Below are 273,435 nucleotides of genomic sequence, written 5' to 3'. Positions count from 1 at the left end.
GGCAGCTGCTCCAGCTGGTGGGATGGTGAGTTGTCCTCAGCTCGAAGGAGGACGAGGGTCTTCTCCTCCTGTCCGACGCGGTTTGGGCGTTGCTAAGCAGAGCCATGAAGGGCACCCTGGAAGAGCAATGAGGGGTAATGGCACAAGGGCTGGCCGAGCCTTGGCAGCCTCTCCGCAGCATCGCGGAGAGCCCAGCGGGCAGCAAACCTCCTGCGAGAGCAAGTTCAAGTTTTGTGGCTTTGCTGCATTTTGCATTTTAAGATCCCCAGAGAACAAGCCCGTGCCAGAAGAGGCGACTCCAAAACATCTTAAAATACCAGTTTGTTTCTCATCAACTCCCACGGTAAGAGAACTCCAGATGGGCTTAGAAAAGAGCTGAAGTCCAACTGAGCTCCTTGGTGGGCCCAAAACAGGTGTGGGGTGATGAGCAGAGTGGGACCAGCTCCAGCCACTTTGTCCAGTCCCACATTCAGCGGCACTAGGTGGCATCAGCACCGCACGCTTTCTGTTCAACCAGCACCACCAGCTCCCTCCCAGCCCATCCCAGCCCTGGGCTGGGGAAAGTTGACTGGGAATTGTCAGGGACAGGGGCGAGGAGCGCAGTGAGAATTTGCCTCAACCCCTCCGAAAAAGAAGGACTTTTGACAAAAAAGAAAATCACGCTACTCACTTTTATAACAATTCGTTGCAGAAGCATCAAATATTCTCCCAGGGTCCCGCCGTGGGGCAGGTTGCAGAGAGCAGAGCTCCGTGTGGGATCCGAGCAGCCCCAGACCACACGTTCAGGATGGGCAGGGAACGACCATCGCCGGGGCAGAGGTGTGAAGATCCAGGGCTGGGCACAGGCTGCCAGCTGGGGAGCTGGGCAAGTGCTGCTGCAGCTGGACAGAGCCACGGGGAAGGAAATATTAAGCCAAAACTATTAATTCCACCAGCTGCACCAGCTCACCTGGCCATCAGCTCCTGCAGACGCGGGCGGTGGCAATGCCAAGGCTCCGAGGAACAGCGCCACGCGGGACCGTTTGGCTGCATGGAAGCAAAGGGGGATGGACACCTTCCCTGAGCGGCTGAGTACAGCCAGAAGAAAAATAGCAACAGTAGGTCCCCCAGCTCGTCAGCACGGCTCATCAGGAAGGAAAACTCACCTCTGGTGAAACAAAACACTTAAGTTAGAAAGATTTCGTGTTTCCAGAGCGGCCCGGCGCAGAACGGAAGGCGAGACTGTTCCTGGTGCAAATCTGGATCGAGCTGCTCAGCCGCAGGACAGGGATGAAGCAGATCCTCAGACTTTTGATTTATTATTTTTTTTTTTTTAATTGCCTACAGGGAGGGACGTCTGAGCCCACAGGTGGAAATAACAGATGATGTTACAGAGAAGCGGCTCTCGCTGTCTCGGGCAGAAGGAATCCCTTTACCTACGTTCCACCGATGGCATCAGGCTGCTGAGAACCCCGCGGTGAGGACGGAGCCCAGCCCGCACCGGCAGGCAGAGGAGTTAAAAACTGCTTCCAGACCACAAGCCTATAATTGGCAGATTTTTTTTTTTCCTCCCTTAACACCATTCATTTCGCAACTGAAAATATTGCTTATTCCAAGATACAAATTTAGTGCTTTCTCTGTGGTAAAGCAGCCCTCGGTGCTGCGCAGACAGCAGACACAAAATGAACAGAGTTATTCTTGGATAATTTATTCAGAATTTCAATATAAACAGTTAATTGTTCAATATTCTGACACACAGCAAGATTTTTTTTTTTCCTTACTATTCAAAGATATTTTCTGTACATGTCACTGCTTGGCTCATATACGAAAACATTGAAAAAATAAATCAAGGGGGAAGGCTTTGCTTTTTTTTTTTTTCTTCTTCCTTTTAAAAACAGATTAATCATGGCACATTTGATCCTTTATTTCAAACAAGAGGTATCTGCAATACTATTTGTATTCTGGAACCTTAGATATGCAGAGAGAAAGGTGGGAGCAGCAAGATTAAACAGAAAAAAAAAGACAAAAAAAAAAAAAGACTTCACAGAACATCACTTGACACGTAACTGAAACTGTCTGTAGTTTATTTAAGTGCAAGCAGGAAGCATTTGCTTTTGGCTGTGTTTGATAAAGCCCAAGTCCAGTGCCACACCCCCCCCCCCGCCCCAGGTCCTCAAACACAAACTGGTTTTGATACTCCAAGCAAAAAAAAAAAAAAAAAAATCATTCCCCAAACTGAAGCAAAAGGAAATGCTTTTCCTTTTTAAATAACCTTCTCTCTTTTCAGATTCAGAAGTGGCCTTTCTAAAATTCTCCATTGGCCACTTTTCATGGGACTCAGTTGAGGGAGAAATATTCGGAAACGGAGCTGGTGGAAGCGTTGCCGGATGCTGCTGGGAGAATCTGGATGAACAGAAGAGTTTTGTTTATCAAGCCCAGCTCAGGTCTCAGGTAATTAGTCCTGAGCTCAACCTTAACTGGCGATTCTGGGACTTAACAGGGGCTAAAATGAGCACATCTGTGCCCACATTGAAACTCTGCTGATGGTTCCTCTTTAGCTGCCAAAACTATCCCAGTTCCTCCCAGCTGGCTGGACCCTGCTCCCACAGGGATTTTCTGGTCAAGAGAAAAAAAATCCCAGACTATTTGGTACCATCAGCTGGAACACTCGACTCAGAACAAAACGAATACCAGAAATGATTTCTTACTGATTGCAAACTTGTTGGTAAAATAAAATAACAACGCCGTAAGAGTTAATACTACCTTTATTATACAATATTCAAAAAGTCATTTCTCTACCTGTCCCCTTATAGCTTGCATTGTGCTGCAGTTAATTTGCTGAAACTGCACGAATAAGTGCTTACTTTCGAGAAGGACAAGCAATTTCATTTTAAAAAGAAATACACATTTAATGACAGCAGATTTCCTAAAAACGGTAGCTTTAGAATTGCTTTTGAACAGTCAGGTTCCTCCAAAAGTCAACTGTACGACCGGCTTTGCTCTCGCGACGCTCGTGCCAAGGCAAGCCAGAGGGAACACGGCGAGCACGTCAATGCTCTTGCACCAACATCCACGTACAGAATCCCAGCAGAGGTAACACAGAGCCAAGCAGAAGGCAATAAAAAGGCCAAATTCAATTAAATTCATACAAATACCAAACTAATCTCATTTTCAATTTCATGTATTTCTCAAGTAACTTATTTCTTGATTCCAAACCATTCAGCAGCTCCTTTCCCTGGACCACGCGCACAGGAAACTACGAGGGGCATCGGGTGTTTTTGGGAAGGGACCGGGTTCCTGCCGTGGCCGTGCCTGCGAGTCTCCCCGCGGCAGCGGGCAGCTTCGAGGGCGGCTGGGACGCAGCGAGAGGATCAGAAGGTTCATCTGCAGTTTCTTGCTCACTCCAGGCTCTGAACCGATCTCACACGGATCACGGGAGCACCTAGCACAGCCTTGAGAGTAAGGTTTTTATGGCACAAAGACATTTGACTTTCTGACTTGTAAACCAAGGTTCCAGTCCTGGTATCAGGAATCACTGCTCGCAGCGAAGGGCCCGGAGCACCTCAGGGTCCGTCTTCGTAATCACAGTGACGTTAAGAGGGAACTCCATTGCCTCTCTCCTTCCCCTAAAACGGAGGCTCAGGAATAACCGACACAGCACCCTTCTTGCTCCTGTCTCCTCCTATTTGCCTTCATCATAGTGAGGTCAATAACACAATAAGCAACTTTCAGAATTTTTTTCCAAAGAGATACCAACAGTATACACAACATACTAAAACGAAGCAAAGCGTCCCATCGCTGTAATAAAAATTTAGGAGGAAAGAGATACACTCCCCATAAATTAAAGAGTACCCTTTAGCAACCTAAAAGCAGCCTCTTCCAACACAGCTGCTTTATGATCAACACAAAATATCCTCGTTGCAGCATGGTCTAGTTCCCATCGCCTTTCCCAACCCAGTGCTGGCACAGAGTTTACGTTATTAACTCTTCTATTTTACAACACAACAGAGTATTTACAAGCAGCCAAGACAGACACGTTTCTAACCTAGCAGCCAAGCTCCGCAGCGCTGCGCTGCTCTGCAAGAGAAGTACCAGATTTGCAAGAGGCGCTCAGGAAGTGGCAACTGAACGTGCAAAGGTTTCTGAGAAACCTCTCCAGCCTCGTGCTTCGCACACCTGCTCAGCGAAAACACAGCATGTACCTCCTGCTTCACCAGCTTCAGAGAGAGTCAAGTTGTGGCTACTTGATGGCACCTTCATCCCTGGACACGGCGCAAGAGGCTACAGCTGCTCCGGAACGGGCTGAAGAGCCTGCCCTGCTGCCTGTGCTGCGAGAGGGACGCTCTCTGCCCGCGAAGGGCAGGATCCGACCCTCCAACAAATGCTACATCAAGAAAAGAACGAGCTGCTGCTCACGGCTGCCCTCCTCCAGCCTCCTACCTGATTTCCTGCGCTATCGCTTGGCTCCTCCGTAGCAGCAGCAGCAGCGCTCGTGCTTCCGCTGCGGCGTTCTCGCCCCGATAGGGATCTCGCCGGAGCAAACAGCAGCAGCTCCCGGATGAAGGCACAGCACCTGCGTGCACAGCGCGGGCAGGAGTCCTTCGCAACGCCCCGCGTAGAGATTTCGTCCAGCACGTGCGATCTCAACTCGTACAAAACCCCCGTGTTTCCAAACAGGCTTCGGCGAGATCCACGGGAAGGGTTTTGGCATCCCAGGGCGAGGATCTTCCAACAAGAGACCAAAGTGTCAGCTGCTGGCCAAGAGCAAAGGGTTTTCCGGAAGCGAGAGCTGGGCTTTACAGGTGATGTTCATTTATTCTCCTAATTCTGTAGTCATGTGAGTGTCATCTTTTAACAGCCATGACTGGCAACCACTAGTGTTATTTTGTTTTTGTTTTTCAAAAGGGGGAAAACGATCTCCTCGCCACTAGTACCGTACGCCTTTCCTCACCCTTGGCACAATGGAGAAAGGATGACTGGAATAATCTTTACACACAGTTTTGGGTATAAACAACTGCTCCGTTTGGTGCAGAGTGAAGATGACGGCATGAGCCATGTGCGTGGACTGGCTGTCCACGAAGCGAAACACGTATTCCCTTGTTCAGTGATCCGAGGGCCGCAAATCACGTGCGCTCGGAGGGCCAACCAATATCAACTAAAAGCCAGACCCAATACAAGGTTCCAAGGTTTTTCTTTATACGAAAAGATCTTCTATTCCCAGAGTTATGATCACTGCAATTTAAAATGTTACCAAAACAAGGACACGCTGGGAAAGGTTTCTTTCAGGAGGTCGCATCCTACTGGCAGGACTCCGGATTACCCGTGCCCAGCGAGAAGGGCAGTGACCAGATACCCCAAATCCAACTCCAGCAACAAGGGCTGGTCACAGTCCCTGCTCCACGCTGGCAAAGACAGCTCCAGAAGGAAGCAGCCTAACTCCTTTTAGGTCATTATTTCACTAAAGTCCAAACACTTAAACGGCTCTTTTCTTTTTTTAAATCCCAACAGAACTAAGAGGATGATCTCAGAATATCAGATCCGAATTTGTAAATGTTCCTTTGGTCACTACTGCTCAGACTAGCGATAAACAGTGACGAGCCGTTCTCCTACCCGTTCCCTTCGGTGAATGGTCCCTAGTATTGGAATCAGCTGATATTGATTTTCCCTGATTCACAATAGGTCCAGACCAGAATATTTAAACAGGTTTAGAGGTGCGTAGTATTAAAAATATCCTTAAGAAACACTGAGGTAGACTGCACCAGAACAGGACAAAAATAATCCCACCACATCCACTTGCCAAGATTTTACGGATACAAATTTACACGTTCTGTGTGTTTAAGAAAACAAATTGTTTCTCTCTTTTTTTTTTTTTTTTTACAGTGTTTTATGTATTAAAATAAATAAAAAAATTCTAATAAGAAAAACTTCTCTTCCTTAGAAAAGTGTGAGAATATGTCTTCTTTCCTGCAGCGTAGTACAGAGCGGCTGAACAGTTACTACTTTGTGAAGCAGAAGAAATGTAAACGAGGCCTTTTGAAATCCAAGGTCTTACCCAGGTCTGGACTGTCCATTTTCCATCTGACTTTGTGACCAACCTGCACCCTCCCCCTGCGTCCGAACCGACTGGGTTCGACCGGCGCAACGGGCCGACGACTGGTGGCGGCGCACGCCGTCCATCGTCCTCCTCCGCCGTTGCGCCCACTGGGTTTAGCTCCGGCGCGGCTCGAGCGGAGCGGGCTCGGAGAGGTGCTCCCCTATGGACTCCAGCCCCGTTCAGCGGTTACTGGGAGAAATCGGCAGCAGCGCTCGGGCTGGAATAAAAAGCTCAGCGTCCCCACTCTCACTGCATCAGGAGAACCTTGTTTTCTCCCGGCAGAGAGCGCAAACCAGCTCTTGGACTTCTCCAGAAGGAGAAGTGGATGACTGAGCATCTCTCTCCCCTTTTAAAACCACCTCCTGTGTGCCAAGGGCCTGCGACATCGATAACCTTCATTTCTTGCTTTAGCACTTCTCCCTGCCAGCGCGCTCCCTCAGCGCTACGACACACGCTTAGTTTCACGATTCTTTTCTAACATCTCACCCCAACCAGCTCTGTCTTTTAGGCAAACAGCAGCAAAACGAAGCACAGTCCAGAAGACGAAAGTTGACATCCCGAAGAGCTGAAAGCAGCGGCTAACGCACGCGTCCTGGGCAGCGTGGGTATCTCAGGAGAACATCGATGACCCGTGGGCAGCACGAGGCCAGGCGCCCGAGCAGCAGCAGGCAGCAGGTAGCGAACCAGAGTCACGTTCAGTTTCTGCTCCACGTGCAGAGCCCAGCCCCTCCTGCTCTCCCTCCTTCAGATGGGCTTTAGTGTCTCTTTTTGCAATTAGAGTTCTTGCTCGTCCTCTCCTGCCAGCTGCTTCTGTGGCACAGCGCGGGCAAGAGGCAAAGCGAGGGACGTGGGACCGGGACGTTCCGGTGTCCTTCAGCCCCCAACGACCAAGTGAAGTCCCAACTATTTATCCCGGGGCTTCGACTGGAGCCAGCTGACTGCATTGTATAAATCACGAAACTGTATTATAAAGCCTCGTCAAGTATAAACGTAACACGTTGCTTCATAGCTCCTAAAAGGGTAATCAGCGAAAATTAGTTGATTCTGAAATCTTTGGACCACTTTAAGACCAAACAAGCCCCCAAATTCTCCCCTCCCCGAAAGGATCATAAACAGTCAATAATTTATATGAAGTTAAAATTTAAACTAAAGACATTTTTTAAATATGTTACAACAAACAATATATATACTCAATGCTGTAAGGACAGAAAACTCCATATCTCAGGTCAGGGGACTCCGACTTCGTTTGGTCTTGAAAGTACCCACAAATCTCAGATTTCTGCTCCTTTGGCTCCCAGCACGTTTTCCTCATTTGTTAATGAGAGAAAACCTACTCCCAAGAGTCCTTAGTATAAAAATAATCTGTTTAGGATTCAGTCACTCCAGGGAAACGGGGGGAAAAAAGATAAGTACACACTTCCGAGAAGAGGAAAGCTTCTGTAAGAACATACAAAACTTATGTACAAAAAAAAGCCGTGTATAGTTTGCTATATGTATACACCCCACATATATATACTGCACACACACACGCACACGCACGCACCCCTGGGATTTAACCCATTTAAAAAGTACGAAAGCAGCAGCTATTGGTCAATCTGAGGATCTGGCGCGTCCGACTGATGTGTTGAATCCTTCAGCTGTAGTGAAGAGTTATGCCTGAAAGCCTGGAATTCTACTGGAAATGCTTTTGTCCTGCAGAAGTTTTGTTCCGCACCGTTATGCTGTAGCTCAGATACCAGCAAATTTCACGTCTTTTGTTGCTCCTCCTTCAGTTGAACTCACACGGTCGCTTCCTGTTTTGAAACCATGGTTACAGAAGGGACAGCAGCCATGGAAACCTCTTCCATTTATGTTCACAGATAAGTCCACTGACAACCAGTCAACTTGGCAAAAAAAAAAAAAAAAAGTATTAATCGTAAGATGATTAAAAATCCGCAGAGTTTGTAGATGTGTGTCATACACTGTGGCAGCAATAACAAGAGTCCTGAGATTTTTGGAGGGGGGGAAAAAAAAAAAGCAGACACAACCCTTGGGTCAAACAGGAAGCGTTAGGAAGGACTCGACCTGGGCATGGAGAGAATCCGCCCGTTTTTCTTGCCACCGTTCATGTGAGTGTAAGGTATGTGCTCTTCATAGTTCCCCTTGAGGGCCATGGAGGGTCCGTTGTCCCGCCCCAGGACTTTGTCCCTCTGCGAGTACGAGGAGGGATCGAGGGGAATGCTCTCCATGTTCTCAAAGTCCATCTCGTACTCCTCTGTCTCCAGAGGTTTGTTCTCCTCGCTGTAGAAGAACGAGACCTCGTGGAAGCTGGGGTGCAAGTCCTCCTTCAGCATCTCGATGATCTCGATGAAGGTGGGGCGCATTTTAGGGTTGTACTGCCAACACATCTGCATCAGGCTGTGCCTGCATCGGGACAAACAAGAGTCAGGGGTAGGAAGAAACAGTTTCACGTAGGCAGGGCTGGCGCAGACCAAGACCGTATCCGTGTCAGACCACCCACCACCCACTCGACTCCTCTGACACTCCAAGTTGTTTGTTCTCTTTCCAGTCTCCACATTTGCCCGTAGATCCTGACACTCTTTTTTCTCTCTTTCTGTCTAGATCAAAAATTCCTTCCCAATTCCTTCAATTGTTCTGAACTTGGCTTCCGAAGGAAACAGGGCTGCAGTTCACACACTGCGTGGATGCGCCAATGCACTTATAGCCAGGTCACAATTTTTTAATTCATTCCATTTTAATCTTAACTCAGCCTGAAAGATAACAAAGCTCCTAAACCTCCAAGGAAAACAGGGGGCTGTGCAGAGGACAGAGGTCCTGTAAACATCCCAAAGAAAGGCTGTGGCAAGAGGTCATGTGTTATCAGACACCATGGAGAAAAGAACTTACATGTACAAATAAAGTTTCAAAGTGGAGTTTGCAACTGGCCATGAGACACCACTGTCCAGGTCAGCAGGCTTTTTTCGTAAGGATACTCCCAAAACATGATTATTTTTGACTCTGGAAGCGCTGTTCTGGCCCGCAGCGGGCTGGGGTAAGAGGTTACCAGGCTGCCCCTCACCACCATACGCTGCTTCAGCGGTGACTCCTCACACCCTTCTGTCAAAACGCTCTAGCTCGGGTTAAACACTTCGTAACGGGATTTTTTTTTTTAATTGCTCTGGGAGAAGCAGCTTAAGGAGCATCTGGATGTGCAGCCGTGCGGGCAGACCTGGGGACGCAGTAACCTCCAGACAGCAAACGTCCAGAGCAGCTGTGGAGCACAACCCCTAACCCTGGCGCAGGAGGACGTCTGGCTTCACTTTGTGATCTCGGCGGGGTGTTTTCCACGGCCTTCACACGCTGCCCTCTTTGCCCCTAACCTCACGGGCAGCCTACCCTTGAACTTTAAGCGGGGCAATCAGTCTGCAACAGAAATGAAAAGGCCTCGGACATGACAAACAGCTCCTGGCTCAGCACGGCGTTTCTCCTGCCTCTCTCTCCTCATTAGCCATAAATTGGATTTCTGAAAACCAGCGGCAAAAAGTTGCTGTAATTCTCAAGGCTATTTACATCGTATAGAGAAATGAATTACAGAAAACCTCAGCAGACCTCGGATTAACAAGCTGCTCTCCAGCCTCTGCGCCCACGTGGATGCAGAGCGTGGCCAGGCTTTGCCACGTGACATAAGCCAATTGCCACCCACTAGTCTGGAGTGGAGGAAAAACAGTTTATTTGGGCAATTGATACAGCACTTCTTTGTATTTTAAGCTTTTCCTGAGCTTTGTAATTCCTGCTGTTGAACCTGTACTCACGATGTACGGTCCAGGCTGGTTTAATTTCCCTTCCAGTGAAAAAGGCTGGCTCGGGACTTAATTCCTGGATCACTAAGGATGCAGTGGTGGAATTTCTGTGAGAGGTGACTCACTGAAGCTTTTTTTGCTCCTCCCCAACAGAGAAGGGGTTAAGAAGTGCCACATATGGGGCCACCTTTGCTGGCCACACTTCAGCTAAAGAGCACAGCTTGGTTGATTGTCCTCTGCTTTACTACTTACAGCCTCTCCGGGCAGTTGTCCGGCTGATCCAGGTATCCTCCATCCATTACAAACTTTAGCACCTGTTCGTTGGAGAGTCCCTGGTACGGCTGCTCTGCTAAACTGCTGATTTCCCAGAGGACAACACCAAATGACCTAAGAAAGAGAGAAGAGTCCTGGTGAGAATAAAACATCCTGGAGCTCTACAAGGGATAGTCTTATTTTGAAGAATACATACTTTAAAAGAACACGACCATAATTTTAAGAAGAGGGTTTCAAAACAATGTTTTTGTTTTGTCTGTGCTCTGAAAAAGTCAGCAACTCACAATTCAAACCACGTGTGATAAAATAGTGAGCTCTTGAGCTCGAACCCGCTGGGACTGCAGAGTACAACTCACCACACATCGGAATACGCCGTGAAAACGCCATCCTTCAGCGATTCGGGTGCCATCCACCGCACAGGCAGAAGTCCTTTGCCTCCTTTACGGTAATAATCCGTCTCGTAGATATCTCTGGTCATGCCAAAGTCTGAGAAAAGCAATTGGGATGTGTCAAATGTTGCACACAAAAGTAGCAGGGATGGAGAAACATCTCCAGCTGAACGTTTCCTCCCTGTGATGCCGGGCTATTTCGCACACCCAGAAAGGCTCCTATGGCCCAACCTGCACTCATTTGCCACCTTGGGATTAACATTCAAAACGTTTTCCTTTTCCCTGCATTTTTCCTACAGAGCCGTGACAGGGACTCCAGAGTTAAAATTTTTACTGACAGCTTCTGTTCTAAACATTATTTTTATTCATCCTCTCTTTGCCCTGAAATCCCCCTGCCTTGGCTTTAAATCCAAAGAAGTCTGAAAAACCACCACGCCGTGGGGTTTTGGGTTATTTTTAAATGTTGTACTTACTTATTTCTAAAAGGGGTTGGGTTAAAAACTGGTTCTTGTGAAAGATAAAATGACTTTCAGAAGGCACCTGACCTAATGATCGGATTATCACCACTTGGTTTGTTGTACCCAACACCTTCTTTGCCATCATTCTCATGAAAGCAAAGGACAGTGAGACAACCCTAGGCAGCTCAGCCTGGAAAGGCAATAAACTTTTTGGATTGAGGTTTGAAAATAGAGAAGGTGCGAAAAAGCTGCTCTGGCTCTAAGGGAGATTATTTCCTTACTAAATTCTTTCACAGGGAAGAAGAAGAGGAAAGTGTGCTGCATTCCCAAAGGGAGCCAGTGAAAACCACCTGTGTTTGCCACATTGGTCTTGGGCTTCACGTGTTTGCCTTTACAACAAATACGACCCACAGAATTATCTTCTGATCACACACTACATACCTCCAATTTTTACGGTGAAGTCTTCTGCGACCATGCAGTTACGAGCCGCAAGATCTCTGTGAACGAATTTCTTGGCATTCAGGTAGGCCATGCCATCAGCGATCTCCGCAGCCATCTGGATCATTTCTCTCAGCGTTGGTGGCGGACGACCACGGTTATTCTACAATAAAGAAACAAGTATTGAAAAACCAAATCAAGTCACTCCGTTGCACAACAGCCTCCCTCTCTTCTGTCTTTACCTCAGCATCAGGTCTCAAAGAGCGAAGGTAACTTTTCAGATCTCCATGTGCCATCAACTCCATGACCACCAGAGTCGGTTGCCCTTTTGAGACCACCCCAAGGAGGCGAACCTGGAAAGTAAGTGAGAGATTCCCTCAAGGTTGTGTCCAAGTGCACTGGGCAGAGCCCAGCTATGAAAAGAGGGGGGATACAGCAAAGCCAACACCCTCCGAAGAAGAGCTCAGAACAGCACCACAAAGCTCTGACATGCCAAGAAGTTTGGAAAGGTGCATTTTATAAAACGTGACATGGAAAGATCCCAGCTCTTTTTGATCAACAGCCTCTGCAGGAGGGCTGGTCTTGCAAGCTGAACGTCGAGCTTGGAGAGCACTGAAGAACCATAGTTACGTGATGGGACTCGCTGACCATCCCAGGCACCCAGTGACGCTCACCACATGATGGCAGCTGAACCCTTTCATCACAGAAGCTTCATTTAAGAACTCGATGCGCTCGCGGAGGCTGGCGGATTCGTTCACGGTTTTCACAGCTACGCGAGTCTCCGGCTCTCCCTTCACTATGTCCTTGGCGATTCCCTCGTACACCATGCCGAAGGAGCCCTGTCCCAGCTCTCGGAGCAGAGTAATCTTGTCTCGTGGAACCTCCCATTCATCGGGGACATAGACTGTTGAGCAGAGGGAAACGTTTCTGAATTGCGCAAGCATCTTTTGAAAGACATTTCAAAAGCCTGCTGCAGCACTGTCACACGATACTATGGGCATAAATTAGAAGAAAAACTCAGAAAGACAATGCCAATCCCCTACTGCTGCATGGCCATGCAAGAAATAAGGCTCTGAAGAAAGCCCTCATTGCTCTCACCATCACTGGCACTGAGATATTCAGGGTTGGAGGACGCGTAGAGTGGTCCAGTTGGTCCTTCGGTTTGTCTGGAAGAGACACACAAATTTTTCAGCACATGTGCAGCCTCTGACACGTTGGAACTGAGAGCAGTTTGATCAATTCCCAAAGCACGCGGCAAATACAAACTGTCGCAATTTCCAAAGGCACAAAGTATTTCCTAAACTAAATTAATGTTGCAATCATTATATAAATTAGAAACTTAGCACAGAATTACTTCCAACGGATAAATAAAATCTTGGGCTATAAGTTTTGCTTGTTCTGGTGAAAACAACAAAGAATGGCACTCACCTCTTTTTCACAAGCACGTAAGCAGCTCCAATAATCCCAGCAATTATTATGGCAAAAATAATCGGAACAATTATAACAGCAATATTAGGCTGAGCATTCACTACGAGAGAAAGAGAGAGTTGAAGGTATTACACAGGTCCAAAATCCAAGTCTCTTCCCCAGTAAAATCCTCTCTTTGAATGAACTGGAACAAATGTGAAACCAGAGGCTACTTCAGATACAGAACACGGGGCTGGTCAGAACGAGAACTCATGAAGAAAAGTCACACGTTTCTAAGTAATTTCAATTTCTTGAAAGTAGATGTATCAGTAAATCTTTTATGACCCCCTATGGTTCTCAGTGCACTGCTTGCTAAACCCCTGTCTTTCAAAACCAACCTGGGCTTCTATCAGGAATTAAATGTTGAAAATAAAACCAACTCACAATAATCAGCCACGTAAAAATAGGTCGGTTCTGTCCACGAGCCATTTCCAGCCAGCGACGTAGCTCGTATACGGACACTGTAGTTTCCAGGCTGCAGTCCACGGAGCTTGCAGCCCTGCTCGCTGGCAAAATGCTTACGGGACACGCAGTAGTGTGCTTCCTGCGGGAGGAGGGAAGAGGAGGGAAGAGGAAGGCTGCATTAGGCCACCTCTGCACCAACTCAGAGCTCCTAACTGCACCCCAGGACTTCTACCTCGCCTCCTCGTCTGGCAAACGTACACAAATAGCGCTTTCACATGCTCAGGTCTTTTCCAAGGTAGTGGTTTGTCCTGGATTTGCATTTTACAGTTTCGTAGTTCGGGTTACAGAGAGCACATGTCATCTGCTGCACCAAACCTCAGCCCTGAAACCTGACCTGGGCTGGCAAAGCCCTCCTGCCCCCGCGGCACTGGTGTTCTGCACGGGCAGCAGTGCTGCCCGCAAGCTCTCTGGCTGCTCAACGCTTTCTGAATTTCTCTAAGCAACTTAAACTTAGATTTAAATGTTTTCTGACCTTCTTGAAATAAAATTCCTAAAAAACTCCATGCAGAAAGTCGGCAAATTAGGTAATGCTTATTTGGCGAAGAGGCACCACGGAGGCAGATTTTTATTTCTCAGTGTGGCCACAGACTGAGGATACGAATCCACCAGTGAAGTTTTCTGTCCCATTGGGTCACACACAAGGAAACCCGACAGGACAGAACACCAAATGCACGAGGACTATTAAAAACTTAACTGTCCTGGACCCCTGGGTGGAGCTCCTTCTCCAAACGTGCTGTGTTAAGGGACAAGCAGAAATTCTCACCTCTGTCTCCCCGAGCCGTCCATAATTCACTTCATAGAGCACAATAAGACCATTTGGCTCCTTTGGTTCTTGCCACTTCAAATGCACGGTATTTTTTTCAACCAGTTCATGGGTAACTGGACCGACGATGTCATCAGCCTTAGCTAGAACCAAGTTCATGATTAATAACAATTTTATTTCACGTCTTTGGCAAAAATTCCAACCTGCCAATACTTCATCCATCATCCTTTCCTATCAGGACATAAAGATAGCACCAATCCCACACGATCTTTCCGTATCGCTCCTGGCTCCCACAGGAAAAGCAGCATTTGGAAAACAGTCATCCACCCCAAGCAAAGCTCGGGCAGACCGTTACCTTCTGGCATGGTCCTGGCGCTGACGTAGGCTGCAACGCTGCACCGGGATTCCTGAGCATCGTGGTTACAGGCGTGGAGCTCGATGCGATAGCCGGTGAAATGCCGCAGGCCTGAGATCACCAAAGACTCCTTAGACTTCACTTTCTCAAAAGGTTTCTGCTCCTCTGCGTTCTCAGCTGCTGCTGCAGAATTGTTCGCAGAGGACGCGACGGTGGGTATCACCACGGTGGCGTTTGCCACAGCGCCGAGGTCCCTCCGTCTTCTGGATGGCCTGTTAGACAACACAGGATACAGCGTAATTTGTCACGGTCGACGGAAACGCGCCCGTCTGGAAAGGAAGAGTTGGAATGGGAGAGCTCAGAGGGCCACTGAAAACTCAAATTCAAGCTTCGTATTTGCAATGCAACAAAGAAATTCAGGACTTTACTTTTTTTTTTTCAGGCAGGGAATCTGTCCCCCCCCCGTAATGCACACAGCTTTTTAAAATCGTGTATCCCTGAGACTCCCTCCCTGCACGACTGCATACAGGAGAAAAAAAAAAAAAAATAAAGGCAAGTCTAAAATATTTGCTTGAGAATTCAAGTTCTTCTGGATCCGCGCTCAGCTGGACACAACTTCCCTGGGCTGCCTCACGGATGCCCTGTACAGTGTTGCAATGCTTTGGAGTTCATCTCCTACACATTCCAGCGAATGAGGTCACATCACAGCCCCCAGCTGATGACTCCACATGTTCCACATACTCCAAGTGTCAAAAACTTGCATTCATAAAGCATAAGACCAGTTTCACAGCTCACTGGAATAATCTGCCACGCTGAACCCTAAGGCTGAATCTAAATAGATAATTTTAACCTTTTTCTGAGAGAACAATCTACTAAATTATTTCAACAGACACATTTAAAACTCGCGGATTCAGATTACATACTACTTGAGCAGTTTTGTTAACCAAAAATTGCCTCTCCAATTATCACACTTCAGTCTGAAAATCAGTTTTTTGCAGTTGTAAAAACAGAACCAGCAGCACGATCCTGTCAACATCCCTGTTTGCAAGTGAGTGCTACTCACCAGCTATAATGTCAGATTCTGCCAGGAAATAACCAGAATTAATTGAATAGAATTAAGAAATATTCACAAATTTAATTTTCTTGGGGAGGAAAAAAAAAAAAAGGTAGGACAACCAAAACAAAACTCCTTTTTCTAACACTTTTACATTCTTCCACTCGTTTGCCACGAGGAATTCCAGGTTGGGAACTAACCAACGTGGTGAATCAGTAATAGTATTTAGTTACACAAAAGCAATTCATGCCATTTGCAAACCGGACCGTGTATTCTAAGGGGATGATGATCTTTTTTTGTGCGTGCGTGTGTGTGCAGCTATTAAAGGGTACAAAGAGTGACCTGAACTGAACTCACACTCCAGGCATCTCCAGCCTCTAAAATTGTAACAAGCTGTTGAAGCAAATCTTTGCTGCTGGACTGAACTTTCCACTGCCACCCTCTGACTACCAGGCAAACGACCGGCCACCTACAGCAGGGTATGGGACCCATCAGGTCTTGGTCTGCAACGCCCAGCTCTGTTCCCCGGTGTTATTTCTCCTCCAACAGCAAATCCAACCAGCTGGGAAGCAGATTTTAAGATTTCCTCAAACTAACCATCGGGCTGCACACAACAACGTAAGCACGTTCGTCCACCTGACGAAAAAAAAGGGCTGTCAAGCAGCAGGTTCAGCAGAGCACATTCCAGTTTTTAGTTTTTCTCTTTCTCAAATTACTAATTAACTCATTTTGGAGCTGCTGTTATCTCAGCTCGTGCATTGTTCTGAACAGTGTCCCCCAACAATGGGGCAGAGTTCAGAGACACAGGTCTGGGTCATGCCACCTCCCTCCTTTGGAAGGAATGTCGATGGTCAACCAGAACCTTGTTTGGACTTAAAAGCAAAGCTCCACGCCGCTGTTTACACAGTGTGGATTCAGCAGTTTCTCATGTTTAAGAGAATTTTGTTTTTCACAAGTAAAACAGTAATGTGACCACTGGTGCAACACAGAGTAAAACGCAAGAACAACTTCTCCCTTCTCCAGTAACAGAAAGCAAGAAAAACTTTTGAAGCTGTAAACCCCGATCTTCCCATATTTATTATTCTGGATTTGCAGCAATTTTCTTGCCAAATTCTCTGTATTTTCTAACACCTGATGCCTTCCCACAGTTGTTCCAGTGTAACTTTCGTTACTTTCATGGCCATTTCAGCAGCTCCAATGACCTTCCCTGCGAAACACTCAGGTTCAGGTTCCTTCTCCTCCCACCGTCAGACCATCAGCGTGTGTGGGGTTCACAGAAGGACGGACAACTCATCACACGCAGCGCAGACTGTGCTGGGGGATTTTAAAAACGCCTTAGCTGGCTTAAGCTGAGTTCTCCCACACACCTGAAGCCAGCAGAGGAACAGCTGGCTGGTCTTCCTCCTTGTGCTGGGAAAAGCATTTCTGTATTTTTCTGTAAAATTAATTGGCTTAAACTGGGAAACCCAGAAAAAAAAAAAGTTACTTTTAATGTGAGCCATTTCCCAGATCTTGTTCACTCTTTAATCCATGAATATTTTTAATGGCACAAGTGTGACAGAGAGAGGACAGAGACAGAGAGAAGAGTGAGACTGCTTTTCTGCAGGAGTGATGGTGGAAAGCATACATGAAGTTACACCCTGAAGAGCAGCCGTTTAGTTCCCCTCTGCCTCTCAGGACTTTTATTACTTTTGAAATCTTTCCATGCTTTCCACAGAATCACGGAGTGGCTGAGGTTGGAAGGCACCTCTGGAGATTGCCTAATCAGACCCCCCTGCCCAAAGCAGGGGCAGCTCGAGCAGGTTGCTCAGGACCATGTCTGGTGAAGTTCTGACTATCTCCAAGGATGAAGACTCCACAACCTCCCTGGTTCCAGCGTGCCATCACCCATCTGCTCCAATCTGTGCAAAACTCCTTCCAATGGAAGGTCAAATAACACAGGAAAGAAGAAACAAAGCATCAGCTTCCGATGGCCACTTTGTTCAGCTCCAAAGGGAAGGTACAAAGCACATGGTGTAAAGATACTCACTAGCTCTGACTGGGATGGTGGGTTTGGCAAGAAGCATTTAGAAGCTTCTAGTTTGCCTTGCCAGTGTCAGAGCAAATTGACCACAAACCCTGGGAGATACTGTCACAGGTCATCTAATCAACTGGGCACACTGGGCAGGAACAACTTCTGTGATTTCCAGAGGGGTTCTCAGCGAGTCAGGGGAGATCAGACCTGGACTGAGGCAGAGCACAGCGGAGCCTCGTACGGACTGGACACTGCACAGGGATCAGAGAGCTGGAACAGGACAGGAGGAGAGAAATGGTACATGGAAAAGGAGGAGACAAGACGCAGGGGGAGGAACTTCTCAGCTTCTCCTGCACTGCTGCCATCTCGTATTCCCTGCCGGCCTCCTCGGTGAGATTCCTCCCCGTGCCTGGCAGGAGGTTTCTGATCTCAAGGGGGGTTCACACAGCACCTCGAGAGAGGTCAAAAAACTATCAGGAGCCACACAAAAAGCACCTGAAGTAAAGCACACTTGAGGTGCAGTTGCCAGGCTCTAGCCAGGCTGCCCTACGAGCAGGCAACGGGCACAGTGCTCTCAGGAAAATTAATTCTAATTTACGTTGCCACAGCCTGGGGTCTGTCAGAAAAGACCAGCAGGATGCACGCCAGCAGGAAGGCATCTTTACTGCTGACTTTGTAAAAAAGGGCTTGTATTAAAAGGATTAGGTAGCCTAGGGGGAGCGGAGATTTCGTCCTTAGCAGGCTGACAAGGTGGCACATCCTGGTGATTAGTTTCTTCCTAAAATACATACCCCAGAAACTGGCCTGAGAAGCATCCTGGGCTGGCTGCACAATGAAATTGGAAAAAAGAAAAAAAAAAAAAAAAAAAGAAATCAGATTGTCAGAATTGTCTGCCTACATCAAGAGAAGTTTGGCTTTCGTACAGGGGCTTGCTTCTCTCTGCTTTCGAGCACGTTGTGTCCGGGCATCATTTTGCACCCTGAGACTTGTCCTTCTGACCAGCACTAACGGCGAGGGAAGAGCAGGAGCAACTGCACAAGCTTCCAGGTGACCACTGCAGCCTGGCTGAGAGGGGGCACTGCCTGAAACCGCACTCGGCGATAAAAAACGTTCCGTGCAATGACGTCGCTTTTGTGAAGCAGCTGCAAAGAAACGTTTCTCAGCTGAGGGCAGCAAGCAGGGAATAAATTCAGAGCACAAAACGCACGAGAGCGAAGAGGGTAAATCATCACAGACTAACTCGATTCCCAGGGCCTCCTGTGTCGGTCGTACGAAGCGCGAAGACGTTCAACACCACTTGACGCCACACTGCGTGTGCCACTCGAAACAGGACAGTCGCCACCCGCAGCAGGCACATTCCTCGTGGTGTTGGAGGTATTTCCCAGACTAAGGGCAAGGAAGACCGCAAACATCGCGCTCAAGGACAAGGCTGTGGCATGGTAAACTTCCCTTTTTTTTTTTTTTCTTCTCCTTTCTTTTCAACTGGGTGAAAAGCCAGGCCACAAAATTTGAGGAGAGAAAAAAATTGCTATTTTTGGCATCGTACAAGTTTAAATGAGCAGCAGGCATTTAACTATTTGTTAAGGATTCTTGGTTCTGTCTCAAGCTGAGGAGAATTCAGAGGCAGGAAATAAGAGCAAGACCCTCCCAATCTGTAGTAACACCAGTTGCAGGAGCTCAGCTCTCAGCAGTCCCCAACACCTGCTCAGATGCACGAGACACTCACGGCCGATTTGTACGGCCACATCCAGCCCACGACTTTTGTTTAGTTCTCAAGTACATTTCATAGAATCATAGAATCACAGAAGGGTTTGGGTTGGAAGGGACCTCAAAGATCATCTAGTTCCAACCCCCCTGCCATGGGCAGGGACACCCTCCACTATACCAGGTTGCTCAAAGCCTCATCCAACCTGGCCTTGAACACCTCCAGGGATGGGGCATCTACAGCTTCTCTGGGCAACCTGTTCCAGTACCTCACCACCCTCAATGTAAAGAATTTCTTTCTTATATCTAACCTAAATCTCCCCTCTTTCAGTTTAAATCCATTGCCCCTTGTCCTATCGCTACAGGCCCTTGTCCAAAGCCCCTCTCCAGCTTTCCTGTAGGCCCCCTTTAGGTACTGGAAAGCTGCAATAAGATCATCCTGGAGCCTTCTCAAGGCTGAACAGCCCCAACTCTCCCAGCCTGTCTCCAGAGCAGAGGTGCTCCAGCCCTCGGATCATCTTCGTGGCCTCCTCTGGACTCGTTCCAGTAGCTCCGTGTCCTTCTTGTGTTGGGGACTCCAACACAAGAAGGACATGGATTTCCCTACCCCAGACCACCCGGGCAGTAACGTTTGGCATTTGTACCTGGGGACGAAAACCTCATTGTGGAGATAGTTCTCAAACGTCTTGCGGAACGCAGACTCCTCCAGCTCCTTCTGTATTTGAGAGTCTGTTTTAGGACAGGAACAGCATTCGCCACTGACATCCTCGTTCTCACTTTGATTGTACTTCTGAGGGTCTTCGGATTCAAAAGGAGGAGACCACGTCCTTGAGGGCAGTTTTAACCCTGTGGACAAAACGATTTTAGTATCGCTCATGCTCGACATGGCAGAAGCAGATGTTTGATCCTACAAAGATCTGAAATCAGTGTACACAAGATTCATAGCACATCTGGGCATCCTGAGCTCAGCATATCCAGGGCTGAGCACTTTTCCCCTCTTTCACGACAGGCCTTTGGTTCAAAACTGCTATTTTTGAAACGGAGCTCAGATGCTGCTGTAGTCAAACAGAATCCTACCCCAGTTCATCTCGATTTTGGAAGTCTTTAGCAAAACTCGTGTTCTGAAAGAATTCCAAAACAGGTACAGATGCCTTCAAAAATTAACTTGGCCACTGATCTCCAGAAGCATGGATATTTTCCCTTACTACCTCCACAGCTGTTATTAAACTTACTACTCAGTTTAAAGGGAACCAGTGCAGGAGGGAGAGCCTCAAAGGAAAAAATATCCCATTACTTTGTAAAACAAAAATGTTTTTGGAGAGTTTTTGCACATAACTTGGCCATAGCACCTAACGTATGATGTGTCCAAACAGTGGGAGAACACAGCTGCATCTCAGCCTGTTTCTTGAACAACAGTCGTGAAAACAGCAAAATCGTGTGTCCAGAGCACCTCCAAGTGTGTGAAAAACCTCCAGACGATCCCGGGAAAGCTTGAAAGAGGCACAGAGAGAAACACACACTCACCTTTTAAGCAGTAATCAAGTTCATAAAGCTCACTGTCCTCTGCCTGCTGCTGCCAGAACACCAGGTAGTGCGTGATGTTTCCGTTGGGCTCTGAGGGTGGCTTCCACTTCAGAATGATTTGGGATGAAGAGTTGGAAACGGATATCGGATCTAACGGGACTGATGGAACTGCGTGGATGGGAAAAGAGACCGAGATCACTTCCAGTGCTCTGGGAACAAGGGACAAACACAGGCAAGTTTCCATTTCCACTGGCACGAACAGTGCTCTCCGTCAGAGGTCCACTGACCCCACCGATCCTGCAGCAGGATCCTGCCGCAGGATCCACCAGCGTGCACACGAGCTCTTACACGTTGCCGCACGAGCCCGATGGAAGAAGTGCCCATTGGCACCGTTTCCCCAAGCAGGGAAGCAAAAGTTCTTCTATTTGTTTGGGAATACCTTCCTACCAAAGCAGGGCAGCAATGGCAGTGGAAAGCTTCATGGATACGGGACTATCACGACCACCAAAAGACTATTTAGGTCTATTTTGTTTTCACTTGCAAGGCAACATTAATTTAATGACACTGACCAGTAGCGTTGGTCTGGACGTAGATGATCTCGCTCTTTGCGCCGTACGTTCTTCGTTCGTCTGAGAAGGTGACCAGAGTTTTCACAAACACGGCGTACTGTGTCCATGGCTTCAAGCCCCTCAGAAGCCAACCTGGCTGGGCCTGGGCTTTGGGCTCGTTTGACCGTGGTGGTGGGTCAACATCCACAACAGTCCAGCTATTGGACCCACAAGCATCTTGGCCATCAAACTCCGTCACATTTTGGTATGGACTTCAGGGAAAAAAAAACAGCAAATAAACAAAAACCAGGAAAGATTTAAATTAACAGAATCCTAATTCAAGCTTTTATGAGCAACATTTCTACAGACATCACTGCAAGTTATAATCTTTTACTCTTTAAAGAAAGTGTAATTATCTCATTGTAGGTATTCTGAAAACGAAGCACAAGGAGCTTCGCACCCCAGTTTCCTAACAGCATCACAGATCTGGTACTGTTCCACAGATGATCCCAACAACTAAACTATTTTCAGCTTTCTAAAAAAATCAGCTTGACTCTAAAAGCACCTTTCCCACCTCAAAGGGAATAAAAACCTCAACATCCCATGAAGATAGTGGGGAGATGATAAACTCCACGGTCAGAGTATGTATGCCTAGAGTAGTTGGAAGAACTAATGTTTGAATTGCTCTTAAATGAGGAATTTTGACTGTACACAACTCAGGGAAGTCAGAGATCTTACTGAACACTGTTATATAAGGGAAACATCGGAAACTTAAATGCCTGCAGCAGGTTTAGTATCTACTCTTCAATGCCAAACGCCGTTTGTGAAAGCCCAGCATGGCTATTATTTTGTAACCTAACAGCGGATCAACTTACGCCTCTTTGTAAAAAAGCATAAATCCCAGGAGATCACGGAAATCAGGAGGCCAGTACGGCTCCCACTTCAGCAGGATCTTGTCATGAGATGTTCTAATGGAAGAAAATTTCAGCAATTCATTTTCACCTGCAACAAAAGAGAAGCAACAATTTTGCTGATGCTAAAAAATTAAGGTTTCTATTTTTAATTATCTTAGATGTTTATTTTCTTCACAGATAAATGTGAGAACGTTGGCATTGAGAAATGCTGCTCATTAAAACCTTATCCTACTGCGATGCTACTCCTGCCTTAAGCCAGGGGTTGGAATGGATGACCTCTTAAAGTTCCTGCCAGCTTAAATTTTGCTATGATTTTATGAAAATGACCCTGTAGAAAAGCTGAACTAAACTCTATTAAGTGGGAAATCTAAAGGCGATGTATTTTAAAATTCATGATGATCTATGTGGCTGAACCCAAGAACGTGGTTTGCTTTTGTAGCCTCTGCCTTCAAAGCGCGTGAATTCCCAGATTCCCAGCCTTGCCCGGGAGTAGCACGCTCCCTTTGCACACAGGAGGGAAGGACCACAAACAGTTGCAGGAGGGTGGAGTTTTGAGGCTCGAGGGACCCATTACGATACGCTATGTCCAAGCAGCCCAAGAAGGACAAACTGTGTAGTTGTGATGGGATTTGCCATTCCTGCAGTAGCTGCACAAGGGAGGAAGAACATTCATTTCACCAGCACCACATCCAGAACAAACACGGGCTTTTTCTTCTTTTTTTTTTTTTTTTTCCCAGTAAACAGGATGCTGCCAATGTGAAAACTAGATGTGAACTGTAAAAAACAAACAAAAAGCCAAACACAATGGCAACCTGTGGTTTGAGGTGGAAGGGGTGGCACAGAGAGCAGCTCAGCAGCGTGGAGCTACAGCTGGCAAAGAGAAACGAAACGTCTCCAACCAGCCAGCCCAGGGGCTGCACACAACTGACAGAGCTGGGTCTGAACCCCAAATCCAGTCTCATCCCCAAACGTGGGAAGAGCTTGTTAGTGTCCCATGGGAAGAGATGACCTTTACAGGCAGCTAATTCCTTGTACCTCCATCCCTCTGCCCAGGTGAGAGCTGCCGTATCGCTGCGGGTGCAGCTCTATGCGGGTGTTTTCACTGGCATTGCCCGTTTTCAGGCAGGCAGTCACTATGTGCCCCTCTCCCCTCTGTGCTGGCACGGCTGCACGTGTCGATATGTGGCAAACCAGAGCAGGAAACTGATTCAGCTGAAAGTTCTTTACTTTTTAAGTCTGTTCACAAATAGCTACAGCAGTACGACGAGGGCAGAACCAGGGAAGGGGCTGTTTAAGCAGTGCTGTCACCCAACGCGGAGAAACGGGGCAGCCACGGGATGGTCTAAGCTGCACCGCAAGCCGTGAGAAGAACAAGGAACTGAAACGCAAGGAACTGAAGTCAGAGTTTAATTAACGCTGGGCTTTTTGGTGGCAACAGCTGCATCTGTGGCATCTGTGTATTTGGTGGCATCTCATGCATCAACCTGTGCGTGCTCCTGTTCCTGAGTGCAGGGAAAGCTTTGTGGGGGTAGGCAGTAAATCAGAGCAGAGAGCGACACAAGCTAGGAAAAACAAAGCTTGTTATTATCTACCCCAGATTACTTCTACAATCTGGTTCACCATGCAGCCCTGTAAGAGTTTTACTGGCACAAAGAGGGAAAGGGGATTGTGTGTGGCACAGAATGGGAACAAACAGCAGGGTTGGGGGTGCAGAAGGGATGTGCTTACGGCAGTACTGCTGCCACAACAAGCATCTGCAAAACTACATCTTCAGTAGCACGACTGTAGTTAGAGCATAAAGCAACACTGTGTGTTTGCTTCTTAGTCATGCTGACACAGGCATTGTCTTATCATTGTTCTTGAAGAAAGCTGTCAGCTTAAAAACCTCTGAGAAGCGTTATAAAAACTTGCAAAAATTTCTCTGACCATCAGCATAGCAACTCCCTCACATGGCTCCAAAAAAGGGTGGAAATCCTGTTTCTTTACTGTGTTTATTCTGTGTGCATACTGTCGCCTCATGACATGGGAAAAGAAGATTACGACTACTAATCAGGTACTCAGCAGTAACACAAACTCCCAGTCTGGACTGAGGTTTTGTGCTAAACTCTTCAAAAAGACACAACAATACATTGAAGCCTGAAAAACTCGCAGCTGAGCACACAAAGAACAAACTTCTGAAGACCGAAGTTGGCAAGGTGGGCTCCTGGTCAGACATAGAACCCATCAGTACTGTTACTCACGGCATATTGACAGTGCTGCTGCAGTGCACGAGCAGGCAGCAGGTCATATGTCTGGTGTTTTACCAGAACGACAGGGACAATCCCTGGAAAAGCATCATAGGCTGAGAGAAACACGAGCATGAGGTTAGCAAGGCAGAGGGAAAGGAAAACCACGCGGATCCTGCTGCGTGACTTTCTTACATGAGGCTTGATCGCCGTTTGTCTTCAGGGCGATGTCGTTCCTTTCCTGACGGCCCTTAGTCCCAGAGATCTCCTCCATCTTGTGGATTTCCGACAAACACAGTTTGGGATTATAATGGAAGAAGAGTTTGCCTCGTGCAATAGTGAGGTTGTGTTTACTCCAGTCCCAGAGTTGGCGAAGATTCTGGTTGTCCAAAGCATAAAATGAGTAGTTCCTGAAAGCAGAGAATGCAAATGTGAATTGGGAGGGGATCCGTGGAAAACTCTCTTCCTCATGCACCAATGCAGACACCACAGAAAAATGAATGCAAACTATCTTCCCTGGTACGCCACAAGCCACTGGCAGAGGAAAGTTTAAAAATAACTTCGGAATTGTTTACCAACACAAATCACCCTGATAGCACTGGCACTCCTTACACTTCAAAGCATTAAAATATAGAATCTTGTGAAAGAACTCACCCAGCTTCTAGTGTTTCTCCTCTAATCAGATGCAGTTTACGAAAGAAAGAAAGAGAAACCAAGGCATAAGACCGGCGAATTTTTAGGTAACCTGAGATTTCTTCTATCAAGCCAAGATTCGCTTCTAGCTCAGCTGCTATGTTATCTACGGAGAGGAAAACATTGGGTTTAGTTTTCGGGTATCACAGAGAAAAACACTGACAGCAGAGCCCAAACACATTAAATAGAAGTGTTCTACATTAATTCCTAAGACTTTACAAAAATCATTTAGGAAAAAAACCCAAACGAACGTCACAGGAGCCTTCGCTTCGCAGTTGTTTTTCGGAATCACTGAGATTCAGAGTGGTCAAAGCACAAGAGAAACGCCCCAGCTCATGGATGGTGCCATGGTCACTGATCTGACAGCCAGCGCTCCCTCTCCCTACCCCCTTACTCAGGCAGAACTTACTTCCTCCACGGATATTTATAACTAAGCTTCCATTGACAACCGTGCAGCCGCGGAGCTCTTGAGCCGACGTCACCGAATCGATTGTCTTCTCCTTCCCGTAGTCGCAAACCTTCGGACAGGGCCCCGCGCAGGGCGTGCAGTGCAAGCTGCAAAACAAGAGTCAGGAGTGGAGACGTGGTGCTTGTGCAGGATGGCACCCGGGGCGTCCCCAGCCATTCCCAAAAGCGGAGTAATCAATCCAAAGCGACAGCGTCCCGACAACGTGCCATGGGATTCACTCGCAGCGAGCGGCACGTGGCTCTCAGGAACTCCAAATAAGTGCTGATAATTATTTAAATTGTCATTTCCACATTTTGAATGCTAATTGCTCTGTCCTTCCTCCGTAACAGAAACCAGAATGAGGTGAGTCTGACCATTGTGAGCAGCCCACCCACCACAGCGCTGCTCGGTGCTATATACACCACTGGTTTCAAGATTAAGAAACCCAGACCCAGTCTCCATCCCAAGATCGTTAACCAAACACGTAAGAGATGAGCAGAGAGCCATTCATCTGGGAATCCTCCAATTAAGGACTGCACAAAAGTTGTTTTAAAAAAAAAAAAGGCAGCGAGCACGTGCTTTGTGCTCTGGGGAAATACTCCTGAAACGGCAGCGAGACGATCGCTTGCCCTGGTCGTAACACCACGAGAACGTGTTCCCTGTTCCCAACTGGTTCAGAGAAATAAACATTCTAGCAAAAGCACAGAGTAGTGTTGTGAGGTCCTACTCCCAGCAGCTTGGAACAGCGTATCTACTTTGTGCGCTGCTTGTTTCATTCTTTTAAAAAGCAAACCAGGAAACGGAACAAAAAGCCCTGTTAGAGTGAATTCCCTGAAATTATTACGGCAGGAGCAAATACAGGCGAGCACAAAGCTACCAATATTCATAGGAAATCTGACTCATCACAACATATCATGTTATTGTGGGACAAACAACAAAGTTTTCAGTGATAAACAGCTCAGCAGCATAAATTATTTAATTCCTTTGTCAAAAAACCCTGGGAATAGGCAGAATGGCTGTTCCCTGCTTTGACTCATGCTGCAGTTGTTTGTTACGTTGTCCGTTTACGTCTGGCACAGCTTGAACCTGCTCAATGAAAGTAATTACAGAGATGAGGGACAGATATTCCGAGAAGGATCCACTCAAAACATGCTCTGCTCTTCCCATTAGACTCGACTTTTCCCTGTTCTGCTGAACAGTGAGGCTGTCTAGTCTGCGGGCTGCTTTGGAGGGGGAGAGATGCAGGGCTACCAAGCCACTGCCCACCTCCCTTGGCCCACTTGGTTACACAAATACACTTCCAACTGCAGGACACTTCTCTTCCTTGTCCTCTCTCTCCATCTCCCTTTCCCACTTTTTCCAAACTTGAGATTAAATGAGGGAAGCAGAGGAAGAATAAACTACCGGCACGTGGTAGGTAGACTCGTCTGCTTTTAATGGCTTGAATTAGCAAGGTATTAGTTTGCAAATCATATTAAAGCCAACGAGGTAGTTGTCACAGACACTCCCAACGCCGCAAACTTTTCTTGGTCTTGACACAGAGCACAAACCCTCTGTCCCAAGCGAGAGAAAAGCACAGTACAGAAACAGTGCGGTCTCTTTACCTGCAGACACTTGTACTCACTTGCTGGAATTCATGATGTACCCTGATGGGCACTCGTGAACACATTCGTTGTTGTGGATGACGTGGCACCCGGACTCCCTGGCATTCTTGCATTTGTTGTGCAGCTCCTGGCAGAAGCTGAAGGTCACACAACGCCAACCCTCGAAGCGGTAGTAGCCGGGCGGGCAGGTGTCCACACATTTGCCTTCAAGGTAGAAGTTGCGGCAAGCCACGCACTTTTCGGGGTCGCTGGGCTCCGTGCAGTCCCCGAGACACTCGCTGTGACAGCACTGACCATCAGAGGTGCAGCCCTGGGACTTGCAGGCAGGGGGACAAACTGTGAAGAGAAAAGATAAAAGGCAACTGAGCATCGCAGGACAACCCGATGATGTAGGGCTGTGAAAGGCTTATGAGCGACCACACTTCATCCTGCTTGGCTTGGCAACTTGCTTTTCAGAGAGGCATCCACAAAGGGCAGACGTCTGCCTCATCTCCACTATTCAGTGGAAATTCCAGATTTTAATGACATTTTTGAAGAGCCTTATCATTCACCCTCACAGTTCATTAGTGCTCATCTTCAAAAAGAGAAAATCGAGTTTTCCTTTTATCTCAGTCCAGTACTACGAGGCTCCCAGGAGCACTTTGGTGACTCCAGCATCATTTCTAAAACCCAGAAGAAGCGATGAGACTCATACAATGAGAGCTCTCCAGTCTGGGATAGCCAGTTTCAGCCACAAGACTCTATAGCTTCTTGGTTTAAAGAAACCAAGTTTCCCACAGCAATGCTGCGAGTAACGCGTGTCCAACAATCCCTTTACATAACCCTCCTGCTTTATCAGGATTTGCTTCCTATCTGTCCATCAACCCGTCCCTGGTTTCCCTGGAGGAAGCCTCCTTCCCTGGCACCCAACACAAGCTCTTTGGTGACTCTCCCAGCAAGTCCGAGAAGAAGAGCACCCATGAGCTTTATTGCTTGAGGTTTTTATGGTTTACTTTTTAATTACCCATTACTTATGGCCTCACAACACTTTTAATGAGTGGTTTGGGCTTTGAAACAGGAACCAAGCAGCAGCGTAGCTCAGAGCAAACACCATGACTAACGCTGAGTGAGGAGCTGGAGGGGAGGCTGAGCGAACCCGGAGAAGTTCCACAGGGAAGGACCCATCCTGCCCCTCTGCCGCTCAGCACCTTCACTCTCAGTCTTAATGATTCAAATGAGGCTGAACCAATTAAATCCAACTACTTAATCCAAAACATGGAACTTCAAGGCGCATCTAAAGGGCTTCTGACGGTGAAGGAAGACACAGGTAAGTCCTCCTGGGATCCGCGCTGGTCACACCAAGTAACTTCCTGCTGAATTAACACTCTCTGCCTCAAAACATCCCACACTTTCCGGCTAACGCTCAGCGTCGAAGCAGGAGGGGGTTTATTTGGGGAGATCCCAGACACACCAGTGCTCAGGGGCTAAAGCGTTATTTTTAATTTCTGGCTAACGTGCGTGAGCAGGCTGATGGTGGAACACGGTCTGGTTTTACTCAGCTGAATGAGCAGCGTGTGGGACCCCTACTCCAGCCACCCGTGTTTGGATGATCAAATCCATCCCCAGCTGTGCTTAGGGAGAAAATCCCCCTCCGCTGCGCTCCGCCCCACGCTAAAGGATCGCAGAATTAAGCGTGTTAAAGCTGTTAACGCCATTCTTGGAACAAGCAGCAGTAGCTGGATCAGGGAAGATGAGCAACCTTCTGGTTTGTTCCAGCCTCATAAATCCTTTGAAGAAATATGAAATGGATAAAGTTGAAATTCTATCACAAGGTCAATTGAATCTCAAGTATCCGAGTGCTTCCGTGCCAGTGATTCACCGCAGGTATTTTCCCTGTGCACCCCCCAAGACACATGTGTTCACAAGAAACACTGGAGCGTGTTTCAAATCCATTTTCTTTCACGCCGACCAACCTTTTGCCCTTTTCTAGCAACAACCTTATTTTGTGAACCTGTCACAAACAGTAATGGATTGAAATGCAACGGCCAAGCAGAAGCCACTTGCAGATGATACCTTCATTAGGCTGAATATAAAATGAGAAGCTTGTTGGCAAAGCACGGTTCTACGTTCTTTACCAGGCCACAGATGGAGCACAGTCTTGCAACAGATGTCATGGCTGCAGTTTATCAGAAATATTGGCAACAGAAAAACACAAGGCAGAAAATTCCAGACTTTAGTCCAAAATACTATCAAACTTACTAATTCCAGTCTGAAATATCAAGGTTTATGGGGGGAGAAAAAAAGTCTGGGCTATTTCTCACACACCTCCCCGTGTTCCTAAGCGGGCACTGACGCACCGATGCCTTGCGAGGACGTCCGTGCCTGCTCGTACCAGCGCTCGCTGCGGCACACGCCTCCCTGAAGCGGGGTCAGCATCCAGCTGGGAAGCGAACTGCTACGGCGAACGCATGCAGGACCGACCTGTGCAAGCGGGAGGACAAGTGCTGGCAGTGCAAGTCACAGCGTCCATCGTGATGGGTGGTGAGAAGCTCACCATGAGCTGGCAACATGCGCTGGCAGCCCAGAAAGCCAGCCGTGTCCTGGGCTGCATCCAGAGCAGCGTGGGCAGCAGGGCGAGGGAGGGGATTCTGTCCCTCTGCTCTGCTCTCCTGAGACCCCCCTGCAGTGCTGCCTTCAGCTCTGGGGTCCCCAACATCAGAAGGACATGGAGCTGCTGGAGCGGGTCCAGAGGAGGCCACGAAGATGATCCGAGGGCTGGAGCACCTCTGCTCTGGAGACAGGCTGAGAGAGTTGGGGCTGTTCAGCCTGGAGAAGGCTCCGGGGAGACCTTCCAGCACCTTCCAGTGCCTAAAGGGGCTACAAGAAAGCTGGAGAGGGGCTTTGGACAACGGTGTGGAGTGACAGGACAAGGGGCAATGGCTTTAAACTGAAAGAGGGGAGATTTCAATGGGATCTAAGGAAGAAATTCTTGACTCTGAGGGTGCTGAGGCACTGGACCAGGTTGCCCAGAGAAGCTGTAGATGCCCCATCCCTGGCAGTGTTCAAGGCCCGGTTGGATGAGGCTTTGGGCAACCTGGTGTAGTGGAGGGTGTCCCTGCCCATGGCAGGAGGGTTGGAACTGGATGATCTTTGAGGTCCCTTCCAACTCAAATCATTCCATGATCATCAGTGCTTCCTTCAAAAGGGTATTTTCCCGGATCTGTTTCATGCTTAAGAACTACAAAGTTTAAAATATTCAAAAGACAGAATTTGTTTCTCACGGAGTCAGAGGAGCAGACAGGTAACTTGGAAAAGCTGGCCCTCATGCAAAACACCCAGTGACACATGGCACCTGTTTAACGTTATGCCACACAGTCATTTTTTTTTTTTCTGATTTGTTATGGAAACTAACCTTCAAAGCCCTATGCTTATTTACCCATTTTGAACTCAGCTGCAAATATTCACAGGGCAGAAACTGTTTAAATTCTCAACTCTAAAGGTTTTTAGAAGATACAATTAAACTATTTTTAAACTGTTTTTAACGTTTCTTTTTGCTGTTCTACGAGCTTTTGATGTCTAAAAGACAGCTTGAAGAAAGCGAAGCAGCCAAGGCAACATCTTTTTTTCCATTAAGCACTCAAGACCAGAAATTGTTGATGGCTGTTTTGTGCAAATGCTCGTTACACAAGATCTTGAATAGATGTTGCCTTGATGTTATCAAGCTATACATGCTTGAAAGCACCTGAAAGTCACGTAGAAACCTCTCCAGTGTATCTTCACTACCACTTCTTATAGCTGCTACTACAGCACCCATGTTATACGACTGCGGATGGGTCAGACGGGTTTTTTTCTTTGGGATTTTTTTCTTGCCGTCACGTTACGCCTTCACTGCAGGACAACATTGAATAGGTTTGTGCTGAGCAAGCACACCTCGTTCCTCCTTTGTCACCGAGGTTTGCAGACTCCAACAATAGTCACTGGCCCACGTAGAGTCACCTCTTTGCAATGAGATGGCGCTTTTGGGAGCTGCGGTATGGTCCGGCATGAAACGAGGTGGCACAGGGTACGCTGAGACACACCAACAACACAGCCCTGGCCTCTGGGTAATGCCAGGGGGCTTTTGGAGACTATGGTGCCTCCCTTTTGGCATAGGGAAAAAAGTGCCAAAGAGAAGAGTCAAAGGGAACTTCATAAATCCTAGCTAGACACAAGGGAACAGCTATTTTCGGGTCGGGGAGAAGCCACCACGCCGACCCATAAAAGCTGCTGCAGGAAAAGGTGCTTCAGCACCGGCACCAGAGCAAAGCTGTTCATCTCAGCCCGACACCGCTTCGTCAGATCGTTAACAACGGGACCTGTGAAGTCCCTGTCCCAAAGATGACAAACAGCTCCGTGCTGAACTAATCCGCCCAGGCCAGGGGGAGAAACGGAGCAGACAGAGGTTCAAACCTGTTGTCCCAGGGGCAAATAAATATTTAACCAGCCAGCTAGAGTGGCTCCAAAGCCTTAGGAAACAATGCATTTTACAAACCTTTCTGATTAGAGATTCAAACTGACATTTCTTCATGCTGCTGAGGCCCAGCTGGGGGTGGGGGGGCAAAAGGCAGCAGAGTCAGCGCAAAGGAATTTCCACCTCTGCGGATCGCTCCCGTCGTTTCACCACTTCCCAGTGCTTCAGGTGGAAAGAAAACACACTGATACCGTAAACATATTTCCGAGCCAACACAGGTAACCAGGAGATCCGTCTTTAACAGGGAAGTCAATTAAGCATTAAGCTGTTCAGCTAATAAACAGTTTGCCTGAATATCAAAGCATGATTAAAAACATTGGTGTTGTGCTAACAAGACAATAGCAGTGAATTATCAGAAAAAGAAAAAAAAAAAAAAAGATAAAAATCACTCAGGGTAAGTTTTGCTGTTCCTTTGGGATCCTCAGCCACTGGATGGGTTCAAATAGCAACGTCCTGGGTGAGCGGCGTCGGGAATTCAAATGGATGGTGGTTTGGGTATGGTAAAACTTAGAGTTCATTAAGAGGAAATTCTAAATTACACATATGATTGTCACGATGCTGCATCACGTACTGTGCAGGCACTGGTGTGTTCACACACAGTTTTGGGACCCATTTGTCACGAATTGACACGATCTCTCTACTGTGCAATAACAAGCCCCACGCGTGCGAGTGTGGGTCAGCAGAGACAGCCCGGGCTACCGCGGGTCCTCTCCGTCAGCCAGGGCATCCTCTTGGCCACCGGCTGAGCCACCAGCAAGAAGCAAACTCACCCTGCACCGTCACGTTCCATTTTCCCAAACTACACAAGCTGTATCTTGATTCCAGACGAGGCAATTAGGAGACTCCAGATCCAACGAAGTCCAGGACAGAAAACAACTGCGGCAGGAGAACCACCCTCAACTCCAGCCAAGGCATTGGCTGTTGGCGCTGGAGGCATCCAACCGCTCCGCTATCGGCACACGGCAAACAGCCTTAACCCCTTGCCAGCCACCCAAAACTGGGGCTTCCCAAATGAGCCCCCGCTTGCCCGGGAGCCCCCGCCGCTCCCTCCGCCCTGACACCACAAAACTCATTAGGGTAACGCAATTAAACCGGCTGCCGCAGGGCTCTCCTGCGCGTAACCTGCAAGGCGTATTTACAAGCAGGAGAGAAACGCCGGAGGAAGCCAGCCCGACGCCGGCACTGAGACAGCTGAAAACGGCTCGTTTTGGCCGCGATACGCCCCGCTCGGTGCCAGAGCTGGGGCTGGTGTAATGTTATATGACGTGCACACGCGTGTAATCCAAAGCCAGCGTCCCGCAGAAACACTATCGGAGAGCTCTGCCTCTCCCCATCGTTTTTTTTTTTCCCTCTTACTGTAAATGGCTGCACTCTCTGCCATATAAATTTATCCAGGAGCAGTCTCCCGCACACATATATAACCATACTTGAGTTATGGCTGCAGTAGGAACTGTAATTTAATTTCCTAACTGTACGCTCGCGATAACGACCTCCGTAGAAATGGGTTCTTGCGGTCCTAAACAAAAACCAAACCAACAAGGGGAAGAAAAAAAAAAAAAAAAAGGAAACCCAAGGACTAACCGCCCACGGCAGTAACTCCTCCGAGCGTGTGTTGCAAGCATGTGATCTTAATTTAGCACTACAGAGTTTGTGCTTGTTTCCTGAATTTCTGCAAGTGCTGAGCGGCATCGCTTCCATTAAATCCATAGGAACCTCACCTGCTTATACAATGATGTATTAACTCATGTTATACGTACATAGCATTTTGCACTTGATCACTTTTCCTCCAGATTAACTCATTCTCCTCCTGCAAAGGACACTGCAAATTCAGTAAGTCATTAAGCAGTGTTTGTTGCAGAGTTCTGTTGCATAATTTTTAACTGTAAAACAATTTTTTATTTTTTTTTAATTGTGATCATCTATTTTTTTGTTTTAAAAGCATTTATTTGGTCTGAACACATCAAGGCAACACCTAATCTGAGTGCATTAATGTATCATAAGGCTGCAAAGAGCTATTAAAAATTAAATAAAACTGTGCCCAGTGGAGGCCAGGTATAACCTAAAACTCCTTAGCAGAGGGGGTTGATAGAGAGCTGAAGCAAGAAAAACAGCGTCCCACCAACCCCTCTGCTCTGTGGCTTATGTCCTTCAATTATTTCTTCATGCCACTGAGACCAGAGAGGCAGAAACCTAAACCCTAAACCCACCAGCAGCATCTTGGGGTGTTACGATGGCAGTAGCGCGCGTGGGAAGGACGTGGTTATGGAGCTCCATCGCACTGTCAAGAGCACGAGGACTTTTGATTGCTTTAGTGACTAACAGCAGCACCTTGCCCAGAGCCCCCTGAATCTACAAAATAAGTGTAGAAACTTGATCAGAAGAGAAAATAAGAAAATAATTTTTTGCTTCTACAAAAAGACTGCCAGCGACGTCGGATGGTGGCTGTAGTTACCAAGTGAAATTCAGGAAATATCACAACACTTCCCAGCAAAACTTCATGTCACTTATTTATGGTGCTCAACTGCTCTAACAACATTTATTCCTCTCTTTTCTCCAACTCCAGACATCCAAGGAACAACCCTCCCAAACCAGACCGACTCCAACGCTGTGATCCACACGCCGGATTTCAGTTCTCAGCACCAACTCGGGAAGGAGCAAGTGCCAAATAAATTCAAGGTTTTACAATCAGCACTAAAATTAAAGTGTTATTTTTAAAATAAGATATTAGAGTACATAATGCCACGACCCCACTGAAATGCGAGTTGGGAACGTTAGGAGGTCTGTATTTACACAGGAACAGATAAAATTAACTGCAGGTGCCTCCCTTCCCATAGACAGTGACTTCCAAAAACAACATGCTCTCAATAAAACGCAAAGGAAACTTCCCATTGACGTTTCTCAGGACAACATTACAACTCTTATCTCATCTATCAGTAAGGAGAAGAAAAAACTTGTTTCGTCTCCCAACCCTTTCACAAGTTACGTGCTCATTTGGAGCTATGGGGAATGTCTCAAATATTCCGAAACGGGACCGGTGCCATTTGCAAACGCCGTGTATTCGGCTGCTTCCCACAAGGCATCCTCCCAGCCCAGGACCGCCACCACAGCTAAAGCCAACGGAGATGCTGGCACCGTTGCATGGACCTCTTAGGATCAGCAAACGTGAGCTTAGAAAAGATAAAAGGGTTTGGAGTTGGGTGCCACCTTGTCCAGCTGTGATAGCAGAGGATATGGAGGTCTGTGAAAAAAGTTGTTGACTGGAGATAGGGGGAAAGGTTGAGTTGTGTTGTTGTTAGAGGAAAAGAGCAGATAAAAGGAGATCTCTCCAGAAACACAGTCTCTTCCATGCCAACCTCCTGCTGTTTAAACTGTGGAGTAATCTATTACCTTCCGTGCTACAACTACCAGTGGAGTTCTCTGGAAATAGAGAAATTTACTCGTACGTGAATTGTGCCAAGGAATACAGAAAACTTGTTAAGAGGAACTCACACATATGCACACATACATATACACACACACACTTTTTTTATATATATATAGCATATTAAAAAAAAAAGTCATCTTAGTATGATGAAGCCTGGAGGAAGTCACCAACCGCAACAGATCCACAACGCCTTTGGTCACTCGTTCTTTATCTTAAGAAGTGATAACCTTTGCAAAAGAGCTTCTCCAGCTACCACGCCAAGGACACAACGCCGTACCCATGCCCAGGCGTACCAAGCCCTGTGTAACCTCAGATTCAACGGCTCAGCTCTGTGGCTGGAGACAGCAGACAGTCCAATTATCATCTCTTATTTTCAGGGATAGGATCTTCTTGGGCTACAAACCTCAGCTATGAAAGTCCCTCACTTCTTCCCAATAAATCTTCAGGACAGGCTCTCTGTTCACAGATCTTCTAGACCTTTCTGTTTCTCTCCCTTGAAGGTCTTCACTCCTGCTCTCATTTGTCACCCCAACTATTTACATGGCGAAGTGGATGCCTCCCACTCGGGTACGCCTAGTACTGCCCACATAGAATAAAGATCAAAAAAATATTTTCCTTTTGTGCATTTTAAGCAGCATACGTGGTGTTTACACCGTGGCAAACCGAAGTTACAGAGCAAAGCATCCCTTGCTGATGAGAGCTAGGGGACAAAGCTGAAAAAATAAATAATAAAAAAATTCAAACTCAAGACTAGGTCTGTTTTCATTCTCCTAGCACCTTTCGGTCAAGCTGATTTCCCAAGCTGGTAAAAACAACTCGCAGAAATCTGGCTAAACCGTTGGCAATCAAGCTCAAGATATCAAAACACGGAGTTTGATTTGAAAACACAGCAGCACTGTTGAAAGGCGGAACGAGTGTCACAAAGTGCACGCAAGGATAGCGACGAGAAGTTGTAAATGCTTTGCCTAGTGTCTACAACACCGCCGCTGTGCCGTTCTCTGGCAAGCAGACCAAGCCTGCTCCTTGTACTTTGTCTTCAAAGTTACACGGGCGCTCAGCGCGGCGTAAGGGATGAGAAATAACCACCCACCCGCTCGCTTCCTTGTTTTCCTTTGCTGGGCAAGCCCCAAAAATGACACTCCATCTTCAGGCAAAGCCTGGAGTCCCCAGTCAGTTATCACCAAATATAATGCCCCCGTGCAAATCCATACTAACTCCAGGCTCTGCCACTGTCAGTCCCTTTGATGGCTTAATAATTGAAGATGATTAAGAAGCCACCACGCCCACTCCTATCCCTCCAGTACCTGAGGACTGGGAGGGCAGAAGTTTCTGAACTTCAGTCGTTCTGATAGTAATTTGCTAAAGAGCTTCTAAGTGAAATCTGTGTCTCTATAAGCAGAGGCAGAACCGTCCATTGTACTTAATCCCCGGCGAACACAGGAGATTTGTAAGAAGTATCATAGAATGGTTAGGGCTGGAAGGGACCTTCAAGGGTCATCTAGTCCAACCCCCCTGCAACGAACAGGGATATCTCCAACTAGATCAGGTTGCTCAGGGCCTCATCCAACCTGGCCTTGAACGTCTCCACGGATGGAGCATCCACCACCTCTCTGGGGATGTTCAAGTAGGTAATTTTGAAGTAGTTTGGACATCAGCCACCTCGTATTGTACTTGATTCTGTACATCAGAACAGAGCATTTGTAATTTAGACCACGACCAGAATCTTTAAAGTTAATTCGGGGAATTATTCTGTAAAACTTTGCTCATTGTTTTACTCTCAGCTATGAAGGTGCTTTTTTGTTGTTATGGTTTGTTAAATTTCAATCCTTATTGCAACCCAAGGATTGGGTTTTACCATTTGATGGTTGATACGCCACCTGGGAGCCTCACAAAGGCTCCACGTTAATATTTAACTATGTATTACTCTTCCCCACGTACAGCATCTTGCAAACATCCCTCTTCACTTTAACCTACTCCTGTCAAACCTGCTCACTCACATCGCCATCCCAGAAGACCCCAAGAGAATCAGCGGGAAGTGGCCCAGGCAGCCACGGATGTCCTAAAAATAAAGTGTAATTGCGTGTAAAGCCTCTATCCATACCATATTTTGAACACAGATCTCCACTCTTTGCACCAACAGGATGTGAACCATCTCGTTCCAAGGGCAGGTGACCGTCTTGGCACAGTGCTGGGGACAAGCTTCTCCTCAGGCCAATTTACTTCTCACTGATCAGCAGCATGGACCGAGCAGAAGAGGCAGCAGATGCTTAGTGCTGAACGCGACAGCGTGCTGCTTCAGGAGGAGCCATAAAAGAGAAGTATGGAAGTTTGGACCTGCCCTACTGAAGAACACACGGAGATACGCAGAAGTGCTTCAACGTGACGGTCCAAGAACAAGGTCCCACGGAATTTTTCCATACGTCGGTCTAACACAAGCTATTCCTTTTACCTACAAACCCCGTCCTGGAAACGGAGGAGCGATACGATCAAAGCACGAGGCGAAATGTACAACCTTTGCTTTCTGCGGAGATAAGCGAGGGGTAAGATTGCTTTTCTCAAGGCCACGGAGGAGGATGTTGTAGTAAACAAGGCATGGAAGAACGAAAGCCAAGTTGACACATTCAACGACGTGGGGATGAGGAAGGCTGCGTTTGAGGTACGTTATGTGAAAAACGTCTAAAATGTAACTGGGAGACACAAAATAAAAGTGAATTTACACGGAGAAGGACGTTCAGTTTACAGTGATGCAGGAAAGCGGAGCTGTCCATAGCCGAGAAAGGTAATGAAATGGGTGGAAGTATAAGATTAACCACAAGGAGATGAAGCTGATAACTAATGATCTACACTGAAATGTCAGGCAGAGGTTAAGATTTTAATCTGGACAGATTCCACAGCATAGTCATGAATTGTAAACACAGACTCTGAAGTTGAATTTGTGTTTGTGGATGAACATACTGAAAAGAAGCCAGAGAGAAAGACGGAACATAACTTATTCCAGAATCCCCCTTCCCACCTCACCTCCCAGAGAGGATGAGGAGAGAGAAAGGAAAAGAACCACCTGAAGCCCAGCTGTGCAAGACATATTTAGAGGAAGAATTTTCCTGTGAAGCAAAGCTAACCAGCTCTATCAGCCAGTTGTTTTCTTTTTTCCCTTAAGTCACCAGGAAGAAGTGCTACTGGTCAGCTGCCAGCTGCCCACCATGACCCAGGCTGGCAGCCGACAACCTGGCAGGAATCAAACCAGAGCAGCTGTACCCCACACGAGCAGCCAACGCACGGAAGGATTCACCAAAGGGCTAACGCGTGCACCCTTCGGGTACCAGATTTGTTTTCCACATAGATACATCCAAAATTACATATTGCAAAGCACGTCTTCCAGTGATTTAATAGGTGTCATGATTTTCCCTGGACCTACAATATTTTTTTTCAATGTCATATTTGAACTGTGGAAAGGAGAAATGCATACAGTATCTCGTTTCTAGGCATACTAATATCAAATGCATAGATTATATGCAATCATATAATAATTCTCTCAACTACTCCAGTCATTTTGGCCTCATCAGCTCATGTCCACTAATTTATACACCCTTCTCTCTTTGCCCTAAAGCAGTATGTATGGTCTCCACAGTTTATTTCTAGGTAGAAGAATTTACTTGGCAGTACTGAAATAGATACTGTTTGCTTGCAGTCCCAGAGCCAAGCAGTTGAGACCTCTCTATGGAATGTATTTTTATTTACTACATGCCCTTGTCATCTCCGGCATACCAGCAATGTCCATTTTCAAGTAATTCAATGTATAATAATATGTGGCCCTGCACAAACTATCCAAGTCAACTCTTCCCAGATACGTATCTGCTTAACAGCTTCTCATCACAAACATACTGATCCCTACAGTTTTTGATCTACAGGATGAGTGCCGTGCCACATCACTCTGCTTCCCTCAAAGTGCCAAACAAGAAATGATAGAAATGACCAAAAGCCACGCAAATACAACCCTAAGAAAAAACAAATGGCTATAGATTTGTACAAAAACCATTAACTCCATTGCACAAGCCACCCTTGGCAGCTATTAATCTATTTCTCCTTGTAAAATTATGCAAGAGAAAGTTGTAATCTGAAGGAATTTAATCCCAAACTAGTTGTGCCATCCCAACAAGGAGAAGCCAACAACGAGGAAACTGAATCTTCTGAAGTTAAATTGAACTCAGGGGAGATGTTGGATTCTCAATCTTTCTTCCACAACAGTTAACGGCTCCAACTGCCGATTGTCAGAATTGTGAAAATTCTGTTTTATTTTATGCCTCTTAAAATAAAACTGTCACTGAAGTCACTTTGTTCAGTAACAAGGAAGTACAGTAGCAGCAAAAGTCTCATTATCTGCCCGTTAAAGTACGCTCGGCCATCGAGAAAAACAGGATCTGCTTACACAACACGAAGCGTGCGGCGTGTGCCACGACGGCCACAAATCTTCAGCTTCATGGATGCTTATCAGCACGGAGCTGAGATACAGCCTCATCACCAGTCACCATCAGCATCGTCCCTTTCAGAGCAATTAAGACTATTCAGAGCTGGTCTCATTGACACCTGCCAATCCCTAAACGAGGTCATTACTGCAGGGGGGGAAAAGTTTATGGAAATAATCTTGCAATGGATAGAGTCCTCTGAAATAGAATTACACAAACTAGTACTATCTAGCAAAAAAAAAAAAAAAAAGAAGAGAAGGGACTCTCTTCTACAAGAAACCTGAAGCCATATCAGTTTCTCCAGAGACAAAGAGTCTTTTTCATAAGCAAACTGTGGAGGTTTCGAATCTCAGCACAGAGCTGCCATTACTGAAAGCCATCTTCAACTGGAAGGGAGCCGAAGAAGTTTTCCAGATGCCGCCCACTCCATCCACCTGTCCAAGGCCAGATCAAACACTTCACCTAAGACATTTCTGACTGTTGTTCGTCTAAACCCATCTTAAAGTTCAATTCTGCCTTGAGGCACTTCCTGCATTTGATGTCTGAAGTTAATTGAAGCCCAGTTCGTCAGTAGGTTGCTCTGATCTGCTCCACGTTCCAGACAGCCACCGAGGCACAGAGAGGGGCACAGAACTACCCGAGAGGCGAACGGCAGCGCTGGGAAGAGACCAGTGGTGTCCAAGTCCACATCCAGCACACGATCCTCTGCAAAATACTTTGTACGAAGCAAAACACTCAATGGTTTATTGCCCAGCCCTGCTCAGCCTCCTTCTGTATCAAAGCAAGGTTCATCTTCAAATCTGTGCCACTTCCAGCCAGGCTGTGGATGGATGGATGGATGGATGGATGGATGGATGGATGGATGGATGACCGCAGCGGACAGTTACTGGCAGATCTGAGCACTGAGAGACCTAAAGCGTGTTTGAAAAACACAATCTGGAGTTCTTTTTGTTATCACAGATCAGAGCATGTGGAAAAACACCACGTTCTTCGATGGTGCTGATCAACAAGAATGGTCACGCAGCAGCCAACAGAGCCATGCAAAACACGAGGACATTCTTATCACACCCACCAAATTCACGCTCTGTACAGGCTCGAAGGAGAACATTTTATATTTCCCTGAGCAAAACACTGATACTTGATGCAGATACCTGGTTCTAATAGACTTGTAGACTAGTTGGTACCGAGCCGCAGAAACTCAGTATCTAAGCACTGCAAGAGCAGCTGTACATGACACAAATTATTTAAGCAGCCCTGGAGATAAAGTTATTGGAGTGTGGAAGAGAAGCCTAAGGAAATGGTAATCTACACGTGACATTTCTTTTGCTGATTTAACAATTGTAGAAACCTGATGGTGAGGTAAGAAGTTGTTTCGGATAAAGCACCCGTTTCTACACAAACGCTTTTTCCATGAAGTCTCCAGGTAAGACAGCACCTCCCGCTCACCCTTCTGCCAGAAACGCGGAGCATGCAGACTCCCCAGGCCCAAAGTCCACAGAACTGGATGAACAGAGAAACACTTTAATGAGTTTTAAAGGCTTCGTTTCGAACGTGGTTTTAAACAAAAGCCTTATTCCTTTCAGTCGAGTTAAGGCTCCGCTGGGTGAGACTGTCAGACATCGCACCGAGGGGCTGCATTTCCTCTCTGGCTTTTGGGAGCTTTTGAGGGGCACTTAGGAGGGAACTCTTGGACTCATTCATCCCGAATCGAAGCTGTGTAAACACATCCAGTGTGATCAGCCTTACTTCAGAAAAGACCGAAGACCAGAAAAAACAAGTCCTATTTGTTCTATTAGGTCATTGCTGTTGCGTTTTCACTACCCTTAGAACATAATCGGTTCGTCTGTGTAGAAAAGACAAGAAAAACATTTGTCTGATATTCCAATGGTAATGAATATTGCTCACGGACATTCAAATCCTTGCAGTGTCGTAACGCAACATGGATGTTTAATGAAGTTTAAAAAGGTAACGGAAAAATGCTGAGTTATCCCGTGATGTCTGCTGACTTGCACGTGCCTTATTCCCAGGAAACCCAATACACTGGTAGAGCTTCCTTGCATCACTCCTAAGATTTTCTAATTGTGTCTTTAACACTGCAGCAGGGCTCAAACCCACCTTCGAGCACAAGCATTCTTCACATACCTTCTCAATCCTAAAACGTTGCCCAAGCTCTCCCCTCTGCATGCACGGCCCCTGGAAGCCTCACCTTGCAATAACGCCGCGTGCTCTTCATGGAATTAAACCCTCACAGCTACCAAACCAGAGAAAATACCAAAAATTGAGTTGGAAATCATGGCTACGCAACTCCAGACCTGTTCCTTTGCCCTACAAACCTGCCCTTGTTACAATCCTACAGCCCAGCAGGCTTTATTTTGATATACAAATTGAGACCAACCTCCTCCTTCCCTGTCCCAGAAAATTCTCCTTTTTAAATAACATTAAATGAGGACTCGTGCTTGGGGGTCGGGCTAAAGGGAACCAAGAGGAGCACGAAGAACCGGACAGGCAGCAACCACAGCCCTTACTGCTGCTCAGGCTGCAGATATTTTCTCTGATCTCTGACAAACTTGCTACCTAAGTTGCCTTAACTCTGTGCATCAACTTAAAAACCATCAATCTTTCCCTGTAACTTGAGCTCAGGCTCAGCTCATCGTATCAGGGCCCTGGAATTCCAGCGTGGCCACACAGCAGGAGTCCCAAGCGACCCACAGTAAGACGTGTACAGCTCCAGAAGCCTTCAAATTGCACAGAAAACTAAAGATTGGAGCAGTTGTACGAACACATTAATGAAATTCCCCTTCTCCAACTAAAAAGACCTTGCAAATTTTACAATATTCATCAGACCAGTCTTGCTGAATACCTGTCGCCCTCCTTACGCTTGCAGGTGAACGAGGGTCATAATACTTAATGGCTCAACTGTCCGGCACCTGCCAGGGCTTCAGCGACTGCTGGGTGGGAGCTGATGGCTGCAAAGCTGAAACTGCCTGATTTACAATTACAATAGAGCAGTAATTTCTTGCTATCCTTGGAAAAGGGCACCTCTAACCCAATACACAAGATTAAATTCACATTTATCTTTCTGGAGTCCACCGAAGTGATGCCAGCGAAACCACACGCACTCCAAGTTCTTGAAAAACATGTAGAAGGAAATTAATTGCAGCGTTCTGCATCCTAACCAGACATTCCTTCCAACTCTTTTGTGGGATTTCCTTCAAAACATCTTCCTCAGAGCCTCCAACCTCTCACGGTGCCCAGGAGGCAGCCCCTGCTCAGGTAAATAAAAAAGAGCATCCTCAAATCGAGGAATTCACACTGAGGATCCCAAGCTAGAAGCAACTTATTAGTACAGAGCATCCTCTTGCCCCGTCTGCATCCTTCTCCTCGATAGTAATTCTAACCCTGTTTTGAAGAGGGGAGACGGAAATTCCACGTTAAAACACTTTTTGGACATGAACATTGTGCTGAGTGTCCTGCCCTGTTTTTTCAGCTTATTTAAATACAGATTCACAAGGAAGCCAGACTCAGACGAAACCGTTATAACCACCCAGCCAACATTTAAGCACCACACAGAGCCAAAGTTAATTCTCTGTTTGTTTTGAACGTCACAAGCAACACCGACGACTCTCAAACAACGCCCCCCCCAGTACCCCCATCTAAAAAATCCAGATAAAGACGATGAACACACACACCCTGTTGTAATCTACAGCATTTGAGCGACTGAGCCACCGCTACCTGCTACCCAACAGTATTTTGTATTTTTTTTTTCAGCTAACCAACAGCCCTAATTAAGAAGCATAAACATCCCAGCAAGTTCATTCACATCCCTCCAATAGGAACTTGCAGACAATCATAGGATATAATTGGGAAGCATGACCATTGAGCTCTCAACCAGCTATTGTTCCAAACGGAGAGCAGGGTTAGTGCTGCTTCCTCCAGGACACAGCCGGTTACTCACCAGCTCTGTAATTAATCAAAAGGTCCTGAAACCCTCAACCTTTCGGTCAGAAACCATTTTTGCACTGGTCACACCTGGTTGGGGTTTATTTTGACCTTTTTTGTGTTTTGTTTTGTGGTGTTTATTTATTCACAGAGGCAACCCCTGCCAAATCCAACTCCCGATAAAGATGTTTCAGAGAGCTTTGCCAAGTGACATGTTTCAGTTGGTCTTCTCACGCACGCTGAGTACATTTCTTTGTATGGGCTGAGCAGTTCACAATCCCTTCAAAGCCTTCTACAACACAGATTTCCAGTTCCTTCATCATAAACCAAAAGAATGCTACACCATCATACACAGCTCACGTTTGTTTTGCTCTGTTTGCCTAAATCCGCGAAGAGGCATCAGAACTGCATTTGATTTAGAATACTTTTACAATCAATCAAAATTTTTAAGATTTTAAACACAGAATCATTGTTCTGCCTTCATTAAGGAGGGGTGGAGGGAGGAAAACATACAGGATATACAAGCTGGCCAGTTCCTTATCTTCGCTTACGGCATCAAACCACCGCCAACATTCAGCAGGATTTGCTCTGAATGAAACGAGTCTCCTCCTCCCCAAGCAAACACACCACACCAGGTGAACCATCTGCAGCACTCCCATTCATGCATTACTAACACAGGTTAACCCTTTTGCTCAGTATGACTATTTTTATTTTTTTTTTTTTTTTTTTTACATTCTGTGACCACAGGATTTTCCAACAAACGCGTCTGCCAAGTGTAGTCAGTCTTCTCTATTTTGTTTAACGAGGGGTAGAGCAGGTTCCCTTGTTTAAGCAAACAAGGTAACCTGAAACTGTTCTTGAAGTGGGAAAAATGAATATTCTACCTGAAGCACCCTTGGCACGGCACCCTTGGCAATCACAAGCAGTCCACGTCATCACTGAAGATGGAACAGAGATCCTAAAACACCCTCCAGTAATGTTTGTGCTGAACCACTGCAAGGGAAGTGTTAAACTCCTCTCAGCCTCCCCAACGGCCCAGACACTGACCTAAACAACAAGTGTTTTGGGGAAGGGGCTAAGGATGAAAGAATTAAAATGTTAACTCAGACCAAACAAGATGAAAACCTGCCACTTTTCACTGTATCAGCAAAATACCTCATTCTCCTTTTTAACTCAAACACGTTTGCCTTGACAAGACCTCTGTACAGAAATTGTATCTTAACTTTGGAGAGAATTCTCTGTTCACTGCTTATTAACTGTTAGATGAGCCAGGAATTAGTTCTTGTCCAAATGCTCACGATAGAACGGACCAGACAGTGGCTTCTGTCTCAAGCCTTGGTCGGGGATGGGCTTTTCAGTAGAGGTTCAGCAGTGAAGAAGCCCAAGAAACGTCAACGTGGGGAGATCGTGGGAGCTGCACACACAGGGATTTCTCAGCAAGCTGAAAGAGCAGAATCGAAATCCTAGTCCTGTGTCATCCCAGGTAGACCGAGTGCTAAAGAGAAAAGCTGAACTAAAAGCTTCTTCACAGCCCCAAGTTTTGTTTGTTGTTTTTAAAGCAAGTAGCATACTCTTAAATAGCCGTTCCACCCCTTTTCCCCCAATTCTGAGCTGTATCACACCACCAAGCACCATAAATCTCTTAACGACTCTTAATAAGCTAAAGTGAATTAGTTTAGGATGTCTGGCCCTTTGCAAGCACCACAATAGCCCCAACCACAAGCCCTACATGCACTCAATAAAGCTGTCGCTTGGCAAGGTTCAGAGCAGACGCCCCAGTGAGATTATCGGGTGTCAACTTCCATCTGGCACTTGTCAGAGCTGGGGAAATAAAAAAATCAAGGCAGTTCTTATCAGATCTCCAAATAAAAGGAGCACTTCCACTTCCATGTGGTAGCAACTGGAAAAATTTCTTTTGTGTTTGAAGCTTTAAAAATATCTTGCCCTTGAGGCTGGCGAAGTCCGTTCAGTGCTTCGAGACCCCTTTCCCATACAAAGGTAATAAAACTAAGCTTATGGTTACAGAAATTCCCAGCACATAAAAATTACAGGAAGCTGTTGCTAAGTAATAATTCTACCTAAGTAAACATCACAAAACATTTCCCACACACACCTCTCAACTTTGTTTTTCAAACCTGCCTTGAAGATGTTCATAGTTGCAGAATGTCTTCTGGCACCGGTCTCTTTAAAAGCTCTCGGTGTTATTTCACAGCAGTTGAAAAACATTTCAGGCTGAGCAGTGTTTTTCTGAGTGCTTTGTTGTGTTCCTTGCACTAGGAAACAAGCTACTAAAACTATTCCCCAATTCCTTACCTGTTCCCTGGACAAGTCACGAGAAAATTAAAGAGAGATCCTGTTGTATCTCCAGTCTCCAGACCTGTGTCCCCAAAATCACAACGATATCTGGACAAACAGCATTATTTTCATACGGTACCTTTCTTTAGCAGCTCCTTTGCGTGGCAGCCGTTTCATACACCTTCCACTTTCTTTTCAAGAAGTCAGTATTTTACAACAAATTCTACACTGCACTAATGGAGAGACACAACTTTTGCTTTTATGGCATGAAGGAAGGTAACGGTTTGAAGGAAGAGTCTATCTACATACCTGAAACAGCCCTGAAACACGCTTAGTAACTCAAATTCCCCGGCAGCGTGAAGTCCCAAGATAAGAAGATAACAGACTCCTACAAAGGTTTCATTCAGGATGAACAGGAGAACTTGAATTTCATCATATCCTCTAAGGAACAAAGCCCATATTTCAGATATCCATCCTTATATTCCAGGAACGTGGCCCTCCAGTATTCACCAAGGGACTGTCAGATATTGCAGCTCATTGTCCTGTTTGGTTTTATTTGGCCATTCCACTTTTCCTTTGCATTACCTTACTCCACCTCCGAACGACCCAACATGCAAGGAAAAGGCTGAACCCGCCTTTATAATTAGTCTGTCGAAAACATCAGGCTGCTTCAAATTATGCACGGACAGAGAAGACTCACTGCAAAGAGAATTGGCAGGAAATCCTATTTCAGAGGGAATTGTTCCTTCCCCAAGTGGAGTGACAGACATATAGCATTTTTATTACTTACAAAAAAAAAAAAAAAAGAAACGCGGAAAAAAATGTAAAATATGAAAATCATGTTTGGCAGATCTAGACTGAGGTCTAGGACGTGGCATTTGCAGCATTTTTGTTGTCTGCATTCTTCAGCAGAGACACTCTCTGCATGAACGTGCTGAACCGAACCAAGAACTACGTTTTTACAGCAATAAAAATATGTATGTTAAAAAAAAAACAACTTATAAAAACGTGGGCAGAAAAGGTACAAAACCTCCAGAACAGGAACAGCGCTTGGCTGCCATAAACAGCCTAAGGCTAGACCCAAATTCCAAAGAGACTACATATTTCCCTCCCATCCCACCCGAAATATAACATGAGTTGGCCTTAATTGAACCGATTCGCTTTTCACACCAACACAAGTAATTTAGAAAAAAAAGAAAACTTTCAGGAAACACATCCCGACCACTCTCAATCTATGGTACATCCACCTACACATCTTTGCGCTCAGGCACAGATCTCTCAACACTGCAACTGTTTTTTCCAAGCGTGCAGCTGCCCACAAACCATCTTGGTTCCTCCCATCCAGTTTCACGAGCAACTTCTGTTCAGAAGATCCTTCACTTTGTTGTCTCGAACGCGTTATCACCAACTGAAAAAAAATTCCTGGGCTGAAGTTCGAGCTGCGAGGATGATTCAGAGACTTGGATGGGTGCCCTGGAGGTGATGATATGCTCTCACTGAAGGTTAGTTTTGGAGTTAAGTGGGACATCTGTGCTGACTGAAATACAGAAACACCAAAGAGGCGCGATCGATACGCGATGCGGCGGGATAATGCCAAGGGAGCGACCGCAGAGAGCTGCCAGGGGAAGGTCAGGGACTGGTGTGGAAGAGCTGGGGGACGCCCAGGGACCCCACTCCAGCCCTGGTCGTTGCCATCTCCCTCCCCAGCCACACCAGACCTTTCTGCGACATCTCTCAGCCTTCCCACATGTGCTCTCCTCAAACTTCTTGCCCATCTAATTTTCTCCAGCAAGACTCAAAGCTTAGCAGGCTGGAAAAGCTTGCCAGCTCGGGACTTGTCTCTGTCAACTGACACACACTCTGTAACATCAAAAAAAAATAAAATATCAAGATTTACATACTTTTTAAAGATTTTTTTTTTTTTCCAGTAGACAAAACAGCAAACAAAATATCCGGACCCACAGTCCCTGGGCAGCAGTGCTGTCAGTTCAGACAGCAACAACTTCCCATCCAGAGCTGCAAAACAAAAACCAGCAAACAGGAGGTCCCACACCAAGTTTTATAAAACAAACTAGGGATACAAATAACCTGCGTTAAAACAAACACCACACAAAACCCAACTTCCCCCAAGAAAGTCATACTGATACTGCCACATTTCACTCCAGCATTGGTTGAAAGACCAAGAGCAAAAATAAAAGAGGGGAAAACTCTTAAAACCAGAGAGACAGGAGACTTCAGCACAGCATTAGCTGCTGAAGACTCCCAGATAAGCTGCAAAAATGCAGAGGGAAAGATTTCATAACATTAATACCCTCAGCACCGGGAGCTGCTATGAGGCTCTTCAGGCTAAAAAAAGCCAAAGTACAACTCACACGAGCTCTTAATAATCTTGACAAAACAATTACACACGCTAAGGATACGTTACGTTGGCAAGAGAACAGAGAACACGGCGATTCCACCACCAGGTTCACTAAATAAATGTCACTTGATCTCTACCATAGCTACGACTGTGCGTGTGTCTCGAAGTCTAAAGGCTACTCAAAAGAGTCTAAAAAGTCTAAAAGACTATTTGAGCTGATAAAATGCCTTTAGAAGCCTCCAGGCAGGTGTCACAAGGCACAACGTCGTACAGACACCAGCTTGTTGAGAACACCAGCTACCAACAAATAAAAGCATGAATCTTTGCATTCAAAACAAAGATAAACGTGGCTTGATAAGTGGTTTTGAAAATGCACACCAGGTACAGCCAAAATATGTAGGAGCGCTGCTTCTCCAAACCTTCTGCAAGGAACACAGAAACCCAGCGGGGAGCATCTGCATATAATTATGATTGAAATCATTTTTAAATTCAAATTTCAGCTTCAAATTCAAGTCAAATGGACTTGACCAGCTTGGCTTCCTCAGGTACCCGAGCAAGGACAGCGCGTGATACTCTATGGGTATCCTCTAATAAATGTAGCTGAATTTGTATGAGAGGCTCAGGAGTGGAGATTTCTGCCTCAATGGTAAAACATTGCATTCCTACAGGTTTCATATAAAGGAGAAAAACCATACATTCCAGTCTGCTGTGGCACAGCCCCAGAAAACTCACAGGAATGAGGGACATTATGAACGGTCTGGCCGCAGAAAAAGTTTCAGTTAGACCTTTAACCTTATGAAACAGCAGAAAACATAGAACTTGCATAAGAAACTAGGTTTCAGGGCAGATAATAACCGTATACCGAAAGAGTTTATAAACTAAAATGCTCTATAAGCCCAGTTTTCATTTTAAAAAAGGAACACACATACACGCTTGCATCTTCTCGCTCATACCCTGTTATTCTGGTGGGAAAAAATAACCACTTTCTTTAAAAGGAAGCTAGACGGTTTGGGGGTGAGGAGTAGCAGAGGGGAAACCACATTAATTTCATTAGTTTATGCACACTGGTAGGAATTCCTTCTCGAATTTGGCACTTGGCACTCAGAGTTGCCCTTTAAAGCTCGGCAAGAAGTTCTCTCCAGCCCACAAGTTTCCTAATTTCGTCTTGGGACACACTGCTCCATTGGGATGCGTTACCTCCAGAAAGACAGACACCTCTAAATGCCTCCGTTTTACCTCCATTCACTTTGCTCCCTGTCAAGCCAGATTTAACAGAAATCACAGTCAATATATAATTAAAACTAAACTTAAGGTCAGTTCCAAGTTTGGAAAAAACAAATCTGTACGGAATGAAAAGCAAGCCTGACACAGTTTAAGAACCGGAGTTCAGAGGTTACAACAGCAGTCAGTTTTCTGAACATACCTTCTCCCCTGAACCAAAATCCCAGATATTTCACCCTCCCCAGGACACCTGCTACAGGCAACCCCCATCCAGCTCCTCTCTCCTCCTTCTTTCCCCTAAGGTCTGACTTGGCTTCCAGCTCCTTACTCTCTGCAAACGTTGCTCACTCATCCATGTACCTTACACCTTGTTACAGCAGGAAGGTTTCAGTAAAAACGTAATTGCACCTTTCTAGAGTTGGGTTTACTCCATAAAGACTTTTCCCCGCTGCCTGCTGGTCAATCTGGATTTTTAACCCCCTACCCGAGCCCCAGAGAAACTCATACCACTTCAAACATGGTACAAGATAGCAGTTACACTCAGTCTGTTAAACTCATGAGCTCTGGACAGTCCCCAACTTCCCAGAGAAAACAAACACAACGTTTTTGGATAACATTCTTCCCACAGGTGAAAGAACTGCTAAAACAGCTCCACCTGTCTAACGCTGACTTTGAGCCTTGCTTTTAGGAACCTGTGCCTAAATGCAGGGATCGACAGGTACCCATTAGCCCTCCCACAGACCCGGGAGGTTAAAAATCGACAGCAGAATCACCGTTGACACACATCACTCTGCACTCACCTCTCTGGCAGCGATCGTGGGTCCAGCAGCGTTCAATGAAAATGCCGTTTATGACGGTAGGTGGACAGTTGCTCTTCCCTTTCACGGTTCCTGGACACACATCTCCACACTCTTCTTTGTCATCCTTGTTGGCCACGATGTAATTATCTTCTACAGAATCCAAAATCCTCGACCAGTCGATGGTGGACAAGTAACACAACTCATTGTTCTTCTCAATCCGCACAGCGCCTCGAGTGATGTTCATCAGGTTGTAGAGGCCGATCTCCTTCAGGTGAACCATCTCGAAAATGACCAGCGCGTAGTTAAAAAACAGATGGGTTCCTCGAATCACCGTGAGGTTAGGGAAGAGTCCCTTCAAACTCTCCAGGCCGTACACGCGAAAAAGCAGCAAGTAGTCTGTGATCATGGTCAGTTTGGGAAAGCTGAGCTCACGGAAATCTTCAGGCTTGGTTTTAAACATCAGCAATATTTGCAAGTGGCCCTCGATCACAGTGCAGTTCTCCAGCATGTTCAGCCGGGTCAGGTTGTTGCGAATGTCCATGCTTCTGCAAACTGGAAGGCAAAGAACAACGCTTTTTATTTACTTAAGAAAAGGTAATTGTTTTCATTTTCCAAATACACGGTTTTGCCCAACCTCACCATAACACAGAGCTACGCTCAGAGCACACAGCTGGGTCGTTTGCACTAAAGCACGTTCCAAGCGTTAATTAATACACCGTGGGGTGTTAAAAAAAGACTGAACGAAGATTTCATATTTTTTTCTGCCATCTTGAGCTTCTGGATATCACCTCTACCACGACTGCAGTTGTAACACCAGTCCTTAGACGTCATTTGGTGTTGACAAAAGTAAGAGAGGTCTCTGCAACAGAGACTGTTTTCTTTAGGTCGCTGCCAGCGACACACCTACCTCGTCTCAGATTGTGCAATTAATGCCGGTGGATTAGAGGGAGTAATTTAGAATGGTTGAAGGGAGGGGAGGATAGGGAAAGAGTAATGGCCAGGAAATGGTAGCACTTCAGAAGAGAGCAGAAAATCCTGGAAATACGCACACGCAAGAGCACAGCCTACACTCTTGCCCAGACTTTGCTGACAGGAGTAATTTACTACACTAGCAATTTTTGCCCTAAGCATTCTTTTCAGATGAGGTGTTTGGGCTTTTTTTGTTATTATTTTCTAAAGGTTGCAAATCTCTCTGCCTTGACTATCTGGACAGTTTATTTAGTAGAACCAGTAAGCCAAAGAACCAGCAAAGTGAACAATTAAGTGAAGCATCAATTAGAAGGTAACCAGAATAATATCAATCCAGGCGCCAGCAAAAGGACAAGACAGAAAGCAAAAAGTTCATAGAGGGAATTATTTTCTCTAACTCTAAGCCCAGGTAAGAAATCAAGAAGGAAATTTGGAGCACCACGTGTGCATAGGACAACAAAAGTCCCGGTGATAACCCTTTTAAAACCAAACTTCACAGGTATACATGGCCAGACCTCAACGTTCAAGGGAGCAGCCTGGGGAAGGACAAGCCTGCCTGGCAGCAGGAGGGTGCAAAATAACCATTTCCCTGCTCTGCCCAGGTGGATTCTTTTTTATTTTTTTTAAGATTTCATCCACTTTAGTGATCCTCTTTGTCTATGGCTGAGACAGCCCGTGCCCTCCCCCTTAGGAGTCAAAAGCACAGGACCTTCACTCTTTTTGTTGCTCTATGCAAAGCTCATCGACTACAAAATTCCCACATCACAGCTTCAAGAAATCACCCAGGAATAACGAGGCCTTACAAAACCCATGCAGAGACAGATGTTTAATAGTTACGATTGTCTGACCCCTCAGGGTTTTACACAGACCACTGCTGTGCGGGTTAAAAATAAATTCTATGCAAACATCTTAATGATTATTCAAAAATTTGCTCCACTGCAATTAAAAAAAAAAAAATTAAAAAAATCTGGCAACACAAATATAGGATTTGAAGCAATGTTATTGCCCAATGGGATTTTTTGGCACTATATCCAAGTTGTTTCCTAAATTGCTTTCTGGAAGAAAAAGCTAATGCACACAGTGCCTCAAAGATCGAGGATGCACTTTTTAAAAAGTGGCAAAGGAAACGTGATGACCAACTAGCAGCCCCCTCTCTGCCCCACGAAAACCTGCAGCCAAACTGGAAGCGAGCCGGGAAGCTGCCACGCTGCGCATCCCAACCGTGGGCTGAAAGAACCAGGAGAGCAACAGATTCCGTTTAAGTACTCTAAATATTTATTTTAAACAATTAAGATGGGTATTTCCAAGGAAGCAAGTGTGTGACAGGGCCAGTGGTTTCTTCACGAAAGGAGAAACCACAGAAGTACAAATAAAACTCACACTGAAATTCAACATACAAGTCACCAGTGCAGCTAAAACTACCTGATAAATTCAAAATCCAACATCTTGGTTGATTATTTATTGCTTGCTGAGCACACAGGCAGAATACAGCAGGCTGAGGTGGGACCCACCACCAGCTGCTGTATCTCAGTATAAAGTGCTACCTAGAGTAACCTGAACATATACAGCTGACCTTAAGGAAAAGGCAAGGTCAAAAAGCCCAGCTCAACTCTACAGACCAAGAATTACTTTCAAGAGCAAAAGCTCTTGGCTTTTATTGTGGCTCGAGGCCACAAAATGCATCTGTACACTAACGACCTCAGTCTTTCATCATTTCGACTCGAATTAGGTAAGTCACTAGAAACTGGCCACGAGTCGGTCCCTAGACACCCCCCGAGCCCACCCAGCTGTCCCTGCTCAGCTCCACGGAAAGAGAAGACGGCAAAATCTGGAGCATGGGTGGAAAGAACCGCAGTTGGGCACAGTCAGGATGAACACACTCAACAGAAGTCACCTTACAGTGCTCGGGAGTCTGACCCGTATCACTACAGGCTTCTGGAGATCACCGCTAACACCAGCAGTGCTGCTCCTGCTCCAAACGGCCAGAAAGGTGCTCAAAGATCTTCCCATCTCCTCAGAAAAAACCAACAATGCAACGACCTAAACACGGGCACAGGGTGTAAACCTCTCTCGCCTTCAGCTCTCCCCATCCCAAAATATATTCCCCACTGGAGATGGCAGAGAAGGTGACCAGAGGCTAAGACAGCTGAATATTTTCACCAGGTGTGTTAAAGAAGTCAGGTTAGCCGGAGCTGAGCCTCAAAAAAGACAGGTGAAGCTTGGGAGCACGCAGCAAAGCGTTCCGAAGAGTTTAAGTACTCTTTATTAAGTTTAAGTACTCATTATTAAGTTCAATAATCATAAATATCTACCAGAGCCAGAAGTACACATCCACGATCCACCAGCTGTTTGCATTTTAGAACTATTTTTTGTATTTTTCACCAAAATACTCTGATACAGAAGGCTTTCTTTGTAACCAGTGCTGCCAGCACAGACCAGACAGGAGATTCCACACATCCTGGCAAAGCAGGACGTGACCCGAGTCATTCCAACTCTGCTGCTTTCCAAGTGGAGCAACAGCCACGAAATGATCCGGCACGGTGTCCGCCGTGCTTCGGGGGCTCCGGTACCGGGGGCTTCTGCACGGCAGGCAGTGGCAAACACCGACCTCAGCCTGGCACAGCAACTCAGGAGGGATTCAAAACAAATTAGAGGTTTGTTTCTGAAATAAACCACTGAATAAAAGCTAATGTAGTTGTCAATCTACACAGATTAAAAGGGTTTATACAGATTTTTTCCATATTTAGAGAAAATCACACTTAAGAACTATTTTTCATTTCCTACATCAGCTTAGTTTTTAAGTGATAAACACCACCATGGTATCTGAGCTTCTTTTTTTAACCATCTCAAGAATCGAGGAGAATAATGAGTTAAGAATATGTGAAACAAGATATGCTTTCTTGTTGGAGGGATTTTGATCTTTCCATGCTTTTGAATTCTGTTCAGCAGTTTGTATCTTCTGTTCATGCAGTAGCTGCGTAAGTCACCGCATAAATTTATTGTTGCCAAGACAACAAGAAGCAGTTTTAAGAAAAGTAATAAGTGTTTTTCCACAGCTTCTCTTGATAGTATTTCTTCTGCAGAGACAGAGGAATTAATCAACAATTCAGCATGAAGGGTAGGCAGGTTTGATCCCAGAAGAAGGAGAGCAAAGTTGAGCAGTCAATTATAAGACAGACAACCTGGTTTCAAAAAAACACATAAATCAGCTTTCAGGAAAACAAAAATCTCAAATCGATTCTCCAGTAGTTGGGCCAAAGCTATTCCTGTTCAAACTACTGGCAAAGTAACTCTACTAAAGATAAATTCCCAAATTTCAGCAGAAGAGGCTCCATGTCCAGCAGCACAGCGTTACACCGCCAGGGAGGGAACACTCCTCCATCCCTCGCTACCAGGCTATTCGCACGAACTTACAAAAACCAACATCATCATGGACAGGTTTCATCAGACCCAAGAAGAAAGTCGCAAGGCATGCTTTTTAAAAACAAACAAACAAATCCCAAGATGCCAAAGCCTCTTGAACAAACTAGTTTGGTAACAACCTTCAAGTACTGAACTAAGAAACTAGATGTGATGTCAGAGGTTGGTTTTCAAGACAGAGTCTAACCAGGGGAACAGCTGGAGCTTAAGCCTTGTTTATAGTAAACCACGAGGACCAAACCTTAATGATTCACTGCTTCACGGCTCTGGCCCTTTAACAATCAAGACCAGAACAAGGTAGCGTTGCAGAGGAAGATCATCAACCCTTCAAGATAACTAATAGTTAATTCTGCGTTTTTATAGTGCTCATTGCCTTGCTTGAACGAAGAAATTATTTAAGAAAAATTACACTCACTTTGGTCAAGTCAAAAGCTTTGCAATTCTATGTAAGGGTGACTTTTAGAAGTGGTGTTAGGAAACTGGAAAAAGGACTTTTGGGTGTTTCTTGGGGTAACTGCTGAGACAGGAAAACAGCCTGTTAAGTGACAGGTTAACTGAAGGGACTGTAAGACAGCTTCTAGCCTACCACAGCAATAGTTTAATACACATAAAAATATCTAATTGTGAAATACTGATTGTTAAACTTTTTCCACCTCAGCCATTTAGATCCAAGCAACAAAGCCAACTGAGACACGGACTCCAAAGTGAGCCTGTCTATAAACCTCCCAGCCCCCTCGGATAACATCTCAGACACCTTTTACCTTTCACTGCTCCAGACAGCGCTGCTGAACCGAGGGCAAACCTCCCACAGAGGCTGCTTGCTTTGCTGCCAAAAGCACGTACAGCCTCACAGTCCGGCCTGCGAAGCCTCGTTTGCTCCATCGTTCCGCTCTTCTTCGATTCAAAACATCAACAGAAAACACGACTGGTTCTGCTGTGCTTCCCATGCAAAGATAAGAGGCAGTGATGCTCCAGCATCCCCGGGCCACGGGAGCTCACGCCGGGTAGTCAACGGGCAGAAGTCAACACTAACAGACCTTGAGATCCTCATTACTTCAAAGGGAGCAGGAACGCATTTTAACACGGTGCCGATACCAACACAATTTATATTCCTCAAGACAGTCACCCCAAAGTTGACCTCCAGAAAGTTTATGGGTTTGACAGCCTATTCGGAGAGCCCCTAGTGCACTGCCTCTCTTTAAAACAGCAGGAGGGCACATGGGCAGACGCAGTTGTTGCGTTGATAGACCCCTGCCCTGCTGCACTCACTCGTTGTACTCCTGGGAGCAAAATTTCATTCCAGACCAAGTCTCTCGACATCAAAAATTAACATAGGGCTGAGGTGGAATAAGGGACCAGTTTCTTAATGAGTTTACGAGCACGAAAAAAATCTTTATGAGCCAGAAATAACAATAATGAAGCAGATTATTACTACAGAAATACAAAGCAAAATTTGTCCCACCTGATGACTTGAGCAGTGAGATCTCAGCCAGATTTCTGACTCCGCATCAGCAGCAGGCAACGGACTACACGTGCAGCGCCCAAATTTAGGTGAAGAATTCAGAAGGGGAGGAAGCGTACTCTGAACTCTAGTGACTGTATTCATTAGTTTTCTACTAATCACAACAGGAGTCCAAAGTAAGTTGCTCTGTTGGTAGATGCCTAAAACTAGGTGAGGTAAATCCCACCCTAAATACCACAGCTAATGAACTGACGTGCATGAGTCATGTGTGAGATTTATTTCAAGAAGTTGCATTATGTTTACACAGCGATAAAAAAAACACAGCAACCTGTTTCTCTTCACAAAACAAGATATACATATCGTCATTTTATGCTCAGGTCAGGTCTCCTTTCCTTAACCCTTGCTTTTACTCCTCTCAGTAACTTCTGAGCTCACCAACTAACTTCAGTCACGCGTAAAAGAGGAAGAGGGTTCTCACGCATCATGTTCCTAAAAGACCTGGGAAAACTGGGGATGGGTTGAGGAGGAGAAACTCAGCGTCTCCATCCAAAGGATGCTTTGGAAAGAACTCAAACCATCCACCCAGTTTGCCTACTGAGCCACCTACACACACACTACGTGCTGCTCAGCCTCTCACCAGATATTGTCTAAAAGAAGCGAAGGGAAGAGAAAGATACGGGGCAGGAGAAAAACAGCGTTCGGCTGAGAGATGGGGGGAATATTGTCCCTGGAGAGCAGCACTATCATGGGACATGTTTGTCGAGAACGCAGGACATAAATCTCCAAGAAAGCAGACTTCATTAGCTCCGTTGCTCAGGGAACAACTTGTTTGCTTACGCAACTGTCGTACGTGCGTTTGCCCTCCGAGCCACGCTGCTGCGGGCCTTCGCCTCCGCGGGTGTTTTCCGTCCGCACCGCAGTGCCGTGCGATCTCATCGTTCCCAGAAAATGGGAGTCGGGCATCAAAGCAGCTGAAAACCTTTCGAATGAGGGACCTTAGCGTCCAAATTGTCCGTGAAATACTCTGAAAGGAATTTGCGCTGCGTGGAAGATACAGAAACGCTCCGCCCCAGGCTTCGCTTTGGCATCGTACGCATCGCTCCTGCCTCTCCATCCACGGATTGGGGAGCGCGTTTTCCTACCACACAGTATAGCACAGCAAAGATCACAGAGTTAAGATCACTCGCAACACGCTTGCAACCCAAAAAAGCAGAATGTGATTTTAAAAAAAAAAAAAATAAATAGCAAGCTTCAACGTAGTAATAACGTTTTCAAATTAGGAACTGCTGGACTAAAGTCTCGGATGTACTTATTGTTAGTGCTGTTGTGTCAACTACCTTTTCCGTGTCTCTATCGGTAACGGGCAGGTTTGGACACGCTTGCCAGCTGGAACTTACCCTCCCGAGTTAAAAGCGTACCACTGGTCTCTTTTATGGCTTCTAGTGTAAAAAGATGTATGAGGAAGAAACTGGGGTATTTTTAAAACAGACAACTTGTCGGATTGCTGGAAAAAAGAGGCTGTCTTAAGCGTACATCCTGCTTTGTTCCCTGAATATCATGCACATCTCAGAAATACCCATCACTGCGCTGTCTGCGCTTGAACCAGTTATCTCACTACTGCCTTTTCCGATGGGAAAGCCAGCAGGTAAACTACAGACAATTTACGTATCCAGTTAGCTCTCTCCAAGTAAATACTCTCCTTTTATTTAAAAACATCCATAAACATAATCCAAAAGTAAAACCTCTAACTAGAAGAATTTCCTAAGCGAGTTTATTTAACTCAACCCATCAAAACAGCTCGTAACGCTTAAACTCGCGTCAGCTGTGGATTTAACAAGTTTGTGACCTCCAGTCCAACACCTTTATATCCCTGTGCTGGATTTTACAAGACCCTGTTTACACACCGATCCCCACCTCGGCGCTTCAGCTCCCTTTAATACCTGCGGATTTGAAAAACGACCTAAACAGTGTTTATTCCTGCGGCTGAAGGCAAAACCTCCCGACTCCGCACCTCAGCCCTTCTCAAACCGCACCGAAACCCGCGGAAAGGGCCGCTGCCGACCCCGGCCGGGCAGCGCAGCGCTCCGGGCGCTCAGCTCGGCCCCGGACCCCGACCCACGCCGCGCCCCGGGGGAGCGGCCCCTCCGCGGCGGACAGCCCGGTCACAGCCCGGCCGGCCGGGCGGGAGAGCCGCAGGGGCCAACCGGGGCGAACTACGGCCCTTCCCGCTGCCGCCGCGGCTCCCCCGCGGCCCGCTCTGCCCCACCGAGCCCGGGGATGAAGGTGACCCGAGCCGCTCCCCGCAGGCCCCGGCCGAGCCGCTGCAGCCGCCGGCCGCCCCCCCCCCCGCGCCCCGAGCAGGTACAAAGGGTGAGCGCGGCCCCGCCGGGCCGCCCCCTCCCGCCGCGGGGCCGCCGCCCGCCCCCCCCCCGCGCCTCCGGCCGCTACTCACTCTCCCCGCGGCTGCGGCCGCACCAGGCCGCCAGCACCACGGCCACGGCCAGCGCCGCCGCCGCCGCCGCTCTCGGTCCCATCCCGCGTCGCTGCAGCCGCGGCTCAGGCTCGGCGCGTCCCGTCCCGGCGGGGGCGAATCAGAGGCCGCGGGGCGGGCGCGGGGGCCGGGCTCGGCTGCGCATCGTCGGCGGAGAGCCCCGCGGAGGCGCCGCGGCCGCGTTTATAGCCGCCGGCGCAGGAAGCGGCGCGCCCCGGCCCGTCCCTGCCCCGCGCTGCCGGCCGCGGCCCCGGCGGCCCCTTCCAGCGCAGGCCGGGCTGGCGGCCGCCTCCCCGGCCGGTAAACAAGGGGCTGCCCCCGTCAGCTGGGAGCGGGGCGGCGGCAAGAGGCGGCGCGGAGCGCGGACGGGACGGGGGCGGAGGAGGAGGAGGAGGAGGAGGAGGAGGAGGCGGCATCCACCTGCCGGGGCCGCCCCCGCCGAGGCGGCTCGGGGAGGAGGGGGTCGGGGCGGTCCCCGCCCCGCTGCGAAAGCCGCCGGGGCAGGGGGAGCTGCCCGCGGGAGGGTGTTTTGGCCCCGGTGGGAAGCGGAGCGCTCGTGTAACGGCCGCTCCGGGAGGCGGCGATGGCGCAGCCCCCTCTCCCCGCCGGGCTCAAGAGCCGGGCTCGGTCCCAGCCTCTCCCCGTCCCACTCCTCCTCCTCCTCCTCCTCCCGGGAAAGCATCTGGAGAGGATGAATCGCCGCCAGAGCCTGGGGAGAGGCGACCACCTGCCGAACGGTGCCTTTTCAGTAGCAAAGAGCCAAATAGCCGTTTCGAATTTCCGGCCTTTTCCAGTGAGATTCACCCTTTGGTGCCTTTTGCTCCGGTTTTAATCATCGCTGGGCTGTAGTCATGCTAAGCCGTGACAGTAGGTTTCCTGGCAACTTCCAGTAATTTTATCTGGCGTTTGCTTTCACCCATTTCTGCAAGATATTGAGTTATATAAAGGGCTGGAAAACAGCTTTTTTAATTCAAAAATACTTGGTAAATAGATGTTTTTCTTTCAAATCTTCCCCCACCCCCATCAGCTTACAACAGATCTCACTTTTGTGTTACATTTCTTGCTCAATGGGTCACTACGCAGGCCAGTGGCTCCCAGCAGGTCACTTGGCTCCTCTTTCTGGACACTGGATTGCACTGAGAGAGTTTGCACTATTTTAAATACTGCGTGTTACTTTTCCATTTAAAGAATGGCTGCAGTTGTTCACAAGGGTGTTACAGAGTTGTGAACGGGAGCAGGACCCGTCTATGAAATCACATCTCTTTTGGAATGGTTCACTCTGACGTTCCTTGAGGTTTCCCAGTTGGAGTACGGTGATCCCACTAAATCACCTGAGCATCAGCAGTATTAGCTGTGTTTGTACCTGTGTAACACCAACTACATCTTAGCATTTGCAGACTATTTAAACGTTGAGATGAAAGGCCCTGCTTACGCAGGGGTGCTTCCTCTGGGATTATTAAGATTATTAAGAGAAGACGTGTGTCTGCAGCACGTCAGCTGTTGATTCAGCCCGTTGCTGCGTCAGAACTGCCATCCTGCGAACAAATTTTCCCCCACGTTTCTGCTCTTGGTGCCATTTTCTGACACGTACGCTACTACTGACAACCCACCAGTGCAGAAGACACTCAGAACCCAACTCCTTTCTCCTCAGAACACTTCAGGAAGTAAGGACAGTTAAGGAATGGAAGTAAACAACAAAACTATGTGTTCTCTGCTTGCAAATGAACCTGCTTTATGACTAGAGACTTTGCATAAAGCAGATAGAGCCAAACATCATCTAGACAGCTTGGGCTAGGTGGAATTTGTAATGTGACTGTAACAGCAACCTCCTTTTGCTTACTCACTTACCTTCTTATTGCCTTTCATGTAATAATGATATCAGCTTACGGATTGGCACAGGAGGATTAAAGGCTACAGATTTATTATCTTTCCCTAAAATACTATTTTTAGTGTCTAATTACTGATTAAGAACATCAGGGTGCAATCTTTCCAGCATCTTTCCCATACACTCACTGCTGCATATTCATCACGCTACAGTACGCTAGGTTTGCCATCAGATAAACCAACAGTAGCAATGTGGGCGCTCAGAAACTCAGCCAGCACCTGCTTAGTCATTTTTTTTTTTTCCAATAGCTGCACTGCAGGCTTTTCTCTAATTTCTAATTCTACAAACTCTGCTGGAATCTTCGATATATTAAATATGACTCCTTTCTTCGACAGCATTCACATTTCTTTCACCCCTCCACAGATGTTTCATGGTTTAAAGTAACTTCCAACTAAGCAGTGATAGATGTCTGCTCTGAACTGTGATGCTTACAGACTTTTGGGGTTCGTTTCTGAATCCTCCTAAGAAAATAGATAGACTCCTGAAATAGAGGGTATCCACCTACTGAACCCCACCACAAACACTTTTTTTTTTTTTTTTCTGGTTTGGTCCATTCCTTAAATAAATCTCTTAAGTAAGGCAAGGAAAATGGGTATAGAGCTTTGAAACAATATTCTCTTTTCTGATCTTCAACATTCTTTTTCTCTTTGACGCAGAAAATTATCAATTATTACATGCCTGAACGGTGTACGCTTGTAGCAGGTAAAGGATATTCTTGTATAAGACAAAATTTATAAAAATGTACACAAAGTATCAGCCAGGTTACTGTTTGTGTCTCTAGAATCCTCAGAGCATCCTCAGAGCATTTAGAAGGCAGAGATCTTTCGCTTTTTAAACTACTTAGAAAATTAGTGTGACAAAATTTTTATTGTACTTTCAGAGCTGGAACCCAAATGGTGGTCCCCCACTGTGGTGTTTTCATGAAAACACACTTCAGTTTTTGTCATCTTTGGCATTTCAGCTCAGGTAACACACAGCAAAGTGCTATAAACTCTAAAATATTAAAGCAGCACATCACAAGATACTGCAGTAAGTTTACAGACCCCATCAAAAGCCTTGTTCTTGTTGAAATCCCCAAAAAGAGCTGTCCCACGGATTCATCTTTGCTCTACCAGTCACTTCACAGCTGCCAAGAACCACAGGACAGACTAAAAAGGGTACAAAAAGCCAGAGAAATAGCAATTTAAAGCTGTATGTCTGGTGCCTCCCTATAAAGGTGCACAATGTCTGCAGGGTCGGTGCCTTCCAAACAGCCTTCACTGGTTGAAAATAAATGCAGGCCCTTATCCTTCACTCGTTAATGCAAATCTACAGAAACATAAAGGTTAAAATATTCTCGGGCTATGGGCATGTTGCTATAATGCCCAAAGCTGTCTCAAATCATGTTCTTTTAACATGGCATATCTGGCATGGCTTCAAGTCCTATTGACATATATTGTCATTAAAAAATAAACAAAATTTGGGGCCCAAACCCTGCACTAGTTTTTTGCATTCTGCATGCACTGGTCTATTGTACCCCACAAGGGCTGAAAAATCTTTCTGGAGCTGTGTCCCAAGCTTCCTTTTCTGAGAGGAAACTTTTTCTCCATGGAAACATGGAGTTCTACCGCTCTGCCCTACAAACGCCTCCCAAAGAACCCAACCTGAGTGTACTGAGTTCTCCTAATGGGATCCCAGCTCCTCCAGCCCAATGCTGCTAGGAATAGAAGTCCTTAGGAGCCCATCCCTGACAGCAACATCCCGAGGGCAGGAACCCCCTTTGCACAAGCGAGTACAGAAGCTGACTTTGTCAATCCCATCCCTGGCAGTGTTCAAGGCCAGGTTGGATGAGGCTTTGGGCAACCTGGTGTAGTGGAAGGTGTCCCTGCCCATGGCAGGGGGGTTGGAACTGGATGATCTTTGAGGTCCCTTCCAACCCAAAGTGTTCCGTGGCTCTATGATTCTAATCAGCCCGAGGTTACTGTGAAGGGGCTGAACCCACCAGCTTCTCCGCCGTTTCAGTTAGCTTTGCCCTGCTCCAGTTAACAACGCTGAGACAGACCGAGCTGTTGAGGCACCAGTAACACAGTTCTTCAAAGTCTTCTCTGCAGGGCCTGCTGCCTGCTGCGGAGCGGGAACACTGAGCTCACCAGCGTTGGTGTGAACACAACTGTGTGTGGAGAGAGAACACACCTTGGCTTCCCATCACCGAGCTGCTGCTCTGCCCGAAAGCCTCATGTCTCGAAATATATCTAGTAGACACTGGGACCACACACGTGTGCAGAGCTCTGTGTTCGGGTGGGTTTCGGGTTGTTTATTTTTAGCCACACAACAGAAGTTCCGTGCTAATTAATCGGTCCAGGAATATTCAAGGAACACAAAGCTTCACACCCAAAAGGAGCTTTAGAGCAGTTGACCCACCAAGAAGGTACATGGGTGGTAATTCTCTTTTAAGAAGAAACCAGCTGAAAACCAGTTCAGTGAGCCAGAGCCACAGAACAAGACAGAAAGTCGAGCCGAGAGTTGGAATTCTCCATTTCTGCTTCCTCCGCTGCTTGGTGTGGCCTTTTCTCAACAACAGGTCGCAACCGCTGGGGTGAACAGTCACCCCATTGCTCAGGTTGCTCTATTTTTGTGGATTTGTCCAATGCACTTTCCTGCTCTCGAGCTTCTCCCCACGCAGTACGCACGTTCTCCAGCCTCCTGTCCTTTGAAGCCGCAGCTGAGGCCGACAATAGCGCAGTCTCTGCATCACTGGCAGGATGTTGCTGTAAAGGTGACAGAACTGACTTCTCCATGACTAAACCTAAAGCTGAGAGCACAGGAGAGCCGACCTTGGAAAATTTATCTCATCCTGTTTGGAGTCACACAGAACCTTTTGCCAAATCTCTTAATATAAAATATTTCACGTCACGGATTGACAAAGTTCCTTTCTTACCCTTCCTTCCGTCCACACCAAATCCGATAAGTGACTGCTCTCCTCTCGATGGGAGAGAGCTCAGAGGATGAAGATCCGGTCACTTTATGTGCTAAGGACAGAAGTCCCAGGTTTTTACTGTTGAAACAGGAAGCAGTGTCAGATCCTCCTGGAGAATTCTATTGTTACATTAGCACATACGACCTTTGCCCAGGGTGAAAATGGCAGAGGGCATCTCTGCCCCACGCAGTTCAAAGAAACTGGAGATGAACGATGCAAAGGAAATTGCAGCTTTCCACAGCCTATGGCAGCACTGCCTCGTTTTCTTTTTTTGTCCAGTTTCTGGGTTTGTTCAGTTTGATTTTTGGATGTCAGAGGCAGATGCAATATCAGACTTACTTTACATTCCGTGTCGGAATTTTATTCTAATTCAGCATCAAACTTTTCAACTCAAAGGCACCTAGATTCTTCTCCATTGCTACCAGAACCACAGGGCAGCCAGCGTTCCCACTCTGTCTCACACACAGGGCCCAGGTGCACAACAGCCAGCCAGATCTGTATCGGCCTTCAGTCTCCTCCAGCCTCCTCATCCTCTGTTCTTTCCTACAGCTTCTCGCCGCACACCTCAGCCAGCCCCACGCCAAGTTTGCCCAGCCTGCTCCCCTGCTGCCAGACGTGCTGGGCTCCATCAGCAGCCACGGGCACGTGAGCGGCTGCTGCGGCGTCACTAACGCGTCGTACGGGCACGCCGCGCTCCGGGCAACCGACTGGCTGCACCGGTTCTGATCTGCAGCTCACCACCCCCAGCACCCCCCCCCTCTTCTTTGTCTCTTTTTTTATTTCTTTGTGCCAATGCACGTTTTTGCTGATGTCCCTCAAATGTGGAGGGACAGCCCTCTGGGCAGCACAGTTCAGCAAAATGTATGTTCCACGCTGCTTTATCTCCCATTTTGGATTTTGGGAGACACAACTTGTAGCTCCCGTTTTGATAAGCAGTTTGTTCCATAGCTGAGACACGCCCTTTCTGTGCAAATGATGCAAATCAGGCGTATCTGATCCATTATCCACCAACTGCTGCTGCTTCCCACTTCCATCTCCTCGTAGGAGGTGGCGCTCGTGCCGGCAACGTCGCGGCGGTGTGATGTGACGGGTGTTGATTTAGCTCCGTCGGGTTTTAACGTCACTGTTGGTCAGTGGCAACACACGGTGAGCACCCACCAAACCTCAGCAACGTGGCACATTAGGGCGAGAGCTACCAGCCAGCCCTGCGCAGGGCTGGAAGGCTCTGGAATGGCATCTGCACGCTGCTGCAGAGCAAGAACTCGATTATTATTTTCTGCTCCTATCTGCTCTATTATCACAGTCATTTTTTTTTTTCCTCGCTTGTAACTATTAATCATAAGACTTTACTTCTCAGGCTTCATTCCAGGTTTACAGCCATCAGTGAGAACGGAGGTGGCTTGCCCAGAATCACAAGGTGAACGGTCAGGAGCAGAACCCTGGTCTGTTCACTCTGTTTCCCCTCTTTGAAGACAGCCCTTTTCTGCCAGTTTTGGAACGCTGCTCACAGCCTATGAAGTCTGATACACTTTGTAACGCAAAGCCTGGGGAACATACACCCAAACCAAGCTGGTGTTACCCAGCCACAGGAGCCACTGTGTAGTGCTCTGCTCCTGCCATTCACGCACCCTTACTGGCAGCCTGTCCACTGGAAAAAATCCTTTCAAGACATCGAATCTAGCCCTGATTGAGGACGCAGCTTAAACAGTAAGTATATTGTAATACAAGGCACCTCTGTCACTACAGATGTTTGCCAGAAAAGCTTAGACTGACCCATAGTTCCTGTTGCTGCCAGGCTCAGAAATGGTGCACTCACCAGCCTGACATGACCCAAGTCTCCAAAAGGTTTTTTTACATATTTATTTTTTTACTTGCTGTCTGAAAGGAGGTAGTCTGCCAAGAAGCCAACCAAGGCCCAGCCCTATGCCTGATAAACATCTCTCCATCTAGATTTCTCAAGCTTTTGGAAAAGTTAAGCAATTCTCACATCACAGTGTTTGCAGCTCTCACAGAAAACCGCTTCTGTATGTAACGTTAGTCTGTAGGGAGAAGCACGAGAAACGGAGCTGAGGGCTAAAGCAGATCACACAACCACCATCCCCCAAACATCAGTCAGAAATAAAACCTGTCTCTCCATCTATGCAGCGTCACAAAGCCGTAAGTGATCGTTTATGCTAAATACTACGGGCGGAGTGTTTTTGAATGACTGTAATTACTAAAGGAACTCAAGAGAAGCAAAGACTGCAACTGCCAGCTGCCAAACCAGCCGTTGTGTGCAGGGAGATTGCTGGCCACTGAGGCAATTCATCCCTTCGGCTCGCCAGGGCAGAAGGTAACATTCCTCCGCCGGGTCAGAGGTAAGCAGAAGCTCGGCGCAGTGCTGGAGGCACCGTGCCCAACGGTCAGGTGAGATATCCCAAAAGGTGTTAGGAGTTACAGGATGCAATCTCAGTTCTGGCAGTTCATCCTCCGAAATAACAAACACCCATGGAATGTCCACAGTCAAAAGTTAAATACCATGTTTCTGAACTGATTTCCCAGCAGGATTCTTTGTAAAAGAATTTGTGTTGACTTGAGGTGGGTATTTTCTTGGGGGCAAGCTGTCACTAATAGTTCCCTTTCAGGTATTTCCAATTGAACTTCTACTTTCTAAGTGCCAAATAGAGCCAACACATGGCTGATGGCAAAATTCAGCTTTCAACTTGTCTGCAGTGATGCACCAAGTCTTTTGTAAACTGGGAAAAAAGATTTATTTCAAGTAATAAAGGATAAAATGTTACAGACTATGAAACATTAATGTTGTATCCTTCTAACATCTCACATGCACAGAACATTCCAGCACTACCTTTGAACTCTGCTCTAAAAAGAAGAGCTCAGTACCGAAATGTCTGCAGGGAAAGCAGTAAACAAGTAGAATCAAAAAATAATTTGGTGACACAGCATTCCCTAATGAAGCACAGTGAAATGCCAAACATCACAGTTGAAGAAAACCTTCTGGGAAAAGCAGAAGCGTCCATAAATGGATTGCTCCAACTATAAATTTCTATAAAGCTCAAGGTAAGTAACAAGTTTGCTCAAAGCTGTACTTCATAGCATAATCACTCGTGATAATCCACAAGCGAATGACCTATGGAATTGCAAACATCCTGTTAAATGAACAAAAATGCTCTATGCACAAAATGTTAGCTGTCTTCATGAGCACAGCTGGTTTTGTACGGAACAAAGAGCAACTCTGAAACAGAGCCTGCTACTCTGGGATGCCTGCAAAGAAGCAGCTGGGTTTTCAGAACTCAATTGTTGTGACAAATTGTTCTTCCACTCCTCCTTCCTCTCACCCAGGGCTGCTGTGGGCACGGACAGACAGACAGACCGGCCGACAGCACCCATCTAGTGGTTCAAAACAGCAACAGAAATGGCAAAAGAACGTGGGGAGTACCGGCTGCTCCTCACTTCCGCGGGAAACTACACACCTGAACACCAGTGCTCTCCAGGGTGAGACTCCACAAGACAGCACAGATGACAAATAGTTTGCTTTTAGCTTATCACCAGCACCTCAAAATGGTTCCTACACTGTTACAACAAACCTTGACTTTACTGCAGGCTCCGAATTTTCCTAGCAGTAGCAGGGTTTTAAGAATATTCATTCTAGTTTATTTTATCTGCTTTATTGTAGTGATCTCTTAAGAATAGAAATTTGACACGGACACTCTTGACTGGAATAACTTGTTTCAAAAGATGAAGGCTGTTTTTTTTTTTTTATTATGTCTGTCTTGAAGACATCAGCTTCCTTTTCCCTCACCTAACAATGAAAAAATGTTTGTACAGGTGAGGTCTATCCCATACGGAGAGGACTGTGTGCACACTTCCATGTCGCCAGGGCCACAGTGTTTTCTTGATGCAACAGCATCAACATAACAGACGAGTGAGTGAGAACATTTGCACACACAAAAAAGGAAGCAAACTTTGCAACAGCAAGCAACTTCAGCTCTTCTATACAAGAGTCCAAAGTCCCAAATACTCATCTGGGAAAAAAGTGAGCCTGAGAATAGTTTTACCTGTTGATACTCTCTGAATCTGAGCCAGGCAAGCGACTCCATGGCAGCGTTCTCTTCCTACACCCTACAGCTCTGCATGTATGTAACTTTGCAATTAAACATCCTGTTGGCAGCAAGGTCCTACTTCAGCATGGCAAAGCTGTAAGCACAGGATGAAACCCTTCCCTGAATCCAGTGATTGCGCAAGAAACAGACGCAAGGGTAGGGCTTGGACAGCCTCCTTAAGGACATGATAGGTGGCAAAGATACTGATTGCTGACAGTTATCATAGCAGCTGAGCTTTCCAACTGCACTCTGGCAGTTTAAAAAAAAAAATCATTTTAGTTTGGGGAAAATCCTGATAAAGAGAATCATGCTGATGAATATAAAACAAACCACAATTAACATTATCCATAACAGCCAGTTGACTGATTTCTTCGCGTGCTGTTCGAGGCGGTCAGATTCATCCTTGAGCTTCTCAAAGTTCTGGTCTGCCATCCTGAGAGAATGCGATAGTGTCTGGGGAGCAAAGAGAACGGTGGGTATCAAACGCACATTTGAAACTTCTGACCACTATTTCTTCCAAGAGAGGAAAGGTTTGATTGTACTACAGAAGCAGACAGCTATTGCCTCCAAGTCTCCCCATTCTAATCTCCCCTGGAGTCAAGTTATAGTATTTAACATATCAGCACTTTAACCTTCTGGGTTGCAAAATGGAGAGGTTAACACTTTTAACATGCGCTACCTGGTTATCTTGTTTTATCACATTCTGTGCAGCCAGAGTGTTGTTTTTGAGACTGCGAGCCAAACTTAGCATTTCTTCAGCTAACTTCTCCTGCATATCCTGATGGTGCTGTAACACAGCGTCCAGCTCGACTGCTGACTGCTTCTCATCAGATGCAAGGCCTCTGCAAGAGCATAAGGGAAAAAAATTGGGATTTGTATTGCCTTGTGGGTCCATCTCCCAAGGTATCCCCAGACTCTGCAACTCTGACAAGACAAGAGGAACAGTTAGATCAGCTGAAGTTGCTATACTTTGGTTTCTACCAGCAGGCACTTCACTCAAATGGAAATACATCTGTGACTTGAAGGTCATAGGGAAAGCAGCTCCCAAAACACAAAGCATCAGAATGAGAAATTTTGACTTACTTCCGCTTTCTTATGTTTAACTCCTCAGAATCTGGAAAAAAGACATAAAGTTGTGTTTTAGCAGGTTATATACTCCCATGCAATTTCAGGCTGAAGAAGCAAGTTTTCTGGAAGGCATTTTCAGATGTCCAAATCCTACTTGGCCCTCTACCCCAGGGAATATGGATTTGAAATGCCTACCCGTTTTCCACAGGGAAAAGACAACACATAACATCAAAGGCATGGTGGAGAGAAAAAACAGATGAATCATATCCCTGAGGGCTTGGTTTAAGCCTATGTGTCTTGGTGTTCTCTTTCAGGACACGTTAGATTGGCCTAGCTCCAGCCACTGTAACAGTAGCTATGGAAACCACAAATTAATTCCTACCAGTTCCCTGCATGAATAACATGGCTGTATATTTAAGAGGAATTGAACAACGCCTTTAAGCGTCTAAAATCACATTATTTGCTCGGAGCAGAAGAGAACAGGAACAACAATAAAAGTAAATTGTCCTTGCTAGTTCTATAATTAGAATGCCTGTTTCTGTACAAATTCTAGAAAAATAGGTTCCTACGAGTCCCTGCTACCATACTGATAATAACACTTAGGCTTCCATCTGTTAGGGTTTTTGGTTTTGTTTGTTTTTGAAGTCTGCTATCTTGAAAAGAAGTGAGCTACAAAATTAAAAGTACACTTTGGCCAGTCTCTAATACTCGACCTTCCTCCTTCTCTCCCTGTAAGACTCAGGTTAACTAAAGTTAGAGAAAACAACAGATTAAACTTACCATCGATAGCCAAGGGGTCCTGGCAGGCAAAAAGAGAAACGAAACAGAAGATTACAAAGGGCCAGTGACAAAAGACAGTCCTCCAGGCCTAGCCTAGTACCTGTGCTCAGTATTTAGACCACCCAAACCAGAAAATTGTGACTTCCCACCCAGCCTGGGACACATCTGAGGCACAGCCACCAAAGGCAGCTGAATGCAACAAGAAACAATCTACAGAACAGCAGTAAAAGCAGCAGCAGCACCAAAACGTACTGTACTAAGCAGCTCACTCCTCATCTTGCCTGTGCAACGAGCCTTTGTCTGCAGATGAACTGTTTTAGTAGCTGGAGTTCTCTCTTTGGTTGTTGTAGGGGTACGTCCAGGAGCCAAAAACTGATTTGCCAGAGCCTTTTCAGTTGATGAAGACTGTGAGCAGGAAGAAACAATGAAAAGTCACGAATATCACATTCTGCAGTGAGGCCACCTGACTGTGTGACCAACAAGGATGCCGGGAGCACTTCCACAGCTGCTTCCCACAACACAGCAAAGTCAGTCTGAAAAACAGCACTGACTGTATCCACACTAACTGCGGTTGAAGCTTATTGGCATTTCATAGCTCTCCAGACGCACATGGTACTGTCCAAAAGAGGTGTTTGGCCTAAAGCACAGTACCTGCCCCCTATCTCACAAAGAAGTGAGAAGGATGTAGGCGAGATGTACTTTGCTCTGGGAAAGGAGGAAAGAAGCTTCAGATTTGATACAATACCCCCTTTTAAAAAGACACAAAAATCCAATGTATTTATTCACTTTTTTACAAGGACTGCCTGATGAGACTTTGACAAGTGTTATTTTGAGACATAAGATAGAGGCGAGCATAGAAACCAGGCAATAAGGTGAATATAAGCAGAGAATACTTAAGTCTTTTCAAGCTGAATTAGATCTTACCAATTTTTCAGCTTCTAAAAGTCCCTTTAGGAAGTCCACTTTGCGAGAGTACTCATTCAGCAGCTCTGGGGCAGGCTTGCTAAGGGAATTGAAAAACAGTACCACGAAAACCAGAAGTTACCAGTATTTCCTATTGTTCTGGTGACTTTCCCAATAAAATAAAACCAAACCCAGACTAGGAACACACTTCCAACCCCCTGCGAACCACCTTTCCGAGGCACGGCGGACCCTGACTGCCCAGAGGGGGACGTGACATGGCGGGGATGTGCCTGAGAACATGGCAGAGCCCCACAGGGCTGTGCCCCAGCTGCTCCGCGGGCAGTTTCTCCCTCCCCGAGAGCATTCCCACAGGGAATTGTACGCACTATGCGGCGCACACCTGACGGGGACCAGGCCGAGGGCCCCACAGCGGACACCCGCCTCACCTGGCCTGCTGCTTCAGCGCTCGCAGCATGTCTTCAAGGGCGGCCACGTACTGAGGAGAAAAAAGCTTTTAAGCGACAGCGTTATGTAAAAACATCCTGCCTGGCTGCGGCTCGGCTCCTGCACGGAGCTTCAAAAAAAAAAAAAAAATCCAAAAAACTGGAGTTCTAACGCTCCGCAGCGCTCGGTCTGTCCCGAGGGGCCGAGCGGCGCCGCTGTGAGGAGAGGGGCGGGAGGCTCCCGCGCTCGCCCCGCGGAGCGCCGTCCCCACACGGCCCGGCGGCGCCTCACCTTCTCCAGCCGCCACTCCTCGGCGTCCCGCCGCTCCGCCGCCAGCGCCTCGCATCGGCTCAGGAGCCGCATCAGGTTCAGCTCCAGGCGCGTCGCGGCCATGGCGGACGATGGCGACCGGAAGGCGCCGCACGGCCACTTCCGAGGGGCGGGGCGGCGGGCGGGGGCAGCTCCCGCGCTCCGCGCCGTTCGTTCCTCCCCTGTGGAGAGGGCTATTCCCAACGCTTTCGGAAGGATGGGAACGATTCCCAGTCCCATCCAAAGGCTTCCTTCCGAATAAACTGCTCGCTAGACAAGGCAGGCGTTGATACACACACGCACAGACGTATTTTTAAAAAGTGCAATGTATTAATAAACGTTTTTATGTATTTTGGTCTCAGTTAAGGCTATTACAACACGAACAGTTCTGTAAACCACACAAAGTTGTCATAAAAACATACAAAAATTAAGGCAACACACATTGACCCAAACTCCCTGTTGGTCCCACGAGAGTCCATTGTACGGCGAAAGGAAAAAGGCACGGCAGCAGAATCCGGGGACTACTTTTTTCCTGTACACTCAATCCATGTGTTTTACTCAACATTAAGTTTTACGTTCTACTTTCTTCGCAGGTTTTAATTTAAGGTGAAGAACATTTGTTTTAAACAACCTCGCTTAACCCTTGCAGTACGGTACGTTTCCAGGCTGCCTTCCCGGCGGCCACTCCACGTTCACAGCCTTCCAAGGGTTCAAGTCAAAGCTGCAGTCAACTTCAAAAACAAGTCCAGATAACTTAAGGATTTCAGTTCTCCATAGAGGGAATGTGAGAGTAAGGGTCCGAAAACCTCCGTTTTACTTTTGCTGTTGGTTCGTATTCATCCAAGAGTTCCTGAGCGTGGGCCATGGCAGACCCTTGTGCAATGTAGACAGAGTGGACTTTATCAGTTCGCCTTGCTGGCTGCTCCTTCCGTCTCACCGTTACGTGAGACTCTTTGTCAGCCGAAATCCTGCCCTGGGATTCCGTACATTTGAAAATCCCAGGAGGAAGTTTTATGTTTGCTGTTGGCATCACTGGAGTTCGTCGGGGCACTTTAGTCTTCGGCAGGGTTAGAGATGATCTGTGTCTTGAAGCCAAGGATGCAGAGGAAGAATTTAAAGAAGTTTGCAAAAGAGAAGGCACTTTGCAAATGTCTTTGGCAGGCGTACTGGAGCTCTGAGCACAGCGGTGTAATCCAGTAATTGCTTTAAAGAAACAAGATACTTAGATACTGAAAGCACGCATAAAAATGTAACTTGATACAAGCAGCTGTGACCAGGTAATACCCAGTCACCCAGCTGTATGCAACGAAAGATGTAGAATAAAAAAAACACACACTACCTTAATACTGACCTTCGGTATCCATCCGTCCAGTTCTATCTTCAAGCAGGCTCTCTGTGCTTGCTGAGGTCTCAGAGTCTACATTTTCCTCATCAGAGCCTCGCTGATCAAGCTCGGGTAACCGGTAAGTTATATCTTCCCTACATCAAAACAGAGATCACAGCACTCTAGAAAGACAACGTCTCTGATACGAGCAGCTTCGTGCAGCTCATTCAGAGGCAAACCTTCCTGCATGCAGTCATTAAATATTAATTCTCATGGTATTTTCTCTCAGCTAGTCCTTTGCATTTTCCTTTTCACCTTCATGAAGGCCTACAGAACATAATTAACTAGATCATTTTGGATAAAAAGTGTAGTTTTACTATCTGTATTATCTCCAGCTGCAAAGGGCATGACTCACAGAGATAAAGGGTGACTTACTTTTCTTCTTTTATCGACTGTATGCGATCAATGAGAATCTCTTTTTCCCGGTTATCAGCTTCAGAAACTTCCTCTTCTTCATGCAGTGAGTCTAGTTCTGAGTTGCCACTGTCATTTCCTTTGACCTGTGAGCTTTTAGTCTGCAAGACAAATTTACGTGTAACTCTTCTCAGTTGTAAGCAGCTACATAATCTTGACTGTTTACTAGCTGCAAGGTGGAAGACAAACGAGTAGGCCAAATGAAGGGCTGATGGAATTGATGAAGAGCTGTTAGTTATCCATCTGAATGTTTCAAAAGGTAATAGAAATTTTTCCATTCACCCGATTTCTGGGGTTTTGTTACCTTTTTTGAAGCATAGTGATTTGATTTGCCAGTCTCAGCTTAGTTTTAGTCGTCACTTGTAAGTAATATTATTATGTCCAATACAAGTTACATTCAGAACGTCTATAAAATACCAGGGTGATGACAGAGCAGGTCAGCAGCACTGCATGCAATCTGGGGTGAATGTTGCACCATTACATGCAGTCTTGATTGTTCAGAAGAGTATTTAAAACTAAGTTACCATATACGTAGTAAGTATTTTAGTCATGCAATAGTACCGTAAGAAAAAACCCATGCATTCTAACACAGGCAGTGTACATACCAGCATCCCCTCGTAAGGGGAAGAAAACCCAAGTTTTACAGGCCAGAGCTAGAGAGAGATGAAGACCAAATTCACTATATGCAGCTTCTGATCAGACAGTTTGGTTTGTTTTAATCAGTACAACAAAACCAAAAGTGTATTTGCCCTAGTAGAACGCAGTATGTTTTTGTCCACCATCCATCGCTGGAGTGAAGGAACAAGGAACTCCTTTGCTGGGCATGAGACCCAGCAATCTTAGTTCTAGTGATTGAATTATATGGGAACAGATTTTGAGCACTACAAGAGCAGATCCTCACCCTTGTGCCCTTCATTTAGCAAACAGACTGCAGTGCAGCCATGTATTTAGCTCCTACCTACAGCTTTGGGCAGGTCCAAATCCCTTTTCTTCTTGTCTGGCAATTGATCTTTGACTTACTGAATAGGATGGACAGGATAAATAAGTAGCACATCCCTTCCCAAGAAATTGGTGGGATGCTTTCTGCTGGATGGTGCAGTTCTGTGCTTTACGTCAACACTTACCGTATTCTGCCGAAGCAATGAGAGTCGTCGAAAAGCAATACTCTCAGCTGCTTCCAGCTGTTTTATTTCATCCATTTTTATCTTGTACTTCCTTATCTGTTCCTTTATAAGCATCTCTACACACCTGTACAAAAGGGCAAGAGTTTATTGATCAGCCTCATACTATAAAAGCTCTAGGGACAACCATGGTGGGATGAGATGCCTCTCCTGGCTTGGGGATGTTTGACACACACACACAGATGGCATGCAAAGTCTCCCAACGCCTTACAAGGGGTAGCACCACATGGTAATGGGGTGAAGAGTCCAACATGGCAAGCAGAACAGGACAGACTGTTACAGGTAGTGGCACATGTTCTTCCTGGGGTAACCGGAGCCTCTCCCACTAACTGTACACAACAATGGTAAGCAAACAGACACTACCACGGTGCTAACTGCTCCTTCTACCTGTCTTCTCTGTGCTGGCACAGACTGGTAGATACAGAATGAGCCTGCAACCGCCCTTTTCCACCTCTATGGCCCCATGGGTCAGTAAGAAGTTACAAAAAGCTGCCATTTTTCAAACTCTCTTTTCATCGGAGGCAGAAGCAAGGCCAGCCATGCAGTGAGGATGGCGAGGGGCATTCAGAGAGCTGCTGGAGGGTGAGGAGAACAAAGAGGGTCAAGGGTAGAACCTTCTTCGATTCAAGGAACAATGCAGAAGAAATTATCAGAGGTTTCCAAGTACGCAGGAGACAGTTTAATTCCATATCCTACTGTTTATTATGGCTCATATTGCAGCAAAATACACGATTAGTGTACAATCCCCTAAAAGATCACCTTGATCTAAAATACAAACATGATGTTTAAGGTTTTTAAGTCATCCTACTTTGTTTTGTAAACTTGAGACAGGTGGAAGGAGTCAGAGAAAGGCATATAAATGGGCAGCATTAGCAGAGCCAGAATTTAGCAACTCTTAACCCTTTATTTCTCAGCTTGATACGAGTAAGGTTGTAACAAACGGAGGTAGTGGTACTGGCCTTCCATCACATTTCAAAGAACTACTTTGCAGCAGACTGCCAAAACTTACATGGTTGTTTTTGAAACGTCCTTCATGCTGGTTAAAGGGTCAGAGGTATCAGGACAACGCAAGAGGCAAGGAGCAAAAACAATGGCCAAGGCATTGGGTGACATACGGTTGACATCTTCGATCAAAGCCACTCTGAAATTCAATGTTCAGAACAAAAACAGATTTTTTAAGCGAACCTTGATAGAATACAAGCAATCTGATCAAACTATGCCAGAGTTCTCAAACAACATGTAAGGAGGCCTTTAGGGTACTAAGTACGTACAGCAGTTCAAAGAAGTGTTTTAAAATGATGTCTACTACGTAGACAAAGTTTCATGCATCAGAAAGAGAAACAGGAAGCCACCCAGGTTATCCTAGTTTGGTAGTCTCTCCAAGTCTCTCCAAACTGTCTGATGATTCAGTGCATTCTCTTTAGAACTCCTTTTCTCTGTGTTCAAAGGGCCACTCGGAAAATTCTCAAGTTCCTTGGCTAAGAGCAGCCCCTTTAGCAGTACCATTTATCCCTGCTCCCAAGACTAGCAACGTGCAAGCATTTATAACCCTTATGCAGTCCCCACCAAGTACGCGGACATCCTCGGTTCCCTATGTACCCATCCACGTAAATCCTGGTGTTCAGACGACTCACCAAGCCTTTCAGACCCACTTTGTCTCCAAAGCTGTTTTTACCCGGTTTGATACTTCTACCATCTGGTATATTTGTAAGCATGCATGTTTTTAAGCACAAGTATCAACTCCAATTCTTTCATTTCTAAACTAGCTGCACAATCCCTACACTGACACTCAAGGGATCCCTTGTGAGTTTTTAGAAAGCTTCCAAGAGGGACTCCAAAAAAGTCACACGGACATTCTCTCTAATGGAGGTAATTAAACTCATTACTTGACCAGATGGAAGATGAGTCGCTCCAAGGTATTATGATTTGCTTGTGGAAGCTGTTCAAGGACACTGTAAATGGCACAGAGCTGCTCCTGTTTTTCTGGTAGTTCTGCACAAGGGGAGAAAGCACAAGATCATAATTGCTGTGCAACGCTAGCGGAAAGTCACCAAGCACTTTCTGACGTTGTCTGAAACAGAAATTAAATTCTTAGAAGCCACACTGTCATTTCATTTACCAATTGTGATAACTGGATGTTAAAGTACCCCTCATGGCACTGCAATTTTCCTGCTTTTTCAGATGCTGCTGTTGTTAGCAACCATCAAGTGACACATCAAGATGTCTAACAATATTTAGGGCACCTTACTCTCACTGAACTTAAATGAACCTAAACGTTTGGGATATCTGGCTAGCTAGATCTAGTCCAGAACATCAAAGAGAAGAAGAAAATGAAAACAAACCAACACACTGTATGAAGGGAAATCTATTCACATGCTCATTGTTTTTAGAACAGGCAGTTGTGTAGTGATATTATGCTACAAAAAAAGAAATCCTAAAGGAAGGTCAAGTAAGCTAGATGAGAAATTCCCTGAAGAGTGTTTTATGTAAAACATCTAAAATCATTGCTGTAAGCATACTGGAAGGAAGCTGCTCAGCCAACATAAGCATCTTAGAGGTTCTTTTCCCAAGGACATAGCAAGTTAAAGAAAAAACTTTGCTTTAAACATTTCTAAAACCTACCTACAGCTCGGAGAAAATCATTGTACTGTGCAGATGTCATTAGTGGATCTGGTAATTCCCGTAGCCACTGCTTAAGGATCCCCGTAATAGTGTGAATAGGGTAATTCTCCAGTTTCACCGAGTTTGGATCTGAAAAGAAATATTTTCTTTAAAGCAGTTCATTCCTTTGATGTACACAATGAGACCCCAGAAACACTCAAATCTCCCGCTCACAGAATCCAAGTGGCAATTCAGAAGAAAGAAAGAAAAAGTCTGCTGATAATCACTTTTATGTATTAAGCAACTTCTTCCAGTCAACAAAAATAATACAGCCTGCACAGCCACCAAAAAGCTGTTTTTAATACTAAAAAGTGGCAGATACTTTCAGACAGAACAGAGTTGCAGGGAAAACTGGTATCATGCGAGGAAGTCAAAGGGGTGGACAACATTGCCTGACCTGCTTGCAGCAACTGTTTCAGCTCCTTCATCCGGTTTGCTGATCCCGATTTCCTGTAAATGCCTTCTGTGTAGAGGCCGTGCATCTCCACATACTCTAGCAACTTCTCCATGACAATGGGGACCGAATTGCTCTCGCTGGTCAGGGAACTCACACACACTCCAAAATGCCGTGGCTCTGCATCCTGTTCATTCTGGAATTGATACAGGTCAAGCAGTGTGAATACCTGTTCCCCAGCTAGAAAATCCCATTGTTTCACACCACAATTAGCTTATGCTTCCAGAAACAAAAGCCGAGTGTTTTATTCTAGCTTGCTACAAGTCTTTGATCACAAGGCAGATTTCCTGAGCTGCAGCATAAAGAAACTTTGATATACATTGAAGGATTTCTCAACACAGCACACATACTGTTAAGGAGGAGTTCCCAAATTAGCTCAAGTATCACCTGTTAGAAGAACATCCTGTTTCTGCACTTGCAGGGCCTGGCTCTGACTATATGCAGGCAGAGAAGGGAACTTCTATGTTTAAGTAGTTTTTATTCAGTCCACTGTTCATTTGCTAAGAAAAAAAGGCAGAATTTTGCATGCATGACTCACAGTATGCCAGTACCACATCCCACATCTTACCTTTTTTCCACAGGATGTACAGCTGCTCTGTATTTTGGACATGCATTTCTTGTGACAAGTCAGCTTGCAAACTAGAGAGAGGAGCAATTGTTACAAACATTCCAAATCACATGAAAACACCAAGCACCTTGTCTTACTCGTTTATACGATCTGCATGTGCTCTTTACTAAGCCCCTCCTGTAGCAGCCAAAGTCACCAGCCACCTGCCCAATTTAGAAGCCAAGTGGCCAGAACGAGGTGTCCTCACTCACCGCTGCAGAGACAGGCCTTTTCCATGGGCCAGATGTAGGAGCAGCAGTGTTCACACGACTGCCGTATGCTCACTTGGTAGTTTGTGAACACGTGGCCGTTGTGTTCTTCGATCTGGTGGGAGACAGGAAGAACCTAATGGGCTTTTTTGCCTATTGTTATTATTATTAATAAAGCTATATACCCTATCTTAGATATTTCACATTTACTTTAGAATTACAGCTGATGGCTTTGTCCTTGAAACCAAATTTCACCCTATCTTAAGGCAGTTGGGTTTGCTGGGTCACTTCATAATTGACTCCCCACCTTGGTTCAAGTTCACTGCAATACATTAGCTACAGTTTGCTACCAATATTTAGTAGTTTTCCTTTCAACAGTCCCGTTATTGAGAAAGCCATTAGGTTCTAAAAGATGCTATGGACGATAAGAAAATGCTAGAGTACCACCTATCCCTGCATATGCAAGATCTTTGATTTATAGAAAATAGTTTTATATTGTGTCACATCTTCATAAAACAGGTAAGTGATTTACATGCAAAATAAAATGGAAATTCATTCCAAAATCAAGCTCTTTCAGGAGTGTTTTTCTCTTTGTTCTGTGAGTGAAACTGAAGACTCATCATTGCAAAACAAAAAGTACTTACTGCACGATCTTGTTTTTGTTTCTTCTTCTGGGCTTTGGTTTGCTGCAGTGGATTACAGAACTGGCATTAGTATTTGAAATTCAGACATTCCATTCCCTTTTTTTTTTTTCCTGTTCAGTTTCCCAGACTCTACTTCATCTCCAGACATTTGAGACACTATACTGCAGCTTCAGCTTGGTACAAGCGTTGTCTGAGCTCACATCATCAACTTCTTAAAAATCAGTTGAGCTCACTGCCTGATGACAAAGCAATTCCATCTCTAAAACCTTCACAGAACTCTTAAGTTTTCAAAGAAAACGCACAAACACTTTAAGATTCTGAAAACATTACAAGTAAGTCAAATAATGAACAGTTCCAAAAGGGTATATCAGCGTTCCGAATTTATTATACACATGCTTCATGGATGGAAAGTATTTCCCAAATAATGAAAAAAGCTATGCAAAAGCTTTCTGAGGTTACACAAGTTCCTTATCCTAGGACAGTAACCTTGTTCAATCGTCCCATAAACCAATAACAGAGTATGTTTTATACCTTGGGCTGCTCAGATTCCTCTTTTTTTGTGTATCCTCTGATGAATTCATCCAGAAGGGATTGGAAGAGATTCAAAACTAGCTTGACTTCTTTCTCTTCCCTTTTTTTGGCCAGATTTGTAACTAGAAGCTGGTAATTTTCCACCAGATCTTTGTAGCCAACATGGATTTGCCCATTCTAGAGAAAGAAAAAATAAATCAGAAGATAGTCTTTTGGATACAGCTGATAGTTTCCTATTTTTATGTGTTTAATTTCAGAGGTGAGAAAGCACACTCATGATTAAAGCAAAAAATAACAGCCCATGAGAGAAACAAGTTAGCACACTTCCCTACTACACTGTAGAAGGGCGCTTGGCTGAGACAAAGCAGTGTCAGAAGAATATTGGAAAAGCTGTTGGCACCTCTCTTTGGTGTTTAAACACAGCAACATGAAGAGGCTGAAGACAGCAAAATCCATCCATTTCTAAAAATAAGTTACAGTTGAGTGAATGAGAAAAGGGAAACAAAACATTCTGCTGAAGATTACACCAAAACTGTAAAAAGTTTTTTTTCAAGTCTAACATTCAGCTTTGAATTCTACGCTAAGAATTGCTTTGTTAAAGAGCTGTAGCACTTAAACTGCACACGATTCATTGATCACCTACCAACTTCTCAGTTTATTGAGACTTACTACTTACAGGAGCAGAGTACATGGTCTTGATGTTTCCTCTAAACTTCTCTGTGGCTTCAAAAAACAAACATTCGACACCAGACTTCTGGGAACGTAAGTCATTGATCTAGAAAGCAAATACATCTGCATCAAATTTCATTAAAACAAAAACATCCAACCGTTGTTACGTTGTGGTCGCTGGGCTTAGTTGATCATTCCAATTATTTAAAAAAACATTTCTTACTGCACTGTGATGATACAAAAATAGGAGTCAGGTAGTTACACTCTAGAGAACGAACTCTATTTCCTTATAACTCTTTTTTTTAAATAAAACTTTCACTGCCCACTTGTTTGTAAACAAATGAAGAACTACCACCTAGGAAAGTAGTCTTTAAAATCCACACAAATAGTGAACATTTATCTGAATTTTACCATAGCTGAGTGCCTTCTACCTTGTTTAGGAGGAACTCATCAAGGTGTTTCAGTTCATTGGCATTTGCAATCTCGCGGACCATGGAAGCTCGCCAGTTCTGAGACACACTTGAGATCTTGCTGATCTTTATGGTACGGTTCTTCTTGGTTTTACTGCTCTCTTTCACATGGCGCTCCCCTGACTGGAGGCGACTTGGCTGTCCAGAAGCAGCTAGGAAAGAAATTAATTCATATATTAAAGCAGGATGACTCAATTCTGCAGTATTTGTTTCCATGCAAAACGTTACAGAAAAGATGGATAATAGTAAACTGGGGATTAAGTCTCAGAGACTCACCTTCTGAAACTTTCTGGGTTCCTCCTGTATCTGGGAAGGGGACAAAAGATACAAGGGACAGGCTATCTCCTTCCTCAATCACATCAGGACTCTCCTTTGGAATTTTCTTGTCTGGCTTTTTCCCCAAAAGTCTACGCAAAGGACTTTTAAAAGCAGACCTGAACATAAAAGCAGACACAAGTTTGTCCCATTAGTAATGGAAGCTGGCTCTACTACAAGAACAGGTTTTGTTTAACAGTACAGCTAACACCCACAAGAGGATTAACCTCTATTCTGCATGTTTCCTCTAAGGTCCAACCTGCGGAAAAACTCAGGAGCAGAAAAAAAGAAAAGAAGGAAAGACAGTCTGAAAGCCCATCTGGACATTCTGGTATTTCCTAGATTTGAGCACTGCCTTCAACACACACAGAGACAACACATCACATATCCAAGACATCATTTCTTGCTCATGAAGTCCTTGAGTTGCAGAATGCCAGAAGCTGGAGGAGCAGGTCAGGGAAACAGCGTTACATGCTTGCTGGGTTCTTAAGCTTTTCTCTGGTGTCTTATTTCTCAGTCTGGACGACAGTACACTCCATGGACCTTTGATCTGTGCTCGTACGGTGGTTCTTAAGTTAAAAAGAACCAGTTCAAAGACAAGCATTATGTAAGAAGCAGAGAATGTGTTCCTCAACAGGGTCAGATATCATGCTTACATCAACACAAAGATCAAGTCAACCAGCAACACAACCACTCATGGAGCTGATGCCAACATGTCTCTCCACAAGCACAGTCTCAAGATGCCCAATTCAAGCACCAGTGGAAAATCTCCTTTTAAGTTCTCTTAAAGGTAGGCCAGTCACACAGAAAATACATACTTGGCATCTATTTGCTGACTTGATGACTGCATGGAAACGCCTGCATCCGAGGTAGGTAAGAGGCCACTGGGCTTTTTTTGCACAGGATATTTCTTGTTGCCTTTTTCTTCTTCTATCGTATCTGGTGATTGCTACAGTAGAGAGGAGTCAAAAAAACTACATATTGAGTGAAATAGGTTCTTTAATTGGTTTTAGAAACCAGAATGGTGAAAAAAGTTTGCTTCATCAAGATGAAACCCTTTACCCAATAGATATTAGCTTACTAATATAAGATCCAAGTATATTTAGTGTTTTGATCCAGGGTCCATTTATTAAAAAATAAGTTTTAAAACTGTTGTGTAATATTTACTAATGAAATTTTTTTACACAGCTATCAAGGCAAAAAATCAACCTGAAAGGCACACAGACATACGGAACACACTATAGCCAATTACTCACAAATCTTTAACGTTTCTAAACAAGGATAACAATAACATCAGTACCTGATTCATGGCAACAGACTGGGCAAGCGTTGAGAGATCATTTAGTGAAGATGAATTCCCCTTCCTCCTGCAATGTTACAAGATTAGTTTCAGATTATGTATATTATAGAACACTGTAGCCTCTTAATATTTACCATCTTTTAAAGAACCCACATATCAACATTAGAGCTGAGAGAGAATCCTAATCAACTCTTGCAACTCCCTTTTAAATGCAAAATGTACTGGAGAAGTAAAAAAATGAGTATGTCAGATTTCTGTCATATCAGTGGGGTGATGCTTGCAAACTGCAGGTCACTAAAACCTTATTTTCAACAGACAAAAGACACATGAAAATAAACTCCAGACGCTGCTTTAACTGATGCCCTGACTCTCCATTTTAATTCAGCAAGGCAGGCTTTGTATTTTTTTTTAGCTTCTGAAAACATTCTACCCATACAGATTCAACTGCAGGACTGGGAGCCACGAAAAAGCAGTAGTTGTTCATGGCTCTATTTTCTCCCATAACATGTCCAGATGTACAGGCTATCAGGACTTCTCCATCTATTTTTAAATAGTACAAATACACATATACCTGTTTTCTGAAAAAATCAAAATAATTAGGAAGCTGTCCTTACTCTAGCTGATCCTGAGGGGACTTATCCGCACGTGTTCTTTCATCCAAAGACTGACTCAGCATATCATTCTGACTGGCATCAGACTGTCTCTTTCCTTTCCACTTCTCTCTCTTGTACTTTAGTTTCCCTGGGTCATCCACATATCTCTGGATTTGGGAAGAAGTGGGACTATCCAGATCTTTGGTTGCCTTCTGAATGACACGTTTGTTTTTATCTTCCCGGCATTCAACTGGAGTTTGAAAGCTCCCAGTAGCAGATAGCGTATTATGAAGATTCAGTGCAAGATCTGTCGGCCTTTCAGGGCAGTTAAAGCTTTGGCTGCCTTTTATCTGATTATTTTGACTCCCTTGTGTTTTCATTCTATCAGCTGCCTTATCATCTACTTCTGATCCAGGTGGTTGCTCAGGAACAGAACTATTTTCTTTTATCTCGCTTGACGGTGGTGTGCCTGAAACAGCTTTCTCTTCACTTGGACTTTTCTCTCCCTCATTGCTTCCTTGAAGGACAACATCTTGTGCTGTGGATTTCTCTGGCGCTGGAACAGTTTCCAGGGCCTCTTCAGAAGAGGCTTGTTCCTCGTGGCACAGTGAAGACCACCCCTCGAAGGAAAACTGGACGTGCTTATTCTGTAACTCGTTATGTTCCAGCCCCCTCTGCCGGCGAGATTCACGTTTCTCTCGGCTGTTGGTCACCTTCTCCGCGCTCTCTGCCACGTTCTTCTGGGGTAATGTGGCTTTTTCAGAAGAGCTCAGGTTTTCAGCTGGCTCATTTAGAGCTTGATCTCTGTCCCCAACAACTTGATCCAGCTCTGACTCGTGTTTCACAGGCAACTCATCTGTTGCTGGTTCACTGAGCTCTTCCTTGCTCTTATCGTTCTCTCCGACTTGATTTTCCTGCATTTCTCTCTGCTTTTCTTCAGCTTTCTGCTTTTCTATAGCCATGATCCGAAATCTGTTCAGAATTTGTAAGAAAAAACCCACAAATATTTAATACACAGCTGTCAAGAAAAGTACTCAACTGTGTAAATGCAGTCTAAATAGCAATAGAGACACAAAGCACAAATACATGTACAGTCCCAGTATGACTGACTGGAGGTCTGTTTCAAAGCACTGCCATGCACCAGTGCAGCTCAGCTGAATAACGCTCAAGTACCAAACACTTGACCAGTTTCCACACACCACTGGTTACTGACTGCAGTATCACATGGTAGTAACTAGCTTTGAATTGTTTATGAAGTCAACATATCACAGAGAAACTGAGCTTAGCAGGTGAAGCCAAGTAGCTAAATGGTCAAAATGGTTGTTTTCATATCACATTGCTCCTCTGCCTTTACCTCTTACGTTGCAGATGCCCTCTGACCACAGCTTGCACGAGACAAATCCTCCTCTTCTGCAGAAGGTAGCACTTCTGCTGCCTGTATCTTCGCCATGCTGACTGAATAAAAATGGCAGCGTTATTCCTCTGCAGCGCCATCCTAACACAACGGGAACGCCAGCAAGCCTGAGAAGGGAGATTTCTGAAGTAAGGGAGGGATACTTGAAGGTAGGGAGTGTTATTTGAGGGGGCTTGTTTGTTTGTTAGGAAAAGAAGATTGGCAATTCTCAAAGATACCTGTAAAACAATAGCTGCCTGCCTTGTCCTGAGAAAGCGTCTCCTTTCCAAAACCATCCTGAGCCAGCTCTGAAGGAGAATGATTTTCCTGATCACTTCTTTGTGTAGTGTATCCTGTAGTACCTGCCGTTCAGCCTCTTTCATAAAAACCTGCTTGGTTAAAGAAAAGTTCATCAATAAACAGTTGATAGGAACCTTTCAGCCTCCACTGGAGGTATCTTCACAAAGCTAAAAAAATGAGAATGCTAATAGTTATTACCGAACCAAACATTACCAGCTGACAGCAATTAGCATGCCCAAAAAGTAAAAGTCCCTTTTGTTTTGCCAAAACTCAATGTTTGGATTCTGAAACATACAATTGTACTTACAGCCTTCAAATCATAGAACCCTTCTAAAATGAAAATACTGACCTGTTTAACAAATGCCCATACCAACAGTTTCCCAAAAGTAATATCCATACAATACAGAATTGTACTGTATTGCAAGAAGACAGGTTGGTGTCAAAAACAATGAAGCAACTAGTGACATCTGTGTCAACAAGAGTTAGAAGAGCTAATTTAAACACAAAATGCAGAAAAGAGTAACACCTGTAAATGAACTGCACTAAATTTTGCGGCGTACATCAGTATTTCTTATTGGTTTACGGAAAGTTTCACAGACCTTGGTCATCCCTATTTGATAGTAGTTTTCATCCAGTTTTAGTTTATTCAGATAAACACCAATGTCTTCCTTAGAGGCTTTGGCATTTTTGGGCAGTAACACCTGAAACTGGTCGATGAATTCCTGTGAAAAGCAGAGAGAGCAAGAGATCAAAGTTAGAAGGCAATTCGCAAGTTTAGAGTTTTAATTAGATTTCTAAAATTAAGTTAAATCTGAACTGTAGGGGTTTGAAAGTACTTATTTCTCACTCTAAATTGAGCTATTTTTTCCTACTCTGTATAACACAGGCTTCATTCAACCTTCAATTAACAGTAAAGATCACTTATAGGTGATCTATAAAGCTACACATGCAAAGCATTTTATAGAAAATTAACTTACATAGGTAGACAGTAATGTGCAGTACTGATTGCTTATACTTGCAACACAACAGTCAGAATGCTTTTCCTTCACGCAACACGTAGAACAACTTACTGGTAGATGACTCACATGGTAGTTTAGACCACAACTTGTTACCATGCAGGCTCTGTCAAAACTACAATGAATTTCTACAGTTCAGCTCAATTTGTCATGAGCTTCACATGAAGAGAGACAAAAAACTGAGGCAATGTGTGTTTTTCCAAGTAGAACAGATATTTCTGAAAGCATAATTCACTTCCACATACCTGGAATGTATATTTGGCACTGTAGCCAGATCTTCTGATTCGCACAGTTTCTAGCATGCCAGTGTATCTTAACTGTTGAAGCACCAAGTTTTCATCAAAAAGCATCTCTTTCTGAAAAAGATCAGCAGTCAACAGCTAGTAAGTGCCTGAAGAGTCCCATTTCTGCCCAGTAGAGAACGCACATCCTGTTTTCACACCCTAGTTACCTTCCACCTTCATCAGAATGACAGCAAACAAGTCAAAAGAGAAATATTGCAAGGCTAGAAGACTTAGACCCTCAGCAGTCAGCTCAGCTCAGCTCTTAAGACAGTCTTACCTTCTCAGCGTTGGAGCGGATGCAACGGATGAAGAATGGCTCAGCTTTACCCAGTGTCTCCAGTAACTTATTAAGCGAAGTCTGAAATGAAAGATTCAGAAACATTTTCTTCTTCAGATATCAGCATTTTGAGTTGCATTTGACAGCAGTACTCAGAAATAAAGTTTCTTTCAGGTCTGTGCTGCACAGCACATCCCTGTATTTGTTTTTATCTTTTCTCAAGATAACGAAAAGCGGGGTTTGCACGTGCTGTTACAGCAGCACTCGATTTACGTACAAGAATGCGGCTGACTGTACAGAGAACTAACACATTTCATAGCCTAACAGTGTCTAAATGTAGTCTAATTTTAATCATGTAGTAAACCCTGCTTCAAACAAATGCCAAGAATAAAAACCTTTTCGTTTTTTCAAGCAAAATCAGCCTAGATCAGACCAGGAAGGTCTGCTCCCATGAGGTCAGGGTGCACCCAGAGGTGTGTACCACCACACCAGTCACCTACCTGGAACTGTGCACTTATGCTAGGGGGTTTCTTCTTTTTGTGCAAGTGCAAGAGGGATTTTGTAGTTCGATCATGCAGAGTCATGCTTACTATGAGCTTCAGAGATTTGGAATCCAGCAAGTTCTAGAAGAAAGTTTTCATAATCAACAAAGTGCAAGTCTCTTAACTGAAGGGGAAATATTTGCATCCACATCAAAATGAGCAAGAATGAAACCAACTACCTAGCTCCACATTCAGTGACACGTTGCGCTTCGTGACTATTTCTATTTTGGACCAAAGCATCTTCTTAAGGAGTGAAACTTTTCCATTGCCCCATCCCGAGAGTGTAACATGAACAAGGTGAACTACATAATCACTGTGTTTGCCTTCCATGACTTGGTTAGAAATGGCTTTATGCATTTATGGCATCTTTAGTCTAATTCAACAGATGCCAAGTCACATTTTTTTCCCTCCTCCCCTGTTCAGCTCTTCCTATGAAGGTAAACATTTTCCTATCCTTTAGATTGTCAAAAAGGAAGTTTTAGAAAATAACTGATACAGCTTCCCTACGCTATGAAACAGTATTTTCTGAAGTGGCTTCTGTCAATCAAAATGATTGTTCACAGTGCAAAACCACCACCTCCCCCTCCCCCCAAAAATACAAAAATCTAAATTTACTGAATAACTTTACCTTGGGAATGATCTGCTTTTGTTTCACACCTCTGCTTTTCCTGTTAAAATATTAAAGATCATTTAAGAAAAAAAGAGACGTGATTTTTGGTTATTTCAGCAAGCCATAAATTGGTGCAACTTATGAGGCAAGATGAAGGACAGAAGAAAATTAGCACAACAGCCTCAGGGTGTTTTCATGCATGTCTCTTACAAGTGATCAATGCAAAAAATGCAAACTGCTTCGCAACAAGAATTTTTTGGTTTTGTTTTTAAACAAACTCTGTAGGTATTGGAAGCTTTCAAAAGTGAAACATTTTCTCTAAAGATAAAGCTATTAAAACCTGCACTGTTGCATTGACTATTTTTGTGCAAGTTATTCCATTAGGGTAACTGCACAGCCGTCGAACTCTCGCCGTGCTGCTAAGGCACTATCAAATCAAGATACTCGATTCAGAAGCGCTTGCTACTTGCACCAGAAACTCTTAACTGCTGACAGAAGGACAACACATGTCCCAGCATTCAGCTTAGGAATTCTGGAACGTCTGAGACCACCCCCAGAATGTCCTGAGGCACTACCAAACCTCAGCACAGCTCTCATCCACGCAGACAGTGTACTAGAAGCAGAAGCTGAGAGAAACAAGACTGCAGTTCACACCCTCCCAGCTCTAAGCACGTTAATCTGTGATGTAAGGCATGTTCCAGCTCCATGCCACCCAGTTTACACTGATTTATTATATAACGGACCAGACTGATTTTCTTATGCATGCATAGGTGTGCACATTTAAAGAGTCTTAACCCAGGAATATACATAGCAATGGCATCCTGAATTTCAGGAAACCATTAGTTGTAACTTGTGAGAGATCTCATTGGAAGATGTTTGACAACAACAAGCTTGTACTACGTACTTGAGTTTTAAAGCAAGTTTTTGTGAAAAGTAGGTTTAGCTTTCAGCTAGTGCAATGAAGCAACAAAGCATTCTCTAGAGCCTTTATATTTTTTAGAAGGAATTACTTTGGTTTTAATTGTTTAGTTTTTTTGCCAAAGACCAACTTGGGACAAGTATATTCTCTCTGGACTAGACTAACTGTTGGTTATTGTTGCACTTTCAAAGCAATACCTAGAGCACCAGAACTCACATGGAGTGGGAGCGGTGTTGAAGTCGATTGAGTGACCGAAGCAGCTTACAGGGATCATCACCCTGCCATGGGAGTCCTTTTATACTTGCGATGATTTGTTCATGCATGTCTCTAAAATGATTCACAGCAAAACAAAGATGGCAAACAAAGATACACAGCCAGGAGAGAGTGGGTAAAAGGAGGAGTTGAAAACCCGAGAGATCCCATCACCAAGTGTGCTCCAAACAGTAGCAGGTCAATCCCAGACTACTTTTTCCTGGGCATGAATGATTCTGATGTCAAATCAGCACTTTCCTCTCTTCTAGTGCCCTAAACTTTAGTTACCAGGGTCTTAACTTACTCTCTAATTTTACCTTTTCATGTAAATTCTTGAGCCATCATTTCAGAAAACAAGAGAAATTTAACGAAACGTACTTATTCTGCAAAGAACCTTTTTGTTAAGCTAAGTAGCCTTTTCAGACAGATACAAGCTTCTTTATAATCGAGTAGCAGATATTTTTATATATAGATTTCACTACTAAAATGAGGCTGCTTAAACAGACTTAAATCAGAAAAGTTAATAACTAGCTATTATAGGAACACTTGATGAAATTTTCTTTTTCATTTCCATCTCAAACTTATTCACATGTTTAGCTTTTTAAGGAAAGTAAGCCTGGGATGGTCCCTAATTCGTGGCAGATTCTGTTATTTTAAGCATGCACCGTGCTTGTGAAGTGTTGCGTCTTGGCACAGAACTTACCTTCTTTACTCTCCAGAGAGGCACAAACCGAAAATAATAGAAGCTTAAGAATCACTTCTGACTGTTAGATGCTATCACCATTCTGAGCTGCTCACTGAGGCAGCAACATTATTACAGACAGTTGCTCGCTTCCCTTGGTAACTTGAACACTTTTGAATATCAAGATTTTGTTTTAAGAACTTACAAGGAAACAGATACGTTATGTTGTGACCAATCCTTCCATCCAAATTGACCCTGTAGTTCATAGCTGCCACAAGTGACAGATGAAGTAATTATGAAGCAGCACGGAGTCACTACTTCATGTGTACTTCATTTTTACACAGAGCATGCTCAGAAGGTCAGCCTGTCCAGGAATGTGCCTCCCTGGCCTTTAGGTGCAGATCTATTTCTACTTACTTCTTGTTTTCATAAAAAGAAATGATGTCTTCAAAAGCATTTATATCGAAATCCTCAGAACAATCAAATGAGAAATCAAGCATTGAGCAGCTGCAAAAGGAACACGTATAAAACCTAAATACTCCATAGAGAGGCAAACACGCCTATACAGAGCAGCGTGTGGAGGCAGTTCTGTAGGACTCGCCCTGCCTCCTAATCATGTCATAAGGCTGCAAAAACCATGAGTGCTTCTATGAATCCTTCAGTGGCACAGACTGGCTGCAGAGGAACACACAATGCCAAAAGCAACGTGTACAAAATACAGCTAGAGACCTCAAAAACTCAGTGGTAAATGGAACTGAGGCTATGTCACTAACAGTTGGTAGTACTGGGTCTTACATAAATCAAGCTAGAGTATTGTTTTGATAGTACTAAAAAGGCTAAAAAACCAAGAGAGAAGAAATAAAACTTGCTATTCTTGTGGAAAGATCTAGTTGACATTTGATACACGAAAACGCAACTCAGCAATTCAGGTCTTTTCCCTGATATGGGTTAAGTATGTGTTTCTCACCGATAAACTTTTTCTACTGGTGTATTTGATCTCTGGAGTTCTCCAAGGGGAACTCTGGGTCCTTGACGTACCACTCCTGTTACGAAATAATCAACAGTTGAATTTTGACAAAGATATGAGCATAACAGGCAAGAAAACCCCACCAACCCACCCATAACAAGCAAAATATCTACCCAAGGGCCTGTAGGTTTTGTTTAGTACTTTAGCTATGAAGCTAGGCCGCTTTCTTTCTTGCACTCCTTACCACTAGGAAGTGAATTGCTGTTGCTCAGAAAAGCTTACCAAAATCAGTATCTAATTCTGAATACTCATTTGAAAGTTCGAGGAGGTCCAAGATGATCAAAACCAGCGATACGGCGAGCGTGCACACTAGAACTAGTAATATCTTCCCCAGCTTTTACAAATAGGGCTTCAAATTTGGCACAGCCTGCTGGAAGCAGTGCCCTTATTGGAGGAGGAAGTCTGAATGATCTCAGATCAAACAGTGACAATCTCTTTGGTGTGTGAATGTTAAGCTATTTTCACAAGTCGGTTTTGTCCTTAGTACCAAAGATCGCATCTGGACGCTGAAGTTTTACGGTCGACCGGTCCATAAACCAGCACTAACCAGTCATTTGAAAGCATTTCCAGAGTGTTTTTTCATACCATACCTGCAGTCTTCTGAGCTCGCTGGCGCCCAGCTTCTGCAAAGACAGCCATTGCTCGAATGGCTGCCCTCAGAACTGCCCAGCGGAACACGGCCACGGGGTCCATTCCGATCAGCTCCCGAACGTAAGCACTGTCACTGCTCCGTAGCAAAGCAACAATGTCTGGTCTCATGTAATCCATATTCTTCTCTCTGAAATCCTGCAAGACAGGAACATTGAACCACAGGCTCCCAAGAGAGCTTTGTTTTGACACGAGATATTAATCACTATTCGAAATAATTCACTATTCTTAATAATTCTCACTGTAGCGAGCATTCTGCTCAAGTCTAGACCACCACCAAAAAAAAGAAAAAAATCTAAAGTACATCTGAGAACACATCTGATCCAGCCCATTCCCAGCAAATTTTGTACATCCTGACAAAAACTATCAGAAAGGTAAGGAATATTTTTTCGTGGCCATCAGATCTATCACCTACTTTTATCTGGTATTTAACTTTCCCAGCAAAGTGTCGGATAATAAAAGCAGGCTCCATCACTGGGGTTCCAACAAAAAACTTGTTCTCCTCATGCTGTTGTTTGAATTTTGCAAGTAGAGTTTGGTTGGTGGCATGTGGAAAACTAGGAATACAAAACAAGAAGTCAGCTCTTTTTCAAATATAGGTACATTTATTGAGGTGCAAAGTGACAGACTGAAGGACACCTATGGATCCTTGTGGAAGTATTTTATCGTTCAAGACTTCTACACTTTGAGACTTACACATCCGCTTCGAATCTTACAGGTGGGCTTAATTTCTGGACCAAAACCAAACAGCTCCACACATTGCAGAATATTCCGAGGTTTCAAGTGTACATCAATGTTTCCTCCCCACTTCACCAGTCAGTCAGCACCACATTAACTTTTTACCACATTTGCTACTTAATGTTCTAAAGACATACATATGTGCATTTTACTTTAATTACAATTCCATAGTAAAACACAAAAGTGAAAGTTTCTAAGTCTGCTCAGGCTTAAGTTTCATTTTAGCATTAATTTATATCACCACCATACTGGGAGTCATTAGAAGCAAACTAGAGTGCAGACCGTAGTCATACGATGACCCCCTGCTTCCCACAACATTCCTGTCCTTTTCAAAGTGCTGTATCTCTGTTCCCTTCCACAGCCCTTCCCTCCTCCCTGCCACACATTATTTTCCCAGAAGACGTTTGTTGCTTACTTGCTTTCTTCATCCAGAAGATAGAAGAGGCCAGTGGGCTTCTTGCTGATTAAGTGAATGCAGGCCACGTTATCAGTGTAGTCAATATTGTGCCAAGTGATCCCTTCACTCTTATATTCCTCCTGTGTAGCTCAAGAAAATTCCCTCATCAGTACAGTTATGACAAGTTGAGTTTGTTAGTTCAGGCAGCAGAAACACAAATAAAGAAAATTTATAAGTAAGAACAGAACAGCAAGCAAATTGGGTCAGATCAAAGGTCCACCTAGGCAAGTCGCTCAACAGCGGATGCTGGGGGTAAAAATATTTAAAAACCAAACCAGTGGAAAGAACATTCAGCTGTGCCTTCCCAGCAATCAGCAGTCTATAAGCTTAGAGTTAGACGTTACATTTACGTCATTATATTAAAACCATAGGAATTTAAGTCTGTTTTTCTCTTCCACAGTTCTTGTACTATGACAAATGACAAATATTTAATATCAAGTCCCAGGATTTCCAAATTGTGCTATCAGATGACACAAAAGAGGTTTCAAAACAGGTAGTTAAGCCCTACACAGCATCAACACCAGAACTTCCCCAAGGAAGCAACATATATTGCTTAGGTTCACAAAATTTGAAGCTCTCTGACAAGAGAATACAAAGCTCTTCTGCTGAAATGACAATACATCAAATACTTGACAGGATAAGCTTCCCATTAAGATACGGAACCAAAATACCAGTTTTTCTTCATGCTGTAAATGTCCATAGAAAAAAAAGTAATGTTAAGGTACTAATGTGAAAAAAGACATCTCAGAAAATTAACTAAATAAGTTTTTTGGTGAACAAAAGACAAAGAGCACCTCTCACTGTTCTACACGATGACGATAAGAAATGGATTATTTTTAAGTAGGTAGAATTGAGTCCGGGTAATGACAGACTGCTCAGTGTGCACACCACATTACAGAACTGACATGCCATTTTCCACAGACAAAAAGCCTTTCTTTAAAAAGATATAGAGATCCCCCCTGAGGGCCCTCCTCCTGCAAGAGATACAGGAAATGGGTCATGCAAGGATTAAGCTTATTTGGAGAAATGGCATTAGAAAAAAACCAAAACAATGTAACTATTTACTCTAGTTAGCCTGAAGAGCCACTTCATCATCAGTTACAGAACTGGGATCTCAATATTATGTTTACATTTGAAGTTTGTATGCTTGGTAATTTTCTTCTCTTTAAAAAATGCTTCTTTAAAGTTATCTACGAATTGTTGACAAAATACCACATGCTACAGAACGACTTCTTTCTCTCAGCAGAGTGACCCCAGAAAAACGCTTTAGCACAAACCAGAAAAAAAATCCAAGTCTAGAGCAAAAAAAACCCCAAACCTCAGTCTAGAAACAGGATCTGTTAGCTCCTGCAGCACTCAAAATGGCCTGTAAGATGATACAATCTGCAAACAAGTAAATCAACATATGCCAGTAATGCCAGGATTTCAGAACTACTGCCAATATCAACATTCGGTTGTATCCCCTAAAAGCAGTCAGGTGGAAGAAGCAACAAAGACTGGTTATTAAATATTTACAAACTGAAAAAAGCAGGAGAAACTGTTTCCCAACCATTAAAAACAAAAAAAAACCTGAAACAAATGCCTCACCTACCATTAAAGAAAAAAACAACATACAACCACTAACAACCGAAAAAAAACCCTGAAACAAACACCTCACCTACAGACTTTCCATCTCAAAGTTTACAGTTTCATCTGACTTCTGTCTGGGGTTGGCTGAATGTCTTTTTAGTTTCTTGCAGTCACGCAGAAACTCAACACTAGCCCTCTAAAGAAAGACCCCACTGTTGTTAGTGTATGTAGAGCACTAAACCCAGCAAAGCTGCAACCTGCAAACAATACCATAACAAGCAATAATAAAATAAGAAATTAAAAAAATTAGACTTTCGGAATTATATTCAAGCAATTACAAAAATTATGCCATGGAGTTTTGCAGAAACGTGGCTATGTTTGCGTAATACACGAGCACTTGGTAGAAAAAAGCTTTTGTTTCAGCAACTCTAATTTCTTACCTGTTCCAGTTTGAAAATATGCTGATTGAAGTAATACTGAAGCTGCTCATTTGCATAATTTATACAGAACTGTTCAAAACTGTTGGTTTCAAAGTCTTCAAACCCAAAAATATCGAGTACACCAATGGACAAGCACTAAAAGAAGACGTGGAGATCGAGTTAAGCTACACGTCACACAGTGACTGACCCCACAACAGCTAACCATACAATCAGTGCTGTGGAGCATGCCAGTATATTTTGAATATTTAACAGTTTTGTCTAGTGTGAAAACAGAGATGATGAAATATTACCAAGAAATTCACCACGGACTTCAGAAGAACTAAAATTTATCCCAGCTATCTGAGCATGTCATCTACAGAATTGCCTGTTAGCTCTAAATACACAACTGTCTACAAAGACTTGATTTTTTGAGACACTTACTGTAACAGATTCCTCCATGTCCTTCTTATTAAGCAGCGCGTGATTAATTCGCAGAACAATCCAATCAAACAGAGCACTGTACAAGGACTTGGCCATTGAATCACGAGCTGTGATTGCCTGCAGATGAAACAGCGTTCAGAACTTGGTTTAAAAAAAGCATTTCTATTTCAGACCAGTGTCACTCAAAGGCTACAATCCTAGCAGAGACAAATAAACCCCGAATTGTCATTTAGTGCTAACTTTCTACTGTTCCAGACAGCCCTCACTAAATACAGTGAAAAAGTGCACTGTATTAGCTCTTTTGGAGCCAGAAAATCAAGTTTAATTATTTAAAATTATACTACTAGCGTTCTTTTACTCACCTCATTGAGACTATATGGCAAAATAAGCTTATCGTTAGCAGTCACAGTTTTTCTTTTTGTTAGCACTTCTACTAGAATTTCTCGTTTAACCTTCAAAACAAGCAAGAACAAGAGTTACTGTCACCCTCAGGCTCCCCAGTGAGCAATCTGATGGCAACAGTGGACATTACAATTTCCACAGAGAAGCCCAAGCTCTTTGACAACAGATACATTTATCATTCATCATCAGCTTTACAAGTTCAACTTCTTGAAATTATTCTCAGCTTAGATTCATTCAGATGTTTCCTTATGGTGGCAAAGAACACACCTCCACTAAATTTATTCCTGCTTAGCTCTGTGATTAGTGAGTAAACAAATTCTGCTTCCATGCAATGGGCTATATTCTATACCTAACCTCAATAATTCCACCAATTTTACCCATTTCCCCCTCCTATAAGATAAATGTTGTGGAACTATTGTAAACCAGATATAAATACAGAAAACTGGGCAACAAGATATTCCAGTAAAATGCTGAGGTAGAACATGACAAAAAGATCTATCAAACATTAGAGCTAAAGAGAAATACTCTACTTTCAAAAGCTGGGAAAGAATGTCCAACACTTCAGGAGGTCCTACTTCCAACCCTTCATCACGACCTGTAGCTTTCTTCTTGTACGTAACGTTGCCCAAATAAAGAATAGCTGAAAGTATTGAAAAAATCCTAAGGAAGAAAAATTGAATTTTATAAGAATTTTTCTCACGAGTTCATTATGACAGGTTAGTAGACTTGATTCTACTTTAAGAATTTGTCTGTAAGCCCTCAAATGCTCAGCTCTCCTTGCTTCCTACTGGACTAAATGCAATCCCAACACATACACAGTTCAGTGCACTTCATGCACATTAACTATCAATAACAAACACTTAAAGGATTCTACTTACTGTTTTTTTGTTGCTGAAAGGAAGCCAACCATCTCCATGGCTTGTTTTAATCTTTCAAAGTCATGCCGGAGATCTTCCCCATCTTCAATTTTCAAGTTATGCTGCGAAGAGAGATTCGTAATTAAAGGCAAAGAACGAAGCCCAAACATCACAAGAAAATGAGTATAATCTGCTCTGCTTCCTTTCATCTTGAAGGCAACAGACAGACAACACTTCCCAACGCGTCTGTAAATCCCTGTCACAGATTACCTGATTGAGGTAGAAGTAATCTTCAGGTTGCTTGAGGTGAAATTCTTTACGCTCTTCCTCATTGACTCCAAGTAGCAAATAGTAAAAGACATGGTAGTTCCTGCAAAGTCAATACATTTCTCTTTCATGAAAATATCATGGTTTTTCTTTTATTCGATAGACTTTAGATGCTCTTAAACTCTTGCATTGATCATAATTGTTTTAGTAAACTGTATCAATCTCTTACCTTTCATCTTTTTCTTGAGAAACCAGACGAGATTTTTCAAGCAGGTATTTTTCAACAACAGCCCTAAAGAGACGTGAAAAATGAAAAAAGCATGAGGGCAAAAGACAAGATCTCACAAAACACGAGACGGCAACCGCCAAGAAAGTTCAAATAATGAAATCTGCACTAAAATACACAAGAGAATAGCTTAGTCACTACCTTAAATCTACACCAAAAATTTCAGTATGCACTATATTGTAATGGGAACAAAGAGAAATAGCCAAGAAACACCTATCACGAACGCTTGGTTTTAGCAGGCATAACTGGAAAAAGGCAGACGAAGCTGCGAAAGTGCTGATGAAAAATTGTAAGCAGAAGCAAGGTATGCAGAGTGCTAACAATCTGTTATCTACTCTGAGATTAACAGTAATCTGACAAGGATAATGCCAAGGCTGCAAGACCCCCAAAATATACAGGATAACTGATTCTCAATCTAACAAATTTGCCAGGTTTCTATGACAGTATACAGATCAGCCTAAAATGAGAGTAGACAGAAAACCCCTTACAGTTTGACAAAGCAATCTCCTAAATAATAATCTAAACTCCTTGACAGGGTATACAATGATTGAGGCCAAAGTTTGAGCAGCTTTTCCTCACGCTGAAGACAAAACAAACATATTCAACTTGTACCAATCTCCTGAGCCAGGGCGACTTCATCTGAAAAGACGCCAATTTTGTTCAGAAGGACACTCAAAGCAAAGGTGGGACAGAGTTCCCAGTTGTTCATGTTACTGCCGTTTTGTAAACTGCAAACATGAACACAACCCCAAGGAAAGACACTGGAGCACAAAAGTCAGGGGTAGTTAGTGACACTCCATGGTGCAGCACGCTTCAGGCTGAAGTTTACACCAATATGATGCGTTATGGCACGGCACCTAAACTAGGCACAGGTACATCTTGACATACTGCTGCGAATTTTGCAGATACAAGCATGAAAAATTTCAGATGCGTTTTGCAAAGCAAGATCTGAAAGAAATTATTTTATGGCACGATGTTAGACAAGTAACTACACAAGTACTTGCACACAAATTACTAACATCACAGAAAATCTTCGGACAAAATTCTTCACTGGAAGTGAAAGTGCCCACTACTAAAGACCAGTGAAGCATAATCTTTGATTAATAATATTGAGGGACTACAGTAATATGACATCATAGCATCTACCACAGAGTGAAAAATAAAAATAGCATTTTAGGACTCAGCTGTGACTATCATAGGTTAAAAAAGTAAATGTAGGTATAGAATATTCCATGTTTGTCCTTCAGATAGAAGCACACAACTTCAAATAAGTAAAATAATAATTTCGTAATTTTCTTTATAACTGGTGTTATTTTTTTTTCTTTAAAATGGCTTCCTCAAATCTATTTCACTTCTCTTCAACTCCTCTCCAAAATTCAGATCTTCTGTTTTCAATTGCAAAATGAAGAGGACAACCAGTGTTACGAAAAAAGCTTTCATTTAGCACGCAGGTAAAGATTGAGCAGTAGTCAAATTCTTACGGTTGTAGAGCAAGGTAAGAATATTATGCATCATCTGATTATGCCACGAAGCTCAGTTAGAGTGTCTTGAAAACTCCATAGCAGAAAGCTCTTCTCACATGAGAAGAGGCTTAACAAGGCAGCATTTTACACACAACAGAGTCTTCACCAGCTCCTACGAGCACAGGGACCAACCCGAGAACCGCCTCATACTACACTTACCCTCGGACAATACCATTCTCTAAATAGTTGACTTGAATAAACTTTCCAAAACGACTGGAGTTATTGTTATGTGCTGTTTTTGCATTTCCAAATGCCTGTAACAGAGCAGAACGAGTTAATTTTCAATGAAATGAAACATGCCAACACACAGCTTTTCAAGCTCTTCTGTTGGTTGTTCAGCCTCCTGCCAGCTTGCAGTATAAACTCCAAATACTACGGAAACAGCAGCATACACACACCAAAAAGGCACCTTAGGTCCTCACAGATCTATACACATTTATTACTTGCTCCATGCAATAATATTCAAGGGACTGTTGGAGGGGAATAATGCATTCAAATATTTCTAAGAGTACAGGAAAGGTGATCACTAGAGTGCTGTCTCAGTCACTGACCATTATGACCTTAGAGAGGACACCCAGCAGGAAGAAGACAGCACAATCACCACAAAAACTGCATCTCCCATAGAGAAACCACAAACTACGTCTTATTCCCCAACATATGGCTCCCACTCAAAAATTTCACAATAAACACAATTTTGCTTAGAGTGAGAACAGAACATTAAGATGGCATTTATAAAGTCAGCCTAAGAATTTTTGGAGTTGTGTATTCAAAAAACAGGAAAAAGACAAACAGAAAAAAACTTTAGTTTACAGAACCACGTCATACTCACTGGCCAGCTGACTCCACTCCGCAACACTGAAAAACGTAGATTCGTTAGAAGGTGTTAGGAAAGGGGAAAAATAGGGATGGCACAAATTCTAATTGTGCATCTTTAATATAAATCTTTAATACTTTTGCCTGTGTCATGAGCCCTCTAACAGTCACTAGTACACACAGAACAAAAAGTCTTCTGCATGAGCTACACGTAAGAACTATAAAGATAACTTATTATAACTAATTCTGCTGGACTTTCAGATATTACTAACTAATATTAGTTATTAGGACGCAATGTCCTTAACCTTATCATCTCTCAACTATGCATTCTTAGCTTAAGAGAAACTTGTCATCCTTCTAAGATGCAGGAAGCAATCCAGCGTATGGAGAAGAAACTCCGTGTAAAATGCAATTGTTTGGAAAAATACACTGCTTGATGTAGACTATCACCAGTAATTCCTGCCACAGATATTTCCTCTTAAAGCTCCACATAATTAAGGCCTCCATTAGGAAATCCGCCTCTCCTAATATAGAACGTTCATGGAATGATTTCACAAAAATGTCACCCTCTTCCTCCACACACACACACATCCGGAGAGTTATGGACATGTGGATACTGTAAATAACTTAGAACCAACCCGTTTGCACATCAGGCTGCCCAATCCCGGTGTATATCCTAGGCACTACTGTTTTCATGACAGTCCTATTGTTTGTATGTTGAAACTTGTTTTTTTGTTTTGTTTTTTTTTTCCAACTACCTTTTACAGGGTTGCAGCTGCACTGGATCACTATTTCCAAAATAGGTTCTCAAAGCTCTTCTACAAGCAGATTTCTGCTGCCAGCTGCCGAGTGTTCAGAGTCCGAGAAACTCCTTATACACTGGGAGGACAGTCATAATTCTTCAGACAACTGCTATTTCTGACCCAAAGGAATAAGCTAAAGAAGCTCTTCCTGCGCAGGGTGAAAACCCACATGGTGATTCTGCTGTAACTTGAGGAAGGTCAATGGATTCCAGAGAGGACTTGTGTCCAGCAGCGCTTATAGACGACTGAGGCCGACTTCCACCTCCAAATTTCTAGAGACCATGCTACATGTGCTATCATGCAAACAGCATCCCCACTGGGATTTTTCAAAGCAAGCATTACCAGAGTCAGCAGTATCATTTTGTAGCTACTATCCAACAAGTTCTCATAGATTGGGTTTTTTTTTATTTATTTTTTTACAGCCCCTTTTGCATACACAGCATAGTAATACATACAAAATCCTGGTAGACTCCTTACAGTTACCAATTAACACCAGTCCAAAAGTCCAGCAACATCAGCACAGCAAACTGTCTGCTTGGTAGATCAGACCCCTATCCCGCTCGCACCGCCAGCAGCTCAGCCGTGGCTCTGGAGAACAGCATCCAGCTTTGCATTCGTGTTTTAGGAAATCTCTTATTGTGAACATCGCTGAGCTGCAAAATAATGGACCTGCGAATCGATTCCGCAAGAACTTCTTTTGGAAAGTTTTCTAACTTAAGCCACCAGTTAACTACCAGTTTACTAGTTATATTAAAGAATTCAAAAATACAGTATATGCCACATTATTTTTTAATAATAAATATTTTGGCATTATAGAGTTAAGAGATCCCGTAACCCGCACTTCCTGAAAAACTTTTCTTAGTGATTACTCATGTAAGCAATGAATATAGCTTAAAACTAAAGGCTCTTATGATCTCATGTGTCTGGTATTTAGTCAAAGCATACAGCAGATTCTTAAAAGCTGATCTAATATTATCAGTTTTTAGGAAAGTTTTCATGGACTGAATGGTTTTCTCATAAGAGCCTTTAACATCTACAACTTTTCAAAGAACATTCCAAGCCGCTTAACATTTTGAGTGGGGATTTTTTTTTTTTTTGTAACATTTAACTTCAAACTCTCATCACTGCTGCCATATTCTTCAATACACTTTGACGAGTTAACTATATAAGAAGTGATATTGCTGCCTAAAATCAGAAAAATGCAAAAATTTGAAACGTTAAATCTTTTGCTATTAGCAGATCTCTTAAACGTACTGTAGCTTTATCCTACAGAAAAAGGATTACAGATAAGAATTAAACTCCCCTATTATATAGACATTGCTCTCCATGAAAAGCATCTTTCATGGATAATCCCATCCAGGTACTTATACATAGTTCAAATTCAACTGAAATATCTCCCTGGTTTGCCTTTGCAGAGAGCCACCTACTCCTTTACAAAATAAATTGAGAAGATGCAAGAGGACAAGAGACAATTTCAGCTAAAGAGAGATACTAATTTATATAATGAAATCCATTTACTTTTTTTTTCCCTTGTGAATCCAGGAGGAGACAGCTAAAATCAAAAGCCTAAAACTAAACCTCTCCAATGCAGAACAGTAGCTATATAAAAAGAGGGTGAGTCAAAAATAGCAGACCAAGGCCAGCAGGAATCAGAGCTGGGATAGCCTATTCTGGGAGTCAGGAAGTCATCCAACCCATCCTCTTACCTTGGAATGCAAGGGGCATAAACCAGAGCCTGCCACTCAAAACTCCTATAACAGTGACAGCTTTCAAAGTATTCAGAAAAAAGCCAAATTCTCCTTTTATTTGCTGTAAAAAGAAAACCCCAAACCGCACATGTGCTCCTATCATCTACCTTCAGGAACATAACTAAAAATCTCCCTTAATTCTTTCGTAAGAACTGCCAAAATCTCAAAAAGCTATCGGAGTTTGTGTGCAAACCGCTCTAATCCATGGCAGAACCACCCGTGCGCAGACCAAACTTTGAACGCGTCAAACGACACTGAAGACACGTTGCACACCCTGGAAGAGGACATCCTCGGAGAAGCCTTCACAAACGCGCTGCAAAACATCCACTCACCAAGGCAGAAGTCGCAGTGCTCAGGGTAATTCCACAACTCTGTGTGCTGTATGATGTCCCAGGGAAATCTCATGTGGATTGCTTAAAGACAAGGTGATTTTTCCCCAAGAGATGTGTGCATCAGGGAAAAGTATGCAACGACACATTCCTACCAAAAAAACCCTAGTAACATCCAACCAAATGGAAAAAGGAAGTTCCATTCCTCTTCTGGTTATGATTCTTCAAACACACACATGCAGATAATTCCCTCGGAACAACTACTTTCCCTTAAATAGAACCGACTACACCCACTAAATACGCATGCAGACTTTTATGGCAAATGCAAACCAGAGTTGAAGCACCACTCAGCTGAAGTCCATCTCGCACCAAAACCACAAGCACAATGGGACTGTAATAAGAAAAACAGAGCTGACAGCAAATTGCTTTCCTCTGTTTTCCATAGAATGGCAAAGTGTAAAAGTTTACTTTCTACAATGACATTTAACAAGCTTTTTAATAAGCTGAGTTCTAGAACATCTTCTCTTCCCACCCACCTGATTGTGCTGTCAGAATTAATTCATATTTACAACAGCCGCCTTTAGAAGATCACTAAATGAATGCTTCCTGTTGGGTTTTCCATTTTATTTGGGCCTAAATTCTTCTCAAAGAATGGTCCAGTGCCATTAAGAAATCTTCAAGAACAAATCCAAACGGAAATAAGTGAGGCCTTTCAAAATAATACATGAAAAAGTTCTAACAACTCCAGTATTTCCATCTGGCTCACCTCTTCTCAGCTTCCATTTCAGAGGGAAATGACCTTTCAGCACACTAAGAAAATAACTTCTGTAAAAAGCCCAAGATACTAAGGGTAAAAATTCAACAACAGACAGAAAGCCAACAGGAGCTTTGCTGCCAGAAGAGGAAGCTCCAATTCCCTCTTACTACATCTCTCGCCACATGCTCCCATCCCCTTGCTCAATTTTCTGCCATTTTACTAAATTAACTGGCTTGAAGAATACAATAAGTTAACTTTGGGACCCCAAAATAAGTTCAGAGTCTTGGATTGCACACTGTGCATTTTATATCTGAATCATGTGTTTTAAGACATTTTTCCCCTGATGAAAGGAAAATACAAATTTCTTGGAAACTTCTTAAGTGTGCATGGAAAGGCTTAATTATCTTGTTGGAGACTATAAAGTAAACAAAGATTTGATTCACTATTCCCAATTTAACCAAAGTAATAGTTCCCAAATGTAAATTCCTTCTTAGGACTTCAACAATAAGTAAACTGAACTTAACAGTCAACACTAGAACGTAAACCTCCAAGTCAGGGAACTATACTTTATTCACTAAATTTAGAAGAGGATGAGAAAGCCAGGAGTATCTTAAAACAGAGTCTATCTTTATCTTCCTACTAGTTTTAAAGAAATTGCTTTTCACTGGAGATGATCTACGTTAGCCTGAAGAAACAATTAATGGTATGCTGGTACCATATTTAATTTCTACCTACGCTGTCTCAGCATTGTGTGTTTCTCTTCCCAGATGTTTGAGAAGGTAACATCAGGCAACGTTTAAGGTCGAATCTCCTTTCATGGCACAGCTATAACTCCACTCTTCAAAGCCTAGAAATTGTGAATGAGGAGCTAAAATAGTTAAAACAGTTTATCTTCAAATTACTTCCAGATTTGGACAAGACATTAGTTAGCCAACACAGAAACAGGATTCGGTATGAAACGTGTTTCCAAGTTCACTGAGTACGTGATGATAAAATTATAAATCCACCTCCATAACACACTAATAATGCTCACCTCTCTGTGCTAGAAATGTTTGCTTTAACTCCTTGAACTTTTACAGAAGGTCAGCCTATAAACAGACACTTTGTACTTAGGTGTCAGGAAAATAAGAGGTCACTATAAAGGGGAAGTTCTGAGCCAAAACGCAACTTCTACATCATGAAAGTCAGGGAAATAGACTTCAGTCAAGAGCACATTTTTGTCTTTCATGAGGACTCAAAATAAAACTTCAAAATTAAACATAACGTTCTCAACTAGTTTAGGTACACTACAAAACCGTTCATGCAAAAAAATCCCCTGAAATATCCATTTAAGAAAAATTCCCTTGTACCACTTTAGTTCCTTTAAGTAAAAACCCAAATGACTCACCGCAGTTGGATTTAGAAGTGACCAACTCACAGCAGAGCTTCTCGGCTCTAACTTCCACAAAGCAAAGTAAGCTTTCTGTGCATTCCTCCCCGAGACCAAGATTTGACTTGATTTTTTTTTTTTAAGTTACACTTAGTGACTGGAATTGCACAAGAGCATCCGTATTGGGAAACACAGAAGCCTCACTGTCCACTGAATCCACTCCACAGTATCCAAGTAGGATAATTTGATTTTCCTGCTCTGTTCCAAACCCACCATAGGGTCACTTTTTAATGCGCACTGAAGTTATGTAAACAGAGAAGTAGATTTCCACGACCTTAAAGACAGTTGTGCCAAAATCAGGTACGCCAGGGATTTATTTCATCCTGGACAAATCTTAGCCTCTGCAAGTTTCAAAAAAGTTTCTCCACAATTTCAAGTCAATGAATAATACTTTTAATACAAAAACGTATGTTCAACTCTGAAAGTCATTTTAGGATTCAGATGTTCCTACATTTTTTGTATTTAGCTGTCATAAACTCTTTTATCTTTTGCAATATCTGGGAGGACAAGTTTACACTGAATCAATTTGCAACTGACAAAACATCCTCAAAAAGTAGAGTGAGAAGTTTCTCTGAGAATTCCAGAAAAGAGCCTCACATTTTAGACAATATGTGAACTTTTGGCAAGTTCACAAGCCATGCTTTCAATCGGTCATCCTATCTCTAGCTAGCAAGACTGCTTTCCCATGAAATGCATCCCTGAAAGCTCAGTGGAAGTCTGAAGTTGCACTACTTATGACAACCAATCCTACTGCATAAAATCACAAACGTCTCTTCATGAACATTCCCAGATACACACGACATCCACCTGTGCCTCCAGCAAAGTCAGTAATTTTAATTTTGAATCTAGGGATACGTGCAGTTCTCACTCAATGCACAAACCGCAACAGAAGATTTTACATCTCTACCTGGTTTGACACAGCTGTATCATGTCTGGTAGACCAGGATCCGAAACAGTTAATTTTATCAAAGGCAGAAAGATCAGCTGATCAAACAGTGCTTTCCACAGTGACCCCTTCCTGTTTTCTGTTTAGAACTGCAAGCTTGAACTCCAGCAACCAACAAACCTCAGACAATTTTACTTCTTCTTTCAAGCAGCAGAAAGCAAGGCAAGAAAGAACTTGCACGTATTCCTTGTTCTTTACAGAAAAGCTTTCAAATCACATTTATAAATGTAACACATTTGAAAGTTCAACTTCATTGCTTTTTCACACGCTTAAAAGAAACTTATACTTTTTTTATGAAAGCATTGTTACATTTGAGAATATTTAAACAAAAAAATTACAACGGCCGCGTTCAAGCTCCTTGTTGAAGATTTTTTTATGGGTGACCATTATATCCACCCAAGCTTTCAGTTTTATTTTCAGATGGCAGAGTAAAAGGCAGAGGCCGAAGTTTAAAAGACCAGTTTAAGTTTGTCCTGACATTACCTACTGCAAGGGGAGCTGCAGCCCTGCTCACATGTTTAGTTTTGCTTTCTGTTAGAAATGTTGTAGCAATTAAAAGCCGAAACCAGCTCACCCTTGCTCCCCAACTAACAATGTTGCTCTCTTTAAAACAAACAATTGTAGAAAGGAAATAACTCGCTCAAAAAGTGAGTTCATAAAAACACTGCAGGACATGCTTACACACAAAGGCACGATTACACTCAGCAGTTAATGTTTCAGTGGAACAATCTTTTTATCAAAACATTTACTTACGATTCGATTCAAATGCCATCAAGACTTTAAGATGGAAAACACAGGTAACCTCTGTCCCAGAATATTAGTGTTTCGTGGCAGAAAGTTCAGCCAGATATAAATTAAAAGGAACAGGAAGTCAACTGAATGGAAGGATGAATTAAGGAAAATCAATTAGAAGCAGTGCAGCAATGCCACCAAACATCAATGCAGTCCAGTGGTATTTAAAGCCTAAACCAAGCAGGTGACTCAAAAGTGGCATTCGACAGCAGTTATTCGAAGTTCTCAAGAAACAATTTCCACAGAAGGCAATTTTAGCATAAACTTACCTCCAGGACTGGTCCAGCTCCTAGAATAGTTCTCTCCACACCACTTGCGTACCCTTTCTGGCTCAGTGCCGTGAGGCAGTGAATTAAGAAGTTTGTGCTTTGAGTTTTCCCAGACCCACTTTCACCTGATATAACTATGCACTGATTAACATGCTTCTTAAGCATCGTGTGATAAGCCACATCGGCAATGGCAAAAATATGAGGCTCCAGCTTCCCAAGCTGATGATTCTCATACATCTTGACATATTTCGGATTATAAATGGGCAGGAACTTGAAGGGGTTAATTGCAATCAGAATACTTCCTGCGTAAGTATAAATTTTGTGCTTTAGAAAGCGGTGTTTGAGATTCTCTAGGAGCGTTGTCTCTGTTAAGTTGGGGAGATTGCACAAGTCGTCGAAGTCCTCCTGATGCCACGGAAGAAAACCCCTCTCAACCAACCGCCGAGCATCTGTCTCCTTGGAAAGCAATTGCATCTGGACATATTTGATGGTCCCATCAGTGTTCCTTTCTTGTAAAAGGAAGTAGTACCCGTCCTTCTGCGGATGCTCATCCTGAGCACGACGAGGCCAAAGCAAAACCCTGTGGACAGGAGAATCATTTATATCAAGTACCCATTCTTCACCACCTGATTCTTTCACCTCCACAAGCACATAATGTTTCGAGACATCCAAGTTTAAGATACTAATCACGTCCTTGATGACATCTGAAGATGTGCTGTCCTTGGTTGCTGTCACTTTACAGCAGGGAGCACTTTCTGTTGAGAGTTGGGGGTAAATATGAAGATTATAGGCTGCCTTTGTCTGGCAAACTGCACTGTCAGCATCTTTTAAACTCATTCTGCCCCCAAATGGGCTTCAGTCTTCCGCCTCTGCTTAATACGCAGTGCCCATCGTCTGAAAAAAAAGAAAAAGAAAAAAAATCAAGTGTTAAAAAAGTGTGTGCAGAAGGTGTTAGGGTAAGGTGTTCTTTTCTGAAGGATGAGAATACAGTTAATAAACAGTCAAATTATTAAAGAACAAATGCACTATTTATGCACACCAGCAATATTATTTCAAACAGTCTGTTTAGCCTATCCCATCGAGTGGATAGCTGTCACAATATCCATCCTCTTTTCACTTTTCCTTTTATTCCTGTGCCATCCCCTCCTCCCTGTTACGGAAGCACAAGCATTCACACAGCCATAAAGCAAACCAAACTGGGATAAACATCCAAACTAAAACTTCCTTGCTTCCCCAGGTTAGTTTTAACCCAGAAAGTTTCCCTGACCCGGTTCACTGTATGGCTACACAAACATCTATTCATCCTCCCACATAACCCTCCCGGAAAGCTGCACCAACAGCTCCAGGTAGAAGCAGGGTTTGATCCCTTACACCTGCAGTGGGTTTGGAGCAGCCATGAAACCGCAGAAGGAGCAGTGCATAGCTGCAAGGAGGAAGACAGCTCTGACATCAAGATCCACACCTTTTTTTTTTTTCATTTCCCCCCAGCAGACCTCTTTTCACGACAGGCACAATACTTACCCTCACTCAGCTTTAAGGAAACAGTGCCTGTAGCTGATGAGTGCAAATACTGCTGTCAACTCCTTGTAACCCTGCACGCCGTAGTGAGTTCTTGAACATGCATAGTTTACCCAGACAAGAGATTGCTAATTTCACTTGAGCGAACCACATCCTTGCTACAGGAAGGTTTGACGTGCTTCTTCCGTTTTAGGCAACAAAGTAAAATTAGCCTTATTGCACCTTTCAGTTTGGCTAACGAGATCCCAAATAACCCACTTCATTCATGAGCCCTTATACCTATCCCATCAACTCCTTCCTCACTTGGTTTCAGGAAACTCATGCTTGAGTCTCTAAAAATCATTCTGGTTGCTTTTTCCTCCTTTCATCCTTGATGCAGGCCAGCAATCCAACTTCAACCTAACAGCAACCTCACAGAAGTTAATCTCCTCCTCACTGCCAAGTTAAAAGCTCTGGACTTAGTAACACTGTGTGCCTTTGCTGGTGATTTTTTCTCAGCTGCAAATCGGTACACCCAGATCACCAGGACTAAGTTCACTTACATTGCTCTAGTTCAACAGTTTATCAACGGGGAGTAAAAGGATAACAAAGCATCCCCTTTATTTTAACAGTCTGTAAAACTCCATACCCAGAATATTAGTTCAATTTTTGTTTCAAGAACAAAGTGTTCTAACGACACACTTACATGCTGAATACAATTTTTAAAAAAGAGGCAGAGAAATGCCAATGAAGTTGCTTTTTGCCACTAAACAACTGCACAGGAACTTGCATCAGGCCACAGAGAGCAATCATTTCAAATTAAAATCAGTGGAGTTGGAAGCGTTTAGCTGCCACTTCCACTGCAAGTAATGAATCACTTCACAGAAACATATGACATAGTTCTGCCTCATGAACGGCCTCAGAGTAGAGAAGGGAACTCTGAAAAGTAAGCTTACAGAAGACGTTATGCAAGCTGGATGATTTTTAGTGGCTACTCATCAAAAGGAAGGCTGAGCAAGCAACAGACAGCAAGACAAACCACAGCACATCTCTGGTCAAGCTGTATGATGCCTCCAAGAACATTTTTTTGCCTTGTTAAATTTCATTCTTCGTTCATTAAGGAGAGCTTATTGCAAGAACTTGGTCATACAGAAGGATGGACCAGTGAGCTCAAAGTCCCCTCCTGATTTCCTGTAATTATCACTGACCAGTGGCTAATAAATCTGAAGCACCTTTGAAGTAATTATGCAAGTGTAAAGCAGTCTTAACCCGTAGAAGCTCAAACACCTTAACATACAGCAGAATCTACAGCAGACTACTGCTCACGGGGAAGATGAATCTGGAGCACAGACAGAAAAAAACAGTGACCATTTTCCTCCCAAGTTAGCTAGCCAGCTCAAGTGAGACAGTCTGATGCAGACTTCCTTTTTTCTTCCCAGCCCTAGTTTCAGACACACAGCCTGGTATGACAGAGGAAGTCCCCTCAGCAAGAATTTTCGCCAAAAGAACACCCTAAGAAACGTGGCACCAACTTTTTGGCCACACAGAAGAGCTGAGCCTAGCTGCTGACCTCTGACTTTGCTCATATACATTTCCTAACCTCATCTCATGTCAGCTACCAAGATCTATCTGGCACATTGCTCAAGACTCCCATATCTCACTTTCCAAAGAGGACACTGGAACCCAGATGGCCTCTGTGCTACCAGTGAAAACACCGGGCCAATTACAGTAAGCAGCAATGTGATGGCTGGTAGTGTCTGCTCAGGTGTGTATGACTGAAAAACTAGAAAGACAAAGACCTCTCATCCTGAAGACAACACATTTCTGACAAAGCAACATGCAGACCTCAACCTTGATGTGTTCTGCTACATACAGATTTCTAAACTATCCAGTCATCATAAAACTTGATGGAAGTTCAAGTAGTCATCTATCACTTTATAGGAATAATTTGAAAAACAATCTACAGTAGAAAGAACTTGCTGAAACGTGATTTCAATATACAGTCACATCAGCAGGAAACAGAAAGACAGTCAGCATGATGCTGCCCCATTTTAGCCAGATATGAAATCCAAACACTACCTGCTTGCTTTCAACAGAATTGAGCTTTAAGACTGCTCCTTTGCTCAACAACTTAAAACAGATGTTATTTTGAATCATTTAATACTGATTATGAGGCTTTAAGAAGAAAAAAAAAATTAAATTCTAAAAGTCACTTAAGGAAGAGTAACACCAATTACTGTTAATTCCTTTTAACCAATTCTGCTTTTGTTAGCTACCATTGATTTACCTGAAAACACACTACATCAGTCTCAGAAGAAATAACATGATGCTTAAATTCTTCTATCCAAGAATCAGAATGAGACTATGCAGCCTTTACAAACTGAGGTTTGAGAAAAACCTGCTGGTCTCCAACTACTCGTGATTTTCTTAGAAAGGATATCAAATTTATTTTATGATAATACAGCTCTAAAAGAGACAGGCCTCTGACTTCACACTAAACAATATTTCAAGCCACAGATGAGAACATAAAAGCAGAAGTGTGTACACTGATTATAAGCTGGTTACCTAATGAATTCCAGTATTCAACTAAGGACAAGCAACTGGAGGATTAGATTTGAGCGAAGTTGGACTCCTGGCATCAAAGTAAACATTTTCGTGACTGCTCTAAAAGAAAGAAGAGAATTCTTGATAAAGAATGTATCATAGAGGGATTGCAAAGGCAGCAAGTAATCAAAAAACTAGATCAATGATACAGTTCAGTAGTACAGCAGCAAGAAAACAAATGCTGAACGAGTTTATAGATATATAACTTCAAAGTGGTGTGTGGTGCCGTCGACACGCTGGAAGGGAGGGATGCCATCCAGAGGGACCTTGACAGGCTGGAGAGGTGGGCCCGTACCAACCTCATGAAGTTTAACCAGGCCAAATGCAAGGTCCTACATCTGGGTCGTGGCAATCCCAGGCATAAATACAGACTGGGTGGTGATTGGATCGAGAGCAGCCCTGAGGAGAAGGACTTGGGAGTACTGGTGGACGAGAAGCTCAATATGAGCCGGCAATGTGCTCTTGCGGCCCAGAAGGCCAACCGCGTCCTGGGCTGCATCAAGAGGAGTGTGGCCAGCAGGTCGAGGGAGGTGATTCTCCCCCTCTACTCTGCCCTTGTGAGACCTCACTTGGAGTACTGCATCCAGTTCTGGAGCCCCCAACATAAGAAGGACATGGACCAGTTGGAGAGGGTCCAGAGGAGGGCCACGAAGATGATAAGAGGGCTGGAGCACCTTTCCTATGAGGACAGGCTGAAAGAGTTGGGGCTGTTCAGCCTGGAGAAGAGGAGGCTCCGGGGTGACCTTATAGCGGTCTTCCAGTACCTCAAGGGGGCCTACAGGAAAGATGGGGAGAGGCTGTTCAGGAGGGCCAGTTATGATAGGACAAGGGGTAATGGTTTTAAAATAGAGGGAGGTAGGTTCAGGTTGGATATTAGGAAAAAATTTTTTACTATGAGAGTGGTAGAACACTGGAACAGGTTGCCCAGAGAGGTGGTGGATGCTCCATCCCTGGAGACGTTCAAGGCCAGGTTGGACAAGGCCCTGAGCAACCTGATCTAGTAGGAGATATCCCTGTTCCTTGCAGGGGGGTTGGACTAGATGACCTTTGAAGGTCCCTTCCAGCCCTAACCATTCTATGATTCTATGAAAGTTACACAAGAAACAATCCATACCAGAGGGATGGAACAGGAGCTATCCTGAAACAGGCTAGAAATCCATAGCAACTAATCAATTAAAGATGGTATTCTAACAGAACATCACACACACGACACAAGGTAATTGCCAGATAAACATTAAATGAGTATTTAGTTATGCAGCCATATTACCCTTGTACTCAGAAGGTATGTGACCAATCCTGCATCTGGAATATATCTGAAATTCAGTTCAGAAGTCGAGATAAGAACAGCAACAACAAATCTGTTAGAAAACGCCCCCTTACAGCAAAATACTCTAGAAGCTTTGTCTATGAGCAACACACGGAGCAGACTGATAGCAGTTTAAGTCCTTGCATGGGGAACTAGAGTTTGGTAACAATCACCAGTCTGGAGGACGAAGCTGTAACACAAGGCAGCGGCTGAAATTCAAAGCCAGACAAACTCAGGCGAACATAAGGCACAAACGTCACCATGTCGGCTCCCCTACACTGCAAAAACTTAACTAATGAGGCCTGATTGCTAAAGTTCTTTCCAGAAAATCAGCCAGTCCCCAGTTACAGATGTACTTCTTAATCAGAAAAGTTAATTAGGTACCACCCTCTCATTTATGTCAAGAGCGGTCTGAAAATATGATTACAATGATTCTTTCCAATTTTATGATCTCTAATTATATAGAAAATTGAAGCAACTGAAATCAACATAATTTGGCTCATCAAGGAAGCACAAGCCTGAATTCAGGTGCAGAGAGTACTGGAAGAAAAAGGAGAAATACCAGAGTAGAAGGTAATAACGAAACCATACTGGTCAGCATGCAAACCAGCAAACTCAGGAAAACAGCAGTTTTCAACTAACAGTGGTTAAAAGTTGAGTTCTTTCTGTAGAGAGAAATTCTGCTAAGGTACCTCCATTTCTTTCCATACCCTTCCTTATAAGAAGCTCTTTTCCAATGCATGGGAAAAAGCTGTGTGTTAAAGAATTTAGTAAGTGGGAGGCAGAAGCTGGCACTAGGTGCACATCAACTAATTTTAGACTTCGCATTCAGACTCCTTCCTGTTTTCCTTAAAACATTTTACTTCTCACAAGCCTTTTGGAGCACAAGTATACATCTTGGCAGCACTTAAAATTTACCAAGTACAGTCATTAGCATCTACAAAACACAGAAAAGCATCATTGTTCCTCTTACTCCTGTTTTACAGATGCAAACAGAGTAGGCAAGACAAAAAAGTTTGACAAGCTAAGCTTCTGATTCTAACTTTTTATTCGAAACATGACACTGTATTAGTTCTGTGGGCATAAGTGGGGTAACAGCTGCAGGGATTAGTGCGTTAAAGGACACAGTGGTCCATGATTTGCACCCCGGTGAGGTTTTGTGCCAATAAAACATACATCATTTAATGGTACTTACTTCAAGTGAGATTGAAGAGAAGTAAACCTGGAATAGTGCTGGACAAATTTAAGTGTGAGGTACCAGTTACAGGCCACCTTCACCCAACTATCGCAGAAGGATAATTCCAACAGGTCTAGAGAAACGGAAGCAAGTCTAATCAACCTAAAATATCCTTTCAGGATTTTGTTACTTTCCCCTACTCCATCCTTTGCAAGTTCTGCAAACAGTGCACTTGTTAACAGCACTAACACAACAACCATATAATACAACAGTCTAATGCCATATTTATTTTGATATTACCTATCAATTAGTACTTTCATTTGCTTATAAAAAAACCAAAACCCACTGGTTTTACCAAACAATGATCCAAGTGAACACGGGGCTGTACTACTTAGTCCATCAGTGAAGGATGGCTTATACTTGCCACGTAAATCACTGAGCAGGGCAACATTTCAGGCAACTGCTTCAATACTTTGCAGAACAAATGCAGTAGGCTACATAATTTATCAATCTGTGATTTTATTTTTCGCTCAGATAATGTTAATAGAAATAGAAACCCAAAAATTCCGATTCTATATGATAATTTTGATGGTATTTTCTAAGTGTTTTCAAGTGTCCATTAAGCTAATTAATTTTTAATAGGTATAAAAGCCAACATTGTCCACTTAATAATGCAGTAAAATTCTAGAACTTCACCCCAAACAGCGCAGGGTATCTGTTTAGTTTAAATAAGGCCATAATTTGAAGCCACATTTTTAGTCAATGAATCACAGTGAAGCTAAAAAGGGAAAGCTACTATTACAGCAAAATTGTTGAGGATGAACTTTATAATATTGCAGTTCTTCACGTTTTCATGTACGTTTCCAGTGCTGCATTCCTCAAACTGAAAAATTCAAGCTTCTCCCATTGTTCGGCAAGTAATTTTCAACACAAAAGTAGAAACATGTCACAAGTACTTGACTTGTAATATTCTTGAATACCAGAATCGTCAACGGCCATCCCCAAAAGAGATCCCTCTGTCTGATCAAACTGAAAACATTCAGGAATTTCAAAAACATTCAGCTATTACTTATCCTTGGTTTCCAAAGCAAGGAGTTTCCAGTAAGATAGGCTCAGAGACACCTTAAAGTTTCCACAATTAGCTGTGCAATACAGGCAAGGCAAAGGCCTCAGCCCTTGTCTTACCTCCAGGTAAGGTTAGTCGAGCATAATTAATTTTAATTTTTTTTCCAGTATTCCAGACAACTGTAGATCACCTGCAAATTGCTTAGCATTCTAGTAACGCTCCAGTACTTGTCTTGGTCATAAAAAATTCTGCTGGACTAAACAACTTTAGACTCCTGGGGTTTTTTTAACTAAAAGCTCTTGGCTTTTTCTGCTCCAAAAGGAGCAGCTCTGAACGAAGCACGCACATTTACAACATATTTGTTACTCCTCTTTGTAATCAGCTCTGCCAGAGAAGTTACTGCCACAGACTGCCTAACAAAGGAGAAGCTGGACTGCAACGCCAGTCACGCAGCGTAATACAGGAAAAAGTCAGAGAAATTACCTTTATTACAGACACTTCCTTCCCAGTTACCTTCTCTCTACTCCCTGAGACCCTGATCCCAATCTACGCCCTCAAACCACCTCAGATGCAGACCTCTACTTCCTCTGGGTGACTCAGATGCACAATTTAACCTCCAGACAAGGATCCCTTATCAGGCTCACAGTGACGTTAAAGGTCTACAACATGTTATTACCTTACAAAAAGTGTGACATCAGAGTTACAGATGTACGCCTGAGTATGATTCGAAGGCAATGAAAACGTGGCCCTGTTGAAAAAACAAGGAATGAAGGCCGAAAAACTGAGCGGTCGTGGCACAGAGCATAAGCCAAGAGAATCTGGGAGACTATTCTACCACCTTTTGTAGTTTTTTTAATTTGATCCTTATTAGCATTCCAGCTGTCAACAGTGGAAGTAAAAATCTCACTGGTCTAATGCTGCGTTTACACTGATAAGAAGTTTTCTTAAGAAACTTTAGGCTGAACTTTGTGTGAATTAGAAGAAAAACAGCAAGGGGGCTCATCAACAGAACATACATATGTCAAAAATACCTTGAAAAATAATTTTTATGTTAAACATTGCCTTTAAAGGAAGAGCAAATTTTTCTAGGATCTGCATTGAGTTTCATTTGGTAATCAGATACAAACAACACAATAGAGCCTAGATAAAAACAGCTCTACAAACCACACTTAAGTCACTTGATACATCAAGAAAACATGATCTACCAGGGGCAAATCCCCTGCGTTCTCATTTTCTGAAATAAAGACACTCGTAGCTCTTTCAGAAAGCAGATAATCTATTAAAATAGTCATCTATTGAGAAAATAAATCCTTATCGCATCTCAGGCTTTACTTCTCCTTGATATTAAAATAAGTAGGTCTTGTTTCTTAGAAAGGAGATTAATAAACACCTTCAGCCTTCAAACTCACAAAAAAAGTACTGAACCACAAACTTTTTGTGGAATCATACTTTTTCACTCTTTTCCTTGACTCTTGCGACAGCTAACATGGTTGCATCTTTTCGGAATTTTTCCTCCTCAAATGTCTAAGATACACGAATCACAGCATTTGACCACCTAGCTAAGGAAAGGCCATATTTAGCCTAAGCAGTACCAAACGACGTGCGTGTGAGTCAAACAGTTATTCATACACAGGATTATTCAAGAGGTCTAACGTTTGAATCATTGTTTGTCAGAAAACTGTCTGCACAAAGCATTGCTTTCTAGGTGAACCTCATTCCAATTTTTCATCAGCTGCATTTATTCTTGCTAAATTATTCAGTTCTATAAGCATATCAGGTTTCACAGAAAAACACAAACCTAAGAGTCTTCCCACTCTGATTAGACTATCCATTTGCACAGACAGCTGCCCCATCACTGCAGAAACTACAACATTCAACTACTGAAAAAGCTTTTTGTTGAGACAAACGTTCAAGCCTGGTGACAAAAAAAAAAAACAAAAACCAAAGAAATCCCAAACAACCCAAATTGTACAGCTCTACAAAAGCAGTTCCATCGCATTACTGCAGTAGCTCCTGAGTTTTATGCTAATAAGTAAACACTAATGATTAAGAAAATGGCCTTGGATGCATCACCCTGAAAAGGAGAGATGATGTTACCAGACTTCAAATGCAGAGCAGGTAAAGAATCTCATTGTTAGTTCAAAGACAAAAAAAATCCCAAGATTAACTCTTTTCTAAAAAGAGCCCCAAGGAGCCTTGAAGCTAATATGAACACACATAAGCACTGGAAGTTCCCCATACTGCTTCCCCTAATTAAACGAGTTTCTTCCTGCCAAGATTCCCAGTTAAAGACACCAAAGGCTTCCTAAAACTTGCAGGGTGCGACACCAACACACTAAACCGGAATGCAGGGTTACCTCACACTGTTACTTTAGGGCAAGGACTTCAGTCATGTATTCCAGCTAAGAGACCTGAAATCAGAGGGCTTCTAATTACCCATGACCAACTCTTATTTGCAAACAGCTCGGTGGACAAACCGATACCAACCCACCTCTAGAAGTAACGCGGGAGGATGCTGACGACATCTCTGAAAGGCAAATCGCATTTGCCAGAAGCGTGAGATCATCTCCAGCCCTTTGCTACGCTGCCACCCGTTTTCAGAAGAAGAAATCAAACACTGAGCTCGTTTGCATCCGAAGTACTTCTCGCTTTGCACAAACAGGACTCGCGAACAAAGCTGGTTAAGAATTTTGCCAAAATACGTACAGAGTAATAGAAAATAAGGCTAAATGTTACCTTACATTTGGATCACAGACACCTACTGTGTGTTACGTGTATGGTCACGATAGTCATGAATCCGGATAGCACTCTGCTACTTTTTTACGTTAGAAAAAGTTGTCCCAAGCTTGCCGAAGTTTTACTTTCCTGATCTTCAAACTTACCAAAGAGACACAGCGCTACCAAAATACAAACAGCTAGAGGCACATACAAATTCAGCAACGATGGGCATCGTGATAAGGCACGACCTCGGCACAGAAGCAGCACTGATATTGCCAAGAGTCGCCCAAAAATGAGATAAACAGAGCCTTAACGAACTATTCGAAAGATGCTGAGATGTTCGTGTGAAAGTTTACCGGCCGTTCGTGCCAGGAATCAGAGCCATCATGCGAAAGAGCAGAAAGCTGCGTGGCTGCAAGCGCGGGGAGCGGGAGATGGAATTTCACGTCGTGCCCCGACCTTCCCCCGCGCACCGCCCGAGAGCCGGGAGGCGCGTCCCTCCCCTCAGGGCACGTCCAGCTCTCCGGGCACATCTGCAGAACGAACCGGCAGCAGCACACCCGCCACCCGGCCCGTTAGGAGCCCGAGCAGCCGCCCGGCGCCCCGCAGCCTCCTCCCGGCCCCGACGAGCGCACCGCCCCGAGGGGCGATCCCGGGGAACGGCTCCCGGCCGCCAGGATGCTGCGGGAAGCGGCGCGGCCCCACTGCTCCCACCCGCCAGCCTCCCCCCGCCTCCGCTCACAGAGAGAACGCCCCGCTCCGCCGCGCCCCGCCACACCGGCCCCGCGGCTCGGTGGGCAGCGCCGTCCAGGCTCGGGGGGAGACCCGGTCCCTCCGAGGCGCCGCCACCACAGAGCTCAGCCGCCCGGAGAGAAGGAAAGGGAGAAAGAACAGAGAGCGGGCACCCCTCGGGAGCGCGGGACCGCGCTCCGCCGCCGCTTACCTCAGCCGGTGGGTGAAGCGCTGGCGACCAGCACCGCCGCCCGCCACAGGCCCCGCTCGCCACTTCCGGGTAGGGGGAGGGCAGGGCGACGCCCATTAGCGCGGCGCGCGCACTGCGCATGCGCCCCGCGGGGCGGGGCGGGAGGCGCGAAGCGGCGCCGGGGGTCGGTTCGGCGCCTGACGCAGCTCGGGAACGGGCGCAGGGCCCCGGGGCGGGAAGCGGGAGCGAGCGCGTTCCTGTCAAAGCCGAAGAACGCCAGTGCTGTGAGAGAACCTCCCGGCGCTGCGAGGGCTCCTGCTGCCGGGGCGGCGCTGGTGCTCCCCGCCTTCCCCCGGCGGTCTGTCAGAGCCCCGGGGCAGCGCAGCACAGCCTGAGCACGGCGCTGGCGAGGGCCGCCACCTGAAGCCGCAGAGAGCGGCCACCTCCCACCGAAAGCCCGGAGAATGAGCAGCGTTCGGGGTCAGTCATGCTGCAGGCGCTGTCAGCCCCTCGTTTCTCGCGTTCACCAGGTGCTGAGGGAAGGGCAGCAGCCGGCTGCAGGCGCGGCCTGGCCGGGAGGCACCTCCCGGGCCGTGCCCCGCGGTGAACGTCCGCTCGGACCGGCGGCGACTCCTCGTTTCGGCCCTCCGCGCCGCTGGGGGGCGCGCTGGAGCCGCCTCCCCGGCGCGCGGGGCGGGGCTGCGCCTGCGCGGCGGTTCGAACGGGATGGCGGCTGAGGCGGCGGGCGGGTAAGGCGGGCAGGGCGTGTTGCCGGCCGCCTGCTCGCTCCGCGTCTGCTGCCGGCGTCATGCCCCGCTCTGTCTTTGCAGGATGTCCGCGCTGGCGAGCGACTCCAGCGGCACGGCGGCGCCCGGAGAAGCGCCGAAGAATAGGCGGAAAGGTGGCCGCGGGGAGAAGGGCCGCCCGCCCGGCTGGGGCGCGGCGGGTCGCTGGGGCGGGAGGTGGCGGCGGGCCCGGCTGAGCTCTCTTCTCTCCTTCAGGAGGAAGAATCGTGCCGTCTCGCTACCTGCAGTACAGTCAGAAAGGCGCGAAGAAGGTACGTGGGCGCCTTGCTGCTGGGCTCGGGGGCCGCTCAGCAAAGGAGAGAAATCACAGAGTCACGGAACGGTTTGGGTTGGAAGGGACCTCAAAGATCATCCAGTTTCCACCCCCCTGCTATGGGCAGGGAAACCCTCAAGTACACCAGGTTGCCCAAAACTTCATCCAACCTGGCCTTGAACACTGCCAGGGATGGGGCAGCCACAACTTCTCTGGGCAACCTGTGCCAGTGCCTCACCAGCCTCTGAGTGAAAAATTTCTTCCTTAGATCTAATCGAAGTCTCTCCTCTTTCAGTTTAAAGCCATTGCCCCATGTCCTATCACTACACACCCTTGGAAAAAGTCCCTCTCCAGCTTTCCTGTAGCCCCTTTAAGTACTGGAAGGCTGCGATAAGATCACCCCGGAGCCTTCTCTTCTCCAGGCTGAACAGCCCCAACTCCCTCAGCCTGTCTTCATAGGAGAGGTGCTCCAGCCCTCGAATCGTTTTCGTGGCCTCCTTTGGACCCGCTCCAGAATGTCTGAGCCACCCCTCCAGATATCTGAGGGGTGGCTCGGACGTGTAGCACCAAGACCGAAGCGAAAAATGGCCCTGCCAGGGTGGGGAGGGAGTCGTGGTGTAGTACTAGGTGCAGACTGGGATGGTAACTCGAGACTGTACTCAGGTGACTTGCAAAGCACCGAGACAAGACGCCCTAGGATTGTAGTTGTTTATTGTCAGCGTTCAGTTTGGAGGTAAGATATATTGCTGATCACAATTACTGTTTATGTGTTGTTTTTTTTTTCCTGTTTCTTGATTGTCAGGATGCTTCAGCAAGTTCCTTTGTAGCCTCTACTGCTAAACCATCTTCTGCAACTAAACCAACATCAGCTCTTCCTCAGAGATGTGAAGCTTCTGCTGGTAGGTTTTACCAAAGTTTAAAAGCTACTCTTCTGAATTTGTATTTCCAACCTGCGAACTTTTAACAGCTCTAAAATGTTGTTAAGAGGTGATATTTTATACTACTTACAGCGCTACTATTTGTTATCTGTATGCAAGGGGAATTAAGAAACTCGATGTGAGATTAAGAGGTGTAAACTCAAGGGTGTTAAACTCTTGTCTAGACATTCTGATAGAAAACTAATCTGAAATTGGGTTGTCTAAAATAAGCATGTCTCTTGCTTTCTGCACAAGGCTTTGAACTGCTCTTTTACTATGCCCTCATTCTTGCCCTGCTTTTTTTATGAAATCTTTTTAATAAACACAATGTAAATGACTGAAAATCCCTGTTGGCGAAACAGTCCATTTTTATTTCTTTTGCAAGAATTGCAAAAGAGTTTTCTGGTAAGACCTTAACTTGCCTTGAAAATCCTGAGGAAATAACATCTGAGTGTGGTTGGTGAACCGTGAAACGTTTAAGAGGATAACGTTCTGAACTACCTTATCTCTAGGTAAGTTAGGGAGTGTACAAATGGTGTATATAAAGTAAATGCCTAAAAGTTTGCATAAGATTGCCACATACTAGTGAAAGCATATATAACAGTGAACTCATGCAGAATCTCTTCTAATTATTTTAGTTTGATAACAGCTTTTTTCTACAGATGTTGTCTCTAGCTCATTAAATCAGAGTAGTTTTGAGAAAGGTGTCCTGCAGTCCACTTTATTAGATGAAGATAAAGTTCCTCGTCCGGACCTTGATGTTTCAGCTATTACTGGTAAGCTTCCACTTATGCTCAATTTCTTGGCTTATTATTTTTAATGTATATATTATAACTTGATGATAAGTAACCCTTTTGTTCTACTATATATGCAAAAGGATTTTGTTAAATAAGATGAATGTTATTTCAAACGTCTTTAAGCAGAGGTAATGAGACCTTCAGGATTTAAATTAATCTCTCGATTTTTAGTATCTTTTGGGTGCTCTGTTCTTTTTGTTTCAGATCCAATATTAAAGAACAAAGCACCCTCAAGTCTTTGTTGCTATAACAGATGGGTGGTAAACTATCAGCCCTTCTGAAAATTGTATCACATCTATCTGTAACTGTCACTTAAAGCTAAATGCTCATGTGATCCCTGTCTTCTCGTGAGTATCATCAGAGCCAGAAATAGAGCACGAGTCTTCTTCACTGATGCATGTAATAATTTTGGAATTATCTTTACCTTTGAAGACTGTGACGGTACGTTGACCCACCCTGTATACTTTGGTAGAAGACAACAATAACTTTTCTGTTGTGATACAGATCAAACTGTCCGCAAAAAGATTCCTCCTTCAAAATCTGCTTCCGAAGAAAGTTCAAAGACAGCTGGAAATACCCAAGAAGTGGTGAGTCGCACTGGTTTCGTTTGTTAAGCTTATTTATTTTCAAATCTGTGAAATGAAGATTTTCTGTTTATCTTTAATCTTGATAACAACTTTGAGGTGCTGGGATGATCTAAAGCCTTCTGGCAGAAGTCAGAGGATAAGTCTGTTCTACTGCTAGCAGTGTTGGTTTGGTTTATCAGATGTCTCAGTGCTGACCGAAGCTTTGCTGCCATTTCTTGTGGTAAAGAGTTGTAGCATCTCTTCCAGTAAATCCTTTTTGTATTCCCCTCCATGCTTTTTAGTTATATCACGTTATTTTTAAATATTTTCTGACATTCTTGCTCAGAAAACTAACATTGATTCAACCTAGTTCGAAATGCCTTAGGGATCTCATTCAACATAACACTGAAACTTTAAGGTCTCTACTAGTATTAAGAAAATCTGCTGAAAATTTTATAAAAAGTGGGGGAACAAAGAATAAAGAGGTAAATTTAATTAACATGTTGTTTAAAAACCTAGACTTTTTCATTGAGCTGACTGTTGTTGATGATGATGATTCTGGGCACAAATTGGGCTTTCAGTAATTTATTTGAACATTGGAAAAATAATTGTTTAAATACCAAAATTGATGTAGTATCTTCTTTTCTTTTCTGAAGAAAGATGATTCTGATTCTCTGATGGAAGAGCTGGAATCTCAGACGCTGCTTTTAACTTACCTAAGAGTAAAGGTGAGAGTGAAGTATTTGGTGTTTGAGGTAGAAGAACTTGATACTGAGGAATTATTTCATTTCTTTTCTATGCTTTCTGATCCTTAAAAGCTAGATTTTTTTGTGACATTATGTGTGTTTCGTTGTAAAACTACGTTACTTGCTTCAGAAACTCTCTTATATTGAGTGCCAGTTTATTAAGCTGGGGCTGGCTCCTCCTGCTTTGGGAAAACCATAAGTGAGTGTTTGGAGTTCAAGGTTGTAGCAGTGACTTTGTTCTGTGTTCGCTCAGTGCTATATATGTATATTTTTCCTTTGCAAAAAATATTAGCGGGGGTGGAGGAAGAAGATGGAGGGGGGTTTTGACCATAATGTACTGTGCTTATTGCATGACGTCTCAGACTCATTAATTGAAGCTCTCTGACCTGGTCTGAGGTTCACATTTGTTTATTCAGAATATGGAAATTGCTTAGATGTAGCACTGCTTTAGTTGTGAATATTTTTTGGATGTAATAGGCAGGCAAAAATCTTGCCAAGGTGGAGAAGAAAGCAGAAAAAAACTTGCTAATGTTGTGTGAAGAAAAGGAGAGACAGCAGGAGAAGCTCTCTGAGTTGAAGCGTGAAGTTCTACTTGGAGAGAGCGAGCAGAGACTTGACGATGCGTTAGACAAACAGGTAGGCTTGGTTACAATTTATGCTTCTCCTGTATTTAAACAAGTTCACTTATGAAGTCCTTTATCCAGAGAAGATTTCTCTGCTTCTGTGGCCTGCTGGGGTACAATTTTATGCATCTTAAACAAAATAAATATCTACTTCCTGTTATGACGTGTAGCACTCTCTAGTAACCCAAGCAGATGCCTTTGTCACTTTTTTTGGTTGTCCCTTGTGGATAGGCAGGAAGGAGAAGTTGGAACTGTTAGGCAAAGGGGCAGCAATAACGCACGGGTTGCCCAAGCAGTTTCCAGTTAATGCACAGGAGATGCAAGTGTCCTAAACCATGTGAAAAAATAATCAGTCATTTCAAAGAAATTCTTGAAAATTAAAAAAAAGTTTGCACTTGTTCCTAGTCATAAACAATCTCACAAAAATCTCACTTTTGGAACTATTCCAATTGAAACCATACACTGAATTTATTAATACAGTATAAATTTCTTTATGTAAAAAATCTTTATACATAGTAATAAAAAAGATAAAGGCAAGATGCATCAAACAGAAATCTGCTGGTTGTTTTTCCTCCATTCTGCAGTTGCACCATTGCAGTTAGGGCCAGAGCTGAGATGCTCACCCTTAGGCGAGAAGTGAACAACTTCTCTTCTTTTATTCGTCTGATTTTTGTGTGTTAGACAGCAATAGTTCTGGCCTGGTTGTAAGAAGGCAAGTTTCTAATGAAGTTCTTGATAACAGGTAATCTTTGAAGCTAAACCCTCCCTTCTTTTTCAATATTTTGTTAGTTCTGTTGCGTCAAATTAAAAAGTAGTACTTTATGAATAATTAATTTCCAAAACTGGTCCCATTTTTGCTTTTAACAAATATGCATTGCAAAAAATAAACAAGACTTATCTTCTGGAGAATATACTGTTAAAGACAGTCAAATTATCAAATATAAAACACTTTCCCTGCTATGTTGCTAATATCTCTGAGCTGCAGTAACAGGGAAACAGGTATGGACCTAGGCATTTGGAGGTGGCAGAGGAAAACCTATTAAATGGCATGATAGGAGTATCATGCCACAAACTTCTTGAATTCCTCTGTCAACAAGCTTTTCAGAGTGGTAATTGGGTTTTTTTATGAATTATTTTTCTGTATCGAGCCAGGTCTGTAATAATAAAATGGCTGCTTTTGAAGAAGCGTTGGTTCATCGTGTGTCTTTTTCAGATGGAAGTACTTTCTCCCCTTGTTCCTGTTTGTGAGCAGTTTAAAGAGCAGTATGAAAGCTTTGCAGTTTCCCTGGACACCACTAGACATGAATTACCCATAAAGGATATTCACATAGAAGGAGATATGCCAACGTATCTTGGTATGAAAATTCGATTCATCGAATTTGCTTACAGAAATGGTGGTTTTTGGTATGCTAAAATTCTTATGTTGTTATTACAAGATCTGTCTGTGGCCACTGGTAGAATTTTGTGTGCTCTTAGAGCTTGTGTGGGCTGCAGCATTAGTCACATGTTTTGCTATGAATAATTCTTGCCTCTGTTTAACCAGTCAGCTTGAACGAGTTTTTTATCTTGCAGCAGGAAAAAAAATTAACTTTCTAAGCTAGTGCAGTCTTCATATCCACTTTCTTTAGCAAGTTTCCGTATCTTTGAGCTGTATTCACAGCATTCTTCCTCCTTTCTTGTTCCTAATGGGTAAGCAAGTTGTGGAAATACTGTGATCTCTTCTTGTTTCTGTGTTTGAGGGATAAAGTCACGAGGGCAGACTTGCTCACGTTTCCTGTAGGACTAGAGCTTAAATATATTGTGTGATGTCTTGAATCAGAGAATCTTTGTTTAATAAATTAGTACTTTTGTGTTGAAGTCTGGACAAAAAGTTACATTTTTAAACTGCTGGTCTGCAGGAAAAGAGATTCTTAAACCGTTTGTAATAATCTCGCTTACACTTTAAAACAAATGGAAAAGGTTTATGGAAGAACCTAAGATTCCTGTAAGAAATCTTGTAAAGGACTGGATAAATGTCATATTGGGGGTGCACGACAATAGCAATATATGCACCTGGCCAGGGAATTCTGGATATTTAAAACTTTTTTTTTTCTTGTAAAAATCTTTCACATACTCTAAATGAAAGCTTGATTAGCAATTTTAATGACGTGTTGCTGGTGTTAGTCACAATAGCTAAAAATAATTTGGCTTTCACAGTTTTCTCAGTGTTTGTGAAAGCTGAACAAACAGTAGTTTTCCATCATCTAGTTCACCTGTCACTCCGGTTATTAAGTAATCTTGTATTAACTGATGCTTTTGCATACATTTTTGAATAATATTTTTAACATCTCATTGTAGGTAAACTGCAAAAGCAGTTAACTATCACGCAGGACCTTCTGATGGAAGTTATGCCAAGCTACTCAGAAGAAAGTGCAAAAGCTTGTAGTGCACTGAAAGAACTTAAAGAAGTGTCTCAGAATCTGGATAAAGAACTTCAAAGGTACTTAGAACAATCAGGTGAAAAGACTCGTTGGCTAAATATTCAGAGGAAAACCAATAGCTCTCACCAGAACGTATGTTGGAGAAGGATTAATTGAGGGGGTAGTAGCACCGAGTTCAGTTCTGTTCGTGGCAGACATCTGTGTTTGTGTCCCTGCTCTACCTACAACCAAAGTAAAGATGCTTGGGTTTTTCTGTGTGTATGTTCTGAGTGAACTACTTCAGTGTGCCGTTTGCTGACACTTCAGCTGAGTATTTCAGCGACAAGAATAGCCCTGGTAAAGTGCACATATGTAGGGGAGTGGAGAACTCCAGGAGACAAACATCAACGGGAAGCACTAGGTCTGAAATAACCATACAAATGTATCATGCTTTAGAAGGTACAAGGAGCACAGAAAAGGTTTTTTCCTCGAGTATTGTGTCAACAAATGCAAAGTATCATTGAGAGGATGAGGAAGAGGTAGAACATGATAAATTTCCCTTCCTTCCTTCATTTCCTCAGAAGAGATCACAACCAAAATCTTTGAAGATTGATAGACTGTAAAGCCATACATCTCCCATTCCTGCAGACTGCCACTCCTCTCCTCCGATTTCTAGCCTTTGGGAAGAAAATTCACATTTTATGTGTGGTTTTTTTTTTTTCTTCTGATGGCTGCATGGTAGAATGACGCGAATGCCTAGGCACGCAGCCTCTGAGGTTAGGCAGTTCTTATCCTTCAGAGTAACTGATTTAGAGTAACTTCCTTAATTTGTTCCAGGAGCTTCACACAAGTGCAGAACCTGTCGTTTGAAGTTAGTAAAGAAGTTTCTCTGCATAACCAAAGAATATGCGAAGAGAATCATGGACTAGATGTTGTGAAACACTGGTACTTCGACTAAGTTTGGCTATTATTTTACTAACGAGTGGGTATTAAATCAATGCCAGCATACGTCTTGAATGAACATATAACTGGACCAAATTTTCGGTTCTGCCAGAACATGAAACCAGCAGCATGTATGCTTAACAGTGTAAGAAATGGAGTTTTCTTCTGTGGGCTCCTGTAAGGAGGCGTCTTTTTTTAACATGGATTTCTGTGACACCTTTCTCATCACCTTCTGCCTTGACAATACTGAAAGGTAAATTATAAGGAATGTTCTTCTTGGCAAATATGACCCATGTGTTCTTAAACTTCTCGTTTTACTTTCTTGCACCTGGATTCAAGTGCATCGATTTGCATCTCTTTTCAAAGTAGTGTTCCTTAGAGGGCAGCGTATCGGAACGTAGGTGTGGAACTGTGTATGTGGTACTGTGTGTGTGCTGATCTCAGCAGAAGGATCTGTAGGAACGTACAGCATGATCATTGGTCACTCAGTGAGCAGCTTCTGGAGGAACTCTTAATTGTCCCTTATTTCTGGATTTGTTGAGAGGAAAAGCTACGTGATTAGCAAATAACGAGGCTGATGCTTGAAAAGGAGCCTGGGTCACTTGTTACAAGTGAAAAATTTTGGTAACTTGTTGCCTAATTGTCTTGGAAACAAATCATCGAAATCATAAATTATTCTGTATTAACCTGACCCCTTCTCTTTAAGGATTTTTATTTATTTATTTTTTTATAATAAAGACTATTTCCCACCGCTATATCAATAGCTTTCATGTTTGAATATCTTCACTGATCTCCTACAGAAGCTTCTGTTTCCATCTGAGCTTACACAGGGCTAATGCTACACAGTAAATGCAGTGGTGAACTTAGAGGCACTAGCCATGACCTGCTGGCACCCAAAGTGCTGAGGCTGCAAGATTGTGAATGTGGAGAGAAACCTCAAACCTAACTACTGAGTAAGTGCCTGAGAAAGAGTGGCATTGGAAATATTTTCCATTTTTATGCATGGAATGCATTACTCTCTGAAAGATGTGCTATATCCTGTATTTTTTGCCTGTAGAACCTCTTTCTGTGATGGTTTTTCAAAATTTCTGTTTTGTATTGTCTGCATAGTGGCTTCTGGCTTAAGCTTTGTCTATAAAGCTTTTTGACCTGCTCAAAAAATACTTGGAGCGTTCTCCTTGCACTCCTTGAAGCTCTATTCAAGCTTTCTTCCTGGTATTACTAGGGGTCTAACTAAATTCTTGTTGCCTTTTCTTAAAAATTAGGAGTAAATTAAACTATAGTAACTGGATCAGTGCGCTGGATGAGAAGTCAATATGTAACAAACTGTGAAGACCCTCCTTGTGTGTACTGTCAGTGTCGGGTTTTTTTTCAGCAACTTATCCATGAGCCAGTGGGAGGGCAATGAGTTATTTTAAGTTATTCATCTGTTATTTCTTCCTCCTCAAACGTGTTAGATGAGCTGCACCTAATTGTTCCCCTGTGTGTGCTGACATCCAGTCCATGAGTCAAAGGTGCTGCACGCAGGAGGATCATGCTCTGGGTCAGGAACATGAGCTGCACCTATGAAGTTGGCCACTGGATGGAGAACTTTGCTAAGCAATTAAGTCATAGGTTAGGTGCAAATTAGTAGTCTGTTAATGTTTGGTGGATGAGATCTCGTTAGAAAGGTTCCTGTGTAATGGAACTGCTGGTCAAACAACTGTTTTTCCTAGGCTTGGATAATTGCTAGGGTGTGTGTCCTCAAGCCTTTAACCTACTTATCGTGTGTCATTTTGAGACTCAGAAAATTAAGAAAGGTTGTCTTAATGTGAGAGGGGAGGGATGAAATGAAAATCAAGTTTTCTAGTGTCTTGATAAATCTGTCTCTGCACAGACACAAGTCAGAATGTCTTTCCTAGGATTTCTTGATGATGCACCTCATTGCTGGTCAAAAAAAAAAATTTTTTTAAAGAAATGCTTTTAAATTAAACCCATCCTCTTCAGTCAAGTGAGTTTCTAGCACTGAGATGCTATTGTGTGTGTGTATATATATACCCAAATATTACTTAAGCAACAGAGAGCAATACAAATTTTCACTATGAAGTGGAATACTCTTAGTTCTCTTCCCTGAAGAAGGGTGGCAGAGAAAGTTTCTGCTTCCTATGATCTCAGTTCTATGCTCTCAGTCTTTCGGGAAGAAGTTCACACAGAATCCCAGAATGTCAGGGATTGGGAGGGACCTCAAAGGATCATCTAGTCCAATCCCCCTGCTGGAGCAGGACCACCTAGATCAGATCACACAAGACGCGTCCAGGCGGGTTTGGAACATCTCCAGAGAGGAGACTCCACAACCTCTCTGGGCAGCCTGTTCCAGTGTTCTGTTCCCCTTACTGGGAAGGAGTTCTTCCTCATGTTTAAGCAGAACCTCCTATGTTCCAGCTTAGATCCATTTCCCCTTGTCCTATCATTGGATGCCAGTGAGAAGAGCCTGGCTCCATCCTCATGGCAGTCACCCTTTCCATATTTATCAACATTAATGAGGTCCCCCCTCAGTCTCCTCTTCTCCAAGCTAAAGAGCCCCAGCTCCCTCAGCCTTTCCTCAGAAGGGAGATGCTCCACTCCCTTCATCATCTTTGTGGCCCTGTGCTGGACTCTCTCCAGCAGTTCCTTGTCCTTCTTGAACTGAGGGGCCCAGAACTGGACACAGTATTCCAAGTTCATCCGTGCTGCTGCAGGCGGCGGTCACTATCTGCACAACAAGCCCAAGGCAAAGTGGGAGTCCTGGAGCTAAAGGCCACCTGCTGTACAAAGCCATATAGTGCTTGGGGATGAGCACTCGTTGTGTCAGAGGAAGCAGAGACATTGGTTTGAGCATTCCGGCCGTTCTTTTCCTCAAACTGAACACTTGTGCCATTCCTTGTACAAGCATTAGATAAAGCAGCTCAGCCTCTCCAGGAAAGGGTTTAAACTGCTCCGAACTGAGATTTTTTTTCCATCTTGATTTTCCTGAATGTTCTTTCTAAATGGTTGTGTTTTGTGTCTTTGCAAGAAGTGGTTTAGGTTCCTCCACCTTAAAATAGCCGCGGACTGAGATGCTGTCATATTTAACACTGTACGAACAAAACAACGACAAAGAACTACAGAAGCACTGGAGCAGGAGCTAAATAGATGTGACACCACTTATTTTGTATTTACCACTTATTTTCTGACAATGTCACGTGGTCTAAATCTACAATCCTAAACAACTGAAGGGCTTTTTTTATTCAAGTTATCAATCTTTTTTTTTTTTTAACTTAGAAAAAATAGTGTTTTCCCTTCTGTAACTTGTATCAATGTAGGTTTAGTTTTGTTCTATTGGAATTTTTTCAGTACTTATTACCTATCTATTCATCTTTTAGGCCAGAAATTCTTATTGACCAATTGTTAATGTTTATGTGTCCTAAGGTGCCTTTTTTGGGAGGTGGGAGGTGGACTTTTTTGTTTTCTAAAACCTGAAAGCAGTAGCAAAATGAGCCAGCTGGGTCTGAGAGCCTGGGTGGGAAGGGAGGAGCACAGAAATATAAGTATTCTTCCCTGCAAAATTCTCTTAGTTGTCTAAAAAGCAATTGGCAGAGAGATAATTTTAAGATTATCTGCACAGATTGCCTGGATTCTGGTATTTCTTGAGGAGCACTGACCACGTGCTCTTCAGTTACGCCAGTGTTGCCTGACTGTTGTGACCACCAGCTCAAGGGGGCTGAGTCCGGGCATTTTTTGCTGTATTTCCTGTATTTCCTGTGCTCCCTGAGATAGGGTCACCAGGGTCAAGGTGAGGAAGCATCCCCTTTGCCTGTGGTGCTCTATGGTGGAGCTGAAGCCCAGGAGATAATCGAGGCCCGTTTGTCTCTTCACCACCACCCCCCAACCCTACAACTCTTTGTTCACACTAGCTGCAAATGGAGCTGATTCTTTGCTCTTCAACAGCAAGCAAGCAGCTCATGACCCCAGCAGATGTTTCTGCATTTTAGGCTAATGAGAACTTATTGGATTACTGCAGTCTTCCCTGCCTCGGAGTAAATACCACTTTGTTGGAGATCCGGAAACTCGTACTGAATATGATAAACAAACTGCTGGCTGGGCTGTGGTTGCCAGGACATGAAAAGAGTTCCACAGCATGGAGGACCTAACAGCTCTGAGCCACACCAATTAAGAGCATTTCCAGTGATTATGTGAGCATTCCTGTGCAACTCAGAAATTATTTTACGTTGTTTCTTCCGCTGCGTTTGTGTGTGGTCTGTAAAGTGAGCACAGGGATGGAGGACTAGATTTGCAGAGCAGTCTTCAAGGCCTCTGATTGGTTTCTTTTAACATTTCCATGATAATATGCGAGACCTATTGAGTTCCCTGCTGTTTCAAGATCTTAAATTCCGTGTGTTAAGGAAGCAAACACAATTTTTCTCTTAAGACATAACTAATTTTTTGTTTATATAGATAACATGTATTTGGAGATGGCCCATAGGATATCAAAACTGAATTCCTTGGTTTAATATCAGCTGCATTTCGGGGGTGGAAGTGAAACAGCTGATTGAACAGTAGAGTTTTGAGGACTACTGCCCAAAAAGATATTCTGTCTGTGGCTCTTTATCCTTTCAGCACTCGGGGTTCCTTGTACTTTTAGACAGTATCTCAGGAAGTGAAATGGTGAACAGCTATAGGAGTGCAGTGCTGATCCCCAGCTAAAGCAGGATGGAACTACCAGCTTGACTGGAGAGTCATGTTTGTACACTTCTACAACTTCAGGGTATTATGGACAAGGTAAGGATATTATCTATATAGGCAGTACCCAAAGATGTCGAGAGCCCTTAACCCTTTCTTGCTACCTTTTTTTTATCATGAGAAATTTGTCTTCACTGAACTGAACAAAATCAAATTTCTCAATATGATTTGTGTGATAAATGGACACTTCTACCCGTTCCTAGTTATAAAGATGTCCAGCTGAGTTTTTAATAGCTCTTAAGTGTGGAGACTTCACAACCTCTCTAGATCCTTTATTTACGTACAAAACTTTCACCAAACACTATACTATGCACAGACTTCTATTACATCAGTCACATATAGAGGCTGAGTAGAAAACTGGGAAGTAATTTCTTACTAAATGTCTTAATGACAGCTACTTCTGATAAAGCACAGTGCTCTATTCCTGTTCTAGTTGGCATGTACCCATATGAATGATTTCTTGTACTATTTCAGTAATTTTTGTCAGGAATTAAAATGTTATACTACTCCGAAAGATCAGCCTCTCATATTCTGTAGATGATTAACAAGCATTTTTGACAGAACTATTTAATAATTATATTCTCAATATCATTATCCTGTTGTTATATGCTGCTCAGATTATAGTCTTATTTTGCATGTGCTCTTTAATTATCCTTTCCTTGTAATTTTGTTCTAGAGATGCTCGTATTCCCAGGAGGCAGGATCAATCTTGTTTCTGCCACTCTGTATCTGGACTGATGTAGTTTCTCTAGAAAGACATTATTGTCCTCGTTGCCGGTAAGCTGGCAGTGGTGTGGCAAAGCCAATAGGTCACTCGTTTTGCAGGTATCAGTTTCTACATTAGATATCTGTGTTTGATTGACAGAAAAGAGGCTGTCACAGAAACAGAGGGAGAACAAAACTGGGAGTTAAATGAGTGTGGGGTTTTTAGCATTAATATAACGCTGTAGAACTTAACGAAGACCTTATTCTTGTCTGGTGGTGTGTAATGAGTGATACAAATGTTTTTTGCATTGGGAAGGTGCAACAAATGATTCTGGCTTCCCTAAAGCTGATGACTTGTCTGTTGCTTTTTCTTTTTTACCCACCTTCTACTTAAATCTAGTGCATGCAGGACTTAATGCAAAACTAAATAATTAATAGCCTTGTTTTTACTGCAGCAGCTTTTCTGACGTGCACAATGTCTGCATGTATTCTCAAAATCTTTAAATAAGTGAGTATTACCTCCTGTGCCTTTAGGTCTGGTCACCTCTGTGACAAGGTAGTGATAACACTTGTGCTGAGGCAGTTAACAAGGGCTAATTATTGAGGGTGTGATCCTACCACTTGATTCTTGTGAGTAGCCTTGTTGATTTGAATTTTGCAATGGAGGGGAAGAAAAGCAAAAGGAAGAAAAGCAAAGAAAAGCTGAGAGTAGCAGTACTCAAGAATTAGTAGTATTCAGAGCTTGGTGTTAACTCTATTTTTTGTTTGACAAATACCTGTCTGATAATTTTAACGTAGTTTATTTATTAGATGGGGCACGGGAGAGTGGAAATTTTCTCCTGCGGAGTAATGATGAGAATGTACAAGCAGTCAGAATATAAATTAGAACCAATATAGATGTATTCACACCTTCTTCTGTAAACTGCAGTCCCTCCCTCACCTTTCTGACTCACCACTATAGCCGTACCAATCCCCAGCATGCTTTCAACCTGGACAAGTGCCCGAGATTCCTAAAATTTCATGAGGAGCAGGATTACGTGTTTTGTAAACGACATAAAAATGCAAACTATGCACAGTGCAAGCGGGTGGGTGAATATGGCCCATAGATTTGACTGATGAATAGTTTTTATACATAAGCAGTTCTTACAGAACTTTCTTTAAACTCCTAACTATTGCCAGATGTGGGTTGCAGGCGGTTGCTGGAATTCCAACACCTGTTGCATCACACTGAATAGGATTCATTTTGGCAGGCACAGAAAATTCCATTTCAGTAACTAAATAGTTTGAAATGATATCTAAAGCCTCCTATTTTTTTTCAGACCAAGCTGATTCTAGCTTTATTTACAGGATTGCACATACTTTCGTAATTAGAAGATGGTTGGCAGTCTTTAGAGACTGTAATTGCCTGATATTTCTTCTAGTCAGTAAATATCAAATAGAAAATCTTCAATTTGGAAGAAATCTCTCCTTTAAAAAAAGTTAACAATGATTTAAAAGGGCTATACTCAATGTGAATTTCTAGCTGTGATTTCTGAAATGTAGATATCCATGGTTTTGCGTTCAAAAATATTATAGCATTATGCTGCAGATGGTGGAGCTCCGTTTTAGAAGCGTACTCTGCTGCAGTCATCAATTCATTGCTGAATCCTGTTGCTTCTTCCAAGTCCATACCCAGAGCTTTTTCAAAGATGAGATGTGGATGACCGCAGGCTGGGTGTGCAGTGGCACTTTGTGGGTTTCTTGGTACATATCCCATAGATCTCAAGGATGAGTCTGTAAGGGACTATTTGTCTGTCTGCTCTAGAACAAGGTATGGATTAAGTGTAGAGATAGTTTTTTTTTTTTTGAAAGTGTGATGCTTTTTCACCTGAAATGTACTTAATATCTGCAGGACTGTTATCAGAACCATGATTTTGATTGGTGAGGTATAGGACATCAGATATAGGCTGCTATACCATGAGAACAGCAGAGGTGTTTCATTTTAATTTCGCCTCCTTGTTGTCTTTAGTCAAGGATTCCAGCGTGCTCTTAAGGAAGGAGGCTAACAGCAGTATTGCTGCTTTGCAGACAGGAAAGTATTGAGGCATTCAGAGTTCTGGTGACATATCTGAGAAAATTATGAAGCTGAAAAAGAATTTGGGATTACCAGATTTTGCTTTATCTTGCATGTTTCGGTTTGTCTCAAAAAACCCCAAACAATCCAAAACCTGAAAACATTCCCACTTCAATGTACTTTCTGGTAGGTAACTTCTCATAAAGCCTATCTGGTTCTGGTTTGCTTGGGAAATGATCTCTGTGGTTCTAGAGTTTGAGCGAGTTTGAATAAAGTGAAGGAGAATGCAGCAGTAAGGAAGGACCCACTCTTCTAAAAAAATTTAGACAATCCAGCTATTTCCATTTCTAGTCAAGTTTCAAAGTCCAAGCTGTGTTGTAAAACAGTTATTTTATGAAGAGTATCGTAAACCAAAGTGCCACCTAGGTTTGACAGAGTTGGTGCAATTAAATGTTCATCTCGGCTGTGGCATATTTGTGTTTAGTATGGAGAGAGATAAAACTAATGGTCTAGTGAAACATTTCTGGAAAAATACAGCTCTTAAAAAATCTGGATGGCAGCATTATGTTTAATTCCAGGTAAAGCTGCTTCAAGATGTTCTGTGACGCCTCCCGCAGATGGGTTATAGCTAGAAAAATCCCATTAAAAATAAATAAAAATAACCTGTCCGTAGGTGGTGAACAATCTTTGAAAACTTCTTGTTCAGTACTGAGAACATTCAGAATGTTGTTATTCTGATGTTCTTAGTGTCTTGAATAAAATTCCTTCAATTCTCCATCCTGATCTTGACAATTAGGGCAAGTTTTAAAACAGGATCTGTAGACAAACAGTCAAGGATTGTCGATGTGATAAGAGTGGTTTAAATGGGTGATTTCCTTTCAACCCTCCAAACTTGCTTGGCTGTGATTTTACCTGCCATGCCCAATCCTAAAAACTGTAGTGAGCCTTGCAAAACACAGTCCTTTTTAAGTCGTCTGGTGTAAAGAATTTTCAGGTGAGAGATACTTTTTTAAGCCCTAGCCTAGTTTAGCATGGTTTGTTTAAAATTTGACAAAATCTGTTCCCTCTTCTAGGCTTGTTATGCCTCTCCACAAAAATAAGACAATGCTGGTTTAAAATAGGTTTAAGTAGGAAAATGTAGCCACATCTACCAGTGTTACCCTTGACTGGAGGTAATCTGAACTTATCAAAAAGCTACTGCGTTAAAGATATTTTTTATTATTTTTTATGAGATGTCATATTAAAATTAGTGTAAGTTTCAAACGAGATAAAAATTGAGGCACTGTTTTTGTTGCTGTCCTGGCTGTGGACTGGACAACCTCTGGAGTCCTGTTGCTGAAGTAGTCAGGGAAAGCTCAGCCCTTTTGATGACTGTGGTTTTAGGGAATGGACAGATTGGCAGAAAATGTGTTAGCCAGTAATGATACTGCTAAAATAGATGGTGGTTGAAATAATTTTAGGAGGGAGAAAAACGATTTTAAAAGTTTATCAGCTTTAGCAACTTGATTTGCTGTTTTTCTTGTCAGAAGCTGGACGAAAGGGCCTTTGGTAAAGTGTCGAGTTGACTTTTGGACACGAATCTGTTTTTGCTGAATAAGATGCTGGCTTCCATATACATGATTTTTAGAAGAAATAGAACTGAGGTTCAAATAACGGAGCTAACTTAGGAAAAAAAAAGATAGTGGTTTGTGTTTTTTTTTTTTTTTCTGTTTTCCTAGTTGTTTACCCTAAGCCAGGTGTGTGGTGTTGGGGGAACAACATGATTCAAACTACCCGTGTTGAGGGCTTTCTTTTATTCCTGCGGGGAGAGTTCGGCTCTGCTGGAGCATGTCTGGGATCCTGGGTTGTCTCCGGCAAGGATCGGAGAAATCATTCCTTGGTATCTATGTGTGGCATTTCATCCATCACTGCGAGACATTTATTCTGTCACCTTGAATCCCTGCTTTTGCCTTGGATATGCTTTTCCCTGATTCGTGTAAGCCCTACTCCTAGGCTGCACCTTCTTCCTCAGCCTGGTGTAGTCAGAGCTCCCCCTCCTGTCTCAGGCCCCTGTGACCGCGGGCCGGGAGCGAGGGATGGAGATGGATAGATGGGGGCCTGGGGATGGAGGAGGACAGAGCAGCATCAGTCCTCCGCGGGATTTTGAGTTGGGAAGCGGTTCTTTGGCGGCGCTCAGCGGAGTGCCTTGGAGAACGCGGGCTCGGTGGGACCAGACCACGCAGGGGATGCTGTGCCTGGTCCCAGTTGATGAAGAACCTGTGCGGGAGGCCGTCGGCACCTCCAGGGGCTGGAGGAGGAAGGCAGAGGGCTCGGGCAGGTGCGCTCCCGGGGCTGCGTGGGCTCGGTAGATGAGGAGCCGGTGCCACAGCTGCCCTCGGGGCCGGCCGGCCAGGCTGTCAGGGCTGCGGAGAGGATGGTGAAGGTGAGGAGCGGCGCCGGGCGGGCAGCGCACCTGGGACCGGGCGGCGGCGGGCAGCGGCCCGCGGGGCGGAGGTGCGGGGCCCGGCCCCCTCCCCCGGTGCACGCTGTCAGGAGCGGGCGGGGAGCCGCAGACAAAGAGCCGGGGCCGGGGCCGAGCGGGCACCGGGGCCAGGAGGGGGCGGCCCGGGGGCGGGGACGCGGCGGGGGCGGCGGCCAGAGAGGGACCGGGGGAGCCGAGCCCGGGAGCGGGGCGGCGGGGAAGCTCGGGCTGCGCTCGCCGGGAACAAAAGGCTCCTCCGGCCCGCCGAGAGCGCCGCGGGCTCCGCAGCACCATGCCCCGCCGGGAGCCCGGCTGCGCCTGGGGGGTCCTGCTGACCCTCTGCAGCCTGAGCGCAGCCCAGCCCCGGGAGCGGCAGTAAGTACCGGCGGGAGGTCGGGGACCCTCGGCGGGCAGGCTCCCCGGCAAGGGTGGCGGGGATGGGGGGACACGGACCCCTCCGCGCTGCGAGCAGCCGCTGAACAAAGCCCGTGAAGTCCCCGCGGGGTCGGGGAGGGAGCGCGGCCGTGCCCGACCGAGCGGCACGTTGGTACTCGCCGGTGCGAAAGTGCATAGCACGGGGAAAGGGGCGGAAAAAAAAAGGAAAGAAAAAAAGAAAGTCTCCTTAGAAATACCTGCCTCGAGCTCCTCCGGCGAGCGGCTGCAAAGCTTTTATCTGCAAACAATTATTTAAGGAATCCGGGGTGTTGCTTGGGGGCTGCTCGTGTGCTCGGGATGGTTGGGGGTTGCTCCCGCAGCGCATGGGAAACATTCTTGTGGGGAGAAGCGTCCGGGGAGAAACATTTCACTGCGGGGAAGTTCTCCAGCATTTCGAACCCGAATCCACAGCTCGTTCCAGTGTGTTTGGGTGAACTCTGAGTGAGGTTTGCTTTGTTCTTTATCCGTCGCCCATTATAGCCCGTCAACATCGTGAATAGCTGCATTAACCCAGTGCCATGGAGAACTGCTTTTCACTTGCTTACTCGAAAATATTTCACGTCCTGCCAAGTTTGGGTATAACCTGACAGAGCTGTTAGTCAAATGTGCTTAAAGGATCTGTCCAGTCACTGTCAAGTTAACTGTTTAATTGCCAAGTTAAATATTGAATATTCAAATACCACTTAAGTGCTGTAAACAGCCGCATCGGCAGAGCGGTACTTCAGAGAGCCTGCAGCGATTTAGGGCAATGTGGGTACATGTGCTTCACACATGGCTCTAGTGCTGGGCTTCGGTGACAGTTCCAATCTGATCGCTTCATCCTGGCTGCAGATGGTACTCTTTCCCCCTCTGCAACTAGAGCAGCTATCTGTCTCACCAAGAGTTTGCAGGCTAAGTAGTAACTTTTTATTGTTATTTATTATTGTTCTGATGAAGTTAGAAACCTGGCAACCGTACGGTTTTAAATCGGCAAGTACCCCGTGCGATGTGACTCAAATGCCACAGAGATCCGAACTTCCTTTGGGGGGTGATGGAATCTCCATGGCAATGAGGCCTGCTGAGAGAGAAACACGGGGTAGGAATTTGATAAAAGATGACTTGGGGGCCGTAAAACACCATCATCCTCACCCCAAAGTGATAATTAATCACGAACTAAAGTAACCTGGCTCATGGAACTGTAGAAAGGCATGGCCTGAGAAATTTGGCTTAAAGAGTCATGTGAGGAATTGCCTCATTTAAAAGAATCGTTTTGGGTAGAAAAATCCCCAGAAAGGTGTGTCATGAAGAGAATGTAAATGGGTTGCTTGCGGCCCAACGCATCAAAGAGCTCGGAGTCTGTAATGCTTTTAGTTGACAGGTTCATGGCACGGTGCCATTCAGCACGGAGGAATGGTACAGATTCCATTCAGAAACACAAGGATTGTAGTATCTATGGGAGGTCATCTAGGGTGGCTTTAAAACTGAGTGTGCCTGCTAAAATAATTGCATTTTGCTGCGGTTTTTAAACTTGCAGGATATAATTGTTTGAACAAAAAAAGTGGTAGCAAAACTGAGAATTTGAGGCTGGTCTTGTAACTGTAGTTTCTGGGCTGCTTCTGTATAAATTGGAAGTTTAAATGTGTTATGTGTATGCGAGTGACATTTAGAAAGTGCTGAGTATCAGCTCTGAGAGTCACTTTTTTTTTTAATGTATCAAGTTCAACTATTATAGCAGAGCCGTGAAAAATAATTGAGGCAAAAATGTCCAAAGTGTCTAAATTGTTCCAAAACAAAGTATTATCTACAAAACTCTACTGGAGGTTCAGGTACCTCCTTATTCTTTTATGAACTTCAGACTTTTTATGATTAGCTAATTGTATATTTAGTTTGTTTATATAGAAATAAATTTATACAGAATATATATGCAATAAGCATCATTATTACTGTCTTATTTAAATAGTAAGGATTTGTAAGCCACTTAGGCTCTGTTCGTTTCTGTATATATTCTGTGTTCGTTTTATGTGTAGTAGATATGGACCTAGACTGCTGGTGGTCACAAATGTGACCCTACAGGAGCAAATATGTTAGAGTAGTCTGTTCTTTTCCTTTTTTTATACATGAAGTGGCTTACAAATAAGTGGCTTACACACTCCTGTTGCTGTTCTTGACCTTCCACTTCCAATTTTGCTCCTCAGGGGCTATTTGATTGCGGCACCTTCTGTTTTCCGATCTGGTGTTGAGGAAGCTATAAGTGTAACCATCTTTAACTCTATCAAGGAGACAACAGTCCAGATTCAGTTAGTAGTCAAAGGAGAAACTGTGTCACGGGGCCATGGAACAGTTCTGGGTAAGTTCTTGTCATTCTGAACTTGAGAACTAGTTTATAAATTGAGGTGCTGTGGGAGCACATCAGTGTCTCTTAGAGAATTGCTTGAGATTGATGAGAACAGAACTGGAACCAAACTAATATTTAATTCATAACCACTGCTAAACATTCTCAGTTGATTGTGCTAATGTAGTTTTGATGTATGCGATCTGAAACATTCAAGGCTGATAATTTTGGAACACCAAGACATACAGAGACCCTGGATAACTGATTGATATTCAGTAGTTTTATAGTGAATACATTTCCTTCTGAAACCTGAATGTTTGACACTGGGGAGCTGTATAAGGAATAAGATAAACTGGCTTTAAAGAAAAGTGTAAAATCTACATCGTCATCATTTTCTACCCGTATTTTAAAATGAGTGCTGGAAATGCAATCTCCCCATCTTCAGGACTGAGTATTGCTGAGAGGTGATAATTGTGCAGTTGGATAAGTCTTCAAAATCCAAGACAAATACCTCTGTCTTGTGTGTAAAGACAAAAAGTGTTTTGATTACATCCAGCTTAACACTGAATGAATTTAGATTAGTGAAAATTAAGTTCAGTAGTGCTGTTCTACCACTGCTAGTAGGGGTGTAAGCTGTAATGTAGACAAGGCTCAGGCAATCAGACTCTTTAACTGTCATGTTTTGACCTTTCCGTGTGTAAAAACTGGGAGTTATATAAAAGCCATTTCCTTTCTTGGAACAGATGGTCTCTGGTTTTATCCTCCCCTTGTTGTCTTTGAAATTGGCTGACAATTGCTAAGTAATGCAAAGGGAGTGATGCTTACACATGTGGACAGCATATGCTAAGGAGAAATCTTAGGTATGGCTGTATCCAGCAATCCAAATAGATTCTATGAGTGTTTGTTTTGAGAATTATTCAAATCCCAAAAGAGGCCAGATCCTTTGTACAGCAAAATACTTCTGTAAGCATATGATGCCCTGTGCTGAAACCTCAGTCTTGGTGGTAATCTGTAAACGTAGAGCACTTTGCTGTTTACCTTGGGCAAAACTTGTAAATAAATGTGGACCAAGTTTGTTTCGGAGAACTTTATTAGGTCCGACTTGCTCTCCCTGCAGATTATTTTGCTCAATGCAAGAAAATTACTTCAGGTGAGATCATAATGAGGTAGCTGTATGGCATGGAATCTGCTTCCACTCAACTACAAACGTCTAAAACGTTAGTTCCTTAGCTTAAGAAGAATAACTAACACACTCTCTCTCTCTCTCTCTCTCTCTCTCTCACACATTTTAGATAAAGGAACAATTAAACTGAAGGTGAGTGTCACTTATTTTAAGATGTTTTTGGTGAAAGCATGAGGGACTTGCCTTCAACTGCATCAGGCATCGCTCTCTGAGCAGCTGAGGCACAAATACAGGTCACGTTCTGGTGCACACACTAAGGAGGAAGGAACCTTCACAAGAGGAAGAGTGGAGAGTGAAAAGAAGGAATCTAATCCATCGCAGCTCATCTGTCAGGCCCTTACAGCACTGAAGAAAATGAATCTGTGGCTCGTTGCTCAACATAAAATTCTGTGTTGTGATTATTTTAGAAGAATGGCACTACATATTGCTATCTAAGCAGCATGGAGCATTGGACAGACCACAGAAATCCATAGAAATGGCAGATTATTAAACATTATGTGTCTGCTAGTTATTCTGGTACGAAGTTATTTAAAAAACATAGACTTTCACCAGTTTTGTCTATGTTTTAGCCTTTGATATTAGTAATATTTTTGCTAATTTCAGCATAGTCCATGAAATGAAGCTTACCCATACTAAGGAGAATGGAGGGAACAAAACCAACTTTTTATTTCCAAAGAGGATTTGTAGTGAAGTGAAATGATGATGAATTTGAATGCAGCTCTGGCAAAGGGTTCTAGTAGCGTTAAAAAGAAATGATATATGCTTCCTTTAGTAAATCCCACTTTCTAAAGCAATATCTAGTTTTATTTGAATCACTAGGATGCTGGAGATCTGGGGTGCAGTGAAAGGTAGTCATTCTTACAGCAGAAAGACATCCTGTGAAAGATCTCCCCTGCTTTGCACCTTGTGTGAGTTGTTCTTCCTCATGCCAAGAACTGAGCTAAATGCTACCAGCTTGGAGCTCACTGTTCATTGAAATAAGTAATTGAGTTGATGCTGTGTGTAGGACTAAGTGATACCATGCAGAGAAAAATGAAGCTCTTTTCATGGTTTCTGTGAGACAACTGCGCTGTGCTTCCATGCTAGTGTAGGACCTTTGTCTCCATCCCTCTGCCCAGGGAAGTGTGGGGTGTAAATTCAAAGCAATATGAGTTTTCAGTTGTCTTGTTGATTAAGCACCATCAAAACACTTGGAACTGGAAGAGATGTCTTAATATACCATATGGGAATGTGTTCTGTTTGGTGATCTGCTGCTGTGGAAGATTATTGCTTCAAATGTAGGCAAAATGGAGATGGACTGAAGAACAAGTCTTAAAAGTGTTGGATCTCTTAACTTAGTCAGGACTTGCTTTGGAGTTGTCATCTCTGATGGGAGGTAAAGGAGGTGGGTGAAAGAAATCATGTAAATATTAAATTGCCATGTGCTTCTGGAAAGCAGTAGCTAGTACCATGCAGAGCTGTAGGGTCTGTACAGAATGCTGGATTAATCGCTGTAGTGTATGACCCTGGGGGGGAAAACCCTCCCTGTTGCATTGCTAGCTCTCGACCGAAGCTCCTCGTGTCTGAATAAGTCTTTTCTGTGCAGTGCCATAGGAAAAACCATCTGTTTTCTTTGCAGTGGATCCAGGTGTTTGGGAACAGTTCTGTTGTATTACTGTAGCACAGCACAGATGCCCTCACTGTACCTATTGCATCACCTACATCGTCATCACCTACATCGTCATCACCTATAAGGAAATTAAAGCCTTTGATTTACAGAAGCCTGACTAGCTTGGTGATGTCTGGCATGACTGATGGGATCTCCTCTGCCTTGGTGGCATACCCCAGATATTTCTTTGCCTTATCTCTAGTTACAATATGGCTGATGCTGATGTTGCTCTGTCCTGCCAGTAGTTAAACTGGGTCTGGGAATTAGGTTCTATAACATACAAATACATAATTATCTATTCCTTTCATTTCAAGAAGGTATAATATAGTCCTATGTGTTAGGAAACATCAGCAGTTAAACCAACCACTCTAGATTTCTTTATCCAAAGACTAACTCACTGTTGAGTAAAAGCTGCAGTGTCATTGCTGATTTTGGTTTTATTTATTTTTTTCGCTCTCAAATTATGGCCTATTTTGATAATACTTCTATATTATCAGATTTTATTACTTTGTAATTTTTAATCTTATGTCATTATAAAAGTCTTTTAGTTCTCTGAGCAACTGACTGAAAACATGCAAGCACGTATGTTTAGGTTTTGGTATTTTTTGTAGTTTTTTTTTTTTTTTCTCTATTTGTAGAGCTGTGTCTTCCATAGCATGGTTGACTTCCCCATGTAACACACCTTCTTTAGTGAAAGCTGCACATGTAGATCAAATGTCACTTTGCTTGACTGAAAAAGGGTAGAGGAGAATTTCCTGCCATGTTTTTAGCATGACTTTGCCTCCTTTGAAGTTTATGCCTTGTAAAAGGTCTAGTATGTTCTTCATTTTCTTTTGATTGCTATCACATAGTTACCCTGAAACGCAGCAGGTGGCGGCTCTTTGCTCACTTCAGTGTCAGTTATATTCCTCAGAAAGCTCAGAGGCTTTTCTGTGTCTTCCTCACCTCATGGTCTGTTTTCTAGGTGCCTTCAGGACTTCGTGGACAAGCACATTTAAAAGTCTGGGGCAACCGGCATCTAGCAGAGGAAGGCTACATTTTTCATAACTACACCACAGTCACCATCGATAGCAAAGGGTCATCAGTGTTCATCCAGACTGACAAACCTGTCTATAAACCCAAGCAGAAAGGTAAAGTGGCCTTGGAGAACTTGCCAGATGCTAGAGCTGCTTTCAAGCAAAACTTTTTCAAGGATAGATTCTGGGATGAGATAGTCTGTTCGGTGTCAGCTGTGATGACTAATACGTTTCCTCTTTTTCTTTTTTAGTGTTGATAAACCTCTTTATGGTGACTTCTGACTTGAGACCAGTCAATGACAGGGTAAAGAAAACTGTTTTCTTTTACGCTGTAAAATACAATGGAATACTTGGCGACTTGTATTTTATTCTAACGTACATTTATGCAGAAATATAATTGGATTTCTTAAACTATTTAGGCATATCTTGTGGTTGCTTGTTGTGATGTACAGTTTAGTTTCTTTCGTTTGATCACGTTGCTGTTGAAGGGGAATACACACTTTTGTAGTGCTAGCAAATGCAAAGTAACTACACCAAAGGAGGTAGAAGAATTTTTCAGACTTGCACTCAATTTAGGTGATCACAGGCATTACTTTTCTAGTTAGATGTGTGAATGGATGTATGTTTCTCAGGCCACTCTTAAAAGAAAAGATGTTTAAACTTTGTCAGTTTGTGCATCATACCTTGCTTATGTCAACTCAGCAGTTCATCGCAGAGAAGTAGCTTTGTTTCATAAAGCCTTTTATTATTTTCTTTTTTTTTTTTTATCTTTCAGATTGAAGCTTATGTGGTGGTGAGTATCTGTCTGCCAATCATCTAGCATGTATCCTGTAGAGGCACAAGATTCTTGTAGCTTTAAGAGGAACGAGTCACAGTCTGTACCTTTTCAAGTCCATTATGGCCATTCCCAACTGTAACCTATGCCATTATCTCTCCCTGTGTCTTTAACTGATCTTTGTGTCTTGCTTTTTTGTTATCACCAGCAAATATACTTGTTTTCTACTTCAGTTTCAGAAATCCATTCCCATTTTTCAGCCTGAGAAGAATTGGCTAGTTTCACTGGGGTTTATAAATGTAACAGTCCCACTCAATTTCTCCCTTCTTTCCAATGCAGACACACTCCTATCCTTCATCTGGCTGGGCTGATATAGCAGGGCCAATCTCATCTCTGCACCCAAACATTATGATAGTGGACAATAGAAATTCATGGCAAGGAAAGGGTGCTCCTGTCTTCTTCCTTATGAGGTGAATGAGAGGTTCCTTCTGTGTCTAGTCTTTTTTTTTTTTTTTTTTTAAACCATGTGTTTTCTTTAGTGGTCAGCAAGCAGAAGAATTCAACCTCTTCTCTTGTTTGCATTCAGTCACAGATTTAATGCTGACAAAAACAGCGGGATTAATTTCATCTGACTTTATCATCTAAGAATTGTCTTGCTAGTTGTACAGCTCCCTCTGTGAGTAGAAAGAGTCTTCAGAGGCCAGTCCATCCCATCCAAAAGAGGTGTCTTAAGATAGGTGGAAGACCCGCCACTTGACAGTGCTTACTTGTGTGCATTGGGTATAGAAGCAGTGTCCTTAAACGAGTACTGAATTTTAGAAAGCAAGTACCCCTGGTGAAGTATCTTCAGAACATTTTTGACAGATGTTAGTTACATCTGAGCTGTTAGTGACGTGTATGTATGATGAAATTAAGTTCTTTGTTGCAAACTAAGTGGAATGTATTAGTGATATTCGTTTTCGCTGTGATGTTTCTCATTCCTAAACCACTATGCAGGATCCTCGGGGGTCTCGTATGATAGAGTGGAGCAATCTGAAGCCGTTTTGTTGTGGTAAGTTTTGGATTTTTTTTTTCTCAGTGTACTGTTATTTGCCTTTGCTTCTGCTCGCACCGAGTTGTGTTCAGTAAGCCTTGACAAGGGCCGATGAGTGACACAGAGTTCACAGTATGCTATTTCCTTTTTCAGGTATTGTAAATATGAGTTTTCCTTTGTCTGATCAGCCAGTGTTTGGTGAATGGCTCATCTTTGCTGAGATGCAGGGGCACACATACAACAAATCCTTTGAAGTTCAGAAATATGGTGAGTTGTATCCAAGTCAAACTTGACTATAACCCAAGCACACTTGGAAGAACGAAACCTTATGAAATGTTTTTACTTGAGATGAAACACCTGGGAAATAATACATTTAAAACATCACAAGGAAAAATTTTTTAGAGAGACTATGCACTTCAGGGATATAGACACTGACAACTTAACCAAGTCCTTTAAGGTTCATGTCCTCCACGCTTCATAAAGTAAAGGACCTGAAACGGAGACTAATATTGCGTGATCTCTTCATGTAACAAAGATTTAATTTTGCTTTGGAAACCTTTTTAAGGTGCTTTCAGTCTGTCAGTGCTTTCCTTCCTTTCCCAGGGCCTTCCTTGGAATCCTGAAATCTATTTTTGCTATTTGAATTTTTTTCTTTCAGTCTCGAAGTCACTCTGTTCGATGAAAGGTGTGCATTGTTGCACCCAGCACAGCATCTATGCATCTGACCTGATCAGACAAGCATGTGTAGACACTAACAACTGCTAATATCTCAGCTCTGTTCCCAACATATTGTGCAGGAGTCAGTAGCGAGTTCTCCTCTTTACCGTGTATCTAAGAGACAAAGCTTGGGCTCAAGCCCTGGAACACAGATGCCTCTGAAAAGAAGTAAAAATCTAAGGGTGTGTTGCTAAGGTCATCTTCCCAACATGGTCTTGGTTTGCTGCTGCTGTTGCTTCATTCTGTAGTGAGTGCTGTCCTGCCTGATGTTAGCTGCACTGCCCTCACCCGACCATAAGCAGTGATCTGTGTATGCTTTTGCTGTAATCTGGACAACAAGATCTCCTTGAAAAGATTCTGTTGTATTTCTTTTCATTGTAGTATTACCAAAGTTTGAGTTGCTGATTGACCCTCCTCGCTACATTCGTGACCTTTCACTGTGCGAAAAAGGAACTGTCCATGCCAGGTAGGAATATGTCCCAAAGTTTCATTACTATGGATTACTGTGGCTGTAGCTACAGGATGGTGCAGTCACTGGAGCTTCGATCTCATCTGCTGCAGACTTTTCAGATGATTTCTGGTCATCATCAGAAGCTTTCCTATGTAAGAGCCTTCATAAAACATGTTAATGATAACAAGCTGAAAAATCTTCTGTTATATTTTTTCTGTTTTCTAGATGTGCAGATCACATGGTACTAGCCTTGATAGAACCAAGAAAACAGAAAACAGCTGGAAGTTATTCATTATCTTCTTTCCATTTCAGATATACATTTGGAAAACCAGTGACAGGAAAGTTAATTGTTAATATGACTATAAATGGCGTAGGGTACTATAGGCATGAAGTGGGACACCCTGTCCTCAAGACCACCCAGGTGAGGGAGACCATTGAGTCAGCTGCGATAAAATGCCTGATCTGTTCCTCTCTGATGTTAATACCACAGCTCTATTTTATGTTACCGATAGGAGATAAGAAAATAAATGAATAAATGTGATAATTTGATCCAGCATAATAAAAATATTGCATATTTTTACATGATGTGTTTATGATTTGGGGGGATGAGAATTTGTTGGCATAGTATTAATCTGATTTTGGAGCATGTGGGGCTGAGGGAGAACATGAGAATGAGGGACTGTGACAGAGCTAGTCCGGTCTATGGGTAAGGGAGGAAAATGACACTTGCTTCCTTCCTTCACTGACTTCCCAGTTAATTCCCCTGACTCTGCATCCTTTAAAAATACTGCTGCAAACTCCTGTCAAGTGCCTGTGTTACAGATTTGGTTTCTAGACTGAATGAATGTGAATGCCAACTTATGTTTCTGTTCCCCAACACACTTTGTAGATTGATGGCTCTGCTGTTTTCGATGTGTGTGTGAAAGACATGATGCCAGCGGACGTTCCGGAACATTTTCGAGGCACAGTCAATATCTGGGCCACAGTGATCAGCTCTGATGGGAGCAAGCAGGTTACGTTTGATGACTCAACACCCGTTCAGAAACAGCTGATTGATATCAAATACTCCAAGGATACCAGAAAACAGTTCAAACCTGGACTGCCTTATAAAGGAAAGGTAAGACTAAAAGTAGAGACACTGGCATGTGGCTGATACAGGATTATACTGACTTTTGACCCCGGGATGTTACACTGTTTTTCCCACCTGCTGTTTCTGTCGTTGACTGGAATTGCCCATAATGTAAAACCTGTTACTCAATAACTGCAACGCTTTGTAGGTAGAAGTCACTTACCCTGATGGAAGTCCAGCTGACAGAGTCACTATCCGAATTAAAGCTGAACTCACACCAAAGGACAACGTTTATACAAGTGAACTGGTGTCAAGAAATGGTCTGGTGGAGTTTGAAATCCCCTCCATCCCTACAGCTGCCCAATATGTCTGGCTGGAGGTGGGTGAAAGCTCTTTATAGGATTAGCGGGCTTTAATGCAACTAATCTTGTCAAACCTGCACTTTATAAATCAGTGCTACAAACAGGAAATCAGTGCCTTTTAGCTTCAACTTCTTGATTTAAATGCAGCAAACACTTGTTTTGTTTCTTGCTGCCAGTGGAACTGGTGTTGATAGCCATCATGAAAAGATGCTTCTCCAAATATTTGGAGAGTACTGTTGCTATGTAAAGATGACATGATGAACAGCTGAAAAGTATAAAATGGGGGATGGGGATGCAGTGTAAGTACAAATCATACTTTCCATGCACGCCTAACATTCAGATGTAACTTTTGTTAAGACCAAAGTGACAGCGATTGATGGGAAACCGTCTGGGGATCAATATCTGCCAAACTACTTGTCCATCAGTAGCTGGTACTCTCCCAGCAAGTGTCACATCCAGCTCCAGGCACCAGATAAACCTTTCCAGGTATGTTGGTTTCATATTCCATCATGGCAACAACTGCATTTCTTGGCTTAAAGTACTTTGTTCTAATTGAACATTTCAAGCCATTTCTGTTTCTGGGATCCTGGGCCATTATTGTTTCCACTACAAAGGTTGAAGTAGCTGCACTTCAGCCACCAAATAATTGTTCAATGTGGGCTGCAAAGGTTCTAAGCAAAGTACCTTTGATGCATTATACAGCATCTCCTTCTCCTTCGCGCTGAGGGGACAGGGGAGAGAGGATGGATATAAGCACTGGCAGCATTTAAGTTTTTCATATTTGAATGTATGTTCCAGTAACATTCACATGTGAATTGTTTGGTGAAGATGACGTGCTTTAGTCCAAGTCAACAAATGTTGAATGATTAGAACCGATGTTAGTGGGACTAGCTTAATTACTAAAGGTCCAAATTAGGGTTTATGTAATCCCACTAGAACTTCTGGTTTAAATCTCAGCTGAGTCTGTTTAGTCTTTCAGTTACTGAACTATAGAATCATAGAATGGTTTGGGTTGGAAGGGACCTCAAAGATCATCTAGTTCCAACTAGATGATCTATGAACTTAGTTATCTTGTCATCTTTTGTAGTTGGCTCTCTAAAAACGTAGTCCTTCTGTATAAAAGTTGTCATGGTCTCTCTCCTAAAGGAAAGAGCAGATTTGACCATGATTCCCGTTGCATTCTGTTTTACTGAGTTGTTTAGGGTTTGTTCTCTACTCAAGAAGATGCTCCGAGGGTCTGCATATTGCTTTGTCAAAGAAAAAGTGCACTTTGTCAATATACACACTTAAATTTCTATTATCAGCAGATCTGTCAGGTTGGTTTCAGACTCTTTGTATCCAAATAAGAGCTTTTTTTTTTATCATTGCATTTCATGGAAGTTTAATGGCTAATTAATCTTTTACAAGTTTCCTGAGGTATGGAAAGGGGATTATACACTGCTAATCTGAACACATTGTTCTTGTTATAACCTGATTAGAACTAATTCTTCTGTGGGAAAGCTAGGAGTTGGATGACCAGCTGATGTGGGAACTGTTTCCCAGCTTTGCCAGCTCTTACTGGGTGTTCCAATTAGCTACATTCATTTTTTAATGAATTGTTTCATCATTTGCACTGGGGAATTCTTAATACTTCAGATATTTAATGTCACGAGGCACTTCTTGGACTCTGTGGCATTCTCACTGGGTTTAACCATTAGCAGCTCCTTGTATTCAAGTCCTCACCGTTTGGGTTTGTACAATATGTATGTTCTGGCCAGGTAACACTGTTAGAGCTGAAGAAAGAGGTTTTTCAGAATATTTCATTGAGATTTAACATTGCTATTCAGTCTTAACAGTTTTAGTTGGTCATTGCTATGCTTTAAATGGCAGGAGGATGCGGAGTGGAAGTTGCTGAAGAAATCCTACTTAACACAAGTGTTAACTGCTCCTCGTATCACAGATGCGAGACGTTTGTGTTCCTAGGAAGTCGGCTGCTCCACAGAAGGCTTATTACTCAGCCAGACATGACCCAGTCCTGATCCTGTGACTGAGCACGATGTCTATTCTGTTGGGATTGGCAGTATTTGGGGGATTTTTGTCTCCAGGGTATTAGGTACTTAGCAAGGACTTCTGGGTATAGGACTTCAGTGCACAAAAAGTGCAAGAAGGTGGTTTGCTGCTCTGAAGCCTATTGCAGACATCAGAGGAGTCTACCCAGAAAAAAAAGAAGCTCCCTTCTCATTTATTTGTGTGTTTCACAGCTCTTTGAGTGCCAGACTTGCAAATTAATATAAGACTTGTGTAATTTGAAAGCATTTTCACTCAGATCTATTCCCAGTAATTTCATGCCACACTGGTTATGTTTGAATTAGTCTTTGCCATATGAAAGTAATCTCCATGTATAATCTCAATTAAACTGCAAAGACTATCAAATGTGCATCTCTTCCCACCCCCAACCCATCTCTTTCTCTTTTGGGCCGGACTACTGAAGGGATGTCTAAAATTCAACCAATTCTGACAGCTGCTCTGTGCCAAAAGGCTTAACTTTCAGGATTCCAGAGATTCCTTTATTGTTTTCATTAATGCATGCAACCCCCCAGCCCATTCTCCTGTTAGACTTGCAGAGAGTGAAGAGCTGAACACAGGCCCCTTTTTATTGTGAAGAAAGTCCATGAAAACAGTGCCAATGTGATGTAATTTTCAATGCATATGTTTCTTAGAAGAGAGGTCACATTGCTTGTGGACCGAATCCCAAATAGATTTCGGTGCTTTGTAAATAAAAAGCATGCATTGTAACAGACCAGTTCTTCTGCTTTTCTGTCTCGGTGCAGGTAGGAGAGGAGGCTTGGATTGCAGTGAAGTCCACATGTCCTTGCAACTTCACTCTACATTATGAAGTGGCATCGCGAGGCAACATCGTCCTTTCAGGACTGCAGCCCAGTAACGTCACCCAGCAGAGGAGCAAAAGAGCCACCTTTCCCTTTGAGAAGAACATTGATGTCACGCACTTCCCAGGAACAGGTAGCTAGCATCAGAAATGCAAACTTGCTCCTATTTTCAGGGGAAAAAACAACCCTTCTGCAAACCTAAGTATCCTCTTTTTTGAATTTGATGCTCCTTAAAAGGCATAGAATAATTTTATGCCAAAAAAACAGTGATATCCATTACACACATAGTCATATAGAAAAAAAGATAAACTTCTGCAAGAGGGATAGCTCTTGGACAGTCTTCTCTAGTCTTTCTGTAGTTTTTGAGAAAACTCTAGTCTTTCTTAATATGCTTGGCTTGGGATCAGCTGAGTGGTAGGGAAGCGTATGATGGGGCTCGGGCAATTTAGAAAGCTGGTTGAGCTTACACTAGGAAGAGGACATTAGATGTACTGATAGCATGGATCAGGCTAAAGGAGAAGATCATGCAGTTAGCACGGGGAGGAGAATGAAGTATGGACTTGTAGTTTGTACAAGGAATAACAGAAAGATACAAATCTGGTGAATTCAGAGAACAGGAGGATAATGAATGGTGTGCTTGAGAGGATGCATACAACAAATGCCAAAGGAAATGTTTATCTGTCCTAGCAATATATCTGTAATAGCAGACAGTTTCAGATAGTTAGGGGAAAAGTAAAAGAAATTTCCCTAGATGTACCCACCCAGCTTCTTGTAACCAATGGTTTAAGAATTCTGAATAACTTTCTGCACCGAAGGTTGGTTCTGAGCTGTTGTGTTTACAGGTTGCCCAGAGACATTGTGGTTGCTCTGTCATTGGAAGTGTTCAAGGTCACGGGGCTTTGAGCAACCTGATCTATGAAAGATGTCCCTGCTCACAGCAGGGGGGTTGGAACTAGACAATCCTTAAAGGTGTTTTCCAACCCAAACCATTCTATGATTCTATTTTACTGCTGCTAGTGAAACGATGGTCTATAAACTGCATAATCTGTTTCTGAAGCCATTTATTCTTTTTCTCTGAGCAGTGCTCTGCAGCAGTAGATACCCTTTTTGTTTAAATGGCTTGATAATTTTATGTTTCTTTGGTTTTATATCAGGAAAAACACTGAGTAGTCATTCTCCATCCATGTTCTACATACTACTCATTATGTGATGGGTGCTCATTGCCTATCAGCTTTCACAAAGAAAAGAAAAAGGAAGGGAAAAGATTCTGAGTTCAAGAAGAACGTGTGCAACGAGAACAAGGGAAGGATACGAGTCCTGAATGGAATGTTCTGTGCCTTGCAGCATTTGAAAGAGAGTAATTTTTGATAAATAACACTGTCCTTGTCACGATTTATTTTTTAGCACCTACCAGTATCCCTGCAGCAGAGGTTGAAGTCTGCATGACGTTCCTCCGGTTCCCAGTAGTTCACAACATGGCTCCCTTGGGCCGTCTTCTGGTGTACTATGTCAGGGAGAACGGAGAAGGGGTGACAGACAGCCTGCAGTTCACTGTGAAGTCCTCCTTTGAAAATCAGGTATTGGCAGCGTAGCTAGTGGAGAGGAGGGTGTCTTGTTACTCTTTGTAGTTTTGTCTGCTGATTATGAGTCGAGATAATGAGATTTCATGTTAAATTCCTAGGTTGCCGTGACGCTCTCCGCAAACGAGACCAGACCTGGTGATGTGGTGAACATCAAGGTCAGAGCTGCGAAATCGAGCTGTGTCTGCATTGCCACTGTGGATAAGAGTGTCTACCTGCTGAAAACGGGATTTCAGCTGACAGCCAGTCAGGTAAAAGGAAGCTTGAGGCACTGATGTCTTTTTCTTAATGCTGCTGTCTGCACTTTACGTTTAGTGAGTGGCCTTTATACCTAAGGACAGCAGTCTCTTCCCTTGCCCTGCAGGTTTTTCAAGAGCTTGCAGAATATGATGTATCTGATGCTTTTGGAGCTCTGAAGGAAGAAGGGCACTTCTGGTGGCCAGGCATGTCCTCACGTAGACGCCGTAGATCATCTGTCTTTCCCTGGCACTGGGACATCACCAAGGATGCTCGCTTCGCGTTTACAGTAGGAAGAATCAGCCTCACTTCTCTATAGAGTGTCATCTTTACTTTCATGTTTGCAGGATAACTTTCATTTCCATAAGCCATTATTTCTGTTTCATGTCAGAGCTGTTTCTCCAGGGGGTTAGGCTGAAAAGTAATTTCTGAGAACAGAGACTACACTGTTCCAGCAAAGATGTTGGAGAAACGTGCTTTGATTTTGGCCAATCTTGATGAGAGGGCCAGATAGTTGGGTGAAGGAATTCATGCCAAGGCTCTGGAGAACCAGACAAGGGACCAGAAGGTTCCTCCAGGTATGGGTGAGCATGCAGATCTCTTCTTTGACAGGGAAGGAAGGTGGAACATGAGTCTTTCCTTATAGCCTTATCCCTTTTAGCCTCTCCTTTGGAAATCCTTTAAACTTCTTTCCTGCCCCAGTTCTGCCAGCTTCTGTGGCCATCTGTGTGAAAGATCAGTAATGTTTGCTTTGTATCCTTGATCAGGTTATCCTGATCCTCTGTTTCTTCATTCTTTGTCCTTTCTGCAATTTTTGCTAAATTGTTCTATTGTGTTATCTTAAACGCCATAGGCTTCCACATCCTCCCCCAGTGCCTCAATGTCTTCATCATAAACTCTAAATCCTCATTACTGTCCACTGCTGCTGCTTCTCTCCCCGTGATCTGTTGGGGTTTTCATTCTGATGCTTGTTTTTCTGAGAGGTGTAAACTCTTGGGAAAAGATACGTGTGTTAATAGCTGGTTTGTGTGCGTCGCTGCGTACCTGACTTGTAAGAATTGGATGTGTGTGTAAAGAGAACAAAGCTCATGCTCTCTTTGATGTCTGGGAACTGCTGTCTCTTATGAATAAGTGCATTTAGGGGACAGAGCTGGCAGGCAGCTTCCTTATGAATTCTGTATTTTTTACTGTGAAGCTGTGTGGACAGTTTCCATTTTGCTTGGCATTCCTGGTGGTGCAGAATTGGTGATGTCTGATGTGAGAGCTGCCTGCTAACTGCAGCAGAACACACTGGAAACTTTTAGGAAGGGTAAAAGGCTGTAATGTAATATTCTAAGGGAAAAAAATATGTAATAATTTTTCACCTGTAGCTCCCTGACAGTTACACATGCCCAGTAATGTTAGGCACTGTTTTAAATGCATTTTCCAAGCAAATAAGAGCTTTCTCTTAAAACCTCTGCCTATAAAGTGCCTACATATTTTCACATTAACAGTCGTTTTTGTATAAAGTTTTAAAAAATCCTCAAGTTTCAATTGAAATTTACCCCATAAATGTTGGAATAGGGTTGGGAGATTCTATTCAGAAAGGTTTTTATTGGTACATGTTTTATTCTTCTTTTCTTTTTTGTTTTTCCTTGCTGGTTTTTGTTTCGTGGTCTTCGTTTTTATTGTCTAGGAAACTGGCTTGGTTGTAATGACTGATATAGTCAGCTTAAACCACAGACAGAATGGAGGCATGTACACAGATGAGGCTGTCCCAGCTTTTCAGCCGCATACTGGGACACTGGTGGCTACAATGCATTCTAAAATAGCACCAAGGTAACGTTTTTCTTGTAATGCATATTGTTTGTGACACTCTTAGCTATTTTTTTTTTCTCTCTTCTCAGCTGTTTTCCACCTCCATGTGCCCAGGAAATTGCTTGGTTTAGACAAGGTGGTGGTGGAAAAATCTCTGCTGTTGTCTTGATAGACCTTTCCTACTTTGTTAAATTCAAATGAATTCTGGAAAAATGCAAAGTAATGTTCTTCAAAAAATCATTTGAAACTCTCTCATATCTCAGTTTTCTGTGAATCAGTTGCTATTTCTCAGTATTTGCAAGCTAGCCCTTGCTTTGCAGAGTTACTCATTGCTTCTTATTTTGGCCATTCAGCTGATGGTCAAAATAAATAAAATGAGGCACTGCAGGAAGAAAAAGTCATGAAGCACTATGACTAATGCAAAAAATGAAGATGTCCCTTCCATTTGTACTCGGAACCACCTGGTGGCCTCTCTTAGCAGAGTAAGTTTTGGAGGTCAGTTAAGAAAAAGATGATGAAGCATCACAGGTGTAGAAAAATGGAAGAAATTATGAAAATATTAGAGATCAAGACAATTCTAAGAGAAGAAACGGAGGGAAATATAAAGCAGTGATCGCAGTAACTGCTATTATTAGGCTGTACCATGATATCATGGGAAGTCACATGCTCTATATGCTCCCTTTGATTTAATTCAGAATTTGGATCATAGAACCTTTATTTTTTTAGATTATGTTATTTATGCTAGTTTTTAAGATTATCTTATTTATACTGTTTTTTTAGATTCTTATTCATGTCTCCAGACTGTTTGATGTGTGTGTGCACAAATGGGATCATTTGGAAAGACTGTGTAACTTGTGTTATGAATGATACTCTCATTTACTTTTTTATGGTTCTCTGCTAGATAGAGTTTTAGTTGGTCATGTGAGCTGCATTCAGGTGATAACACTTACTTATCAGTCAGTTAAAACCATCTTATTAAAATAATTAATTGCCAAGGACTTATTTCTTGTTCTAGCAGAGCCGAGAAGAGAAAAAGAACATTCTTTCCTGAAACATGGATTTGGCACTGCCTCAATGTCAGGTATTGACAGAGAATTCCCTTAATTACATCCAAGAGGGTTGTATCCTCTTCAATTGCAGAAAAGAAAGCTTTTTAAAACCTACACTGACATTCTCTGCTATTTTGTGTTGCTTTTCTTCATTACTGCTTTAATCAATAATCTTTGTTTTTAACGTTTCATCTGGTCTTGATGTGTATTCACTTACTTTGGGTTGAACCTGTCAGTCATGACTACATTGCAACCCATGTGTAATTCACCATGGTGTCACAAGCAGAAGAGTATCTTCAGGGAAGAAAAGGAGCAGTGGTTTGGTTCAGCACGTTTCTAGGTTTTCCTCACTTATAGGAAGGATGTATCGACACGTTACTGAAGAGCAAGTGAGGATCTAGGTTTGCAGTGATTAGCAACTGTGAGGAAGTGCCTGTTGGATAAGCTGGCCTCACAAGAAGTGCAAGTCAGACTGCTCTTGCAATAAAAAGGGTCTGTGAGATATAAAGTGATGATCTAGCTCTATGCCAAAATCTTCATATGAGCCAGAATTCTATGCGGTACCTAAGAGAGCAAAGGGGAATGGGGAGTCTTGCTAGAGTCCACAGTCAAGAGGCAAGACCAGCCCTTCAGAAGTGCCAGTTTCCCTTTACAGTGGGGGATGAATTGGGTCTGCATCTGTGTTTGGACCTTAGGATAATCCAGAAATGTCAGCTTCAGGGCGTGCTAGTGTTTTTCTTCCTCTTCACCCCTATTGTAGTATCAGTTGCTGCATATGCTTTAGTGGGAAAACGACCCCAGGGTAGTATGGATGAGATGGAGGCAGAACAGCTGCTTCTGTAAGTGCTGCTATAGCCTAACCATGCACTGGTGAGTATTCTGTATTGATTGCTTTTTAAATGGCACAGAGCCCTTCTTTCTCTTTTATCTGATGCAAGAACATCCTTAGTTAGTTAAGCAAACCTTAACTTACTGCCCAATAAATTGTGATTTCCACCTAGTGCAACTGGAACTAAAAAAAGGAATAAACAGATAACTAATCTCTCCCCAAACCAGCACATCTAGGATAATTTGAAGCCATTATTACAAGGCTTCTCCAGGTTTACAAGTAAACTTCATTCTCAATAAATGATTATAAATTAAATTTGACAGGAACTTACAGCAAGTGTATTCAAATCTGTTCAATTGAGCATGAAATATGCTCTGTAGAAATACACAAAGAATTCCAGAAGTGCCCATTTGGGCCTCAGCAAGTTGGGGCAGTTAATTATAAGTGGCAGAGTGTGGAATAAAAAGTTGCAGATTGCATTTTCTCCATTTCATTAGAAACAACTGAGTTGAGCATTCCTTGATTTCCTTTTTCTTGAACAGTAGAAATTATTTTCTTTTTCTTTTTTTTTCCTAACATTTATAATTATAATGTACAATTCTCAAAAAAGGAACAAAAGCCTAATGTCAACTTCCCAAACCAATTCTAAAAATTCCTAGAGCCTGGCTGGAGGGTCTAATGGCTGGAAATGTGTGTGTACTTTGGCCCCCCGCCCAGAAGAGTAAGTGCCCTCATGTGTGAAAATAATGTTAATGCTGGTTATGGGCTGAAATCCCAGTGGAAAGAACATCAGCTGCAACAAATTGTCCGGTTAAACAGACTGGAACACTGCCAGTTCTGGAGCTAGGACACCCTTCTGCTTACTCTTCGGGGCTGAAGGTACCAGTTACCTAACTCCAGTTAGGACGAGGACCTAAATATCAAGAAACTGGTGTGCTTCAAAGAAGTTAAAATAACCTTGTTATTGTTCCCCAGGCTCCCCAGTCTGTAGTTTGAGCTGGGGAACCGCGATCGCTGGCCAGAGTGCTTGGAGACTGGCCGAACCTAGCACGCCTGTTCCAAGGCATAGTGATCCCTAGTTTTTTATCAAACTCTTTTAATCCTTTTCCTACTGTAATATAAATACACAGACCAGTATATGATATGCTGAGTTAGTGACAGTTACCACAGCTTAAGCTCGCTGAAAATCCCACACAGTTGGTTTAGGTGATGAGAGTAAAGATACTTCTTTGGTGCCTAAAATGTGAATAACCTCCAGCTGAAAAGCAGTGAAAGGGCAGTTCTTCAGGTTGTCCTGGGTACGAAGCAGGAGGTGCTGCAGCGTTGGCAGACAGGACGTTGTGCTGTATACCCATAGAGCTTACTCTGAAAATCCTACTTGCTTGTTTACCGTGCCAACCAAGGTGGATGTTGCTCTCAAAAGATTACTGAGCTAGCAGCATGTGTATCGAGCTCTGGGGAATAAATAGGGACTTGAGAGAAAACAACCTTAGGGTGTACTCATAACTGCACCAATCATCCTGCCAGTTGAGCCATGAAATAGCTTTTGTTCTTGCTTTAGAGGAAATGTTTTCTGTTCCAGGCAAGGCCAAAGCTTCTTTGCAGGAGGGAAATAGCAAAGTCTGCAGAACAAAATTGAATTTCTATTATTATAAAGCATGGAAGAGGATACCAGGTTTATGATATCCTGTTGTGGTGTGCACAGTAAAGCTAAATACTTAAATAGAAATTTGACTTTTAATAGTTAGTTTCAATCCTTGCTGGAAGAAAATGATGTTTTTGGAAATTTTCTGAGTCAAGCATTCCAAAAGCCAACCAACCAAAATGTTTCTGAATCAAAATATGCTCCCTTGGACAAGCAGTTTCTGAACTTGATGTCTGGAAAATTTCTTGTTTGCCCTTATGTTCAAGCAGAGTCTGCAATGTGGCAATGTATACAAAGACAGTGGGTTCCAACAAGAATTACTTTTATTTCACTAGCTGTTAAATACATTATTGCTGAACTGTTCTTATGCAGGACCTTAGCCCAGGATTCTTTTTTTTTTTTTTGACTTAGCGTAGACATTTGTCTCTAAGAAGTGACTCTCTGTAATGAGGCTGAAAATGCCTGTAAAGTTTTTAATCCAGCAAGAATTTGTATGTTAGACTCTGTTTTGCAGAAGCAACTACTTGCTGTTCTGCTCCTTATAAAAAATGTGCATAGGTCTCAAAAAGCCCGATAGAAAACATTGGGCCTCTTATAAGCTGTTGTTCAAAGCAGACACTGGTGCTATATTTTAAGTTGGGATCTGGAGGAAGTTCCCCAAAATGTTTGGTTCTGTGTGCTTTAGCTGTGCTCAAAAGCATTTCATTAATCTGATCAACCCCTGTTATTCCCCGTTCTCTTTGGCAGTAATATATCAGGAGAAGCCCAGCTGCACGTGGAAGTGCCAGACTCCATCACTACGTGGATAACTGAAGCTGTGGGCCTGTCGGAAGAGAAGGGGTTGGGCATTGCCAGTCAAACAGAGCTGAAGACATTTAAACCTTTCTTCATTGATTTCACCTTGCCATACCACGTCATCCGGGGAGAGCAGACCAAAATCCCACTGACTGTCTACAATTACCTAGCTGTCTGTGTAGAGGTAACAGCCCTCTTTATTCCTGTTGCTGAGTCACTCAATTCTATTTTGTCATCAAAATTTCCTAGGTGATCTACAAGTTACAGTAGATAGGGTGTAGGAATAACCTAGTGATAAACTCAGCATAACTGCTTTGATATAAATATTGCTTTTCAATATGAGTAAATGTCATTGCTTTATTTACTTTTTAGCTTGAAATGACTGTAGTAGTCTGAAGTGCCTTGCAATACTTCAGAAATACAAATATTGAAAAATGTAGGCAAGACAATTAGGAAGCTGTTGCTGAAAAACAGAGAAGAATTCCTTCATAATCAGAAAGCTGCTGAAAGTAGTTTATTTTGAAAGAATGTTTTTTCTCAAGAAATTCTGTCTGCCTAGATGTTTTCTTCTCAAACGTGTTCTCTGTCTAACTCCAGTAGTAACATTCTGAACTGCTTGTAGAATTGCAGAGTTGAAGGCAGTGCTGTCGGTTGAATGCATTACTAGAAGGTTTGAAGAATTAAGTAACATGTGCATACTATGATTTTATTAAGCACTTTGTGGTTTTCAGGTTTTTCACGTGTATCGATTGGTTTTGCAGCTGAAATTTGCAATAAATGGCATTCAAAAATTTTCACAGGTTCATGTGAAGATTTCTGTTCCAAAAGGCATAAAGTTTGTTGGGCATCCTGGGAAGCACCATCTGACAAGAAAGAAGTGCGTTGCCCCTGGGGAAGCTAAACCCACCTCTATCGTTTTGTCCTTCAATGAGCTTGGACTGAGCAACATCACTGGTAGTATAGAAATAAAAATAGTTGCTGCTTGAAGGAGTCTTACAAGTGTTTCTTTTTATTCCTCTTTCAGAAGAAAATTCTTATTTCCCTAGTATCCCAAAGTGGAATCCTTTGTTCCACTTGCTGCCAACTTAGCTTTTCAACCTCATTTGTTTCTTAAAAACAGATTCTATGGCTGTGTAATGCTCTGAAGAATCCGTATGAACACACTTCGGGAGATTCCCTAGTCCTCAGTTTTCCTGTTGTGTGATATGTGCTCACGTAAAGTTTGAACCTGTTACATCTCCCTGAAGAGATCATAGGAAATTTGTAAATAAGAGAACAACCAATTTTGTACACTTTTCCTTCAAATAATCCCAGTAAAAATTATGCAACACTGGAAACTAGAGTTTCTCTGTAGCTCTGTGACTGTCCAAATATTGTCCAATTTTAAATGTGAGTGTTCAAATACTTAGTAAATGAAGGTAATATGAGAGCTGTAATTACACAACACTTGATGTGTTGTTAATCAACTATATCTAATTAGTTTAGATCTTCACTTGAACTCCTGAAGATCTTCCTGTCACAAAATCTCATCTTCTTTCCCCTTCTGTTTCTTAGCAAAAGCTTTTGCTTATGGTAGAACTAATTGCTGTCAGGATGGGATGCAGACCTTAAAAAATGGCAAGCACTCAGAGGACAATTATATGGACAAAAAGACTCCAGTGGGAGTGGATTATGTTCGCAGTAGCGTTATTATTGAGGTAAGAAAATACAGCTTTGTAATAATTCAGGAAAAAAAAAATAGAAATACTTGGGGAAACCATGAAAGTTAATCAATGAGTAGGTTTATAAGAACCTTGAAGTTGATTTATTGTATGTTTACATGATTGGAAAAAATCCACTTTTGTGGTATGTGTACAGAAAGGGCCCATTTTGTTCTGAGTTCGTGCTGGTGAATCTTCAATACTGTTCAGAAGAAAAAGGGATAGAAATTTTATCTGATATGCTTGCTCTTCATCTAAGAAATATGCTGTGATGTGAGATTCACTGGTAGGGTTTGTCATGTCTCTAGCTAACAGAATACAGTGTAATAACCTTTCTGTAAAGGATATAAAACACTGCACAGCAGCAAAATATTATTTGTGTATTTTGTAAGTAAACTGAATAGCTGTTACTGCTAAGCCAAGCACTGTATTTTCATGCATGGATTTCTGTCTTTATATAGCCAGAGGGACTGCCCAGAGAATACACCTATAGCGTGTTCTTCTGCCCAAATGGTAAGTTCATGATTCAAATGAGATATTAAGTTTGCTTGATTTAGTTATAAATAGAAACATGGGGCTTCATCTCATGAAAAAAAAAAAAAAGAAAAAATTAAAAATCTTTGTTTCTGTTTCTCTATGATTGATGAGTTATGGTGTGTAGGAGGAACTCTGGAATAAAGAGTCTTTCTTACCTGGCTGGCTAATTATGAATTTACTCTAACTGCCCAAGCGATTTCTGGAAATGGCAATTAAATTCCTTTACTTTATGGAACAGTTTAAGTATTCAGCACTGTGGACAGTAACTGTGACTGTACTATATTTTCAGTTGCTGTTTTAAAATTCAGTTCTGGAATCAGTATGTCCTTTCTGCCTGAGATTTGAATAGCTCAGAGTTGGCTCCAATAGCTAAACAGAGATGCTTTTGACCACTTAGATTAGAACTGAAAAATGGCTTACAGACTTCTGAGAAATCCGGCTGAGCAGCTTGAATTGAAGCATCTCCTGTATTGCAAGGGGGTGTAAATAGAAGATGAGAAGTAACAGCCACATATACTTTTATAATTTGTTTAAGGGAAGCTGGAAAAATGAACGTGTACTTGGGAAAGGTCTGTTTGTTTAAAATTTAGTAGTTAGGTATTGGGTTATTTTTAAAGTATGTGAGCTAAGCTCTAATTCTTACAACATTCCATTATTTTTCTGACTAGAGAAAATACACATTTCTACACCTAACAAATATGAGTACCAATACATGCAGAAACCTGCCCAGATGACACACTTTGACATTGCTGTGAAAGCACACAATGATGCTCACCTGGCCTTGTCCTCTGGTCCACATGACATGGCAGAGATGACTGAGATTGTTATTGGTGGACATCAAAATACTAAAACATGGATTTCCATAAGCAAAATGGGTGAGCCGGTGGTCAGCAGGGACACAGCTGGTATCCTCTCCTGGGATGAATTCCGCAGCTTCTGGATCAGCTGGAAAAATGGAATTATCCAGGTAGTGAATTTATCTATTTAATGGTCTGGAAGTCTCTTGCTTTCTGAAATAGAGTTTGAGCACACCTAAGGCAGATTTTCATTAGGCTTGCTGTAGAAGGTGAAAGCTTCGTTCCCGTTGCTTTTTCTATATGAAGTCTTGCTCAGACTGTTTTAATCAGAACGTATCTGCTTGCCACATTACGTCCAGGACCTCAGTGTTCGATGTTTTTAGTGCTAAGTATGCTGAAAGCCTTGGAGGTCAAGGCTCTGGAATTCTCATTAAACATCCTCGGATTGTTTTGTGGGTGGGAAAGAGAAAGATACTGGTCTATCTACAGCGTTCTCTGCTGCACACACAACTTACCATGTCCAAGGACACATGGCAGACTGACTTCACATGTGTGGGTTCTTGGAACTGCATGATTTTTTTGTTCCTTTCAGGTTGGCCATGGTACTCGAGTGCTAAATGAGTCTATTATTGTGGAGTGGACAGTCCCCAAACAGCTTGAGGTGAAGTACATTGGCTTTTCCACAGGCTGGGGGTCAATGGGAGAGTTTAAAATTTGGAGAAAAGAAGAGACTGATGAGAATCACAATGAAGCATTTACTCTTGGAGTTCCCCACAACATAATTCCAGGATCAGAAAGAGCTACGGCTTCAATAATAGGTATCAATTATGTGGAGGTATCACTAGGTACCAGTTATCAAATATGAAAACTCCAGCTGTTACTTGCTTCTGACCAGTATTTGAGTAACACAGACCAGATAAGATAGTCGTAGGCAGTTACAAGGGTATATGCTGCTAAATTCTGGGACTAATAATTGTGGGGTTTTTTTGGTAACTTGTTTGAACCCTGTTTGAGTTGACAGTGACTTCAAGTTGATACCATCTGAGGGCTTTGCAGAGGCACTGTCTGTGAGAATCCATAGTGTTTGTTTCGTAATAATCATAATCACAAGTTGTGCTAATTGTGTTCTACACTGGTAGTCTAAATTGGCGAGTCATGGATAATCGAACTCTGAAATGTGAAATTGCTTTATTCCAGCAAGAGCTTGAAGGGCTAAGACTTAACATTTGAAGGACTTCCAACTTACGATACAGTTTATTTAAGCTGACTATGTGTAGCTACTAGAAATTAGTGTAGTCAGGTGGGTTTTAATCATAAGACATCAAAAGGAAGTGAAGTGTAATTCCTTGGTACTGAACATATCGCCTCTTTCAAACAGGAGATGTGATGGGTCCTACATTGAACAACTTGGACAATCTTTTGCGATTACCGTTTGGATGTGGGGAGCAGAACATGATCCATTTTGCTCCTAATGTTTTTGTCCTGAAATATCTGCAGAAAACCAAACAACTCAGTCATGAGGTGGAGAGTGAAGCTACTGATTACCTCGTTCAAGGTAACTCATTACGCTTACAAGTTATAGAAGGAGAAAAGACTTGTATGTTACAAGAGAGTTTTGCTGGTATCACGTTGTCCTTTCATCACTTGGGATACTCTTCATCAGAGAATTCATCATTTCTTGCAGGATAATCTCATAGGTTAAATAATTTTGACAGTAAGATGTTTTCCCTTGATGTGTAGCCTGTGCTTCCCATCAATAACTCGTACTTTACACACCTATTGATTTTTATTTTTTTTATCTTTTTTTTTTTTTACTTAGGCAGCTTATTTCTATGTTTAAACATCTCAGAAAGTCAAGGAAAATTAAATTTTGTAAAAATCTGTACGTTTATGTTTTTGCCTTATTCCTAAATTGTCTTTCTAGTCACTACATGGCTCGTCTCTGAACTTTCTCTTTTTTAATAGTATTTTCTTAGTAATGGTATACCCAAAATCAAAAGTTAGTGTGCAAAGTAGTTAACATAGAGCCATGTAACAAAGGCTTTTTTCTGTCCTTTCGGTATCCTGTCCTGTCTCACTAAACAGCTCAAAGTGATCCATCTTTTTCTGCGCTGTTTTTCTCAGCATTTGTTTGGGAAGAGCCACATGCGAAATAGTTTTATAATTAAATACAATTCTCAGGACAAGTAAGAATTCAGAGATCATTAAAAACAAGTATGACCCAGAGGGACAAAGCTGTCTTGTGTATGAGTCAGACAATAGTCATGTCATGAAATCAGAGGTGACAGGATTAGGTGATTCTCCCTTGAAAATATCAATATAAAATGTAATATGTAATATATTTACTGTATTCAGCAGCAAAAACCCAGTGCTGCTTCCTTTGCCTGGCTACGGTCTTTTCACTTGGAGTTTTTTGTGCTTGCTGATAGCAGTAAGATAAAGGGAATTTTTTAATTGTTTGGGTCAGTTTTTTCTTTGCAATATCATTTGCTTTTGTTTCTTTTTATGAATCTGCAAACCTTCCAGGTTTTTGGCTCCAAACTCTGCCCGCTAATTAACCCTTACAGAAAAAATCCTCTAGAGTTTTAAACTTTTCTGTGTTTATTGGAGCCCTGCCAAGTACAAGGTTTAGATGGGAAGGTCTGTTCGCTCACTCTAGAAGGCTTTTGTGACTTACCAAGCCAGAAAACTTTTTAATCACTTAGTCATCCGTCACAGAAAGTGCAACAATTCCCAACAATTGTTGGGAATTCCCAACAATTCCCATATATTCCCTAATCTTCAGAAGTGGCCTGAGCTCAACTAGTCAGTAATTTTTCTACATTCCCACAACGCAGTTCTACAAAAGCAGGTGAACAGGTGAAAACTAGAAAGGTGAACCTCTGCAGTGAGTCCCGTCATCTAGAGGACTGTTTAGAAAACAGAAGATTTCAGAAGAGGAGGACAGGCATAAAGTCCGTGCCACTGTCAACCTAGCAATCAGAGAAGAATGAAGAGCAGTGAAGCATAAGTCAACTCAAAGTGAACATTTGAATAAAAGAACCGAGGAAATTATAAGACTGATATAAAAATACGAGTACTTAATTTGTCCATCTAACGCACTGGAAATGGACACTTAGGAACAATTTAAGGAGGAAGTGCTCAGTAGTAAATTGTATCTGAGGCCTGTGTAGAAGAAAAGTAATCTAATTTAATGTAACACCTGTTTTTTGGAGGAAGAAAGAAAAAGAATAATATTACTTATGCTTTCTGCCACATACTTGTGGTAAAAAGGTCTTCATCTGGGCGTTGTGAGATATGTACAAGAGCATCATTAATCTCTAGGACTTTGTTCCTCCCATTTTCCAAACCATTTTATCTCCATTCCCTGCAAGCATCAGAAGGCTATAGAGCAGCAGGAAAAAGCGTAGGAGTCGTGGGCAGTCCTTACTCAGGGATTGTGGAGCTGCCTGTATCTGGAGAGGTCAACAAAGAAACTTCACTTCCAGCAATTAAAAAGTAATCAATTCCCATAAAAACGTCATGCAGTGTGGAATAAAACATCTATTTGTGTGTCAGAGAATGAAGCAGGCACTCAGTGTCTTTGAGATGATCTTGCAGGTTTGACATATCTCCGTATCAGAAGTACCCATTCCGAAGGGTTCGATCCCAACGGGCGTTTAAGAGCTTTATCAAAGTCGGAATTCTGTATTCCTCAGTGTAGAGACTTAGAGTGCTTGTGTGGATGGGCAGTTCATGGTTGTAAGACAAACAGGTTTGAGAAGCAAATTATTTTTCTAGTAGGAAGAACACTTTGACTATATTTTTAATCTCAAAAGACGTTCTGGTAGAGAGTTCTTATCTTCAGGATTCAACTTGTTGATAATTGTTGTCTAAAACAAGCCTTATAATTAGCTGGGAAGTGTTTGTACATGGTAAGATCACAGCTGGTCCTGTCATGTTACGTTAAGTTGTCCCAAGCAGCACCTTTGGAGAAAAGTCTGAATCCCAGTTATACCATTAAAGGAAAAAAATTTCATCTGCGTGATGCTTTCAGTGAAATGGAAGGAGAATGACTGTATGCTTAATCTTTCTTTTAATACTGCCTCTTTTCAGAGGGGTATCAAATTTTTAACCCAGAACTGGCCAAAATGCAGGAGTTGTAGTCTTACAGATGTTAGCCGAGTGGATTTCGGAGTCAGCTACAGCGTATCTCTCACAGCAAAAGAAGAGGTTGCCTCGGGCAGCAGAATCCCTTACACTAGTGCCAGATGGTCGGAGCCTTCGTTCACTTCACATACTTGTTTTCCTTTGTGCGAGGATTTTGGACTCCCCCAATTCTTTTGTGACTTCCAGGCTACCAGCGCCAGCTGACCTACAAGAGACAAGATGGTTCGTACAGTGCTTTTGGCGAGAGGGATTCCTCGGGGAGTATGTGGTGAGTTGCTATTTAAAACAGAGTTAGAAAATTCAGTGTTTGCTAAATGGGAAAAATACACAATTGGCAAGGAAAGACGAGTAATTTTCCAGCTTCCATCGTGGTATTGCACATGGTGGAGAATAGAAATAATACTCAGTGACTATAGGCTTACTGTTTCAGTGCTGCTGAGTGTTCATACTACACTACTAGGTGTATTAGAGTTGTTTCAAAACTCAGGGGCAGGTAACATAGTCACATCTACTAATACGTCCAGGCTTTAGGCACAGAAGCTATAGTTGAGGATCATATTTGATCTACTGGGATTGGAGTAACAATATATGGGGCATTTAAGCATCTAACTCCACTAGGGAATGGAGCTTCACCTGAAGCATGTACAGAGAAACCTGCTGTCTCTAGAAGTGGCAGAGGCTTCTAGCAGGGTAGAAAAAAAAACAAACACAAAAAAACAATCCAAAAGAACCCAAAAAAGTGTTTGTCCCAAGTGCTTCATATCCCCTTATGGATGACATGGAATGGTATGGACTTATGCCCTGAGAATTGAAGTGTGGGGCCTTTTGGAGTCAAACAATATGAGAACCAGAAACTCTGAAATTGAGCAATCAGCTCCTCTCACTGATGTGCCCCTTGGGAAACCGTGGCATTAAGGTTGTGCGTTCCATCACATTAGCGTGTCAGTTGACTGTAATGTCTCAGATGTAGTAGATACTTGTCTTCATTCATTTGCTTGTGCTGTCATTTGGCTTCTACATCTGCTCCGTATTTTGCTTGAAACTGATTTTTCTTCATGAGCTCATCCGAGGGGAAGTACCACTTCTAGGATGCTGCTGCTTCAGTGCTTCTAAGATAGTAAACTTTTATCTCAGATCTGGCATCTCCCAGTCCCTAGATGTAAAATATGGTGACACAGAATGACCTCACACTTGAAAAATTCCCTGCCAGGCAGCATGCTTTCTACCCTCCCATTCCTCAGAGGCTTGTAAAACGAATGATTCAATCTCCCAAAGCTGGCCAGAGTTCGCACTTGTTGCATGTCAGAGGTTTAGAATTCCAAAAACACTTCTGTTGCTTTCTTAAGTCTTAATTCTGTCTAAAGTCTTAACACAGCCTCAGACTTTAGCAATGGGATTTCTTTTTTTTTTTAGTTAAGACAGTAACAAAATGGGAAAATTTACTCTCTTTTCTTTAAAAATAATCCCATATTTATAAGGATATTGATTCTTAATTTAAAAGCTTTTGTAACTTGGGTAGCAGGTGAGCATCTGTAAAAGGGAACTGAATTTCAGAGTGCGTCATAACTAAGACAAATGTATCTTCCAGTTATACTTTTCAATTCAATGAGTGGACCCTTAATCCTACCCTTATCCAGAAGTTTGGATAGTGTTCGGGTGCTTTTATGTACCACTATATTTTTTTTTTTAGCAACATTTAGTCTTTCCTCAACAAGATTTTTAAAATTTGTGCTTTCTAAGAATGTTGTTTTCCCCTTACTGATACGTTATCCTGAATTTGTTTTCTCAGTAAAGATGATAAATTCATATTTACAGGCTAACAGCTTTTGTCCTCAAGTCCTTTGCGCAGTCTCGTGGGTTTATTTTCATTGACCCGAAAGAACTAACAGCTGCCAAAGACTGGATCATCCAGCATCAGAAAGAAGATGGTTCTTTTCCTGCTATGGGCAGGATACTCAATAAGGACATTCAGGTAAAAACTACACAGACTCAAAATCATGCACTAGGTGCATTTTTAAAGTTATTTTCAAAGCATGAAGTGATGCAGTTTCCTTATGCCTAATATGAATATTGTACTTGAAAGGTTAGAATAGTGTAGGAATAACCAGAATTTCAGTTAAAGAAAGTCAATCAGAACGTACCTGTGTGCTGTCCCGTGAGAACGGGAAGCAAGATGTCAAGTCTTGGCAAACACTTGAGAGTCATGTCTCGGAGTATGAGGTCATTGGTTGTGCTCTCAGGCTATTGTGAGGGAAGGAAGCTACAATGTTAGGTTGGGTTCCTAAATTTCGTTCTGCTTATGTGCAAAGGAAAAGAAGCTCTGTGATTCCACAGCTTCTCTTATAACATAATCGTTGTCTTGCTTCAAGAATCTTTTTATCCAGTGTCCCTTTCTCTAGTTTTCATCAAGTGGTTTTGTGTTTCTTGCCCTCCAGGGTGGAATCCATGGTAAGATCTCCCTGACAGCTTATGTGGTTGCATCTCTTCTGGAAACAGGTGTAACTTCTGAGGTAACAAAAACACAGAATATGTAGAATGTGAAAGCAATTTTAACTAAAAATGCTCTCTATTTATTTTTAAACTTGATTTTTAGTGCTGTTCTCTTTCAAAGGGTCTGTGCTCTCTAGAATGATGGTATCCAGGTAACAGAGGCTGTTTGAAAGCCTTGAGATTGTTCTTAACTAAGGAATTTATTCTGAAGTTATTCAAGGTGATCTCCCTTCCTTCTACCATCAGCTGAAGGTTGATTCTACCAGAGCAAAACTCTTTCCTTCAACCCCATCCTCCAACCTCTCCCAGAAATGGTTGCAAAAAATGTTTTCTGCCTTGTAATTTCAAGGTGTGATTGCAGCCTACACAGATGCTGGTAGCTTGCCTGCATACACTCCAGAAACCCTTTATCTAGCAGCTTAGTGCTAGTAGCAGTTTAACTAGAGCAGCACAGGCTTCAGGGGTCCAGAAAACTTTTGCAGTCTGCCTTTGCTACAGTGGCCAAAATGCTACTGCTGTTAGCTTACAGTATCTTTGGAGAGCTGCACTCCTGTAGTGTGCTGGATTGAGGACTCTGGAGAAAAATGTTTCTCCTCTTTGTAATGAGACAGAACAGGAACACTGCAGAAAAAAGAATAGCTACATAGGAGCGTGGAATTATGCAGCATAATTTTGGAAGTAAAAAAAAAAAAAAAAATCACTTTCCGTACAACTGGTGGTTTAGATATTGCTTCTTAAAACTCGTGGTGAAAACGGTGCTCCTCTCCTCTGTTGTGTTTTTGCCCACATGACTTTCACTAGACTGGAGATGCTCAGATCACATCATAGTTAAACACTTCCACTGACTGTGGGTGGGAAAATGTCCACTTGCAGATGCGCTGGGCAAGTCATGAATACAGCTCTTCCCTTGGTTGCAAGTGAAAGGGGGGTGGTGGGCGAGTAGGTCTGTACAGGTAGAACTGGAAGATGAAAACAGGAGGTGTAGTGGCTGTTGCAGCATGGCATGGTGGTCTGTACTCAGACTAAAGGATTGCCCATTCAGGCAAAACCTGAAGAGTGAGAAGGAAGAGTGAGACCATGCTGCCATTGCAAGCAGATACCCCCTAGCCCCTAGTTTTTGTTGGGGTGGAAGGCCTTCAACCTTATTAAAAAAAAAAAAAAAAAAAAAAAAAATTAGAAAATCCTCCAGTGCTCATAGGGTAACTTGCTGCCTCCCTGTCAGCAGTGTGCCTCTCTGAGAAGTGATGTGATGCTCTCTCTGGGCTGCTGTGTGTCAAGACAGCCCTAGCGTTTTTATTTGCTGGAAGTGCAGTTTCTGTGGATCTAATGGTTTTCCTAGAGGACATTTGCAAGTGTTACTAATGATCTTAGCTAGGAAATGAGGAAGGGGAAGGTTAGTGCCACAGGGAAATCAAAGGAAACCAAATTACATCAAGTCCAATTAAATTGTTTCTATAAATTATCAGAGCCACGTTCCTACGTGGTGAGGTCATTGAGGGAGTTAATAAAACATGTTTGTTGGCTGCAGGGACCCCTGGGAACCTTGGCCTTTATTATCCTCTGGCGTCTGCTAGACGCTCCAGAGTGTCAGGAACACAATCAAACATACAGTAGAGAGCTCGCTTCTGCTCTGTTCATCTGCTGCCTTGCAGGGGCATGAAATTTCTTCAGCTTAAGGGGGGAATAAATGTGTCTTAGTATTAGTCTAGGTCATTCTTGCTAAGCTATTTGCTCCCTTTTTTTTAAATTTGTGGCGCATGGCTTTTCTTGAGGAAAGGAAAGTGTTACTGTCATTCTGCAGAGAGCAAAATGCATTTTTCCTAGGTTGGTGGGGTTTTTTTAACAGACACAAAGTCATGAGAAATGCTTTTAACTTCTGAGGTATTGTCGTAGTTTTAGCTGGGACAGAGTTTTTAACAGTCTTTTAAAAACTCTGTCCCAGCTAAAACTAGGACAGGTATAGAGGCTGGTACTATGTCTGGGCTCTTTCCTCTGAATATAGGAAGAAAGAACAGCTGTTGACAAAGCAAAGCACTTCTTAGAGTCCAACTTGCATTCAGCAGAAGACCCCTACACTACTGCCTTGATGGCTTACGCCCTGACACTGCTGCACAGCCCCTCTGCCGCTGCGGCGCTGCGGAAGATGAACAGCATGGCTATTACTCAAGGTACGGTGCTCCTGGCTCCAGTCCGGCATTAATCCCCCCCTGTTCCCCTACAGGACCACCCAAACAGCCCTTGCAACTTGAACGATGTATTTGAGTTGCTGGAGAGGATGCTGTGACACAAGGTCTTCCTCACAGCACAATCTGACTTTTTAAGTCCTGGTTCTCTGTCAAGAGGGCTGAGCACCTTAGTTCCACGCAGGCAGCCGATGCTGGAGGAAGGCAAACGTACCAGAGGCGCCGCAGTGACTTTCCTGTCAACATGACAGAGTTTGCCTTGTAATGGGTCACATTCCCTGGTGGTGTATTTTGGTCCAAAATCCAGGAATTACCTGATTTGTCACACTGAGTCATCTTTGTAACTGCAAAAGAAGCCCCTTGCCCAGGGATGCTTGTCGAGAAGGAGGGAAGGACAGTGCAGTTCAGGGCATGAATCTGTTCTTTGAGTCGCTGCAATAGTAGGATTTGTTTTTTCCTTATACAGAGGCTTAGCTGAAGTCCTGTTGTAATAAAATATATATTCCACTGCCCTGTTTTTCTAGATGGCTTTACACACTGGAGCTTGACTGGAACTCTTGTTACTGATGAAGATACCTTTATGGGATTTAATGATGGTCTCTCTCAATCAGGTACTTGTGCTGCAAAGACAGAGATAAGAGAATGGGCTGCAACAGCAGGTCACTGACTGTTTGTACTCTAGTGAATTTGTAATACACTTAAAAATTTTCCTTACTTCCCCCCCACCTCGATTTGGTAGCATTCCTGGAGGGACACAAGGTTTTGGTCCTCAAAGAAAGCTTGTTTAGGCAAAGTGTTCTGAAAATGGCAGTGCCAGGGCAGGATCCAGATGAGATGAGAGCTCGTAAGAGGCAGGTAACGGAACGCTGAAAGAGCTGGTTAAGAGCAAATGAGAGACAGAACTAGATGTGGCTGAGGCAGGACTGGCTTTTCAGCCCCAATTTTCACTCCAGTTTTATAAAGACAGCGAGTAACACAAGAGAGTGATAGCTGTATGGGATTCCATCAGGGAGGAATAATTTAAAATGGAAATCCGAGAGGAGTCAAAACCATTTGATTTTAGAGCTGTTTAGCTTTGTATTTTCAAATAGACCTAGGGATTATATACCCAGCTTTTATTGGCAGTCACTGGCTTTTCAGCTGATTTCCCAGACTTTAATTATCAAAGCAATAACAACAGTGAATGATGCTGTAATTTGCAAGTCACACAAGGCCCTTGTCTTCTCTAGTATGGTGCAGGTGCACCAATGTTCAGAGGGGATCTAACTGGATATTGTATGAAAATCTTTAGGACAGGAATACAGTATGGGCAGCAGCAAAGTAGAACTGGAGTGGGAGAGAAATTACTTATGGGATACAATCAAGTAGAGAAAAGGTTATCTATTGTGTGAAGGAAAGAGCTTATGTTGGAAGCAGAGATATCTTTGGAAGATGATGCATCTTGGGTGCAGACGTCTTTTAACTTCATTTTTCTCTTCTTGTGTTTACTTCTTCAGACTCAGCTTTTTTTTTTTTATTTTTCAATTAATGAATATTCATAAACTATCTCTAGACCTGCCCAGATCTCACTTCTAGCTGATATTCTGATTTTTTTTCTTTATTCCCCCCCTCCCTTCCAGTTGTTTCTGCAGAAGTTGAAATGACATCTTATGCCCTTTTGACCTACACACTCCTGGGAGACGTGGCCTCTGCGCTCCCGGTAGTAAAATGGCTTTCACAGCAGAGGAACGCGCTTGGAGGATTCTCATCTACCCAGGTGGGCTGCCTCCAAAAAAAGCAGCTTCACTGCATGCGTAATCAATTGTACAAATCAATCGATTCAGGAATGGCCAATGCAGAGTTTCCGTCTAGAGTCTAGACAGAAGCTGTCTGTAAGAAGAAAAACTTTCCAGTGCTCTTTACCATTTCCTCCTCGGACTGATAATTTGAAAGGAACCTAGGCTTTCTCCTCACAGATGCCTTTGACAGTAAAAGTGAACAAAACTGATATTTGTTTAGCTATCTGAATTAATAAGAAAGATTTTTGCTACCAGAAGCTGATGACTGTACAGCACAGTGCTTGTTTATAGGTTTACTGTGCTCCTGTGTTCTTCACTGTTCTGATCTCTCCCTCTTCTGATCCCTAGGACACATGTGTAGCTCTGCAGGCTCTGGCTGAATATGCCATCCTTTCTTATGTTGGAGGAGTCAACCTTACCATTTCCTTGGCTTCTACTAATCTAGACTACCAGGAGACATTTGAGCTTAACAAGATGAATAAAAAAGTCCTGCAGACTGCAGTGGTAGGTGGTTTTGTATTTATGTGGCCAAATTCTTAAAGCGATCCCTCTGAGCTGGGTTCTGAATGACAACTCAGATAAGTTCAGTACTGGTAAAAGCACAAGATAAACCCTGAGATCTTGGGACTTTCTGGGGTTTTATGGTTGAGTTCCGATCTGAAGGAGGCGGCACTCAAAGTTAAAGGTGTTTTTCATCATAACTAGTGCCTGATGCTTGTTTTGTGCTGCTGCTTGTTACTACTGTTGTTAAATGCAGGTGGCTGAAGAGAGTAACTCATACTCACTTCACTTCTTCAGTCTGCTTTATAACTAGAAAGGTGTTTTGTATAGAATAAAGTTAAAATTGATACTCATTTCCATTCCAAGTGCCATGTCTTATCTGGATCTTAACTGTGGATTCTCCTCAGATCCCCAGTATTCCAACGGGGCTGTTCGTGAGTGCCAAAGGTGAAGGCTGCTGTCTGATGCAGGTAAAGTTGCCGTGGGGCTGGAGAAAGTATGTGCTCTCTAAACTCACAGTCTGTTTGCTACTTTTTAAATCCCATTTTGCTGTGAGGAAGGAGTTATGCTTCAGTTTCTCTCAACGTAATTATATAATGTGATGTTGCTTTAACTCATAGAAGTAAAAGTGGTTGTACTAAGGTGCATCTGCTCTGGTACAGCTTTACCTGTGTGTAACTGTGTTGCAAAGCCTCCGTTGTCTCTGTGCCCACCCTTACCTCTCTCTGAAGAGATCTAGTGTTTATGCTGGTCTTTTAGGGAACATTTGTAGATGCTACAAAACACTGGGGTCTAATAAATTGCCCTGATTCTTTTGTTTTGTGTTGTTTCATTCCTTGCCCCCTTTCTACTGCAGATCGATGTCACTTACAATGTACCTGATCCTATTGCCAAACCAGCTTTCCAGCTCCTGGTTAACCTCAAGGAGCCAAAGTCAGAGCAGCATCTTCAAGCTCCAAATCTCCTGCGGTCTGCCTCTCCAGATGAGAATCGCTCTGAAGCCTTGCACAGAGAGAGAGCACTGGTGGATGATGATGACCCAGCTTCAGATCAAGACCATCAGGAATACAAAGTCATACTGGAGACGTGCACTAGGTAGGAAATACCAGTTTGCATCATGTCCTGCCTGTTTCTCAGAAACAACCTAGTTTGCTCGTTAATCCATCTGTACTGGTACATTAATTGATACAGGAAAAATACCGAATTCTCTCTTGCTCCACTGTCCATATCTCAAATAGTGTGAGACAGAACACCTCACACGCAGAGTGCAGAATTTCAACCATAATTGTGGGTTGCAGGACAGTTATCGCATGGACTTTCGAGTGTTGTCTGCTGGCATTAATAATTTTAGTGCCAAGTATATGTCAAAGGTAAAGAAATAAGAACAACATTTACAAAGAGGACGACACCTTGGGTTTTTATTAATAAGTTTCATTATTGCCTCTCAAACCTTGAAGACAAATTGAATGTCACTTGCTTGTATCACATGGAAAAGAAAAAGTTCTGGGTTATTTTCTAGGTCTTCACTAACAGATTTTTCTTAAAAGCCTAAAAAAGCTAGGTAATTTTGATTGGTTAACTCATATCCTTAACATGTGGGTAGTTTTAGAAATTTTATTGACTTAGCTTTAATGTTAGAGTTGCTTATCCTTCAGTTTGGGATACCAAAAACCTAACAGAACATGCTTGTTACCATGGTATGAATTTGGAATTTACGATAAAGGCACGTTATATGCAGATATTTGTTAATAAGCTTTCTAAAGCTCACTGCTTATCTCCTTATTCTGCATAAAGAAATTTAAAATAATTTTTAAAGATGGCATGATACTAAAGCTCCGAAGTTTCATTCCTAGCTCGCAAAGTGCTTCACAAGGACATTAGCAGTTCTGTCTCATTTTACAGATTGGGAAACTTAGGAGAAAACGGCTTGCCTGTAGACAAACAGCAACAAGAATAATTTCTGACCTCTATTCAATCCACTTACACGTTTTGCTTAAACATGTTGGTACTACTGCAGTTATCAGGCGTTGCTGATCTCTTTACAAAATGTTTTGATTTTTAAGGACGTTGTTGGAAAGTTGGCCCAAAAGAGGGAAAGCCACAACCAAAGTAAATAGTAGGGCTTACATCATCCTACTGTAGAACAGAAGAAACCATTCCCAAGAATTCCATAACTATTCTGCATATCTATGACCAGGAGCATGGCAGGTGGTGGGGCTACAGCTTCACTGAACTCAAACAGCACAAATGTAATTCATGGAAGTGGGAAACTTTCACCCCTCTATCAGTTTCTGGCTCCTTCCTTCCTGCAGAGGCAACGCCATCCAGTGACTACAGTCCTGAAAACGGTTGCGCTGGCTCCAGGCAAGGATGAGATCTTGTTATCTCTGCCAGCACACTTGCCCCTTGCTCCTGTGGCCGTGTTGCTGGCCAGGCATTTTTCAGCCTAGTTGGATTCTTCCTGCCACCAGTAACAACAGCCAGTGACGAGCAACTCAAACTCATCACCCGCAAGTTTGCTGGGGTTGGTCTGGCTGTGTGTAACACAATATCACTTTCTCAACCCCTTCTCCCCCTGCCTAAGCGTTGCAGCTTGTCCTGGGGACGTCGGCTTTGGAAATCTTGTCAGTCCCTTGAAGATGCCTGTAACCAAGGAGCCTGCCCTGCATCAACACAACCTTTCTGTTGTTATTTCTGAAATTTCTGCCCTGGGAATTGCTGGAGCAAAGACAGAAATTTGAGAGGAAGCCCAGTCCGAGGAGATTGATTGCTTGGAAAGAAAACAAAAGCAAATGAAATCTTCCCTTTCCTCCCCTTCTTCCTGTAATGATGCTCTTTTAACTCCTTCATCATCTGATTTAGGCAATGCAAACAGAGGAGTGCATCTAAGGATGACAGTTGAAACATTTTGAGCTGGGGATGTTCTTCAGAATGTACCTGGTTTAAGTGTTGTCGTGCTCAGTGAAGACCTTTGGGAGAAAACAGTATGGCAAACAGAGGGCTGTGATATAACAGAGAATGGGAAAAGTGCAAGTAAAGGGATACCATAGGATATTTTAGGGAGCATGGTGCGTGGAGTTAGATTGGGATTAACAAGGCTTAATGTCTCTGGGAGACTGTCAGCCTGGAACTGTCTTGCACAGAGCCAGCTGGATCTGTCCACAGACCATCCCGTGCTGCTGTGGGCGTACGAGCTTGGGGATGGCATTACATCCAGGTTGGCTCTGTGCAGAGCCTGAGCACACTCACTCACCCACACCCCCACTAGGCATGGAGATCTCCATGTAGAGGTCTCCAAAGAGCCCTGCAGGAGCCAGTTCGGATCTGGCAAATCTGGTCCTGGAAGCTGTTCACTGTTTCCTCAGTGCTGGGCACTAATGAGCCCTCTTGGGTCCAGGCTCGTTGTCGTTGTGGCGCAACCGAGCAGCAAACAGGTAAGCTGCCAAGGAGGGATAGGTCAGAGCTGACTATATGTGAACACCAGGAAAAGGAGTGTTGTTCTGGAATTAGCAGGAGCTGCTTTGTTATGGTGTCAACTCTTCTGCCATACTGCAAGAAATTGAAATCTTTTGCAATGGCCCAAATAAACTTTCTCTCCACCTCTCCCTGTGTGTGTTTTTTTTTTTTTAATGCATGCTTCAGCAGTAACAACTCTGAATTTCAGTGATTTTTGGAGTCTCTGCAGATACTATAGAGAACAATATAGACAGTGAATTCTGTAACACTAATAACTAGAGAGTGAGTTTGCTGGCTCATTAGCAAAGGCATTTTTCTCAGTGTCAATTAGATGCTGGAGGGAAATGGCCATTTACGAAACCCCCAGGTTGAATGACTCTGGCTGGTGTTGGGAAGTAACATTCCTCTTACACCACAATCCATTTACAGCCCTCCACTTAGGAAAGAACAGAAGTCTCTTCTACTCCAAGGGGTTATTCCCTTTTACCAAGTTCATTTTCTCAGTGACTAATTGAAAAATGAGACAAGTAGCCCCACAGGAGACCAGATCCTTCCTTCTGCTTTTCTGCCTGTTTGCCTGGACACCTCCTACGTCTCTGCCCTCTGTGAGTTGTGCTTAATTTTTTTTGAATAAAAGCAGGAAAGAGGATTTTGTAAAGTAGATTGTCCTTCAAGGAAGAGTAGATCCTTTTCATTTTCTTTCCCCTGAAGTTTGTTTTGGTTGTTCTCTATCCTGAGTTGTCCTGTACTGTTTGTTATCTTGGATCCTGAGTTTATTTTTCCTCTTTCTCTCTTTTTGTTCTCATGGGAAGATGGCTGCACTCTGGATCTTCTAACATGGCTGTCTTGGAAGTGCCGTTGTTCTCAGGGTTTCGTGCAGATATTGAGAGCCTAGAGCAGGTAAGACGTTGTAATGAAGACTGCAAGACATGATCTTGGGCCAGGACCAAGATCTAATCCCTGCTCTAATTGGCAGGGATTCTCTTTGGGGAGCAGTAGGAAGCAACTGCTGTTGAATGTTAGAGCACTGTCCGAAAAGATGCAATTAAAATTGAGGGAGTAGGAGATTTAACTTGTCAAAAAATATTTATCTGAAATGAGTAAACAGATGTTCCGAGCAAGAAATGAAGGTTTATTACTGAGCACAGTGCACAGTAATTAAATGAAACCCATGTGGAAATGCTGAAGTGAAAATGTGCTCTAACAGGAGCTGTTTATGGCTTCTTAGTGGGCTGTGTTATCTCCAACATCTGGATTCCATTTCTTTGGAGGCTCTGTGTCTTGGAATTTTTTGCCTTTTTTTCTTTTTTTTTTTTTCTTTTTTCCTTATGGGAGAACATCATGTTTATTGCAAGCCAAAGTGAGGTGGACAGAATGTGCCTCTCACCCAGCCAGCCCTCCAGGGAAGATGAACTGTAATCTTTGCTTTATATTTTGTGGAAGCATTACAGTGTATTCACTGGTGGGTTTTATGCTGCAAAAGAGTTTTTAAGGACTATGTAACTAAAGAGGTCAAATCTTTGCATCCTTGAGAACTGGTAAAGAGCTATATAGTATTTTCTTTCCAAAAGATCTCTTCTATTAATAACTTTGTCTTCATTAAACAGGAGGGGCTGGAGGGATTTGGGTAAAGAATTTTAAAGTAGAGTTGTAGTGAAGACCAGGCAGCTTAATTTGACATCCTAACTCAAGGAAAAGCACACATTGCATTGCCTTCTCTAGGATTTCACTTCATTTGGCTAATTTTATATTATAAACACACTGCATTTTCTCAGAGAAAATGAGGCCAATATGTTACTCTTCAGGGACTTACAATCCATGTCAAAAGCTGCTGTCAGAAAGTCTCCTGGGCTGTCGCTGAAGCCAGAGAAACTTGTGTATAAATCCCCGGGAGGAGAATTTCATCCTTTTGGTTCGAGGGAGCTGTGCTGGAATACTTTTGTACAGAGATGTGTGTTGATCAGATACAAAATTATTCCTGTAAAAAGAAATATCAGTGTTATTTTAGATCTATTCACAGGCTGCATGTTGAGAGTTCTGTTTTTGAATGCATGCGTATAAAACATATCAATTTTTAATCGGCCTATTGACCTTTGAGTGTGATATTCTCTCTCACATGCCACAAATGGTGCAACAAACTGAATATGGCTATTCAGTTGAGGCAAGACCACCAGTAAGGGGTCTCCAGTATCCCTGTGGTAAGAGAAAGGAGGAAAATTAGGTGAGGGGGCCTGTAGTGGGTTTGGTTACTATTCTGTCTCCTCCTGTTGAAGGTACTAGAGTGACAGGCATTTGTATTGCTTTCAGATAAGTTCTCTTTCATAGTAATTTACGTAAATGATGGCAGAAAAAACATGGATGGAAACCTGGCTTGGGACCAGAGAACTCAAAATGGGACAGGAGGAGAACGACAGGATATTTTTATGGTGTTAAACCCATGGAACATTTTATCAGCAGAGGAAAAGGAGGAGTAAAGGGAGGGAAAGAGTTGAAACAAAAAGCACAAAGGGGTTTTCATTACTGAAGAACAGAAAAATTGTTGGGTTAAGTAACAAATCCTTGTACTCCTTATTTGTCCTGAAACGGGCTAAGAAGAAATTACAGAAATAGGAGCTCCCGCTGTCCAGGCTGCACGGAGTGAATATCTCCTTTACCAGTTTCAGCAGGGGAGAGGTTATGAGTTTCCAGGCTGAGAGTCCTGAGAAGATCCCATAAGCTCGTGTAGATTCTGTCATTTCAGTCCCTGAATGCTTCTTCCTTTTTGCCAAGGCAGCTGTGCTCTGGTAGGAGGCTCGATTACATGGCTGGGCCAGACAGGTGTCCCAGATAAAGACTTGTAAAGCAAACGTGCTCGTTTTGTGGCTACTGAAAGGCTGCGACACGCAGCAATCTGCTCCTGGGCTGTGTCTGATGGTTCACACTGATCCGTGCTCAGAGCACGGTGTGCGTGTTTGGAGTAGCGGAAACACTGAAGATAACTGTGAATATATGGTTAACGTTGGGATATACTCTCTGCAAGGAAACTCTGATTCTGGTTCCCCACTGAACTAACCGTGTATTGTTTCAAAACTTTTGTCTGCAGAACCTCTGTTCTTCCTTGTCTTCTAGAGCGTTGCCATCACCCTTGTGCCCTGTGACACCAGCCTGCCTCTGATATTTGGCTTCTCATGGCTTCAGAGGTTCTTGCGTCGCATTCAGTGCTGTTTTGCTGGTGCCTCTGCACCGCTCGTTCCTTGACCAGGTGCTGGTCAGCACTCCTAAATCAGAAACAAACACTGGGCATGTGGGAGCTAGAGTAGAGAAACAGGGAGATTTACCCACACTGCTTGTGTCAGATAGGTGGTTCTGGGAAGCATCATGTGTCGGCTTTGTGTCCTTCCTCTGCTCTGTCCCTGAGCCTGGCCTGGCTGGAGGCAGGCAGGGTGAAAGCAAACTGCTCTGCTGCTGCACAAGAGGTATCTTCTCAAAGCTGAACGAGCTCTCTGGCACGTTAGGCTTTCTCTAGCATCAAGCAGATCAGTTGGTTGTGCTTTGCCTTGTGGTATCTCGTTGCCTGTCTGAATCTCGTGTTCCTTTAGAGAAGCACCAGAGTCCCAGTGTAGCCCCATCCGTTAGGGTCTCTGGGCACTGAGCAGCAGGTGCTTTGTTTTCCTTTCTCCCTGTCGTAATGGGAAAAGGAGCTGATTCCCTTTCTTAACTGGGAAGGCTGAGCTCCTGCACCACAGAGCTAACCAGAGTTAGGTCCTTTCAAATCCCAGAAAGGTGTCAGGCACTTCGTGCAGTGCGTGCTGGTTCAGTGTTTGTGAGACACAAAAGGGCTGTTTCGAAACGCACCGTTCTGAAAGTTCTTTGGGCAAAAGACCGTGTAGTTGGTGCCTTGATTTGGAGAGAGGATTCAGGACTGGGCAGTGTAAATCCATAAAACCAGAACTGAATTACTTCCTTCGGGCAGTAGGAGATTTTGCTGAATTGGGAAGGATGTTGCATCTGCAAAGGGGGGATGTTCCCCTTGAAGAGCTGAATTCCATCTTTCTTATTGCAGAAACCCTTTGCATCTGTAAAAAATGAAACGTAGGGAGAAAGATCAAGCATATATACAGGTAGGCAGTGAAGAAGCGGCTACAAGCCCTGTGACTTATTCATGGCTATCAAACATGTATCCAAATCATGCTGACGAAAATGAAATTCTTCCACTGACGACCCGGTACTAGTTTTATCTTGTATTTTGGACACCACCTTCAGCAAAGCCCCGCGGTTCCCACTGCTTCATTTTCTTGTTTCTCTAGCCGTTTGCCTCTCCTCCTGGTGAGGAGGGGCAGGGCCATAAATCAGATTCCTGGTGTGTTGTTTGCCCTCACAAGGGAGCAGTGTGCGCGGAGCGGACCCACGTGCAGCTCCGGGGCAGTGATGGTTAATGAATGCTCTGTTGCACGTAGGGGGCAGCCCCCCTGGCTGGGCAGCCACAAATCCTTCTAATAATGCTGGGTGTCGACAAGGTCAGGAGGTTGCTACAGGCTGGTATATATCAAGCTTCACCAGAAAAATGCAACTTTAGCTGAGCTGAGCGTTTCCCGGTGGCGCCAGCCTCTCCGAGCCCTCATAAAAGGGCTGTCTGCAGCCATCTACTGCTGAGTAATAACAGCCACCATCAGGCCCCTAAAAATTATAAGGACAAATTAAATTGGCCCTTTCCATATTGTGTGGGACTTAAACACATGTTCCTTTGCTTGTTACAGTAATAGCAGGAAGCTGTGTGCAAGGTTTTACAACTACGAGCACTTCGCTGAAGAAACTCGCAGTTAAAGCTGTTGGTAGCAGGTTTGGGCAAATTTCAGTAGAAATGCTTTTTGCTTCATGTAATTCTTTCGAATGCACAACAATAATGCTTTGTTCTCCTTTCCACAGAGTTTTCATTCTAAGATCTCAAAATTACTTAGGAACATTGACCAAAAAAAGAGAGCCAAGGAAATATTATCCTTGTGTCACAAACAGGATTGTCTGACAGAGAGGTTAAAGTAATAGGTCAGTTGGGAGAATAGAAGTGTCTGCTCTGGTCCTTACTTCACTCTGCAAACTGGGATAAAAACACAAGAGTCCTCTTCCACAGACCGTCGTTCTCCCTAGTTTTTGGATTACGTATTTCTGACGTGATAGAAGTGTTCCGAATACAATTTATCAAAACAGTAATGATTGATCAACTGATCAAGTACTTACAGCGTGACAGTCATTATAATATTGAGATGCTAGTGTTCCCAATATGGAAAATAATGAGTCTGTCTTTTGGAAATTTTAAAATAAAACTTCATGGAATTATATCAGATGATAGCATTTATATTTTGGTGGCAATTCATCAGCATTCTGTACCAGATAGTTACTGGATTCTTCGAGGTGGTGCAGTAATTCCATAAATGAGGGCTCTTGTGCCCTCTGAAGACGATGATTGTGATATACGTACAGACCTACAGCCAGCACAAGATTTCACAGAATTTCATAGAATTTCTAGGTTGGAAAAGACCTTAGAGATCGTCCAGTCCAACCGTCCCTAATCCCCCATTAAACTATATCCCTAAGCAGTTCATCCACCCTTTTCTTAAACACATCCAGGAATGGGGACTCAACCATGTGCATTGAAACTCAACTCAAGATGAGCTGGAGCGTTTTTACAAATGGCTGGGTAGATCAGGGGCAGTAGCACGCCAGATACAGGAGTTAGTTACTCCTAGACTGTGTTCTGATACTCCTTTGATATGCAGAATGTCCCAAAAGAAGAGGTGGTCTTTGGGCCTGACTGGTACAATGCAAATTACAAATCCTTGTGTCTCAGAGGGAGAGAGGATGAGTAGCAAAGGCCTGGCCTGACGTCGTTGGTCAAAACGGAGGATGCCTTTGGCTCTTTCAAATGGCTGCTCTTTTCAAATGTAAGGATTAATTTTCCTGGCAGAAGAATGTTTTGGATTTTTCAGCTGGTGGGAGAAGGGAACCTTTAACACCCGACGTGATCCAGCAGCATGATTCCCTGGCAGTCTAAAGGAATGTAAATAAGAGACTTTATCGAGTGTTTTGGAGTCTCTGAGGTCTTTCTTGAGCCTTGGTACTGAAAACAAGCTGGGAGCTATTCAGTTAGATTATGGGTGATATGTCAGGCATAGTCTGAGGGAGATAAATGCACCAGGGACCAGGAAGAACACTCAGCATTGTGCACCTTGCAAGCGTTCCTCATCAGATCCCAGAAAAGAACAAAGATGGCTTTTTCCTCAGTTGTGAGACAGCCACTGCAATCCTCTCTGCACTACTGGAGAGGGACTTTTTGCAAGGGTGTGCAGTGATAGGACAAGGGGCAATGGATTTAAACTGAAAGAGGGCAGATTTAGATTAGATATAAGGAAGAAATTTTTCACTCTGAGGGCAGTGAGGCACTGGCACAGGTTGCCCAGAGAAGTTGCGGCTGCCCCATCCCTGGCAGTGTTCAAGGCCAGGTTGGATGAGGCTTTGGGCAACCTGGTGTAGTGGAGGGTGTCCCTGCCCATGGCAGGGGGGTTGGAACTAGATGATCTTTAAGGTCCCTTCCAACCCAAACCATTCTATGATTCCCCATTTTCTTACTGAAACATTGTTTTCCAGCAGAAGAAATCCCTTGGTTTTAGTGTCCGAGCAGTTTTCTAAGCAGTCTAAAAATCTTTCTTATTCTCTAATTTCAACCTGTTTTCTGTAAAACGAGATTAAACTAAACCTGTTGCTTTTTTTTTTTTTCCCCCCAGTTATTGATGAACAAACAAATTGGGTTAAAAAGATATGAAGTGGATGGAAGAAAAGTCCTTTTTTATTTTGATGAGGTAATGACTTTGTTTCTTTATAATTATGTTGCTTTTCAATGAAAGGCAAATGACCAGTGGATCAGGCATAGGTGCAGTGTGTTGGTGTTGATGGTCCCTCGCAGGTGAGGGTTACTGCGCAGCTTTACCTGGCCAGTTGCTTGAGCCTCTTTTGAGGTTTTAGTGGAAACTGAAGTGTAATTAATAGAGGCAGGTGATTAGCTTCAGCCCATATAGAATCACTGGGTAGATATCACTTAGTCGTACCTGAAAGTCAGATTATTTTGAGGCAAAAACGAACATTGCTAAAAGGACAGAGTAAAAATGCAGTCTAATTTAGATCTCAAAGCACATACCTGAGAGTGGAAGATGAGATCTCTCCTGGCTTGGTCATCAGCAGCAAATTGTTGGCTGGTTGCATTAGCAAGCTGGCTGATGCCAGGAGTGGTGCTGGTAAGGCAGGGAACACAGCCTGAGTTTCAGGTTTGCTGTTGTTGTATGGCAAGTATGTGTTTTAAAGGCTGGCAAAGTATCGTGTTTTAATTCATCCTGTTTCTTGTCTATTCATTATTTTTGTCTCTACACCTGGTATTGGAGGTGTTTTCGTTCTCCCCAGGTGTTACATTAGGGGCACACGCTATGTTTGTTTGTCTCTCTTCACTTAAAGTGCAGATTTTGTTACAGTGAGTCTTTTACATCATTTCACACAGATTCCAAGCCAGTGCATGACCTGTGTAAAGTTTCAAGCTTTCAGAGAGCATATAGTTGGGAAAACAGCTCCTGTTCCTATCAAAGTGTATGATTACTATGAGCCAGGTACGTGCCTGTTTTCCTTTGATTTTTGCCAGCGTTGGAGTATAAGGCTCAGTTGTGATTTCTAGTTCTTGCTTGCCTGCAGCTTTTGAAGCAACTCGTTTCTACAACGTGAGTGAAAACAGTCCCTTGGCTCGGGAGCTCTGTGATGGGCCAACGTGCAATGAGGTGGAAAGCTCAGCTAGCCAGTGGGTTGGTAAGTTGCACCAAAGCCAAGCAGATTTTTTTTTGGAAAATTGAGCCCACAGACATACTTTCCAGGAGTTCAGAACTCCAAATTATATTTAGAAAAATGCTCTGTTTCACTATCTGTGTTAGTGGAAGTTGTACAAAGGTTTGTGGGACAGCAGTGTTAAACTTGTGACAGCCAGAGACCAACGTAGTCTGCTCTTCAGCCACCAAAGGGACTGTTGTTTGCTTCAGAGGCAAGATTCAATGTATAATGCTGGAGGAAACTGCCCAAGGTGAGATGTATTAATAAACATAAAAGTAAAAACTCTTTAAAATGCAATTTGGTGTTCTTTCTCTAAAATATCTTGCAATAGAGTTCCACAATTAACTGCAGGAAGATTGAACAATTTCATGGATCAGTGAAAGGAATAGCTTTCCCCAGAAACTCTGTGTTCCTTTCTGTTCTCTACGTCACACACAAGAGTTGCATTATCCTGTACCTGGAATCTGCTGCAATATGGTTCTTTTCTGAGAGACAGCTTTATTCCCAGAGCTTTTTATTCCACCACGTTTGTAAATTCCTATGACGAGTCTTGGGGAATTCAACATGAAAACTTACATCAGAGAAACGGAAGAAAATTGCCACCCCATCTTCCCCTTTCCCATGCTATGAAAAAATATTACTTTCGATGTTTGTGTTTGCTTTGCAGGCTTTGTTCACTCTGGACCATGCAATAACATTTTTGGCTGCTTGGAGGATGAGTACTTTGAGCAGTGCATGTGTTCGCGAGACTGTGGCTATGATGGGGAGCCTGTGTGTGGATCAGATGGACAGATTTACCCGAACCATTGCCAGATGGAAGTGGCATCGTGCAGGAATAATACAAGGATAGAACAGATGCCCATGTCTCAATGTTCTGCCTGTAGGTTTCGTTCAGTTCCCTTTTCTGTTACAATCTGCTTGCAGAACACTACGAATCCTCCTCTAAGCAGATGATAATTACATATGTGTGGTAGGGAAAAGAGGAGAATTCAAAACCTCCTATGTATTATTTTGCTACAACAGAGGATTAAATTGTAAGAGCCTGTTTAGCTCAGAATAACTGGTTTTCCGTTCTCATGAATACGTGTTTTACCAATCAGAATGAACTTTAGAGAAAATTAGTGATGATGTTTTATCTGAAGTGAATAACCCCAGATAAAAATGACATCCATGAAGTACAACCTTCTTTGGAGATTCTATGTGGGCTTTCATGATGTGCAGTGTAGTAGCTCGGTGAACTGCGTATGCCACCTGTGGGAACGCAAACATTTTCTAGAGATTCATTAACAAATTTTATGACCAATGCATTTATTTTTATTTACAGCTAAGAATTTGCCAGAAGAAAGGGATACACACTCCCACACAGTTGAGCAACCCAGCGTTCAACAAACTCCAGCAGGTAATACCATACCTTTGCATTTATCCAAGGCCTTTTTCTAAAGCCTATCCTATCACTATATAAAAGAGTATTTAGCTCTTAAGCACATTTAAGTAAAGAAGCTGAATTTCTTTATCTTTTAGAAAAGACAGAACATTCGGAAATCAGAAAAAAATGAAGAGGTCAAGGAAACTTAGGATGATAACTATTCAGCAACAGATTAGCTCTTCTAGTCCTTCTCCTTTCAGGAAATCTTGTGTGATACCTGCTCTATTCAGCACATGTGCAAGATTTAGGTAATTGTTCACAGGGGTGGGCAAGTGACCCTCCTATTTTCTCAGCCTTGGCATGTTTGAACAATGCACACTCTGTGATCTTTTCTTCAATTTTAAGCTGCAAAGATCACATTTAAAACCAGGCTGAGGTAATGTGTTTCAACAAACTGAACAGGACATGACAACAGAAAAATACACTGCAAGAACTCGAATCCAGGTGGATTAACTTTGTCTCTAGCAGTTCTGTGCAAAAATTAAGCTGGCAGTCTTGATTCTCTCAGAGCTGCTGTTTGGAATAAAGGGCCTTAGTGAGCAAAAATGTTAAGGTCAGTAGATGGAGTAGCCAGGAATTTGGCTGCTCATTTTATTTGGTGCTTATATTCATACACTTTTTTCCAAGACTCATGTCGAACTTGCTCATGGCTCACAATAAATCTCACCAAGAAGCAGTGGGGTCAATAGAATAGTTTGTTTCATGCTGTTTCTAGTAAATAAACTGGACTAGATTTTTCCTGGCTGCTTTCCACTCATTAATTTTCCCCTGGCCTCTAACTCTCCTAACAAATCGGTAAAACAAGTTAATTCTTCGAGAAGACTCTGTGCCTTCTCATGTCTTTCTTTTGCACCGGAGTTCAGACTAAGATATGTCCAACATGAGAGACCACCCTGCTTTTTGCCCCTCCTCTGCTCTACAGATGTTGATGGACAGTTTTCTTATAAAGGTGTAAAAGCACGAGGAATGTTCCATTATGACTATTTCTATACGTCATTCAATCTTAAAGTGTTTGAGTTCTCTCCTATTTTCCCTCTCTTTGTTTCTGGACTTAGTGTGACTATATATATGAGATTGCTGCCTTTTGGAATAGCTGAGATGATGCTTGTTGCCTTTATTCTGTGCAAATGCTGTGTACTTCAGCATGGAAACTGTTTCCAATCTGAACCCTTTAAAGCAGCGTTCCCAGACTGCTCTGTAGGGCACTGCTGCTATGCAAGGCCATACTAAGTGTTTTGCTGCTGGTCTACAAAACTGGGACTGCAATGACATTATTTTCAAATAAAAAATTTATAGTAAAAGCATGGTTACCGGGGGGGAAAAAATTGTGGAACTCGACAACAGTCCACAGTCCAAAATTTTTCAGAACAGTGTTTCTGGAATAATCTGTGTTAAAGTACCTGTCTAAGAAAAATAACCCTCTGGTTTCCGTTCTAAACAGACAAAAGCAATGTTGGCTCACTAGGCTATCAGTAAGAGCAAAAGTGGAAATTCTGATTGTTTTTTTTTTAATGTATGTGGCATTTTTATAAAGATGTTAGATTAACAAACCTCTATGCCATAAGAATATGTTTGTCAAAGCTCAAGCACTTGGAGCTGGCTTTGTTCTAGGATCTGTGAGTGTTCAAGTTGAGTCTCCTGGAAGGCAGATACTCTTCTGACCTGAGCTGTCTGAGCAGCCGTGGCAGAGTGAGCACTCAGAAATAAAACTAAATCCTGCATCAGGAAAAGAGCCCAGCATGTGATTTTCATTAATCCTCTGGGCTCCTCTCAGGTCAACCACACGGTACATGAATCAAAGTTTAACAAATGAATGAATCCCTCCTGATACACGGGTCTCATTTGGACTCACTGGTTTGTTACCATTGGAGCATGTGATTGGTTTAAGTCGGCTCAGGTGCTCCGGGTTTCTAGCAAAAGTTCTGATGAGCCATGTCTAAATCTGTGACTTCCTAAAAGGATGCAAAACTCCAGGAGCCAAATCAAGCTCAGGGCAGGTTGGTGAAACTGCCTCGGTGTGTTAATCTTCAGGAAATACCATTTTCCTGGAGAACCGCCTGGTGTTTATATTGTCTGAAATCCTTCTGTATTTGCCGTACGACCGGTGCAGGCTCAGCTCGGTGTGATTGATGCCTTCATTGTCAGCTCTTGTCTGTGTCACCCCAGCCATGGAAACAATGGGAGCCAGCTTCCTTCCAGCACACAGTGGGGAACTTGGGAATGTGTTCAGGCTCGCTCTGGCAAACAGGCTTGCGGTGTAGTTCCATATACACCAGTGAGTCTGCTAGAATAAACAACAGCTTTTGAGTTGTGCTGTTCAAGGTAAGCAATTCTACAGAGATGGTCCTGAAAAACCAGGATGCAGTGCTTCTCGCAGCACCTAGCTATTGTCAAAGCATGTTAAAAAGCCTTTCAGAAGCCTGCAGCAGATGTTGCAGTGAGGCAGAACGGCTGAGGGTTGACCATAAAACTGTAGCCTTTTTTGTACAGATGGGTAGATCCTCTTGGCTTCTTTAGAAGTATCCTCTTGATTGAGAGGGAAGCGTGCAGGGTGACAGGAGTCAGCTAAAACAACTCTTGTCTGAATTCCCTTCCACGGCTGCTCTTTCTCACGGGCAAATTACTGAGACTAAGAGGGATGAAACAGGTTTTTGAGGAGTAGCATGGACCCACCTCTGCCTTGAAGCATTGAAGCCCTGCTACTATGCTTTCACAGCCTGTTCCAGTCATATTTGCTTGTACTGAAAGCTCCTGGAGCAGGATTTTGGTTGCTAACTGGAGTATCAGTATCAAAAGTGCCTTCCAGACTATGGCTTTCCTAAGATCGTTGTTACACTAGACTGCAAAAATAGGGTGGATTTCAGAGCTTCAGAGATCCTCTGTAGCTCTGATACCATCTCTCTAATGAAGTGGTGCTTTGATTGCTTCCATAGGTCATTAATGATCATAGAATCATAGAATCATAGAATGGTTAGGGCTGGAAGGGACCTTCAAAGGTCATCTAGTCCAACCCCCCTGCAAGGAACAGGGATATCTCCAACTAGATCAGGTTGCTCAGGGCCTCATCCAACCTGGCCTTGAACGTCTCCAGGGATGGAGCATCCACCACCTCTCTGGGCAACCTGTTCCAGAGAGGAACACGATCCATGATCTTCTGAAACTGCCTAAATCATCTCTGCCAGAGGTGCAGCTATGTTGGAAGGCAGTATGTTGCTATCATGGTAACGTTATGATTTTACACGGATTTGATGGAAAAGCAGTGTTGAGGTGTGGGGCAGCAGCACCTGGTGGTATCAGTGCTGCTTTGAGCAGACAGCACGCCCAGCCTGGTGCTGCCCGACCCCCCAGCCTTCTCCCCACAGCTGCAGCCATCTTATTTGTGTTTTGTTATTTCTACTCTAGCAGTTAGAGGGGCTGGTAACTGGAAGACAATTCTTTGTGGAATTATGATACTTTTATTTGGTGGCGTTGTTATTTTTTAAAAAATTAAATGCCATCACCCATCACCAGCCCCTAATGGGAACATCAGAATGAACTCTGCTTCCAGGTGGAGTCATCTCGCAACACTCCCCGGCAGGCACATTATTCACAGGAGCGCTGTTCTTTTGGGATTAATTGAACTGGCAATGGGCCATTTTTCCTTTCACCCCATCGGTGTTCAGCAAACATTGGCTTAGGCACAAACATTTGGAGATGGGGGAGTGGTTTGTATGCAACAGGAAATGTCGGCCTCTCGTCTTTGCTTCGACTCCAATGCTGCATTCCTGGGAAGAGTGAGGTCTGTGATGTTAATTCTGTCCCTGGTGCACAGCAATCATCCATTCATAGAACAAGCTCATGATCTGGCAGGTTCTCGCACGGAGAAGGCCAAGAAGAAGTGAACAGAGAGACTGACTCTGCTTTCAGGCAAGCGTTCCCGTGCCCAGGGCTGAGCCTGTCGCTGGGAGGATGTGGGAGGCAACAGGGAAGGACCTTCAGATGTTTTATTTCTAGAGAACAAAGATTTTCAAAAGTCTTGATGAGTGTTTCTCCTTAAATTAAGCCAACTTTGCAGGGGGGTGAGGAGGGGGACTTTTCCTCCCTGCAACAGCTATGTTCCGACGACTTGCTGTGGTTTGGATTAGAGCAGTGTACACAGAAAGCAAACAGGAAAGATGGGCAGCTGAGCTGGCTCGGGGAGCAGTTTAGAAAACAGGGACCTATTGATATTCCTAGAAGTTTTACCCTCTAGGGACGGTGAGCAGTCACCCAGCACAGAGGCACAGCCTGTTTTGGGTGGGATATGTACTGGGTAGTGACCTGCCGGTGTCTTGGTACAGACTGGAGTGAATGCGAGGAGGATAAATCCATGTTTCTGCCCGTGATGTGTCTGTTCCTATCTTAAACGATGGAAGTTTCTCTGTGGTATGTGACTGTGCTGAAGCAGATGTATCTCAGCTACTGCTAATTCAGGCTGAGGGAGAAGAGAATGGCTTTGATGTAGGTTTCTGGCCTGTTGTGCCAAAATCTTCATGCTTGTTGAGCTGAAAAGAGATCTAGCTGCTTGCACTCATCTTTTTCATGACACACGTGAAAAAGTAAACTGCTTTACAGTCTGTCCTCTAGCTTTGTGGCTCGCTTTCATAAAACGGCGCTTAAAAGAGCGCACACGTCGCACGTCTTCGTATGGATTGGCCTCTCCGTGACTGAGGTACTTGGCTTGGACCCAGTCAAAGGGGAGAGATGGATTTTCAGACTGCAGAGTAGCTCATCCGTGACATCTGGCATTCCCAAAGATACCTCTCGCTTTTATCTACTATATACAGGTCTCGGAGTGAACTGGTTTCTAACTTAAGCACCTCAGTTAATTAGATAGTTCAAAATGAGACTGATGTTTCTTCAAATACGTGGCCTTTTCTGCCCCACCTCCCATGATGCCTTTAATTTTTTTCCAGTGCCCAGGTCTCAGACTGGGAGATTGAGAATTCTGGTTTACAGCAGCTTTCCTCCTTGCATGTGAATCCCGGCATGCACGTGCAGGTCCATTGACATGTGTAGCCTCCGTCCCTCACGTAAGGCACTCGTTTGGCCTTGATTTGCCTCCCTGATTAAAATTCCTTCCCTCTTAGGGCATTCCCCTTCTCTGCGATGCAATACATGATGCCATAATGCAGTTTCTTTGGCTAAAGCACAACTGGAGACTCTCTGGTTTCCTTTCCAGCAGAGGAAGACCCTCCACTACAGACAGATCTGTCATACTACTCCTACGAGTACGACCCGGACCCCTACGCGTCGGAGGCCGACGTCTTTGAGATCGTGGCAGAACTGACAACAGCAAGCACGTTAAAAGAAGAGGACAAGATTCGGGAAGTAGTGACCACAGTAGAATGGTGAGCTGGGGGTCATAAATCGGATTTGAGAGTCAACGTATCATGTACTAACTCATTTGTTGGGTCAGATGTATTGAATTCCTCAAAAGGGCCGTTCTTACAACTGACCTGCTACCCCTTTTGCAAGGAGTCACCGGGAACAAGATCTTGCTTGGGCAGCATCTAAAAGTCTTTGTGACCTGAATGTCTCCATCCCGAGCAGAATAAGAAGTGACATTTTAAGCTTTTCTCTGCCCTGCCCAGTGATGTTTCACAAAGATACGTAATGGGAAAGTGACTTTTCTCCATTATGTTCTCTCTCCAACAGAAGTCTGTAATTTAAATAAAGAGAAGAGGCTCAGAATCAACTCCTGTATGAGTTTGTTCCTACAGACGACCTGCTGCAGAACAGAAACCGAACGATGACTACTTCCTGATGCACTCAGAACTGTAGGCTTTGCTGCCCCGTGGGGGGGATCGGGAGCGCTAAGGGGGACACTCAGCATTATTTTTTCTGTCAATTTTCCTGCCTTTTGTGCATCTTTTTTGGAGTACTTCCAGGGATGGGAGACCAATATGCTGTGCCCTCTGGGTGAGAAAAATAGGGGCTGGAATTCAAACCTGTAGACCATTTCCAAGTGTTTTCTCTGCTATCAGGATACTGCAAATGCCATTTCCTAGCTACATTTAGAAGCTAAGTCCAGGCCTTGTGCTTAGCTGAACTGCTGTTTGAGGAAAGATGGCTGAGAAGTTTTCTCTCAAATAATAATAATAATAAAAATCAGTGTGTTTTGCTAATTATGACATAGCAAGAGGCTAAGCATCTTCCCCAGCCCACAAATCTACTGCACCCTCAACGATGTCCCACAAGAGAAAAACTTCCCTAGTGGCACCATGTTCAGGGAAGTTCTTGGGAGGCACCTTTTACAGGAGAAAACTGAAATCTGCTGTCAGGGCTGAAAGGCTTTTGACTGTCCCCAGCATGACTGCAGGCTTCGGGTGGGGAGTTTGCCACCCACAGCCGTGACAAGGACGAGGTGGGTGAGCCCTCTTCGTGTTGCACTATGTGCTGATAAGGGCTGCTTGCAGCCTGCTCATCCCTTTCCTCCTTGTAACCCTGGCCTGAAAATAAAGCTGACCCAAGGTGCAGTCCCTTTTAAGTGCTTGCCTGGCTTCACCCATCACTTTTCCTTTGCTCCCACTTGGATCCCCATACAATGGTTGTTCTGGATATGGTAGTCTATGTGTTGGCCCTGGGTCTGGTGGCCAGGACGAGTCACTGGTGTCGCAGAGGGTGGACTCCCTTAGACCAACCTTCCCCAAGCAATATGGTAAAACTAAAAACAAAAGCTTTGTGTTTCCAACAGTGCAGGAGCCAAGATTTTTTGGTTTCCCTTCCTGCCTGGAGCAGCATTGTTCTCTTTGGAGGAGTTACATGCAATTGCCTGTTGCAAAATGGTGTTAATATTTTATCTTCCCACTTCTATTGTTACCAGGGCCCAGAGTGGGGTGGAAACTCCTTTTGAGGGTGTTTATTGGTGAATGGAAACAGGAAAAAGCCCAGCTCCATTCATTTTTAGGACTTGTTTACACAGGAACCACGACAAGAATATATCCCAGTATAGACATTCCATTCCAGAATAAAGGCAATTTTATTCCAGAAAAGTGTCCACACAGGGACAAAACAGGGAGGTATCCCAGAAGTTGGGCATATGTAGTTTCCAGTCCTTTTTGTCTGGGGCCAGATATTTGCAGAATGTAGTTGACATGATGAAGGTTTGGGTCTTGAATTTCCCAGAAATTTTAGAACTGCTTTGCTGTCAAGTTTCCAAGCCTTCCTTCACGGCTGCTCTGAGCTCTCCTCGCAGGATTTTGACGTGGCTGCTGCCCATATGTACCCACTGCTGCTCAGCAGAGGCTTTCGCCACGTCTCTTCAGTGTGCATGGGCAGCCCATGTCCTCACTGTGTCCACGCAGCACAGGGAAGCACTGGCGGCTGCATTCCTGTCTGGCAGGTAAATAAATGCCTTTAAACTAAATTCCATCTCCTGTAAGGAACTGGCCTGGCAGACGCTGGCTATTGTGTACACACACAGGACTGAGTCAATATTTATCCCCTGGGTAAATAACAGACCTAGTGTGAGCTGCAACAAGAGTTGGGTTTTTTTTTTTCTTTTCTAAATATCAAAGCTGCACAATACAAACCCTGCTGTTTGCTGGTTCCAGTCTCAACTGTTTAATGCTTTGAGTCTGGGAGAATGAGACATTTAGTCACCCTGATGATGTCTGTGTGACTAGCTTCCCACAGAAGATGGGACTTATGTTTTGGATTCTTCAGTCTCCTGTCCCCTGTCCCTTTCTGGCATTACTTTCCTTTTCTCATCCATTGTATGCTTCTGGATAGACATTTGAAGTCAGTTTATATTGCTCGGTGCTCTCGTAGATCCTTGGGCAGTCATAGAATCATGGAATGGTTTGGGTTGGAAGGGACCTCAAAGTTCATCTAGTTCCAACCCCCCTGCCATGGGCAGGGGCACCCTCCACTACACCAGGTTGCCCAAAGCCTCAGTCAGAGAGCATCGCCACTGGGGACAAGGAGATGAGGGTAGGGAGTCTCAGCCAAGTGTTAAACCTGACTTTCTTCACTTTCCTCAGCCTCTGGGACAGGTAACGTCCTAATTCAAGGCACAGACATCTCCCCGTTGCTGCCAGCTAAATAATTCATCCTGGTGGTGCCAGCCCATCAATCCTGGCCTTGTTCTGTGGGGTCTCTGTGTGCCAGTGCACTCACCTGTTTCAGGCAGAGGAGTCTTGCTCCTGTTTTTACAACTAGAAGAAAAGCTGGACAGACCTGTACCCTCCGAAGGCGAAGGCAGAGCAGCCTCAGTGTCCTTAAACAGAGACAGTTAGAACAGGACGGGGTGTGTGAGGCAATGTGCCAGGGTTTCTGGATCTGGGAGTCTGACATCACCTTGAGTGCTTCTTCACAGCTTTGGCACTTCCAGGGAAATCACTAGTCCATCTGCTCTTGGCAGCCTCCACCTCCCCCCAGTCTTGCCTCACCAAACTAGCTCCTTTCCACAGTTAAAAAAAAAAAAAATAAAAAATAAGGAATTGAATAAAGGAGCCTGTAATTACACAGTGGTTGCCTCTTCTCCCCTGCCACAGGAGTAAAGGAGCAGGTCTCTGCCCTCTTCCCCACCCCAGCTGAACGTCCCTCTGTCCATACCTTTCCCTGTCTGAGATGTGTTGTTCATGTTCCTTGTAATCATCATCAATTCCCATCTAGGAAAAAAACATTTCCTAGACTATATTTCCTAGAAAATATAGACTATTTTCCATTCTTCAAAATCCTACTTGGAATACAGAAACTCTTTAGGAGCAGGTCCATGAGAGCCCCTGGACACAGCGTAGCCTTGTCACACTCGGTGTTGTTCATGGGCTTTGGCCCAGTTCTGACTCTGAAGCTGACAGTCACACTCCCATCCCTGAGAACACAAGGACATCTCAGCACTGAAAACTCAGGCTCCGACTTCACGAAGACCAGCCAATCATAGTTTAGAGAGAAGGGATTGATTTTTTTTCTTTTTTTTTTTTTTTTTCACCAAGGTAGAGACCAACTCAGTGGTGGAAAGCCAGCAAGGACAGCAGACCTGCTGGACTTTAGGCTTTGAATTGTTTCTGGCTTAGGGACGTTTGCCTCCCTCTTTGAGGGATGCTTCTCCTTCCCTTTTTCTGATGATTCCCCCATTGCAAAAGGAGAAGAGTGTCAGTGGGTTTGTAAGATGCAGAGATTCCTACTCACATCAAGTTATGTTGCTGAATAGCTGCAGCAGTGGTAGTTATCAGTGATTTTCGCTTGCGATACTTTCAATGAAATTAATATTTATATATTTGTAACTGTACATTATGCAGAGTAATCATTACCATGGTATTTATTTTAAAGCAATAGTTCCCTTGTTCTTTCTCGTCCAAGTGTTTCGGTCTTGCCTCTTTCCCTCCTTCTTCATCAGCCTCAGCAGAAAACAAATACCAGAAGAATGTTCAGCTTCCTTGAAGAACATCATGGAAACAGCAGCACTTGCTTTGCTGACGTCGACTATTGACATTTAATGCACAATAACCTGGTTTTCATTATTGTGAATAGATCATCTATCTAGAGAACCGCAGCTCGCTTTGGGTTTTGGTTTGTTTGGGTTTTTTAGTACCTCCTGTTTCTGATGGAGCAGCACTGGCTCTGGCTACACCAGGTCTCCTGCGCTCAGTAGTGGGCACCTCCTCGGCACGTGCGGTGCTGCACCCGGAGCAAACAGGCTCTAGTTTGTCGGCTGCGTTTCGCCCCGCTCACACGTGTACACGCAAACACTTCTATGACCGTTTTTGTTTTGTTTTGCAAATCTTAGCAAGTCTGAGTCCACAAAAGGGTTTGGTTTAGATTCTGATAAATATTTTATTAAAAACTGATTTTAAGACAATCTTGTCTGCCTCTTCTTGTTCGCATCGTAGGCTGTAAGCTTGTCTGATCGTAGGTTATGGTGAGGACAGAAGTCATGTCTGTACCAGTAAAACTAAAGAATTCAGGAACTCTGGGGAGGTTTATCTCTCATTTTCTACCTTCCTGCTTACTGGGACGTGCCCTGGTTGTGTCTGAGAGATGAGCTGGCTGCATTTTGTCAAAATGGCAACAGGTTCCAATATGCAACAAACTTGGTCACCAGTTTCGTAAGAGACAGCTCTTGATTGTGTGTGACATTACACAAAAAAAAGCACGGAGTTCTAGAGCGAGGGTTTTCTCAATTCCTTCTTTAATATTTCCCTTCAAAAGAAGTAATATTTGTTTTAAAAAAATCCATTAATGCAACTTTGCCCCAAAGAAATCGTGGATGCAAAGGGTCGTTTGCCAATATAGGGATTAGTGAGTGGGATTTTTACACTTGTTACCAACAATGGGCTCACATTACTATGGTGTTGCTTACTACTCAAGCCAAGAAAGTATTTGCTAGAAAAGCCAGTGCTCTCCATTCTCTTCACAGAATATTTTAGTTCTCGAGAGTACCTTTCATCCAGGTACCTCCTAGTAATTTTGAAATGTTTATAAGTTTGTTTTTGTGAGCACCTGTTCTTTTTCAGTTTTAGGTGAAGGGAACATGTGTTCAAGGACAGCAAGCAAGTCAGTAGCAGAGAAAGAAATAAAACATAAATAACAATCAGTCTGCAGGATGCAGTAGGAAAACCAGACCCAGGTACGGTGGCAAGAGTATCCCAGCAATATGTGACCAGAGGAGAAGTCGCACGCAGTGTCCCAGTAACAAATCTGTACATGTCCAGCACTCCACGTCTCGTCTGGACTCCGCGCTTCTCAAGGAATCCTGTGGTCCAGGTTTATTCAGTTTTAGCTAAGCAGACAGGAGAAAGGACTTGTCTCCTGGGAAATACTGCTTGTTGCTCTGGAGGAAACATGTGGGATCCCAGTGCTGTCTTCATCTTATCCCCGCTGTATGTCACGAGTGCTTTGGGAGTAGGGAGCTGGGATGGAGGCTTACACCAGCGACTCTTTGGAACTTTTTTGAGGGAGTGTTTCCTTGGAGGTTTTTAGGGACGTGGTGTTTTGTTTTCTGTGACCGAAGAATCTCTTTCTCACCTTATCTCGAAAGTCTTCGGAAACGTAGTAGTAGACGAAGGGATCAGCGCAGCTGTTGCAGGTGCTGATGGCCAGGCTCACCATGTAGCTGATGTACAGGTTGCCGTACAGCTTGGAGTTATAGCTGGAGTAATGAACAAGGAGGAGAACATTGCTGGGTGTGTAGAAGGCCACAAGCATGAACAGCACGAGAGCTGTGAGCTTCATAGAGTAGGAGTACTTCTTCCCACTGTCCAGGAGGGCTCGCAGCACTGAGCAGTAGCTGAACAGCATCACTGCCAGAGGCGCGAGGAAGGCGCAGGCGATCAGGCAGATGAAGTAGTAGAAGTAATACCCGTCATCCTCGTGCCTGGGGAGAACATCGTGGCAGAGAGTGATGTCTGCTCCGTACAGGGGATACGACTGCTGCTGCAGGGTCAGGGGCAGGGTGAGGACGGCAGCGCAGAGCCAGACGGCAGCGCAGATGCGGGCGGCGAAGGCGGGAGTGCGGAAAGAACGCGAGAAGAAAGGATGCACCACAGCCAGGTACCGGTCGACACTGATGCACGTGAGCAGCAGCACTGAGCAGTACATGTTCCCGTAGAAGAAAGCTGTGGTGAGCCGGCACAGGCCTTCCCCAAAGGGCCAGTTGTTCCCCAGGAAATAGTAGAAAATCTTGAAGGGCAGCACCAATGTGAGCAGCAGATCTGCTGCAGCCAAGTTCATCAGAAAGACAGTGGAGGTCAGCTTCTCAGCCCTGGTGGCCAGGACCCCCAGGGCCAGCCCGTTCGAAGGCAGCCCCACCAGAAAGACGAGGGTGTAGAGGCAGGGGATGAGCCGCACGGTGATGGCGCTGCCCAGCTGAGCGCGCGTGGCCTCGTGTATCAGCAGGTACGTGACGTTGTTGATGGTCGCCTTTTCCCCGGGGATGGCTCGGGGACACGGTGTGATCTCTGGCGTTGTTACCTGCTCCTCGGTGCTGTTCTGAGAGTAATCTGTCAGATAAACACAGTCTGTTACTCGCTGCCTGTGCAGTTACCCGTGTACTTTGCGGAGCAGGCTGCCTACCAAAGGCTATGGGTCTGCACTTTATGACGAGTTCCCTGGAATTGGGAGTGTTCTGTAAAATGTTGTTGTGTGACGAGCAGAAAAAAATGGCTGACAGAATTAGGTGTGCTGGAGTAACCGTCAGCAACTTCACTGAAAATTTACTTCATTCCTCTGTCATGTGGTTTCTCACAGCTTAGCAGTGGTTGCTATGTTGTACAGCTATCAGCAGGCCTGGGAAACTGGAGAGCAATTCCTCTGCCCAGCTTTCATAGGATCACAGAATGGTTTGGGTTGGAAGGGATCTCAAAGACCATCTAGTACCAACCCCCCTGCCACGGGCAGGGACACCTTCCACTACACCAGGTTGCTCAAAGCCTCATCCAACCTGGCCTTGAACACTGCCAGGGATGGGGCAGCCACGGCTTCTCTGGGCAACCTGTGCCAGTGCCTCACCACCCTCAGAGTGAAGAATTTCTTCCTTAGATCCCATCGAAATCTCCCCTCTTTCAGTTTAAAGCCATTGCCCCGTGTCCTGTCACTTCATGCCCTTGTCCAAAGCCCCTCTCCAGCTTTCCTGTAGCCCCTTTAGGTACTGGAAGGCTGCTATAAGATCACCCCGAAGCCTTCTCTTCTCCAGGCTGAACAGCCCCAACTCTCTCAGCCTGTCTCCATAAGAGAGCTGCTCTTCCAAAAGAATCCTGAGATATGGGGCCATTCCAGAGTAAAATCATGGCTGTGGGAGTCTAACTTAGCTAAAGATGTTGGCTTCAAGTGCCCTCTGCTTTACTTCTTTAATTTTTCTTTCCAGTTTCTTCCACCCCAGTTTCTTTCTCTTCTGTACCACCTTCTATCACCTCCTGCTTCAACTAGAGTGTGCATGAAGCTCAATTAGAGTGTGCTCCCATATGACAGCTTTCAAAAACGAGTTTTCGGGGATCTTATAAAGGTACCAAGTAGCCAGTAGTTTAAGAAGAAGTCATTTTTCACCCGAAGATACGCACTCACCATCGTAGTCTGGAGAGGCCAGGCAGAGTCCCCAGAAGGCACAGCACAGCACGAGCCTGTGCGACAGCCGTCCCTTCCCGAGGGTCTCCATCCTGGGGCAGGATCCACCGGTGCTCTGCTGTGCTCAGAGCTGTGCGGGAAAGGCAGTGCTGGTGACCCTGTTACGCGTTTCCTTCTGTTAGTCCTTAACTCACGGAAGCACCAGGCTTATCCCGTGAAGGATGGAGCGTGTGGGGGGCTGTCACGACGTGCACGAGTACGTGTTGCCCAAGCAGTGACTTGGCTCCAGCGTCAGACGCGGGACTAGGAGGGGCATACGTGTCCAGAGCCACAGTGTACTGGCCCGTGCTCCATCGTCAGAGCTACACGATGGCTCAAGTGACTCATTTGGGCTTCCTTCCTGCTCCAAAACATGCCTGGAAATAACAAATGTGGTCAGATTTAATGTAGTTTGAATTTGGTTTGGAGTGTAAACTGAACTTCTGACCTCCTATATCGAGCATCCTTCCACCCAAGAGAGACTCAAGTGCCTGTGTGTGAGTCGAGGTCTTTCCCGCAGCCCGATTCAAAATGCACCCTGGCACTGCAAATTGAGAAGGCATCAGCCCCTCGCAGAAACACAAAGTGCAGGAGAGCTGCAGATCCAGAGAAACCTCCCCAGCTCCCAGGGATGACACAGGGCTCTTGCAGCAATTGAGGGTTTTTAGCATCAGCCTCGCGGTCTCCAGGTCAGGCTGGGCCGTTCAGAGTTTTTTTATTTCTCTATTGCTGCTCCTGCTCCCTGGCTAAACACGGGACCGAGCTCCTGCACCTTCCTTCTTGATCTCACTGGAGAGGTTGATCAAAAGTCTTGTGGGTCAGAGCTATTTGCACTCGGAAGAACCAGCACTAGCACCAGCCTGGAGCACCGTAACGTGCGAACGATAAGCGGTGAGGTCTCACTCGACGGGGACACGGTGCTTCCGCTGATAAACTGCCAGGAACAGGGAGAGCGGCTCCATCCCGCAGGAAAGGGGCCTGAGAAGGGCTCGCAGGAAGTCTCTGCTGTTGGGTAGATAATGGTGAATTTCGGTCACTCTTGCCCAAGAAGAGCTGTGTTTTTCCAGAGATGTGCAGTCAACCCAGTAAACCCCCAAGAGGGCTGAGTGCTCGTGTGTTAGCCGACAGCTCGGAGCAGCGATGTGCGGCTGCCGCATCCCTGCTGGTGGCATGGAGAAGACTCACATAATGTAGTAGGAGGGACTGGTAGATGTTTCCTGAACCTTTAGGATCCTTTACTGCTTGGTCCTCCCTTCTGTAGCTCCTTGAGAGCCTAAGTCCCTTCCGTGCTCTGCCTTGCACAGCACCGCTGGGAAAGTCCCACATCCTCTCCCATCACCGGTGTCAGAGCTCCAGCATGACCACGTCCTGGTGGTCATCAGGTGGGTGGGCCCACTGGGGCAGGAGGTCACAGCTTGAGAGGTCGCTGGCTTTTAGGCTTTTGCTCTCCAGTCCCCAGCCTGGCTCTGCGAGGGAGTAAAGCCAGAAGCCGGAGTCCGGGCAGTAGGAACTGTAAATTTGGTTTGGCAACCTGAGGAGCAGCTCGTTTCTTTCTCCTCAGCTTATGAATGGCCTCTTCTGTGAACGTTGCAAATCTGAGCCTGGCTGCTGTTTGATGAGATTCTTCTATTCCAAGGAGAAAATGATCCTATTTCCTTTGCTTTCACCATATTCCCATATCCTTGTGCCGAGCGTGTCGAGAGGTGGAGTTCCGCTGGCAGGGACAGGGAAGATGCAATGTTAGATGTTTTGCTTTTGTGATTCTCTCAGGATTTATGAACCATTACAGAATGACTCATGCGGTCACATATTTTCCATGCCTCAGCCAGGATCCTTTCCATGCTCTGTATGCAAAAAATTAGACATAATCAGGTTCAGATAGTGTGCAAATCACAGCCCTGCTTCCTATGGCCAGGTCTCTGGAGCGGAGCAGGGAGAGGTTACTCATTGCTGTATCCTTCATTTTTCAGATGCTGTGTGATCTTTAGTGACTGCTTTAGATGCAGAACAGCTTGCTTGGAAATTCTAATGCCAGAGGTTTGTTACGGCTTGTTAACATCTCTTTAAGTCGTGTGATCCCTGCCCTGTGGGTAACCATTTGGTTTTTAAGTCATTCATTATGCAACAGATCATCTCCTGGGAGAAGGAGCTCTTTTATTCCATGGCTCTGAACCCAAAAGATGTAATGCTGGAAAACAGGCCGGGGATTTTACAGCTCAGAGGGAGGGTACAGACACCACCTGGCCTGTCCCATACATCTTTAAGGCTCGGAAGAGCAAACTTGGGTAGGCAAATAATGGGGCTTTGCTGTTTCTGCTCTGCTCCAGCAGCTCTAGAGAGTTCTGCAGCTGCAGGTCAGCAGGTGTGAAGGCAGAAATTGTGGTGCAACTAAAACCTGCCCCGGGTGGAGCTGGCATTTGCCATGCGGACACGAGTGGCAGCTGACCACGGAGGCAGCAGCTCTGCCTTAGCACCAGCAGCGTGAAGCATTTCCACCCGCATCAGCACAACCTCACATTTTCCATGAGTCCAGTGCTGGCCCTGCCTTTCCCAGCCACCAGCTGAGCCTCTGCACAACCACAGGGCCCGGGAAACTTCCACTGACTGTTGGAATAGAAAGGATGGTCCTTTGAACAAGGATCCCCCCGCTCCAGATTTGTCTTCGCAGGCTCTGGCATGTCCAAGACTTTGTGCCTTGGGCACCCTTCCTGACTTTGCCATCACACCGTTCCCCTTCCTCTCACTTCGTTAGGTCTCTTACCAACACCCTGAGACTCTCTGCAGCTCCAGGGCATCTCCCTGCCTCTCTTCTCTTCTGCCTGTCCCACAGTTCTCCTGTTCCACTGGGATCCCACCCAATCTTTTCCCTTGGTTATGCTACACCTTTGGTGCTCACGTTCTCCTCACCACTTGTAAGCCTGTTGCTGGTGTAATACTTTTGGGAAGACAGGTTTTTTCCAGACCTAATCTTCTGCTTGCTTGCAGTTTTCAATTCAGAGTGTAGGAAGTCCACAAGAACCCATTTTTCAGGGATATTTGAAGTTTAGCATCACTACAAGTCTCTGCATGTTCTGGAATAGCTTCTTTTGGTCCTTTCTCAGCAAGATGACACTGGTCAACATACAAACATCATCCCTTTTCAGCACTGGGTCTCAGATGATTCTTTTTGGATTCATCCTTTAGCACAGAGGTGGTTTGTAATTGCTAGACTTTAATATAGTCTTTTAATTTTGATGAGTGGAAGGTAGAGTGTACCTCTAGTTTCATGAAGGTTGAGTTACTTAGTTCTAATCCCGAGGAATGGCCAAAGCATGAAGAAAAACTCCGGTTTATACACGTACTTCCAGACTGCCTCTCACTGGTTCGCAGTCCCGTCTTCCTCTCTGTGATACGGAAACGTGTGAAAAAAAAAAAGTCCTGAAATACTAAATACTGGATTCAGGTACTCCCTTTAGCAATTCTTAATTTGATTTAGAAACCCCTGAATTCTTATTCCATCCTGCGAACCTGAAAGATATTTTTAAGCTGCCTTTCTTTGTCCCTGCCAAAGCTGTCCGCTTGCTGCGATCTCCAGCCGCTCTCGGGTGATGTCAGATCTGGCTGTCCCTCCCTCCAGCACAGGGAACGTCCTCTTTGTGGCAAGTCCAAGATCTCTGCGAGAAGACTTGAGTAAAGTGGACTGTGTCCTCTGAGACGCCACTACCATCATTTTAATCGAATTATTCCACGCAGTTGATGCATCAGAGGATTGTTATTGGGAGAACAACAGTTTGTTTCCCTGTGAGAAGTAACACGCTGCACAGAAAGCAGAGCTGCCTTTTGTTATGGCAACGGAAGCGTTGGGAATGATGTAAAGGAAACTCCTATCAGATCTGGGTCACATCACTACAGCTTAATTTGCAAAATCTACACATTCATGTGCCGTGCGGAGCTCACAGGGAACGCAGTTCAACATGTTATTACCCAGGAATTTGGGGAGGTTGAGGGAAAGGCGGGTGGAGGGTCATTTTCTCGGCTGCGTTTGTGTTGTCTTAACCTGTAGCAGATGTGCTTACAGATTGCGGAACTGGAATCGGTCACTTTTCCTCAACGTCTGTTGCGTTCAGTGTGCGAGTACTGGGGGGCCATATTTGTGCACCACACCTCTCATGACAAAGGTGCTGCTAGAAATAAACCCATCTGCAAAAAGATGTGCTTTGCTGGCACTACTCAGCGTTTTCGTTCCAAACTTATCCCTGCACGGAGCAACGGTGCCACCCCCTGGACTCCTGAAGCACCCACCTGAGTACAGAGCCCCTGCAGCCTGTCCTGCAACTGCTTGAAGGGAAGCTCATCCAACGTTTCAATTGCATTTTTCTACCAGTTTCAGGTGCAAGATAATCAATTCTGGGGATTGTCAGAAAGTTTAAAATAAGTTAAAATAAATTCAAAACAGTTGAGAGCTGCAGACTTTTAAAATCAATATTTTATTTTACTTGAATGTGCAAATAAATATAAAAAACCTACATTCAAAGAGCTGGCAAAGCAATTACAAGCCCAAAAGCAAAGATCCTTCAAAAAAATGGAAGAACAAACTCTTGAATCAAGGTCACGCTAGCAGATACACAGCGGTCGAGCTGGAACTCTCAGACGTTAGGAAGCCACTCTCAAACCTGCACTGCCCGCTTATTCCATTCACATCATCTGCTGCTATCCTTTTTGAGACAATGGCACTGCAAAGGGCAAAAGTCTTACTTCATCTGTTCAGATTATAAATTAAGGTTTACAAAATAACGATGCTTAAAAACACCTGAAGTACACTTAAAAATCAGGAGATGGAACAGGATGGTGCAAAGGTGCGGTACCCTCCCACACCTCGGTACACTTGGGATCAAATGCATTTTAAGCCACGAGTTGCAACCTATTTTCTAGTAAACGTTTTTCTGTATCATAAAACCATAAAATTTGGCACAGTTGTCATCTCCACTGGAAAACAGCAGAGAGGTGAAGAGGACTGAGGTGCGTTGTGTTGAGCTGTCCGGAAGCAAAAAGGGGGACACTGTGCTTTGCACTGGGCTCGTCCCCCCACTCCTCCACCCAGCCCTCTCGTAGCTACGTGGTCCGTGTCTTTTAACCCCTTACTGCAACAAGAGCAGGGGAAGAACCTTCAGATCATTTCGGTAACCAAATTATCAGAGACCCAGACAACGAGAACATGAATTCTTGATGAAAAGTCCTCCGCTGGCAGTGGTTGTGCAAGCGGCCACGAATGCCAGAGACTGGCCTCCCTCCTTCCCTCCTACAGATTATTTTGCAAAAAAGACAAAGAGTCAGTACAGTTTTCTATTAAACGTACCCCAAAGGCCAATTTTTCTACTGTCAAGTGAGACAATTGCAAAACCAAATGTTGTGCAGTGGAAATAACCCAGCACAAACCCTACAGGCTGCTACTTCGGTCTGGCAGAAATTAAAACCTAAAAATCAAAGCCACAAAAAATATTGGGGGGTTATTCCCCCAAAAGCCAGGAAAAAGTTGAAAGCTGAGCTGAAAGGAGGCTGGACCTGCCTCAAGACATTAGGTTTGTCACACACTCCATGGACAGTGTGCTCACCCTTGGCCTCTGAAAACAAGAGCGAAGCCACAGTGTGGTTGCAGGACAGATGCAACTGAATTCTTGATTTTTTCAATAGATTCAGTCAGAAAATTGATGTAGTGTTTGCACGGTTCGGGGTAGTTTTTTTGTTAGGTTTCATTTCCAAAAAGCTCAGGTAGAAGCACAGGCGGTTCGGCGGAGAAGCTCGTCTACGACGGCTGTGGCTGGATCTAACGCTGCCCGTTGCGGATTTCCATGTGTCGCTGCAGAGGCAGCAGCTGTGCTGACCCAGCAGAAACAGGGAAGTATCTGGGACAAACCTCAGATCCAGGCAAACACCGTGCTGCACGAGCTCCATCTAACGCTGTTATTCAAGTGGTACAACCCAGCAGAACCACGGGGTCCGGCATGCACAAGGAAAGCGAAGCGCCCGAGAACGCAGTCTCCGGAGGCTGCCAATCAACATGCAAAATACAAAAAAAAAATAATAATAAAAAAAAAAAAAATAGGCCAGACCTCGCAATGGATTTTCCTCCCCACGCACCCGCTCCAAGCAGCTCCAGGCCTGGGAAGGCAGAGTCTGCAGCAGGTCGTAAGTCAGTTCACAAAGCAACACGATGGGATCCGGTGCACGTCTGGGCTGTCTGGCGTGGCACAACGCTCTCCTGCCTGGCACTGCAGCTCGGAGAGTCTCTTCCTCTTAGTCGGTGCTCCAAAACACTTAATGGATGAGTGAGAGTTGGAGTGTTTAGTACGCTGTTCACCCTTCTCTCAGTTTTGGCATTTTTCTCACTGGAGCACCGGTAACAAATACTACACGTCACCTTATTCCTACACACAGATAATGGAGCAGCCCACAGTGGGGCTGGTGATCTGTGCCAGGTGCTCTCAGCACCCCTGACACTCAGAGGTCACACGGAAGAGTTCTGCAGGCTCCGAGACGGCATAAATTCAAGAAGATGGGGAACATTAAACCGTTCAAAGTGGAAGCAGCTGCCAGCATCTGCTCAAACACCAGCCCAGCTCCATCTCCGACGAAGCCACTAGCTGCAGTTTGCCCAGAGCCTGACTCCTTCACTCAGCCTTCCAGTATCAGCCGGTCAGCAGCGGCTTAAAGCTAAGAAACTACCAAAAAGTGTGTGGCAATGCCGAGAGCCCTCTTCCCATAAAGCTTTTAAAAGTCTCTTCATGATGGCTGGAGGATTACACTGTAACGAGACAAGTCTATGCCATATGGAAAATACATCATAATCCAAAGTAAAATGCTGTTTGGATAAATATAATTAATACATACATTGCATTCCCACCACTATTCTCAGAGTAAATGTGTTTCATCAGCAACACTCCTGCTTGTCTTGGTCTCAGGAACAAGTCTCTGCTCACGGTGAAGCTGGACGGCGACTGTACTGAACTCGGTATCTGTTCACCGGGACCCCGTGGACATTCACCGTCTCACAAGTTGTTTTACAGGGCACCATCTCCTCATCTTCATCTCCCATTAGCCAGTCTTGAACTACATCAACGGCCTCCATGGTCACGTTCTCTTCTAGCCACCTGTTGTGCCACTCTTCGAACTGCTGGTGATGCTTCAGCAGCACCATCGGCTGGACCTGAAAGCAGGACAGTAAAGGTCACCAAGAGATTTCTAGGGGAGAAGCCAAACCCTTTGCCTTTCTGTGTCCGAGGTGTGCACGCTTTACAACACAGCAACAGCAGAACACAAAACTGCATACCTGCGTTTAAAGATCTCTATTTCTTAAAGTTTGCCACTCCCCCTTAAGGTTTGCATGGTAAAGAAAAGGCTGCTGAACTAAACCAAAGTGCAGAGCATTTACCAGCTCTCCTCCATGTTTCATCCAACACAGAGCAGTAACTCCTGGGTGTAGTTTGCAGGAATTCAGCCACAAGACACCTGTCTTTTGGCTCACATCCTCAACCTCTGCTACTGCCTGAGCTGCAGAGAGAGTAACAGGAGATGCACCTGCTTGGCCCGGCAGAGCGCTCCCCGCCTGTACATGTAATCCTCCGAGTTCATGATGAACATCATCTTGTGGGTGTTGAGCTTGAACCGGCAGTCCACGTTGCAGGCACTTTCCACCCCGATCAGCCTCTTCCAGGAGCTCTTCACTTCGCTACGCAGAGCTCTCACTTGCTTACATTGCCACTTGCGAAACTTTTTCAGGTTTCTAGAACAAAAGCAGGATGACAAAGCATGTGTCACACTTGGTTACCCGTTCTCTTAAAGCTAGTAGAGCTGACAGCACGAGTATGAAATCTCTATTTCCACCTTGGGTTTTCACACTTTCTCCAGGATCGTACACTCTGACAAGTATTTAGTGAAATGGGAACAAATTAGACCTCAAATTCCTCCCAGAAGGGACTGCTTGGACAGTTCCACTCCTTTCTAAACAGTTTCATGAATGAACCTTAATGCAGCGGTCATAGATTTTTTTCTTCAGCATTCTTATGCAGCACACTGGACTACAGCAGTCTCTTTGGACCTCAAGGATGAGTGCCTTTCCCTAGAGATGCTCACAGGGCACATCACCTAAAATCACTGCCCCATATGTGGAGAGGAAGGAGTACCAGCTGCTGCAGGTGTGACTCAGGAGAGGGAGGGCACTCACCTTTGCAGAAAGACCGGTTTCAATAAGAAGCCATCATTCTGGTTGTTTGGAGCTCCTTCTACTCCAACATACTGCTCCATGTAGTTAGCCAGGTGCTACACAAGAGAGACCAATTTCAAGTCAGCTTTAGCTCTCATCAAGACAAGCATGACTGCAAAGAACTACTTTATTTCCAAGTTGCTTTTTTGAAGCTGCTGTATCTCACTCAACCCCAAGCTGCTTTATGTTGAAACTCTTTTGCTAACATACCCATTTTTGTCAATGACCACAGCCCCACATGTCGTCTTCCCACCTCTCACGTAAACCTATCCTCCTGGCAAAGTCTCACATTTTGGAACAAAGCAGGAAAGCATTCTTAGACATCTGCTTTGTCTGTGGTCCAGCAGACCCCATGGTGACTGTGACAATACCTGGACCTCCACAGGATCTTCTGTCTGGGTTTCTTCTGTATCCAGAAGCTCAATGGTCATGATCACTTGTCCTTTCCGCTGAAGAAACATCACCTGTAATAAAGTTACAGGCACAAGATATTGGCCACACGGATTCACAACAAAATGCTGCATGTTCACAACAGGTCATCTGGACAACAGATCTGAGCTATGCCAGGAGCACACAGCAGGGCTTTTCAGTGAGCCAGTATGCCACTTCTGGGTCTGGTACCTTCCCTTCATACTGCTCTCTCTCACCACTGTGGCTTTGGAGCTTCCAAACCCACTTCTCCCAGGTAAAGTGCCACAGTCACTTTATGAAGTTCCCTGGCAGCAAGTTCTTACCTTGAAGCAGTTCTCATCTGCCATGCAGCGTTCAGCCTTCCACTGATAGCTGGTCTCCTTTGCTGCCCGGACACACCGGGAGGACAGGTTACCTCCAGCAGCACCTCGCTTCCTTTCGTTCAAGTAGAGCTCAACAACCTTCAAGCAGATGTCATCGCTCACTAGATGGTGAAGCTTCCATTAAAAGAGGGGGAATTCAGTCAGCAATTCTGGGCCAAGAGTTAACTCTAGTGTGTTACGAAAGGAGCACAGAACTCAGCACAGCGTCACACCTCAGACAAAGTAGCAAAGTTTTAACCCCAGAGACTTCACATTTCACTCTTTTTCATTACTTTGCAATAAAAGGAACAGAGAAGAGCGAGAGGCTGACGCACCTGAACTGTAACAAAACTACAATTAGAAGACAGATTTGAGTAAAAAGTACTGGACCTTTTCTTTTTGCCTTAGATATATTTTGAGAATGGCAGAATTTTGAAAAGACTGGAACTTTTTAAAAATGTTGGAAAAGGCCAGGAAGAGTAAATTCCCTAAGGTGGTCCCTGTATTGAAGCTGAACTATCTCACTGAACTTCTGTTAAGGTGTTTCTCCTACATACCTACCTTTCCTATGAATTTGCTTTAAGTTTCGTGCGTCCTTGCATTACAGGGTACTGTGAGAAACCTGTCGATAGAGGGACGATGTGCAGCCCCCAAACACACAGCACAGCCATCACACTGCTTACCTGGCGGACAATGTTTTGCACCAGCTTGTCCATAGTAAAGCCAATATAGGCATGGATAGTGAACATCTCCCTCAGAGTGTCCTCATACTGCGTTGGGTCAATATTCCCATCCAGCAGACTCCTCACCATATCCAGAAAGGCGGGGTAGTACTCCTCCAGTTCCACCTCACCTGGGAAGGGGAAAAGGGCCGTCACTTAATGCATGTAAGAGGCAGAGCGAGGTCAAGAGATCAAGGGACAGCACGGCTCAAGAACCAGGAGATTCAGTACTGACAACACGCGCACAGACAGACAGCTCTCCGTCAGGGCTGCTGACAGTCACAGTTTTATGTCACGCACTTCCACGACTGCCCTGGGGAGTTAACTATGTCGTTCTGGAGCCATTTACATTTTAAATCAAAGTAATGGATTAATACGAGACACTCAAGGACACCTGACGACAGCGGGCTTGCGTGAAGTCGCTATGAACTACGCACAAGAGCCCTCAGAAGATAAATTACAAACTGCCCGTCCTGTTAAATTAGCTGTATCCACAAATCACAAGCGCACTGGAGAGGTCTGTACCTCTACATTCCCTACAGGCTTGCCTACTGGTCTCAGTTACTATATACAACCGAGCACTAGCAACCAGAGCATGAAGAAGGGACTACGTCCCGGATTGTTCTTACTTGGTTGCTTCAGTCTTAGTTCCATGGCCGGATCATTGGTTTTTTCTTTCCTTCCCTCACAAAGGAGTTTCTCTCTCTCTTTTTCAGTCCGATATTCTAGAAGCTGCTTCTGAGCTTGACGGTAAATCTTTAGGAGCCTTGAGCACAGAGTCTGGTGAAGGCGGAGGAAGAAATACCAGTTATTATTGACAAAGAACAGACTGTAAACATCATCCAGAGTGTTGTGGGGCTCGGCAGCTGTAACATCACAGAAGGTTGCTTTTGCCTCCAAAGGACTGCTTGGAGGTCCAGGCACATGTTTCTTCCGGAGTTCAGGAGTATCCAGGTTCTGCCCCTGATGGTTTTCTCTGTCTTCGTCTGTTGATTCTTCAGAAATATTGTGCTCAGGGGGCTGAGAGAAAAACAGCTCAGGTATGAAGTGATGCACTATCTGCCGAATGGTTGCTTGATCCTCCTTTTGGATAGTAGGCTGCCTTTTTACATAATAGCTGATAAGAGATGCTGCATCTTCCAAAATCTGCTTATCTTCGTAGATAAAGATAAGATGAGGCTCGTTTGTGGATGAACTTCTCCCCTCTGAATGCTGCTCCTGATGCTGTAATCAAGAGACAAATAGATAAAGATCCTTCCAATCCATGCTCAAGAGCCATTCCTGCCAGAAGAAATAAGCCAGTATTAACGCTATGCTTGGGACAGCCGTTTTTGACTGAGAACTCTTCAGAGCACCACCACTTCAACAAGGCCCCAGGTGCTACGTCAACATCTAGATAACAACAGAAATGAAGGAGACACAGGACGGGTTATGTGCTGGCACACGCACCTCGTCATAGACGCTCTCAATTTCATTCAGCAAGCTCTTGGAGCGCAAAGCTTTGGTGTCGTTTTGTTTGAAGTTGACGGCCTGGTGGTCAAGGGACTTCAGGTAGGCTTTCTCGTACTGCTCGCGCCAAATTTTGTTGAAGCCCTGCTGGGCCTCCCGCCACTCCTCCTCTTTTGCTTTTAATCTGCATAAACGTATAATCTACTTCAGTTCGAAAAGACAACCACGGAAACACACACAAAGCGCTTTTAACGTAGCCAACTGCGATGCGCCAAAAACTTTTCAGTATTCCTGGAGGCAATCAATTAATCAATAAATAAATAAATAAAAGCACCACCACTGAAGATGAGTCATCCTTTGAAACAACATCTACAGAACACAGCTGTTTAAAAATGCTTTAAAAATCCTTTTTCAGTTTCTTAAGGATCACAGGTAAACACAGGAGAATGGGAATTACCTCTTAAGAACAACGGGAACTGCAGTAACTGGGTTTTTCTTAAGACTTTCAATGATCTCTGGTGCTTTATCACCATAGATGCGATAGATGGCCCTGCGCTGGATCACTTCCGACGTTCCTCCCAAGCAATCATCCAGTCGAAACTTCTCCTGATCCTCTTGAGTCAGTCGCGACAGTTTTTTCTGCACACTCTCCAGCACACGGATTGTGGCTAAATTGGTCTCCAGGACAACATCCAACTGGTAAGAGTTCACAAAAGACACGGGGTAAGGACAGGCACAGCAGGAAAATGGAGACCAACGGCACTCGGGCTTGTGGCATGTGTTCCAGCCCCACTGTGGAGCTAAGAATCACCAGCAAGGTTTCTTACTGGAAAATATACCTCTGCCAGTTCTCCCAAAGGTAACGTGCTTTTTAGAACTGGACTCATGGCTAGAAAGAACTATAACACTCCAAACGAGTGGAAAATACCGAACTCTAGCTCAAACCAATGAGCAGTAATAGGACTCTCAGTACTTGGTCACCAATTAATTCAGTGAAAATCCTCACAGCTACAAGTTTTGCTTTCTGAGGAGGCAGACAGGCAGGAAAGCAGCTCAGCAGCAGAGGTACCTCAAACCGCTCATCTTCACAGCGGTGCAGCTGCTCCTCATAAGGAGTCTTCTTGGAGCTGACAAAAGTGGAATCTTCAGACCAGGATGGAAATGACACCCAGGTATCATTTAACACCTGCAACAGTGCAAAGACGTGACATTGAACAAAGCCTTACGAGCCCAGAGCTGCTCTCATGGGGTCTGATGCTTCTCTGATTTATTTTGCACAGTTCTTCCCTGAGTTTCTACTGGAAGTTTCAGGCCTAGTTCACAAGTCACTGCCATGACCACTCCTAGGAATATTAGAGCTCCGTGTAGAACTGTGCCAGGGCCCTGCTCCAAAAGCTCGAAAGCACCTTCACTATCATGTCACACACCGCAGAGATCACTCTGCCATCATCAGCAACTGTAAGCAAAGGACACAGAGTTGCCAACAACAGCAAGAGCTGGGAGCACCCATGCTGCAGGGGTCTGTTCTCAGCGAGAACAGTGCCCAAGAACCAGCTCACAGTGCTCTTTCAGGAGAAAAACTGTTTCTAAAGGCCATATTGGTCCCCTGCTAGAAAATTAATTCCAGGCTATTTAATATTCTCTCCTGTCTACAGGAATAAATTTGTGTATGCACAGAGACTCAAAAGACATTAAAGTGAAAGAGGCGATTTGGGATGGGTTTAGATAAAATCAGGAAAATGCATGGGGATGCTCTTATTTTAATAAATTGGATGAGGAGCTGATGTGAGATGAAAGCCAGCTAATCAGCATTAAAGAGGGGGATCCACCCGCAGAAGCTGCAGCACTAACTGCCCCACTTGGAGTTAGGTAAGTACAACATGTGTTCGGGGCCTGAACGGGTTGATCCCGACGTACCTCCTTGCAAATGGCTGTTCTCCCACTGCACTTGGGCTGCTGGTAGGTTTTTGGGAGAGCCCGGTAACTTGATCCTATGCGTTTGCAGGAAGCATAATCAATTTCCCGACTCATTCCATCCCCAGATCGGTCGCTCAGCGGAGAAGCAAATGAAAGCTCTTTCACGCCAAGAAAGGACTTGAACTGTGCAAAGAGTTCTGGGAATTTCCTTCGAACACACAAGTAAGTGTATTTTGTTATTTCACTCTGACAGTTTGAAGGTGGCTACTGTGTGTCATAAAATCTACACAAACTTAGCACTGCAGTGAGAAATCCTTCACCAGCGTTTTCCCTCTGTCATCATTCTCTCTGAAGTGCTTTATGCTCTTTTTGACTTAAGGCAGGAGAAGAATCTGCCTTCACAACTCCACAAATCCTCCCCTGAACTGACTGGGGAGTCGTTTTGCCATGTGACTCTTCCTCTTCTATTGGAAGCCAAACAGCACAAGAGTCTCACATCAGAGCTAGAACTATTTACCCTTCTCACAGCTCTGAGATTTCATGTTTCTACCTGTATTGTGTTTTGAGAGATTAGAACAGGGACTGTGAACAGAGATCACCCTCCAGAATTCATGAGATTTTCCGCCCCCAATGATTTAGCATAACATCAGGTAGGCTGCTGCTTGTCCAGCTTTCAACTGGATGCACAGACAGGAAAACACCCTCCCCAAACTGCTCTTTCAAAGCTGTGTAGCTATGTTAAAAGATTCAGATTTTGTTACTCCTGGTTTTGGATTAGCCTTCAATTTCCTGCATGCTACCGGGGAGATATTTCTGAAGTTAAATAAAAAACCCCAGTAACGAAGTTCACAACGTCCACCAAAAAGCAACAGAGTAATATCTAAAAAGTACAACACAGCAGAGAAGAGAGTCAGTAACTTACCCTAAAAACGGTGTAACTAGCTGGAGCAACTCAGAGCCAGAGACTAACTCCTGGTTGAAGAGAGCAATGCAACGGAGAAAATTTTCATAGACTTCCTGACTCTTTAGCACCCTACGCACCTGAAGCACAGTTTGGAGAGAAATGATCAGGCTGCTTGCACACCACTTTTATTCAGTGTTCATATTCCAAGGAGTCTGAACCATGGGTACAGTGACACACCTCTGCCTACACTGCAGTGTTAGAAGGAATATGCACAAAAATACCCAGTTTCAAACAATAATCTAGTTACTACAGATGGTACCAGGAGAAAACATCACGGAAAAATAAAGAAAAACACCTCTGTAAGAGACGAGCATTCGGGAAAAGGTTAATTATCAGTTTCTATTTTCCTTTTTCTTGGTCTGTCTCTCTCTACCACTTGAAAAATCAGGCAATTGCTAAGTGCTGACACACAGATTGTCTAGAAAACCAACCAATTAATAACCACATAAATGGTTGAAAGTAAGTCCACAGAACGTGAGACCAGGCCAAACACTGACCTTGTCAAAGAAGGAAAACTCTTGCAGTGTTCCGTATTTTCCCACTGTCGCTACTGACAGATCTTTGGTACCTCGCAGTTTCATTTTCTTCTGTTAAAAGAACAAGCAGTTACGTTTAAAATGTTGTGACTCAAATGCTATCAAACCCCACTTTGCTGACATATAACAACTCTCACAAAGGCTAAAACTCAGTATTTCCCCAACAGCGATCTAGCATTGCTGTGTCAAGTCCTCCACTAAGCGAAGAAGAAGAATAAAGGATCACTTGAGAAAGAATTCCAAACAAAGATTTATCTGTAGAAGCAAGGAATTGTCCCTTTCCAGGGCCAGTACTTGTACAGAAGGTCATGACATTTAGTACTCAACATGTTGCTCCACACATTTAGACATGCTTTCAAAATTCTCCTTTTCTACAGTAATTATTGTTTTAAAAATATCTTGGAAATTTTGTTTCTCGTATCTAACACCTACATACCTCAAAGACACTACTCATCACAACTTTATCTAAGCAATCACCTGAACACAACGAGTAATACCAGGTTATTCTAAGTTTTCACTTGCTAAAAGGTACCTTTGCTGGGCCAGAAACAGGACGCAACAGCAGTGGTCTGGATCGCTTTTTGCTGTGTTCCAGATTCTTCTCATGCTCGGTTTTCTGGACGCTGTTCACTTCACATGGTCCATTTCCTGTGAACTGAAGTAAATAAATAATCATTTCCATGTTCTCTTCTCGATTAGTGCAAATAAAGAGCCCTACATATCAGACCGGAACGGAAAACACGTAGTAGGAGCAAAGTCCATCTACTGGCTGTATGTTTTTTGAGAATGTTTTGCATTCCTGCAGCTTCTTTACATATTCTACACAGAAACAGGGAGTATTCCATATTCTGCCTTGCTCTAAGCATACACATACCAAAGACCTTTTAGCCTCCGGGAGGAACTGTCCAAACTCAGAAAGCAAATCCTCCTGTCCCCTGAACAGATTTGCTACTTCAGTAAACACTTCTTCCTCTGACATGCCTCGGAAGGGCCGGCCTTTAGTGTTCAGCTGTTCTTTCTGAAAAGATACGCACAGATGTTAAACAGAGTCAAAACCATCCTTCGCTATGCAAAAAACCTCATCAACTCAGCCAGAAATCTCATGTAACACAAACCTGAGAGAAGTACTAGACAGCCCAAGGCTCTTACAGTGCATCCTTTCACACAGCACATCACTAAATCAACTGCAGGTTAGTAAAGACAGATCTAGACACGACCCCTTCACACCTCAGAGCTGGAATGTTCTACAATTTTCACACTTTTGTCATTTCATGTGAGTATCTGAGGCAGTTGTTGGACAAAGGCTAGTGCTTAGGAACGATGTAAGCCTGTTCAATAGGCAGACATTTCATTTGACAACTACTCAAACAGCTACAGCACAAACCCACAATCTCTTACGTGGCAGACTTTTTACCTGGTAAGTATGAAGAATTTCTAAAAAGGATCTGTAAATTTCTGGATGGTCAAGGAAACGTGTTTTGATTTTATTGACGTAACTGATAGCATTGTTGAACTCTACAGAATCAGACTCCAAAGGTATTTGGGATTTATCTTCTTTGTATGGCAGCTGTTGCCTGAACTCCTCCGAGCAGTCACTGTGATTGTGCGAATTCTCCTGGGAGTAATGCAAGAGGAGCCCGCTGCCAGGGAGAGCGCTGGGAACAGGCTCTGAGGGCACCTAGTGGCATAAGACACACAAGACAGTGACTTGGACAGAAACACAGGTGCAAGTTCAACAATCTAGCATCAGGGTTTTCAAGCTGTTTAGCTAAAAAAAAAAAAAAAAAGATTACCACGTGAAGAAGAAAGAAAACCGATTTAATTAGCCAATAAATTTCCCTACCTAGTTTACTAACACCATCAGTTAAAAAAAATCCCCGAAGTCGTATCTGGCTTGGGAACCATCTGACTCATTTCTGCTTTCGACTGTCGCTGCATTATTCACTCCACTTGAGAGGCTGCAGCTTGTTACCACTGCTGTGTTTCAGAGCAACTGCTTTAAAATGTAAGGCTCTTAAAGATGCTCCATTTCTGAGCACCAGAGAGATCTAAGGGAACTGGGATCTAAACGATATTTGCTGCTCCTAATTAAGCCACAAGTTTATCAGCAGAATTCAGGCAACAGCTCTGTTCCAGCCTCCCCGACCGCAGAGGCCAACACGTGTCCGTCTGCACGACAGCAGCTGTCTTTTCACCGCAAGGTGTTGTCAACTGCACAGCAATTTTCTGCCTGTTGCCTAAACACGTTTCCCAGTTTCTCATGAGAAGACTGGAAATACGATTCTTCTCTGAGATTTGTCCCTACACACATGGTGCACTGAGAATCCACACAAATATTTCAAGCCAACTACAATTTCAGTTTTCAAATCTGACTGAGGCGTTTGGAGTTGAAGTGGCACTTCATGCAGGACGGTGATTCTTGTGTAAGCTAAACTAACAGCTGGTTTGAGAATAAATATTTAAATTTACACGATAGCCATTATTGGAGACTTTGAAAACCATGGAAAAACTTGAGTAACATGCAACCTACACATAAATCTACGCAGCCTAAACTGTGCAAGAGATGTGTGTAGCAACACATGTAACAATTTATTTAGAGAACACGAGCTCTACAACCCACCTGACTGTTCAAAGGTGACTGTATACTTAACTTCCCGTTCTTTGGAATTTCTATCCTGTAGCCCAGAGGGAGGAAAGCATTGAATCCTACGATGAGGTCGGGATGCTCATGGAAAAGCTGTGAAACACGTCGGATCACTCCAGGTGTGTCAATGCTAAAATTGAGAAGAGTTTGTTACTTGTGTCTGAATCAGAAACACGAGTTAAGCCTGGCAAATTACGTGGAATGTGAAGCATCTGGCTTCTCAGAGATGCCATTTTTTAACAAGCGAGTTCGGGAATCTCAGACCTAGAAATTAGTCCAAGCTAATGACTGCCATCCATCCCCTGCAGCCTCACACTGGGAATGTCACCCACAGAGGGGGGATACGAGAGTTGCCCAAAACGGGGGAGCCAGTCGCCTCCAGGGCTGATGGGTGACAGAAAGGCTCTGCGCTCCAGCTTCTTCACTTATTTTCCAGATCTGCATTAAAGAGTGGGAAGTAAAACCAGATTTGCCTTTCCCATGGATTTCATCTCTGGAAAACGATGGGATAGACAGAGACCCTCCACCTGCAGCATCTCGGGGGCAGGTTGGCAGAGCGGCCCATGTGTGGAAGGGTGGAAGGGTGGTGTGAAGGCTGGGGGCCCTGCAGAGGATGAGGAGCTGCCTGGAGCAGCCGGAGGCGCGGAGCCTGCGCGTTACCTCTGGCTCTTGAACTCCTTCATGATCTCCAGGAAGCCGTTGTACGTGGCGGGGTCGCTGCCGAAGCGGATCTTCACCTGGTCCAGGTAGGAAAGTGCATCCTCCACCTGCAGGGCAGGAGCAGGGGTGAGGGCCAGGAAGGGGGAACACCCCGGAACCGGGGCAGGGGCACCCGCGGCCCCGGGGGAGGTGGGAACAGGCCCCGGGGGGAGCCCCGCAGCACCGAGGAGGGGGGAGCAGCCCGGGGAGGGGCGCACGGTGCCAGGCAAGAGGGCCCTGGGAAAGGCGGGCCCCGGGGGGGCCCCGGCGGCTGGGGGAGGGTCGGCCTCACGGTGCTGGGGGGCACGGAGGGGGGAACAGATCCCCCCAGGGAGGATGACCGCGGTGCCGGCGCACAGCAGAGCTGGGGAAGGCGGGTACCGTATAGCGGAGGGGGGAACGGACCCAGGAGGTCCCCGTGATACCGGAGGAGGGGGGCGCAGGCGCCGGGGGACCCCACGGGTACCGAGAGGCGGGCGGGGGTGCCCCACGGCACGGGGGGGGTGAAGGCCCCGGGACACCCCACGGTCCCAGCGGGGGGACAGGCGCCGAGGGCGGGTTGGGCGGCGCGGCCGGGGCGGGGCAGGTCACGGCAGCGCGGACAGGGCCGGGCCGGGGGGCCAGGGGCTGCAGGGAGGGGCCCTTCGCGGGGGGGTGTGGGGGGGGGAGAAGGGGGGGAAATCCCGGCGATCGCGGCGGGGGCGGCCGCCGGGGCGGTCGCCGCACTCACATGCACCGGCAGCTTCTCCTGCGCCGCGGCCCGGCCGCCGCCGCCGCCCCCCCAGCGCGGGGCGCTGCCCCCCCGGCCGCCGCCGCCGCCCCCCGCCGCCATGTTGGGAGTCGGGCAGCGGCGCGCGCCCCCCCCCCGCCCCCGCCCCCCGTCAGCGCGTGCGGAGCGCCTGCGTCAGCGCGCACGAGCGCCGCGCGCCGCGGCCCGGCCCGGCCCGGAGCGGAGCGGAACCTTCGCGGCCGCCGTCGGCGCCGCCCCGGGAGCGCGCGCTGCTTCCGGCCGTTCAATCGCCGTGGCGGGAGCCGCGCCGTGCCGGTCCCGGTGAGCCGCCTGGCGGAGGGGAGGGGATCCCCGCGGTGAGGGGCTCGGAGCGGCGGGGGGGCAGCGGGCGGCGCCGGGGCTGAGCCCCTGAGCGGGCAGCGGCGGCCCAAGCGCCCGGTGCCGGTGGCCCTCCCGGGGCGGGAGAGCCGCGGTGGGGCGCGGGGAGGCCGCGGTGCCGAGAGCCCGCCGGCAGCCGCTGATCCCCGGGAGGGCCGCGGCCGGCGGCGCGCACTGGGGTGGGTGGATAAAATGGGCGTTTGGGGTTTTTTCTCCACTTTATTTCTCTTTCTTACACGACGGCAGCAGCGTTGCGCCCAGGAGTCGGTGGGCTCCGAGCAACCACAGCGTTGGCAGCGCTGTTTAATTAGTGGCATCCAATGACAGGACGGGGGGAAATGGATCTAAGCTGGAACACAGGAGGTTCTGCTTAAACATGAGGAAGAACTTCTTCCCAGTAAGGGTACTAGAACACTGGAACACGCTGCCCAGAGAGGTTGTGGAGTCTCCTTCTCCAGAGATGTTCCAAACCCGCCTGGACGCGTTCTTGTGTGATCTGATCTAGGTGGTCCTGCTCCGGCAGGGGGATTGGACTCAATGATCCTTTGAGGTCCCTCCCAATCCCTGACATTCTGTAATTGTGAGACACTGAGGCAAAAGGGTAGAAAGAAAAACCCACAAGCTCAGTCCTGGCTGTTTATGCTGGTTTATATTAGATATAAAGAAGAAATTTTTCACTCTGAGGGCGGTGAGGCACTGGAACAGGTTGCCCAGAGAAGCTGTGGCTGCCCCATCCCTGGCAGTGTTCAAGGCCAGGTTGGATGAGGCATTGAGCAACCTGGTGTAGTGGAAGGTGTCCCTGCCCATGGCAGGGCGGTTGGAACTGGATGATCTTTGAAGTCCCTTCCAACTCAAACCATTCTATGATTCTATGATCTTTGGGTTTTTACTGATTCTATGATCTTTGGGTTTTTACACCACTGAGCAGGTTTGAGAGAGCTTGCTGGTACGAATCAGGTTCCCAGAATTTCCTTGGTTGTTGCTTGAGTTTTGCCTGTGTTGCTTGCTGAATTTTACTGTACACGTTGCCGCGATGTTTGGAGTGGGTTATACTGAGCAGGGGTGGCCTTAGGACAGGGAAACTTTTCACAGATTATATAAGCAGCTCTGGTTATTGCAACAAATCTATCTGCAGTCGGTGCAGTTCCGTTAGCAGTTGTGTGTACACACTGTACAGCCAGCAGAAGCCAAGCTCGGAATAAAGTATTTGCTGTGTAGTAGGGTTGGACTGAAAATGTACCACCTTCCTCAGATGGTCCCTTGTCACCAGAGAATTTGAACTTGGTGAAACTTGGTCATATGAAGAGCAAGGAAAGGAGTGAAAATAATCCACGCTGCTTGTTTCTGCTTTGAACATTGTAGATTGTTGCATAATAGAAACTTACGGAGACCTTTCTTGCTTTGCCCTTAAACTTGCTGCCGGTATTTGGGACAGGGGCCAAGGTTTGCTGCTGGTAAATGAGGTTCCACACTCTTGGATACGATGTGCTGTGGGAGGCAGAAACCAAAGTGCAGTCGCACAGGGCTAAGTGTTTTACTGGTGCTCCCGTGCCATCCAATGTGTCAGTCAGCAACCCCTGGTCTGATAAACTCCACGCCTGGGAAGAGTTGCAGGGGGAGAAGTCCATTCCTGAGCTACTTTTTCCTTAGTCCTGTTGAAGAGGTAAAACAATATATCTTAACTAACTCGTACAGGAGCAGAAGTAAAGTCAAAGGATAACACCCTGATACTAGAAGGCAAAACATTTTCACCTTACTCTAAATGAAATGTTTGAAGCACCTGGAGCCAGTCAGCCCACGTGCTCCTTTGCTCTGAACGATGCCGAATTAGGTTCTGCACATTTTGGACTGCACTGGCTGTTTACCTCTTTCTTTGGCAAGAGATGATGCTCCAGATGTGTATTCCATCTGGCACCTGCTCATGATGGGTAACAAGGCAGCTTTTAGGAGTTCAAATTTAAAACATTTCAGAAATTAAATAGTATTTCAGGCCTTGGGCATATACTGGCTTGAGGCTGGCCCTCTGAATTGATAGTGCTGTCCAGTGTCAAAAGTTAAACAACAGAAAGGCTTGAAGAGAAGGGTCCATGGTTGTCTTTTTAGAAGTGTGTCAGTACTAGAAACATCTTCAGAACTGCACATCCAACCCCCAAACAGGGTATTGGGGGATAAAGATGACTCCCATGTTGGAATGGGGCTGGATTCCATGAGCTAGATTTTTAAGAGATTGGGAAGTTGCCCAGCCTTCCTTCCTTCCATCCTACCTGGATAGATGCAGCCTGGGAACCAGTAACAACGATGCTGTTGCCAGCAGAGATAACAGCCGTATGAACCACTCCTTCGTGTTCCAAATTTGCTGCTATGAACCTGTGGCATCCCTTTGAGTCTGCTGGATACCCTCACACATAATCCTCAAAGCCTAAAACAGTAAAATATTAGTAACTGATTGATTGAGCTGAGGAAGTCTCTAATCCCCTTTGACACCGTGTCTTTATGCATATGATTTAATTCCTTATATTTGTTTAAAGGTAAGCCCAAAGAGTGGCTTAGAAACCCTAAAAAATAATCATGCTACCCTAAGTCCTTCTCACTACTTGTGTCTCATGTACTCCCTTGAGAAAGGGCTCCTGGTACACAGGCAATGTTCTGACTCTTCACAAACAGCTTCACCCGATCTGTGTCACCCCCTTAAGCACAGGAGTTGGATAAGGCCAGGCTAATGGGAAATTCCACATGCTGGTCTCTTTCAAAGGATCCATAGCATGTGGGAGAGCAGCTGTTACCAACACCTTCCTTCGGAACGGGTGATATTGAACCTGCAGCAAGAACGGACTCGTTGTCTGATGCCACCACAAAGCAAACCTTTCCAGGAAACTTCTCGAGCAGACCGTTTCCATCAGAAGAGATCTGCACAAAAATAAGGCAAGAGTAAGACATGAAGCTAGGACAGCTGAGCTGCCTCTCTCATGAAGGAAAGAGGATGGGTCAGCAGTGAAATTTAGTTTGGCCACATGGTATTGGGCAGAGCTATAAGGTGCAGCAGGATGGAGAGTGTTATGCTTGTCCCTTTGGGAACTAGGATATGGAAGTCTGAGGAGGATTCTCTATTCAGAATGGAGAAGGAAGGCCTGTTGGTTACCAGATCTGTCGTCTGGCTCAGTAAACCTCTGGATATTGTAAGAAAATACAAGAAACATTATAAGAAAGTATAATAAATATTGTAAGAAAGTTGAACAGATGGATGTGTACCGTGGATAGAGATCCCCCACTAAGTCCCACTATCATCTTCCCTTGCTTCTGGGTCAGAACACTGGATGTTGGTGTTTCTTCCTGTAGCCCTGAGAGCTGACGTTTGGATCTCGGCTCACCAGTGTTGCTGTTCCACAGACTCAGTGTTCCTCCTTCAGGCACAGTCGTGATCACCAGCCTTGGGCTGAATACTGCAGAACACATCCGTGCATCCGACGCCTCTCCAGAAATCTGGAAGATGAGTTCTGCTGTCTCCAGGTCCCAAGCATTGATCTAGTACAGAGGTGGCAAAGGAGACAGGAGTAGCAAGGACTGAGGTAGCTTTCCTGTTTGCAACCTTTGTGATTGTGGGTGTAACTTCGAAGGTTCTTGTTCTTTCAGCATGCTTTAAGTTAAAGACTGGCCATACCTTTGTATCTGAGGAAGAATATGCAATCATGTGCCCCTCATCCACATGAAGGTGATGCGAGGGTTGTTTTTTGATATTCTGGATAATAAACCTTGCTCTGCCAGAAATCAAGTTTCAGATGTGCAGACTGTGACCTGTGGCAGCCAAAACAGCACAGGTTCCTTTTCCAGATGATTTCATGCACCTCAGCTATAAAATAAGAGGAGGACTTGCAAAATGAGGGATTCTCAGTGCTTTCAGCAACTGGGAGAATGTTGGCAGCTGAGTGTCTGTGTGCCTACAGCTCAAGGATGGCCAAGCTGTCAGAGCTCTTTTCAGATAGGAAAAAAAGCATTCCATCTCAAAACGTGCAGCATCCCAAAAACTTCCATATTCCAGACAAGCATTGAGCCATCCCGGGATCCTGCTGCCAGCAGCCAGTAATCAGAGCTACGTGCAGTCACTGAGACACCTGCCATGATGCACAGAGAGGAGAGGCTGTTGGTGATGCCACAGGCAGCAGAGACATTCCGAGGTTGCTGGTGTGCTCTTTCCCAGCTGGAACCCCCCGACGCTGTCTGAACCCCGCAGCCTGTGCCAAGAGCGAGATTAGTCCCCTCAGGCATATCTAGGTCAGCCTGTGCTTTTGTTGTCCTGGCGACAAAATGACCCACTTTATCCTGGTTTGTTGAAGCGACTGGAGCTGGGACTGGTGCATGACTGAGCACAAAGGCAAACGGACCTTTATCCTGCCTTGTGTACGCCCACGGGCAATGCTGGATTTCTGCAGAAACAGATGTTCTCTCCTTCTTGCTCAGTTTGTTTATTGTGGTTCTTGGATCTCATTCCTAACAGATGGATGATCTATTCTTGGGCTGTATCTGTCCTCAGGACTAATCCTACCTTTGAGGAATTCAGCGAGTGTTGTGTGTAGGGACCTGCCAGGTGGCTGGAGAAACCATAGAATCATAGAATGGTTTAGGTTGGAAGGGACCTCAAAGACCATCTAGTTCCAACCCCCCTGCCCTGGGCAGGGACACCTTCCACTACACCAGGTTGCCCAAAGCCTCATCCAACCTGGCCTTGAACACTGCCAGGGATGGGGCAGCCACAGCTTCTGTGGGCAACCTGTGCCAGTGCCTCACCACCCTCTGAGTGAAAAATTTCTTCCTTATATCTAATTTAAATCTCCCCTCTTTCAGTTTAAAGCCATTGCCCCTTGTCCTATCACTACACGCCCTTGTAAAAAGTCCCTCTCCAGCTTTCCTGTAGTCCCCTTTAAGTACTGGAAGGCTGCACAGTGGAATGAGAACGGGAGGGGGACAGACACTGCACCAACTTAGACACTGCTGGCACAGCTTCCCAGTTACCTCTGGGTGAGAAGGCACGGAATGAACACTGGCCAACACTTCTGTGTGTGTTATATTCACTCCTAAGAGGGCAGAGAGAAAAAAAAGCATTTTAGAACATGACTGTGGTGGGCCTGTGAGAGCGACCAGAGTTTTGTTTTATGTGATGTGTGGTATGTGATGAACTGAGCTGGCCTTACCTCGCCAGGAACTTGGATAATATAGGGTGTGAAACATGGGCAAAGGTAATGATGTGGCAGGATTTTTCCCAAGAGATGAGTGGGTGTTCTGAGGAGACGAAGGAGCAGCACTGTGTGCCCTCTCATCTGGTTAGCTTTAAAGCTGCAGAGGAATCACAGGTGCTTCTACTAGACATGGGGCAACTCGTGCTTTGGCTGTGTCGACCACTCTGATGGAACAGACAAAATGCCTCTTGGCAGAGCAGAAACCTCAGCTTCCTGTGCAGAGCCCCTTCCAGAACGAGGCATTTGTGACTCTTGGATGGATCCCAGAACAGAGCGTTTTGTCACTGGTCGTAATTCCTCAGAAAAGTAGTTTTTACTTGGGAAGGAAAATTCCAATTCTTCCCTCTGGTAAGCGTCAGGCACCGTCACTCTGACGTGCCCGGTGCCGTCAGGGCTGTGTGTGCCGGTGGCTTCAGGAGAAGCGTGTCCGGCGCACGGCGCGGTGCATTTGGCACGCTGGGCAAAGCCATCGGCCACGCTCCCCGTTCCAGAGGCAATTGTTTTACAGCTGATCCAGTCCATGTTCCCTGCAGAAAGAAGTGCTGTTAGAGCAGAGAACATCAGCCCTGAGAACGTGCAGTTATTCTGAAAAGACAGAGATTAAAAAAAAAAAAGCTTTTTTTGGGGAAGGCAGAGAGAAGGGTTCGCAGGCACTGGCAGTGGAACTGGGACACATTTGCTGAGGAAACGGAGTGCTCCCATTGCCACCGTTCCTTCTTTAGCCTCTTAAATGATCTATGTGGTTTTTTTAATTAGGTTTTTGTATGGTTCATTCTCAGCTTTGGGAGGGTCTGGATCATTTCTTTCAGCTACTAAAGGAGTGTGGTGATAATTCCGGGATAACAGTGTGTAAAAGTTGGCTCATTGCTCTTTTCCAAGCTTCCTTCTCACAGCAGTTATTGATGCTGTGCAGAAAGGTTGTGGTTCTTTCCTCTGGCTGTAGGCATGAGGCATGCCTCTGGAGAGCACTGTGCACCCCCTCTTGCCCAGTCCTGACCCAGCACATCCCACTTTAGCTCCTGAATTTGTCCAGCATTAACTAAATGAAATGGCAATTCACTCAACTTCCTCCGATTTGCAACAGAGAACCAGGGTGTCTGAGGGGCTACCTAGGAGTAACCAGAATGGCAGATTTGAGATGTGGCTTGTGGATTCCTCTGTTTGCTTTCACAACTTCCATGCTAGGTGCTCCCTCATGGCATGCCAGCCAGCACTTCTAGGACATTCATTGTTTTCCTGCTAGTAGGAAATGTTTTTCATGACTCTGAATTTCTCTCGCTACGATCTAAGGCAGGCTGCCTTTCTGCAGATGTGAATAATAAATTACTTCCTTCCTTGTTGCAGTGGCTTTTTACATATTTAGAGACTGCATGACAAAGTTTGTAAAATGGCTGTAGATCTCCTTGGTTGGAGACACTAGTTTAAAAAAAAAAAAAAAGAAATATATACATCTTTACATTGTTGAAGGCACTGAATAGTGTCATTGACCGTTATTTCCATTGTCTTCTGATTTCAGAGCCTGTGCAGCAGTCTGGAGACACAGAGCCCTGGTCCAGAGCTGACAGGTATGGAAATGCCTGCTGATATTCCTCACCTTCCTGCCAGCATTCAGAGTCCTGCTAAGATGTGGCAATGTTTCTTCATTCCACGACTCCAAGCCCCCTTTAAGAAATCTGCCAGGAGAAAATGCCTCTTGGTTTGGTCTTGTTTTGATAGAAGATGATTCTGCACCATTTCAACAAATTGCCTGGGAGGGGAAAAAGTAATAGATGTACTGGAATAGGGAGCTAGAGCTTGTTTTTTCCTGTGAGCCTCAGCACTAATAGAGTTTAAGAATGGAGAGGAGTCTAGGCAGGGTGCCCGAAAGCCCAGGATGGGAACATCCCATGCTCAGCTCATCCCATCCCTTCAGCTCCGTGTCTTTACAGCCCATTTCTGCAAGTGAAGTGTGATATATGAAAGGAAATTATTTATCCTCCTCCCTACTGTTTACACTGGTATGCATAGTGGGAGGGTGAGTGGTTTCTCTGGCAGTTGGAAAGAACCAGTCACCAAAAATCTCACTAGCTTGCGTGCACATGTGGCAGTCTCAGCTGAGAGCTTGGGCCCTAGATGAGCCACAGAGATCAATTTCCTTTTCCAAGGAATCCCAGAACATCTTCCTTCAAGACAATATTTTAGAGGGCTGCCAGGTACGAGATCTTGCATCAATGACGTTGTGTTAAGTCTTGTAAATCCGTTGTTTCCGGGTGTCTGCAGGTTCGTGCCCATGTTACTCCATTACCAGTGCAAGTGCATTTCCAAGGTTCTACACTGGCTTTTGTCACACTGTGGTTTTATTTGCTAATATGAAAACTCTGGATCTGGAAATTTTGGATTGCATAGTTCTAGAATACAATACAGCAGCATTGATGCAGAAAAATATATTTCTTACATCTTGCTGCAGCAAATCCTCCATCCTATTTTAAGACCGCTCAGCCACGCTGTTGGCCATCTCAGCAGTGATAAATAGCCACAATAAAAGGCAATTCTGCCCACTGGGAATCTTTTCATACAGGTCAAGTCTGTGAAATTTTTATGTCTGCTTCTCCTGCTGTGCTTTTCACAAGAGAGATTACCACTTTCTAGAAAAATCCTTGTGACACCTTTTGAGTGAAATATTTGCTGAATTAAATCAAACAACAAACTAGGTAAATTGAGGATAAATTAAGAAGACAAAGCAAGTAGGAGAAAAGGTAGGCACGTACATGCACGTGGACACGAGCATGAGTGCTCACTCCCAGCACCCACATGCATGCACCCTGTCCTGTTCACTGATACAGGTCCTATATTCATGGATACTTTTCACACCTGCAAAATTAAGAGACATGGAGAATATAAAGGACTTTTTTTTCTTTACATATATATTATCATATGAGATTATAATTCCTTCAGAACAGGATTATTCTCTCCCTGAAATTATGTAAAGATTCGTGGCACTACATAATCGTGTGATAAAGTAGTACAAGAGGGGATGCTAAAATTAGGACAGGGAATGGCTGTATCTGCAGCTTTCCTTGGGACTGTTCTAAGTGAAAAGTGATCACTGATGGAGTCTGTGCCAGCGTCGGATGAGGAAAGAGCTCCCTTGGGTTAGGAATTACCATTTCTGCCCTGCTGTCCGACAGGGAGCAAGGACTCTCAGCGTAATACCCTTGGAATAATCCATTAGCTCTCACCAAGGCTGCAGTAGTTACAGGAAATCCTTGTATCGCTTTGTGCTCCAGCCCACTGGAATTCCAAAGTTTACAGTGAGAGAGTGGGTTTCATTTATAACCCTCTCTTTTGGTGAAAATCCAGACGCGTCATCCTTCCTTCCAAATCTGTTCCTGCAAATACAGGAGGTCTGCCACAGCTTGGACAGGTGGTGTAGGTAAAATCTTAACACTAGCTGTGTCCTCATGTGCCCACTAATTTCAGAGTGGCTGCAGTTCACGTACGTTCCTTCCAGAAACTGCAGCTGTTCCTGTAAATGCCGACCCATCTGCTTGGGCTGGAAATACCTCACTGTCCAAACAGCTACTCATCACGTTACAGCCTTCTGGAGGAGATGCTGCAGTATTTCCTGTCTTTGGAAGATGCTTTTTGTGGAATTGAGCTTATCTAAGCCTGTGTTTTCTTATTTAAAAATGGAGACAGAGTGGAATCTTTTCAGAAGAAGGGGAAACTGAGTTTTGTAATTCCTGAAAATCTGAGTCATTGCTACCCGCTGCCGGTTACCACTTCAGGAGCTCAGTCTGGCAACTGTGTCACAGTAGGCAGAGGAAGTAGGAAATATTTGGATATTGTCCAAGAAGAGAAGTTCTTCACAAATATTTCTTGCTGTTACGGTGGTGGATGGGGATCGAATGTGTTGCCCAGGATTTCCAGAAAGGCTGGGAACTTTGCTGTCTTGCCCTGCCCTGAGCTGTTGCACAGTAGTGCCTAGGCTGGATTTGGCTTCACTGCAAATGCCATTAGTTCCTGAACTAAAGCAGAATTCTGCCATCTCTGACACGTTCTACGTGCAAATTGAGTGTGGCAGCATAAAGCTGTGTATAAAATGCAGGAGATGATCGGCATCTTCACTTTCAAAGTACGATAGTCTTGCTGCATTGTAACGCTTTGCAGACTAGCAGGGAAAGTGCCTGATGCATTCGGCAGCTTCAGGACTTTTCAGCTTGTTTACCTGAAAAAAATGAGCTGCTGAAGATTCAGACCAGACTACAGGGCTGGAAAGGAAGAGGAACCATCTTCCCACGGAGAAGATCTCAGTGTGGATCTGGACCGAAGCTCATGCTGCTATCTGGACCCCCTGGGCTCTCCTCAGCAGAGACTGCTCGTTAGAAAGGAGATGACTAATGGCAACGAACACCAGTCAGTGGTGCCTCTCTCCAGAAAGCTGGCTTGTTCCTTCTTTTAAAGAAAGCCAGGGAAAATTTCATCTGCTTTGACAGGAACAGTAGGAAATGGTTGACTGTTTGCACTGAGATGCAGTGAAACTTCACCACATCCTGGAGCAAGCCATCTGTATTTGAAAAGGATGAATATTTCTATAGCAACCAGTGTTTGTAGAATCCCCAGGGTCTCTTTCTAAAGCAGTGAATGTGCTCCCTATCAGGTGCTGCACACCTGAGGTCCCTTTGTTCACTACCCCTGACTATTTTGGAAATGCTCATCTGTGCATTTTAGCATCAGGTGAGCCTGTCAGTACTAGTGTCATTTATGGTTCAGGCATTCTCTGTCATTTAAAGTAGGTTTCTTAATTCCCAGGGAGTGTGCCTGTGCCTCGTCACTATTTGCCTTCTGTCAAGCTGTGCAAGAGTGAATTTACTAAAAGGTATTTAAACTGTGCACAATAAATACTTCCTACTTCATGGCTATGTTTGGACTGGGGTACCATCCCCAAAAGAGCAGCGCATGGGAAAAGGTAGAAAGAAAAATGTAATAATTTACAAAAAAAGGGCAAGTAGGTAGGAATTGGAAAGAGAGAAGAAAAAAGACTACTGCAGCTACCAGTAGAACTCCAGCAACAGAAGCTGTTCAGCTGTTGCTCCTGGTTTTGAGTTATGTAGCGCAACACAACATCCACGACCCGCCTGCTAATCCCCCCGGAACGGATCCGTGGGTGCTGCTGTAGGGTCAGTCGTTGAGCTCAAAGGCAGGAAACTGTGGCTGTCAACGCAGAGCAAGTGAAAAATACCATCTTTGTCCACATGCCCTTGGAATGCACAGGGAGAGACGGTAACTGGTGCAAACAGCTCAGCAGAGGTCCTACAGAATAGGTGTCTCCACTCTGTGTTCACAGAGCATGCTTTGCAATGTCTGTCTTCCATGCTGGTCTGTTTTCCAGTATTCCCAGCACGTTGCCATTTCAGTTTGTTTCAATATGTGTTTCTGTATAGCTTTTCCCATGGGAAATCCTGCTGTCTCCCTGTCCTGGGGAACAGGGATGGTGCTGTACCAGCCAAGTGGATTCACTCACTCAGACCACTTTTTGCTTCCCCATTTTCTCACAGAAGACCATAATCTATTATTTCTGTGGCTTTTTGCCTTTTCCAGGAAACTGAACTGAGAATGTCAGAGAAAACTAGTATCAGCCAGAGCAGCTGCTGTGGTTTTTCTGTTCCTCTCATGAAATGAGATTTGAGAGGCTGATGTCTGTCCTTGTCTGTACCCCCTCGGTACCCCTCCGGCATACAGAGGAATCATTAAAGACAAATTAGTAATCTGTATTTATGGGCTTCTTTTGCAGACAATGCTTGATTAATCTCCAAAATCATCTAGACAAATAAGAGATTAACCGACATCCTAATCTATCATAAATCAAACAGGCAGGGAGAAGAAGCATCTTACCTTAAGAGACAAACACTACAGAGAGCCCACACTGTTCCAAATCTGATTGGAGCCAACATGAGGACTCTAAAGTCATGGATTTTTAGACTGTTCTGCAATCCATGACGTGCTCGATGCGTCTCACGCTGCCTGTCCCTGTCAGTATTACTGATTATACCAATTCTTGTCACTAACAAATCCAAGAAAATGAGCTCGCTCACAGATTGAAGCAGTTGGTTGCAGTGGGACCAGAAGTCCCCAACTAGCAGATCTTTTTTTTTTTTTTTGAAAATCAAGACCTGCCAGCTCGATGGAGAAGCACCAGGAGCTGGGATAATTGGAAAAGCAGCAGCTTGCTTTCTGCAGGAGGGCAGTGTGTGTGTGTTACGGTTTCTGGTGAGCTTTCTGCAATTTGCAAATCAAAACCAAACAAAATCAACCAACTAAATCTTTTCCGGGGACATTCTGGATTTCCTCAGGCTATAAAAACGTTCAAAGCCTGTAAACACTTCAGACCTGTTTTCCTGCATTCCGTGCCTATGGCCTACCTGTGCCCTACAGCTAAGATGAAATCACTGTCTCACATGGATTCTTCCTAAAAGGTTACATTTGCAAGCTCTCGAAAAAATTTCCTCCCCAAATTGCCCATTGGAACCAGACAAGGGCCGCGATAGAAAATATTATAAATGGTGCTTTTTCTAGGGATAACGTGGGAAAGATGCAAATGCACAAGGGTAGAAGAGGGACCAGATCGAAAGATACTCATGAACGTTGATCGTAGCACTGTCGACATCTACTTTTTGTCAGAAACGTCATCACAGAGGTGAGGTGAGTAGCAGCTGGGAGTCAGGGTGGCAGCGTGGGCTCTGGCATGGCAGGGAACTCGTTTTCTCCCAGTCTGTCTGTTCCGTGAGCCGTCATCCCCCGACAGTTTGCTCACAGGCTGCTGCTTTTGCAGACCACGTGAGCGCAGGATTAAATTCATAGCTGGGAGGTAATTTTGTGGGTGTTTACCAAGTAAGAACCACACTGTTGGTGTCTGATGAAATCCAGACCCCTTTAATTTGCTTTTCCTTTAGTGGATGGGCACGCAGGACAAACCAGATCTTCTTGGGGCCAGTAGTAAGAGCATCCTAAAGAGTCAAATATCAGCCCTCTGCACAAAGTGACTGTCTGAGCTTTGCTATCAACAGTGTATTTTAGTAGTTTGTGTCAGTGTCCTGTCTTCCTAGCAGAGATGGAAGAAGCTCATACTAAATCCAAACTATCTTTGCGAGCTTTCTGGAAAATCTTTTATAGGTGTGTATTCTGACTGTCGTTATTTTGGCAAAGAACTAAAATACCTTGAGAGAAAAATCCTTGCTGCAGCAAAAAGCTGGCTATCTGAGGTTGTAGGAAATGCCACGCTATACCAGCCTTACCTTCCATGTAATCCTCAGCCTTGTGTCTTATGGAAGCCAGTTAGGTCCTTCAAAAAATAAAACGGGAACCGGAAAGCAGATAATTATAGCTAAGGGCCCAAATAAAGATGTGCTACTGCGAAATGCATAAAGCTGTGATTTTTAATGCTTCTGTGTGTCCCGTGTGCTATTTGGACTGATGGTCTCTGTGCTGGTCTAGTGCTTTACAGCTGTAAAGGACCAGACAGCCACGAGATGGGCTGCAGGAAGAAGCAGCAGGCGTTTGGCAGCTGGTCACCTGGCAAGCCTTAAAAAGAACAATTTTGCTCTTGCTCAGGGGATGGCCAAGGTAACATCCATCTTTCTCTTCTGGGTCTTTCCGCTTAGCTGGGTTCCATAATTTGGTTACTCTTTGGACAAAACGTGGAAGAATGTACACGCTGTCGTGAATAATGAAAGGAAACGGGGAGAACGAGCACACTGGTTGCTCCATTATGTTTGCTTTGCCCTTTCTCCCATAAGCTCTTCAGTACAGAAATTCTTTCCTTTGGCCTCCCATTTTTTTTACTTCAGTTCATTTACTGTGAAGAATTATGAATGTGTTCTGTAAAATTGGTTGGGTTTTTTTCCATACAAACACAGTAAAGGCTGTAGAGCTTTCCCTTTCTGTGAAGCTGATCTGCAACGATGAAAAGCTGTAGGCACTGGGTTTGGCTCGCTCTGTGTAAGGGAAACCTGTCAATCAACAAGAAATGCTGAGAGCAGCAACTGAAACACTTTGCTTTTTCCATCAGGCAACCAGGGCCTCTTTGAGGATTAAACCTATTACTAAATTTAGCTACGTCTCACTAGAGTTAGTATCAGGAGTTATCAGATCAGAACATCTTTGGAGGGAATGACGTCTGTCCCATGGAAGCCTAAGCCCTGGCATGCTTCTCCTACCCTGTGCTGCCGTTGGGAGCCGGGAACGTTCTGCACAGCCAGCAAGCATGGCACTCTTGAGACATCGTAGGACTTTTCAAAGCACTTGAAATACCTGCTCTGATCAGCCTGCTCCTGGTTGTTGTTCCGTCCAGGTCCTGAGCAAAGTGTGTTCTAACACTGAAATGGATGTCACAGGGGAGAAGGGTTAAAGCACGTGAGACGTTGCTTGCACTGACCCTCTTTTCCATTAGTTGGGTCATACAGAGACCCTAAATCTGGATATAACTGACATTCTCAACTGCTCTGATAAATTAAGGAATATTAATAAACATTTTAAAAGAGTTAGATCTGGGAGAAGACAAGTGAAACTCTTCAGAAAATAAATAGCCCTTTGCAGGTCCTCATTTAGTGAGCCAGGTAGATCAACTGTGTTGTGTTTTCCTTATCGCTCCCATCTCTGTGCCATGGAAGCAAGTTACTCCATCCCTCTAGGAAATGCCCAGCTCCCATTTTCATTCTGGCTGGAGCAGAGTCGTAAGGAAGAAGCGTACGTACAGGCAAACTAAGGCTTCCAAGAAGTGTAGAAGCAGCTCTGTAGAACCCTGTGTCCCTGCAGCAATGGTTAAAACATGCTACTTTTTGAAAGATCCATCTTTGCTTCTTGGAATGAAGGATACTGGTCTGGAATTGTACCAAAGACTACTAGCACAGAGCCATAGAAATTCAGGAAAGGTCCCATATCTCTCACTATGAAAAGTTTCACTAAATGAAACTTGTGACTCTTCTTTATGGCAGTTGTTTTCTCAATACTGATCCCATTCCAGATAAGGTACTTTAAAGGTGTACAGAGCTTTAAATTTTAACATCTCTTGGACTGTTTCTCCTGTCTGTTCTTGGCTAGCAGCTATGATTTGACTTCATCCAAAGGACTTTGAAGAGTAAGGACTCTGGCACTCGGAAAGCAGCAGCTAACAGTACCATGCTAAATATATATTCACACTCATTCAAAGCATTTTGGTATTTTTTCCAGTTTTAAACAGAAATACTGAAAATCACATATAAATGTGCTAGAATTGTGTGTGTGGTTGTATGTGCTTGTGTATATTTACCTGTCCCAGGTGATTGTCCCCTTTCCTCTTATAGTGAGAAAAGGAAAGACAGAATCAACTGGTGTAAACACCAAAGGAAGACAGTTTCCTTATTTTCCTCCCTGAAATCTCAAAAAGTCTGCTTGGGCAACACCCACTACGAGTCCAACAAAAGCAAGGGACCTTTTGCCATGTTATTTTCATTTATAACACACTCGGGCATACTTGTAGGACGTATCAAAGTTTGATCTCTTTCTTCAGTTAGAATCATTTTGTTGTCAGGTCAAGGAGACTTTAAGCAGATGAAGGAGCGCGCGGCTTCCGAGGCTGGCGAGAGTAAAAGAAACACACACATTGCCTCAAGTGCCAGTGGACAGAGTCACTTCACAATTTTTATTTGTTGATGGCTTTTATAAAACAAAATTGCCCTTGAATCAGACATCCCATAAAACATTTATAGTCTTGTGCATGCTAGTGATACACCAGGTTTCAGTAGACCAGTATCTGCAAAACCAGACAGTTGAGTTGTCCGGTAGAATTCCTGGTTTCTACTGAAGGGGAGGAAAACACAAAATTAAGGCACTGTCAAAACCCAAGTGCACAAATCATTTGACCTTTTGTACTGGCTTTCACCTGGTTGTACACAAGAAATTTTTTTTAATTAACCATCTATTTCAATTTCGAACAGGGACACACGAAAAATAAAACTACTTTTATGAAATCCTCCTGTTTATATTCCCAGTTGCAAGATGACAGCAGCAGACCTTATTGCTGGAGATGGCAGCTGGAAGCCCAGTGCCACATCCCCGTGCATGCCGCGTTCAGCGCAGCAACCCCAGCCCTCAGAATGAGTTCTCGTCTTTTGGGTGCAGTGCTTAAGATGACACTTTTAAGAACAAAATCAGTTACAAGAGCAGCTTAAAACTAGTCTAAAAAGTCAGTGTTCACTAAGCAGGACAGGAACGAACTGACAGACTCCTCCCTGAGCCATGCAAGGCATTTCATGTTCTTCACTTTATTGGGCACAAGCTGCTTTCACAGACCAGTAGTTTGGCCAAAAGGGACCTACAAAGGATAATTGGGATCTTCAGCTGATGTGCTTTTATCAGTCCTTTAAAGTAGTTTTAATTAGCTGGTGTGAAATCCACTTCTTCAGCCTTTATATCTTAATTTAAGAATACAGGAAATGTTCCTTCCTGTGGCCAGTGAGCGTTCAGGCTGTCCTTTGGCACACCAAAACTACGGCTCCAGGCACAAACCAGCACGTAGCTGTGGGCTAAGGACCATGCTTAGAAGCATCCAATTCTCTAGATAAAGATGCAAAGTTTTAAAAAAGCCAGTTTCAGGTCCATTGATTAGGTGCCCTGGTGATGATAAATAAATAGTAATAAATACTTATTTACACTCGCACACCCTTCCTGTATCCCACAGGATTACAAACAAACCAGAGCCATGCTTCTTCCCTACTTACATATGATCAGGTTTGAGGTGGGACACACTGTTAGTACCACCGTGCAGCAACGCTACACAACAGTTCAGAACAGTTAACAGTACCGACACGTGGCACTCGGAGCATTTCACAGCTTCAAAGCTCTTGCAAACACAGACTTGGTTAAGAAAGTGACAATGTTCTACCCATTAAGAATCAGAGGGAACACAGGTGAGAGAACTGGAGTTTGGCTAGGACACCAGAGCGATGCCCTTACTGCATACAAAACGTCACATTAATTGGAGATATGGCAGATGTGGGAGCTAGGAAAAATTACATCAGGCTCATATGAGACCATTTAATTTCCTTGAGTAGGAAATCTAATTTTCACATTGATTGTGTCTAAACAGTTTGTTGTTTCGGTAGACAGCAGAAAGGTCAATGAAAATTCAAAGGAACATGTGAGCTGCAGGAGCACAAACCATTACCTCCATTCATAAATAAACACAGTGAAAGATTTTACATCAGTTGAAAATGCTGCCTCGTAATTGCTGACAGCTTGGGAACTGGCACCCACTTATCATCCTGGCACAAATCCACAAATCCCTGAAAATATGATCAGAATAGAGAGACAGAGACCAAGAAGCACGCAGCAGCACAGAGAGCACAAATGAAATTCAGGGACCCGCCTGGCCATGTCCTGGCTTCCACCTCTCCTCTGGAGTCTGGAGAGAGAGGGACTGGAGGATAAAGGAGGTTGCAGCTGGCTTTGAGACTCAGCTCTGGAAGAATTTTCTTGGCCTGTTTACTGTTTGGTTGCTTTTTTTATTCGGCTTTTTTTGCTTTCCGTTTCCTTGTGCCTTCATTTAGCTCCTCTTTTGACTTTGCAGGAGGAGGTGGAGGATGGGAAACCTCATGGGAGGCCCCATGCTGATCATGGTGATGACCGGCGTGTCCGCTGGAAACAGAGCCAAAGAAAACTGGGCAGATGAAGTTTTCCACTGGAGCAAAAGGTGAGGCGTGGGAGTGAGTTGCCGTCATGAACACCTGCCATGCAACAGTGAATACTTAAAGATCACATACGCCACTTGTGACAGACTAACTAGTAGGGGCATTCCACCTACCCCTATCCCTATTGCTGTATGACTTAAGGCTCTGTCACGAGGATCTTCTACCATACTGCCTATATGATGGAGAATTTCCTACAATTTCCTGAGCAGATCTTCCCTGGTACGGACAGCCAATGCCTTCAGTAGTGGTTTAGGAAGGTGAACGCCCCCAATTTACCTCTGTACCCTTTCTCTGATTCTGTAGATTTGTCACCAGCAAACCTGCTGTAAACTCACCTTGCAAATTATCATGAACATGGTGAAAAAGAAGATGAGGTTGGCTTCAGAGACGGGGAGCCAGTGAGTTTGTTGCAGAGTGAAGAGGACTGTGCCATACAGACTGGCCTTTGTAGGGCTAGAAGAGAAATAAAGTAGTTTTCTAGGTTTGCATCATTTGCATCCAGTCCTGAGTAGTTCTTTAAATTCCGTTTTCAGTCTGACAGAGAATTTACAGGCTACCTACTTACAAGGACATGTGAAGAATTTCGTTTGTTTCTGGCTTCCAGACTCCGCGCAGCAGTTGCTCAAAGTTAGACATCAAGGCAACACCAGAACCTGTGAAACAGCAGAAGTGAACAGCTAGAACTCCCACACCAGAGGAGAGCTCTGCTGTCTTTCCTAGATCCCCAAGGGATAAGGATGACCTCAGGGGAACAGAAGGTTCATGACATTCTTCCCAAATTTAAAAGAAGTTATCCTAAAACAACAGAGCAGGGCAAATGCTTTTTAGACTTTCTATAAAAGCGTTTCCTGATGCAGGGAAAGGGCATTTACTGATGCTCAAACGCTTGCTCCGAACAAAAGCTAAAGGAAAACTGACTGGGCTGTTTCAACACTGACAGAAACCTCCTGAAAAGATACAGGTGAGGCCAGAGACAGCAGAACACAGGAGAAAGAATGACTAATTCCCAAATTCTACACCCATTTTGGTCATGACTCCGATTCTTCCTGCCTCCATTAAAGTTAGCTGATGACTCAACTGCCAACCTTTCTGCATGTATGAATGAATACCTGTGTTCTAGGGAACTTGATTGACTGGAGCCAGCTGACCACACCAGTGACCAGCCTGCTGGTCAGCACTCAGGGCTGTGGTCGCCTTAAGCTTCACTCTCAGATTCTCCCGTCCCTCCCTGCTGCATTGAGAGTATCTCATGTTTCACCTTTGACCCATCCAGTAGCCATCATAATGAACCACCCGTGGTGGTACCGGTGATGAGCGTGGTGGACCCCCGCCGCAATTTTGCGAACTCTGACCACCTCCTTCATTGCCACAAAGATGAGCTTCATAGGCAGGAAGCTGACGCACTTGTAGAAGAGGTTCATGGGACAGAAGAATATCAAATACCTGGAACAAAACCACAAAGTGCTTAAGGACCCATCTGTTTGTCCTGATCGGGATGTATAGAGAGGATTAAGAGTACTGTGGTGATGGCTGGAATTCTGTCAGGGAGAAGGAAGTGCAAAAGCACATACGACCCATACGCACCGAGGAACTTAAACTTGGAGTAACTGTGGTTAATTTGTGAACATTTCACTAACACAATGAAGAAAACGCCCCCAAATCTTCAGCGTGTGCCACTCCTCTGCTAGATGTGGTATCAGTGCAGCGCGTGCTGCTTTGGGGGCTTGGCCACAGTTCAGCTGCAGCAGCTATGAATAGCAATGCCCGGTGATTAGCTGGGACCCAACCCTTGCAATCACAAATGGACAACTGCTCAGAGAAACTGGAAACTGGATCTAGGAATACAAAACACTCAAAGACTACCTCACCTCACCCCTTCTTTCCCCAGTTAATCCAAGCAAGGTAATACGTGCGTGCTGCACAAACAGGACACCTCCCTTGACACCAGATGGTTTCGTGCACAGCCAGCAGCGTCTCACGCTTAATAAATCAGGTTTAAAGTTTAGTTTAGTCTTTTAAAGAAGTTTAAAAGACTCACCAGACTGCTGTGGCCAGGATGACACTGGAGTTATTACTGAAGTAATCAATAGGTGATTCTCCAAGCAACAGATCAGCAAGTATGTAACTTCCAAAGCAGTGGAGCATAGCACAGAGCCAGGAGGCAAAAGGGCTCTTACGAGACATCTCCACGGCTCCTGTGAAGCAAATTCCAAATGAGAAGATGGATTCAGCAAATAAGCAGAAACTTCAAGACCCTGTAAGAAAGAGGTTTGCGGTGCGTCTTCTCCAACAAAATAAGTCACAGAATCACAGAATGTCAGGGATGGAGGGGACCTCAAAGGATCATCTAGTCCAATCCCCCTGCCTGAGCAGGACCACAAGTGCTCGTAAAACAAAATGCAAAAATATGTGTGTTCTGTGAAGCCTGCACAAGTACCAGATACTGTCAAGAAACGCGGTGTGTGATCGCAGCGTGCAGGCCCCCCGCAAGGTTTCGAATGAACTGAGCCATCAGAAGTTTCTGAAGTGGGCAGGAGTTTATCCCCTGCATTTGCTGCTACTTACTGTAATCGGAAAGAACATTTTTTCCCTTTAAATCAATTTCTTTTACAGTCTAAAAATAAAATGCATACTAGTACCATTCTCTCCATTGCTTCAACCTAGGTGCCCTCTAGATTTCATGAACAATCTGTTCAGCTCTTTCATTCATAAGATAACCTGTAAAAATAGAACAGTAATTCTTAATCTTTATTAGAAAGAAGAGGATTTGAGGATTCTTCCCTGCTCCTGTACTAGTTTGGAAATGCCCTCTGAAAATCCAACTGGATACTAAAACAGTGTTACTATTTGCTAATACATTATGGTCTCCTCCCACAACCTTCTATTGCCTTTTTTTTTAATTCCTCTAGCCATTTTCATCCACCTCTGTACTTCAAGGAAATCTCTCAAGAATATAAATTCTGTAAGATTGTTTTCATCACCCTAAACTGCTCCAGGGTCCTTTGTGCAGCATTTAAGATACCAAACTCTGTTCAGTAAGCCAGTAACAGGCAGTCAAGAGAGAGAACGCTAAAATGTTATGTCAATATTACTAACAGCGACCTGCCTTAAATAGCAGCAAGTGAATCAGCATACGCCGAAACTACGGCTGCTGATACTCTTCCATCCTCAAAGACATTCGAACCAGCTGAAAACACAGTGGAAGCGAGACAGCTGCAGCAGCCATGATCTGAAGCTGGTTCTATAGGAACTTGAAGTTTAGCTTAAGGCTTAAATTTAGTAACACTTGTTTTCCTTGGGCTCCGTGAAGCCACGCTGTCTCCAAGGAGGAAGCAGGACATCACTGTCCTGACGCTGATCTTCAGCACAGGAGCTCTGGAATGAAGCAGTGTAGGAATCTAGTGAAAAGTACACCCCGGCCTTACCCAGTCCAAGCGGATTACTGGGCTTACATATTTTTAAAAGCTCTTTTCATAAGTGTTGCCTGTTAACTGTTCTATGCAGGACTTAATGCTGGAAGACAGCTGTAAGTGATCAGTCCTGGAAAACCCAGCACTTCTGTTTACATGGAGTTTAAATAGAACAGTACGTAGATTGTACAACACAGAGCTCTCACAATTGGAGGATTTTAAAAAAAAAAAATCACACCAAAGCGTGAGGTTTTTTTTTCCTTCTCAGTCATCGGGCAGTTACACTGAAACTGTTCAAAACAGAGCATGAAGAGCGCACACACTATCAAAAATACGTAGAGAAGATGGCACTGGGGAGAGACCAGGGCATGGTCAGACTGCTGCAGCGCAGAAAGTGAAAGCTAAGATGCAGATCTATCAATCTTTACAAGATAAGCCCAAGAGAACAAACAAAGCAAGGTCGGTTAGGGTGCCTGAGGACAGATTATAGTCTGGGAGGGGGGGAAAAACCGAGGTTTTACTGACAGCCTTTTTGGATATAAACAGCAGGAGAGTATTGCCACAAAACAAAAGCGAAGCAACTGGACGGAAATGTGAGTCCTGGGATAGAGGCAAAGAAGTGACCGGACTTAAATCCTTCAACGCGGTCGGAATCCGATCTTAAATAAAACGCAAGGTAAATTTTCAAAAACCAGAGTGACTCGTTCTTGGGGTTTTTCTGCTTCGCGTTCAGCCACGCGTGCCGGAACCTCGGAAAAAGCCGCACGGCGGGGCCCGCGCCCGGCACCGCGGAGCAGGGGCCGCAGTTCTGCGCCAAAACCCCCCGCTTTGCGCCCCAGAAAACACGCCGCCAGTGACACCGCTGGTGCCCAGCGCCCGCGAACGGCCCCATGGCACCCCCCGCCCCCGGCCCGGCCCGCCCCCGGCGCTGACGGACGGCGCTGACCGGGCGGCCCCCCCCCCCCCCCCCCCCCCCCCGCCTCCCCGGGCGGCCGGGGGCGCGCAGCCGCACTCACCCGGCTCGTACTTGAGGTAGAGGACGGAGACGATGAAGTACGCCGTGTCGAAGAGCGGGAAGACCGGCAGGGCGGCGAAGGCGGCCGCCAGCTCGCCGAGCTGCAGGGCCCCCGCCAGCTCCATGGCGCCGCGGCAGCGGGCAGCGCCGCTCACCCTCCGCCGCTCGCCCCGGCCCGTCCCCGCCCCCGGACCCGCCTCCGGGGGGGCGTCCCGGGGCGCGGCCTCGCGTCTAACGGGGCTGCGGCGGGAGGCGTGACCGGCGCAGCTCAGACCCGTGGGGCGGTTCGGCCTCCGGTCGCGGAGCGCCCCTTCCTTCCGCCCCCGCGGAGCGCCCCTTCCCTCCGCGCCCGTTCCGCCCCCGCGGAGCGCCCCTTCCCTCCGCTCCCGTGCCCTCCCCCGGGGAGCGCAGGCGCCGCACCGGTCCCCAGCAGCTCCCGCCCTTTCCGTTTCCGCCGCCGGAGCCGCCGCCATGATCGGGGACCTGCTGCTGTGCGGGTAGCGGGGCCGGGGCCCGGGGCGCCGGGGGCGGCTCGGTCCGTCCCGGTCCGTCCCGTCCGGGCCGCGCCTGACGCCGTGTCTGTCTCTCCCGCAGGACGCTGCTGATGAACGCCGGGGCCGTGCTCAACTTCAGGCTGTGAGCGGGCGGGCAGGGCGGGCGGGGGGCGCGGGGCTGGGGGGGGGGGGGGGGTCACCGTGCCTGACACGGACCCCCCCGCTGTCCCACAGGAGGAAGAGGGACACGGACGGCTTCGGCGAGGGGGCGAGGGAGCCCACGACCGGTAACCGAGGGGACCCGGGAGCCCCGGGGCGGGGCGTGGGCACCGCCAGACCCGCTGCCTCCGCTCGGGGTGACGGAACACGGACAGGAACGGGTGTTTTCGGAAGGAAAATCTTGGTTAAAGCATTTTCGAGGCGCCAAAGTACACGAGTTTAACCCCGTTTTGTTTGGATGTGCAGTACTCTGCGGCTGGAGTAACTGGTTTAGTAAATTGCAAGCTCCAGTTTGGCTCCGTGGTGTTTACGTAGAGGCGTGACAGACTTCCCTGTGGATCCCGAAGTGGTGATTGATAGGAAATACAAAAACGCGTGTTTCTGCATTTCTGAATGTAGGTGCCTGTGCTACAGAGGTGACACTGCTGACTGCCCGATGCCTGTTTTGGGCTGGATGCCCCTGTGTAGCTCCTAGGGATCACTGCTTGCTGGCTAAACGTGGCAGGAAGGCTGGAAAATCCAACAGAAAATCCAACCCTTCCCTTTTTAATAGTGACCCCTCTTTATCGTTTATTGCTATTTTCTCACATGCCCTTAGTAGAGATGCACTTAAGATACTGTGGATCATTTACCTAAAACTTCCACTTTTTTGTTCTCTGACCTTTTTGGTTTTTCTCTATGTCAGAGTTGTCAGTGTGACTTGTGTGTCAGGTATTCTTCACATCAAGGGCTGCTTCTCTCGGATTTTTAGGTGACAACATCAGAGAATTCTTGCTGAGTCTCAGATATTTTCGAATCTTCATCGCCTTGTGGAACATCTTCATGATGTTCTGCATGATCGTGTAAGTAACACTGCTGTATCTTGTCATGTTTATCTGAAGTCATGTATGTTGAAGTTTTTCTTGCACATAAATTTCTTTTCTGGTCTCTTTCTCTCCCACTCTGTTATTCTGTAATTCCTTTTTGTTTCACTTATTTCAATTTTCAGAGCTCTTGAGTGACCTCAGAGCTTTTTACTAACGTGGGCGCCTGTAGTGCATGAAAACCACCTCTGCCGGCGTATAAGTCATTTAGCCTCGGATATAGTGTCCCTTGTTGTGAGTTATTTAGATAAAACATAATTTGTGCCAGCATTTCAGTTTAACTTTTGGGATATTTTTCATTTTAGGGGGGAGGAAACCCACCAAGTAAATGGACTGAGCCTGGAGATCAGTGTCTGGAAGCAGCAGGTGTCAGTGCTGACAGGCAGGCTAGCGGGCTGCTTTCCTTCCACTTACTGTATGGTCTGATGTGTGGGGGAGCAAAACCAGTGGCCAGATGTGCACTGGTGGTGTGAGCTGAAAGAGCATTGGTGCGATTATGTTTGTACCTGTTTCTCATCTACTTTTTTTTTTTTCCCAGGTTATTTGGATCTTGAAAGTCATCCACAAACATGCCTGTTAACTTGGAAGAGACTTTTGGCTGGAAACGTAACTTTTCTAGAACGTAGAAGATGACAATGCTTTCAAAACGCAGCCCTGGGACTGTGGCCTGTTCTTCACTACAAACTCCTGACGCGCCCAAGGGACGGGACACGTTCATCCTCTTCAGCCAGTTGTGTAACAATACTGTGCATGCTGGTTCTCTTCCTCCGGGGGGGATTGAGCCTTTAGGCCCCTAAGCCAAAATCTTCAAAGGAAAATGATTTCAACTTTACTGAAATAAAGAGAATTTGAAATTGTTTTGCTAGGCGTAGAGCGCAGTGCCTAGTACGCGGGGTAGAACTGGAGCGTGACTGAAGACCACGGGTGTAAAACTCTGCGTCGTTAGTCATCTCCAGCTCGTGATGTATCTGCTCGTGTCACCACTGTCTGGGTTACTGGAAGTCACAATTCGTGATTCTCGTTTTTATGAAGTTGAGCAACGTATTGGTGTTACTTCTCACTATTCCATTTAGTTTTGGTGGAGAAATAGGATTACCAAGAAAAATTAGATTCTCACCCTCTCACTGTTTTTCCAACAAAATGCTTTTTAAATTAAAATTTCAAAGATTTTTTTTTTCTAAGCAATATGTAAGGGATTTTGAATAGGAAAAATAGCAAAAATAATTCCAAAAGCCAATCCTAAGGAATAGTTTTGGAATAATCTTGGATTTGGTTGAATAAAGTTGTTCTATTTAAGGGTAAAATGTATATTTGATGCTGTGTTCACTTCTGTTAGAAGAGAAATCGATTCAGTATTGGTGTGTTTTTTGAGAAATTTCAGATAGTCTTGTCATTGTGTCTGGCTGCTTCGGTTATTTATGTCCAGTTTGAGTTCAGCCTCTGACCAGTAACTTCTCCCCCAGCATCACCAAGATGATTTAAGAGAGAGTGCAGTGCTAGGTGTCTTTTAAATCAAACTAAACTATTAGAGGATTTTCCTTGGCTTCAGTTTTAGCTGTGTGACTGTTGAGGAGAGAGAGAGGCCTCATTTAAATGATTCTGAGGCTCAGGTTTTAGTGAATATTTTGAATTTTATCTGAATGTAGTCAGAACTACTGCCTGTGGGCCCCCAGGGCACTCACAGTAATTTATTGAAGTCACCCTCTTCTGCATTACCAGGAGTTTTCATGTGAAAGAAACATGAAAGGGGAAAATTGTGTTGGTTTGGGAAAGGTTAGTTTGAAGGAAGATGCTTTGCTCTAATGGACATAGAAAAAATGTATGGAGGAAAGGATCCTTCAAGCGGATCCTTGTCTTGTACAACCCTTACAATCCTGGATTAAACTTAAACATATTCCTTGTCTTGTCTGTAATTTCTCTATTTTATATATATATATTTTTAGTATTTTTCTAATTGTTCTGAATAAGCAAAAAAAGTAGCATGCTGTCATGTTGTGGCACCCAAACAAAATTCAGTGCTTATAGAGTTCTTGGAAAACATTTTCTCCCTAATGTTCATTAAACCGAGTCTTCTCCTGGAATGCAAAGGGAAGGGCTGGAAGTGGCTGTCACTGTGCAGAACCCACTCAGGCCCCCTGGACTGGGCACGGCAGCGCTCAGGCTCTGTTTTGGGCTCGGCTTTAATTCTTCATCGGAAAAATGGTCGATCCTGTGCCGAACTGACAGTCTGCTTCCTGAGCCACGCTCCGAGTATGGTGAGTTTGGGACATGGAAGATGATCCTGCTCTACTGGTGAAGGAATACAGACAATTTCATTGCTCTGAATTGATTCTATGGATTAATAGCTTGCTGTGGCTTCAAGATTTCAACCGTTAAAAAGAATAAAAGTTGTCCTTTGGGTCCTAAGCAGGTGCTTTAGAAGCGACCCGCTGGCTTTATGCTGCTCTTAAATGCTTCGAGAAGTTCAAGTGCTTTGGGAAGTTTGTGCTGGGCTGATCGCTTACCCAGCTCGGTGCAGGATGCCTTTTGCTGCAGTTTTCTGTTGTACAGCTGCACTTCCACCACCTCCATTTTGGTATTATAAGCTTCTGAAAAGCTGACTTTGCTTTTTATTAGCGCTTTCTTCTGACTCCAGGGGAAGTCAAACACACCCGTATAGAAACCTCCCCGCGCAGTTTCTGTAGGGGTAGCTCTCTCCAGGTAACTTTGCAGTTGCTGCTCCACCCGTTGTTCTCAAAATAACGAAAATCACAAGTTCTGCCGCTTGGCAAAAACCTTCAGTCGCTTTTTTCCCCACACGTCGGACCTTTCACGACGAGAAGGACGCGTTACCTCCCCGCGAGCCTGGCACCAGGCACGTACCGCCGCGTCCGGCCTGCACCACCCCGGCGGCGATCGTTTACTCCCGATATTTATTCCCTTGAGCCCCCTCTCCCCCGGGAGGGTCGGTCCCGCCGCCCCCCGCGGGCCGGGGAGCGCTGCCCGCTCGGCACCGCCGGCCGCAGCGCTCGGCAGGGGCGCGGGGCTCGTTCCTCCCCGCTCCGCGCCGGGCCCGGCCGCGGCCGCCATGCCCCGGCCGCGCGCGCAGGCGCGGCGCCCCCCCCGCGGAGCGTACCGCGCATGCGCGCTCCGTGCCCGCCGGGGCGTCAGGGGCGCGCCGTGCGTTACGGCGTCGGGCGTGTCCCAGGGTGCCCTGCGCGGGGCTGGCTCCTGCCCGCAGTTGAGTTTGGCCCCGAGCGGAACGGTCGGGCCCGGCCCGGTCGCGCCGTCGCGGTTCCCGCCGCGCCCCGCTCCGAGAGCCGCCGTCCCCGCCCGGCGGGGAGCGAACATGCGACTCCGGCTGCCCGAAGAGGCCGCCGCCGGCGAGTGAGGAGCCGCCGCCCCGGCCCGGCCTGGCCCCGCCGCCCGCCCGCCCCGGCCGCGACCGCCCCGCTTCGCCCAGGCAATGACAGCGGCTCCGGCCCCCTCCCCGCAGCAGATCAGGGACCGGCTGCTGCAGGCCATCGACCCGCAGAGCAACGTGAGTACGGCCCGCCGGGCCCGGGGCTCCCGTGCCGGCAGCGCGGCGACACCGGCCGCGGGCCGTTGCCGCGGCCCCCCCCTCCCCCCGCCGCCGCCGCTCGCGCGCCGGGGGCTCCCGCCCCGCCGCCCCCCGAGGAGGCGCCGGGGCCGCGCGGCCGCCGCCGCCTCGCCTCCCGCCGGGACCGCGGCTCCTCCCCGGGCACCGGAAGCCTCCGCTGCGGGCGGTAGCGGGGAGCTCCCCCGCGCCTCGCCCCGCCGGGGTCCCGCTGCCGGCGGCGCCTCGCCGCCCGCTGCCCCGCGCCGGTACCGCGGGGCCGCCCGGCAGCGGCACCGCAGGCTTTTCCTTCTCTTCCCAGGGGGCCGCGTCCGCCCCCCGCCGCGCCGCCTCCCGCCGCCGCACCGCACCCCCCGGGGCCCGGCCGGCGCTTCCCGGCCATGCGGCGTGCGGCCCGGCGGCCTCCCGACGCCAGGCCGCGGCTCGGGCGCGGCCTGCAGGGGGCTCTGGGCCGGGCTCCGCCGCCGCTCACCGGGACCTTCCGAGGCGCCCACCTGTTCCTCGGCCCCTGCGGCCGCCCCCAGCCCGGGCCGGGGGGACACCGGTGCCGGGGACACCGGCGGGGCTTCGGCGGTGGCCTCGAGGCTCTGGAGCTGCTCTGGCACCGAGCAGCCTCGGTCGGTGCTGTTATCCTTTCCTGCGGCGCACTAAGGAGCTTATGTGCTCCTTCTGGGATGTAGGGAGAGCACAGAAGCCGGTGTGTGTTTCACCTACAAGTGGCCTTAAGGTTTAAGTGACGGTTTTCCAAAGTATCACTTACTCTTTTTAAAGGTTTTTGGGGCATATTAAAGCGGTTCTCCGCTCAGGTGTTCGTTTCTGCGAGAGGACTTGCAGAGCCTGCAGTCTGTCAGGTTTTTGAACCTTAGATCAACAGTCGCCACAGCAGGATGCACAGGTGGGTTCGTCGTGGCCGTCTGCAGTTTGGGGGGCAGCTACGGGTGCGTCAGGCAGAACCCACGGGTGTGTTATTCCAGGGGGCTGGATGTGTGAAATGGTGTTTCGATTTTATTAAAGTCCTCCCTGCTTCTGTCTGAACGAGTAGTTTTTTTGTAACAGAGCTGTACTGAAATCTTAAAGCAGCTAATAAAGTTTGGAAGCGTTCCGGAGTGGGCTGTGCGCGACGGGAACGCTGGAGGAAAACCACCCTGACCTTGTAGCTGCTCCAGTGATCCCCTGTGCTGCACCATTGTCACGGGCTGCGATATCCCGTGTTCGGGTAACAGTAACGAGTTATAATGGTCATCGTAGGCTCTCCGATGCCAGAGTCGTGGGAGTTTGCAGTGCCTTAACGTGGGTCTTGCTGAGAGGTCAGTTAGTGCACTTCATGAATTTTGTTTGCTCCGAGTTCTCCTTTTGCGGCTGCAGATTTTTCACTTTGCATTAGACCGAGTGCCAACCTGTTTTAATAAAATCCTAACAGATCTGTGATTTCTTTTGGCTTCCAAACTGTCAGCAGCATTGCTTACCCTCCTCTTGGTGTTATTTTCTAAAACATTGTGGCTGTGTGGGGTTGAGGAACCGGGAAATATATTTTGTGATGGATGCTTTTCCCTTTCTCCGTTCTTTAATGCTGCATTATGCTGCGAAGGTGCTTGCAGTTTGGTGGTGATGAGGGGGCCAGAAATAAGCAGGCAGCTGTCTGCAAGGGGAAGGTGGAGCATCAGCCGAAAGCACTGCTGAGCTTCCAGCAGGTCAGTAGCCTCATAAGCTGAGGAGTAATGTATGTTAAATTATAATTCTACATACTTGATACTTGTCCAGGGCAATAATTGGTGGTGGAAAAATCAGCCCATTGTTTAGAAATGGCTGTAGGCAGGGGGGCTGTCTTCCATTTTAACCTTTTCTTCGGATGAGAGCAGAGGTGGTGTAGTGGAGGTTCATTGTGCAGGCTGAGATCTCAGGCTTTTTTTCCCCAAAGTACGTAGAATACGTGGTAAGCAATCGATAAAACTACCCGTCGTGCCATTTTCACAAAGGGAAGAGAAACTTAAATTTTGAACATGCTTAAGAGCAGATTCTGAATTTAATCGCACTGGAGCGCCGGGGTAAAAGTATAAGAAACTGTTCTGATGTTTTCCTGCAGGAAGGAGTCGGTGCAGCTGTGAGCTGCAGCACTTGCTGGCGCTCATGGAAAACTCTGGCTACTTTCTTCTGGCTTTTAGAACCTTCTCCTAAAAGAAGTGGTTGTATTCAAGCTTACAGTATTCATTATTGTGATTGACTTCCTTGTTTACCAAGAAAGTCAAGCTTTCAGGCCTGGGTTTCATTCAGGGTTTCCAGTATAGTGTTGGTCTATGTATGTGTGTGTTTCTGGGGAGGACAGGGGGGTGAAAACTGAGCTCATATTGTCAGGTGTGCAAAAAAAAGGTCCAGTTTTGTGAGGCTGTGGAAGAGGATATGGCTCTTTATAGTGCTTTACTGTGGGGTGCTGTGAATTTAAACTTCACTGATACATTCTCTAAACCGAGCTGTTTCTCCAGTGTGGGTAGTCATCCCAGTATAGCTGAAAAGGTCTTTGTGGTATATACAAATCTTTCTTCACTCTGAGGTCCTGCCTTAAATTAATTAAAAAGAGAGAGATACAAGTTTCCCTGCCCATGTTGAGTTGTACTGGTCAAAACCATCTTTCTCCCAAGCTTTCAGGACCTGCTCGCCTTGAGAAATCATCTTCTGTGCCGATTGTTCATCTTGAACTGCTACGCAAAGCTGACTCAGGAGCGATGTTTTAATTGTACACACGCATCGAGCACTTGAGACCTCTTCTGGTAATTGCTGCAGAATGTATTTATAACTTAGTTTCACACACTTAGTTCGGAATTTACACGGATAACCTCTATTTCAAAGGAGACCTATAAGAAATAAGCTATTTTAAGAAAATTACATCATCTTGGAAGCCACTGGGGATGTCTGGTGTTGTGTCTTCATTTATTCAGCCTTTTCCCCTTGAAAAAACATATGGGCAAACTACTTCTGCTACACAACTTAAACACCAAGCATCAATATCAGTTTGTTTCCAAAGCGCGTGCGTTAGCGAGAATGTACCAAGGCTCGTGTTGGAAGGAAGCACCAGTTAAGTGGTATCGCCCACAACGATGGGTGGTATGATTGTGTTGCAGGAAAAAATCTTTTTCCTGGAAGAACGGTGTAGAAACAGTAACTGGAGAAGAGTGTCTGAAACATGATTGTAGCAGTTGTGTGAGATCGTACAGGGGAGAGATTTGTTGGTTCTGGTAGAGGCAAGGCTTTTCCCTTCGGGCTCCGTGTGCGGAGGAACCACCTCTTCCACCAAGCAGAACACCTTTGGCTTGTTAAATTGTGCTCTGTACTCTTCAGGGAATTCATTACCTGATGTCAGGAATAATGAGATCTGTTAGTTTTTGCTCTGTGGGAAAGCCTGTTGTTTCCAACGGGCTGTTAGAATTGTGCTTGCAATTAAATGGTTCCTCCCTCTGAATATGTAGCAATCTTTTCCAGATTTTTCAGTATTAGACAATAATTTACTTATTCACCATTAATACCTCTCTGCAATGCAAACCTGGCTTTGGTTTGAGTAACAACCCATCATATGCTCACTGTGTGGTTGGAGTCGACTGGAAATCAGCCGTTCCTACAGTATCTCAGCTGGCCCTGCTGCTCAGACCTTCAGGAGAGGTCCGTGATCTGAATTATTAATAATAAATGGGTCCTTGTGTTGTAAGATGTTAAGTAGCACGTTGGCCTGGGGTGATCTCCCAGTTGATGCATGAGTTGCATGGTTAAAGATGCTTCCATGGCTGTTTTCCTATTGATTGCTTTGCCCAAGTCCTCGATCATCAGTGAGGAACGTGCTCTCTAGAACCGAGTTGAAGAAAGGGGGGAGAAGTGCCAGACACTGCTGTAACAATATAAATATTGGGAGTGGAGGAAGGCTTCAGGAGGGTCTGGGTGACTTCTTTGGTTCCAGGGAGGCGTTCCGTGTGGGCGAAAGTAGACTGGGCATGGCTTTTGCTTGAGCTTTATCCTTTTCTGGGAGGCCTTAATAAGCTTAACAGTTTTGAGGAAGCCGCAGTGCGCAAAGAGCCTGGAACCTGTTGTACTTTTTGCTGGTTTTGTTCGTTTCTGTGTTTTAGCTCGTCGTGTTTCAAGCAGCATTGCGTTTTGTGTTCCAGGTGTGTGGTGGAACGTGTGGGTCGTTGTGGCGTTTCCTAACGTGCCAGGTCTGCAGTGTCCTTATCATGTCAGTCCGGTTCCAGATAAAGATTTGAGCCTGTTGCAGTAAATCCCACTGTATGCAGTTTCTTCCTGATTTTAAATAACCTTAAATGAGGATGACTGCTTTTTTTGGTGGTCTGTATCGTAAGCAGCTGGATATGCTTGAATCCGGTGGTTTGAGGGTGGTGGGACGGTTCCTTTCTTGGCCTTGCTTTGCAGCTTTCCCATCTACCTCTTTCCAAAGCAGCTTTTTCACTTGGTGGAAGTGTGTTCCAACAGCACCTGTGATGCTGACACAGATACAGGTACTGGGTTTACCTGGTCTGAGTTAGCACTGGGCTGGTTAGTTGCCTGTCCAGTCCTGGTCAGTTTGTTATTGGTGTAATATTGTTACTTTCTGAGAGGGTCTTTTTTTGGGAGGTGAAAAACTCATTGTTCACACAGCACTCCTTGCAGGAGCCAGACCTTTGTAAAGTGGGAGGCTGCTGAGACAAAATGTGAGCAAACAAAAGTAGCTGGGAGTTTGGGCTGGGGGTCAAAGCAAGGGGAATGCCAGGTTGCCTTTCTATTGTTAATTCCTTGAGACTCCACAGGTTGCAGTGGTGATGGCAGCAGTCATTTGCTCTTAAGCTGTAATTTGAGTGTTTGTTTCTGCAGCAGTGACAATTTAACTAACACCTACTTCTTATTCTTGCTACACACACCCATTTTATGTGTGCTGGAGCAACTATTTGCAGGATCATGTGGTGAACTGAACTGGGGAATTGATCAGGATTTAAAAAAGAAAAGATTTCTTCTTTTTTTTTTTTTTTCGCCAGGTAGTTTTTGATGTAGCTCAATTACCTGATAAAGTTTCTGGTGCATCACAAACAGTACTGGCACAAGAATTGGGTGTTAAAATGTTTAAATCAACGTGGAAGCTGGAAAGTGGAGTGCCGTTCGCTTCCTCGCGCTCCCCTGCAGCCCTGGCAGGTGGGCTTGGGACCTGGTGGGAAAGAGGGATGTGTTACCTGCAAAATTTCACCACCTCTCTGTTTTTGGGATGAGAGTTGGGTGCCTCATGGTCAATTTTCACTTGCAGAGGTTTTATTGTGGTTTTATTGCTTGTGCCTGGTTCCGAGGTGTCTGGAATCCTCCCCTCTGTTCCTTGCGATGCAGAAATGCAGGGGCTCGGCGTGTGTTCCTGGGATAAGTGCTGGGAAACTTCTTTATGGATAGCCAGGAGGATGCTGTCGAGTAGTAACCAATGAGTGAGCTTTGCAACTCAAGAGTAAACTACCTTACACTAAGGGCTTGTGGCTAATCCTCCAGATAATAAAAATCTGAATTGACTTGGCTTGAGCTCGCGTGCTTACACCCGCTGAAACTGCCACCGGAGCCAGGAGAGCTGCTGTGATCCCCATCCACTTCCCCACCTCCAGCTGCGCTGCACATTCCTGTTCCCTCCTGGCCAAACCCTGCCTGCCAGGGGGCTGGGGGGGCCTGTCTCAGGGCGCAGGGATGGGGCAGTTTTGGCACAAAGCAGCGTGCGTGGCGAGGAGTGGTGGCGGTGGAGCAGTGGCAGCCCCGAGCCGTACGAGCTGGAGCTGGTGCAGAGCAGCACCCTCCAGCCAGACACCCCTCACTTTGTCAGGTTGTTTCATTGAAGGGGATCATCAGGCTTTTTAAATCCAAATGATAAAACTTTGCAGCAAGGAGCTGTCTGCACACGCTGCAGCGTGGACCCTTGGTGAGAAATGAACGCTTGGGTTGCTTGGAGGCTGGAGGGAGGAGGTGCTGGGGGGAAGTAACTCATCTAACACCTTTTTCTTGATGGAACCATGAAGCAGTTTACTGAATGGAAGAAGCAACTCTTTGTAGGTGGGATAAACATCAGGAATAATCTCTGACGGTCCCCACCAACCACAGTGTGGAAAAGACAGCTGGTGTGTAAGATGCGCATCCTTCCAGGAGAGGTTCATTAGAAAACAAACTTCCCCCACAGCAAAGAACCCGAGGCTGCAGCTTCCCAAGTTGCTCTGATTTGGGGCAGCTGTGTTCGTGTGGCTGGTGCAGCTGGGAACCCATTTCAGAGCACAACTGAGCACCAGCTCCCCGGTGGGGTGGGCATGGGGTGCAGCTGGATGGGCTCTGGCTGCCGAGGTACTGCAGCCTGACGCTGATCAGAGGGAAGATATTTGCTCTCAAAAGCCCTTAAGTGGGGAGAGACCCAGTCTGCATCTTAGAAAATATGAAGACTTTCAGCTTAGGCCATGTGTCAGAATCTGGACCTGGGGCAGAAGCTGCTGTTTGCCATTCTGGCACCTTTTGCCCCTGATCAAGGTAGTTTCAGAGCAGCTGAAGCTTTTTCTCCCAGTATCCTATGGGATACTGGGAGAGAGAGCCTTTTTCAGTTTCTTCAAGGAGCTGCTGCAGTTGACAAGTAGAGTCTTTTTTTTTTTTTTTTTCAGGAACCACAAAAGTTTCAGGATAGGAAAAGAAGGAATTAATTCTGCCTGCTGGGAGAATTTGATGTTAATTAAGAAGCACTTCTTTTAAGTTGCTTCAATACATTAGATTTGGAGTTCAAATTAATGACAGTATCGTTTTTACAGATATAAAAAACCACCCCCATGTCTGTTTTGGCTGATAGGGCTTTACTATCTCGTCTCACCCATTTTGTGCTTGGTGATAACTTCAAATAAACTTTCTTCGGTCTGTATACCATATGGTATGGTTTTGCCCACTTACACACTTGGTCTTTTAAGAAATATTTACGCTGAAGGTAAGTGCATCACATTCAGTTTAATGTAATTGTAGGTTTGTTTATTCAGTATTCTAGCAGCTAAATTATTCTTTCTGCAGGTAATTCATGCTTTCAGTCTTTGGAACAATATTTAAGTGTGAGCAAATTGCTTTAATTTGAGGTGCAATCTGCTGAATTTAACAGCGTGTCAGTGTTTTCTGGGGCATGGCTTTCATGGGGCAGTGGTGCATGCTGAAGTGTGATTGTTAATATCAAAGGATTCAATTTTCATCATGTCCAAACACTTGGTGGTAGGAGTTTCTATTGAGGAATCACTGGAAGTAAAACATAATTATGTTTTACTGAACAAAGTGGTTTTCCAACATAGCAGTTGGGGAGGAGAGGAATCCTACGTCCAAGTGTGTAGTATTCAGCAGCACACTCAGCTGGGTGTGTTTGGAAACTTGGTGCCGTGGAGATGGTCGTGCAGAGGTGGAAGTCTTGTCGAAGAGTGACAGCCAGCGCTCGTGGAGCTGCTGTCTCACCTACTGTTTTCATGCAGAATCAGCTTGCAGAGCATCACCCGGGTCTAAATTGATTTTCTTAAGGAGCATAGAACTTCTGAAGGCAGAGGAGCCTGGGGTTTTCCCAAGATAGTGATGAACATTCATAACTCCCCTTCAGGGAACAAACTTCCAGTGCATCCCAGCCTGCTCTCGGTGACTGTGACTGGAGCTGTCACTTAAGCACAGCTGGGTAGCATGGTCGGCATGTAACACACCTTGTGCTGTGTAAATTAATTACATGGGATGGAACGTGGAATTTTCATGTCTGTGTATAAGTTACCATCCTGAAAGTTCCAGGAAAAATTTAAACCTTAGTATTATAGCTTATCCTTGGAGAAACTACAGTTGATTCTTGAGTAGAGTTGAGCATAGTGAGATGGAAGAGAGGAAGATGCGAGAGGTGATGTTTCAGATGCATCTGCAAGGTGGGGTGCCTGCAGCTTGTGTGCTTACGGGGTGAGCACGCTGGTCTGGAGCCTGGCTGCGTCATGGAAACGGCCTCTGGTGTCGTGCGTGTAAGAGTCTATCAAAATATGAGCTTTTGGGTTTTGACTTTGTGTAGTATTTTCTTCACTGGATTCTTTAAGACAGGCTGCCAAGGTGCTTACGCGTCAGTGAGGCTTTCTTGAGAAGAAATCATGAAGTTTTGTTGCTACTAGGTTAGAAATAACTAGTGCCAGGTTGCAGCTTCCTGAATGTTCTGTGTTGAAATATAAATAAAATGGTGATGGGGTGCTGGATTCTTTTGTCCTGTCATGATCACACTGGGCAGTTGGCTCTGGAGTGGAGCTGGTCTTCAAGCAAAGTAGCCCTCCAACTCCTAAGCCCTGAGATGAAAGGTGACGTCTTCTGGGGCAAAGATGATTTTTTTTCTTCTTTTTTTTCAACCAAAGGTAGAAAACTCCTTTTGTTTCCAAGTAGCTGCTAATGATCGTGCCACTGAATGGAATGGCCCAGCATTCTCCACTGATTATCAGGGGGGTCATCACTTCCCTCCACAGGCTGTATTGGACCTGCACAGTCTTTAGAGAATGGAGGTGTCTGGAAATGGGTGACTGGCAGCAGCGTTTTTAATCTGGAATTTGGTGAGCAATAATTCTAGGAGATGGGGAAATTGATTTCAATATTATTTTTTTTTTTTACGTATCAGTAAAACTTCTCTATGGTATGTGCTGACAGAGTTTCTGTGTTAGTACATGCTGTTGAAAGGATACAGTGACTTCTCTCCAAACTTGGAATTTAAAACTTTCCCAATTTGTAAGGCTATTTTTCTCAGGTTTTGTGGACAAATACACCATACTTAAATTCTCATGAGCAGTCATGCAAGCATATTGCACTTCGATGTAATGAATTACTAAATTCTACAGTGCAACATACTCACCAGACTCTTACCTTCACCTCCTTTATCATTTAAGGAATCAGCTGAGAAGCTTCCCTGCATTTTGACAACAGTTGGCTTGCTGCATTTAAAAGTACACCAATATAGTGACAGATGTTTTTATTTTTTAAGAAAAGACTGAAAAGTTTATCTTGTGGTGACATTAGAAGGGCTTTATCTGTATTACATTCGGACACAAACTGCTCCACGTTAACAGCTCTGGGCAGATATTCCATGTGATGGGTAACACGATACTTCAGAATTTCAGAAAGCTCTTGACCCTCCGAAGCCATTCTCATCAAACCCTTAAATGTGTGTAGCACAATTTTAAATCTCCAGCAGCTCTCTGGAGTGCACTAAGATTAGGCAGGTGGTTGCGGAATGGTTGTGTCCAGGCGATGCCGTTGAGGGTCATGCTCATGATCCGTTCGGTGCCGGGCTTCGCTCGTGCCGTGCCGCGGGCGGGCGGTAGCGGCGCGTTGGGGTGCGGTGGAGAGCTGCGGTGCTGGGAGCGCCCGGCTCCGCCGGCACCCACCTCTCGTGCATCAGCTCAGCCTTGGCGTTTCGCTTCCGTGAGCAACTGCAGTCCAAGTACGGACTTCTGGCTGAAGGAGCGGATCTGTGGAAAGCACCGAGATCATAAATCAAAAGGGGTGCATTTTAAGGCTGAATTTTCTGTGTATTCTGTATTATTCTGCCTGAGTAATCGACAAACTCTGTGTTTCTCTCTTGTTGAAGTAGGATCAGTTACTCCTGTGACTCTAATTGCACAACAACCTCATTTTAAATGACTCTCTGAATTTTTAAGCAGTAATTTTGGACTTCAGTTCATGGCTTATAATTGTAGAATGGTTTGGGTTGGAAGGGACCTTAAAGACCATCTAGTTCATAAATAGTCACTACCAAGATTCACCTGGTTGAAGTTTCTGCACAGGTGGAAAAGAAAGGGTTACCATGTATACAACGAAACTGTGTCATGGTTGGATGTCCTTGGGACCAGTGTAGTGGTTGGGTTTTAGGGCTTGTGTGTTAGTGATGTGTTCTACAGGTGTTACTTACCGTGCTGAAATAATCTACAGCGATTGCTGCACGTGGGGGGCACGTGTTGTGTTATTTCGTGCTCTTGAGTTGTGCAGCTCAATGCTTGACAAGTCTCGGTTCTGTGAGACATGCTGCGTTGTTCCACTTGAACACGTTTGTAGCTGGCTGCGTGATCATAGAACCACAGAATGGTTTGGGTTGGAAGGGACCTCACAGACCATCTCGTTCCAACCCCCCTGCCATGGGCAGGGACACCCTCCACTACACCAGGTTGCTCAAAGCCCCATCTGACCTGGCCTTGAACACTGCCAGGGATGATCGGTAGTATTTATACTGGAAGGCACTGGGTGCACAGGACTGGGTCAAACCTCACAGTTTCTATGGTTATTGTTGGTTTATTGTGCTTTGGTTTGGCAGGACCGTACTGTTAGAAACGTGCTCGGGTGCTGGGATGTAGAGGGGTAAGCATGAGGTGGTTGAAATGGTGATACGAAGTGACTGCAGAGCGTGAGCGGTGACGAGCTGCCTGCGAAGGCTGGGACAGCCTGGGGCGTTTCTTCTGGAATCACGTTCACTTGGGACAGTGAGGCTGCCGTGTGTGGTGGGGCAGCACGGGCCAGAGGGGCAGCCAGTTCAAGTGTTGAATTTTTTAAGTCCCTTATAATACAAACTGCTTCATGTAATCACCCACATGTATCTCTTTGAGAGGACGGAATTCAGAGTGACTATTTTGAGTCTGGTTTGGACTAGACAGAAATGGACGTTTCAATGTGTTTCCACTACTCGCTCTGTCCAGTATCTGCTCCCCACGTGTGACTCGTAGGGGTGCATGGCTGGAAGGGGCTTCACGAAGCTACGTGGTCCGTCACCTTCTCTGAGGTAGCATCACCTTTGTTTTATAAAACAACTCCTTCCAGACTTGTGCAGTCTGTTCTTAAACCTCTGTAGCGGCTTTGGAAACTATTTGAGTGCGTTGGTGGCTCTCTGGTTCTTCCTACTGTGCAACCAGTATCTGTCTTGTTGCAAATGAGGCCAGTGAGCATGAAAGCAGTTGATCACTGTTTTCTTTATTGTGACTAATAACGCATAGGAAGGCTTATTTCAAGCTTTGTGTGTCTCCTGCCTGTTTTATTCAGTACTGTGTGAACTGAGTACTTCAACTTTTCTTTTTAACCATATTTTCAAAAACCTCTTGTCGCTGCTCTCCTCTGAACTCTTTGTATACGTTCTTGTTGAACCGTGGTGCCTTGAGATGAACATGTAATTCCAGCTGAATGTGATTCCTAAACCATTCCTTATCAGCATGGTGCTGAGTGAAAAACAAGACTAAAATTACCTTGCTTGCAGTATGCTGTGGCAGATACCATTGAGGCTGCTCTGCCCTGCCGTGACAATGACTGCCTGGCTTTGTGGTCCGCAGTGGATCCCACTCCTCTTCTTGCTCCGTTCCCTTATTCTTGAATTTGTGCCCTACATGTCTTTCCAGTTTAATAGTATTTCGTGTAACTAACCTTCACTTCAACTGCTGGGCTTTTAAAATCAGGCTAATAAATTTGTCCCCCAAAAAGGTTTTGTTCAACTTCATAGTCTGGTGGTTTGGGGTTTTTTTGAGGGGGAGGAGTGGGGATGGTAGAAAAAATAGTGTGTGGGGTCATGTTGCAGTGGGTCTCCTACATTTCACATACAACTTAAGGGTAGGCACTACAGGTACAATTCTTACGATATTACACAAAACATTTAGTGAATGGTGACAGACAACTATTCCTTTCCGTAGTAACAAGAGTGTCGTCCAATTATTGGCTAATAAACATGAACGGAGAAAAGTGTGGCACTGCTGACTGTTTTCTGTTTGCCTTAAAGACCTCTTTCTGTAGAGCAGGAAGATTTCCCTCGGTGTGCCACTGCTCCTCTATGAACCAGTTGTGTTCTGGGTGCCCGTCTTGTTTCCGTAACCTGTACTTTACTACCTCTTGTATCTTACCTTCTAAGCGACTCCACCGATGGATGCTCCATCCATGGGGTGGTTTCCCTGCCTTGCCAAAGCGTGGAGCGTTTTCCTCCTCCCTCAAGGGCCTCTGCCAGGGTTAGACATCTCTGGAGTGGACCATGTAGAGAAGAGCTAGAGTGTTGATGGCACTTACCAACTGCTGTGAGTTTGTGTCTCGAGGCTGTTTGTAACTACTGGGGTAAAAACTGTGTTTTCTGCTGGCAAACTCTTCCTGATCTGTTGGCTGTTCCAATCTCTCTACACCTTATTTACGTGGGTACATGCTGCCAAAAGGTAACAGGGGGCTAAGCTGTTGTCTCACTCAAGTGAAATGTTTCAGCTCTGCTGGTTTCTTCGCAATGCGGTATTTTGTTGGAATCTGACCTCACTCTTGTTTGATGATCTGCCTCTGTACAGTATATATGGAAAGGTATCTGGATGATGTTACTCTACCGTTAAATAAAGTCTAGGTACAAATAAAATATATGCACATTGTTTTGACTCTTTAAATTAGGCCTGGAAATTTTAAATCCAGAGGAAAGGGTAAGTGCTTGCTGTGCATAGCCACTTTTTTGACTGGTTTTGGTAGTCAAGGAGCATTTCTTCTACCTGTTTTGCAGCACAAATTTCTGAACTGCTTTCAAAGCCTGGACTCCAAATGAATTTCTCTGTCGTAGAAGATACTCCAAATGGATGACTTTCAACCCGAACTATTGATTCCTTCATGTTTAAAGATCTGCTTTACTAAATACTATTAGAAAACTCACCTCCACCTTTAAGAATCTCTCTTGTGTACTGGTGAATATTGGAACTCCGTTTAGCAAACTGACTTTCAAACATTTTCAATAATTATGAACAAAGTAGTGCATGGTCATCTTTTTGGTATGTCACTTCTGTGAATAGTATCTCGTGTACCCTATCTTTAGACAACATCATGTCACATTGAGGGTAGGGGAAACTGTTAATAGATCAGTTGCAAGGGAACTGAACTAAATACCAGCAGGTTGTAACCTGAATTCTAACTTTGTGTGTTTGGTCTCTTATCTATGAAAAAATGACATTCCAGTTGACTGTTCATGATATGTATTGTCAGTGCCTGGTGTCCGGTGCGTCCTATATGAAGTGCTAAATAAACACCATACTACTGTATTTTTATTGCCGCATTTAAATAAAGCCTACTATGAATAGCAACTTTTCTCTTCTTCCTCCTTCTTCCTTTTTTCAGATTATTATGCAACATAGTGGCTTTTATACAAACGCAGTGCTGGGAGCAAGATCTGATGCTGCTCAGATAACCCAGTCTGGGATAGGAATTGGTGCTTAACTGCAGGTAGCCACTACGCTGCTTGGAGAAGATGAACGTGAGCGGAGCACATCGCTCCGTGCTGTTACTGTACCTCCTTTGGAATCACGCCTGCCTTCCTGGCAATTCCAGCAGTATTGGCCTTGAACCTGGGATTTTCTTGAACGTTGCACTACCCAAGGATATACGTGACAGTTTAGAACTACCCAATAAAATGCTGTTGTCCCTAGGAGCAGGGAGAAGACAACAAAAATTGGTGTAAATGCTGCTGTGAACTTCTGTATAGACCATGTTGTGTTTCTTGTATTAATTGCCAGCTGAAAACACCAACTTGGCAGTGTAGAGATCTGGATTTGCATCTGTAGGGAAGTCTTCCACGGTGAGTCCAATTGCTTTAGAACTACAGGTGGGAAAATGTGAAATTAACATAATATTGAGTATTTGTAGTATGTTCTGAGGAACTAAGCTGAAGTATGATGACAAATACATTCTCTCAAAGCCATTGTTGTCTTCTATATCTGTGTGGTCTGTTGCAAAACACTCACAATGGAGTCAGATTATGGATTATTATAACCTGTGATTTCGGGAGGATAACAACGTTACGCCTTGTTTAGAGGAAAGTTTCGGTGATTAGGGGCTCTAGAAATGCTAGGCCAAGTTTAAATACCCTATAGGAACTTTTAAAGATACTGATGTGACCCATATGGATGATGATATTGTGTCAAAAGGTGCCTTTTAGTGCTGTTATGTGAACTTTATGCCAGTGATTAAAAAGAGCCTTTCTAGCCAGAGGCCAGTAGGGTAGGAATCTGTATTAGCAGTTCCACTGCAATTTTTTTGGAATTATGCACCTAGCTCTCAGGTTTTCATGTTACAAGGAAATAGCTACTCCTCCTACTCCAGGCCTGTAAAACAAATATCTCAGCAACATCATCCTTGCAAACTAGGATCTGGTTTGTCATCTATCATGGTCTAGTCAAGCGTGTAAAGACCTTCAGCAACATCCCTGTGAAACATTTTTAAAAAAAAAACAAAACCAAAATTGCTGTATCCAAATGACTGCAACTGGGTGTTTCTAAACGTAAGGTTGTTTCTTGGGCAGCAGTGGAGCGAGGTGCAGGTTGTCCTGTGTGTCCAGGCAGACCTGAGGAAGAAAGGAGGGCGTTAACACTGGTGCTAGTTTTGTGTCTGGACTGGTCCGTAGATGGAGGAAGCGAATCAAAGCGTAGCATTGGAGTGTGCCAGTCCGCCGTAAAACGTGTCCCAGCGCGTGGAAATGGTGACAGCAGCTCGTGTGTGGATGCTCAGTTTGCTGCTGTTTCCAAATCTGCCTGGGAAGGAGGCGGTGGAGTTGGAGGTGGCGAGGAACAGCTGTACGTTGAACTTCCCAAACGCACTTTTCATCCTTTTAAACTGCCGTCTAACACCCCGAAGTTACTTGCTGAATTGTTCTTGATTCGTAAAAGCTGAAATGAGATTAGGGTGGCAGTTAGAAAAAGGAAATTAAGCTGCTTGATCTTTTCCAGAGAGTTGAGAAGCCCATGGTTTTGTCTGAGGCTGGAGTAAAAACATTTAGCGCTTAACTTGGAAAAGATCCGCTACCAGTAGTAAGCTCCAGAGCCCGGCTGAATGACTTGGAGACTCCCGTGGAATAAATAAGATTTGTTTTCTGTGACTGTCATTAGGATTGGCTGCAAGGATTATTGTAGATGACTCAAAGCAGATGTTCTCCAGTAAACTTTGGAGTGAATTAGTCTGTGTGCCAGTCAATCTTCACAACATGGGAATAGCACGGGATAATTAGAAACGCCCTCTAAATTATTCTTAGCCGTTTTCTGCAGGCTTCTAAATACGAGGTCCTGGGGTGGCTTCGTGGAGGTTTTTGGTTTGGGGTGGTAGTAATGGGTTGCAGGGTAAGCAGACAAAGGCAAATAGGAACTAAAACGATGTGCAGGATCCTGAGATGCCGAGTTCTGCAGTTGTGCTCCTAGCCAGGGGCTGAGAGAGCAAGGCTGCCCGACTCCCGCGTCCCATTCTGCTTCGTGTTCCTTTGCCTGTCTGCTCTGTAGCCAGTAAGCACTTTTAATCGCAGCTTGGATGAATAAAGGATCATTTCTGGTGCTGCCTAAAGTAGGATGATGTCCTGGTAGGTTTCGTAACCAGTCTCACGTCATTTATGTGACAATAAATTTGGCTTTTATCAAGCCAGTAACAGATGATTTGAGTTAGATACTGGTGTGCTGCTGTTATCGAAATAGGTGTCTTGACATTGAATAGATGATACTTGAGGCCTTTCGGGGAGGTCATCTTGTTCTCATCATAGTGTTTAACTATACCACAAGAAATTTCATAGTCTTATTTTATTTTAAAAATAAGAGAATACGTTTTTTATTATGAGCTTCTCTTTTGGGCAGTTCAGGTCAAACATTCCAAGAAAACTGCACAAAACTACTGGGGAAGGGTGGAGGAGTTGTTGAACCTGCCTGAACATTTAATTTTATTTTTTTTAAGAACCACGCTTCCCTGCAGGTCAAAAAGAAGGAAAAAGTGATGAGGAGCTTCTTGCAGTTGATCTCGAGTGTGAGCCTTGGCACTCCTTGCAGGGAAGGCTTCAGTGTGACAGTGCGTTTTCAGTCGGTTGCAAATGTGTGAAGAACCTGAAATGGGTGGTTTGTGTTTTTCCAGAAGTGGAGTGATCAGCACCAGCTCAGCGGTGTAAGGCTGCTTTCACTGTCTTGGTTGGCACCATGTGTCCCTCAAAGGAGGGAGTGAAGTAACAGTCTATCAGTCTTGGTGTAGACCTGGTCCAGAGGTGATTCAGCATTCAGGGGCATCCATATTTGTGTATCTGGGTGTATTGAAACAAAGGCAGAGCTGTTCCTGGAAATTCCCTGACCAGTTTAATCTTTCTGTAGAGCTGTGACCATGAGCGTATCGCTTTCCTCATCTTGACCTTCTGATAGGCTAACGATCCTTTTTAGCCATCAGCGTGTCATTTAGATAACGAATATTTGGGGATTACCAGTGACTGCAAAAATAATTGTACCAGTTATTGGTGTGTGCAATACGCAGAGCCTTTTTGCACCCTGGTAATTCATGGTCTAAAGTATGTATTGGGAAGGAAAGTATCATGTTTTGCAAGTCTAAAAATGTTTGTCTGGAAACTCCCAGAATGGAGCACTGGTTATTCTAAAGGCTTTGGTTCCAGAAGCAGAAAAATAAAAAGATGATATTACTTTTATTATTTTTATTGTATTACTTCAACTGTGGTGCTAAATCATCCTTCCTCGGCACCGAGGGCAGTGCAAGGAGCAAAACACAGAGGAAAGTGTACTGAAGTGAAATAGTAAGACCTAAAATATGTCAAAATATGTTCTATTGCCGCCTTCAAGCTTAAGCGGAGTTTTACCAGAGCTTTAAATATCTGCAGAGACGTTGTAGTTCAGGGAGGAAATGACCATGAGAAATGAATTCATCTTTGGTCTGAAGTTGGTTTCACAACCTGTAAGAGTTAGAATCATTCAAAGCTTATAGAGACTTTAAAAATAAGTTTGATAAAAGCCAGTCTAAAAATCAGGCAAAGTGTTTAACTGCTGACAGCTTTATCCAAGTGTCTCCAACGCTAAGCAATCCTGCTGTGATGGAAAAAACACTGTCTATGCACAAGGTTTTCTGAAAGGCTCCTGTTGTATCTTAAAAGAAGGGTAGAATTTACTTGAAAAAGCTAATTCTTACAAACTCGCAGTCTTTTCAAAGTGAAGAATCTTGCAGCGGAGTGTGTGGCTGGAAGGGTGGGACTACGTGATTCCGCTCCTGGTAAGACTTTAGGATAACGTGGGATCCCTGCAGAGCTTCTTGCTGCGAGGTTTTTCTCAGATGCAGTCTAGTTGAGTCACAAATGAAATTAAGCAATAAATGAGACTGTGATTCAAGTTTTCCTGTGCTTATCTTTTAAATCTATCTACACAGGTGAATTAGAAATTCCAGGGTTTGATGCTCTTAACATCAGGTAATGGAAATAGTTCTCTCTTTGTAGTCTGGGGTTTCTCAAAGAAATTATTAAAATCACCCTTGTGCTGAACATCTACAGATTGTGGCAGGCGCTTTTGTGTGGAGCTTACTCATGCCTATGGAAATGCCCATCAGAAAATCTGATCCACGCTCTGCCAGCGTGATGTGGATTTCTGCAGCTACTCCTCGCCCTCTTCCCCATCAGGAAATGGAATTCTAGAACCATCCAGCCCAAACAATTCCGTGATTGTGGAGTTTGGAGGTGGCTGTTGAGCGGTGGCCGTGTGGTCTGCCTGGTGCTGGGTGATGGTCTGAGGACACCTACTGGGCACCGTGCTGCCTGTGAACTGGGAGCAGCTTACACCCGGGGCTTTAGACTCTGGGTGTGTAGCTACAGGGAGCATCAACGTTTTGAACAAAACTGTGGGACGGTGACTTGCACCGGTCTGAAGCAGTGCCTGAAAGAGTAGGTGCAGGATTTCTGATTTGGCTCGTTGCTGCCCGTGGTCCGCTCAGCACTTGGGTTCCCAGTTCGGCTGTGGGACGATTAACTCGCACCTTGGCTAAGGGTCTCAGAACTTTGCTAGTAAGTCACTCTGGTTTTATTGCTGTTTCCTTTAGTTTTACATAAGAGTATGTTTGTTACAGCTCCTGAGTTTCCAACTAGGTCAGTGAAGTGTCCTTGTCCCTGTTCTTTGAACAATCAGCTCCCTAAAGCCAGACAGTGTGACAGTAATTTTGTGATTAATGCTTCCAGCAATTATAAAGAGGAAAGTCTTATATTACACTTGATAACTAAGACCAGCACATGAAACATGAAGTGACTTTGTCTTTCTTGTTGCAGATCCATAACATGGTGGCAGTGCTGGAAGTGATCTCCAGCCTGGAGAAATATCCCATTACCAAAGAGGCACTTGAGGTATGTCACCCTCTAAACATTACTGGATTTTTTTTTTTTTTGTGCGTATAAAAGGACTTTCTCTGCCTGTCTCATTTCCATAAGAGCTTTTCTTGAAACAATAGATTGATTGCAAAGGGTTCACAATTAAGATATTATTTTGTCCCTCTCGTGCTGTTTCTGACATCTCGGTGCGTGCACAGTGATTCTTTCTGGATTCAGATCAGTGTATTGTGCAGCACAGTTCCTGTTTGTGTGGGGCACTACATTAATCATTACTTGCTACTGAGTGATTCCGTCGTGCTCAGCAACATCACTCTGCTTGCTGAAGTGCTGGTCGCCGCCTTAGATGTTTGACCAAGCACCGAAGAATCTGAAATAGGAATATAGTTACCCTGTGTCTATAAAATTAATCTTAAATTCAGTTAAGCAGGTTTCAGTGCCCGATGGAGCTGGTGAGATTGGGTGTATTAAAAGCTGAAGTGTCAGGTGGGACAGCAGCTGCAGCCTCACTGGCCACTCTTCGAGCCCAGAGATGGTTTTATGGCTAAACTGTAAAACTTTTTTTTTAATCTCTATATTGAAATTATTGGTGTAACTTGCCTCTAACTGTTGCTTAAGTATAACTCCAGCTGTATTTCAACATATATATCACAACCTGTTGCGTATTTCTCTCACAGTCTGGTCTGTGTTTTCCTTTCAAGTGCCTTTTTTAAGTAATCTAACTTGTGGAACAATTCTTTGTTTTCAAATGTGCTATGGGAACAATCAAACAATTCGCTTCCTTCCACTTATGAAACCACTCTGGGACACCCTAGGAATGCTTGTTTGAGTCGGTCTGTCATGCCCTTTCAAGGTGCAGGGGAGTGAAGGGAGAGGAGAGATGGAGGAAGAAGGTAGGATGTAAGTTGCACCCTCACTAGTCAGGTTTGTGAAACGGAGATTTTTATTGTCAACGTGTTACTGTAACAGGCAAAGATTCTGGATTTTTTTTTTTTTCTCGCCTCTTTCTGCAGACATTGTGCTTTCATTGTGATAAACACCCACCTTTTCTGCCTTGGGTGCTGCACTTCCCCTCGAATCTGAGCTTGCACCTTTATTCTCAAGATTCTTGCTGATTAAAGAATTCCTTCCTGATGTTTTTCACAGCTAATGGCTCTGGTGCTTTAGCCAGGGAGTAAGACAGGGTGACTTGGACCCTACGGTAGATTTCATGTTGCGTGGCAGAGCACCGGACCAACTGGACTAATCCTTTCCAAAAAGATTAATTCAACACTTCGGTGGTTTTTAACTAGGTGTTTCCTAGGGGAAGCATTACAGCAGAAATTTACCTTAAGAATTTTGTTTAGAATGATACCTGTTTGTAAAACAACTTTTCTTTCTTTACAGGAAACAAGGCTTGGGAGGCTTATCAATGAGGTGAGGAAGAAGACATCCAATGAGGAACTCGCCAAGCGTGCCAAGAAGTTGTTGCGGAATTGGCAAAAGTTGATAGAACCTGTAACCCAGAACGAACCAGTGCCAAGAGGGCTGCCGAATCCACCTGGATCAGCAAACGGGGGTGCTCACAACTGCAAACCAGAAACGCAGCTTCCTGCTGTGGCTGGATCAAAGCCCATCAGTGAATTGAAAAGCAGGAATGATATTCAGAAACTAAATTCTCCCAAAACAGAGAAACTGGGAAATCGGAAAAGGAAAGGTGAACACAGGGACGGGCATCAGGGCCCTCCTCCCCCAAAAGTCTCCAAAGCTAGTCATGAAGTATTACAAAACTCCTCGCCTCCTCCAACAAACGGAATTGGAGGTAGTCCTGAAAATTTTCCTAGTCCTGTAGACGTAAATCTACACGCAGGGCCTGAAAGCAGCAGGACAGAACTCAGTGAAAATGACAAACACAATAAGATCCCGGTAAATGCTGTAAAACCTCACACCAGTTCTCCAGGACTTGTAAAACCTTCAAGCACTTCCTCGTTATTAAAGACTGCAGTGCTTCAGCAGCATGATAAGTCGGAAGAAACCACAGGACCGCACCAACCCAAGAGTCCTCGCTGTTCCTCCTTTAGCCCTAGAAATGTCAGGCATGACACTTTTGCTCGGCAGCATACCACGTACTCACCAAAGGATTCAATGCCCAGTCCATCTCAAAGGTCTCAGTTCCTCGACACTGCACAGGTGCCATCACCACCACCATCCTTGATGCAACCATCGACACCTCCGATGCCAGCGAAAAGACTGGAGTTCTCTCAGCAGTCGGTAGCTGAGGTGTCTCAGCACTGGCAGGAGCAGCAGGTACCTTCGGAAAGCCAGCACAGGCACACAGCAGGGACACTTCAACAGCACACGTCCCCCAGCTGCAAAACCAGCTCCCACCCTGCGGAATCTCTCACGCCACACACGGGCTTCTCACAGGACGCTTCAAAAATGGACAGTGATGATGCTGCTTCGGGTTCTGATAGTAAAAAGAAGAAAAGGTACCGACCCAGAGACTATACGGTCAACTTAGATGGGCACGTGACAGAAGGGGGTGTGAAACCCGTGAGGTTAAAAGAGAGAAAACTCACTTTTGATCCCATGACAGGACAGATAAAACCTTTGACACCGAAAGATCCTTTGCAGGTAGAAATCCCTGCACTTACTGAACAGCACAGGACAGAAACGGAAAAGCAGGAGCAAAAACCCAACCTGCAAAGCCCTTTTGAACAAACGAACTGGAAGGAATTGTCCAGAAATGAAATCATTCAGTCATATTTAAACAGACAGAGTAGCTTGCTGTCTTCGTCAGGAGTACAGACTCCAGGAGCTCACTACTTCATGTCTGAGTATTTAAAGCAGGAGGAAAGCACTAGAAAAGAGGCTAGAAAGACTCATGTTCTAGCTCCTAATAGCAAACCTACAGACTTGCCTGGGGTCACGAGAGAGGTCACAAGCGATGACCTCGACAGGATACGTGAACATAACTGGCCAGGCGTGAACGGTTGTTACGACACACAGGGTAACTGGTATGATTGGACACAGTGCATATCTTTAGATCCACACGGGGATGATGGTAGATTGAACATCCTGCCTTACGTCTGCCTAGACTGAGTACAGGTTTGCTAAAAACGCTTTTACATCTGCAGTTAGCAAAAATGGCAGACACTATGCCACTTAAAGATGGAGAAAGCCTCCTGTCCTGGACACACAGGCCCAACGAGCAGAGGGTGGGAGGGAGCTGCTTACTTACAGCTCTTTCCTTTAAATTCTCCTTTTGTGAAATGCTGCTACCAGTTTACTAACAATTGCAAAGGAAGGCATACGAAGGTTGATAAATTGAGTTCAAAACTCTATAGCCAGCCAGCTATAAAAAAGTGTTAGTCCCCAAGAAGTGAAGAGGATTTCCAGCACTTTCTGAATGCCGGAATCTTATTACAGGCAGGTACAGAGAAAATTGTGGAAGTTACCTTAACAAAATATGCATCTATTTATTTGACTTGATTTGGGTTTTTATTTGGCAGTGAGATATTCGAGAGACAATGTGCAAAAACTGTAGTTTTATTTGTGTCACATCTCTGAACATGATTGCGTTTTTTCAAGTCATGTGGTACGGAGATTGGGTTTTAAACAGCAGGTGTTGCACTGCAGGCTGGGAGACCGGCTTCAGCTCAACATTCCATAGGCATCCACATATTTTAGTCTGGTTTCAGTTTAAATCCAGTCTCTGAGAAATGCTGCAAAAACTAGATGTTTAACGATATTTTTTGATCCCACCACCACCAGCCAAATATTTTTCCTCCTTTTCCCTTCCTGCAAACTTCTAGGAAAAAAAAAAAAAAGAAAAAAAAAGAAAAAAAAAGAAAAATCACCTTTTCTAGAATCTAAATGTAATGAGGGTGCTACAAGTTTGTAACTGTACTGTGAGAGGGAAAAAGGAAGCCTGTTTGTATGCTGGAAATATACTTGTTACCATTCCTTTAGATATTGTTTGCCTTATGGATATCCATCATAAACGCAATTTGCAAAAACAAAGAGCCTTAGTGAATGTACAGTAACTAGACTTCTGTGTTCTCGGGATGCAGAAGGGAGCAACTTTGCTATTTGGTCCTTTAAGTGGACACATTGTGATATAAATGTGGAAATAAAAAAAAATTTGCACAAACCAGTTTGTGAATTATTTATACTCAACTCCTTTGTTTTTTAAAGTTTGCTCAGTTCAGACCAGCTAAGCGGTCATCGGCACGGGGAATCCGTCGGAGCAGTGTGGTGAAGTTGGATCCCATCCGACGCTGTCGCAAGCAGCTGGCTGTTAGGGATGTACGAGATGTCTTCCAAGTACTGGTGGTATTCAGTGCACAGGTTGGATTATTATTTTTTTTTAACTCTGGTTGCATCCAGGGTCTGGAGACTGATAACCCAATTGCTGTTGATGTACCTCAACGTCTAAAAAGATCACAGTTCAGCTTTTTTTCTCGGTGACTTTGTAATATATTATGCCTCATTGTTAAAATGCTTTCTGAAGCTGCCTGGGTCAGTACAGAAAGCTAAAAACTTCTGTTAACTGTAATTGCTTTAACGTTTGGGACTAGTTGTTTTCTGCAGTCCCCAGTGCTTCTGTCCGAGGGAAAAGGGGAGGGGACACAATGCCAAAAATATTTCTAGGTTTAGTGATGTTGACCACGTGAACCTGTTTGTGCTGGATCTCGATTCCATGGAGAAGAGCCTTGGCAAGAGTTCTCCGGCCTTCGAGAGCAGAGCCAAGCTCTTAAATGATTTTAAAAGGGTGTTCCTCACCGAGTATACGTGAAGTTGGTTCATTCCATGGAATACAACTGATAAGGTTTAGTTTATTTTTAAGTCGCTTTTGTTCAAACCTACTGCTTTTGTGATCTGACTGGTATTGAAATGTGTGGGTGTCTCAGAAATCTTAACTGATATCTGTTTGCTTCCACTTCTGAGGTCGGAGTGAAACCAGAAAAACTGCTCAGCAAAAAATGTTTCCAAGTATATTTTCAGTTTACTTCTGTTTTGTGCTTCTGCAGTGGATGAGGTCAAGCAGTGTGTGTTAGAGTTGGGGAAAAGCTACTGGCTTGCAGTTCAAAACGGCAGGTTTGGTGGCAGAGGGGTAAAAAGCTGGTCGTTTTGGAAAATGCTCGTTTATGTAAAAAATACTGTGCATCTTATCTCCCCTCATCCCTTCTCCCTCTTTCCCTGAATGGTCTTGTTGAGGAACAGGGTCCGTGCTCTTTTGAGGCCTTTGAACACAGGGCAAATTTCAGGAAATGACAAAGTATTACGTTGCATTTCATAAACCCCATCTTTTTGTCCACTGATTTCCGATGCGATTGGTGATGGCCTTTGTGGACCACGCTCTGCAGGGCGAGGCCCGAGTTCATCACCCCCTGCAGACCACATCCAGCTCTTGGTAGCAAACTGGAGGTGCTGGTGTTCGTTTTGCCCGAGGGAGGTGCAGCCAGCCCCTTCCCTCGTGGTACGAAACCGCTACGGAAGCCCACTCGCAACGCAAGCTTTAAATCTTCTTCCACCACCAAGTTTGTTCCTGCAGTGAGGGTCAACTCACCTGGATGTCATCCAGGGTGAGGCAAGGCTTGACAATCTATTTCAGCATGCCAGTATAACCAGTTGTGTGAGCTCCAACAAATGTGAATGAGTTTACAAGGTGATTCTTTTTTGTCAATTTTGTAAGCAAGCTCAAATGAAGTTACCGTGTACGTATCTGCTGTGTACTCTCATTTTTGCATGATCTCAGTTTCTCCTGCCTGCCTCACAAAATCCATTCCTCTAATCCTAAAATCTGAAATTAATACACCGCCGGCTCTTCTTGTCAATGATGACATGAAATGGCTCATCCGCCCATCTTTTGGGATCGCCGTTACCTGAAGCGCGTGTTTTTGGCAGGTATGTTAACGATGTAGAGGTGTCATTCGACAGACCGCGGGGGTGCCGTGGGCTCTAGAACCCTCTCCTGCTCGCCAGGTGCTCGTCCATCGCTCCGCACGGCCAGGATCGCGGGTTCCCGAGTTAGTTTTAAAGGTCAGGAACGATTGTCTCGTCGCCTTTGAGGAGGTGGCTTTGCGCAGGCACCGGCCGCTCCGCTTTCCTGAGGCTGTCCCTGGTGGCCACGCTGCGGAGCGTGCTCGTGCTGCAAAACCGGGTCACAAAATAGATTTTTTTATGGATTTTTGAGGGGGGGGGGGGGGGGGTGTTGCACACCGCGCTCTCCCGGGGGCTGTTTCGGACCTCGGGCTCTCTCCGGGCCGCGCCGAAGCGCTGTCGGTCGGTGGTGCCGTGACAGGACCGGGCGCTGGGCCGCAGCGCGGCCGCGCCGAGCCCGCCCGGGGCTCGGTGCGCGGGGGGAGCGGGCCCGGCGGAAGTGACGCGCGGGAACGGCGCGGCGCGGCACCCGTAGCGGCTGAGGCGGCGGCGGCCCCGCCCCGGGAAGCGACGCGTTGGCGGCGGTGACGTTCCCCCGGCGGCGCACGGAGCCATGGCGGCCCCGCTGGCGGCGGCGGGCGGCGGGGCAGCGGCGGCGGCGGCGGCGGGGCGAGCGGGGCGCGGGCCGGCGCTGCGGGAGGGGGCGCGGGTGTCGGCGCTGTGCCTGGCCTGGTACGGGCTGAGCGCCGGCGGCAACGTGGTGAACAAGCTGCTGCTCGGCGGCTTCCCGCGGCCCGTCACCGTCTCGCTCTTCCACATCCTGGGGCTGTGCGGGCTCCTGCCGCCGCTGCTGCGCGCCTGGCGGGTGCCGCCCGCCGGCCCGGCCCAGCTGCCGCCCCGCGCCTACCCGCGCTACATCCTGCCGCTCGCCTTCGGCAAGTACTTCGCCTCCGTGTCCGCGCACGTCTCGCTCTGGAGGGTCCCGGTCTCCTACGCGCACACAGGTGAGGCCCGGCGGGCGTGCGGAGGCGGGGGGGTGCCCCGTGGGGTGCCCTTGTGCCCGGGGGGGTGTCCCAGCGCCGGTCGTGCTCCCGTGGGGGCCCGGGACAGTGGCCCGAAGCCCGGTGTGTGCTCGGACGGTGCCCGGTGGGACGTCCTGGGGCCCAGCGTTTGCGTGCGCTGGTGCCCAGTGGGGTGACCAGAAAGCCAGTGTGTGCTCATACAGGTGTCCCGAACTCTGCTCTGTGCCCGTATGGGTGCCCAGTGCAGTGTCCCAGTCTCCGCTCTATGCCCGTATGGGTGCCCAGTATAGCGTCCCCAACTCTGCTCTGTGCCGTATGGGTGCCCAGTACAGTGTCCCAGACTCCGCTCTGTGCCTGTATGGGTGCCCAGTATAGTGTCCCCAACTCTGCTCTGTGCCCGTATGGGTGCCCAGTGCAGTGTCCCAGACTCCGCTCTGTGCCCACATGGGTGCCCAGCACAGAGTCCTGGTCCTCAGTGCACACTCATACCAGTGCAGTGACCTGAAGCCTGACGTGTGCTCACGTGGTTGCCCGGCACAGTGTGCTGTGCCCACCTGTGCCCATATGGGTGCCCGGCACAGTGTCCGAGCACACCAAAGCCAGCCTGTGTTTGTACAGTGCCCAGCACAGTGACAAGGAGGGACGACCCAGCGTGGGCTGAGGTTGTGGTGTTGGTGGCACCGGTGCTGAGCCCCTCCTCCATGCCCAGCGCCCACCCCTGCCAACGGTGGCTGATGGGGTTGGCCCAGGCTGTGCGTGCCCACCGACATTTTCTTTCCGTTCCCAGTAAAAGCGACGATGCCAATATGGGTGGTTCTTCTGTCGCGGATCATAATGAAGGAGAAGCAGACGACGAAGGTGCGGACAGGTTTGCTGAGGTTTCTTCTCTTGGGGGTGGTTGTGGTGTGCTCTGCTGGCCGGGGTCGGGAGAGCTCCGGCTTCAGTTAGCTGAGTGAATTTGGGGTGAATTTTGGTTAGCTGGGTGAATTTGGGGTGAATTTTGGTTAGCTGGGTGAATTTGGAGTGAATTGTGGTTAGCTGGGTGAATTTGGAGTGAATTTTGGTTAGCTGGGTGAATTTGGGGTGAATTTTGGTTAGCTGGGTGAATTTGGGGTGAATTTTGGTTAGCTGGGTGAATTTGGGGTGAATTTTTGTTAGTTGGGTGAAATTAGAGTATGCAGAATTGACCAGTTCCTTTTCCTTTTATTGTGAGTGTCAAGGAAACAGGTCCAAGCATTGAGCAAGGCGGTGCCCTCCGGTGCACTGGAGTAGTTGTAGTGTGTGTTGAGTCACTTAATTTCCTCAAACTACAGTAGTACCACAGTTGATCCCTGGTTCCGTTGCTTTATTCATCCTTCTCCTTCCCTCCCCAGACCAGCGGAACGTGTAAGCTCAGTGGAAATGAAAACTCTTCGCAGACGTAAGCTTCTCCTCTCTCTTTCAGGTGTACTTGTCTCTGATCCCCATAATAACTGGTGTCCTGTTGGCCACAGTCACGGAGCTTTCCTTCGACATGTGGGGACTCATCAGTGCACTCGCTGCCACTCTGTGTTTTTCCCTTCAGAACATCTTCTCCAAGAAGGTAAGGGTTTTGCTGTTCGTGTCGTTGGTCAGTAGCACCATCCGTTAGCAGATCAGCGTGTGTTTCCCAGTGCATGTGTGTATTTTATTTTTTTTTTAAGTTGGCTTTGTAGTCAAAGGAGCCCAAAGCAGCAGTTGGCTGATCATTATGCCTGTTCTCTGCAGCTCTTCCTACCTGTCAAAGCTGTTACACTGAAAACTGGGCAGAACTCAGAGCTTATCCTGAGCCTTTTCTTTACTCCTTGGCATGGATTTAGTTCGATAGTGCTTAAATTGAACAGTTCATTTGAAAGCTTTTAAAGTATCTTGCTGTATCAAATCCTTTATGTGTAGTGAATGAGTCAGTGTCCACACCGGGCACTCCCTGAAGTCTTAAAAGCAAAGTTAAAATGTATGTCTTGAATCTGTTTAGTTATAAAATGATTTCTGGGTTGTAGAGCATTTTAAATGTGTTATTATTTTGTTGATACTACGAGTCACCACTCAAGAAACTATTGTTTTTCAAATGGACATCAGTTTTAATTTGGTTGTCCTTATGGGAAGTTCATACTATAACAGTATTTACCAATTTCCATAATTTGTCTGTTGTCTAAAGCTGTTACAGTTACATAAATCTCTGCTGATAACGTGGGCAGTAGCTGGGGAAAAGCAGTTTAATGATGTTTTTTGTCAGGTGTTACGAGATTCCCGAATACATCACCTTCGGTTGCTGAACATACTCGGGTGCCATGCTGTGTTCTTCATGATCCCAACGTGGGTTTTGGTAGATCTTTCTTCCTTCTTAGTAGAGAATGACTTGGTAAGTGTTGTATTTGGGAAACTGTTTGCTGATAAGAAAGAAAAGCGGAAAAAAAAACCCCACCAACAAACACACACCACCCACCACCCGTACCAAAGAAGTGCGCTTCAGGGTTTCGGTGTGGTTCCTCATCAGCATGGAAGGAACTGTTGTGAAATATCTGCAAATTGTTTCACAAAACAGTATAAAAAAATAAGCATAGTGTTTATCGTGAGAATTCCTGTCCGGATTAGCAGAGGTGGCTTATGTGACAGCGTAAATCTCAGGCATTAGCAGCTGGAGCCAGGAACAAATGCACCCGGAGCGCGCGTTGCAAGTACGTAGAGGGATGTTTTCTCAGAGTTGATAGCTGCATAATGTAACACACTTGGGTGCCTCTTTGGAGTTAAGTTGCAGATGTTCTTCCTGTCAAAGGCAGGTAGGAGGTGACTCAAGTTGTATTTGTGTTTGTCTCTTATCTGAAACCTGAGATAATTTTTTTTTTCTTGTAACGTTTGTCCTTACAACAGAGCACCATGTCTCATTGGTCCTGGACCTTGATGCTGCTTATCATCAGTGGATTCTGTAATTTCGCCCAGAACGTCATTGCCTTCAGCATCCTGAACCTCATCAGCCCACTGAGTTACTCTGTCGCAAACGCCACCAAGAGAATCATGGTCATCACAGTGTCCCTTATCATGCTTCGCAATCCGGTTACGAGCACCAATGTCCTTGGGATGATGACAGCCATCTTAGGGGTTTTCTTGTATAACAAGGTGAGGGGTTGGTTTGATTTTTATATTCAGGAAACTCGCTTGAAACAGTCCAGTAGCTTTCAGTGGTTTTTTTTGTACAAGTTAACAGCTAGCAGGACCAAATTGTAGAGCGTGTGGCACAAAACCTCATTGCAGAGGAGGTACGTGTGTCACCCAGACGATGTGCTCGGGTCAGGCCAGCCGTTAGGCCTCTAACAAACTTAAATTTTGATCTTAGTATTTTCTTGAAAAACGAAGATTGGGAAGTAACTCGCTCAGATCTCTTGAGCAAAAGAGCAGCGAACTGATTTGGCATGTGAGAGGAATGAAGTTTTTATTACAAGTCACTAATATTTTAGGACTCTAACAGACATAGGCGGTGGTGTAATTGTAAAACCGTGCACTTTTTTCTAGGTATATGAATGTGTTAGGTGGTATCTAAGAAAAACATTCTTTCTTTCTTTCTTTCCTAGACAAAATACGATGCAAACCAAGAAGCAAAGAAGCAGCTACTTCCAGTTACAACTGGAGACCTTGTGAATTTGGACCGGCATCGAAACACACCCGAAAAGTCTCAGAACGGACTCACGGCGTTTGCACAACACGGGGACTATCAGTATGGTCGAACCAATATCCTAACAGACCACTTCCAGTATAATCGGCAAAACTACCCCACTACCTACAACTTAAATCGTTTTGATATATAGAATGCAGCAAACAGGTACAGACTGTGGTATCAGAGTGTCCCCAGCATTATCAGAAACTTTCAGTGCATCCGTGAATGTAGAGCCATTTTGTTGTGCAGGTTTTGCAGAGGGCAAGGTGCGTGTGTGGCGAAAGCGGTACCGACCTGCAGCTTCTGCCGAGCTTTAGACGTGGAACAACTCAGACCTGGCACTGGAACTGGGCGCCCAGTGTAGCTTTGGGCAGAGGTTCTGGTGAAACGCGCGTTCAGAACTGGAGAGGAAAACCCCTGCTGTCACTGCTCCTTTTCAGCGGCGCTCTTTTGGCAGCTAAATTCTGGCCAGTATTTTGTCTCCGTGCTGGTAACGTCACCTTTAATTTGTTCTCTGTTACGTTTTAATGATACTTTCTTTTAATGAAACTTTCAGGAAGAAGTGAAACTAAATCAGTTGCAACTGGGATAGGGATCAGATGCAGTAGGGAGGCCTGAATCCAGCTCGAGCAGCTGTGAAACTTCACATGGGTATGAATTACTTTTGTGCCTATGCCTTCAGTTTTTCGTGACAAACCAGAAGTGTTTCGGAAAGAGCAGACAGTAGGAAGACTGATCTCTTCCAGGGGCGTACTTCAGGCATAGAGAAACACAATTCTCTAAAACTGCTGGTGTCCCAGTCACTGTAGGTAACAAACAGAGCTTAAGATCCTGATTGTTTTCTGAATGATGTCGTCCTGTAACTCCAGACACTGCTCTTCCTCGGCAATACAGAAAACACCTTCACAAATAAAGTGTTTGGAATAATGCGAATTTTTTTTTTTTTTTAACTTGCTTCACACCTGTTCTTACAAAACTCTTTTGTGACTGTAGAAATTGAAAGGTTTAAGGTGTTTTCTTCTCAGTTTTATGCATAAATTATGCTCTTTTATATGATTCATATATTATGAATGCATTAATTTGAATAGTTGTCATTCTTAATTGTTTCTGAAGTCTATCTTTTTAGCCCCTAATTGGTTTTTTTTTTAAGTTTCTTAATTACTGCTGTTGGAGTTGCTGTGTGCATTTAGTCTGACTTCTGCTTTCCACTGAAAGAAGTTAAATTTTGTGTCCTGCTCTGTTCCTGTGACTCTCCTAGCTCCAATAGTAAATTGTTAAGAAAAAATCATTTGAATCAGCAGTAAATAGGTAATTTATGGTTAAGAACTGATTCAGTTAGTACAAACAAACATACTTAATTCGAGACGAGTCGATTGTCGTGCATCAGATACTGCGTCTGCGCGTGAAAAGAATGAAACCAGTTGAACTGGGGTTTCACTGGATCAGATTGTTATTGTTAGTACTTTAGTGAAAGAAGATTTTAGGGGCCTTCTTTCCTTAACAGAAAAGCTGTTGTACAGTGAGATTTGTGATAGCATAAGTGTTATGTTTTGACTCGAGAGGTATGAGATACCAGTGACAAAATGTAGGGTGTGGTACAGAACACTCCCTCCACGTATTTATTGCTTTATAAACGGCCATTTCCATGACGTGAGATGATCTGGCCCCTTTCTGGATAATAAGGAATTTATTTCTAAGTGCAAAGTTGACCTGATGTTACTCTTTTGGCTCACCGTGGAGGCCGTTACGTAGCCTGCCTTCCACTGTACAGCCCAAAAGAGGAAGGGGTTAAATGTGCTGCTAATGTTGGTGAGCAGAACTTCCTTGGCTGGACTGGAGTTGAATCTGTTCATGCTAGCTTAGAACTTGGGCTTTTAGTTTAGAAAATCCAAAGAAATTATTCCCTAAGCCAGGTTAACAACAACGAGATAATGAGGAAAAGCATTCTTTCAGACGAAATGTCTTTTGCCTGTTCCAGTGTTAATTTATGTATAATTATTTCTTTTTAATATGGGAGAGTGCACAATGTGCATTTCTAAGGCTCGCTTCCCGATATTTAAGTGCTTTTACAGGCACGTAAAAAGGATTGTGTGGACTCTGCGTTTGGATTAGGTTCTGGCTCTGCAGAAGACTGATTTGAGGGTGAGGCGTTGAGGCTGAGATTTTTACAGGGTCTGAAGTTCTCCAACTGCTGTCAAAGGGAGCTAGCTGGAAACTGCTAGACTGCTGCAAACGCTTGTGTTCTTTGTGCCTCAGTTTCCCGTTTGGAAAACGGAGATGATTCTTCCCTACTTCATAGTGGGGTGAAATACCAGAAAATAGTAGCAGTGGAGGCCCCAGGGCACGCTGTGAGGTCAGCCGGAGGTTTTCTGGTGTGGCTACCACTGCAACATCTTCCTACCCTTGAACTCTTCTTTGGAGTAAAGCTCTGCATCCTGGATTCGCAGATCAGAGTCTTTATGGCATATATTTAGATGGTTTCCTTTTAAAGAATATTACCAGGTCTTTTTTGCAGCTCTTGTCAGAGGAAGCTTGCGCCGCACGCTTACTGTGGCACATCTGTAGCTCCGTTTTTCCTGCCAGGAGTACAGTAGCAGGTGAGGGCTTTGTGTTGGAAACACCTTGTCCCAAAATCCAGTCCGGGCTCGTGGCCTCACTGTGTCTCTGAAACAAAATTCTGCACTTGCAGAGCAAAAAGGGACTGCCCCAAAACAAGGATATCGTCTGTTTAGAGTGAATCTCTTCCCTGGAGACTGCCTGGGAAGAGGCTGTGCTCTTCTGGCTCAGGTCTGTGGTGAAGAGGGCTGGTTTTGAATGGTAGAACACGTCATTAAACCAGTGAATGGGTCACAGGAGGTGGTTTTGCTGAGTTCCTGAATCCCAGTCCCTAAGCAATATTGCCCACGTTCAGGTAAAGGAAGTTTCTGACACTGCTGGAATGACTGTTTTAACCTCGGACCGCTGCGAGGTTTCGCTTGGCAAGGTGAGACGTTTGTTCTAACACAG

The 273,435-nt window shown here is 44.6% G+C and overlaps 11 protein-coding genes across 19 annotated transcripts; 5 read left to right on the top strand and 6 right to left on the bottom strand.

Moving 5' to 3' along the window:
• Positions 1–6,744: 6,744 nt before the first annotated feature.
• INSR (insulin receptor) lies at positions 6,745–58,563 on the bottom strand. The gene is made up of 21 exons (XM_086627963.1): positions 58,482–58,563; positions 50,179–50,730; positions 27,209–27,524; positions 25,546–25,691; positions 25,098–25,242; positions 24,639–24,853; positions 22,180–22,306; positions 21,326–21,576; positions 20,757–20,924; positions 19,877–20,078; positions 14,461–14,732; positions 14,106–14,248; positions 13,262–13,421; positions 12,839–12,938; positions 12,509–12,576; positions 12,085–12,314; positions 11,653–11,763; positions 11,414–11,573; positions 10,482–10,611; positions 10,105–10,239; positions 6,745–8,476 (listed from the first exon to the last, which is right to left on the bottom strand). Exons 1-21 carry the CDS (start codon positions 58,561–58,563, stop codon positions 8,122–8,124), a joined length of 4,068 nt encoding a protein of 1,355 aa, XP_086484089.1. The 3' UTR covers positions 6,745–8,121.
• A 9,010-nt stretch (positions 58,564–67,573) lies between these two features.
• USE1 (unconventional SNARE in the ER 1) lies at positions 67,574–71,049 on the bottom strand. Of its 3 annotated transcripts, XM_086627588.1 has the most exons (9): positions 70,948–71,049; positions 70,659–70,708; positions 70,234–70,312; positions 69,562–69,714; positions 69,490–69,498; positions 69,310–69,328; positions 68,545–68,575; positions 68,141–68,303; positions 67,574–67,914 (listed from the first exon to the last, which is right to left on the bottom strand). In XM_086627588.1, the coding sequence occupies exons 1-9, from the start codon at positions 71,047–71,049 to the stop codon at positions 67,732–67,734; spliced, it is 789 nt and encodes a 262-aa protein (XP_086483714.1). In that variant the 3' UTR covers positions 67,574–67,731. The 3 variants fall into 3 exon arrangements, with proteins under 3 accessions (XP_086483714.1, XP_009982870.2, XP_086483715.1); XM_009984568.2 differs by lacking the exon at positions 69,490–69,498; XM_086627589.1 differs by lacking the exons at positions 69,310–69,328; positions 69,490–69,498 and having other exon boundaries at positions 69,558–69,714.
• A 1,082-nt stretch (positions 71,050–72,131) lies between these two features.
• On the bottom strand, positions 72,132–116,540 carry MYO9B (myosin IXB). The gene is made up of 41 exons (XM_086627822.1): positions 116,504–116,540; positions 105,193–106,086; positions 97,466–97,560; positions 95,727–95,789; positions 95,501–95,600; positions 95,252–95,352; positions 94,904–95,033; positions 94,334–94,423; positions 93,972–94,088; positions 93,552–93,686; positions 91,501–91,622; positions 90,763–90,904; positions 90,290–90,485; positions 89,640–89,715; positions 87,955–88,065; positions 86,838–86,877; positions 86,168–86,290; positions 85,668–85,748; positions 85,352–85,462; positions 84,690–84,812; positions 84,030–84,179; positions 83,752–83,918; positions 82,419–83,369; positions 81,805–81,871; positions 81,323–81,453; positions 80,466–80,623; positions 80,151–80,341; positions 79,727–79,825; positions 79,051–79,227; positions 78,520–78,561; positions 77,879–77,990; positions 77,628–77,698; positions 77,003–77,195; positions 76,567–76,695; positions 75,831–75,936; positions 74,954–75,085; positions 73,888–74,011; positions 73,369–73,416; positions 72,725–72,864; positions 72,305–72,444; positions 72,132–72,168 (listed from the first exon to the last, which is right to left on the bottom strand). Exons 2-40 carry the CDS (start codon positions 106,027–106,029, stop codon positions 72,306–72,308), a joined length of 6,120 nt encoding a protein of 2,039 aa, XP_086483948.1. The 5' UTR covers positions 106,030–106,086; positions 116,504–116,540; the 3' UTR covers positions 72,132–72,168; position 72,305.
• Positions 116,541–117,208: 668 nt separating this feature from the next.
• Positions 117,209–126,099, top strand: HAUS8 (HAUS augmin like complex subunit 8). Of its 4 annotated transcripts, XR_015222896.1 has the most exons (12): positions 117,314–117,383; positions 117,484–117,539; positions 118,344–118,440; positions 119,121–119,234; positions 119,760–119,842; positions 120,478–120,549; positions 121,045–121,203; positions 122,404–122,545; positions 123,528–123,669; positions 124,427–124,784; positions 125,296–125,484; positions 125,989–126,099. XR_015222896.1 is itself a non-coding variant. In XM_086627760.1 (11 exons), exons 1-11 carry the CDS (start codon positions 117,209–117,211, stop codon positions 124,545–124,547), a joined length of 1,080 nt encoding a protein of 359 aa, XP_086483886.1. In that variant the 3' UTR covers positions 124,548–125,123. The 4 variants fall into 4 exon arrangements, 3 of the variants coding, with proteins under 3 accessions (XP_086483886.1, XP_086483887.1, XP_086483885.1); XM_086627760.1 differs by lacking the exons at positions 125,296–125,484; positions 125,989–126,099 and adding an exon at positions 117,209–117,231 and having other exon boundaries at positions 117,313–117,383; positions 119,760–119,846; positions 120,482–120,549; positions 124,427–125,123; XM_086627761.1 differs by lacking the exons at positions 125,296–125,484; positions 125,989–126,099 and having other exon boundaries at positions 119,760–119,839; positions 124,427–125,123.
• An 8,680-nt stretch (positions 126,100–134,779) lies between these two features.
• On the top strand, positions 134,780–188,854 carry CPAMD8 (C3 and PZP like alpha-2-macroglobulin domain containing 8). The gene is made up of 43 exons (XM_086627598.1): positions 134,780–134,862; positions 137,097–137,248; positions 138,526–138,548; positions 141,029–141,194; positions 141,332–141,384; positions 141,856–141,873; positions 142,852–142,906; positions 143,042–143,155; positions 143,987–144,071; positions 144,369–144,477; positions 144,946–145,173; positions 145,334–145,504; positions 145,845–145,973; positions 148,298–148,487; positions 149,759–149,931; positions 150,036–150,185; positions 150,299–150,460; positions 151,847–151,989; positions 152,984–153,049; positions 156,239–156,470; positions 157,087–157,240; positions 157,841–157,983; positions 158,448–158,499; positions 159,192–159,490; positions 159,913–160,138; positions 160,699–160,875; positions 163,656–163,737; positions 165,285–165,441; positions 165,905–165,979; positions 167,962–168,127; positions 168,667–168,753; positions 169,762–169,898; positions 170,269–170,424; positions 170,829–170,891; positions 171,278–171,516; positions 174,690–174,777; positions 180,636–180,710; positions 181,400–181,505; positions 181,588–181,698; positions 182,384–182,596; positions 183,041–183,115; positions 188,343–188,511; positions 188,819–188,854. Coding segments are annotated over exons 1-43 (5,553 nt in total). The 3' UTR covers positions 188,820–188,854.
• A 4,016-nt stretch (positions 188,855–192,870) lies between these two features.
• F2RL3 (F2R like thrombin or trypsin receptor 3) lies at positions 192,871–196,303 on the bottom strand. Its single transcript, XM_009990040.2, has 2 exons — positions 196,166–196,303; positions 192,871–195,105 (listed from the first exon to the last, which is right to left on the bottom strand). Exons 1-2 carry the CDS (start codon positions 196,254–196,256, stop codon positions 194,030–194,032), a joined length of 1,167 nt encoding a protein of 388 aa, XP_009988342.2. The 5' UTR covers positions 196,257–196,303; the 3' UTR covers positions 192,871–194,029.
• Positions 196,304–200,716: 4,413 nt separating this feature from the next.
• On the bottom strand, positions 200,717–214,994 carry SIN3B (SIN3 transcription regulator family member B). Its single transcript, XM_086627704.1, has 19 exons — positions 214,878–214,994; positions 214,109–214,215; positions 213,425–213,578; positions 212,219–212,482; positions 211,679–211,822; positions 211,337–211,459; positions 210,766–210,855; positions 210,227–210,345; positions 209,305–209,512; positions 208,457–208,573; positions 207,845–208,083; positions 207,388–207,571; positions 206,568–207,162; positions 205,900–206,069; positions 205,178–205,351; positions 204,815–204,907; positions 204,405–204,499; positions 203,759–203,963; positions 200,717–203,387 (listed from the first exon to the last, which is right to left on the bottom strand). The coding sequence occupies exons 1-19, from the start codon at positions 214,977–214,979 to the stop codon at positions 203,157–203,159; spliced, it is 3,414 nt and encodes a 1,137-aa protein (XP_086483830.1). The 5' UTR covers positions 214,980–214,994; the 3' UTR covers positions 200,717–203,156.
• A 15,138-nt stretch (positions 214,995–230,132) lies between these two features.
• Positions 230,133–236,741, bottom strand: TMEM38A (transmembrane protein 38A). Of its 3 annotated transcripts, none has more exons than XM_086627829.1 (6): positions 236,618–236,741; positions 234,230–234,386; positions 233,450–233,634; positions 232,757–232,844; positions 232,527–232,644; positions 230,133–232,227 (listed from the first exon to the last, which is right to left on the bottom strand). In XM_086627829.1, the coding sequence occupies exons 1-6, from the start codon at positions 236,739–236,741 to the stop codon at positions 232,006–232,008; spliced, it is 894 nt and encodes a 297-aa protein (XP_086483955.1). In that variant the 3' UTR covers positions 230,133–232,005. The 3 variants fall into 3 exon arrangements, with proteins under 3 accessions (XP_086483955.1, XP_086483956.1, XP_086483957.1); XM_086627830.1 differs by having other exon boundaries at positions 234,230–234,909; positions 236,618–236,655; XM_086627831.1 differs by lacking the exon at positions 236,618–236,741 and adding an exon at positions 234,831–236,138.
• A 309-nt stretch (positions 236,742–237,050) lies between these two features.
• SMIM7 (small integral membrane protein 7) lies at positions 237,051–240,088 on the top strand. The gene is made up of 5 exons (XM_086627683.1): positions 237,051–237,113; positions 237,211–237,252; positions 237,345–237,397; positions 238,081–238,171; positions 238,731–240,088. Exons 1-5 carry the CDS (start codon positions 237,088–237,090, stop codon positions 238,744–238,746), a joined length of 228 nt encoding a protein of 75 aa, XP_086483809.1. The 5' UTR covers positions 237,051–237,087; the 3' UTR covers positions 238,747–240,088.
• Positions 240,089–241,626: 1,538 nt separating this feature from the next.
• MED26 (mediator complex subunit 26) lies at positions 241,627–265,934 on the top strand. Of its 2 annotated transcripts, none has more exons than XM_086627661.1 (3): positions 241,627–241,712; positions 259,816–259,890; positions 261,259–265,934. In XM_086627661.1, exons 1-3 carry the CDS (start codon positions 241,638–241,640, stop codon positions 262,951–262,953), a joined length of 1,845 nt encoding a protein of 614 aa, XP_086483787.1. In that variant the 5' UTR covers positions 241,627–241,637; the 3' UTR covers positions 262,954–265,934. The 2 variants fall into 2 exon arrangements, with proteins under 2 accessions (XP_086483787.1, XP_086483788.1); XM_086627662.1 differs by lacking the exon at positions 241,627–241,712 and adding an exon at positions 248,622–248,724.
• Positions 265,935–266,350: 416 nt separating this feature from the next.
• Positions 266,351–272,766, top strand: SLC35E1 (solute carrier family 35 member E1). Its single transcript, XM_086627823.1, has 6 exons — positions 266,351–266,741; positions 267,547–267,617; positions 268,204–268,341; positions 269,014–269,139; positions 269,649–269,894; positions 270,347–272,766. The coding sequence occupies exons 1-6, from the start codon at positions 266,351–266,353 to the stop codon at positions 270,578–270,580; spliced, it is 1,206 nt and encodes a 401-aa protein (XP_086483949.1). The 3' UTR covers positions 270,581–272,766.
• The last annotated feature ends 669 nt before the right edge of the window (positions 272,767–273,435 follow it).

This window comes from Tauraco erythrolophus, chromosome 28 (assembly GCF_009769465.1).
Source record: "Tauraco erythrolophus isolate bTauEry1 chromosome 28, bTauEry1.pri, whole genome shotgun sequence".
Classification (NCBI taxonomy): domain Eukaryota; kingdom Metazoa; phylum Chordata; class Aves; order Musophagiformes; family Musophagidae; genus Tauraco; species Tauraco erythrolophus.
The sequence above is the reverse complement of the archived record's forward strand: the minus strand, read 5'-3'. Positions and strand labels throughout refer to the sequence as shown.

Coding starts and splice junctions, on each gene's coding strand:
- INSR (XM_086627963.1), bottom strand. CDS start 58,563: ATGGGACCGAGAGCGGCGGCGGCGGCGGCGCTGGCCGTGGCCGTGGTG. Junction 12,577..12,838: donor TACGTGCTTGTGAAAAAGAG/GTGAGTGCCATT, acceptor TGTCTCTTCCAG/ACAAACCGAAGGACCAACTG. Junction 11,574..11,652: donor CTTTGAGACCTGATGCTGAG/GTAAAGACAGAA, acceptor TCTTTATTGTAG/AATAACCGTGGTCGTCCGCC.
- USE1 (XM_086627588.1), bottom strand. CDS start 71,049: ATGGCCGCGACGCGCCTGGAGCTGAACCTGATGCGGCTCCTGAGCCGA. Junction 69,715..70,233: donor TTTTAGAAGCTGAAAAATTG/GTAAGATCTAAT, acceptor TCCTGCTCACAG/TCTTCATCAACTGAAAAGGC. Junction 68,304..68,544: donor TTAAACATAAGAAAGCGGAA/GTAAGTCAAAAT, acceptor ATGCTCTTGCAG/AGGCCTTGCATCTGATGAGA.
- MYO9B (XM_086627822.1), bottom strand. CDS start 106,029: ATGAGTTTAAAAGATGCTGACAGTGCAGTTTGCCAGACAAAGGCAGCC. Junction 95,353..95,500: donor ATTACTTCTACCTCAATCAG/GTAATCTGTGAC, acceptor CTCTCTTCGCAG/CATAACTTGAAAATTGAAGA. Junction 78,562..79,050: donor AGGAATCTGAGCAGCCCAAG/GTATAAAACATA, acceptor AATCCACTGCAG/CAAACCAAAGCCCAGAAGAA.
- HAUS8 (XM_086627760.1), top strand. CDS start 117,209: ATGGCGGCTGAGGCGGCGGGCGG. Junction 120,550..121,044: donor TAACTTACCTAAGAGTAAAG/GTGAGAGTGAAG, acceptor TGGATGTAATAG/GCAGGCAAAAATCTTGCCAA. Junction 123,670..124,426: donor CTGGATAAAGAACTTCAAAG/GTACTTAGAACA, acceptor AATTTGTTCCAG/GAGCTTCACACAAGTGCAGA.
- CPAMD8 (XM_086627598.1), top strand. CDS start 134,780: ATGCCCCGCCGGGAGCCCGGCTGCGCCTGGGGGGTCCTGCTGACCCTC. Junction 145,174..145,333: donor GACTGCCTTATAAAGGAAAG/GTAAGACTAAAA, acceptor AACGCTTTGTAG/GTAGAAGTCACTTACCCTGA. Junction 169,899..170,268: donor GAGGATTCTCATCTACCCAG/GTGGGCTGCCTC, acceptor TCTGATCCCTAG/GACACATGTGTAGCTCTGCA.
- F2RL3 (XM_009990040.2), bottom strand. CDS start 196,256: ATGGAGACCCTCGGGAAGGGACGGCTGTCGCACAGGCTCGTGCTGTGC. Junction 195,106..196,165: donor GGCCTCTCCAGACTACGATG/GTGAGTGCGTAT, acceptor TTTATCTGACAG/ATTACTCTCAGAACAGCACC.
- SIN3B (XM_086627704.1), bottom strand. CDS start 214,979: ATGGCGGCGGGGGGCGGCGGCGGCGGCCGGGGGGGCAGCGCCCCGCGC. Junction 214,216..214,877: donor AGGAGAAGCTGCCGGTGCAT/GTGAGTGCGGCG, acceptor CCTGCCCTGCAG/GTGGAGGATGCACTTTCCTA. Junction 206,070..206,567: donor ACTAAGACTGAAGCAACCAA/GTAAGAACAATC, acceptor TCCCCTTCCCAG/GTGAGGTGGAACTGGAGGAG.
- TMEM38A (XM_086627829.1), bottom strand. CDS start 236,741: ATGGAGCTGGCGGGGGCCCTGCAGCTCGGCGAGCTGGCGGCCGCCTTC. Junction 234,387..236,617: donor CTACCTCAAGTACGAGCCGG/GTGAGTGCGGCT, acceptor TTTGCTTCACAG/GAGCCGTGGAGATGTCTCGT. Junction 233,635..234,229: donor ATCCTGGCCACAGCAGTCTG/GTGAGTCTTTTA, acceptor GTTTTGTTCCAG/GTATTTGATATTCTTCTGTC.
- SMIM7 (XM_086627683.1), top strand. CDS start 237,088: ATGATCGGGGACCTGCTGCTGTGCGG. Junction 237,253..237,344: donor GCCGTGCTCAACTTCAGGCT/GTGAGCGGGCGG, acceptor GCTGTCCCACAG/GAGGAAGAGGGACACGGACG. Junction 237,398..238,080: donor GGCGAGGGAGCCCACGACCG/GTAACCGAGGGG, acceptor TCGGATTTTTAG/GTGACAACATCAGAGAATTC.
- MED26 (XM_086627661.1), top strand. CDS start 241,638: ATGACAGCGGCTCCGGCCCCCTCCCCGCAGCAGATCAGGGACCGGCTG. Junction 241,713..259,815: donor CCATCGACCCGCAGAGCAAC/GTGAGTACGGCC, acceptor TTCTTGTTGCAG/ATCCATAACATGGTGGCAGT. Junction 259,891..261,258: donor TTACCAAAGAGGCACTTGAG/GTATGTCACCCT, acceptor CTTTCTTTACAG/GAAACAAGGCTTGGGAGGCT.
- SLC35E1 (XM_086627823.1), top strand. CDS start 266,351: ATGGCGGCCCCGCTGGCGGCGGCGGGCGGCGGGGCAGCGGCGGCGGCG. Junction 267,618..268,203: donor AGGAGAAGCAGACGACGAAG/GTGCGGACAGGT, acceptor TCTCTCTTTCAG/GTGTACTTGTCTCTGATCCC. Junction 269,895..270,346: donor GGGTTTTCTTGTATAACAAG/GTGAGGGGTTGG, acceptor TTTCTTTCCTAG/ACAAAATACGATGCAAACCA.